Source organism: Gymnogyps californianus, chromosome 8, assembly GCF_018139145.2.
Source record: "Gymnogyps californianus isolate 813 chromosome 8, ASM1813914v2, whole genome shotgun sequence".
Taxonomy (NCBI): Eukaryota; Metazoa; Chordata; class Aves; order Accipitriformes; family Cathartidae; genus Gymnogyps; species Gymnogyps californianus.
In genome coordinates, this window is record NC_059478.1 from 2,910,249 (window position 1) to 3,198,606 (window position 288,358).

Here is a 288,358-nt window from a genome sequence, read left to right on the forward strand (position 1 = left end):
CTTGTATAAATTTGTATAAAGAGCAAAATGATCTTAAGTCATCCTTGTTTTGCAGGACTGTCTCGCTTGTTGCAATGGAAAAGGAACAAAAAGCACGGTTAGGGGAAAACTGGTGGGGCTTTCACTAGGCATGGTTAACAATAGATAGCATTAGAAAATGCTAATGCCAAAGCATAGAGTCAAAATTCCATTGTGGAGCAATTTGACCCTGTTGCTAAAAATGTACTTTAATTGAAATGAGTGAAATGAGTTATTCTTGGTCCGTTCCTTGCATCCCAATCATGCAGCACAGAAACCTGAGAGTCTGCAGTTCAGCCCCTGTGAGTTCTCAGCTGCAGGGGCTCTGTTGACATCTCTTTCTCACTTTGACTGAAAGCGGCAAAACTTTCACAGCGAACATTGGTAATTTCCAGTGGGCTCCAATCTTAATGCCCTTCAATGATTATTTTTTTTTCTTTTTTTTATATGCATTGGAATTATAGCAACTTATTTCATGTTTGGCAATGAGTTGAGTATATTCATGAATAAACACTGCCTTTATGTGCAACAAAAATTTAACTCTTAGCAAAATCCATTTCCTCTGAGGAAATGAGATGTCTCCTAGTCTGTAGGCTCTGGATAAAATAAGGTGTCTTACGGTAAGCGCACCGGTTTCCCTGACTTTTTTTTGAAAAATTGAAGGATGTGGGGAAGCCAGTAGCGCAGTAAACAGGAGACTTGGCTGCATCTGTGCACGCTGCTCCCCAGTTTGCTGGGCACGCTACCTTCTGCATTCTCCGCTGGCACTAAAGGCAAGTGCTCTGCAAATGGGAAAGAATTGGTTTTAATGATAAAACTCGCAGCAATCTCAAAGGCAATGGGAACCTTTATTTTGATTATTTTCAATGTATTGACATTGTCCTTTTATGCAAACTTAACTGTAAAACACTCTTGAGATACTGCATAGAAAATACACATAGGGAAAAAAACATATATACACTTTCATAAAAATAGAATACATCTTGGCAAAATTACTTGTGTACAGTGTATTGACATTATTGAACCAAACTTACATCATCTTTGCAGAAAAATGTTCCATTTGCAAAAAAACCCAAAACATTTTAACTGAGTTGAGAGTACTGAAATGGATATGGTTTGGAGCTAAATAAATGGCTATACCGGAATGTCAGAGTAAAAAAAAAAAAAAAAAGAGTTATAAAATACCTGCTGTATAAAGTAGAAGTAGCCATGTTGTTTTTTCTTCCAAAAAATAGTGACATCTCTAAACTTGCATGGAAATGTACCAGTTCCAAATTCTGCTGTAGATTCTTTAGCTGAAAACAAACTTCAATATCATTTGTTTCAGCATTTGCAACCATTAGGTATAGTGGTATTTGGGTTTTTTGAGGACACAACGTAGTATATTACAGCCCTAATTCTATCAGGTATTTGATAAGAAAAAAAATCTAATAGATATACAATTGTAAAACACTTAGCAACCTTTAAAATATGTAGACCACTTGAAATTACTTTTTTTTTTTTTTTCTTCTGGTTAGGCTTTTCTTTAGTTGCTTTCAACAGAGGCTGCTCCTTGCTTACTGCTTTGACCACGTACTTCAGCTCATACTTTCATTTTTCTGCTGGTTTTCAGAACGAACTGTGGGAAATGACTACTCCAGTGTAATAAATAAAGCAAGTGGTAACAGGTCCTCACAGCCATTGGTTTTCCTCTTGAATTGGAATAATGGGACTGAACGAGCAGCCTCGGGGAAGGAGGGGAAAAAGAAAAGAGCATAGCACCGCTTTCAAGTGACGTGGTTCACAACTGTTTGGCAGGCAGCAGAGTCAGTCTGGAAGTGGTGATACCCACCGGCATTTACGAATGTGGTTAAAATACTGCGATTACTGTCAAGTAGTTTTGATGTTTAATAGGGATAGGCTGACACAGCTATATAAACAATGAAGGTTGTCCGATACTCAATATTTCCATCGACGCTGTAGGACAAGGCTCTGACTCCCATGCGGTAAGTCTTGGGCTCTCGCAGCGGTCGGGTGGTGAACACGACTCCTTTCAAGTTCTCATCTCTCAGGGCAAATGGGATTGCTGGGTCCTCGTCTGCCATTAAGAAAGTTGTCCTTGGGTGCATGACTTGATCGTGAGTATAGGCAACCAGCCGGATTAAATCCTGACCGGCAGCTATGCCGAAGGGGAGGGAGAGGAGTTTGTATTCCAAGGCGTAGGTACTCAGATCACACTCCAAGTCGTTGGCTGGGCAGTTTTTGAGACAGAACCTAGGAATAAGCAAAGCACTTTAGCCCCGGGAGAAGGCACGGTATCATAAGTGCTGCAACAGGTCTTAAAGCAGAAATTCTTCCCGTTTACCCTGTTGCAGTATGCAGATTAAAACTTCTCTATAAAGATAATATGCTCATGCACTCTTTAGCCATTGTCCCTTTAAAGTTGCAGCCCAGTTTAGTTTCCCATTTTCCCTCAACAGGATCATCTCAGAATGTACCAAGAGGTAATGTAAAGATATTGGATACAATATTTGTCGTTGAAGTCAATGGTGTATGTTTTAGTGACGTTGCGCTCAAACATTAGAGTTGAAAAGGTTGGTTTAAAATGTATCGGGCAGCTCCGTTTGGGGTGCCTGTGTGTTAGAGCATAAAATAAAGAATTTAGAATGAAGAAGGGCAGAGTAAATTTTACTGCTATTAATCCAAAGTCAAAATAAGAGATCTTTGCTAGCTCTGCTTGTCAGTGCTAACAGAGGTCAAAGAACATTATCCATTTCAACTTAAGTGTCATTCCAGTTCAGTTTGATCACAAAAGATGGTTTCTGACTGCGAAGCAAGCTATTTCCTTGAGTATATTAAAAGATTAAAAGAAATAAATATGTTTTTTCCAGAACAGGGAAATAGAGTAACTTAAAAATAACAAAACTTACTGTAGTGTTATTTTCAAGACTAAAAGAATATTTTAAATGCTTTGAAATTGATGGTAAGTTAGGCCTTCAGAGAAGTCAGTCAGAAAAACTTAGGTGCAAAGGCAGCCCGTAAGTGACAAACGAATGACACTGAATCAGCAGAAAGAATCGCAGCGCGCTGCCCGCCGGGGTTCATACAGTAAAGGAACATTCTGGTGCTAGTTCCTTTTGAACTAATAGTAAAATGCTGCATGGATACTCAGCGCCAGCCAGCTCGCCTGCGCCACTGCTTTCTGGTTCTGCTGCATGGGAAACATGGAAAACTGCTGCTCAAGAAACCGATGATCATCTTGAGTGGTAATGCTTTACCTTTTGCTAGTATGAGCTTTACTGCTGTCAGTCAAACTTAGATAAAGTTTCTTCTGATGAATACAGGTTAAGGATCCGAGCTTGGGGTGGGTGAAAAGGGGCTGAAAATAAAACGTACCCAGAAAGAGGCTCTCGCTGATAGTTAGGTGGACAAGGCGTGTCTATGCACTGGTAGCTTCCTCTCATGTTGAAACACATCTGATTTGATCCACAATTAATGTTCTGTTCGAGGCACTCATCAATATCTGAATGTAAAAAACAGGCAAATAATCAGCTGCTGGTACTTAGATGAATTTAACAGTGAAAAACTAGGTGGGCCAGTAGGGGCTGAGCAGACTGCAGAGTGTCCCTCTGCCCACGGTGAAATCTTTCAGAACCCTGCCTTGCTGTTTGAGACACTGGAGCCACTCGTTCCAATAACTTGATCTATTATTGTTGGCATTTTATTACTGTGCAGGATGGCGTATTGTGCAAGAGCGGCCCTAGAGCCACGATCCAACATAAACCACAGTTGTCTTGTCAATAGAGGCTAATTAGGTCGTTTGTGGGTTGGTGTTTTTTTTTTTGTGGATCAGAAAATCTGACAGTACCTTTTCTTGACAGAGGCAGGTCAAAAGAATTATATTGGGTTTGACCTAGAGCTGCTGTCCACTTGCCTGGAGTTAAATGTGTAACGTAAGGTCACATGAGGAAACTTCAGAGAATAAGAAGTTGCATTTGTCTAATTTGCTGGTGTTTTATGAAGCATTAAAATGTGAATATAAATATTATAAATATTTAATAAATATAAAAACTTCTGAAACTTGAAATTTGGAATGCCGAATCTCATATAGCAAATTCAAAGAGGTGGCTTATATGTGTACTGAATATGATTTGATTCTTATTTATTTACAAATATATTTCTGAACACTCAAAGGGATCTCTGTACCTTGACAGGTTTTGCCATTGGGCATAAGGCGATAACCAGATGGACAAGTGCACTGATAACTTCCCAGGGTGTTTCTGCATTCATGCTGACAGGTATCTCTGGTTTCACATTCATCGATGTCTGTGGAAAGAAACACGAACACGTACACATCGGGATTATTTGAACCTGGTATTGAACCGAGGTATTTTTTGTCCTATTTCTATACAAGCGTATGGACAGTCTTGGTGGAAGTTGTCTGGATCTTGTTTTCTGATGGGGTTGAACGTCTAAGACTAGCAAGTCCTTTCACACCTTATCTTTATAACTTTTTAATAATTAAGTCAGCTTTCAGGGGATCCTCACCTCTTTTGATAGCAGCCATAATACGTATTCTAGCTGAAAAGACCGGTCCTGATACAGAGTTCTGGGAAGAAAGGGGGACGTGCAATCTGTCTATATTGACAAGGTTATACAAATACAGTCTTGCCTCAAAAAGCAAGCTGAGCTGCCCGATAATGAGGTTTTAGGCAATACGCTTAGGAAATACCTAGATTAGTTATCTTGCCAGAGGAAGCCTTGACAGTAGGGCATTTGTTCTTACAGTTAATCTCTCCTCAGGCAAAGCTGTTTCCCTTCCAAACTGATCGTCCTTATGCCATGGGGATGAATTAAGCTCAGTATCTGGAAACGCTATCAATAAATGCTCTTTTTAACTTTTTTTATCTTCCTCTCAAATATAGAAGTACCAGACCACTTTATGGAAAATTTTCAAAGCACACTAGTGTGATTTAGACACAGATCATATATAATTATAATTTCTTTTGAAACGCCCGTCTAATTCAGGACAGCAATAGAGATCCTACTCAAGTTAGTCTCGTGCAAGAGTTAAGACTTGCATGATTAAAACAGTGGAAGGAAGGTCTTTGCTTCCCCTCCCTTCACCTGATTTACAGGGGTTGCATTAGATAAAAATGCAAACACAGAAGAGAAACAGATGTGACTGTAGAAATTTACAGTATGTTGTTATCAAATCCTGATGGTTGTCTATTGAAAGAACTTTCTTTAAAAAAAAAGCATCATTTGGGTGTATTTTTCATATTAAACAGTACTTTTTAAATTTAGATGTGTATTCCAATGAAACAGAAGTACAAGAATATTAACTAATTCAAACTGGAAGCTGGGGTGAAGATCGTAGATCTTAGCTTAACCCTTTCATTAGTGATAGCTATATTCCTAGGTCTTTCAATTAAAGTGCTATACCCATAACAAACTGCATGTATACAACTGCTGAAACGTCTTTATAATGTAAATACAAGGTTTGATGTCTCAGTATCTATAATTTTTATTAATAAAAGCATATTCATATTTTTCAACCTTATATATTGCTAGATAATTATAGCAATAATTCTGGTTGCTAGAATCTCGCTGTAGATCACTGTATTTATCCTGGAAGGACGTTGTGGCTCCTATGAAGCGTCACTGGCATATATGCTAGGTTGAGGCACATAGCTAACGCACCACAGACTGCCATGTTAAATGCACTGCGACAAGCTCTAGTAAGGCCTAGACTGCAGTACCCTTAGTCCTGAGCTCAGCAGTATTATCACAAAATAACTAAGTATTTTTTTTCTTAAGATACTCAAAATGTGAGTTAAGTTGGCAAAATCGGGCTTAAGAGAAGCGTATTTCAAAAGACTAACTCGTTTTTATTATCTCCATCTGTCCTTTGTGTAAAGCATCAGGGCTGGTGATCCCTCCTGACAGACAAAGGCGAGCCCTGGCTCAGAGCGCAGCGGTGGCCCCTCTCCAGCCCAGGTCTGTTCGGCTTTCCAGGGCAGGGAGGGGAACACGCTCGAGGGAGCCGGGGCGCGAGCGCCGTTTCCTGGCTCTAGACCAGCAGTTACAGAGGCTCTAGATCCACGGACGCTAACTGCTGCCGCATGAGAAAAACCTGGCATTTCTGGCTTTTGAGCAACCGTTTTGGGGGTTTTTGTTTGTTTGTTTGAACTTCTTAATTTCTTCACATTTAGTACAGATCAGTCAATGCACAGTACAGGCTGGTGTTCCTTTTGACTTTCACGAGGAGCTGAATTAAATTTTCAGTACTTGTGAAAATAGCAGCATTGCACTGAAAAACCTCAGAAAAGCTCACGGAGTAAGGAGGAAGTGAGCTAAACGCTTGATAGTTAGAGGTGCCAAATACCTTTGTTTCCTGTTGGTCTTAGAGTGTGCTCTGAGGCTTTGCACCTCTTAAAAAAAAAAAAAAAAAAAAAAAAAAAAAAAATTGGGGCAGAGCTTGCCAGTTACCGGAACTACCCTGCTCTCCTCATCACGGAAAAAGTGGCAGTGCTGCCATTGTCACAACTTACGACAAACCCCCTATTTGTTTACTTATAATCAGTCTCTCCATGCTCAGTGAATTACATTACAACCCGCTATATATCATAGCTATACGATTAATTTAAAAGCTTCTGCTTATATTGCCCATATGGCAGTGACTGTCTGTCCTGTAGCAGTGCTGGCACTGGCCCTAGTGTGCTCAATTCTAAAATCTTTATTCAAAACCTTTTTGAACCAGATTATCACTACCATCAGTGGGAGTCTGACATAAGCAATATCCCCAGGACTAGACTGGGTCTACTGGTGTGTTTTGAAGTGTGAGAAAATTCACAAAGGTGAGCTACCGTAATCAGAAGAAAGAGAATAACAGAGGGAAATAAAAGAATAACAGAGGGAAATAATTTGCAAACACACAATAAGCAGCGCAATTAAAACAAGAGGTTACAAGGAGGAGGTTTGAAAACGTTTTTGCTACAACGTGCTCAGGAGACAAGAACATGCAGAACTCTCTGAATATTTATCAGGGTAGTATGAAAAAACCCACAGCACCACAAACCATCAGCCCCTGGTATATATGAAACAGTAACCTAAGAATAAGGACCAAAACAAGAGAATTGCATAGATACGACTGACATTTACCTACACATCTGTCATTTCTGCCTCATAGCCTTCAGGACAAGTTTCTCTAATGTTCCTTCTAGTCCTGGAGAAAGGTATTCTGCTGTTCCTATACTCTGAGAAGGAGCTGTAGAGATTTGAGGAGTGCCTGTAATATTGTTGAGGTTGATAGTTGTCTCTCACAGGGGAGAATTGAGCATAGTTATAGCTATTGTAATAGGCACCATAATTTGGCAATCTCTCCAATCCAGCGCAAGATTTCCCATCACCTAATAAATGTTGTCCAGGTGGACAGATACACTTGAAGCTGCCGGGGGTGTTGGTGCATTGAAATGCACAGGGTTTAGGCACTTGTTCACATTCATTAATGTCTGCTCATGTGACATGATCCAGAGCAACAAACCATGTGGAAAGGAGAAAAAACAAACAAACAACAACACATAACTATATGTGTATATATATACATGTATACTTATCTCAGTCTGTGGAACAAACTGAAGACATAAAAGTGAGATCTTGAAGGCAGTAAAATACAGAGAACACAATGCCAAGGAGGCAGGTTATTCTATCCTGTACAGTAATATACCTGTATTCTTCCTGTAAGGCTGCTCGTGACATAAGACTGTGCTCACACAGGACGAGAACTCTGCTGAAAGTCTGGCCTCGAGTGTTACTGAAGGTAAGGTGTGGCTATAAAACAGGGATCCAAGTCTGTTCCCCTGCTTTTGCAAAAGCAGGGCCGTGTGATAGCCTGAAAGCTGCTGGCTGCGGTGTCTGCTGGTTACCAGAAAAGATGCACTCTGAGAAACAAGTGGCCCTTAGGACGCACGCTGTTCATCGCTTCAGCCTAAGCTGCTCACTACTACTTCAGCAATTATTTTTTTTCTTAAGTGCTCCACAGATGGGTGGGAGAAGCTGTCGGGCCCTTCTTTAAAGGAGGATACTTAACACGGAGCATTCGTGAGAACTACAGCGTTAGAAATTCATTCAAGCTGGCACTGAGGGAAACTCAAAAGCTCCGATACGGTTATTGTAGTCTGCGTCGGGGGGAAAATCAGGTCTCGAGGACATGTCACAGGGCTGCAGGGGAAGGAGGTCAGGTACGTTCTAACCTTTCACGTTGTTATTGGTCATTCCAGCTACGAAAGGTTGGAGACTTAACAGTAAATATTAATTCACTTCTGTACAATTAAGAAATAGAATTTTTTTTTTCCCCAAGGAATGCTTTTTTGTTTGTTTGTTTCCCTTTAAATTGTAATCCAAAGTAATTTGACCAACCCTAGCAGTAAATATCCATCCTTAAATCAAAACAGAGTAGTGAGCATACAAAGTATGGTAAAGGGTTTAAGGATATAACATGAGTGTCCTTCACGCAAAATAAAGTAAATATGAGTGCTCTTGGACACTGTAGGACCAGGCCTTTCTCCCACAGTCTCTCTGGCACTACCAGAAAGAAATTTTCTAAAGTTTTCATCGAGTTACTTCAGGCCCAGCTGAAAATTTGACATATACGGTATTCCTTTTCAGACTTACATTCATTCTTTACTAGAAAAAGACAAAAATCTGCTAATTCCAAACAGGAATGTGCAACTCTGCAATGACCAGAAATAAATAACCTGATATTAACATACATAACAACATATCTATAATTGACATATAGTATAAACCTTTTTCTGCTAGAATTTAAAGATGATCTTAATGGTGACTCAATAAGGGTTTAATTATTTCATATTAGTGGAAAGTGTGTATTCTTTAAATTATTATGGTAAAAATGCCATTAAGCTAGCGTTATTACAGTTTCATTTTGGTTCCCTCTGAACCAACCATATTTTGAGCATAGTTTGTAACCCTCCAAGACACAAATGCATGATAATGGTATTTAAAAAGTAATACTGTTCAGAAACGTAGTAGAATATTAGATTGCATTTTTATTAAGTGTTTAATACTTTATATATTTTAAAGTTTCAAAGAATTTTTGGGGGTATTAATAATTAAATATTTTGACAGTTGGAAATCCAGGGATAATTATTGCAGAGTATTGCAGTATCTTCCAATTGTTATTTCACAAACACATAACTGAAACTTTATATATTAGTTGAAATATCGTTAGGGTAAACAAGAGAACTTCATTTTTAATACAGCAACAACTAATACGAATTTTAAGTTTATATTCCTTCATTGTGTGCTTAAGATGAAAAACGTATTACTCTCATACATGTAAAAGAATACTGAAACTCGTTATTTCCTTAGCGCTCAACTATTTTCTAATTGCCGAGTTTAACATTCTTTACCTGCATAAAACAGACAATAGGTATATGTGCACTAACATCTTTACAACAACCACTGTCCTTGGAACAAGTTGTGGCTAAGCAGCGTAAGACTATCATAGAAATATGAAAGAAAACAGGTGAAAATTCGAGCAATTTCTTTCATAGGATCGTCCTGTGCCATACAAGCAAAACTGAAGGCAGCAAGTCACTTGCATTTATACCATAGCCATCCCTGTGCGAAGCGACCGCTGACTGACTGGTAAGCCTGAGTCTCCACTGGACAGTGTCCCTTTGATTACACGCTATAAATATTAAATATTTACAAGAACAAGGTGAAATGACTTCTTTGAAACTAAAATAGCTAAATTCTTATGCATTCTTTAACTTGAAGAATAATACTTGATTTTAAATTCTAGATAGCCTTGCACGTGTTATATGCAAAAATGCTCTATAACAGCTTTTGATAATGCCCTTCCATCTATGATATGGCATGTTGAGATCCAACACAGGTCACAGAAGTATTGTAATTCAGTTAAATGGACATGCATATATCTATGGGTGTTGTGATGACAAATGAGCATCTTATCCGCATCCAACAGACAGGGAATTATGACACACAGGACTTCACCCAGAGTAAAAGTGGCACAGGTAGGAACAAAGCTCAATTCTTCTGTTCCAGTCTGGTGTCCTACTTACTTTTCAACTTTTCCCTGTGCTCACTGGAAGCATTAACAATAAAGACTGGATTTTATTAACAACATGTGAACCAACATCTTTGATGCATCTGTATTTTAAATATATTTTTAAGCAGATAAAAATTCAAAGGTGCATAAAGGTCATACTTTAATTTAAGAGGGAGCTTCAGTGCTCCTTGGTCAGAACACAGCTTTAGGGCAACTGCTAGTGTTTTGTGAAAATCTGTAGTCCTAGACTTTATATCTAGCTTATTACTGTCAGAAATTTAAATGGTTTTAATATATGTTGAGTCTGGGATTGATTTTAGTTCAGTAAAGGGGCAGCTGGTAGAAGTAATGTCTTGGTCTACAGCCAAACAGTTTCTTACTGCAATTTAATCTCTTTAAAAAAAAAAAAACAACATTCCTGGCTTTTGGTAGTCTAAAATTGTAGGTTGTTTAAAAGGAAAAAAAAATCCTGCTCTCCAGAGCAGCTGTTTATCACTTATGAAAGCTAATCTTGAAGAAGTCATCATGGAGGAATGCTTCTCTGATATGATACATGAGAGCAACTGAAACCAACTTCACTTAGTGTCATATACCAACATTCATAAATCATTATTATCAGGATGGATCAGCTATTATATTTTAAGTATTCTACATAAATACAGAAAGGGTGAATCTAAGTGATTCCAGTGCCATCCTGAGGTCTATTAAATGCCAGGGGAAGCGTTATGCACTTGCACTGACACCATACACTAACTCTCTTGCTGTCCACGTTAAAGCTATGAGAGCGTCCTTCAAATGCTATGCATGTGTGCGTGGGAGAGAGCTCTGCACGTTTTTATGCCAAAAGGTTCTACGTAGATAGCACAGGGGAGTAACTACATGGTCAGCATTCCTGTGACCGACAGGAATCCTCCTTCCCTGCTGTGATCCACCCAAACCAGAAAGGGGAGCGTTGAGTGATAAATGTGTCTCCGCTTCCTCCACTCTACCCATACGGGGAACGCCCTTCGCAGTTCTAGCGGGCGGGTAAGCATGCTTGTGCCGTTCGCTGGCAGAGGCGAGTTCTGGGTGTATCGTGCCTCTTGCAACACACTTCCTTTGGGTGTTCTCCTGGAGGGGAATCCACATCCCTCCCTGCTTGACTGCCTTCAGGTGTGAATCCGTGCAGTCCAGGGTATAGCCAGGCACATTTCACTGTCCAGTCAACTAACAAATCTGACCTGATTTTTGTAAGTGAAGCCTCTTGTGGAGTGGTAGCTTGCCACATCCATCCACCAGTGCTCTGAGACCCCTGTACGCTTTGTTTTCAAAGTATGGACCTATAACAACCTCTGTTTGGAATCATTTAGTTTTGACTGTTTGTTCTGAGTGGGACGCTTTGTTTTAGGTGGGTAATTCTGAACTTCAGAGCAAATTTGTCTATATAGCATAGTCTTCAAATGGGATAGCATTGTTGGATATGTTACAGCAGAAAGACCAGCCGAAAGCAGCAGCAGAAAACAGACGTTACTAATGCGACTGGACAGCTTACCCACACAAGGTCTTCCAACTCCCTGGGACCGATAGCCTCGTGGACACACACAACGGTAACTTCCTCGTGTGTTCTCACAGATCTGGTTATAGCGGCACTGGTGGGTTCCATCCCGGCATTCATCAATGTCTGCAAGCAACAAGGCAAGGGGAAGTAGTCAGATTTTTCTTGAAACTTCTTACAGCTTTAAGCTTCATCGTGTAGAAGGCAGGCAGTTAAGCCACAAGTGAATTTGGCCCTCTAGATAGATTTGACCTCTGAACATACACTTTTCTTAGGTGCCGTGATTAGGCGTTACTCTGTAACAGTTTGTGTTACGAATCACAATCTGTGTTTCACAATCTGAAAGCAGATTTTGAGCAGATACAGATAAATTTTTCAACCGTATTGCATTTACACACACTTTTTCCATTAATTTTCAAAACTTTTCATTGAGGTTTCCAATGTGATCAGCTACTCTCCAAAGAGAGAGAATCCATCTTCCTGTCATATCCCACTAGAAAAAAAGATTTGGTAGTATATGTAACATCGGTTATGTTTAAAAGCATCCCTGATAAGCAGCAAGTGATCTTGATTCAGAGCTCCCGAGACAAACTCTTAAGAAAGCATTCACCCATGGGGCAAAACATTTCAGTCAATGAACAATTTGTAGAATTCAAGGTGGCAACGCAGAAAAGATGCTGAGGAAAACCTAACTGTTCTTTCTTAAGAGCAATGGAAAACTAGAAGTGGCAAGGATACATCTATTCTTTTAATACCAATTACAAAAAAGTTATATACGTGTGTTCCCATAAATGAAAAAAAGTTGGTGCCTTAATATGTGCAAATCTTAATAACTAGAGAGGGACTACCTCCAAGATTATTTAAAAAAAAAAAATTCATCGTTGTCCCTGCGTTTACCGTCATTGCTCAGTACGTTAACACTTCTACTCACCAATACAAGTTCCATTTTCTGCTTTGGTCATTCCATTGGGACACAGATCAATGCACTTATAGCCACCACGGGTGTTTTTGCAGAGTTGATCAGGCCTGCATACGTTCTGCCTGCACTCATTTACATCTGATTTAAAAAAAAAAAAAAAAAAAAAAGGCAGAAGAATGGAAATGAACTCACTTCCTTCTGCTCAGCTCCTAAAGAGCAGAATAATCCAGCTGCAATTATACTGCGTACGTGCATTTGAATGCATTTCATGCCCATTTATCAGTCAGCCCAATTCCCACTTCCTCTGGCTTTTAGTACTGCTTTACAAATAAATTCAGAAATACATACAAAGTATATCATCCATAGTAGGATTTTCATTCATAAAGGTTTCCGATAACAAATACAGCAACAGATAAATGTTGAGCTATGTCCCTTGGAAAGAGGGAACGAACATTCAAAAATTCATTCATACCCATGCATTTTCTGCCCTTTAGCTGGTATCCGGATCACAACCACAGTGGAAGCTTCCTACAGTATTGAAGCAGCGCTGATGACAGGAGTTGGACTCTTGACACTCATTAACATCTGTTGAACAATACAAATCCTTGATACCATAGCTGTGACTTGCCTTGTCGTCATTTACCTGAACAGTGTTTTGGTTGAGTCAACATTCCGGACTCTGCTTTGAGCTCTAGTTATTACACTATTGAAGTATGTTCAGAAGTGTTTTACTTCTCTCACTTCTTCGTAAGAGGGAAAAAAAAAACCAAACCAAAAAAAACCCAACCAAAAACCCACACCACAAAAAAACCCCAACAAACCCCCCAAAACCACAACCTTAATAATGAAAAATTATAGACACCGTATTTGGAGATGCATCTTTTAAAAAGTTACTTTCAGTTGTGTGAAAGACAGCATTTTCAATTTATGAAGGCTAGCACCAAAACCCAACGACCTCTCCATACCTTGGCAGCTAAATCCATCAGCTGTCCTCCTAAAGCCGTTCCCACATCTAACCACGCAGCGGTACGAGCCAATGATGTTTTCACAGTCCTGGCCAGCATGGCAGGTGTGTCCACCTAACGCACACTCATCAATATCTACAATTAAAAAACGAGCTGTAAACCTCACTGTGTCAAAATGAAACACAGATTAAGCAGTGTCTTGAGCATGATCAACTATGAAATACTTGATTGAAAATATATTCAGGTATGAAATAATTAGAATACCACCAATAATTTATATTCTTATAATGAGAAAATGGCCCAGCCCGAACAGAACGTTTCCCTAGCGATTTAAGTGCCATGGGGCTTTTTGTGTCCAACCTGCCCACAGCAATACTTATCTTACCCTGACACGTTCTGCCATCCGCAGAGATAGTGAGGCCTTTCGGACAGGAACAGTAGTAAGATCCCATGGTGTTATGACAGGTATGGGAGCAAGGATTTCGTCCAGCACATTCATCTTCGTCTGGAAGAAGGAAACGTTTGAAAAACCAGTGAGGCTTCACAGGACTTTACAAGAAACGATGCCAAACAAGCCCTTCGTAAGAGGTATATGTCTGGCAGAGCCCCAAGGGCAAAACTAGATCTAGCAATGGAGCAGCTTCATAGAAACAGTTCAGCGGTGCGTTCTCCACTTGTATTTTTATGGTTACCAAACCTACACTAAACACGGCTCGCTGGAAACTTGTGTTGGCTCTGCAGGACTGGGTCACTACCGCAGTGATGAATGTTTGATACAATCTTTTCCAGAGAATCTCTTTACAACAGAACAGATGGGTTTCTGTGTTAGACTTAAGGTTTCCTAGATACACGTGCAAAGATTACTACATGTTCCATATTAAAGTTTTAGAACTCACATTGTTTTACAGACGATACTGCAAGTGGAAAATTGTTTTAGCGACCTTATTTTCAGTTTTCCTGGTTTTAAACCTTTTGGATGGTGTAGTGTTTGTTTCTTGTATAATTTCCTTAATTTATAAGCTTTCAAGGGGCAATGAAGTAAGTCCACAAAAGTATATTAGATGATTGTTCCCTAAAACAAATGTGACTCAGTCATCTAGAGGAGACAGCTAAAATGCTCATAACCTTCTCTTCACCTTCATCCCCCAAGCAGGAACTTGTGGGCTGTTGTCTAGGTCGCCAACACTCGTCCCTCCTTCCACACAGATCACGTAAGTGCTTCGTTGCTTTGCAGGCTCAGCAGATACTGTGGCTCAGTGTGCCCCAGTTGTGTCTGAGGTACTGACGAAAAGCTGTCTGGGCACTACTTATATTCTAGATGAGTACAGAAGTGAAGTCTTCATCTGCCTTTGGATCCGCGCCCTTTTATCAATGGTAACTTACACTTTCTGAAGTACATACTGCATGCTTTGAAACTCCGGATAAAGGTGATGTAGATTCTGGTGGTTGAGTACTGCATCCAGCTCTGGGGCCCCCAGCACAAGATAGACGTGGGCCTCTCAGAGCAGGACCAGAGGAGGCCACAGAAATGGTCAGAGGGCTGGAACACCTCTGCTATAGAGAAGGGCTGAGAGAGTTGGGGTTGTTTAGCCTGGGGAAGAGAAGGCTCTGGGGAGACCTGATTGCAGCCTTTCAATGTATAAAGGGGGCTTATAAGAAGGATGGAGAGACTTTTTACCAGGGCCTGTAGGGACCCTGGGAAAGAGCCAGGACAAGGGGCAACTGTTTTAAACTAAAAGAGGGTAGATTTAGATTGGAAATAAAGAAGAATTTTTTTATGATGAGGGTGGCAAGACACTGGCACAGGTTGCCCAGAGAAGCTGTGAATACCCCCTCCCTGGAAGTGTCCAAGGCCAGGTTGGATGGGGCTCTGAGCAACCTGGTCTAGTGGAAGGTGTCCCTGCCCATGGCAGGGGGGTTGGAACTAGGTGATCTTTAAGGTCCCTTCCATCCCAAACCATTCTATGAGTCGATGATTACACACTACCCTTGTCCCATCATTACCTGAACAGTAAGGCCCAGTTGAGTCCAAACCAAACCCAGCAGGGCACTGATTGCTACGGTCTCCTGTATGGTAAAGGAAGCACATGTTACTCGTGGATGTTATAAAAGATTGATTATACTTGGACACTAAAATAGAAACTTTTAAAATCCAGACTTTAGTGTTTTTTCTACTTGGGCACTAACAGTCAGTAGTACATGGGTTTTGCTGGTTTGAAAACCATTAAACAGGTAGGGGGTTTCCCTCATTCCAGCCTAATACATCCTGCAAAGTTCCTCCATAAAGTTTTCATTAGTAAAAGAATAAAGACCATTCAGTTTCACTTCACGGAAAAGGAGGGAAATAAACCCAAACCAAACCAGTCACTATGTCGTAGATTGTGGGAAGTCACTGTAGAAGAACACAAATGCGTACTATGAACTGTAATGGAAAACTCTGGTAGAGACTGCTCAAAGACCACATGTATTTTGGTGCTTGAAAATTGATTCAATAAATATGAAATTTTTAAAAAAGCAGTATATTAGTTGTTGGAGGAAGTAAATGCAAGTTCAGTAACGGCTTGGCCAGATTTATGCGTAGGCATAACTTGATCTGGAGACTTCCTTTTATCACACCTTTTTTAAGATGGAAAAAAAAAAAAAAATCTTATTTGGTTTTCAAATTGCACAATGAGTTCATAGTCTGGCAAATGGGAAAATCATTATTTTACTTCATTTAGAATATTGTTATTGCAAAGAAAGGCTGAGATAGGCAATCCCACTGTTTCATTTACTTTCAAACCTGAGTTATTTCATTTGAAAGATGACGTTGAGCCTTACTGTGTCAAAAAAGCCCAAATAGTATTTAAAAAGATAACAGGACATTCTGCTAACCAATTATGACTTCTCAAAGGAAAACTCGCTTACACAAATATATGCCCTATTCCTTAAGATCACTTAGGTAAAAGGTTAATAAAAGCCAGCAGTTAGTAATGCTAAGACACAGTACAACAGATGATGAAGCTCCTAGCTTGCCACCTCTGTGTGAGGACTCACCAGATTCACAGACCGTACATAAGCATGTGTCTACACAGCGCTGCAGAACTGTGCACCATTCATATCTGGCCTTAAAAAATACATCCATAAAGTACCAGTAAAGTTTTCCAGCTGCAGCTCAGCATCACATTTTCTGTATATGCCAGATAACTCCAGAGAAGTTCAATCTGAGGAATGACTTAGGACATTTTACCCATTTTAGTGCTGAACTTTGAATGTTCTTCCACCTCGTTACTACCTTACATTTATGTGGGTTTTGCTGTGAGAAGAAAATACACAATCCTTTTTCTTAATAGCTATGCAAAACCAAACGCAAACATAAAAACCCACCAACACTTGACTCCACACAAAAGCGACAGTAATTTCATTTTAGAGAATGAAAGGTACATGCAAGGAAATGGAGAAATATTTTAGGCTGACTGTCGGAAGCTACTGGTGATGCTGTTAGCAGTGTCAGCAAATGCAGACAGACATCATCGATGAGAACTACAGGTGAAGAGTAAGCACAAACTGCAACAGCTTTTACATATTAGTCTATGGTTATATTAACAAGACATGTGGTCCCAGGATCTACAATAAAGTTACCCAAGTTTCACAGCATTTCCTCTTTCAAGGCCATAACCAGCTTTTGAGAATATAGGCCATGAATTCTAGGAAGACAGGATATCGTATTTCCATTGTTTTATTTTTGTGAAAGATTAGAACAATACCTTTTGCGATGGAAGCGTGGATTTTAAAAGCCACAGTTTCTTCCAGTGGGTTGTACTCTGTTGTAATAGAGGAAGCATGGAGCGTTTCCACCAAGAAAGGCATCTTCCCTTTAGTGGAATCATAGGTGACAGTGTGGTTCCATGTATAGGGAACACTAACTCCATCTATAGTGAAGAGACGAGTAGAATGGGCATACAGTTGCCCAGGGCCAGTTTGAATATAGTCTTCTGTGTAATCCTGAAACAGCAAGGTTCAGGCATCAGCCACTGAGTACAGCCAACACCACTGTCGTCTGCGTATTTTAAAGTGGTATGAGGTGTATTCTGAGAAAGGTTTTTTTCCTTAACAGCCAAACAAATCGTATTTCACACAACACATGCCTTTTCACTCTTATTTTAACTGTTGAATCTTAACAGCATCTGGTATATTTCTTTAAATAAGAAACAGGCTGTGGTACTGAGGATCCTGATGATGGGGGCCGTAGCAGAGCATTTCCAAAAAAAACTGAAAATGATCTGACTGTTCAATAACAATCTTTTGAGGTCTAAATATTTTTTTTGTATTCTAAGTCAGATGCTGACAACATGTGCTAAATAAACAATCAGTAGAGAAAAATTCTGCCACTGAAAAAAAAAAGGTATAAATATTGGACATGCTACATATTGCAGTGTATCAAAATATCAAGAACTTCATGTATATTTATTATACTGTGGGATTAATATATTAAAACATTTTCACTGGTTACCTACCACTAACTAATTACCACCTTTATAGAAACAACTTTAAAGAATGTTCTTTCTTGTACCGTAAAACCAATTATCAAGCACCTGGTTTTAAACCAAAATTTTAATACCACATATTATATTAAGCAAAATGTTTTTCATGTCTTCATTAAGCCAAAAAGATAGAAAACAGTTCCTTTGAACTCCATCTTTCTATCAGGAGTACAAAGTCAGTGATAGAAGCTATCTTACTAGGAGCAGTAGAGAATATCTCCTAGAAACAACAGGCAGAGCAATTCAGTGGCGAGATTATAACCTTTTGCCATACGATCATGCAAACTGCCCTCTCTGATCATTCCTGAAAAAGTTCATAGAGAAGCGTCATTCTTTGAAAAAAGCAAGTTCTGGAAAATATTTCAGATGAATTGCATAACGGGACTGTTTGCCATAATAGGTATCTCCACAAGACGAAGTTTTGATGCTATAGCAGAGAAAGGAGCACATCATTAACAGCATCACCACAGCGTGCCTGGTAAGAACACATAAAATACCCTGTGATGTAATCTGATTCAGAATCTGTTAATCCCCTGTCTTTGCAACTTTATCAGCCACAGGAATGTTTCTCTGCCAGACTGTACAATTGCAGCTGCAAACAAGTCATCAGTAACATTCAGAAATTTTTGCAAGGTGCCATGGTGTAAAAGAGCTGGTGTCATCCTCAGGGAAGCCACAAAGTCAGACAGGTTTAGGATGCACCTTCAGAGCTCTATTGAAAGCAACACCTGACACGCCTGCCTGCGGTAACTAGCCCGGAACACATTTCTCAATACTGCCTTCCAACATCTCAAAATCTGAGTGACCAATACTGCCTTCCTGATGACAACTTTCTGTTTTCAAAGGCAATGTTAACATCTGTCAATTAAGCCGGGCACAAAATAAGTTACGTACAGTAAAACAGGTTTCAGGACTTAGTCTCTACTGCTTTAATATCGGTGAGAGAGGAAGTATGTATCAGTGAGAGAAGGGGGTGGTATCTCGAGCAGCTTTACCTTCACGTTAACATCAGCTACTGACTGGAGCTGCAGCACGTGGCCACTCACAACAACATCCAGCAGCAAGGCTCCGTCTGAATCCAAGCCCCGGGCAATATGAGTCATTCGCAGAATCTCGCCTATGAATTTTAAGAGCACATTGATTTATAAAACATCCTAACCAGAGACTCAGGTTAGCCACACAGGATCTGAATTGGGATGCCTTGACCAGTTATTTTATACTCATATTTTTATAAGGTGTATCATGCCTATAATAAAAAACTTTACATGTTTCAAATTACAGCTCTAAAAGCTGTATTTAAGCCTCAGAAAGCCAGAGTCATTCAGAAAATATTGGTGTAAGCACAAGACTCAAAATTCAGCAACAATTCTGTGCTATTTTTTAAGAAACGCAGTATCTATCAAGTTTATTGGAAAAAGAGATGGTATATCCCAGGTAACTAACCAGTTGCAAACTCCACTTGAGTTTCTCTCTTGAAGACCGCATCAGTGAGCGTAAACCCATTCATTGCTTCTCCAATTTCTTTTGCAGTTGTCCAGTAAACTGGGCTGAGTATAGAAACAAGCTTTCTCATCGCTGGACCTGAAAGAAACGTGACATAATATTTGAGAGCTTTCTTCCTAACATCATGCGACCCACATCAGTAGGAACTGAATATGAAGACCTAAAACTAGTGTAACCCTTAAGATTTAAACCAGAAAACAATATGTATTGGTACATTCAGAGGAATCATTTTACAAATATTAATGTACTAGAAGTAAATATTGAAGATTCCCTTTTCCTCTCTCTGTCTATGAAAAGTTTAGATCCGTTTCTTCAGTGACACTTACTGAAATGAAGTGGTGAAAACTGACGTTGCACAGAATTCAGCCTGGCTCAAGGAAAAAGGTGATAAAAAGTAATAAAAAGCCTACCAAGGCTCCGAGGGACGTTTGTAACCTTTGCTTGTATTACTCTAGTTTCAGCGTCAGGGCTGTGTGTTACTGTGGCGTTCAGGAAAGCAACTCCAAATTCAATATCATTAATGTTTCCGATGATGCTGCCTTTGGCACGGGAAGGCCCACCTGTGCAGGGGAGGGAAGGCAGGAAGGGGAAAAAAAAAAGCCCATGTGAAAACTCTGCTGTCTGGTATTTTGGGGGAGAGAAAATTCAGAAGTATTGTCCAGCATTTTAAAAAGTAAGGATATTTCTGCATATATTACTACATTATTTGCAAGAGTAAAGCTCACAGCCTGCAAATAACAGGATGCTGTACATGCGTGGTCTGAGATATATGCGCAGTAACATGGGAATCACCTTATGCACTCACCCCTGTCTGAAAAGCTACAATTGTTTAACAGCATACTCTAGCGCTATGTAACAAGTTAACAAAAAATTTATCCAGCTGAAGGTGCAGGGCAGATTTAAGCCAAAAAAATTAAATTACTTGGTCAACTGGGCAAGACACGAGAGAGTACCAGTCAAATCAGGAGTGCCACAGGCTTTCACCATATTGTCGTTGCGTGCAGGCTGTAAGTTAACTCACCAGGACACGCTTGGGTATTACACCTGGATATCTGGGAGGAGTCTCCAGGACAAGGACGCCCGCGATTTAACGGGGCCGGATTGCTGCACAGGCGTATTCGGGTCTGCTCTCCTCCTCCACAAGAAGCAGAGCATGGGCTCCATGTTTGCCACTGCCCCCAGTTTCCATCCACTGAAGAAAGAAAGAATGAAGAAAGCGGCTTTTCATTTTAAATGTGTCAGGCTGCATCAGTGATGCTTTTGTATCATTCCTTCTTGGTGGAACCAATGTGACAGAGAAAAGAAATAGGTCGGAGGATGACAAAAACACCTTAGTGGGCAGGCGTGAACACTTCTCCCCTCAGAAACACACCGCCTTTAAAATTTTGTTTGTATATCAGCTGTACTGGAGACAAGGAGGCTCCTCCAGGGGACATTTCCAGTACAGCGGTTGGAGATTTAGCAAGAGCTGGGTCAAATTCTTCCCTATGTCATTTGAAGAGGTACCACTTCGTGGCTGACCAGGGAAGCCTTGTACAGCGTAAACTACACGTGTCCCTCTGCACAAGGACGCAAGTCCTCCCCCAGGGCAGCGTACAGAGGTGCAGCGTGCAGGTGATGAGCTCAGCTGCCTTTGGGTGGCTGCCTACGCATCGCTCTGTGGGGAGGAAAGCCGTATGACCAACCGCTGCCTGACTTCTGCCAGCCGCGCTCCCCAGGAGGTTCTGCAGAGGTGCCTCCTGCCAGTCTGCATCTGTTCCCTGAAAGTATCAGGCTCCACAGAAACCGATTTCAAAACTGAAACACATTGTCGCATGTATGCAGACCATCACAAACCAGTTCATAAAGAACGGCTGTCAATATTCAGAATCTCCTGTCATACTTTTTGGTAGCCTATCACTAAAGACAACCTGTCTGTCTAGAGCTTTGAGCGCTTTTACTCCTACAAAGAAAATATCTGAGATTGCATAGGTATAAAACTGATGGAAGAGTACAAGAAACCAAACAAACATAAATCTTGCAAATAAAGAACACATGTTCTGGCTATCCAAACACTCACAAGAGGTCAGTTAGAGTTGGCTGGAACCACACACGTGTGGGAGCCTGCATGGCCGCCTCTTGGTAGCACGGCTTTGGTAACGACAGGGATACAATAGGAACGTGACTGTGCATTGAACAGAGTTATCTGGAAATGCCTGATCCGATATGACATTTGCCCAAAACTACCAATGGTAAGAGGAAAGTAACAATTGAAACTTTGCTCAAGACAACCATTAGCCAAAATAACAGTAACGAGGGAACTGAAAAGAATTATAAAAGCAGCGTGAAAATGTGTGACTGGGGAGGATAAACCCAAGCAAGAGGAGGGTAGACAAGGTACAGTCAGACTGGGCTTGACACTGTAACCTCCATCGAGACCTAATGGAGAATTACCCGCTGCTCGGGGCGTGCAAGGACATCCGGCCAGTGGGGGCTGACCGTCTGGGGTGCAACCAGCAGGGCCCGCACCTCGGGTGTGCGGATGTGGCCTCATCGGGGGCTCTGCCACCAGCATGTAGGTCAGCAGGGCGTTGAATGTGGCACAGGTACGCATAAAGTTGGAGCTCCTGCATCTCCCACAGGAGGAGGGTGTGTAAAGGGGTGCGCATAGAGGAGGGATTTAATAATTTTTTTTATTATTCTATCAGAACTAATATAATAATCGTCCCTTTCTGGGATGAGTTATGGAAGGGTGTTTAGAAATTTGTAGGTGTTCAGCAAGTCTCTAGCACTGTGGTTTATCTTCTGTATTGCTGATACTGATCCTGAATGTCTAAGTTCACTGATTGCCCCTTAGTTCTGTATTGTCAATAAATACATTAACTGCTTTGATTGTCATTTTATTTAAAGCATTTGAGCTAGGCATTTTTCCCTGCTCCTGGAATACATTATGAGAGTTCACTGGGAGCCTCATAAACTGTATTTACTGTAAAAACTAAGTAGAATTACTAGGTGTAGGAGAGATTTTCGTGTGCTATTTCCTGATGTGAATTATTCCACCTCATTTGGGGAAAATCTAACATGTGAAGGGGGAAATCCTTGTAAGGTGACCGTCATTTAAAGAAAAAAGAGTGGATTATTAGATTGTATGAAATTCTAAGTAATTACAGGAATGTTCCACATTCCTTTCATAATATTAAAATCTCACATATGTTATGTATACCCTGAAGTCTTCCAGGGAAAGCTGCATTTAATTTCTCTCTTAGTCTGAGCACTCACCGGGGCACAGTTCAGTGCTGCATCTCTGGATCTGCATGTCAGCCCCTGCACATGCCCTTCCACCGCTGGCAGGGTGAGGATTGTCACAGGTCCGGTATCGCCTCATCTGGCCTCCATTGCATGTTCGACTACAAGTTCCCCAACTACTCCATGGGCCCCAGTTGCCATGAACTGTAAAAATAAGTCAGATTTTATCTGTCTTCCTCTTAACAACAGATACTTAAAACCAGACAGTCAAGCTAGGAAAATATTCCTATTGGAGAGTAACTTTTACATTTCTTTTCCCAAAATAAAAATTAAAGAACCAGACAATTAAAGATCTAAGAAAGTTATCTTGTCCAGCATTCAGTGATTTCTCAGGGTATATTAACCAACTCCAGAACGTCGTCGTTAGTAGGAAAGTATGCAGCACATATTATTAACCAAAAGAGTCACTATGCTCTACCGTGAGATACAGAGAGATTGGCTTGGCGGTACTTTCTGCCTGGACAGTTGTAACTTTAGAGAGGTGCGTGACCTCTGACAGTCCAGCAGGACCTTATGCACCAGCTGCTACTGGTTTGTGCTCCTAATAGTTAATGTTTAAAATGTCCCAGTCACGCTTACTGATGAAGAGATGCTTTCACTCTTGCCAGGCAGCTAATACCACTTGCTTGTGTTCAGACTCCCTAATTTTTGTGGGCGCGTGTGATTTGTGGAGGGCTTCCTTCCTCTCGTGCATACATACAAACCCAGTAAGCGGATGAGCAGCCTAACCCAAAGCACTTACTCGGACAAGGATCACTGTTGCAAAAATCAATTTGTATGTCGTTTCCTTCGCATTTGTGACCCCCAAACTGCGGGGCTGGGTCTGAGCAGTGGCGCGTTCTCTGCCTGCTGCCTCCTCCACAGGACACAGTGCAGGCACTCCAGCTGCTCCACATGGCCCACTTCCCATCCACTGGTGAGAAAGGCACAGCATGGTACAGTTACAGCCTCTGACATTAGAAATAACAAAGTACATCAGTGCTACATCAGGGTAAAACTGACTGTAGGATGCTATTGACTCTCTAGAACATCTCAGCTACATAGGGATTTCTACAGAGGATTTCCAGGAGTGAGAGCTGGAGAAAGGCACGACCTGTCTTTGAAATAATCTGTAAGCCTGACCAGACTCATGGTCAGGGATCACGCAGTCCTCAAGCTCAGGCACTCTCACGTTTTTAGGTATCTGTAAGCAAGTCAAACCATATACAAAGTAGTCCCTGAAATTACCAGACTGGGCAGATGGCCGGTACGAGTGCCATCCCAAAAACCCAGTCTTCGCTTGTGCGTCATCCTCTGCTTGCCGCTGTGCTGTCTGAAGATGCAACCATCACCCCCTTCCCTCTCCTTCCTAACCAACCTTTGCTTTGCTGCCTCAGCTGTTTATAGGAGTTACTACTAAATTATCTCACATGAGCCAGGTTTAAGCAGTTGAATAGTAGGGTCTTTGATCTCCCAAGACGTGGTGACACAAACTGTTACGGGTACATCCGTGTGAGCGCTTGAGCTGGTGGCTGAGCAGAGGCCGATCAGTCACAAACTAGCTGTAAGCAACAGCATCCTCAGCAGCAGCACATCGAGCCAGATAGATGTGCAACATTGAGCCCTCAGTTGCTCGACTACCACAAGGTCAGTTCTCTCTTCTACCAGTTGCTAGTTACCGTGGGGACTCAGCTTCGGATCTGGCATGTGCAAAATGGAGTGTGCAGCCAGAAGGATGTAGTCTGAACTGCTGCACGTTCCACTTCATGAAATTTCCCTTCGTTACCCCTGCACTCAGCCAAATACAGAGGTCATATTTTAAAAATGTGGGGTTTCCTATCCAGTCATGAAGGACTCATTGAAATGTGGAAGAAAAGGATGGATGAATAACAGAAAAATTTTAAAAAAGAAACGTTTGGGAAACCTGCAATTTAACTGCCAAGGATTTAAAATGCTGCTTTTGCACAGTGGCAGGGTAAGGAAGAGAGACAAGGACAGGAGAAGAAATCCCATATGTTAGGTCTATAGAGGGATGCTAAAGATAGTGATAGGGGCCAGTGAAAATAAAAGGCTTGAACAGAAGTTTTTCAGGGACTATACTTTTAGAACTGGAAAGCTTTCGATATAAATTAAGTAGAATTTGGAAAGGAAATGACAAGTTTGTCATTGTTCTCTTTGTGTCCAACGCATCTCACCTGGGCAGCGTCTCTTGTTGCAAACCTGCATCTGTGCATCAGAGCCCTCACAGTATGATCCGTCGTGTGCAGGAGGAGGGTTATTGCAGAGCCTCAGTCGTGTCTGAGTACCTTTCCCGCAAGTCTCGCTGCAAGGACCCCATGGCAGCCAAGAACTCCACTCACCGTCAACTGCAGAGGCAGCACAGCTATGAAACTGTTTCAACTATACAGCTGCTTTAACTTGAAATTACAGCTCCACAGCCTAAGGCAAAAGAGCTACGTTGTTTAATATCAATAAACAAAATACTCTGGATAAGCCCTTGAAAAAACCTTTGCCTCGAGCAACAGCTGAAACGGAACAACAGTTTCCAAAAGAGAGATTAATTCTTTCCTTTTTGTTTTCTGAATACGTCACTCCACCTCACTACAGTCTTGGAACAACAGAACAGAACGCTTGATCAAATCTGGTGTTTTCATAAGTTACCTGGCTCCGACTGTCCTCTGCTAGGCTGCAGGTCTCAGCAGGGGAAGGGGCATGCTAGCTAAAAGCTGGCACGCAGCTTCAGGGGCTACCAAGTAAGCAGGAGCCAGAACTGATATTGTTGCCAAGATCTAGAGAAATTAATCTCTAGATGGTGGATGAACGTTTAGCATTGCGGTGGTAGCAAAGCCAGTGAAAAAGGGAAAAATCAGTGTAATAAAAATTGTATAGAAGGAAACATGCCAGTGGTGAAGGGTTATGAATAAACTACAACCTGTCAAATGCGGGAAGTACTACCAAGACAGGAAGGAAACCCGAACATTCAGCTAGTTAGGAGAAAGACATGGCTGAAAATTAAAAAAACAGAGGAAAACATACTGATAGTGTCTTAAATTATTATGTTTTACATGGCTTTTTAATAGGGTTTTTTTTTCATTTTAATTGGCTTTGCATGGTCGATTTAGACTAGTGAGCTTTACTCTGTGAGCACATGGGTAACAAACACTGAAAAACATCAAAATACAAAATTAACGTGGGGGGGGGGGGGGGGGGGAGAGAAATTGCTGAAAATTTCCCTTGCACTTTTGTGAATTCTGTTTCCAAGAACTACTGGCATTCAATACATTACAAGCAATGTTAAAACAAAAAATTTCAGAGTTTAATTCTTTTATAATTTAATAATCTGAAACAAGCTGAGAGAATTCAGGTTTGGAAGAAAAAAGAAATCTATACAGAAAGCCCCTTATGCAACTAATTCTAAACCAATCTTCTCTTACCTGGGCAAGGCCTAATGTTACACATGACTGAATCCACAGGACTGCCATCACAGGGCTTCCCGCCGTGCTGAGTTGGTGGGTTACTGCAGGTTCTGGTTCTGGTCCTGTTGCCTTGTCCACAGCTCTTTGAACACTCTTCCCATAGCCCCCACTCTGACCAGTTGCCATCCACTAAGAAACAGAAAAACCCACAGTTTTAATTAAAAAATATGTTTGCAGTATTTATTGAAATTTCCTCTTCCTTTCCACAAAAGTCAAAATTAATTCCAGCTTCTTTCTTAGAAAAATTTATCTGTCACGAACATCCGTGATGATCATGGTTCACTGTTAGGGCACTTAACGTAAGGCACATTAAAAGTATCAACTCATTAAAGAAATACCTGGACACGGCTTGTTGTGGCAGCTGCGTACGTCTGTATCGGGCCCCTCACATCTCCTCCCACCATTTGCTGGAAGAGGGTTGTTGCACTGACGGACTCGCTCCTGAACACCTTGACCACAAGTTACGCTGCAAGCTCGCCATTCAAGCCAATCAGAAAATCCACCATGCACTGCAATGGGAAAAATGATGCTCTTTGTAACGTGCGGGTGCTTGTAACTCTCTCAGACTGAGACAGCAAAGTGAAAAATGCACTTCATAAGCCGTACTTGGAAAGCCAGCTCACTTCACTGCAGAAATATCTTACTACAGTTCAGAGAATACTTCAGCTGTTCTGAAATAGTTATTGCTTATGCTCCTAAATGCTTTTCTTTAGAGGTACAATTAAGTTGTCATATGTGTTCTGAGGATGGGATCTAGTTCAAGATCCTTTCGTTATTATTTATGTCTCTCACTCCTTCACACTCATCTGACTCACACAGCTGGATGAGTACAATGGAACAAAATTTCATGAAAGAGAAACCCACTGACATCTCAGACTAGGCTTAACATACACCTAATGCATATATGGAAGATAAGATAAAATATCCATACAATATGGATAAAATCTTGATCATATTTCATCTCAATTAATGCGGTAATCTACCAGTTTGATAGTCACTATCCTGTATTTTGTGCACCTACCCTGGACAGTCAGTGGTACTCTAACAAGAACAGATCCCATGAGATTCCTCGCCACACACTCATATTCAGAGGTATCTTCCTTCTGTGCTGCAACAATACACAGGGAGCCATTAGACAGGACAGTCACTCTCTCATCGCTCACAACTGGATGACCTTGGCGGGACCATTTGATGGTTGGAGGAGGCTCTCCAGTTGCCTGGCAGTTCAGCATGGCTGTGGCACCAGCTTCAATAACTGTCTCTACAGGTTCAACAGTGATGACTGGAGGACCTGAAAGAGAAAGGTTTCTTTAGGCAATAGCACACAGTTACTTTTTTTTTTCGTTGTATTGAATATTAAAGGTCTGGTCAGAAAGAGGGCAAAAAAAAATCTTAAGTCGGTTTACTTTGACTAAAATTATTATTGTTCATCTTCCACTGTCAAAATATATGCAAGTTAAAATGACAATGATAGGCTATTTTTAATATGTAGCAATCTGAGGACCAAAGTTGGGACTGAGGCCTGACTATATGAGCACACTGTCGTCTTTATTGCTAAAATGTGTTGTTTTTCATTAAACCTGCAGGAAGATGCTATTAATCATGTCCAGAGGCAACTGAGACATAAGTAACAGATCCATACCGCTTGAGGCTATAATAGAAAAGGGATGTTCAGAAATTCTACCACTAGTGAAAAAATAATTCTAAAATATTATTTCTGCCAAAAATAAAATATTGTCAGTGAAAGCTGGGATTCATCTCACATAACATTCTTAATTTAGAAGTTAAGAGTCTAGTTTAATCCAGTTGTATAGACATCCTCTCTAGTCAACTAAGAGAAACTTGCCCTTTCAGAAGGTGATTCACCCCGTTCTAAGTCGGTTTCTAAGATGAGGCTGAATCACCCCTCTATATGCTTCTCTTCTTTGACCTCAATCACTAGCTTAGACTAGACTCTTAAATATCAATGATGAAAGATGAGATGAATCTTAACCTACAGCGCAGTGCCCAACCTCCAAAACTTCAATGGGAGCTGCATACACCTATCCAAAGGTAGGTTATCGTTCCAATCTAGTGGCATTAAACTTATCACTTTGAGTCTTACTCTGAAGCGTCAGCGTCAGGCTGCGTTCCACCACACCAGCATCATTGGTAGCCACGCACTTGTAGTCACCAGCATCTTCATTCTAAAGAAATGAAAATCAAATAGTCATATAACCTGTCAACATGTAATGGGGGTTTCAGTTAACAGTGCACCTCCTGTAGGTGAATTTTCTGCAACACAACATGCATGCACTGGATCTTAAGAGGCACTCAGTTAAGATTCTAGAGGATCCCAAAATTTTGCTTTTATTAACATTAAGCTGATACTGTGAATTATTTTTACTGTTACTATTCCATTTTTTATTTCCTTCAACGCCTTAATTCTGAGGATCATTTTTTATTTTTTTATTTTTTTTTAACTGAACTCAAGGGAGCTGCTGTTTTCAACGCCATTTCAAAATACAGGCATTGGTTTATAGGGATAAGACGAGTCTTGCCATTCATACTAGGAATTTAGATGCTAAGAGGTTTGCACATGGAGAACGCAATTGCTTTTCAGCTGACTTGACTGAGTAGAACCCAGGCTCTTTTGAGGTCCAAAGCAAAAGTCCCATTTAATTGGGCATGACCAGGATTTCACACACTAACGATTAGTATGTAGATCCAGTCCTTCTGACAATTAAAGAGAACAAGAGCCCCCCTGGGTTTTTTTTGTCACAATATTTGAGTCTAATTCTTGTCTGAATTAAAACAACATTTGTTAAAGGTAAAAGCAAAAGGGGATTAAATGTCTAGCCTCGCTCTTTCAAAACAGTACGATCTGGAATACCTTTATTAATCAAGTACAATGCAGAAACACATCGTAACAGACCAGTGACTCACCACAGTGCCGTAGATAGCAAGAGAACCATTGTTAAGCTGTCGGATCCTGTTGCTAATAGGGACGCCAACTCCTTTTTTGCTCCACTGGATGGTTGGAGGTGGATCTCCCCTGACTTCACAATTCAACATAGCGTTGCCACCCAAGGGCTCAATTCGGCTAGAGTGGTAATCCCCTTTGAAGACTGGAGGTTCTGAAAAAACAAGTGATGGCAGAGAAATAGCAGAGTCAAAATAAAATGCCCTTAATGAAATTGCTGGTAGGGATCATTCATCTCTGACTTTCTGAAGTGTGAATTTCAACCTGTTTCGATTTTTTTCCATTTAGCCATACACAAGGTATCAAATACTAGGGGTAACTGTTTTAAGCTGAAAGAGGGTAGATTCAGATTAGCTATTAGGAAGAAATTCTTTACTATGAGGGTGGCAAGACACTGGCACAGGTTGCCCAGAGAGGTTGTGGATGCCCCCTCCCTGGAAGTGTCCAAGGCCAGGCTGGATGGGGCTCTGAGCAACCTGGTCTAGTGGAAGGTGTCCCTGCCCATGGCAGGGGGGTTGGAACTAGGTGATCTTTAAGGTCCCTTCCAACCCAAACCATTCTATGATTCTACTATCAAAACAGATGGCTGTGTGAAACTGTCCAATAGTGACCACAACTACTGTTATTTTACGTACCTTTGACATACACAAAACCAATGGCTTTGATTGAGCCCACTGTGTTTTCTGCTGTGCATACATAGGTACCAGAGTCATCTTTAGATACTCTTTCGATAACAAGTTCACTGTGTCCATTTACATCATCATATTGTGCTGAAGGGAGAACACACAGTAAAGGGTTACTTCAAATGATCTTAAACACATACATCTCAGTGACTGGTCTGTCATAAGATTGTTTGAATTACAGTGCTATTCAGCAACACAGCGCACTGGCACTGTGCCATTTCATTTCTGAGACACCTCAGAAATGCACAGAAAAGTCACTGCTATGACATTTGCCCACATGCACGTATTCACTTAAGTTGTCCCTTAATTTCGAGCTTTGTGCATCTGCATTCTATGAACTGCTGAGGTTTTCTTCATATTTAAGAGAAATAGCATTAGTTGTCGGATGCTGAGTAAATAGCATCAGATACTGAATGTTTTTAATGTAATGTGTTACATTATTGGCTACAGAAGAGGAACAATTCCTTAATTATCTTCCTTACAGCTTTGTCTCAGAGGCAATTTAATTACATGATTGCATAATACTGAAGATATTCCTCACATAATCACTGCCTAACAAGTTTGTTGCCTCTAGATTTTTTTCCTTCCTTATCCTAAACTAATTGCAATGCTGTGTGGGGGAAAACAACTCTAGAGCAGAATCGCCAGCCAGACCCGGTGTTACCCACCTGGAATGATGTTATTGTTAAAGGTCCATGTTATTTTGGGTACAGGTATCCCGGTTGCTTTGCAAGTTAATCTGAGCTGTTCTCCTTTAGTCAAAGCTATATCTCCAGGCAGTTCAGTAAAAGCTGGAAGTACATGAACTATCAGGGTGACAGTGTGTGTGTCTTCTCCAGCAGCATTGTTAGCAATACAGGTGTAACTGCCAGAATCTTCAGGCTGAAAGAAATCACGTTGGGGAAATTTCAACTGTGCTATATCCTACACAACACCACCACTTGTAACGATAAGAGAATCTCAAAAGGTTTGGAACAAGCATTCAGTAGAAATGCTCATCTGAACTCTTTCACTTCCTCTAAATTCAAAAGATGACCTACACTTCTTTTTTCCCTTCCTGAGCATTTATCACTACAAATTTTTCACAGATATGTTACTCCTCAGTGGAAAACGAAACATTTATAAAGACTCTGGAACATTAAGAACAAGAAAACAAAATAAAACAAAGACTAATCCAGAAGTGGGTGAAAACGAAGAGAAGCAGGGTCTTGTTACTGCCAAATCTGTCAAGTCATAGCTTAGATTTAGGGAACTTACAACAACATTGTCCAAAATGAGGTCTCCATCTGGCACAGCCCGGTATTTTCCTACTACCTCTGTTAACAGTGTATTGTCCTTCTTCCAGTTTATTGTTGGTGTTGGAATCCCCTCAGCCACGCAGGACAGAACAGCCTGGGAGTCCTCCGTGACCGTGTACTGCGCATCCGTACTGCGAATCTTGGGTGGAACTGCAAGAAGGTTTATTAAAAAGATTTACCTCTATGCATTATCCAAGCACTACTGTAAAAGCATACAGTACTGGACTGCAGAAACCATTGCCTGGATCTTCTGTATTGTTTCTTGTCTCCATCAACGACCACCACTAAGCATGCCAGAGAGATGTGAGAAATACTTGTAACAAAGTATACACCAAGTTAAGGAAATGTAACGTTCTTCCTAAATTCAAGCAACTGGCTGATACTACAACCCAATCAAACTCACCCGTTAAGCAGCACAATTGTCCTGAACTTCTGCCTTACATCCTAGCTCCTTACCCTCCGCAGGTTCATGCTGTGATAATGCACATTGTTTCCGTACAGTCCCACTTACTGTGCACAGCGAGCTCCATGCTAGAAGTGCTGGACCCTGCCAGGTTTGCCGCTATGCACGTGTAATGGCCAGCGTCACCAGGCTGTACAAACACAAGCTGCAGAGCACCAGTGCTAAGAATTCTTCTTCTAATGGACTCCGTTATTTGCTGTCCGTCTTTATGCCAGCTGATCTCTGGCCCAGGGTAGCCTTCAGCCTCACATTGCAGAGTGACAGATTGATCAACAGGAACAACATATTCCTCGAGGTGGGACTTGATAACAGGAGGAACTGAAAAGAATTAAGAAAATTTTTGAAAAGAATTAGATGTTGTAAGAAGCATGCCACGCTTCAGTTCTTAGTGAAAATAATCCTAAAAGCACACTTTGATCCTAAAGTAGACAGACAGCTAAAGGGAATAAACCTCCTGGGCTCTATTCAGCGTCACATCAAATAGAAAAGCATTAGGTTCATTTCTATTGCTCAGAAATGTGTTTTGACCAGCAGAAAGTGTGCACAAATTTCTTGTCTGTAAATCACTACAAGAGTTTAAAAGACGATTTACCTTGAACTTTCAGTTTGATCTTCCCCAGAGCAGTGCCAGCTGGATTTTGAGCAACACACATGTAAGTGCCAGCATCTTCAACAGTTGATTTTGCAATCTGTAAACCGCCACTGGGAAGAACCATATAGCTGTTGCCTAAAACAAATATAAGCAAAATACGACACTTTTAGGTTTTTTGGTGCTTTTTTTGTTTGTTTTTAAATGAATGGGTTCCTTGTATCTAAGTTTGCATATTCCGAAAAGAGAAAATAAGTTTCTGAGTTACAGCAAGTAGGCTGGAGTTACAGGCTTTAAGAGGATACCTGTTGTGATTATATTGATGCCCTCCTTTTGCCATGTTATTATGGGTCGGGGTGTACCCGTCGCTTCACATGGTAGCAGAATGGGATTGTTCACAATGACGTCCAGCGCCCCTGGCTGAGTTCGGATGACTGGCGGTTCTGTGGAACGAAATAAAAAGGAAAGTGCAATAGGTTTAACCTTCAAGGCTAGAAAATACAGAAGATACTAAAATCGCATAACCTGAGAGTCTGAGAAGGCTGAATTAGCAATGGCGTCATTCTGCCATCCTTATGAAGAGCTCAGTGGAAGTGCTCTTAAATATAATGGACATGCTCAGCATGAGTATGGGTATAGAATATGGCCTTACTTCATGCAATTTGCCATCACAGATGCACTTTAACTTACCAAAAAGCAAAGAAACAAAAATCTTACAAAAATAAAATACAGCAGCGTGGACTGGGGGGCTCTGTCCAAGGTGTCAGAGTTGTAACATGCAGAGTAGTGACTCTCTGAATACTCAGTGCATCCACAAGACAATTCAGTTGAGCAAGACACTACTTACGATGGTCCACTCTGGCCTCACCGTTCCTCTGCAGCACACGTATGTATTAAAGGGGCAACGCTTACTGACAGAATGCACTTTCTTTTCAGCTTCCCATCTTACCCTGAACACGAAGAGTGGCGTGTCTGTGAGCGGAGCCAGCGGCGTTCCGGGCCACACAGGTGTACCGTCCCGCGTGTGCTAACTGAGCGGCAGGTATTTCGACAGCACCTGCAGCAGAGAGAGAGTACATTAGAGCGTACAGCAGTATTCTGTATTCACAGGAAAACTATCTTACAGCATCCATCTTAAGAGGTCTATATTTTTATTCTAAGAAATTGGAGAGGGGTTGTTTGGGGGATTGTTTGCATTTATTTAATTATTTACTTCTAGATGTGCACAATCACACCCTTTCACTGATTTTCTGTGGCTCAGCTCCAGCCATGCACAGTACCTGAAGAGAGAATTCTGTAGCCATCTCCTCTGGGAAGCAACTTTATGCCATTTTTGGTCCAATGAACTGAGGGGACAGGAACCCCTGACGCAGTGCAGGCAATTACTACTGGAGACAGCTTTGTTACCAAAAGGTCTGTGGCTTCATCTGCTATGGATGGGGGCACTGAAAATGAAGATCAGTGTAAAGGTTACTTGCCCATTTTCATTTTTAGGAATTCTTGGAAATAACTTATCTTTCTTGGGAATACCAGAGACTTATGGATATTCAGTATCATAAAGGAATGATATAAAAATCTCATCTCAACATTGGAATGCCCCAAAGAAATTCTGGGTGCCATACACATGTAATAGCAATATCCCCTCTACCTTGAACAGTGAGCTCAACTGCTCTTTGATCTTCTCCTGCATCATTTGACACAGAGCACTCATAGACAGCAGTGTCATCCACAGTGGGAGAAATGATTACTAAGGAACCTGAAGATAGAAGTCTGAACAAAGAAAAGAGAAGAAAGTAAAAGCCATTGAAATACTTCTTTTCTTCTCAGGTAATCAGACCACTGAATTTGCTGGCTATACAAGATTACATTTAAGCATGGCTAGATTTTTAAAGTGCCAAAATCACCCCTGAAAACTTTAAACCCACTGTGAAAAGAAAACACCTCTCACCTGTATGTATTCTGGTTCTGGTCAACACTAAGCAGATGCCCATTCTTTTTCCAGCTAATTGCTGGTCTGGGAATTCCAGTGGTTTCACAAGGCAAAGTGGTCTGCACATTTACAGTAACTGTAATATTCGTATGTCCAGGAGCAATAGCTGGAGGAACTAAGGACAAACAAAGCCCAATTATTCAGAATAATTATATACATATGCCCACACACCCCTCTCATACTTATATAGAGAGAGCTGAACTGTCTGAACACGTTTACTTGAGTTTTATAAAGAGTAACTTGACAGTAGTAAACTTACTAAACATGTAGCATGGGATGTATCAAGTCTTTCTAGTTGCAGTGCACAAGGAATAAATATTTTCTTTTCATGAACATACATTTTGGGTTGTACTCCTAAGGCCGTAAATGTCTTCCTTTTTTTCTTTTCTTTTTTTTTTTTTTTTTTTAACCAGAGCAGCTAAAAAGGGACTAAACTTAAAATTGGATCTGGCAGAACAAGAAAAATGATGTAACTGGACTTCAGAGTTGTAAAAACACATATATTTATCTAAACTGAAAACTTTTACCAAGAACCTGCAGATCAATTCGTTTGCGTTCAGTGCCAGCTGTATTGGTTGCCATGCACACGTATCTTCCTGTGTCAGTAACATGTGCTGAGTGGATGTGTAGAGATCCATCCTCTAACATGGAATATCTGAAACAAAGCCATATATTTTTTTCTACTATCCAATCAACAGAACCATAGGCTATCCTGGTAGTGCAGAAGGAACAGATGACTCAGCGTAAACAACAAACAGCCTAAACACGTGGCGTCTTAATTTGGGCACAGAGTTTTCTCATTTATTGCACTTATTCTGACTTCATCTTTCCCAGCACATCCATTTTCCAGAGAAATTATGAAATCTAGATGACACAGTGATTCCACATAAATGATGCCAGATTTGCAGAAAATATCCAAAAGGCCTTTTTTATGGCTTCTCATTTAACTTTAAAAAACTCTAATTAATGCTTGTACATTTTCTTTTTTCTTTGAAATATAACTGAATTCTTTAGCATTTGCTCAGTTCTAGAAAATGCCAAACTACTTCCCCTTAAAACAATCCGAAGACAGAAACCATTCACTATAATAAAAGTTGATACTAGAACATGTATAGAAAGTTTTATGTATTAGAAACTACAGAGTAGACTCAAGTAGGTTTTGGTCTGCCTGAAATTGCTTAGTTTCATCCCAAAACTCCATATATATAAAAAAATATAAAGATCTTTCACATTTACTGTTTAAACTCTTAATATCAGAAGAATTATTATTACATTTGGTTGTCAAAGGAGTTTTTTGTCCTTCTTAACAATAAAAGGATGAAACCTTTGGTACTGCTACTTTTCTGTAGAACAACTTCTTTATATTACTGTTTCTGTCACCACATTTTCCACATTTGGGTCTACTCAAGATGATAGTACAAATATTAGTTCTGATCTGTGAAAACAAAACTAATTTACAAGTCATAGATGCCTAATTAAGCTTTCTGTAATTAATACATTCTTAAAAAACAATGAAGAATATTTATACTGACTTCTGGACAATACCTCGTATTGTTTCCAGTAAAAATAGCCCCATCCTTCCTCCATGTAATTCTCGGGGTTGGTACTCCTTCTGCAACACACTCCAGAACAGCAGAAGCATTTACATGCACAACAGCAGTCTGAGGACTGCTTCGGATTGTAGGAGCCACTGTAAAGGGAAAACTGCTGATGATATAAAGAAAAACACTTTACGCTGCAATGACTGAAACCAAACACATGAAAACAGATGCAGTAACAGGTATGGGGATCACTGCAAAGAAAGAAACAAGTTTCTTACCATTTTGTGTAGTGCACGATAATTGCCACGATGCAGTTGGGAATGAAAAAGAAAGTTTGTCTGAAATGCACTGTAAAGATCATCTTTGCAAGTTACTGCAAAGGGTATCATATAGCTAAAACAGTAAAAGAGTTCAGCATTTTTAATTCAGCAAAATAAAGCTGTGGTGATATCCTTGCTTCCCAATTCTAAATTAAGGAGAAAAAAGAATTTTAATTGGACCAGTAGGGACAGTCACTGGGGGGCACAGTGTAATGCAGGTACACGTGACTGGGTTGTGAACAGAATAGAAATAGGAAAAAAGTTTCTTATCATCACCTGAGTGTGAGAACAGAATAGTTTCTCATCAGACTAGAGGTGAGAAAATAAATAGGTTTAAAATGAAACTCAGGCCGATGGCAGTACAGGACAAGTATCAAGATGCACAGGGCCCTTCAAAGCCCTACCTTCCTACTATCTCCTGCTTCCAGGTGCAGAGAAGCAGCCACAGTTTTCAAATAACTTGCAAAACTGGTGGCCAAGCCAGCTATGAAACCTAGTCCCCCAAGGTGCCAGTCAAATGCTTTTAAGAATTTCTCTGAATTTGTCCAAGAGCATTTCTCAGTCCCAGATCTGGGTGTTCACTCTGGATGTATCCTGACTCTGTATCAGGATGATGGCTAGATGCTCAGCACCCTCCATTAGCAGGAAGCACAGACAGATGGAGAGTGAGCCACAGTGAGTCCCTAAGAGGTCCTTTAGTGTGGGGGACAACTGTGGACTCAGAGGGTGGCACACATGAGGTCCCACAGTTTAGACACAGCCTAAGTGGCCAACACTTGGCTAGAAAGAGACTACTAATGCTTCTTTCTTGCCGTTTGAACTCCTGCAGAAATACCATGCAAAGATCAAAATGCACAAGACTGGATCCGTGATTTTACCATGTACTGTCAGCACGAACTCCCTGGTCATTTTTCCTGCGATATTACTTGCCACACATGTATAGCTTGCTGTATCGCTGAGGTCAGCATTATTGATCTGCAGGTATCGCCCACTGGATAGGATTCGAACTCGAGGAGTTCCCTAGGGGAAAGAGAGAGAGTTTGACAAATTTAACTTTACCATTGTTCTCTTTATGAAGATAGAGCATTCTCTTATTGCAGAGTAATAAAAGCCATGAAAGAAGGCCAAAGATAAACCAGGGACTGAATTCATTGCTGGCTTAACTTTGTTTACATCCATGAAGATAACAGGGTAAACAAAGTTTTAAAAAATTATCATTGCTTAATGGGTCCCCCTTGAAACCCCTACTGGAACTTGTGCCTGAATAAGACAGCTTTTTTGGGTTACATAGCCAAAGGGCTTTTGAGTTTTTATGGAAAGGGGCAGCTAATAGCACATGATTAATTTATTTTTTCAAAAATCCATGCACACTAGAGGCAGAAGAAATACAAGTTTCTCTACGCTGTTCTTCAAACATCACAGTCTCAATCAGGTGGGAGCCAGCATAAACTTAGCCTACTAAGTTTACTAGCCAGCAAGTTTACTAGCCAGCATTTCTGAATATGAGGATACCGCTCTTGTCAGTTCTACAATGACTCTACAGCACCTGCTAGGTAGCCATTTGAAGTCAAAGCTTTTTTCCCACAACCAGTGGGTCATATCTGCATGAATGACTGACAGTAATATCAACTACAAGTGTTCAAAAAACTGGCTGGATAAAAAAACAGTAGAAAAAGAACAGAAACTCAAACTTTTCCAGTATGTGCTACCCACACTTTGGATGAAATTGAAAGCTGACATTCCCATCTGCTCTTTTGGTTAGAAGATCTGAGAATAGCAACCACAACAGATAGATGAAACTCCTCCGGTTCTGCACTTCTCTGCCCTAGTACCCTAGTACGCTGGTCTCATACCAGGCACCAACTCAGCAAGTCTACCAACGCAGAATAAACAGCAGTGCTGGAGCCTGACAAGTGAAATGATTCACCAGAGTGGATTATAGACAGTCAGATTTTGGGTAATAACTGGTATTTCCTGTTGAGTACACAGCCTATGCTATGGTTTCTAAACACAGAAGCATATAGATGACAAAAGACAGGCAATGAAGCTATCAATTAATCCTTATACTCTACTCGAGGTATGTCAGAAGACCCGTCTTTGAAAAAATACAAATTCAACAATTCTTTTAGTGTTTAAATAAAGCCAGACTAGGTTAAGACGCTCCTACCTACTTCTTTTCTTAACACTCAATGTGCATTTCCAAATCAATGAAGAGTGCAAGGACTCCAAAGCTGCTAGAGGCTAGATCTTTCTATAGTTCTGCTACCAAAAATGGTGGTGCTGCACAGTTACATCATTAAGTATATAAAGGTCTAGAGTAGACCTCAAAATCTGCACAGTGGAAGACAACAAAACCAGGAGGAATGACACCCTCCACCACAAGGCTGTTTCACAAAAAGCAGTGATGATTTAAATTGAAATAACACTGCAACCTGAGAACCTGACTGTCTCCAATCCTCTCCTGTCACCGTGAAACCTCAATTTTTCCAAGATAAGGAGGATGATATGCCACAGAGCACCTCTCTTTCCACACCCAAGGAGAGCTCTTTCCCAGCTGCTTAGTACTAGTAGGCTATTACATTTCTTTGAGGTTGAGAAAGCAACCAGGCATTCAGGAGGACACTAATGTTCTCCTGATATCTGGAGTATATATTTATATAAGCCAAGCTGAAGAATGAAAAGGACGGGAGGGAACAGAATAAACCTAAGTCTGCTACTTAAAGTACACGTGACAAATTAAAAGTGCCTTATCTGAACTAAATTTATAACTTAAATTTAGTGCTGGAGGAGAGCTAACTCGAGAGATTGAAATTCCCTACTCTGTTATAAATCAAAAGGCAGGGGATTGACCATACCGCACAACCAAGATGCCTCAGCCCTCACATACTGACATGAATTCATGAGGCAAGAGGAGAACTAATATCACAAAAGTTAATTCATAGGTTATCAGCTGAGTACCTATGTCTATCATAGTGTTCCTCTATTGTTCCTCTGTTGCTTTGTTTTCTGGTCAATATTTGCGACAGTGGCTTCTTTTCATGGTTTATTTTCATTAAGTACTGCTTTTAAAACACAAGCTTTCCAAGGAAGACTTGAGGCAAAAAGTATTCACATACTTAACTTCCAAGCCTTGTTCAACCTTGCTTTCATAAAAAAAATCACTACCCAATTAAAGCATTAACCATTCAGAAGAAGAGTGTTTGTGTTAAACCTGTTTCTAGCTAGTTCTTGTGCTATATTCAAGGTAACATTCCCTAGCAGCACTTAGTAAGACATAATCGCCCACCATATTCTTACTTCTTCCACTAATATTTCATTCTTCTAAATTTACAATAGAGAAAGAGTCTGAGGAATGGCATGTCAGAAGGAAAGCAAATAAGCAGAACTTCGGGTGAAGACTACTGATAGACTACAGTTAAGGGAGACACAATTCATAAGCTGAATTTGTTTCCTCTTTATTAATGAATAAAGATCAATTGAAGGAAAATGATCAATTAATTAAGTTCAAATTAATAACTGAACTGAAATTGTTCAATTGGAAAGCCCCTGGTTTCTGAGTGATCCCAAGGAAGAGGATGGGCAGTAAAAAATTCTTTCTGTATAAACCATCCTCATCTTGCTAATTGTCTCTCAACCAGCACAGACTCGATGCCTTAACATGACACTACGTGGAATTCTGAGTGAAAAAGATGCACTTGATACAAAACTGTGGTGGTTAGCAACCCGTTTTCTTTTCTTTTTTTCCAACGTAAAGAATTTAAATTCCTTTCTAAATGCTACTAGAATATGAGGATGCATAATATACCCAAAGGAAACATATAGTGTAGTCTTTTCTCAGCTACCTTTCCTGGGAAGCCATTCAGGAGTATACCGAAGGCTTCTAGCATTGTTCAGAGGATCCAGGAGGAGCAAGGGATCCCCCTAAAGGAAAAAAGAACAAGTAACAGCGGGATGGCCACTTCACATGCTTGCTAGCTTCAGGTACTCATTTAGGACTAACTGTATTTGTACTGGGGCTACTCAGCTTCTCTAGAATTCAAGGCACCGTAACTTGGACTGCACTGAAGGGGCAAGTGAGCAGAATAAGAAACCTCAAGCACTGTGTGTAAAAAATAAAGGGAGCAAAAGACTAGTACAAGTAACGTAACCACTATACCTCTAAAAGTTCTCCATTTTTAAGCCATGAGATTGTCGGAGGTGGCACAGCATCTGACTTGCATTCCAGTATAACTTGTCTGTTCTGCAACACGGTGAGGTCCTGTGGACCACTGGTACCAGCAATGTTAGGAGGAACTGTTACAAAAATTAAGAAAAAAATAAACACCACACATATGAGCTACCATTAAAATTATTCATTGAAAATTTCCAATTTATTTCTTAAGTTTAAAATAAATGCAAAGCTACAGTATCATTAATTAGTTCTACTTTTCAATACCTGTGTTAAATATATCACATTTGTTTAACTGGTGAACATGTTTCCTAAGTCACACACTGGAAACTACTGTGACAGAAATGAAAGTCATTTCATACTCAGTGACAGTACCAGCATTTAAGCCAGACGGAGCAGAGATCACCGAAGTTCCATAAACTGTTCATCAATAAACATGGGAGCTATAATCTTCAAGAAGAAACCTGAGGCATATTGTAGAACTGCAGAAGCCCCATTTATACTTCCTTTACTGTCATTACATTTTAGGTATTCATTTCTAAATACATTTCTTACCTTTTTCTACTGAAAAACTAAGATGATCACAGATATCAGTATACTTCACATCCTTTTTCAGTAAGCTCAATAAACTCAATCCAACTGAATACTGATATCTATAAACTTCCTAGGTGTTCAAAATATAAGACTTGGAATTATAATAGAAATCAGTTGCATCAGGTGGAACTTTCCCTTTTAATTGTGTATCATCATGTTCAGAATAGTTACCCTTATTCAGAAATTATGATCATATGGTGTAATATCACTTTCTCAAGACATGTAGTATTTCTTCCTTAGTAATATGTAACTTGTTAAATGAGATACTGATACATACCTTAGCAGTTTACGCTTTGAAGGAATAATTTTTTTTCCTAAATTAAACTTACCATGCACTCTTACTAAATATTCCTTATCATCATCTCCTGCTGGGCTAGATGCCAAACACGTGTATCTTCCTGTGTCCTCCACCTAGAAACACACGAACAACTTCAGAAGAAGCCTCAGAATATGGGAACAATTCAGAAAAACTGTGAAATACAAACATGGACAACAACATATAACAGCCAGCACTTGAACACAAACACACTAGATAAGGAATGCCTGAAAATAAATTAATGAAGTTCTTGAAAACGTCTTTATTTTACCATGGTGGGATTGTACAGAGATGGCTTAGGAGTTGCAGGACCCCATAAAAATCTCTCTGGATAATGTGCCTCCAGCAAGAACCCTTCTCTTTGTGATGCTTTTTGCAACAGGTAACGAACAGAGATGGAACTGGCTATAGGTATCCATCTAAGCAAGGGTCAGGTTCGGGTACTAAGGCAATCTTTTTGTGCACACATACTCATTAACACCTTTATGCTTTCTCCTTCCTGTAAACTCTTCACTGTAAAGACAAGAAGTGTTTGCTTTACAAAGAAAACGAGCAGCAATCAGTCCCGAGCCCTGTCCCACTTCTGTTTGGTGAACTTCAGTCTGGCTGTCCACTGCTAAATACAGCCCTAGTTTATTGGTGCAGGTTTTCAAAGGTTGTTTTTCCTTTTCCTAATTGTCTTTATTTTTTCTTAACTTGCACACAGATGACTGCAAATGCAGCTTTTCTCTGTAATCTATGGCTTATACATGTGAGAAGCAAGTGGATATTAGGAAAATCCAAGCTAATGGAAAGAGAAGAAATGCTGAGGAGGAACTATAAAACACAGAAGAAGAAAAGCAAGATATAGTAACGAGAGTCAAATAGGTAGGAAATGAACAAGAACAGATTACAGACACAGACTAAAACCAGAAATAACTCCCAAAAAAGATGAGTCCCTAGCACTGATTGCTCTGCTTTGTAACAAGAAGCACCAATAAATAAAAAAATTATAGAACTCTGAAATGAACTTAAAGTAATAATGCTCAGAAGAGGCAGAAGTGCTTGGGCATTCTCAACTCACAATACTCCTGCTTGTTCTGTATGGGAAACTCCAACGCAAGGCTTGCAAAATATATTCTCTAACCGCAAATGCAGGTGGCTTATAGAGGCTTTTTAGGACATCTCTTAGGATTGTCCCAATAGCAGGCAGTTCTGCGCACTCCTCTAGGGTTTGCAAAACCGAGCCTATTTTGAAACAAATACTCTACCTGAGCACTGGTTATTCGAAGGACTTCTCTTAGGACATGAACATTATCATTCTGCAGAAGCGGGCGCCCATCCTTCATCCACGAGATTTTGGGGACCGGAATGCCAGAAGAGATGCAGAGAAGTTCAAGAGGGTTGTTAACGACGACAGAGAGCTCTTCTGGTTCATCTGAACCATTGATGTGAGGCGGCTCTGTGGAAGGAAAAACGTTCGAGTTCTTTATTGACTCAAAAAGCCTATAAAACATGGTACGCAGACTTGTGGTTAGAGTTTGTAGAATTAGTCTACATTAGTACTATTTCTGACTGTGTCATGAACTCACTGAGTATTTCACGTAATTTCCATCTGCCTCTGTCTATTAATTTGCATATTTTATGAGTTGGAATTATTAGTTAGAAAATGCTTTCATAATCCCAGGTAAAATATATTATATAATATCAGTGAATATATTTATTAGCCCTTTAGCTGTTGTGCCCTCAGCTGTGCTATCATCCTATCAAGCTGAATTTCTGTTATTCATTTAAACCAAATTACTTTGTAAATTAGTTTACTATTAATTATAGCATATTTCTGTACTCGGGAAATGTTGGAAAAAAATATATACTATATCACACATTCACACATCTTTAGGTATCTTTCATTTCCTTATTTCTCTTAATTACCACAGTAAATGTTTCTTGAAAATACTCCTTATCCCTAGAGATTTTTTTTAATTGCTGTCCTGAGTTGATACTGATTTACAGCTCGCATTTTGTTCATCTGAAAAGTTAACGCTTACCCAGCACTTTTAGGGAAAAGTGCTTGCTGGTATCTCCAGCTTCATTGAATGCTACACAAGTGTATTTGCCTGTGTCACCAATCTCTGCTTGTACAAAATGAAGGACCATTCCTTGGTTACTTGACGTCAGGTGAGCTCCGAGGCTTAAAGGATGTCCATTTTTAAACCAGGACATAGTGGGGGCAGGAGTGCCATCAGTAAGACACTTCATCGACGCTGAACTGCCTTTTACTACAGTCACATCCTCTGTTCCTCCTGCGTTATCCAAGCTTGGTGGTACTGCCGAGAAACAAAGATTGGATTCATACAGAGTACAACTCAGGTGTTAATTCTGAATATAAAAAAGTTGGAATGCAGCTACCCTTTTTGCATCTCCCCGCTCACTTTCATGTTTAGCACATGTGTTAAAATTCACTTAGAAATTATACATTATTATTCTTTCTAAAAAACCTGTGACACATTATGGGTGCTAATTCAAGTAAGGACTCCTCTAGGGTTAAAACACTTTCCATTAAAAAAAACCTCATTGAAAAGTTAATGTTTCCCTAACGATTACTTACATAAGATATACTTGAGGTTGTCTGCAACTTAGTGTTGGTGAGAAAGAAAACTGAGTATTAAGTTTAAGAAATTAAGAAATAAGATTCTTTACATAAAGCATTTCAGAGAAGCTCACCAAAAACTTGAAGGTTGTAATGTTTGTTGTCCACTCCAGCCCTGTTAGATGCTACACAAGTGTACACACCAGTATCAGATATCTGGACTCGGGCAAGTCTAAAGAGAAAATCATTTTAAGCAAGCTGTAAGTGGAATACATTATCTTTATTATGGCATGGTCTGGATCAAATTTTGTTCTTGCTTCCAAAAATACTAGCAGAATTATGCTGATACAGCAAAAGAGAACAGAAAACTCAGCTAGTTAAAATAGATGAAAACCAACCTGAGAATTTGCCCAGCTGACAGCAACCTGATTTGGGAGGAGACAGACAGAGGAAGGCCATTCTTTAGCCAGTTTATCTGTGGTGGTGGGGTTCCAGTAGCAGTACATTCAATATTTAGGGAGGTGTCCAAAAGGGCAGTGAGGTCTTCTGGTTCATCTTTATTATTGGCTATTGTTGGAGGAACTACATTTTGTAAATGTTGAAAAGGAAGATATTAAAACTGGCTCTTAAAATCATTCCGCATCTGTTACCTTGCAGGAAATCCTGCACCTAATGCCCCACAGGCAATTCAATAAGAAGATCCCCAATTTTTTAAAGAGTAAATCCTCTAACAATAATATTGAGTACTAGCAAATTATCTATTTACATATTTAAAACCAGATGCACTTTAGAATGATAGTAGAATTATCTCTTTGATTTGTCAGGCTGTACAAACAAGAGGGAGCTCAGAGCCTGAAGCTCATGGGGAGAGACTGACAATGCAGGAAGGAGCAAGTGGTCAAGCCTTAGAGAGGATGGGCTGAACCGCTTAAGGGCCAGATGGGACTTGGCAGTTTGCTGCCACTCAAACTTACCTACTTAAACAAATAAAGCAAAAGCTAGAATCATGCAGGAGGGAAGTTAGTTTATTAACTTCTAGATGTATATGCTGACTTAATTTTTAAATATAAAAAATTTCAAAATGCCTGGTTAAGTATTCTGGCTGATTATTCTAACAGAACTGCTTTTGGGGTTTTTTGGTTTTATACGTTAGTTTGAAAGCCTTGGTCTTAGGGGCAAGAGGGAACTCACTATATAAAGAAGGCCCAGCCACACGCAGCTCCAAGCTCTGGCTGACTTAAGATTCCATCACGCACCATGACAGTTGCATAGATAAGACCATTTAAGTTGGTTATTGCTTGAACCTCAACTAACACAAATTGACCAAAAAAGTCTCCACTGTTGTGTAGTGCCCTTCTGTCCCAAAAAGATACGATGTAGTCATTCAGTATTGTTATTTATTATATCAAAGGTCATCTCTTGCTACTCTGCTCATGCTCATATTCCAATTGATTCTGAGTCTCTGTATAACTGGGACAGACACGCCGTTGTGAAACGCTGCCTATGCAGAACTCTTCGCTCTTTCGCACCAGTCATTGTACTTAATGAACACATTTTTCACAAATTAAAATGTCCACTCGCTACACTGCTAAAGAAGAGTTATGCTCACTATCTTCTGTATGTCAAATTGTGCAAGAGAAGAATCTCATCCAAAACTCTATCATTTTTCTTTCAAATTGCAGGGACCTTTAACTATTAGTTCCCTACGATACTACTCTGGTTTTAGCTGATGCACTTTGACTGGAATTAGTGAAGATAAGCTAATACAACAAAAAAGCAGTATCATAGTAAATCAGCCCCAAGTGCATCTTTCTCTACAAGGCGGGGGAAAAAAAAAAATCACCACAAGCAGAATACCTCTATTATGAAATACACCAATGGAATTAATTTCTCTTTATCCCAAAACACATTTACCAGTGATTTCAATCGTTTTGTCATTGACAGAACATCCTGTGTAATATACTGTGACATCTACAGTGCGTGAAATTGGAAACACGTGCATGTAGTATTACACTGAAGACAGGCATTCATTTCTTGGCCCTCTCTTGGGAGTGCTTACAAAGATAGGATTATGGACCAGATTTCAGTTTCACATCTGTGAAAACTCACCATATACATTCAAGTTGAAAATTCGGTCTTCCTCTCCTGCAGGATTAGTAGCCACACAAGTGTATTTTCCTGTATCAGAAGTGAGAGCTCTGAAAATGTTTAATGTGCTGCCATCTGGAGTTACTCTACAAGGAAGGTCATAAAACACAGTGAGTTTGTTTATGTATTCCTATGACCTGGCAAATAAACAGTCAGCTTTGTACATTTAAATCAACTACCTCTATCCTCTTGGGAATTCAGAGAGAGAACCATTGTTTTTTGCAAAATATTATTATTAGAGATAGGCTAGGAAGTTTTTCCTAGAGATGTCCTGTTTAACCTTGTATTAGGATTCAATTCCAACCAGGCTTTTGAAGAACCCATAGTGAAAAGCATCAAGAGTAATATGTTTCCATGTCTCAGATCTTTCCCCTCCAAAGGAACTTAATGGAACTTATTGACCTTGATGAACTTTAATGGAATTCATTAACTAAGAAAGAGATATCATATACTTATCTCTGTGCAAAAAAAAACCCCCAAACTTAAAAAAATACCAAAGTAGTAACAAAGTATACTAGATTTGTAGAAGCTATATAGGGAGATGATGTTCTTAACCTGGCTAAGCTAAGGCCCTCTTTACACTCCCTCCTTAGGGCCCTCTTTTATGCTTCATCTTTAGGGCCCTCTGAGGTTTAAAATTATAGAAGAGAATACAGTGTCTGCTTATTTTTGCTTGCCTTATTCTTTGTAAATCGTCACTGGCAACTGTTTTTCCATCTTTAAGCCATTGCATAACAGGCGTAGGCACTCCATTGGCATTGCAGACAAGCTGGATGTTTTCTCCCAGGAGGACGCTGACCTCACTAGGCATTTCAGAGCCAACGATATTAGGAGGAACTGGAAATGCACGATGGAGGGAAGAGAAGATTCATCAGCAAGAAACATAATCTAAACTGTAAAAACTTACACTGCAGTAGCTCATGAGTACTAGCATTTATCGCAGTACCTCCATTCAAATATAGTTCAGAAAGTATATGATTATATTGTTTCTAGAGGGGTTCTGCAAAGATAAATTCAAAGCCACTTTAATCATTCCTTAAAACAGCTGATTTACAAAATTATAAAAAATATGTATCTTTGCCACTATATTTAATATCTACAGTTAGCTGCTCAAACAATGCTAACATGTACAAGAATATTAAGACAAAATCCCATTTCATTAAACATCACAATGCACTGTAACAATTAAATGCCTGTTTAACTCTTGACTTAGTGCACAGTCAAATGCTCTCTTGCATCAGGATCATCATATTCCTGTCCACAGCCACACACTTAATCCATTCTAACCAGAAGCCATTTTTAGCCTGTTCTCCTAAAGAACAAGGATGACAGGCATGCTATCCATCAGGTCAAGACTGTCAGTCCCACTAGTAAGTTTTGAGCATTTCGAGCGATTTCAGTCATATTTGATCAAACAAGCAGCTTGATATTCAATTCCTAAGCTTGGGGAAAAACTGGCAGGCAGACAGGGACACGCGCAAAAACCAGCACCCCTGAAGAACGATCGCTATGACGAACAGTTACTAGTTCTGTTTGGCCTTCTGATGGCCAGCTATCACACATAGGTGTGCCACAGCACACTCGGCTCACAGCTCGTGCTGCCTCTTCTTCCTCAACCAGCAACTGCCAGCATGGGAAGGGATGATGGCAGAAAGCCGGAGATGCTATGTAATAGGCGTCTTACTGGACATGGGCGGAAACTAGTGCAATTAATGGGGATGAGTCATTAGGAAGAGAGGAAAACAAAGACAGTTGCAGCATAAGGGTGACGTGCAGCGAGGCAGGAGACAAATCCATAACAAATAAGGGTTTCTCATTTGAGCAGGGGAAAAAAAATAAGGAAATTCTGCCAGTATTTCTTTGCTATCTCCTCCTATTTGCTACGGCAAAAAAGGCAACAGGTATCACTGCTTCTGAAACCATGCGCGTGTGGTGCTCCACACTCAATCGACCAATGTAGCTTCGGTGTTCAGCAGGAGCAAGAATGTGATCAGCAACAAACACACACAGCCTTCCCGATTGCTTTCAAGTTCTCCTACAATCAGAGGTTAAGAATATTCTTTTTCATGCAAATTTCTGACTAACAGTATAATCCTCTAACCATTTTTCCCCACTGGTTGCAAATGATAGAAATAATGGTCCAAATTCTCCACTTTTCTACATGTTTATGTTATCTCAGTGTCTCTAGTACAGACACAGTATCATACTCAACCAATTATTAACCAGTTCTGCTCACCGCACTCTCGTGCCTTACCTTGGATAGAAAGCACATAACTTTTCTGAGCTTTTCCCTCTATATTTGAGGCAATACACGTGTAGGTCCCACTGTCTAGAAGCTGAGAGCGAGCAATCTGAAGCTTGCTTCCACCAGATAAAATATGAACTTCAAGAGAATCAGAGTTTTCTGAAAATATATGAACAGGTAGTCATTCCAAACCAGGCCACAGAGAGCAAACGCATCTTGAGAGATTTTTTTCATCAAAATTTCAAAACAAAATAAAGATTCCAATCAGTTAACACAAGAGTCTGTCTAGAGACAGATGAAGAAGAAAAAAATCGACAGCAAATAGCACACTGGTGCCCCAAAGGGGGAAAAAAGAGCAGAAAAGAGTGTGAGAGAACATCACCTATTGGTTTGCCATTCTTAAGCCACACTAATGTTGGTGGAGGAATTCCAGTAGCATCACACACAAAGGTAACAGGATTACTGATAGTTTCATTGACCGACTCTTGTTCAGGGCCTTCTATATTTGGTGGCACTATAAATTGAATGGAAACAATACAAATGGTTTGGTTACCAAATATTTTTATAAACTGATTTTGAATTGTCTACTCTACAATGTCTATGGTATTATAATAACTACTGCAGATAATGCAGAGTATGCTCACCATAAACATTAAGATGGAAATTTTTATCATCTCGCCCTGCAATATTTATGGCTTTGCACACATATTGGCCCGTGTCAGAAACCTAAAATAAAAATAGATTAAAAAACCTTATTATGGAGTCTTATTTTAATGCTACAGTTTAGAGATATTAACAGCCTTTGCCTCTGCTAACTCAAGGTCCTTTTCACAGAATGAAATACATCTCCTATGCACAGCCAGTAGAATACACCAATAAAGAGCAAAATAATTGCTTAACAGTAGGAGAGTAGTGGCAGATGCAGCACCCCACAAGCTTGGCCTACCTCTGCGCCCTTGATTCGTAACGTTTGCCCATCTGCTAAGATCTCCACATTTGCAGACTCCGAAATTATGCGCCTGTTCTTGTACCAGGTGATGACTGGTGGTGGGATAGCATTGGATTCACACTCTAACATCACCAGGGTGCCCACTCTTACGTTCAGCACCGTCACTGAGGTTCCACTATGGTCTTTGATGCTTGGGGGCACTGTAGAAGAAGCTCAGAGTTATTTCTGCCTTTTTTTTGGTGAAAGAGCAGAAAACAACCTAAGAAAAATAAATACAAAATACTGTACTTTCAAAGCAATAGATATTATTTCAGAAAATAGTAAAAAACAAACCAAGGACAGTTAGGAAACTCTTCTTCTGGCTTTCCCCAGCTTGGTTTCTGGCAATACAAGTATATTCACCATCATCTGGTAGTTTGGCTCGGGGAATCTGCAGAGTCCGAGCACCTGAAGTAAAGAGAGAAGGCTTGAGATTTATTCTGTGGTTACTGTATCAATCTCAAATGCTATTTTAAAATTGCAGGTCCAACAGACTGAGCACAGGCACTAAATTAACCTCAAATTCAAAAAAAGCACTGCATTACTGCATTGTCATTGCTTTTTAAGGTTCATTAATCTTTAAAAAAAAAAAAAAAAAAATCCAGTCAAGAGAACTAAAATTTTAGGGTAAATTTCATTAGTGCTGTTAATTATAAGTTTGGACCACAAATACTCCTTTTAGACCTGTTTCTTCTGCAGCTGTTAAGTGCGGTCTCCTAACATAACTATGCCCTTTCCACTTAACTCTGTCACTATCCCGTTCTTTATTCCCCAGCCTCACCTGTCTCCATTCGTGAAGCTCCTTACTGCCTGTGCCTACATTACTTATCTGCACAGATGCCCCTACTGCCACTAAGCAATTTCCATGCCTGTGCCTTAGCCTATGCTGTAACACAGTCCCCAGTCACATTATACCAGCAAGACAGGACTGAGCATCACAGCAAGTGATCTTCACCGGGCTGAAGATAAGCAGCCGGCGCAGAAATGACACAGACACTCATGGACCTTTATTTAGTGAGGCGCTTCAAATGGTGAAGGAGATCTCAGAATACAAGGATTTCTTCCTGAGAGTTCAGCGGGGTTAATCCAGTTTCCCACTGAAGTTAATGGGAAGGTTTTTACTTTTTGTCATCTAAGCCAGCAGAATTTATCTTAGCCTCGGTCACAATTTCTGATCATTTATTTGAAAGGTGAGTCAAAGCGACTCAGCTTTAATCAATACCTATATCAGAGCAGCTCTGTTACGTGACTTGCCCTCTAGTCTTTCCCACACAGTTTATTTCAGTGCTTTCAGTCTGAGCCAGTTGTCTTTAAAAGCGAACCCACCCAACAGCCAAGAAATTATTAAACACAGTAGGCCAAGTGTCCTGTCTACTCACTGGAGCAATACTAAGAATATACTGGCTCCATAAATAGTGGCCATCGCACTTATCAAGACAAAACAGACAGAAGTTGAGTCCAAAGGCTATAGAAATAGCTGAGATTCCTCACCAGGCACAATAAAAGTGTTGGTATTCGAACTGATAGGTTTGCCATTCTTGAGCCAGCTGAGATCAGGAGGTGGAAAGCCAGTGACCTCACAAGTCAGAGAGATGAAATTATTCACCACCACAGTCAAATTCTCAGGATTACTACCAACAACACTTGGAGGAACTGCAGAGAGAAATACATTAATAGTATCTATCACAGCATCAGCAAACAATATTCCACAAGATCCTGATTTACTAAAATAAAGCTGAATTGCTGAGTTTTGCCAAAGGGCCAAGTTGCAAGAATCTTTCACATCCTATGAAAGGATCCGCTGCTTTTTGGATGTATCTGGAAATATGACTGAAGTCAATCTAATGGTCATTCCTGTTCCTGTAATTCACAAAAATTTCAATGATTTCATTTGCAGTCCTTCTGTGCTTGAGATTTGGGAAGGCTAATTAACCTAAAAGAGATCCTGCAGTTCCTGACTAACGCACTATCAATTTTAAAACGCTGTACTCATAGGACATTTGCTATGTAAGGCAGAACAGATGAAATTTACCTTGTCAGGATATGTAGGATGACTAAGTATCATTTCTTCCTGATATTGTATTGCTCCTATTCTTTCTGAAATAGTCCATTTTCTCATTATAGAGAACCAAAAACGATTCCTTCTGATACAGTTCAGAGTTCTTTCGTTAAGCAGACAAACCTGTTGTTTAATAGTGAGCTAAGCAGTTTAAAATTCTGGCATGCAAGCATTGCTCTAAGGGGTGCATTTTTAAGCTTATAAGTCCCAGTATTTTTAAATACAAGAATATTTTGGCATTTGACCTTTCTACAAGAACTATTTAAAATGAAATAACTGTAAATCTCTTCCTTTTAATAAACCCCAAGTTTTAGTTTCCATGTTTTTGCAGTGTGGCTACATAAAACACTTAAGAGGAAAGCAAAAGCATGTTCTTGGCTCTATGGGGTGGAAAATTCATTCCAAAGAACACATGGTATCCTCTTCTTCAAAGACAGAAATGTTAAAGTATTTTGGACCATATCCACCAGAAATACTCCAGCTGCTTTCTGTCACTTGAATGACACAAAACAGTAATTAAGCTAAGTTTATTGCTCCTCTGTGGCACTGCAGAAACAAGAGGAGTCAATGTAAATGGGTGATTTCAGTCCATAGTTTTCAACTTGGAATAACTGAAGGTTATTTTCCTGATAATGAGCGTAAAATTGTTCACTAGAATAAATGGAGGATTCTGATCTGATGACATTTTATAGTTATTTATATTTATTTACCTTTACAGTTACTTTCCCACAGATGTGATTATTGGCATTGCAAGACAGCGGGCAATTTAATATACAGGGCCAAATCTGAGCTATCTTGTAACGAATTTTGCTTAAACGATGTAAGTGGTAGATTTCAAATTCTGCAGCCCCCACTGTGTGCGCAAAGCACTCGCAAATGCACCACAGGTAATCTGCATACGCAAATGTACTTGTATGTGCATACAGATGCAGTAATGGGCTCAATTTTAGTATTCAGTGAAATATACTATTTATTATATATTAAGGTTAGAGATTGAGATTTTAAAACTGGATGCTTACTTTCAATGTTTGAGATGGTTTTATTTTAGTTTTACTACTCACCTTTGAGACAAGAAGTGAATTTTTCAACTTATTGAACAGCATCATCTTTAATATTTTATTTAAATTTATGAAAGCAGTTCCATTAGAAACATACAAAAATGCTGGAAAACAACCTTTTTTTGGCACTGACAAAACAAAGATCATGCTGCTTAGTGATAATGCATTTCCATCAGTGCTTCACCCTGTGTGGTCCTTGCCTGAACAGCTATAGTCTAACTTTTCAAATGAAATTGCATTCATAGAGAATAATAGACCTAAATTGGTAATACTGTTGAGCTAGAAGTGAAGCTTCATGCAAATATTTCTTTTAAAATAATAGTATTAGACTATAGTGATTATAAACAAATATTTTAAAGACAAAGTTTAAATTAAGACACAAATGTCAAGAAAAGCAAAATATTTTGATTTAAAAACAAAACTCAACATCAGGAAATCTGGATAGACTCCACTGAAAGAAAGTAACTTCTCAGAGAATGACTCCAGGGCAAATTCTTCCCATGACAACACTATTTTTGGCTAATTGTATTACTGAGTAGAAAAAAGCACTATAAATTTGTTTCATTTAGTATGTAAATCTGCTGCATGTGTGAATGACAAAAGAATTTATTTCTTCTGTACATAATAACCTGAATCATCAGATTCCTGGGATGCTGGTACTCCATTTAAGCGAGAGAGAGAAGACAGCACTTGTTTTCCATCTAGTATATAACACAGAAGATTAGCTAGCTAACAAGGATGTGAAAAAGGATACTGATCATATGTAGAAGACTGTGATATAAGTCTCCAAATTGTACTGTGAAAGCAGATAAAGATGTAGCTGCCTGTATTCCTTGGTAGGTTTTAAAATGTAATGGTGCAGATGAATTTGTGGGAATAATGCTTATTTGATCTTCAGTTCAGAATGGAAAGCTGAAAGGGGTGGGACGAAGAGGGGGCAGAAATAGAAGGGGAAGTTAGGGTTTACTCTGAAATGTTAATTAGAGATATCCTGATTTTCTGAAGCTATCAGGAGAGGTAAGGGAAGGTGGTGGAGAGACTGTTTTTTAAAATAATGGAAAAATGTCTTAATTTCTTGATTGTATTTGTTTTAGACTTGTGACGCTGAAGGCCAAAATTTATTTTTACCCTGTTCTAACTCCACAACAAAACGAAAAATAGAGAACAGAAAGGAATCTTAAAGCGCAAATTTTTAAAAAGTAAGCTTTTACAATGTCGTATCTCTTTGTTTAATGCTTTATAATCACTAATCTTCTTGGAAAATGCATTTTATGAACATATCAAAACGGACTACAATCCAACCTGTTTGTAATTCATGATTTCAGGGCTTAGCAACCCCTACACAGTGTACACACACAGTCACTACACAAGGCTCCCTCAATAATAATTTCCACCTATGTGGAATACACATAAGGAGCTAAAGTCATGTGGTATCAAAAGCCCTGTGTTGCCAAGGTACTTTAAACTTACATTTGATTTCTGGTATGTCAGAATCTCCATTACACCCAATAAGACAACTTACATGCATACGGCTAAGTACGTGCCTAAGCACTCTGCTAAAATTAACACACTCAAGCTAAACTAACATTTGAAAGACGACAATCAGAAAATTATGGATTATTGTACTTACCATGAACGTTTAGGTTAAAATACTTCTTGGCGCTTCCAGCTATGTTTTCCACAATGCAGACGTACCTGCCAGTATCTGTTATTCGGGAATTCAAAATCTAAGGAAAAAAAAAAAAAAAGATGTTTTTTGATGGTCTAATATATAAGAGAACTTACTGTCAAAGAATCAAGTGGAGAGAATTAAGCTCAGCTCTAACTGTTTTAATAGTTTCATCCAATTTCATTCATTGATAGGAAGGGGGAGTTCTTCAGAATGCACTTATTTTCTTTAAAAAAAAAAAAAGTAGTACATTTTGCAATAATTAAACTCTGTTAGGGAAACTTGGACAAAACTGACAGCAACCAGTTGTTCTCCACAAATGCCAACATTATTTTAAACGAAGTGATTTCACTGATGCGGTTCACAGCATGACCCCACAAACGGCTGGGTCAGCACAACTGAGGGAACTACACAGGAGCGAGAAGCAGCAGCTGAGGGACAGGAACAAGGGACAAAAACTCCTTAGGTCTGCAGCACCAAAAATTCAGAATTGCATACTCAGCAAATCTAAAGTTTTGTCTTTATGGGCAGCTTGTGTTTGTGATGCTAAAAATCAGTTTTTCACTAAGAGCTACCTGTAACCTCCTTCCATTGGACAAAAATGTGTGTTTGTCATCTTCTGCTAGGAGGTGGCCATCCTTTTGCCAGGTGATACTTGGAGAAGGGCTGCCACTTGCAACACAGTCCATCACTGCAACCTTGTTCACAAGCACAGTCACTTCTTCAGGCAGATCACCATCAGCTCCACTGATGGACGGCGGTACTACAAAAGAGCAAAATGTGGTAAGAATACTGTGATTTAGTACCTCTCAGTGTTTTCTGTTGTTTTGGGTTTGGTTTTTTTTTAAGATTACAGACCAATCTTTTAGATTGGGTTTTTAGAAGAAAGTAGTTCAATGAATACATTGAAAGATAATAAAATCCCAAGAGTAGTTCAGCTGAAACAAATCAGTATAACTCAAAGGACTGCAGGAGAACTACACTTATCCACAGCAGCCATAAAGAAGAAGAGGTGAAAACTCATTTTCCAGTTAGGCCATCATGTTCTTTGCTGTCAGAACAAAAGAGGATTTCCAAGGCAGGACCACTTCCTAACAATAAATCAGTCTTTTCAGTGGTAGATACAGAAATAGAGGTAAAGAAATAAGCATTTCCCAAGGCAAAAACCCCGAGTACATCAACAGACAATGCAAACAGCATAAAAAGCTTTCTGTGCAACGTTTGTACACAGAGCATACAAAATGGACTCTGCAGGCATTCAATGGTTGATCTAAATCATCAATTCCCTTAAGCCTTTGGGAGTTTTGCAGGTATTTTAGAAAACAATGACCAAAATAAGGAGAGAGAAAAGTCTAGTAGGTCAGAATTTTGAACTGGAAACTGGATAGGGGACAAGAGATACCAAGATAAAACCTGGATTTCTACATATACTTTTCTTTCTAGTGAAGCGTGATAGGGATAATGCAATTGAGTTCCTATAACAATAACCTAAAAACATACTGAACTAACAACATTAACACTATTTTCATGCAATTCTGTATACTCTACAAAACTCTAGCACTTTATATAAACACATTAATTTCATAGTTTACAAATATGCAGAATTTATAGACTTTAAAAACATTAAGTAAACCTGGACTATAATGCTTCATTAGTTTCCACAGAACTCTTCTTTTGTCATTAAAAAGAAAAAGGAAAGCAGGAAAGCTCACAGAGCACGCGGACATCGTAATGAATGGAATCTCCCCAGCTTCGTTTACTGCCACACACATGTATTTCCCGGCATCTTCAGCCTGTGCCCGTGGAATCTGCAACACTCGACCTCCTGGAAGGAAAATGTATTCAAGATTTAAATGCAGCATCAAGCAGTTTCCATCGTTTCCACACCACATTTCACTAGAGACCTGAGCAAGCAAATTTATGAATGGTCAGCACTTGTTCTGAATTATAAGTAACTAAAGACTTTTATTTCCTAGCTTTTTCTACTGGCAGATACTTGGAATTTAGCAATGTTCGTACCAAAATGTTAGAAAAAAGTAATTAATTCCACATAAAGGAATAACATTCTTCAGCAATATGTAGCCAGACATTATTCTTCAAGCAAAAACAGAAATATTTCTCAGCAAGGTGACAGAGAACTAACAGGCAAAAGGAAACATAAGCACAGAATATTCTGGTAAAGCTGTTCCAAACGGAAAAAAGTTACTTCTGAAGCTTATAGGTACTTTTCACTCTACTCCTCATTTAAAGTGTAGCCACATACATCGCTTCAGAAAGAGAGGACATACTAGGAATACATTTTGGGAGTGCTTGTCATTGGTCTCCCAACAGATAAGCAATAGGTAGACAAAAAGACATTATCCCCACCACTGCCCTTCTTTACACACGCCATCCCAAACCATCCTCTGCACAGAAAGGCTCCCTTTTTGTACTCTCAGCATTATAAGCACCTCTTTCCCTTTCCCATAGGAGGTTAAGTAGGAGCTCATGGCCATTCTTCTGCTGGAAACATTATTTCCATGCCTCACGCCCTGGTTAACAGGCTTTTCTACTCCAATTATGATTTTGCCAAAGCAAAACTTAACAAGGAGATAAATCAGGAACACATGAGACAGAAGGTACCATTGTTGTATTTTGTTTTTCAACACATCATATGAAAGTTAAATGGTCACATTCACACCATTTTAGGGACTACTTTTTAAATGAAAGAAGGAAACAGCTTAAGTCCAAGGACTGGAGAGAAACATTTCCAGTCAAGAAAGTCTGAAAGGAACATTAAAGCAGTGTTTTGAAGGGGAAAAGTTTGTTATTACTATACAAACACTAGCATTAATGCCATTTCTTAAGATCAGAGAGTGACATTTTAATACTCACCTGGTAATATTAGTACTTTATCACTGGAGCTCAGAGGATAGCCATCTTTATACCATGTAAGAACTGGAGGAGGAACAGCGTTGGTCTCACAGTACAGTGAAAGGGGATTGTTGACAATCACATCTTTACTTTCTCCACCTCTTCCTGTATCTACTGTGTTACCAGCTTCCCATTCCTTATAAGGCTTTTGGAAACTAGGAGGAACTACAACCAAGGAGGGGAACAACATTAGAATTTTACAGCAGAAATAGCTAGTTTTAAAGTCAAGAAATGAAAAGATACTGTAATTGTTAAATAGCAGCAATAAAAATTAAGTGTATTAAATTAAACCCTCCCCCCAATTTAAATTACCCAGGAAAATTCTAGTTCTTTTGATCAGAATGAACAATTGAGCGATCTACTGAAGATTTTCTGAAGACTAATAAATAATAGTGTAAGAAGACCTGATAACAAAACACAGAGGGTATTAATCAACAATAACACACAAATAGTAAGCTATCTGGTTTCACTCAAGTTCTAATTTTGTCTAAATTTTCAGAAATGACTAATGATTGTTTTCTTGTATTTACACACAGTGTGTACGCCAACAGGATGCTTATGCCTGGGGCCTCTAAGTACTACTCAGTACAGATAAATAAAATATGACATCTTAGTTTAAGCTAAATTAAAACTTTTTCATGTCATTTAGAGGAAGATCTGAGTTACTAAGTCACTCCATTGACTTCAGAAACACTGCATATGTCACAAAATATGAAAGAATAATCAAATACTGTATTTCTTAAAGATGAGCAAAATATACATGAAATAAAAATCACACAAAACACAAAAGCATTGGATTAGACCAAGCAGGTGTAAACGATACAAAATTATAAAGAATTCCAACAACCCAGAACATTAGGAGGTTACCAGAAGAATTTTATTATCTGAACTCTGTTTACCTTGGATATTTACATCAAATTCCACTTCATCCTCTCCAGCAATGTTGGATGCCAGACAAGTGTAACGACCGGTGTCTGATACTTGAGCCTCCTTAATCTGCAGAGTACGGCCATTAGCTTGGATAATGACATGATCATCTGGTTTAAGTGGCTGTAATGTAATTTTACATGGAAATTAATACTTGGCAAAACATACACTGGAAATAGCCATATTTACGGAAGTAATATGATGTCATCTCTCTTTTGGTCAAATTCAGGTGGTTTCAAAATCTTTCCTGAGGCAGTATACTGGGAGTAAGAGTGTATTTTGGTTTTGGTATTTCCTCTGCTTTGATACCACTACCAACAGAACATCCTTCAATTTTTGTTAATGCTTCCAGCAAGGCCCACTTTCAATCTACGCAAAGAAAGCAGTTGCTTAGGACACCAAATTACTGAGAGTCACCACTTAGGACACAGTCCTAAGCTAGGTGCTCCTGGGATGGCAGCCTTGGCCACAGGTGGTGCAGCCCAGCTCTCCTCTTATCTGCTCCTCCTTTCCCTCAGACCAAAAGCTTTTCCTCTCCGAGTAAACTTGACCAAGCTCCAAGTTCCTGGAGACAGTTCTCTTTTCATGGTTGTCAGAAACTCTGCATCTTCACCTTCTGATCTTGGTAGCTGGTCTCCTAAGAGGATGTGGTTTTACATCACTCCTAATCCCAGCTGCAAGTTGCTGCTGAAAGGAGCCATGCCATCCCCATCAGGCAAGGGCTCTCGTGACATCTGATTAAATCAGGCTGATTCAATCCCTTAACTCACTAGCCAAGTCAATGAGCTGATGGAAAACCTACACGTGTAAAACTATCAGTTTTCTACGAGGTGAACAACTCGATCGAACTCACCCTTCTGCTGCCCAGCAAGGACACGGCGTGAACATAAAATGGATGCAGCAGCAACGCAGAGATACACAGAATTAGATGTTACTGTCCCGAGAATTTACATCACAAGTGACAGTAGAGACTACAGTGATACAACCTGTATCTCTCAATAATGAAAACGATACACATCAGGGAGTCAGCACTGAACTCCTGGCCTGCACGGGACAATTGTTTTAGTCCATGGACGTGAGTGAAAGCCATATATCCAGGGCAACGTAAGAAAAAGCTGCTGCTCTGACAGCGGCAGCAAGCTGCTTACAGCCGCTGTCTTTCTTTGGGGACCTCTCAACTCCCCCTAACATAATTTTTCATTGGCAATACAATCAGTACACCCAGGAGATTCTAGAATTACAGCATACGCTCGAAACAGATGGAGGGTGTACACACAGTCTCTCCTGTGACTCCAGGCTATTTCTGCATGCTCAGTAAATCCAGGAAGAGCTGGTCCAGCTGCAGAGGTGCAGCAGTCTGCCACATGATAAGTGCCCTACCAAGAATAGCTAAAGCAAGAGATTATATTCTCCTTTCTTACAGAAGAGTTGCACCGTTATAGCCAGCCCCCAGTAGACTGGGGGGTACATCAGTACGATTCTGTGGCACTGCCCTTCCAAACTGCTTCTCCTCCAGACCGATGTTGTTGTGAAGGCTGCGTGTGGCAGGAACCACGCCTCATTCCCCCTCGCAGAGGATCCAGATGCTTTTGCGGCTTTGTGAGCTCTGCCAGAACCAAGTGGGAGGCTCTCTGCAACTTCTGCAAGGGCAGCACTTAGAGGAACCAAGCATGGGGCCATTCTGTAACAGGGCCTTTGGGGACTTTACGCAACAGCAAAGGGACATGTGGTCATATCGTGGGATGCTACTGCTAGGCACGGCCCTCCCCCTTTAAAGCACAGGCCAGTGGTAGGCCCTGGAAACTCCAGCACTGACGTCTCAGTGGCACTGCCAAGCACCCACAAAAAAGCATGCGTGTCAATTTGCGGAGGTCTGGCCCACAGCAAACATCCTAAGATGTGTGCGGGGTGATCCTGCCAGCAGGATGGTGGGAAGATGACTTCCTGCTGACTTAAGTAGTGCAAGTGAGCCTGTTATGCTGCATGAATGTTCATTAATAGTAAGAGTGAATACGCAGTTCTTTCTGTATGAAATCCACCCATTAGAAGGAATTAAGCTTGTGACTGGCCTGTCCATCCTTGTACCAGCTGATGGTAGGAGCAGGAATGGCGTGAGCTTCACACTCCAGGGTAAGGCTGTGGTTTACTTTGATCTTCACTTCTTTAGGGGAGAGACCCATCCCTGAGATATCTCCTTTGTTAATGGTGGGTGGAACTGCACAAAAACAAAGGGGGCTTTCATGACTTACTGTCTTATGCAGCATTTCAAAATTAACTGGACAAAGGGAAAACCTGGATGATAACCTCAGGGAAAGCAAGTGCATTCCCCCTCTAATCTGCCTCTTCCCCATAGCTGAATTTTTTTTTTTTTTAATATATATATATTTCAAACTATTTTTAGTGTATGTATTATATATAAAAAGATATAAAACTGTGTTCAACAGTTTTAGACATCCAAACCTGACTATAGCCTTACCTAGCTATAGCACTTTATTATGTGTTTGGCTTGAATTCTATACAGTTCAGTGTACTGCAGGCATTAAAAGGCATTTTAATGGAAACTAATATTCTCAGAAACATATGTTTGAACTGAAGTCCACACTCAGAGTAGCTGGTCAAAACTCAACATTTCCATTCCATTGAAATCTCAGTGTTGCAAAATCTTGTTTCCTTCTGAATCAGAATGAAAAAAGAACATTTCAAAATTCTTAAGCTACCCCCCACGCTCGTCTCATAATATCTTTTAAATGCTTTCAAAGCATTTTCCATTCTTTTTTCAATGGGAAATTTTAAATTCTCCCTAATGCTTACAGCACCACAATGACTGACAGTTGCAATGGCATTTGGGGGTGGGGGGCTTTATGTCGCTACATAGCCACAGTTCAATAATGAACTCTTTTGTCATCTTCTCATTATTCCGAATCCAATGAGGCCCTATTAGGGGCTTAGAGTAATTAAAATAACAGCACAGTTACCGTGAGGGAGCAAACCACACTCCAATTCAGACTAGGAAATTAAAAAAAAGAGATGAAAATTCATGCTTGACTGAGCCCATAATGAAGAGTTTGAGCATTAAAATAGAGTATTAGGCACAGATGCTCAAAGGACAATGTGCTGACAGGAAGCCTTGAATGGGAAAGCTTTTGTGCATATGGTATTTTATGGAAGGATATAAAAATAGTATCCTCCTGGTTTACCTTACTCAAGAAAGTTTCCCATTAGATGTTATGGGTCCCTCCCCTCCTTTTTTTCTAACGTAGTTTCTTTGCTCACGAGATTCTCTGCGCACATCTCCCATTGTGCTCACTCATCTGATTTGAAAATCATTACCAAAAAAGCATTTCAGAAGAAACTGGAGTTCAGTATTTCTTAAATGTCTGCCCCTGGGTGGTACAAAGATTTTTAGCCCAACAGCAGCAATTGTAAAGGATGCAACAGCAAACTTTTCCAGTGTCTTTCCTCAAGCAACGCCATGAGCTGATGCAGATGTTTGCTAAACAAAGCCACTAACAGAAATCCTTGTGTTCACCTGGATAGGTAACACTGCAAAGGGAAAAAATAGAAGAATGAAAAAAGAATAAAATTGGAAGTATTTCCTTACTGTAGACTTTCACTTCATAGTGTTTCAAAGTTTCTCCAGCCTCATTTGTGGCTATACAGGTATATCTTCCAGCGTTGTCCTCCTGTGCATTTAGAATCTGCAGGGTTCGACCACCTGCCAAAAGACATCATTCTTTAATAGCATCTATGTTAAGCTCTTGCTTCCCAGTTATTTAAGTAGTTTCTGCAGCGTATTTTCAATCCTTTGGCCAAATTCTGCCCTTAGATGAGCATGATTGCTTACCACCATGTATACTGTGTAATAAATGTCCATAATTCGCAGGAGTGCTTTGGATCACAACTCCTGTTGCTTACAGATTCTTGGAAAATTTGTTAACATAGTTCTGTACAAGAAATTTCTTGAAGATATTGAGATAAGAAGAAGTGATTAAGGGTTCTGCACTTCATTCACAGAAAAAGGGAAAGGAAGCATCATAGGCAAGACTAAGCAAAACCAGGCTATTCAACATACAGGGGCGGATGTGAGCCTCTGAACTGCCTTTCTGTTTCAGTGCAGTACTGCATAAGAAAGAGGCCCTTAACTCCCTCCGGAGAATGGACAGAAGCAACAACCACAACGTGAGAAGTGTAAACATGAATCAATCGGTAGAATTTAGGACTTCAGGTGGCCTCTACAACTTTGACATCCATGAATTTCCTTCAGAATACTATAGTATCCTCTTTATCTATGATGTATATTGTCTGCGTTCTCAGAGGTGAGTCACTATTTAACTGGGCTGCAGCTGTTTTCAGACTGCATTCCTAGAAATTGTCCCCCCATGTAGTAATTCAATTCCTTGCTATCAATATCGACTCATTCTTCCTCTGAACACTTGCAGTTAACAATGCTAAAGTACTTGTTCATCTATATTACTTCAGTGTTACCAGTGAAGCTTGTTCCTGTTTTCCACCTCCACAGATGTGCTAGGTAAGAGTTACTCCAGAAATTAAAAATGGCAAACTACTAATGACCTAGAAAAATGCCACCTCATTCTTTTTACTAACGCTGTTGTTTATATCTCTCTCCATATAATTTCCACACTTAATTTCAAGTTATTTCCATTCATTATTAACTGCAATGAACTTGTTTGCCATCATTTAGCTTTATGGAAAAATGGATAAATACTTGAATACAAATAAAATACAAATAAATAACCAGTTAATTGTGAAGCACTTAAAAAAATATTGGAATGGGAAGTGCTACAAAAGTACAAACATTGCCCTTAATAGAAATATATCTTTTGGTTTTTCAAAAAAATCTGTAACAGGAAACTAAACAATAAAAGAATATAGTGTTATGTTATTTCTCAGTAACAACAAAATTTTACCTGGCAAAATGCGGATGTTTCTGTTTGATTCTAAAGGATTACCATCTTTCAGCCACGTGATTGTAGCTGGAGGATATGAGTAAGCCTCACAAACCAGCGATGTTGGGCTGTTGAGGATAACAGTGACATCTTCTGCATTTCCATGGCTGTCTGCACCCACAATCGTTGGAGACACTAGGAAAAACAAAGTCATTAATCAGAGGAACGATCTCTATGAAGAGCCAATTTTCTGTTCCCTGTTCAGTCTAGGAATCTGGTTGCAGCCTTAAATAGCTGGGAGGCATTCCTACGAGGCACACTGAAGCCCAGAACCAGACAACATTCATCCGGTTTTACGTCTTGTCCTAAAGTCAATGGTCAGCCCGTGTCGGTGGAATCCATCCACCCTTAGCCTCTGTGAAACACAGGTCACCAGGAAGCTGGCCACCCCTTCTTGCGCAGCCGCTGGCAGACCCACTGCTTGATGATCCTGTGAGCAGCAGATTGGTAGGAGGCACGAGCCTAGGAAATGAGGATGTAGAAAACAAACTCGCCATTGTTTGCATTTGGTTATGCAATAACCGTCATGAAAGAAGCGAACTGCAGATGGTTTCAGCTTTTATGAAGAGATCACAATCTGAAGTGCTCTTCAAATACACAATAAGCCAATGTACTGTCCTGCTCATTCCATACAATGTCCTGTTATAGCTCCGCATTTTCTAGCTCTATATTGTCTAAAGCACAGAACTACTGTGTCTATTGAACTACGATTATTTATCAATTACTAAGCTATGAAATTTTAAATCGTAGCCCGGTGACTTAAGCATTGCTGTAATTAAAGTACCACAAAATTCCAGTGTGATTATCTGTTTTTTCCTGAGATGAGTATTTTCTCTGCAAGAGCCAGCCCAGCTGTCTTACCAAGTACATTAAGACTGTAACTTTTGCTCTTATCTCCAGCTGTATTGGATGCAATACATGTGTATCTCCCGTGTCAGTGACTTGAGCATTGGTGATTTGCAGGAAACGCCCACTGGACAGAAACTTGTGATCTTCATCCTCAGTTAGAGATAGCCCGTCCTTTATCCAGGTGATCTGTGGTACAGGGTTCCCTTAATGGAGTAAAGAAAATTGCAAATATTAGTTGTTGCATAGCCTCTGGGATATGCCAAGATTTCTGAAAAACAGAAAAATACAGTTTCAGATGCCCTTTTAAAATATATCCTTTAAGAAGATGTTTTGGAATACGTATTCTAAAGTCTTCAAACCTCCTGAAGTAATATACACCTTCTCTTAAATTCCACAGGCCTTTAGAGAAGAAATATCACAGCAACTATCCTCTTGGTTACATTTTATACAACCTTTATAAGAAGGAGTGCTTAGTCCTGCTATAAGCACCATGGTTAAATCTGAAATTTAAAAATTCCACTGAACTGAAAATTCCATTAAAAACAAGCTGTTCAGAACCAATGACGATCAACACCATGGGTTTGATCAGTAAATGTAAGTAATATTGTATACTTTTACCTATCACTTCACATGTTAGGGTAACTCTGTGCTTCTCTTTCACTTTCACATCTTCCAACTTATTTTCACCCACAATCCCTGGAGGCACTGCAAACAGACAAAAAAAGACAACATCAGCAAGTACTATTCACAACCAATTTAAATACAACAAAGACACACTCAGGCTATTTCTCAGCGTATGCTTCCCTTAATCACATCAATCAATGAACGGCTCAGATCTACCAGGAACAGGTCCAGATGTGAGACACTGTAGAGGTAACCTGCCTGGACAACAGATACGCACTCTGTTCTGCACTCCTTAACCACACAAGTCCACGCAAAGGGCAAGAGAGGACCACAGACCCATAAAGCACTTGCCTCACTTCATCTTCAGAGCTAGAGAGATACTCGGGGTGCTGAGGAGTATGGTCTGTAGGGCAATATTTCTGAGTATGGTCTGTAGGGCAATGGTGATGAGCACTTGTTAGTGGGGCCAGGTTTGATTTTATGCACCAGCAGGTTTTATAAGTTTGTAAACAAGTTCTATCACCTATATTAAGCAGCAAGTGATTTATTTGTTCAAAACCATGTGCTTAAGTTTAAGAGTTGTTTGTTTTCCAACAATAATTGAAAGCATCTATCTAGAACTCTACGGAAAGAATTGATTTATAAAAAAGAGAGTCAGCTTGACTATTCATATACCATGTGAGGTTTTTTTTCCTTACCAGCATGCTCAAAGCAATACAATAGATTACCAACAAGCGGATGCTGTGTCAAGCCATACAGGTGTTTTATGCAAATACAGCTAATTCCATACAGACAGATGAACAAACTATATAGGTCTAAAGGCATCTTGCTGCGGTACAAACTATGTTTCTCTAGGGACATAGAAGACAAAATCGTACCCTTAAAATACCTATCCACCCCCCAAATAGCTAGCCCAATGTAAGGGAAGTCTTGGTGTATGGCTGACACTTGATGACATGTTTCCAAATAATCTTGGTCAACAGGACTACACAGACTCATGTGCTTTTGGATGAGGAAGACCAGATTATGAATGTGTTGGTGAGCAGCTGTGGTGGTGAAGAGCTCTGATCAACTATTTCTTTCAAAGTAGAGGCATTTGTAGCTTCAGGCCAAAAGAAAATGGCACTACAAATCAAAGCAGGCATGGAGGATAACAGGTTGAAAAGGAGGCCTATAGTTGTAAGAAAGCAAGCCCAATCTCCAAGAGATTCTGCAAAGTTTTGTAACAAAAACGCTGGACTAGGGAGCCAGATACTACGCTTTAATAATCCCACAAAATGGAAACTTTCAGCCTAGATAGAACACCTAAAGAGAGAGGAATTAAAATATATTCAGCAGCTTACTTGTGATCTACCACTAAGTTGGAAGCAAAAGTTTCATAAAAAAAAGAATCACTGTAATATGCAGAATTCATTGTCAACAGAGAAAAATAACGTTACACCAGACTTTTGATACTAATGAAGGGTACAAACTAGAGTGAAGAAGAAAAAAAAAATTGAAAGAGGTTTGCATCTCACTTGACTGGAATGGCAAAGATACTACTTCAGCATGGCTAAAAGTTGGCCTCTGAATAGGACCCATGGTGAGATGCGGGTTAGTAGAATTTAGCACGCAGGAAGATGTGGCCAGTACTGGCACTCTCACCAACTTGTGATGCAGTTATGATCAAATTCTCTGCTGTGACTGTACAAGCAATGCAAAACAGACTTTTGTATGGGTTCTAGTGTCCGAATGCAATGAGACAAAGACGCGTCAACTAGTAAAGGAATTAGATGGGGGAAAATATAACCTAAAATCATAAAGTTCAGGACTTTTAAGTCAGGCCAAAAGTTACTATTCATAAACAAACAGCAACTCATCGCTATGGCCCCAAAATAATACAGTAAGATTCAAAACATATTAATTTCAGAAATATGACAAAGCCACACCAAACATTTTGCAAATATATAAATATTATGCTTATTATACCAAGCTCTCCATGCAAACTGGCTCGCCTGTTGCACCTCCTACAACAATTTAGACAAACACTGGTATGTCTCTGTACAGTTCCTATTTACAGTGAGCCGGTGAATATTCTGTGTCGCTATCAGGCCACATTCCAGTAACTTTCCTCTAGAAAGACAAAGACATTACTGGGAGGAGGGAAGAGAAGACTGAACAATGGAATTTTCCACTTAGCCCACTTGAAATCAGCTCCACTGAGCATTTTTCTTCAAGGCAAACAAAGCCTATGCAATAGAGATTCCCAGAACCCTCAAGAACACCCTGCTACTAAAACCCTCCAAAGAAAACAGTAAAACAATGAATGCTTTTCAGTGTTTATCCATTTCTTCCATTCTACCAGACTTACACTTCCATGAGCTCATCAAATAAACATGAACTGACATGAGTGCGAGTTATCATTACAGGCTGAATATGCATGTCAGCTGAAGGCAAGGGAAGCTGATAGCGCTCAGCACCTTAGAGAAAAGAAACTTACAGGAAAATTATATACAGTAATGCTGTAAGACAACCTGCATCAGGCCTGGTAATTATTGATAAAAATAACAAATAGTTACTAAACCAAAAAGCACTATTTTCTGGGGAAAATACTGGTTTTTTTAAAAAAAGTAATGTGACAAAATTACACATTAATGATTCCAAATAGCCATCTAGAAAGCTTGCTGTACCAGTCCTTGTCTAAATATGTTAGCAGGCTCACCCACTACCACACTTGGTTTATAACCTTTACAATACCAAAGGCTCTACTGACTGAAGGTTTCCACTGGATCAGAGATCTCTATTTTGCAAAACCAATTCCAGCTCCGGTGTTTAATTTCCCTGTCGGTCTTGGCTTTGTCTTCACATCTTTGTTGCAAGAGATTATTACCATCATGCCACTCAGTGATACATATTACACCCAGTGCTGCACAGTAATGCTGGTTTTAATTCATGAGTATTATCATATAGGGTTGCAGCTTTCTGCATTTGAGCATTAGATGCAACAGATTCACATGAATTTCATATGGTTTCCTGGGGCCACAGTTTTCTTTTGACTTAAAGCAGCACAAATTCAGGCTGGTGCCAAAAGAAATAGCACTACTCCCCTGACCACCCACTCTTGTCATCTTCCTTTCACCAATATTGGCATTTATAGGCTGTGTGGTGAACCAGCAGGGAACTGATCTGGCTGAAAACTAACCTGACCAGGAAAACACAAAAACCCCACCTTTCCAGATCACCTATAAACTGATTCACCTTGTTCATCACACCCAAGGGAGAGTGAAGCTATGAGCAACAAGAAACAGAAGAGAGGATGGGAGTCCAGCTGTGGGCATCTCCCGGACTTCTATCTGACTGAAATAACAACCTAACTGAAGCCAGTTACGTCGACATAGCTCCTTTTCAGAAAAGAAACAAACCAACCACAAAACAGAAGTAGCTGCCAGTTATTCCAAATTATGCCTGAAGAATCTCCATTTTAAAAACTAAACAAACAGCAAATTCACATGTAGAAGTAACTTCTCTTTAAAATCTGATTTTCTGACCATGTTATCAAATTCACTTTTTTTTTCCTCTAAGGACATATGTTTTGGCATAATAATTTTTAAAATATCAGCAAAGTATACAGTAAACCCCTTATCTTCTGCTGCTGCAACAAAAATTATCATGTACTTACCTAGAACAGAAAGGTCAAAATCCTTCCTCACCTCTCCTGCAGCATTGCTCACTACACAAGTGTACTGACCTTCATCTGCTACACTCGTGTGTGTCAAACGGAGCGTTCGGCCCCCTGAGGAGAAAGCCAAAAAACGTACAGTCATTACAGTCCTACTCCAACCAACATGCTCCCAAATTGTCTGTGCTAACTCTTAATTTTTTTATGTTCTCGTTAAATTTACAGCTGTAAATTTTTTTAATGTGGTCTATTTTTCAATGTGCTTTGTTTTGTTGAACAAACAGTAAGAGAAAGTGACTGACCTTACTCCTACTCCCATCATTTCTGTATGTCTGCTCAGGCCCTCAGCTCCTCAGTGCTTTTAGATCTGTGCTTAATATTGATCATACCGTTCTTTCTAGTCAGTAACTTCCAAACCACCCTGACATATCCCTTTTTTTTCCTCCAGAAATTACATTTAAGTGAACTTTGAGGCATTCAGATATTTTCTGAGAATTTCTGGAGGAAGTCAGAGACCAACCAGAACAATCACCGAAAACTTCGAGACACGTCTGTAGCCTGCTTCACGCACGTCACTCAAACTACATGCAGGGGTACAGTGTACACGTAATTCATTGATCAGCGCAGACACTTTGGATGTGGCAGGAATACTGTGTTTGCAATAGGCAGGATTTGGGCACATACTGCTACGCAGGAAATTTTGACAGAATATAGTGTCTCAGACAGCAGGATTTTCATTCATATGAGTACTTTGCTATACTGAGAATCTAGATGACTATACAGAAAAATAATAAAGCCTCATCAGAGGGGGGGTACGGACACATAAAAAAAAGTTTATTCTTCTAAACACATATAAACAGTCCTTAAAGGTATTTTCACATGTACAGATAAGGAATAAAATTCCACTCCTCTCTTCTAGCATTTGTATTAATTGTGGCATCAATAATAATAACAGGTGACAACAGTACTGGTTTACATGTAATGTTTTAAAATAACAGATTTCTCTTAACACTATAGCAGAGCAGTTGTCAGAACACATTTGTACAGGTATGCTAGTTTAAAAGGAAGAAGATTTGCAAGTATGTTTGACCAAAGGACCAAGAATATCCACACTTTGCCATAGCAGAATAACTTCTCTTTGCTTCCTTTTTGGCAGAGGAACAGCAAAACAAACATCAGTGAGCATTTAAGTGTGAAAACAAATGCAGTGGCTGTCCTTTAGCTTTTTCCAGTTTCTCATTAGCAGCTCTCACATTAGCAATCATTACCACAGAGTACATCACATCTGAACCGTGCATCTCCTGCCTGCGGATATCCACAGGGTCTCATTATTGGGATATACCCCAGAAATTTATGTTCCTGGTCATGTTCTTTGAAGGAAGAAACTGCTGACCTGGTTAATGGATGTGCCTCTGCCCAAGGAATTCTACCTGCTGGAGGGAGTACTGTGAGACTGAGGAAGGCTCAGTTCTTGCAGCCTCATGTCACCCTGATCCCTCCTCCCATCCACACGCTGAACAAAGCCATGTAAGAAGCAAAATGAAGCAGATATCTGCCTGCAGGAGACTGTAACTTTCTCTGGTATCACATACCATAGCACACGCAGGGCTCCAGTGCTGAGGCAGGATATGATTTTCTACATTTAGCTAAAACTTAATAAAAGCTTTTCTCCTTCCTAAAGCTAGTATGCAGTTTAGTGCATGGTCTGCAAGGAAAGCAGATATGGTATGGTGGAATTTTTTTCTTTTTTTTCTAAAGGATACGTAGGAAGCATCATCAAAAGGAAACATCAGCATAGTATCTGAACTAACAGATTAAAAGTTGCCAGCAGTGCGTCCACACATTTAAATCATCTGCAATGCCAAGTATGTTTTCAATCAACAGAACCAAAATCTTGCTTTGGCAAAGTATTTCACCTCCTAAATTAGTCAAAGAGGGGGATTTTTTTTGTTGTTGTTTTTGTTTTTTTACAGCTGTACAAGCACAAATAAAGTTCCAAATGCCATGTTGGTTACAGTTCACTACCACAACGTGTAGCTCTCTGAAGAAGTGCACAAAAGCACAAAGTTTGCTGGAAAACAAAGCACAGAGTTCTGGCCTGTTTCCCCACTCCCACTGCAGCTAACATTCAGACAATAAACATCTTTTTGTCTCTCACCCTTCCTGACACTGCAATCCGGGTGGTGATACTAGTGTGGGTGTAGAAATCAACACACAGAACACAAACAATCAAGCCCAGAGGACATTATTTTTGTTGATGGCAACTTCGCACAAAAAGAAATGCATACCAACTCAGACAGTCAGATTTATACCGAATAATAATCAGACACCCACTCCTTTTTCCATGTACCATACGTAAAAATGGGAAAGCAGATGACGGGACTACCTGTAATGTTAAAAGCTACACTGATGAAAAAAATCCTGAAAAATTTCAGCTTCAAATCCAGTCTTAGCTGAGCTTCTAAACACCTTCCAGTTTATCTGTCTGATAGTCTACTTGTGTTCATGCTGTAGGATGGCTTGGCTTTGCATGGTGGCTGTCAGAGTACTAGAAACTTCATCAAAACGTATTTTCATGAGATTCCTCGCTATGAGTGGCAAACCCAAGATCAAAGAAACATCTCAGTTGTTGTCTATACATCTTAGTTGTAATCAGATACTTTAATTACTTCTACGCACTCCACAAAGCTGATCCCCAGACACGTGAAGCCAACGCAAAACGTATTGCCTGCTTGGCACGCATTTTCCGTTTGTAATCTCAAGGGCTGCTAACTCCATTTCCTATTGTGAACACAAAGCTTTAACATCACTGCAGCTGCCAGTCACGTATTCTCACTTCCCTACGGTACTGTAGGAAGATGGTTTACAGGATGGTTTACCGAGCCCCTCCTATTTCGGACACCTCTGTCAATTACTACTGTCATAAAAAGGCATCTGAACTGGTTCTTTGTAGGTTATTCCAGCTTGAAAATTGAGATCCCTGACAAATTGGATCTGTTTGTTCGCTTGCCTATCATAAGTTTCTCCAGATCCCTCGGACTAGTCTTCTCGCTAATGCAGCGTTCCGTGCTGTCTTTGACTGATCACCGAATTCCAGCTTTTATTAGACGACATTCTGCAGATCAGATTCAGTTCGCTCCAAGGCCAGGAAGTATTTACATGCATTAATTTCTGAGGCTCATGAACAGGTTTCCCTTTGTTTTTATATACAAACCCACAAAAATGAAAGATGTGTTTTCTTTATTGTCATTTGCATTCATTCTCTCAAAGATTTTTCCTCTTTAAAAGGTAAAAAAACTGCGAAGAGGAAGAGGCAGAGAAAACTAATCAAATGAGAGAGCTAATGCAGTATACGTATTGGCACCAACAAAGCAAGATGTTACCATCTGACATATTTCTGGAAAGAAGCACTGGACTAACATACACTAACAGCCAGAATTATGGCTTATTCCATGCCACAGACCAAACAGTTACCACGCCTTTGGCCCATACACATAAAGTTTGGTAACAACTTTAAAAGTTTACGTTAGCTATTCACCAGGCACTCCAGCCAGTCTGACCCCATTTACTGAAAAGCTTGGCATTGAATAACAGTTTCTCTTCTCTCCTTGTCTTTACAGATTATTAAACCAAACCTTCTTTCAGGTGAAATACCTGCACTGTAGATGCAGAGAGCCCTTCACCCCCTTCCCTTTTTTTTTTTTTTTTTAATAACTACAGCTTTTGTACCTGAGAGGATTCGCACCGAGTTGTTCAAAGTGAGAGGCCATCCGTTCTTGAGCCATGTTATTGATGGCAAGGGAATTCCTGAAGCTTCACAAACCAGAGAGATGGGATTCTTCTCCACAATACTGATGTTTTCAGGCATCTGCAGGTAACTGGCAATACTTGGGGGAACTACAGAAAAGAGTAAAGAAAAGCCATACTTCAGAACAAATAAAAATTAATTTTGCTCTCAAAACATTCTGTCATCCAAATAATAGTTCACTGAAGCTAAGATAAGCTTGGCAAGCGAAGAGCTACAGAACTGAGACATTTAATACTATATATTAATGACAATTTCTTACTGCGTAACAGCATGGAAATATTAAAATTAAATTCTATCAGTTCTATTACCTTTATTTTATGGCTTAAGATCCGTAGCAAATAACAGTTTATAGGCGTTCTGTCCATTCTACGCAAATTATAATTTCCAGTATCTAATGAAACACTAGGGAAAATTCTAACACTGACAGAATTACATGCTTTTTCTAACGGAAAGAACAGCCCCCTATTAAAATAACTACCACAAATTTAATTTTAGCTTTTCTTTGCTAGGAATATTTCCACTTTGGAAGCAGTTCTGCAGTTCTACAGTTCATACTTTAGAACATAAAGCCTGGGGTCAAGAATTGACCAACATCCTCCAGCACTCTGAGTAGCCTGAGGAGGTTTGAAGTTTCTCTTTACTACCCAGAAGTTTGATAATACAGTACAGCAAATATTCCAAATAAAAACATAAAACTGGTAAATAATTTTGGCCTCCCGTTTCCAATAATGAGAATTCCTGTGTTTATTTTCACAGGAAAACATGAATATTCAGTGTTTGATGAAGCATAAAAAGTCATATGCAAAAGCATTACAGTGGCTGTAAGATAATGTGATGTTCTGATCAATGCCATCAAGTCAAATTATGGAGAAGAGTTATAGTTGGAGGTACCATCTTTAAAATCTTCCGATTGTACAAAATGAGAGAACCTGATAATGACATACCTGAGATGCTGGCTGTCCTCAGGTAACAGTCCTCTGGTAGTGGCGACTAGCAGGGTGTTCTTGGTTAAACCTTGATTTCTATCTCCCACAATAGAATATTTCCCACCATGACACTCACCCCAATATCGTATAAAATTATACCGTATCTTGGTTTTCTCCTCTCGGGAGATGGAGCAACTGGGGATGGATTGGTATTAACAGGGACAGGGGTAAGATCTTAAAATATTCAGGAGTTATAAAATTGGATTTGGATTTTCGTAACACTGCAACTGAAACCGCACCACTGATCTGCAATTGAAACTGCATCATGTGTAAAGCCTGCAATAGATATAGGTGGTGCATTTGGCTACACAACTATTTCTTAGATGTCCTTGGGTGAATTTAAAGGTCTAATTTGTTTCTGTTTTGCCTGCCCCGTTCTGCACATACTCACCATGAACATTTAAATCGTATTTTCTGTCAGACAGCCCTGCCACATTGGCAGCAACACAGACGTAGCGGCCAGTGTCTGACACCTGAGCATTTTTCAGTTGAAGAAAGCGACCATCATGAAGTATCGCTATGTCCCTTCCACTGGCCAGCGGACGGCCATCCTTCATCCATGTTATTGCTGGTTCTGGAATGCCCTCTACCTTGCACTCCAAGGAGATTTCATTTCCTTGGGTGATGACAACTTCTGATGGGTGGCTACCACTATTTAATATAGTTGGTCGAACTATTAAGAAAAAGAAACACAGTATAGAAGTCAACTGGAAGCTACATTTCAGGATCTTCACCTGTTTCTGAACAGAACAATCAAGTTTGCCAGATCAGCATTTTAATAAAGACCAGTTATTGCAGGTTACTGCTGGCAAATCAGTTAGGGGCACTCTGCAATTCATAGCATTTTCCACAGGACCAAGAAAAGACGAATAACCTCCTCTCCCCCCGCTCCACCCCATAAAGTAAAAAGGTTTTTTAAAATGTAACTTCAGGCAATTTTAAAAATGCAAACAGGAGAAAAAATTAAATTAAAAAAGACTGCCCCAAATGCTGTCAATCTCTATAGACTTTTGAAGATTTTCTCTTTCATGGGATTGTTTAAAAATACCTCCTTTTAATCCTGACTGAAACACAGAAGTAGCAGTAGAATCTAAGGGAAATCTAAGTTCAATTAGTTGTCGTCACTACTACGGTTTAGTGACAGGAAACATTACACTACCTAAAGGGGTTACATCTCTGTAATCATCTGTGGTCAAATGCACTTTCAACAGGTATATGCAATGTCTTGGTCAAGCTCCGAGTCCAAATTGCCAAAATTTTAATTACTTAACATTCTCCTCGGAGTACCCTTAAATTGTCCTATAGCTAGACATTACTCTCTGAAAATCTTGCAGCTTAACATCGCTGTACTGATAACACTTTCATAACGTAACTCTATTGCAGAACTTGTAAACTACGAACAGAATTTTTCATGGTAACTTACTGTATACTTGCAAACTGTATTCTTTCTTTGCACTTCCAGCTACATTTGAAGCAATACAAGTGTAAGACGCAGCATCAGACTTTTCAGCAATTGAAATCTGTAGTTGTCTGCCTCCAGATAATATCCGCACCCTTCCCGAAAGGTCAGCCACCAGTGGAGAGCCTGCAAGAGAAATTCTTTCAGATAAAAACACAGAAAATGGTAATGAGCTTGCTCACATGGTGTAAAGTCCACTGGCTCATTTAAAAATTACTGAGCTGCACAATTGTCCATTTTAGAACTGCTCTATCGGAGTTTTCCCAGACATCAGAAACTTCACGCAAGCAGATTCTGAGGACCTCCCATATTAATTGCTGACTTCACGACATATAGCAACCTGAGCTAAAGCACAATAACTCTCACCACACTCACATCCATCTAGAAAGTTTTGGACACTTCCACTGAACAGCAAACTCAACACTTTCAGTAAAATCTGACTCATTGTCCAGTATATAATCATCTCACCCAGCACAGCCAGTGCTTAGAAACATATAATTTAGTTTTCGCAGCCGGACCATCTGTGTATTTTGTGTCACACAGCACATGTGCACAGAATTCTGCCCAGGAAATCCTCAGCAGAAACGTGACAGCAAAATAATATTGCATTCTCCGAGCAGAATTTTCAATCTTGGAGACCTCAGATCTTCATCTTTACAAACCGCAGGGAGACTTCGTGACAGAACGAATACACCTGCCACTGATAATTCTTACAAGCTGAATCTTCATTTCCCACTTGTACATTTAAGATTGTCTCTATGAGCAAGTGCACCAAATGTCAAACGTGATGAAAAATCTGGCTCTCAAGTAACATTCAAAACTGTACTACTTTCTAACTGCCTTTCTAGACTTTCCAACAGGTTTAAGCTTCCTTTCTGCCATTTAAGTGTATACACTTCAGCCTTGCAGTACATTATTAGAACATGTCATAAAATGCCTTTTTGGCTTCCAAGAGACAAGGTTTAAAAAGAACTTCATAAACTTCATTTTCTCTGAAAATTTTATGCATTAGAAAAAGTGTTTTGTAATTAAAATCTGCTCTTTCCACAAGCCAAAATTAATTAAGGTAGGTACATACCACACTGAATTGTGCTGTCTAGAAAAACACAAATGAATAGGTAAGAATGATTAATAACACAAGAATTACCACACTGGAAGAGTTCAACATCTTATTTTGTCTAATATTCTGTCTCCAACAGTATCCATGCTTAAAAGAAGGTGCTAAAAATACCTGCTTTTGTCTATTGATTCATAAGAAGGTGTTTGTCAATGTTACTTTAACCCCTAAAGCAAAAAGGGTGTACAGACTACTCTTAAATATTAAGATGGGATGAGAGAAAGGTTCAGTAAATCCCAAAAGCAATTACTACAACTAGATGCATTTTCATCACTTGGCAGTATGCCATGGCTGCAAATTTAAAAATAATTCAGAGAATACGTCTATGTTATGCAGCGGATCACAGGGCAGAGACCCTCGACTCAACACCACAGGACTTCACAGCGACTCACAGCCCTGCCAGCTGGGATCCACAGAAGTCTTGGTGCTGCCTTGCTGCACCATGGTAAAGAAGCATATTGAGAGGGGTTAAGTGCTTCACAGCCCATTTTTAAGTCGGCTCAGGAATCTCTGCACTGTGCTTCTCTTGCACACCTTTAGGAATAATGACACCTAATCCAAGCAGAGGTGAGTTAGAGAGAAGGGAATAATCTACTACTGTAGTTCCTTTTACTCAGTATCAGGACTGTTGATATAGATATACATACAGATAGATATATATACAGAAATATACAGATATCTGCGTGCTTGAACTCCTCAGAACACACCATCTAAAAATGTTCACAGGAAAAAAGAAGAACTGGCAGGTCAGAATTATCACATTCGCTTCATAAAATGGACAATGGACAGTTACCCACCATTCTTTTTCCAGGTAAGACTGGGTGGTGGGATGCCACTAGACTCACAGATCAGGCTTATCAAGCTCCCTTCAGTTACTGTCACTTGAGAGGTGTCATCTGAGCCATAAATACTTGGTGACACTGAAAAGAAATGCCAAAAAATTGCAGCATTTGAAACAAAACATTATCAGCCAACAGTAAGACCCAAATGATCCTCATACAAATTTGTCCCGTTATGCTCTGAAGCAATTACGAGGATTGTATTCTCTTGCTGACAATGCAAGCCAGACACTGGGTAGGGAATAATATATTTGCGAATGACTGCAGCTGTCTTTCCAGCCTCTGAGGTCTGGTGCATGCATAGGCTCTATTTCTGACTGACTTTTGAATGGACTTCACCAGACAAAGCGGTTTCTGTGAATTATGTAAACTGACTTCAACTCTAAGAGCCTACCTCATTCATGGCCTTAGCTAATAAACCTACAGATATCATCATTAGGTGGAAAGTGACTTAAAATTCAGGCTAAGTTTCTCCTTTGAATTTTTTCTGCATCAACACACTGGCTACCGCATCCAACGCTAAGGACCCCATTGCTTCAATTGCCCTACAGAGTGCCAGCTTTGCTCTACAGCTCTGTGACTGTAAACCAGTTGCAGACAAAAGGGACCACTGTTTTCACTCTGATTCTCAAAGCCTTAAAGAACTTTGGTTCAATCACTAGGGAAGGGATAACTGCCTTCTTGAAATGGGGGAACCATTTTCTTCTCATGAAAATAGTGCAGGTAACACTGGAAAAGAGATCAAAAAAAGCAGAGGAGAACGTAGGCTGAAATGCGCAAATAAAATCTCACTAGTGAATAACTTATCCAGCACATTTTTTATGCACATGACAGTAGACAGCTTCTCCTTGTGACACTTCAAACTCTTTATTTAGCAGCAAACAGATGTATGGGTTTCAGAACAACTGACTGCAAAGGGCTTTATTGTACTGTACTGGCTTCAACCTTTTATTTGTCCTGCTTCTAGTCAAAAAGTTTGTGCCATTCTCTAAGGAGGTACATCTTACATTTAACACATGGGCTGGTTCCTGGAACCAGAGTTAGCTCTCAGGATCTCACCAATCGTCAGATTTTAAATCCGCTTCCTAGATTTAAAACTTCAAAATATGGCAAGCAGGACTTCTGGTCCTTGGGTGTAAACAAAGACTATAATTCTAAACAGTTATCCACAGATGACTTTCACAGGCAACCTTTGGTTTCTATTACGCTTATTCCATCAAAGCTGTTAACTAGCAAAGAATTATCCCTCCTCTCAAAACCCTACTGAAATGGTCTCACTGCACAAAAGAACAAATCCATATCCCTCCAGCAGCAAAGGTCCTCTGCAACACTGCAGATCTTACAAATCTGGGGAGGGAGAGATGAGAGCTGAAGATGACATGCACAGTAAATGGGTAGATGGGAAAATTGCATGGTCTTGCATGGTACTACAATATCCACCTCTAATTTAAACATCAGGAATGTTTCTTTTTAATGAATAATGACAGAATTCTGTACTAAAAAATGTATTTTTATCATTACAAACCCTGTTAAATAATTCTACTCTTGTGATTTCAAAGCAAGAAATTAATTTGTAATAGCAAAAGCACATTTCAATTTGCATATGGGGAGAAAATGATGGTGCAGAAAAACCACTCAAAATCAAATATTAAAATAAATGTCCTAAGCCACACTCACCATCTAGCCATAGAAAAATTCTACTAAAGCTATGATTCAGCACCGATAACTTTGCAGAGCAAATAAAGCTAGGTACACCAGCTTTTATTATCTGAATTTCCACGCTTCAGCATTTTAAAAAGTGGAAAGTTGGTAGGTTACTTTAAATGGCATTAGAGTGCACAAATAGGAGCTATGGATACAAAACCAGTTAGTTATAGCTCTAAACTACTACCAGGCATGCAAACCCAGCCTGACAAAGGCCTACGAAGTAGCTGGTATTAATTTAGAACCAAACCAAAGCAATTTGAAAAATGTGTGCACTTTCTTGGGACTGTTAAACTACAACAAATATAATAACATCTCCCTGCATGAATCTCAGCAATTAAGTGTTTATGAACTACAGAGGATTTTAGTGTCTCACATCATAATTTCACTCTGAGCTCCGTTCCCATTCCTGGAATAAGCTTAATAAATCTTACCCCAAATATTGACATTATAGTTCTTTTCAGTTTTCCCAGCAACATTTGTCGCTTCACAAGTGTAACGGCCAGTGTCCTGCACTTGAGCTCCTTCAATCTAGGAAGAAAATGAAAACCTGGATTTCTTCTTCTTACATTGTTATACATGAAACTTGCAGGGAGAGGTTGCTCAGGTTTCAATTTTTATTTTTACATCTGTCTCCCTAAATATTAATAATACAGTATTACTCCTGCAAAATCTGTACACAAACATCCAGGTGTCTATGACCTCCCTCACTCCTCACCCACTACTCTCTATTGCACCAGAGGGCCTAATGCTATCCAATCTCTAATGGGTATCTAGTGTCTTCGTGGCGGGTATAACTCCCCAGAAAGCACTCACCACCGGAGCACGACTGCCCAGTTTACCTTTAGTACACTTCCGTCTTCAGAAATGCTAAGACCTGGCTTCTTCAGCAAGGGTCGTCCATCTTTGAGCCACGTCAGCACGGGCAGGGGAATAGCATTGCTCTGGCAGAGCAGCTCCACTGCTTGACCGATGAGCACTGAGACGTTTTGTTCCTCTCCCATGATGTTTGGTGGAACTACAGCAATAAATCAAAACAAAGGACTTTTCGGCATTGCAGACTTCCCAGAGTAAACATACTGTGGAGTTAACAGTCTTCATTTAACAAAAATAAAATGACAGTTACTACCTGACACACAACTTAAGTCTCCTTTATATCACAAAAACACTGGAATAATTTTTGTTACTTACAGAATAACCTCTACACAAGATATATGCTAGTGAGATATCAGCTACAGAGATACCATGTGGATAAGCCAAGACTAGCAAAAAAATACTTGAAATATAGCTAGAAAGGAAAGCCACCAGTATATAAAGAATGGGGAAGTACATTCCTGCTAGAAAGAAAAAGAGCTGATGAGTGAAAAGGCTCACAAGATAATAATCAGACCCAGAAGCTGAAAATGTCTTCAACTGTTCCAGACAGTGCCAAGATGGATCCCTGGCTTTAAGGACAACTCTGACTTTAAGAATTTTGTCCAGAGATGGCCAAATACAGAAGACAGAATGAGAACTTACATGGTTGCAGCCAAGTGAACGGGTTAATGACTTAATCATCAAGTCATAATCTACAATTACTTTATTGTCTCTTTTGTGTGGTATCTCCTGGCTAATTATTGCAATTGTTGGCACTGAGCATTATATTTAGACTTGTACTACAGTTTCAGTGATAACCTCATTGTTACACTATTATTTCCAAATTACAGGGTAGAAAAATCAGCTTTTGGAATGAAAGTTTTCTGTGTAGAAGAAAAAAAAAATGCTTCTAGACATTTAAATTGAAGCCCATTAGCTGTTCTTAAACAGTGTCAAGATTTAAGAAAGCGCATTTTTTTCCCCCCGTTTTTAAAATTGTTTGTGTTTCCACAGTCAGAAAAACAAAGCAACTGAGAAGGCAGCTGAGAACTAAACCTTGGAACATTGGAACACAGCAACTCAGCAGTTTTCCATGGGGAAAGTGTTCATGGCTGGAGTCGAAAAGAACACGGAGGAAATATTAGACTGACAAGATGAGCTTAAACGAAAAGCTTAAAGACTGAAAACTGTTTGCCATCTATGGCTTTGTATCAGTATTCATGGCTGAACTGAATGTTCTTTGGTAACGGCACGCTGTACCATCGGTCAGAGGAAATTTTCTGAGACTCCTCAGGCAGCTTTGAGCTGTTGACAGAACATTGCCACATTAAGAGTTTTAAAGTATTTCAGTGGCAGACACACGCTGACTTGGAAAATAACAAGAGTGGTGGAGGCTATCATGCCCTGCACTGCTGCTGCTTGCCACCAGCTCTCTACCAGAGGTTCCCTCTCCCAGATCAGAGCCAGTGGGACAGAACTTGGAAGCACTCGTCATGCACACCACAGCAAGTCAGGTCCCTTCGTTTGCATCATTAACATAGGTGACTACAGCTAACTGCAGAGAGCAGAAGTGCTTTTACTGGGCTGCTCAAGCACGATCCAGAAGAGAATTCCTGTTCATGCTCTTAAAGGCATATATGTTCTTAAATCCTTAAAACAACCCATAGGGATTCCCTTTCCTTTCTTGTCATATAAAAACATAAAGCATGTTCATTGCAAACTCTTGACATTAATGCAACATAGATCTGCAACTAAAATATTTACAAAATCAAAACACTCCTAGCAAGAATTACTTTGGTTACACGTATCCAGTGGGATTTTTATGCTTGTTGTGTACTAAGACTGTTCAGTTTGCCCAAAAAAAGTTGACCAGGCCAAATATAAGAACCTTTATTGTCACATTTCCTTCGCTTTTTAGTTTTGCAATCCATTACTCCAGAAATTGCATGTCTGATTGCACAAAATATTGGAGTAAGAAGGGAAGAAGTGGGACTGTCTGTGAGAAATACTCTGGGCTTTACTCTGAACAAAAAATACTGAATTAATTAGCATACGTGAGATTATAAAATGTCCCAAAGTGGTACTCAGTAAACAAGCAATACAATTCTCAAGATGTCCTGAAAAATAACATTAACAATAAAGCTTTGTTTTTCTTGCACAGGAAGTACTAAGCAGAGCAGCTGATTTCACAGTTTGGAAATAATTTAGGGAAAAGTCTGGTCTCTGTGGATAAGAAACATAGTAACTGAAAAAAAATCTGTTTATCTTACTTTCTTTGTAGAATTCACAAAGGCCCAGATTCTTTACAAGTGTTGTGGAACTGAAAATTGGAAGCTGATCCATTACTGCAGAAGGCAAATTTATTTCCAAATACTTTTCCACCAATTACTTTTCCTCTCAGCTAAATGAACTGAAATGTGTTCAAAAGGAAACTGAGTTTATGAAACAGAGACACAGACACTAAAGCATTTGTTTCTGAAGGAACAGGGTTTAAAATTAATCTAATTATGCTCATGGTAACTATATGTTACCCAGATTGTTCCAACTCCTAGACTGACTCAGCGCACCGCACATTTCTAACCATCTCAGCTCCAACTGCACTCCAAATTATTTTCCTCCTGTGACTTCTTAATTAGATTACCCATATGAGGCAAGTCTTAAGAGTAATATTACTTTTTGGTGACAGCCTCACTCAAGACAGCCCTGCAGCTGAGCTCAACCCTGGCCAGCTTCTAATACAATAGTAGTTTTAAACATACACAACTTCTAACTAACTCTTTTAATTTCATCTAGCTAAAATGGACAGAGGTTCCACAAAATAAAAGAGGAACAATAAATACATCCATGCCACTCTTGTGCTTACGTGTGGTTACGTACACACCTGTCCTCAAACTCCAAAAGGGACGTTGATATTCCCCACTCTAGACATAAAACGTTCCAGTCTATGTTAACCTTGAGCTTGCTTGCCATGCCAGAGTCCTGACTTTCTGAACTGCCCCTTGCAGATGCAAACGTAGCCATGACTCAAGTCACGAGTATCCTAACCACAGCGCATTTACAGGGAAGTCAATTCTGAAAGCCAAACTCAAAAACAAATAACCTGGCCAGCTGCCCCTATTCACCTTAGAAAACATCCAAACTTATAACTTCTCTTGCAAGATTTTCCAGAGTTCTGCTTAGGATTGCCATAAAGCCAGACATTGGCAGAGACAAAACAGTTCTCTCTCCACTGACCTACGGAAAGCAGAAGCAAAACCACAAAGGTTCTTCAATTCCAAAACCCTCTCTCCACATCTGGTACCATAAGATTTCTAAAACAAATGGCAGATCATTGTTCATCCTCATTTCACTGGTGTGCAAAACCACTGAGCTGTCCAAGGAAACTTAAAACTTTGCTACAGTCAAACTCCCTAGCATTCCTCCTGGCAGTATGTCATGCTCTTTGGTATCTGCACATCACCAATGATCTCCAAGAACACAATATGAAAAGGCATCTTATACAAGTTAAAAAAATAGGGATAAAGCTCATACAAGTTACAAGAAATCAGAAGGAAGGATGAATTTACATGAGTTCAGTCAAAAAGATTTCAGAATAAACTTACTGACATAATTTGGAAAACTGACAAAGTACCAAAGAGATATACTTCCTGCTTCTTGAAAGAGACAAAGTTGACTGGTTGGGCTCAATACAGCTCAATACAGTGTCACTATTAGCACTAAAAAAGTCACCACCATTTAGGCAGGCATAGCAAGGCTTGAAAATGGAATGGAAACTGGAGAGGCCTATGGCAAACTCACATTGACTCATTCTGGTTCAATAAAGACAACTGAGCTCCGGCCCCAATAACATCTTTTGCCTGTGGGATCTACATGTTTTTTTACACAAACACATATTTTCTCCTATCATTTATAAATTAAATACATTATTATGTATTAAACTTGTAAATTCACTGTTGCAGCTACATTTCTTCAAGGACACACAGAAGAACATACTTACATAATTTAATACATGTGTAAGTACATGCATATATATTTTTACTTACTTACACATGCACACACCTCCTCATCACTTTGCCTTCCGTTATGGGTTAGAACCATTTTTATTCAATGTTGCTAAAGGTCTGGGCCACAGTGTGTTTAATTAAAGCTCCATGAACAGTTCTCATGACCAAAAAACCCAGAGATTTGTCAGAAAATCTCACCATAAACTCTGAGATCAATATCTCTCTGGCTCTCGCCCGCAGCATTGACTGCAACACAAGTGTATTTTCCTGTGTCACTGATCTGAGCGCTAGTCAATGCCAAGACTCGGCCCCCAGACAGAACCTGTAATACAAGCACAACACATTCAGAATACACGTCTCAATGTAAAACACAAGCAGAGAGAACTATTAGGTTTCATTTCAAAATGTAATACTTGTTTTGCCACTGCTTCCCACCACCTCTCCGTTCCCTACACTCTTCGCTGCACTCTGTTGTTCTCTTTTGATTGAGACTTGTCAAAGCAGAGGTCTAACTTCATGCAAATCCATAAGGAACTCCTGGTATTCACAAGTCTTTGCAGGATCTGGACATTCCTCCCTCCTACCAGTTTCAAATATTCTGTCACACCTTTTGTCTTGTGCCCCGAGCTGTCCCCATAGTACACAAATTTCCCCTCTTTCCTTTCAGATCATAAAATTAGCTTTCAAAAAGCAACCATGCCCTCTCCTTTTAACTCGGAAATATCTCCTTACATCAGTGGTCGGCCTCTTTTTCTGAATTACTATTTTATGTAATGAGATATTACATGATCTTGAGCTCTATGGATCTCTTCAGCATAGGAATATGGTCCAATTTCCTCTTCTTGTCAGTAAGTGAAAAAATTGTTGATGCAAACTCTTACTCAGTACGAAATCAGTTGAAAGGACCACCTTATTGCAATATATCTATATCTTCCACTTCACACAGTAATTCCTGGAGCTAAACTCCCACCAATAACCTAGAGCAAAAGGCTGTACACTTTCATTCCAAATCCTCTAACTTATTCTGCTCCATTAAACTGCAGTGGCTTAAAAGTCTCCTAGCACAACAGGAAACAGCACAGATAGCAGGACTTGAACCCGGCACCTGGAGTCCGTCGCTAAAGCTGGAAACAGGGCTACCGTCTTTTAGCCATGTTAGAATAGGCGCAGGGATGCCCCTTGCTTCGCACTCCAGTCGCACTAGATTATTAACCACCACTGTCACCATGTCACTGCTGCCAGAGATTGATGGTGGGACTGGAAAAAAAAAGAAAACAAAGCTGAAACAGCTACATAAGAGTATTAATCATGATGAAATTAAATGGGCTGCTTACTTTTGGACATTATTTCTCTTTCTGCAAGGCACTACATTGTTGGAAAGATTTCTCATGTTACTCCTACTGAACTCTTGTAATTTGTTTGCTCTGTGCCAAATCCCGCTCTTTCCTTGCATAAGCAGTCAGACAACTTCAATGAAACTACTGTGAGCAAGGTAAGCAGGACTGGGCCCACAGCCCAGAGGACAGCTGCGAAACCCAGGAACCATAATATAAAACCAGAAAATATTCCCTCAAACTTTTATAATACTCCATTTAGATCTTGTGAAAGGCATTGAGAGTGGTGGGGATTAACGAAAGAAGTTTATCATACAAACTGCATAAAGCAAATACGTATACAGAGTAATAAATTGGCCTTGCAGAGCATATGTGAATATTTACCAGATTAGACTGGATAACATCTCCCTGTCTGATGATAAAAAACATCTTAATGGAACATCTCAAAACACTTACTATAGGTATACAGTCTAGCAAATTCTGTAGAGCTATGTTAAAAAGGGAGATAAGAAGTGTTAAAAAGAGGGAGATGTTTCATTTATCAGGAGAATCAAAAAAAACTTTATTTGCTCCTACCACTAACAGTAATAAAGCTTTACAGTCAGTATCAGTACAAAACTTAACACTTGAAGTCACTCCTAGAAAGAGATGAGAATGGAGTGATCTACTCATACATATCCTAAGTGAGGAAAAAAATGCATAAAATTCTGTACTGAAAGTAAGATTCATTAATAAATTCAGCAACCTCTAAGAGTCTGTAACTCAGGCTACCTACTCTTAGATAAATTCCAGTAATAGCAGAAATGGCAGAAAAAAAGCAAGGGTGATTTTATAATCATTTTTTCCCCCACACACATGCACACAGTTCCCCTATTTCACTACAATAGCATCCATTGTTCTCAAATGCCTGAAAAAGTTATAGTGGTGAGAAAGAAGCGGAAAAATCTTAATACAATGAAATCATATGAATATACTAACCTGGAATTCAACCTGCTTCCGTCAGTAGGCCTGCCTAATTTCATTTAATGTCAAGCCTGCAGTATCAGGCATTGTTTTTAATGCAAAAATGATCTGATAATTTCTACCACAGCTACTGCATCCACAACACTATTAACAACAGAAGTTGTTGAACATGACCAGTAATCGACCAACATAGGTGCTCATTCACAATGCCAACTGCCATACAGAAGTCTAGAGCAGGCTTTCGGTAAATGCAGTGCAACGTTCTGTACTGGACACTTCAGAGTCTGTTCTCCATTAAGTACACATTCTTGCTTCCACCATTAAAGAGGGAAAAAAACTCAAGTTTTCTCTTCTCAAACTCATAAACTCTAAGTAAACTGGATGATAAACTCGTTCATGGTAAATTCAAAAAGCACTCCGTTGTAAGCCTGGCACGACACAAACTGAATTAAGCAGGTTCATGGATAGGTGTTTCAGCTTCATTTGATGCAATTAGTTCTGGCTGCAACTGCATATATTATGTTCTGGAAGGCGAAACAATTTTATGTGTCTAAATCAGAAAGTATTAGTTCCCTAGCAAAACTCCAGACATATCCACTGAAATTCTGCCACCCATAAAGAGACACGCATATACTTAGGATTTATTTTTCATTTTTCGGTTTAACCAGAATAATGACCTTGGCTCTAAATGCTTCCTGGGAATTAATCACTGGGTGGGGTTAATTGCCTTTGACCATGTCTTGAGCCATCAGTTTTTCCCATGATGGTCATTAATTCCATGGAAATGTACTGCCCATCTCATTATTTGTTAATTAACATTAATAGAAACTACATACTCTGCGTGCATCTCAGCTGGGGACACTGTGCCAATTTGGGCCACAGTTTTGCATGGAAGACTCCCACAGAAAACCAGCTACATGCATATGCATGTATCAAAGATAAGAATTTGGATTACGGCCCTATCCCAAAGCCACTGAAATCAGTGGAAAAGCTCCAGTTTGGCTTTTGATCAGGTGTCTCATGTCTGCAAACACCCACACTTCCACTTCATCTTATTAGACACAGTACATTTTTCTTTAAAACTCGGATTATGAAAGAGCATTTGATCTATGTCCTTTCTTTATCTACTGTGAGCTTTAAAGTCATCTACAGCAAAACCAAGCAATTGCAAGGCCTTCCAAATTGCTGAAGTGATAACATAAATACCTCTTCTACAAATCTGGTGTCTCTGCTCATTCTTCCTAGAATTGACTTCCCTTACCACATTTTCCTAATTCAAAACATGTATTCTAATGTCACTGAAAAACAGAAGAGTGAATTTTCCTCCCTCTGACCCTTGCCGTATCTCTTCCAGTATGATGGTGAGTCTGCTAAGCAGACTTGAAACTTGAAAAGTGCATGTACGTGGTTTTCATAAGTTTTATAAAACTTACCATGAACCTGAAGACTGTAAAACAACTCAGCTGTGCCCGCTGCGTTGACAGCCACACACTTGTAAATGCCAGCGTCAGAGATCTGAGCACCCTCAATCTGCAGAACCTGCCCTCTGTTCAGAAAAGTGGCGCTTGCAGCACCGGTAAGTGGACGATTGTCTTTGTACCACGTGATAGCTGCATAATGAAAGGAAAGATGGAAAAGTTGCCCAAAATACCCTCATTACAAACAATGGGACCAAATAGTCTTCAGACTTTCCATCTAAGTTTTCAGATACATAACATCAACACTTACAAACCAGTATCAATATTAATCATTATTAATAACAGTAAAAAGTAACTAGAAAATGAGGAAACCAGTAACATTTGTGCAAAATACTGACTATGCCTACAGAATTCAACAGCAAACCTGACACTATCATCCATGTGCACCATGTATTTATGAAAAAATGTTCTGAGGTTAAAAAATTATAACACAAAGCGTACTTATAGGGGATTTACTCATCTCATACCAAGGTCAACAGCAGGTGTTTAAAAATATGCAATAATATGATATATATATATATATATATGATATACTGAACCACCTGAGAAAGCTTACAGAATCAAAATGCAAGCAATCAAATCAAAGTTCAACTGGCAGACTGAAAAACTGAAAAGAAAGCCCAGAAAACTGCTATTACTCCAAAAGGAAATTGTTGATCAACAAAATCTGAGGACTTTTTTGCTTCTCAGCCAAAAGATGGCACCCTCCATCAGCAGAATGTGTAACGAATGCGCTACTGGCATCACTTCACTATTCAGTTAGATGAAACCGCTACTTACTGAATCATTTGCCGTAGCACACAAGTTTTCTGTGAAAGACACACATTCAAGTAGTAATCTGGCCTGACTGATGAGCAAGACTGCATGCAAACTTCTTTCTTTTTCAGTGTGATGAAAAAGTTGCGCTATCACTTCTTTTAGTTAATGTCATATCTTGACATTAGTATGTAGCATCACATCATACATAGAAGAGGTGACCAAACTGGTTTTATTGTGTATATTATATGAACTCCATCATTTCAATTGTTTGTTCTAAAATAACTGATAATTTGATGAGAAAAAAAGAGTGCAAAATGGATATAAAATCCTTACGTTTTCATAAAATTTTACATATACCCCAATAATTTCAAATTTTGTTTTATACAGGTATAAATGATTCTAGAAAATAATACTTTGCTGAGAATTAATTCTTAAACAGGTAGAGAAGGTGAAGCTGGATGCTCATCTGAAATTTAGCAACACCTTTCTTCTGCAAATGGGACTATCATTAGCACAAGAATAAATTGCTATACTAGATATAAGATATTAGTTATATACTATTCCCCAAGTTTTGCTGTACAATAATTAATACAGAAAATTATTCTCTTATTAACACCTTATTTTTATATCCATCAGAAGAAGGGATAAAAGAAAAAAAGAGGGAAATCAATTTTTATCTGCACATCTCAACAACAAACAAAAAAAGATTAACTGTAAAAAAAACCGTAACTAATCCAAAAATCCTAGCACTGACAGAATCCCAGCAATGAAGTAACTAAAATCCAGATTGCTTTAGATTTTTTTTCAGTTCAGAAATAATTCAAAAGATCCATCAGTCTAAACAGGAGCCAAACTCCTTCAGCTCTCGCTTGGGTAAATGTCTATGTTTTGTATGGGGAAAATTGCCTTAAAAAAAAATTATAATTCCACAAAATGTGAGGAAAATAAAACACAAACAGATATACACAGCCTAGTTTTCAAAGCTTAGAATATAAGGAGAACCCATAAATTCATTAGTATAATTTATCATCGGGGCAAGCCACAGAAAGCACTGTACACACACAGAAAATCTACTCATTTTCACAGGCAAAGGGCCCAGACCAAACAAAGAGCCTCCTATTAATTTCAACAGAGTTTAGATAAGGTCCTAGACACGGCCACATTTGACAGGCACACTCAATATGCAATGTATTGTTTTAAGTCTGCCCTACACTATAAAACATTGACCTGACAGGGGAAAAGAGTGGATCTGTTTAAAGCTGATAGAGCAGAAGTCTAACGGCATTCTTGTCTATGGACAGGGCATCGCTGTACGCGCAAGGGAGCAGATTATCCTTCTGTTTTCATTCATTTAATTAAAAACGGTGGGGATTACCAAATTCCCCAATACTTACTCCACGTCAGTTGATATATTGACATTTCCCATTATACATAGCGTTTAATAGTTTATAGCTAATTTAAAAACCACAGAATTAACTTCACATTCAGAATATCCATTATTTTCAAGAGCCAGGTAAAAGTGAAAACCTTTTATCAGATCTGCTTTATGTTCTCAAAGGTGCATGTGCATACCTGGCAGAGGGTTCCCAGATGCTCTGCATTCAAGATGGATTGGATTATTCACCACCACTGTTTCATTTAACATTTTCCCTGCATCTTCCAGACTGGGTGGTTCTGGGAAAAGACAAAGGCATCAGGTTTTCATTAATTCAGCCACCCAGCTAGCAGAATATCCAATCGCAAAGTAATCTGCCCTCCGAGAAACTTTGGGCAATGAATTGCACAAGCTTCAACTAACTGCTGGATGACTGAGGAATTTCTCAAGAAAGTTCGTCTTTGAAACGGGAATACGGTCTAATTATATAACCTCATTAGTGTTAGGAGGAATAAAACATTATTTTTATTACTTTTTATTTTTTTCAGGAAAAATGGCACTTAAAATGGACTTGCAAGAAATGGGTGCACAACACAGAACAGTAATTCTTCTACCATGGCAAGCTCATCTCACTTCAACTGGTAATATTAAACTGAATGGTGTACACGGCTTTAACAAAGCAAGACTCTCCACCTTACTAAAGTTTATAAATTTGCAACGTGACAGAAACACCAGATAATGACACTTTGAACATGAAGACTGAGAGCAAAAGAGGTATTTATGAGCATGGGACTGACACTAAAATTAACTATGATGCAATTATCACAGTATAAGATGAGTGTGGTTTCTCTTTCTAAGTCTCATCCATGGAGATACTGCAATCTCTCTTCATTTCAGTTTAACATTTTCCCATTACTGACTTGGTTTGACAATAAAAGTCAACATAATCATACTCATCATGAGCATTTTGCCAGAGTCCATTCCCGCATCTCCTGTACCCTTTGAGGACTGGGTCACATCAAGAATGGACAATACCTTGTGACCACTTCTGAGGCAAATATACGTAAATCATGGTGAGAGCATTTATTAAATTCACATGCAAACAACAGCTTCTCAGGTTTCCCTGATTCCTTTTATAGTGTTTTTTAGCTGCAAAATAAAATTCCTTTTAAACAGTCTGAAAAAACCCCTTGTAAGAGAATGTTTCTTTCTCAGAAAAGTCATTCCTGTAAAATTTCCCCATTGCAAGGTCACGGGGAATACCGTTATCCCCAGAAGACTTGCATCAAATTAATAATGCCAACAGTGGTATATCATATCATGATTCAGAAACACAGAGTTCCCTTCTGAGCGGTGGGTTAGTGGCAATGTGTTTGGCTTCTTGGGATACCTCTGAACAGAAGAGTTAACTGGAAAGGCATTCATTTGTGTGGCCCTCGGTACCACCCGAGAAAGGCTAAATCCCAAGAAAGACAGCTTTTGCCCTGACTTCTTACTAATGGACAGAGAAAGAAAACTGAAAGATGGATGTGCAGAGACAACAAAAATGCCAGAGAGCTTAAAAGAGAAAGGAATACAGATGTAAAAAAGCTGCCTTAAAACAGCCATGTTTAGCTTCTAACTAGAGGCAGAAACATTACCATGCACATGAAGCCGAACGTGCTGTTGGGCTTCTCCTGCAGCATTTGTTGCCACACAAGTGTATCGGCCAGCATCTTCCAGCAGGGCCTTGACAACTTGCAGAATACGGCCTGAAGACTCCAGCTGTACCAAAACAGAGAGCAGGGAACCACTTTACACAACAATCCCAGGCAGAGCCGCTAAGCGTAATGGCAAAGCAGACGTTTACGCTGAATACAGCCAGTTTCATCTTTCTTCTAACCTGGGGCTAATATTCATGCAAGAGGTGTCTTGGTAGTTCAGAGACTTCAGCGTTCCTGGGACATCAGGATTATTAGCTGTACAGCTGTAAGGAGACCTAGATGGCAGAGGGGTAGGCAAGCAAAGTGAAGAGGAGGCTGCAGGCAGAGAGAGTTGCCGCTGGCAAGATGTCAAAGACTGCTCCAGCCTGAAGTAAATCAAAGCCATTACAAGCGCTCAACCCCCTGGAGCATGCAAGCACTGGGAAGAACTGTTCATTGAAAGTCAGAATCTTACAGCGAGAAGGGAACGTATAGGCAGGTGCTGCAATGGCGGTGCTTATAGAAAAACTCATCTAATCCCACCTCACAGTGACAAGTGGGTAGAGCCACCTCGTAACTGGCAGACAACCATACCTTGAAGGTTAAGGTACAACTGAAAGGAGCTGGACGCTGAATTTACAGTCATGGACTCTTCTGATATGGATGTGTCTAATAGGATTCAGTCTACTAAACACTGCTATTCAATCTGAGATACCGTCTTACTCAGGTAAAAAGCCCATCGCTCTCCCAGATGGATCTTTAGCATCTTTATATCACACCACGAGGGAAGCAAAAGGAAAAGAAGCACTAACATGTATTATTTATTGTAACTATCTTTCATGGTTTGGATCCCATAAAAGAGTAGTGCTTACTCTTATGTTTCCTCTGGCTGTGTTTACTGGTTGACCATCTTTTAACCAAGTTATGGAAGGGCTGGGAATGCCATTGGCTATGCACTGCAGCGTCACAGGCTTGTATATCACAACAGCTCTCTCAGAAGTCCCAGCTGATTTGATGGTTGGAGGAACTGGAAGAAGCACCAGAAGCAAAAATGAAGTATCATTTGAACATATACATTTAAATATATACAAGCAATATCCCACAGTTAAGAGCAGCTCTACTTCTATTTCATTTACTCTCATCTCCAATTTTTCAATGGACTAATGTAAATAAACATTTGCAGAAAATTTGAGCACCTTCTTGCCAGCAATTTAAAATAAAGGCAGTCTGCTGCTTCCCCCCACACACACACCTTGAGTAACCTACCATGCACAATAACATCAAATTCCCTTTCATGTTCTCCTGCCTTATTTGCAGCCACACATTTATACCGGCCAGTGTCTGACACTTGAGCTCGAGAGATGAGAAGTTTTTGTCCACTGAGTAAGATCTTACGTCCAGCTCCCTCTTCAACTGGTTGGCCGTCTTTCAACCACCTACCAAAAAGAAAGTACAATCTCAGATCTCTATGAAAGTAAGACCAACAACACTCCTGGGAAACAGTAGTGAAAGCAGATGCCACCAAGAGGCAGACAGAAATCTCCAAAGCAAAAGCAATCACTGGTGGCAGATGAAAAGTGCACGGTTGCATTAGCAAGGGAGGGAGAGTTTTGTCAGTTCTTGTTATCTATCCTCATTTCCAGGACATGCATATTGGCACAACATACCAAACTACTTTAAAATAAAATCCTGATCCTGCCATGTGTGTGCCTGACGCTGTCTTCAGTGGAGCCAGGATTTTGTCCTCCACACATTAACCATCACTAAATAACACGGGCAGTTCATAAAGACTACCTCCACGCTCACCTAACCAACCAGCGGATTTTTATTTTTTTTTTTTCTACTGTCATACCAATCCCCTTACGTGATAGTTGGTGAGGGTGTCCCTGTTGCTGAACAATCCAACTCCAAAGGGCTATGGAGAATCACAATGCAGTCCAAGAGCTCATCCCCACCCTCCACAAATGGCGGGACTGTAAGAAAGAAAAATCCATCAACAGAAACATTTAAGCATCAGAAATATCCTAAAAGTCTATCTCAAGTAGTAATGTTAAAAACAAAATAATCTTGACATCTGTCTCATTTTGGGACACACACTGATTTGTAGTTCATTATGAACCACTGTTCCTCTTTGAATGGAAACATCTACCCGATAATATTTCTGGCTTCAAATCACTCTTCTCACTCTTTTTTATTGTTTCTTGTTTGTTTGTTTTTTCCAGATTCCGTCAAAACAACCCTGTGAATGGGCGGGGACGACTTTTAGCACCCTCTGTCAGCAGAAGGAGAACACAAAAGTGCAGAGGACCCTCTTCCAGGTCCTCTTCACCCTGTCTCATTCTCTCGCAGGAGTGGGTGGGCTGGGGAGGAAGCACTGCCATACAGCTCTTCCCAGCTCCTTCACTGACTAGCAAGACCAGTGAGATATACCTGGAGCGGCAGAATGGATGCTCTACACCTGCATGCAATAGTATGCAACGTTCTTCAAGAGAGCAGTTCAAAGCCTAAAAATCAAGCCTTTGAAGTTCTTAAATAAACCCTTCCATGTCAGGAGAATGTGATTAACATTTGTGCAATTCATTTACCTAGAGACATTCAGAAGGGACTGCTGAGATGCAGGTCATGGTAAAGGATTCAATGGAAAAAGAAGAAAAAAATCTTTTGAAGAAAAGGTTCAAAATTTGCACAATATAAATCAAATTCAGAGAAAGATGTTCTCTCCCCAGAGGCAAGTACTCAGTGATATTTTTAACGGATACCTTTCATATCTGTGATTTTCTTCTATGAATGCAAGTTAGAAGAATTTTAAAGGTTACTGAGAATAATATTTACCTACCACGTGCACAAAAACTCCTCAAGAACTAACCTGAAAGTAAGAGTCTTCAAACCATCCTGTAACCCTGGACAGAAAAAGTGTGCAGTGCCCAGGTTTAACTAGATACGTAGCATGACTAACTGATCTTTCATATAACGATACCAACAAAAATAAAAACATACTTTATTAGGTTTATGGAAATCTGATAAATCAGTAGTTCTGTTGCTCACACACCTAAGATTTCAACTTCATATTTGATTTCTTGTTCTCCAGCTATGCTTGTGGCCACACACAAATACTGGCCCCGGTCAGCCTCAACGGCGTTCAGAATCTCCAGCTTCTTCCCACCAGATACAACGCGGAGGTTGTCGCTTGCTTTCACAGGCACACCATCTTTTAACCAGGTAAGGAGAGGCGGAGGGTTGCCAGCAGCTTTACACTCCAATGTCAGTGAATTGCCAGCAACCACTTGCCTGTTCTTGGCTGTGTCAGCATCACCCTCAATTACTGGAGGAACTGTAGAAAGGAAAAAATATATTGCAAGTGATTAATTCTGTAGCCAGAAAATGTATTAAGAGCAAATGGGTTAGTTCCTCCCCACCCACTTTGGCTCTATATGCCATTATGTCACGCACAATTTCATGTGAGAATTTGCTGCCGGGGCAAGCCAAGACAAAGGGGAAACAGAGAAGTCAAATGATGGAGTTCAATATTGACCGGTTGTATAAAATAGAGGATCTGCAGGGCTTTGAGATGGAAGAACTAAATACAAAGGTCTTAAAACAGTACGCTAAAGATCCCACTCAGAGTGGCTATTTCAAGTAGGTGTTGTTCAGCATGCACCTGTGAGAAAGAGAAAGGATACATGGAGAAGAAATAGTTTTGATACTTCACTAAAGCATGGTATCAAGGCCTGTGAAGTCAAGAGCTTTTTGAGAGTCACATAAAGCACAGGGTGTAAAGCTCCCTCTACATGGCCCTGCTAACACAAGCCAGTCTTTAAATGCAGCCATTGACTGCTGCGCACCCTTGACAGGCCTGCAAAGGCTGCTGACATTACAAAGGCAGAAAAGCTTTCAAAATGCACTTCCTGTAACGTGGCAAATAACCAAGTTCAATAAACTCTCACTTACCGTAGACATCCATGTCATATATTTTCTCAGCAGCTCCAGCAGCATTGGTCACACGGCAAGTGTACTTTGCCGAATCTGATACTTGGGCCCGAGGTATCTGCAGGAATTGCCCTCTATCCACATACAGAGCTTGGGGGCTGGAAATAATCGGGCGTCCATCTTTGTACCAGGTAATGGTAGGAACAGGGATTCCCTTGGTTTCGCATTCCAAATTTATAAGATTGTTAAGAAGCGCTGATACCTCTGTGGTAATATTTCCTCCTTTAATACTAGGAGGGACTGTTTCAAAAGACAAAACAACAACGTTAAAGCCTTAGTATACAAGTCTGTGCAGATTTAAATGGATTAAACAATAGAATGCTGTAAGAATAAAAGATTTTAGCTTAATCGGACTTCCAGCCCTTCCTGGTGTTTTTTGTTTGTTTTTTTCCCAGCAGAGTTATACATTGCCTGTACAATTCTCTGGGGCACACAAAGAGTTGAAATCACGAAGAGAACACAACATGAAGGGCCACCATATATTTAAGAAACAAGTGCCACAGCAAGGGGCACTGCAAAGCATTGCTGCCTCACTAGAGGTACCTGGAAACATTTTACCTTCTAGGCTCCAACATAGAATCATAGAATGGTTTGGGTTGGAAGGGACCTTACAGATCATCTAGTCCAACTCCCCTACCATGGGGCAGCCGGGCCTCCACGCATCCTGCAATGCATTTGGGCACGGCTCTGCCTCTTCCCCGGCTCTGAGGGGTAAAGAAAGAGCAATCCCTGTATATCTTGGGAGGTGCATCCTCCCAACAAGGAACAGCAACCTGCTATTTAAAATACCAAATACATCCAAGAGCCTCTACAACTGTAGTGGGAACTGCTCAGTACTCAAAACTTCTGAAGATGAAGTCACTTACTCTGAGACTAAATAGGAGCTTAACAGTCTAGCTTTATGCTCCTATTTTTGAAACTTTTGGCCCATAGTCATTTCCCTTGCTCGCTAGGCAGCAGTACTCAGATTTTTCTAGCAAACAAGCTCTCGTGTAAATCAGCCAATATAAAGAGTTCGTAAATCTCTGTAGAAGTAATAAAAACACAGTGCAATTGGCAACAACTAAATTTATGACTGCTGAAAGTACCAGACACATCTGGCAGACACATTAACTCCTCTGCTGCCAAACATGCTCAGTATATCCTAGACTTCCACTGACTTGCATAGTCTTTATTTAAAATGCCACTGCAGAAATGTAAAGCGAAGTGCCAGTGAATGGATCTACATTTATGAGATGGGTCTTGCAGAATATCAAACCATGAAGAAATATTTTCCTAATTAAATAATTTGTGTGCAAAAACACACAAACCTATAAAATATGCTGAAACACACCCAGTTCAAAGGTGAACGTATTTCTCTATCAGCAAATGCTTTCATTCACAGAGAGAGACGGGGAACGGTTTTCACATGGTGTTTTGGGAAAATATCAAAGCTGAAAGTAGGGCTAAAGAACTAAAACAAAGTAAGAACTAGCAAGAATAGCATCTAGGTTCCTTACTTACTCCATGGGCTTGCATTTGTCCAGCCAGGATTAATGAGAAATTTAAGAGAGCTATTCCATTCTACTATCATAAATTCACCTCTCGCTTCTGAAGAACCTGAAGTAAGGTCTACTCATCTACAAGGATTTTATTTGTGTGGGGTTTTTTACTCCTCTAATCTCACAACAGCCACAATCACCTGCAAGTCCTCACAGCATTTTCTTTGTTCCCAATGGAAGAAGACTGCACTATGACTGGTGTACAGGCATATTTCTGTGCATGTGGTTGCTCCATGCTTCAGAAACATCCCAGGCGAGGGAAATAATGTATAGTAAGTTCACAGTTATCAGAAGAAAAGACACACAATCTTCAGAAGCAAATCCATAGCAAATGAGGACTCATCAACTTAAGGGCTCACAGATTCAAATTCCTGTCCTTCGCACTCCGAGCACAAGAGCGTTATGCCACCTATAGATTTCTGCACTTGTTGCCCCCTAATTTCTGCTAGCACTGTGCTCTCAGCTTTCAGGTCTGACTGGGCTTTCACACGTTCTTTGTCTTCCAAATTGCAACACTATTCCTCTTGTCTCCTTTGAGGTCTTCCTTCAAAAGCTACTTCTTCTTTCTTCCATGAATCTTTCCCCTCCTTTTCTCCCAATTGATAATCTCCTAATTTACATTAAACTTATCTACACTCATCACAGGAATTGTTTGTTCTCCACCTCTTTGCTAAGACTCCACTGCTTGTAAAAACACAAAAAGTATACTCAGTGTGCTATAAACGTCACAAAAATAATAATAATGTAACGTCGTTATCTCATGCTAGTCCTTCTTCTCTTGCTATAAATGACCTCACTTGCTATAAATTACCTGTTTACACCAATTTAAGCAAGATGATCTTCAAGTAGTGTGGTATGTCATCTGGAACATTCTTTTTCAAAGACTATTTGGGTCTGATTCTTACTGGTTTTGCACTTTCCTTTATACTTTTGCACTAACTTTAATTTATGCCTGGCTGAATTTACTCCTAGCACAAGGTTAAGGAAAATAAGACCATAAGTGTATTAAAATAAAAAATCTTCTAATTAATTTTCTCCTCCCTAAGACAGATCAAAATAATGAAGCCAATAAAATAATTCAGTTGAAACTAATTAATAACAAAATTTGAGAAGGTCCTTCAAGATTTTTGGCTTTCACCAATGAGAAACTAATAAGCAGCACATAAAAGCCACTTAAAGGCCAAGCTTGCAAAGACTACATCCATACTTAACTTGATACATATAAATGCTCAAAAAGATCACTTTGTGAACAGATGAGTATTAAGTTATGTTTACACACAAAATTTGCAGGATCAGAGCCTTAATTTATATTTGTCTGAGTATCTCCATTCAGAAAACAAATCTTATGAGTGAAATTAAAGGATCTTCTAGGATCAGGCATTCTATAAACTTACCATGGATGATCAGCTTGACCTCCTTGACTTGTTTGCCAGCAGTGTTGGTGGCGCTGCACTGATAACGACCTTTGTCAATCCTTCGAGCATTCTTTATGTGTAGAACTTGATCTTTGTCCAGAAGCTCAACATTGGGATCACCCAAAAACAAGGGCCTGGAATAGAGATTATTTTGCTTCACAGAACTCTGACCCAATCCTTTCAACATTAATTTAAACTGACGGTAATAAGAAGAGGTCCTTTAATGGCAGTAATTGTACCATTAAAGAGTACCATTTAGCACTAGAGCAACAGCATTAATCCGAAGAACCACCATAAAGTGACAAACTATTATAATTAACTATTCCTAGTTTTTAGGAGAAACAAAAACACAAAAGTGCTTTATGCAGGTCATCCAGGATGCCTGCATCAGAGCCAGAGTCCTACTCCTGATCTCAGTTCCTTTTTCTAATTACTTAGGTCATAACAGTCCTTTGCTGATAACAAAATGTCTGCATTTACCAGATTAAAGTGTCAACATATCAATACCAAAGAGTGAGGAATTGTCACATCGGAATATCTGTGAGCAGTAGCCAATGTCTATACTTAACTACATTGTTAAACATCAACACTATTTAAAAATATTTACAGCCCATTTTGGTTTTCAGCTAATATTTAAGCCGCCAAGAATTCTTCTCTTGGTATGCTTTCCTGGAAGATGAGATGAAGAATTGAAACATGCAGGCTACAAATGTTTTAAAACCTTTAATGTATAGATGCAGAACTGCACAAGGCACTAGCTAGAAAATTGTTTGACGTGGGTACTGTCTACCAATGAAAAAATCATATCAGCAAAACAACTGTATTTTAACTAATGATATGTTTAAAATAATCCAGATAGAATAAATTCATAGAATAAACTCAAAGAAACGGTTACATATATCTTAGTTCAAGCACTGTCTGGCTTCAAATACTGTAAATCTGCTTTGCAAGTGCCAGTGTCAGTAATGGGACAGTTCACAAAGAAAAGCAGGATGCTAACTTTTCATTAAAGAACTTACCACCTCACACCACCACAAATTATATCCGATGACAATAACTTAACACTAAATAGTTAAAAGCAGAGCTTGCTGGTACAGTGTACCTTCTCTGTTCTAAGGGAGGAATAACCTAGACACAAATCACAAAAGCTATAACACACTTACTTGCCATCTTTGAACCAGTGTATGTCAGGAAAAGGGAAGCCTTTGGCTCTACATTCCAGACTGATTTCCTGGTTGAGGATGACTGCAATTTCACCGGGGGTATCAGCACCTATTATACTTGGTGGAACTTTAAAAAGACAAACATTACAGGAAGAACTGATATTTAAGCCAGAGAAGGTATGCTATGAAACTGGAAAAAATGCAGTAGTGGATCATACTATTCCCTTGAAACAACTTTAGTTTTCACTGCAAAGTGACTCCTGCTAGATCACAACGTCATTTCTACCATGACAAGCACTTCCACACTTGTTTTACGTACAGTTCACCTGCACAACTCCAATGTTAGACTGCTGTACGCTCAAAATACAAAACAAAGTATCAAAGACCAAAATCCAGCAATGAAAAGCAGCATTTTGTCTGTGTTACTATAAGAATGGCAAATTCTAAGTATTCAAAAGCCACCATGATGAGTGCTTCGGCAGCCAATATTTAATGGACAGTGAGAGGAAGAATCTATTTATAATGAGTTGAAATTTATTGGCTTCTTAAATAGCAACTGTTTTTCAGATCACCATCTTAAAAAAAAACAAACAAAAAACCAAAACCAAAAACATAGAACTAACCTAGTATATCTAGGTTAAACAGCTTCTCAGAACTTCCGCTACATTTATGGCTTTGCATGAATATTGTCCAGCATCATCAGTAGCAGCTTTAAGGAGCTTCAGTATCTTCCCATTGTGCAAAATCTGGAGAGTGCTGCTTTCCACAACCTTAAAAGAACCCGAGACATTAGCCTTATGTGATCCAAGTTACATCAGCCAAATATCACAGCTGGAATTTTTTAAGAAAATGGTAGTTTTAGTCTAAGGATTATCTGTTTCCCCTTTCAGTTACAGCACTAATCTCTTCGACTTTTGCAATCTATTCAATATGACTTGTAGCTCAAAATACAACAGAGAGTGGGAAAACCAAAGAAATTCTTTGTCCATCAGTAATGGTCACTCACAAAGGTGCATAAAGGGGTCTCTCCTCATCTTAAACTATCACTTATCAGCTACAAGTAGAAGCATAGGACTCAAAAGATAATCCTAAGAAATCCAAATCACGTCCAAGAGTTCTTATTTCTCCATCTATAGAATAAAGAAAATACCATTATTGGTCCCCTCTCCAAGGACTCTGGCATCTGCAATACTGGGAGATTGCTAAGGCTAATTCCTAGGGGAATCTTGAAAATAAAGAGTTTACTTTTGACTTATTGAACAGCTAAGCTAATGGATTAGTCATATTTAGCTGGCTTTCTGTGTGGGTGTTCTCAGTGCAGTTTAAATATACATAAAGGCATGTACATGTATTTACTTTAAATGAACTCTCATACCAAGCACTCAAAAGTTAACACAAAACTGACTGACGATGGCTATGTTACTTCAATTAGGTTACTCGTACATACCTGGATATCTTCTTTATACCAGGAGATGATTGGGAAGGGGTTACCAGATACTTCACAGAAGAGACTTACAGGGTGATGAACAACTACAGATGTATTTGTCACCTTTTCTTGATCTCTTATTTCAGGAGGAACTACAAGAAAGTTCAAAGTCATGCATTAAGCCTTCTATTCCAGTGATTTCCCACTTCCTCCTTCCCCCCAAGTCAAGGACCTCGGGAATCTAAATTTCTCAGACCATTTTCATTCCCTCGCCAATGCTTCCATTTGCCTTTTGGATCTGGACATACCTCCCTGTGTCCTTTCTTCTCTTTATCAAAAAAGAGTCTTCTCTTGCCCAATAACAGACTCCCAGGGAAATACACTCAAACACAATCACCATCACCATTTTAAGAGAATAATCTTAAGATTTAATCTTAAATTTAATTTTATTTACTCTTAAGATCCCATGTTATTTGCTTAGCATATAAAGGAAGCAAATTCCAGGGAGTCATCCTTCCTCTTCACTGCTCCAGTCATCCCCAAGAACATCTGCCTATCATTTGTCCCACTATGAATGCAAAGAGAATGGCCTTATGTGGTGGATTAGAAAGTTCAAATCCCACTGATGAGCCCTGCTGGCACAAGATGGAATTCCTGCTTTTCTCAGCATAAAGATAAGGATATAATCCTGCTCAGGCATCAGAACTAACTATCATGGGAAGTGAACAAGTCTGTAATAAAAGTACTCTGTAAGAAGCAAAATATCAAAACATATCTCAAGGCCACCTGCAGAGTTTCTATTTTCCAATTAGGACTCTGGAAGAAGAATATCAAGAGCAAGAATTCTCCTATTCTATGTTCATTCTGATAAATAACTTTTCTCATATTGGTATTTGAAATGCAGATCTATCACCCAATCTTTAATTTCTACAGTACAAAAGCCTTCATTTGTTATTTGCATTAAAGTTTTCAAGTATAACTAGAGCCCTCTACAAATGAGACGCACTTCGCTCTTTGAGCAAAGCAAAGGTGGTTTGTGCATAAAGTCACACAGAACAGAAACAACAGAAAAAATACAGAGAGTATCAGAGTAACAGAAATGCAAGTACTCCGATTAGATTTTATAATTTAACTGCACATGGGCAGATTTGGGGCACGCAATTTCCAACAATAAAAGAGAAGACGTTCTTCAAAAACAGTTCGAATAGTTGTTATTTATTATTTACCATTAACTTTTAGGTTGTATTTTCTTTCTGTGCTTCCAGCTTCATTGGTTGCCACACAGATATACTCTCCATTATCAGACGGTGTAACAGAAGCTATGATCAGCAGCATCCCGTCCTCCAGAATTGAAATCCCTGGTTCACTGCCTGTCAGCTCTCTTCCATTACGTAGCCATTTGATAACAGGCTTTGGAATACCTAACAAGAAAAACGTGAAACTTCAAGAAATGGTTCTCTCAGCTCAGAATAAGAAAGATTCAAACAATTCCCACTGCTTGCTGGAAGTCTTACTGGCAAGGACAATGCACAGGGAGGCTATGAGCTTTCAAACTTAGAGGAGGCCCCAACTGTTACAGTATGATTTGAAGATTAAAAATCTTAGTCCTAAACATTATAATATCCTTGTTGGCTAGCAATGATTTTTCACAGAACTTCCACACATGGTGGTTATTTAAATGACTCTTAGTTTGAATTTTTCCACATAAAGTATATATGGAAAATACTGTGCAGGTTGTACATTTTTACCACAACAAGGAGAACACAGAAACTTAGTAATTTTCAATGGTCAACAGAAAAATACACTTTTGTCGCTAAAGGTGGCAACAATGATACGTACCTTTTGCTGGGCACGGGAATGCAATGCGTTGATTTGCCACTCTTTCTTGAAAGGGACTGTTGTATGGAGGATCTAGATCCTCAATAGTAGGAGACTCTGAAAGAAAATTAGACCCGCAAAAAATTCTTGACCTCTGCTCCCAAATGTGAAAATACAGTCTGGTGATGCATCACTTCTAAGTCTCTCTTATTCTCACAAGGTCAGATTCCAATAACCCTCTATACATTGATGAAGTGTACTATACAAGCGTCTTGATTTCAATGGGAATATTTAGGAAGTAAGCAGTACAAAGAGGCTTTCAAATTTGACTGAAATTGGTCCTCTCTAAAACCCACTATATTTGTTTTGAAGGCAGAGACAGTGTTTCTGCAAAATCTGAAAAATATTATTTAAACTGTTTTTTCTCATACAACATATTAGTACTACTTCCATCCTTTGTTCTTGCATCTCATTTTAAACTTGTGTGCAGACTTAGACTATACAAAGAATATTACTTATAATTAAGTAAAACTCTTTGTTGTTTGTAACAAGTGGTTCGCAGCACCTCTAATCCAAAGGGATCGGAATGTTGCCTTTAGATTATTACAAAGAAGAAATAATTGCTGCTTAGCTTAAGTCAGTCATGCTACATTGATGTATGTCAGTCCATCAAGTGAGGAGTTACACTACATATTTAAATTGGCATGTTGACCACTGTTGCCCCGTCACCATTTCAATAGCATACTCACTGATTGAGTGAGGAGCTCATTTTCAGCTCATGAAAAATTCCAATTCTGTTTAAAGCTGTGACACCAGGCTCTGAGGTTCAGAGACAGTCTCTGAAAATGTGAGACATCTGAACACACGGAGATAATATTTGAAAAAGAGGTTTCCCATACTGGAATCTGATTTTAATTACCTACTACAAAACCAAATCATAAGTAGCTTGAAGATTATTTTTATTAAAAAAAAAGTAATATATTTTGAGTTTCTTTTTCTTATTTCTGCAAACTCTCCAAAGACTATTTGCCTATTCTAATTTTCCTTAATTAACATCAGAACATAATATCTAAAACAGATTTGGATTTTGCATCATATAACAGCAACAGCAAAGACCATTGCCCTCCATAAAATAAACCAGACAGCACTAGCATGAAATCATACCTAGTCAGGGCAGGAGGCAAGATTGCGGCCCTAATATAAATACCTTGAACTTGCACTGTTATCTCTGATGCGTCGTTGCCCGCTACATTACTAGCGACACACTTGTAGATCCCAGCATCAGGAAGCTGGACGTTGCTGATGCCTAGAGCTCCATCCAGGCTGCGGATAAACTGCCCACCATCTATCGGCACAGCACTTCTGCCTTTGAACCAAGTGATTGTTGGGGGAGGGCTCCCCTGGGCACTGCAGGGTATGTCAACTCTGTGGCCAGCTTGGACTTTCAAAACTCGAGGCCCACGCTGTATCTTTGGAGGAACTAAGGAAGACAAGTTTAGTCCATAGTAATGTGAAGAAAAGGATGTACAAGATCATTCTCGAAGGAAATTCTTTTCTGTTTTTGTCATTTTAGAAAATGTCCTTCCTTATTCACTGAAGCCAAATTCCCTCAGATGACTAAGAAAGCAGACCTGCATGTTCTCTACATAGGATAGGATGTACGATACGCTACTGCTTAACCTATTTGAAGAAGCTACATTTCAAATTCTACTGCGTGACTTCCATATGAGTAGTGTAATATTATTATTCTGAGCACATTTGAAGAGCTATGGGTACTGGTACACAAAACAATTCAAAAGCTTTCATGATAAAGTTAATTTTCCTTTTGACATTTTCATTTCCTTCCCCTAATCCCTGATCTTTGTATACTTCCAAACACAAGTTCAGACTAGGAGATAAAATATGACTGGGAGAGATTTTGCTGGTCCCAAAGAATAATATAAATCCAACGTAACTCTTTTGCCACAATGTTTTTCTTTCTAAGAATCGCTGACAATAAAAAGACTTATAAAGAATGTCTGATACAATAACAAGTGCCATTTTTCCAGACTCTCTGTTAATGTACAATTACAGATAAACAAAGATGTGCACTGATATCAGACTTCTCTATACACAGAACCAGACAGTAGTCTGTTATAGCCTTTATAATTCAATTAGTGTAGTCTGAAGGTTTCAGAGCTGCTGGGGGCCGGAGTTCCAATCTGGTACATTCGTGGTATGTGATCCACTTCAAAGACGTGTGCTGGCAATGGGCATTGGCAGCAACACTTCCAAACTCTACGTGAACCACAGGAGAATTATCTGTACACCCACAATTACTATCGATCAGCCTCGTCTGGGCTATGCCAGGCCATGGCTCCTGCACCCACTCTCCTGTGTGCTTTAGCACTGGCAGGAGGTACGTGTGCCACAACTTGTGCTTCTGTCTGACACAGGTGAGCAGGAATAAATGAGAGAGCATGGAGCTAACAATACGTCACATTGTGTACGTGGTTAAGAGACTGTGGTCGGGGCCCCAGTATGGGGAGAGTAGGAGAGAGACAAGGGAGTGACAATGTGATGACGTACGGTAAAAAGGAGAGGGAAGGGCATGTGGGTCCTAGCTTGAGCAAGAGCAACTAGACACCTTTACTGAGGGGAAGAGGAAGGTGGGGACAAGCCCAGGGTGCTGGTGTGAACAGAGAAAGCACAGTAAGATGGGTTAAGGTATTAGTTTGCAAAGGTGGGTACAGCTGAATGTATATGCATATAGCTGTGCACAAAGACAGGAGCAGCTGCCTATCCACAGGTGACACAGTCGCACACTGGTTTCACTACCAGCTGAGCAGGTGTGCAAGCAAACTTTGACATTCGCTACCAAAAGAGTTTGGATATGTAATTCCCATCACGTTGGTGGGAACTTGACACCTGTAAGCCTCAGCCAACTTCGCTATTCTCAGCCACTGTTTGCAAACTTACTGCTGAGAAACCTCTTGCACAGAGAACATCCAAGTGCATTAGAACAAGTTTTCAGTTCTTAAAATCCCTCCGGCTGACTTAAAAAGAGTCAAATGTCATATTGTGCTATAATTCTTCCACAAGCCTAAGGAACATTAAAGGAAGGGGGCTGGGGGTCTGTGTGTATATATATGTATACATACACGTGTGCGTATACAATATTTCCTTTCCACGTAACCAAGAACAACAACTTGCATATGAAGATAATATGACCTGAAAGAATACAGGTCAATAGTATTTCATGTACATAAGGAAAAACGTTTGAAAAGCTCTGCATGACGCTAAATTCCATGCAGAAACTTGCAGATTATTATCCTTTAAGTTAAAACTTACCATGTACACTCAGCTTCACTGACTGAGTCACATTCCCAGCAATATTTGTGGCTACACAGATATACATTCCACTGTCTGAAACTTGTGTCTCACTGATCTTCATTGACCCTGAGGGTAGGAAAGTGTGCCTGGAAAAATAAGCAGCATATACACTGTATAAACATGTATTGAAAGGTGAATGACCTCTACTTACACATTGCTAATGATTGCTACGAGCTAAAAACATCATTCTACAGGGCACACTGAGCTGTGCCATATTACTAAACTATGACTTACATTTACTCATTTTTTCTAACTCTTTTCTGAGCCAGTATATTCAGAATACACAGCAAATATCTAAAATACAAAATTTGGTTCTAGCTACTTACAGGACATATTAAAATCTGTCTTGTTTCTAGAAATGAAGGAAAAAAAAACCAAAACCAAACCCAAAACCAAACAGGTAGAGAAATGGAGCTCTTCAACCTCCTGTCAAAAATTTTTGCTCAGGCCAGGTCAGCAGGGTCAGAAAGTTAAACAACGTTTGATACTACTTCATCCCAGCAAAAAAAAGATGTTACGTTGACTCAAGATGGAAGAGAGAATTCTGAAGAGTATTCTGATTCAAAACTACCAGTTCTGGTGTTTACAGAAATTGTCATTATCCATCAGTAAATAGTTAACCACATAGCATTAATTTTTACTACAGTTCGGGTCACAGACCTGTAACATTGCAAGATACATTGGCCAGCTAAGCCAAAATCTTCTTATGTAGAAGTCAAAAGTAATAGAGAGAGGGAAAATAAATGAGGAGGGAAGAAAAAATGACAGCTAAGAATTGACAAGAAGAAATTCAAGTCTAGTACTCAAGCTTATAGACCGAATTTAGGGAAAGTTGGTGGGAAATGGTAGTATCATCTGTCTTCCCTTCCTCGCACTAATTAGGACAATGTTATCATATCGACATAACTGGTGAATTTTGGGATTGCAATGGCCTGAACAGATAAATGGAAAGAAAGTGAAGTGTATTTCCTCCAGGCCGCCCAAATCTGTCTGATATTATGATTCCTCCTTTGCTGCCCATATCTTTCCAAACCCCCCTTTTTTTTTTTAATAGCCCCAAAAGATAGATTGCTGGGGCAACTTATCTTCCATTATTTTGCCCACTAATTACATTTGCTTTCTGATAAAAGTTCCTTCATTTCTGATTTCACTCTTCTTTTGTTTACTGGTCACATTTCTAACATCATCTTTGGGTGGTCTCAAACAATTTTGTTTGGACTAATTCTTTAACTTTTGCTGACATCTGTAAACAATTTTATGGAATGGGCTGAGCTGGACTTCTGTTACTCTGGACAACTTGGATCTCTCCACAACAGCCATGAGCAAGTAGCCTAATTTATCAATGTCTCCTGAGGCAAAATGAGGACAAGTAAGGGACCAAGAATGCAAATTCATTAGTGCATGCGATGTGCTCACAGGACACAGCAGAAAATTCCACACAAATTACTAATAACAAATCAGCTCTCTGTGCGCAACCCTCCTTCACCAAATATCCTGGCCCAGCAGCTATCAGTTGCTGAGGCTGTCGCAGACTCGCTGGAACGGGTGGCTCCGAGGTGCAGATTTGGCCACAAGGAAAAGAGGCTCACCTTCAGGTCTGTACAATTCCTTAATTCAGCTCAGACACTGGCTGATTCCTTCCACTTGGACCGCTGAGAGACACTAGACAACAGGCACAGCAATCGCTACAGTGTGCATTTGGCCAGCGTTACCATTTCCAGGTTTGCGAATACAGCTGTAGCCTTTACCTCTTCTGAGGTATCTTGAAGACTAGAAAGCACTAGCATGCCCCATGACAGTACCTGGCACTTCAGCTGGGAACACACAGAGAATAATCACCTACTGATCTCCTCGCTTATTTTGTACCGTACTAAAATAATAAGGAAGAACTCCAATATTGTGGCCCATGCTGCATACAAGACAGTCTCCAACTCTTCATTCTATAAGGTTGTCAACTCAACATTTTTATGAGCATTTAGCTATGTTTTCACATGTTCAAGAATATCTGGAGAGTTTTTGGATCCAAAACACAGTAAGCAATGAGCCCTTGTAAGCACTCACAAACATTTAGCATCATCTGGTATTCTACTGGCAGCGCAGACTTCATATGAATAAAAGACAATGCTCTCCCAAGCATAAATATGAAGTGTTTAAGAAAAGGAAAACAGTTTTTAAACATTTACAATCAGGCACAGATTATGTGGGTCTCTGGGCACCACCACAGTACAAATATAACAGGATCTCTTTCATCTTGGCCTCCTGAGATTGCGTATAAACACGCACTGGAATGGAAGCTGTATAATGATACACGGTCTTAGTATCCTTTGGAAAGAGTTAACTGCTTGGTTTGGTGTCCTGGTTTTGGCTGAGACAGAGTGAGCTGCTGGCTGGGGTTAAACCACGACTCTTGGGAAAGAAAGTTTCAAGACCTAGTAAAACAGGGTCCTCATGCAGGACAACTTAATACCTTCTTATTGATCCTGTGGCAATTAGAAATTATACACCCTTCCAAAATCTTGAAAGCTTAGACGCAGTTTTACTTTTCTTTTGTTTTCATCAAACATTGTTACCTTGGAGAGAATGGAGATATGAGCTGCGTTTCTTTGGCCCAGGTAATTATGGGGGGTGGCAAGCTCTTGACTTCACATGGAAGTGTGACATCTTCCCCTGCAATTACTGAGATCTCTATGGGTTTATCATATGCATTTCCTTGCTGGTCTCCAGGCCTGGATACTCTAGGTTTCACTATAACATGGAACATGTTAAGAAGCTGCAATGAATATACGTATTTGCACAAATGTAACACCATACAATTTCACTTCAGATTAAACATCTATTTTTTATCAGGTATATAACATTACAGTCCTATTTTTAATGACATCTGCAATAGACATAAATCACTGTAATGCTGATGTACGGTGCCTGTAGCTCAGGCAATGGCTGATGCCTACATGCAATACCACAAATACCAACAAGACTGCACTATCTACCCAAAAAGCTGGATAGCAACAGATATATGTAGTTCATGCATATGCTGAGCTCTGCATTGCATCGGTAGTTTGCAACCAATACCTAAGCTATGTTACACTACAGCACCACCAACAAGCCATAAGTCTTGCAAAGCAAGCCTACACCTAAATCAAATCTCTTATAATATTGGGAGATGGTAGGAAGCTTTGGGACCGGTGGGATTAATGGATCTTCATTCTTCTATCAGCAGGAAATTCTATTCCTATACAGATACTTCCTATCCACTTCCATAAAAGATGAAATTATGATCAGCCCAAGATCCTAGTCCATGAACTCAAGGTAACAGGTATCAGGAGGTTTTAAGAGAATCATAATGGCTGAAGGATAGGCCTTTCAATATCAGCCATTTGTAAAATTGCCTAGTATGTGGATCCAGTGATCTAGGACAAAGTCAAAAGCACTAGTCAAGACTAGTTGAAATCCCGTTTGCACTGTGGGTATCCTAGTTCACAATCCACCTGCGTGGGTTTTACCGTCTAAAGTAGAATGCAACAGGGGGAGAAAGACAACGACACTGTATTTGATTTTAGCTTATACATACCATAGACAGTCAGCTGGACTTTCCGTGTAGCATAACCAGCAGCATTTGTTGCAGTGCACACATATTCCCCAGTCTCTTCACCCCCTGGTGAAACTACATACAGACTTCCATCAGACCCTGCAGAAAATTTCACATTGCTGGAAAGAATTACTTCTCCTTTCTGTGGAAAGAAAAAGGAAAGAAAAAAAGAAAAGTCCACAGTGCCTGGATTTTCTAAAATAAACCAAATTACAATCATTTAATTCAATAAAAGCTAAAGCTTACAGCGATAAAATAAAATCTAACAAAAACATTAAAACTATTAAAGGAATATAAAAATTATTAGTGCCTGTAGCATGTCCCCTAGCTTACCCCATTGCTGTGACTGATTCTTCGTATGAAGAATACTGTATTTTTACTGTAACACTGGGTCTGATTTTTTACTGTGCAATATGCTCCATGCTGAGCCCGGGAAGAAGGGAGGGGTGGGGGGAAGGTGTGTTTTTAAGATATGGTTCTATTTCTCATCATCCTACTCTGATTTGGTTGCTAACAAATTAAATTGATTGCTTTTCCCCAAGTTGAGTCTGTTTTGCCTGTGACCATAATTGGCGAGTGATCCCTCCCTGTCCTTGTCTCGACCCAGGAGCCTTTCGTTGTATTTTCTCCTCCCCATCCCGCCAAGGGGCAAGGAGTGAGCGAGTGGCTGCGTGGTGCTTTGCTGCCAGCTGGGCCTAAACCACGACAAATTTTTATGACAACTAAATGATGCGTTCCATTCATCTTTCACCATGAACAGCTCAAAGATGAGACATTACCTTGGACCAGACAATAGATGGCTTAGGAACTCCACTTGCTTTGCATGGTAATGTTACTGGGATTCCTTCAATGGTGCTGAATATCTGCTGTCCATGCTGAATAACAGGCAGAACTAAAAAGAAATGTAAATATTAAACACATGCAGAAGACATTTCAAACCATGGCACAACTCTTACAATAAAATCCTTATATTCAATTATTACTGGATACAGGCAGCAGGGTTTGGGAAATTTCAGCCTCTTCTCTGAAACGTAACATTGACAATGACCAGCCACTTTACCCTCCACTCTCCAGTCTTTCATGACAGAATAAATACCTGTTCATAACAAAGCATGTCAGCCATAGGTTGATCATTGGATTAGGTACATATTGTTTTAAACTAACTGTACGTATCTCACAGAGCTGATTGCAACAATTTCAGAAAATCTTTGTCACAATATACTCTGACAACATTTTAGGCTTCCCGAAATGATACTGTACGTGATTCAACCTATACAACACCTTTCATGAAAATGAGTTCAGCATTTGTGGTGGTGAATCAATTTCCATCAATGGACAACATTTTGAACAGAGCAGATATGAGTGAAGTACTGATCAAACTCCAAGCTCACTTAGTCTTCGTTATAAATGCTACAAAGTTGTGCTACCTGCAGTGATGGTTTCTGCAGAGACTGACTGTTAGATGAACTTGAATAAAAATACCAGATCACTTCACAAAATCAGTAACAAGAGACAACAAGAAGCCCAGTTCCCCCACTTAACTGAGCTGGTTTTGAATTAACAACAGAAAAAAGAAGAATCAGATTTAAGGCTATAAGACCAAAAACTAGATCTTTCTAAAAACATAGAAATATGTTCCTTTCTGTTCTCAAGTTCTGAAATATTCCAAAAACTAGTGTTCACATGGAAGGCCTTATCAGACACTGAGTACTTGCCTGTATTAAAAAATAATAGCTATTCTTAACATAAAAGGATGTTGCAGAATCTTCAGTGAAGCTTAAAATAAATCTCCCATGATTAATTTAACATGTGAGAAAATTTCAGGCTGTAAACCACGAAGCAGTTGTGACCCCACACAGAGTTAACAGAAGTATCTTCAGCTGAAATACAGATGGGTTACCACAACGCTAACACTTTGTCTTGCTGTCAGCGTACTTTTTGGTATGTTCTAATTAAAGAAAAAAAAGGGGGGGGGGGGGGAGGGGGAGACGACACCAAAAAACCAAACACATTTTGCCAAACTCATAATTCATTTTAATTCTAATTCTCCCATGAGTTGTGCTTCCTTATATCAGTTATGAACCCCCCAGACAGCACTTTTCATGGTTTTCCAGTGAACTTCCACTTGCATCTGTTTTGTTAATAAAGCTAGAGATGAATACTGCACAGCCCAACCTTTGTAGATGTTTAAAAATGAGGATCTTTTATGATCACAAAATGGTGTTATTTTTGTTTTATTTTAAAAACAGTCTCAATCGCTCAGTTCTTTCCTGTGCAGTGGATCCAATTTCCCACCATGTTACTTTACAAGGTAACAGCATTACAAAAGAGGAAATTTGAGAAATTAGTATAACTAACAAAAAAGCTCTCGTGAAAGCTGCTGTTAGCAAGAAATGCACTCTCATCTTGCATTCAGCACAAAAGCAACAAGACAGTGTTCCTTACCATACACATTAACAGTAGTAGTTTTGTTGCTCGTCCCAGCAACATTACTTGCCATGCAGGTATAATCACCGCCATCCTGCAGCCGAACTCTTTCAAGGTGCAGGCTTCCATCACTGCGAACATTAATGTAGGGATTGGGAACCAGCTGCCAAAAGAGTGATGTAACATTTTACTGAAGAAAAAACTTGTTGATAATATTTACTTTGGGATGCAGAGTGGCTTTACTTGACTATTTCACTTTCTTAAAAATTATATGTTCCTGGAGAATTTTACTAGAGCTTTTCCTACTTTCCATCGTTCATAAAAAGCTAACTTTAAATAAGAATTTTGGTAGCACCTCGTATTTACTGCTGGAGTGAGATTAAGATCTGCAACAGCAACTCTGCTCTGCCAGAGCACATATAGAACTGCCACTCATGCTTATAATTGTGCACTGAAGCAAAAACAAATTTAGCTGAATTATTTTACTGTGTTTTTTATCGGTTATTCCAGTAACCCAATTTGATCATAGGTCAGCTCTTGATGAGTGCAATGACTTGTTCTTCCACAAATAGATTTTTTTTTTTACAGTTATCAAAACCTTCTAACTTGCCATATCCATCAAGTAGAAGAGATCAGCTCTGAAGCACACCATCGTGAAAGATAAGAAAAGTTATAACTTTCACCAAAGAGTAGGTTTTTTAAAAGTTATATACCCTATAGCAACATCAAAAAAATCCATGAGCTCAGCAACATAGACTTGCCTTACAGAAAGGTTGTTAGAATGCAAAATTGTTCCAATCATGCCGTGCTCAGAAAAAGCTGCACTCTTCTCTAAATATAACTTACTCCCACACTTTCCTTAGCGTGTAGCTTTTGCCGCGAGCTTACCATTACAGGAATCTAGCACTACTATACAGAGGAATTAGCAACTCAACAAGGAGGATCCTGCCAGTATTTCTCACAGAAGTTACAGCCTGTGCTGCTTGCACTTACACAGTCTGAAAAAAACGCCAATGATTCCCAGGGATACAAAAACTGAGCAGAAAACTCTAGCAAGCAAAGGGTCAGGTAGTGCCAGGGTTCTGCTTGGTGACAATAAATAAAAAATTTTCCTATCATTTTTTAATTACAGCTGTGGAGAAAGGGCTTTAGGGAGAAATTAGCAAGCAAGATAAAAAGCAGAGCTTCACAGGGATGTTAAAGTCAGTAATTTGACTACTACTAAAGAAATAAAACTTCCCGCAGACAACTAACCTAGGCACAGCGTCTACACCACCTTTCTGTCTGCAGGGGTTATAAATTGGCAATGGCATGCTCTCAAAGGGGAAAGAAAACACTCTCTTTCATGCTCTGAGCAGTGCACCACCAGGAAAGGAGTACATGGTACAGGGATACTGACATTTATCTCATCCCATCAGCAACAGTATAAGTCACGATGTTAAAAAAACCCTAAATCTAAAGAAATCTTCTGGTATCTTTCTTTTTAAAAAACAGGGAAAAAGAAATGCTTTTCAGTTACCAGGGTTTAAACTCCAGCACTTTTGTCATTCTGGTAGGTATATTCCACTACCATTCCTATATTCAGAGCCCAAGGCTGAAATTCAAGAGCTAACGAGAATGCATAAAACTGCTTTGAAAGTAAGTAAAATAGAAGATAAAAGGACAATTCACAAATACTTTGGTTCCAAGTTCTTTTCTAGACCTTCACATCCCCCACTACCATCTCCTATTCCCTCATCTATGCTTCAGAGTTAGAAATTTCCTAGTGTGGGCAGTGATCAGTGAGGTATAACCATCAGGATGCCACACTTCCACTTTCATATTTTGAACAGTAATAAACTATCATTTCTCAGGGGAACGGCTGTACTCTGACAGCGCCTGCAGAAACTCAGAAGCAGCTACTGCCTTACAGATACAGCCAACTGGCTTCTCCTGAGGAGGCAGAAGCTCCTGTTGAGTGGTGGTTGCCTGCTGTAATTCACCTCGATGACATTGGATCCTTGTTTCCAGTGAGCCAGACCAATCTCGTGAAGCATCTTTATTTGTAAGCATAACATCTATCAGTATATTTTTACATCAACTTTTGTAAATTAAACCACGTTGTTATCGTGGCTTGAAATGTCAGTTGTAGATTTTCTCTGCCAATAAATCTTACAGGAAACGAAACATTCTTACCACCATACTGTTTTTAATCCACCTCCGGTCTGGAACGGGGTTTCCAGCAAGCAGTACACACGGCAAAGTGAGCTGCTGCCCCTCAATTACATTGGCTGTGGCTGGACTTACTCCAATCAGAGGTGTAACTTGAACAAAAGAAAGAATTACAAGAAATTATTAGGAATTTTTATATATTCATGTAAAGTATTAAATTTGAACTTTTATTATTAGTCCTGTCACTAGTGCTACTTGCAGCAGCAGCAGACAAAGGTCCCCTTGCGCAAGGTACTGTAGAAATATAGAGCAAGAAACATTTCCTACAATGAAAACTACATGATTTAAATAGAAAGGAAAAAAAGGGGTAAGAAAAAAATGTTGCCATCAACAAACAGCATGAGAGTTCCACCATACTTAATTTTACGACAAAAAATACCAGATGGGATTCCGGTATCTGAAATGTTAACGATGCAGACAGGAAAAAAAGAAAGAAACAAATGAAGGGGTAGGGTAGCATAGGAGAGAAAGGAAGCTGGAGGAATACATGTACAATTATCCTAAGACTAAGGAATGGCAGCAAATGGAAGAGGTTGTCCAGCTGAAATTGGATCCAATCCAGTATTTCCCTGAAAATTCATGTTCCCCTGATACCAAGTTGATATATTATTTTTCCTTACTTAGGCACAATACCAAAGAACAAAAGTAGCAGGTTTGGAGAGGACAAAAAATAAGTGGTATTTCCTTTGGGCATAAAATTTTAAAGGCTTACAACAGAGGTCAACAACCCAGTAGAAAATTCTGCATGCTCTGTAAAAAGCCAACAGAAAGCACTCCTGGACACATGCTTGTTAAATTAACTTTAAGTAATGGGGATTAAATAACACTTTTAAATAGGTAAAAACATGTCTATCAAATACTACTAGCATTACAGATTCCCACTACATGTTTTAAGTTAACAAATGGTTTCTTCGATGGCAGATGGACTCCATTCTCATCCTTCCGCAAATGTATACATTCCATAGCATTATCTTTCCTTTTATTGCCAATTGTCCAACTGAGATAATAAACAACTCCTTAATAGCACAGCTATTGTCAAAGCTAGACATTTACTGTCGTCTTGGATCACTAAGATTCCTTCCCAGTTATATCAACACACTGACCTAAGCAAGTTCACTGCTGCTTGGTTTTTTGGTTTTGTTTTTTTTTGAGATGAACTAAATGGCAGAAACCCCATCATTAGCATTCATTATTATGGTGATTTTTCATTCCCTAATAAATTTACTTAGGAATAAGAAACAGAAGACAGGATAAATCACTTTTCTAAGGTCCGTGTTATAACGTGTAGATGGAACTAATTCAAATTAACGTAGCCAGTCAAAAGACAACATTCTAACATGCAAAATTCACTGAAATCAATTACAATATGCCACGCAAATGTATTCTGATTCAGTTTGTGTGGATGACTACATATATGTAAATGTAGCATATAGATATGTCACCACGTATGTACATAACCCCCAGACATCCTATTTGTTGTACAAACACCACCAACTATCGCCTCCTCCAGCGTACGATGGTACTGAAATGCCGCCAGTCTTTCCTTTCACTGTCATCACTGACATTAACCAGTCTTACCCAGTCCAGTTACTGTGATCGTGGCTGGCTGTGACTGAATCCTTCCAAACTGGTTCTCAGCTTCACAGATGTAAGTTCCTTCATCACTGACCCACAAATCTAGAGGGGAGAAAAAAAGAGATCCGACTGCAGCATCTGAAATGATATTGAGAAGTTTGCAATACATGGATACCCTATCCTTTTATCTTTCAGTTTCAAATATTCGGTTTTGGCCAGATCATTCCTTTCCACCTGTCACGAAGTACAGAAGCAATGACTATATGAGCACTTGAGTAAAAAAAGCACTATATACATATATATGATACTTTTCATCACTTTATCTATTGCATATACTTTAATATAGTATATACTAACGTGTATAAATAATATACGGTAGTACACTATATATCTACATGTACATATGCTATCATATAGTGCATTGACTATGGAATATTGCTTACTATGTACAGCAATGTCTGTCTGCATGTGAACAGACACCCACAAAATAGTACGTGAGACATGAGTTACTGCACTGTATGTACAGTAGAGAGGAATTACTTCACTCAACCTGATTATGTCTAGAAAGGAATAAGAAAGCTAATTAAGAAAACAGAATAACATCACTTAGCATAAGGGTGATTGAAATGCTCCAAGTAACTGAAATCACAAAGCCACTTGCAGAATTTTTAGTTATTACCCAAATTAGGACTTGTCTAAAACAGCGAGTTTAGAAACTATTCTCTCTCAAAAAAAAAAAAAAAAAACAACCACCAAAAAATGAAAATCCTTGGCTCCTCGGTATCAGAGACCATAACCCACATATGTTTAAACAACGGTGTAATAATTTCTATGAAGAAGAGTGAAGCCAATGACCAAACACAACTGAATTCAGAAACTCACAGGAAAATGAAATGCATGTCAAAAGCAATGAAGTCAGTCTCAGAAACACAATCTCTGATAAAAATCCAGTCTTTTTACAAAGTTCACAATTTTATAAAGTAGTATAGTAACTTAAATGCATTGCATATATCATATTTCCTTCTGGAAACTTTTTTTTAAGAAGTTCAGTCTACTTACTATTAATAGATAGAGCTCCTGTTCTGAGTTGAGTGATAGAACTAACTGCGAATGGTCTTGAGAAAAGGGAAGCACCATTTAGCCGCCTCCATTTAACCTTTGGTTCTGGGTAACCCTGAACGTAGCATGGCAGCGTGATGTTTGAGCCAATATCCGCAGATTCATCACTGGGTTCCTGCGTGAAAACTGGGGGAGCTGGGGGGGACGGGGGACGAGGGGAAATACACAGAAAGTGAATTGGGGCTGCAACATGACATTAGCATTCTGCTTGTACTATTGACGACCTAAATTTATGTCCTATTATGCACAATTGTTCTTCTAACAACAGATTCCCAACTCTAGCAACACTTTACAAAAGCAGCCTTGCATGCTCTGTACTTACAATGGGGAGCTCAGAAATAGGCTAAACACCTCACATAAAATGAAAATACAGCCACCCCCATCAGACAAACCTGCATGCTCAAGTGTTAACATTATTAAGTTCCTCATCTCCTTCAAACAGCGTTGCTCATTGCTTCAGAAAGTGTATGTGCCTGACAGGAACATGCATTTAACAAGACACGATGTGTCAGGCCACAAGCAGTTAGAAAGAAGAATTAGTAAGAGGAGAGGAAGGGCGAAGTTACACATAGTAACTTAAGTTAGTATAATCTATTCTCTACTTGAGAACTACGTTAGGTTGAGGTTCGAACAGCTTTTCTCCTTCTCTGCCTCTCTCTTCCTCCTCATAACTTTTATGCTTTGCAAAAGAAGTAAGAGTGAAGGAAAGTTGGAGTCCAAATATGGCAAGGAAACAGCTTAGTGAACACCACCAAAAAGGTGTTCCCAGCACACACACAGACTTACATGTATTTGTGAGAAAGGTTCAAATACACAAGGCACCATTGACAAGATACAGAAACACTGAAGTTAGAGTATTTACTGACTAGATTGCAAGCTACTTACAGCCAACGTCTAGAGTTATCTTTCCAGAAGCTCTGCCTGCATCATTGGTAGCCACACAGGTATAGTCACCAGCATCCAGATCTTGTGTTTCCTGGATCTTCAAAAGACCCCGATGAGTATCAATAATGAGAAATGCTGATGCCCTCAACTCTAAGTCACCTAAGTCCAGACAGAAAAAAAGGTAACTGAAATGTAACAGGGTACTTACCAAAATCATTCCAACACAACAGTGTCCAAGTTTGAGATTAGTTCACAACGTGCCTGTATTCATTTAGCAGATGAGTACTCCGACTTCCACTCAACTGAGTGGAAAAATTCATTACTACATTAGATACAATCCCTTATTTTTGTTTCACAAGGGGAACGCAAACCCAAGTAGCTTTGGGCAGAGATCAGCATTAGGACAGTGTGCCAGGCTGTATTTCTCCTTCCCAAGTTAGAGACTACGTGTGGCAGCGACTTGTCTGCCAGCTCTGTACCAAGTTGGGAATACTGTAAAACCTAGAATACAGCTCTGCTACCTCTCAAGCTCAGCAGAAGCCACAATACTGATGTGTAACTTTCAGAATTGGCCCGCAGGTACCCTTTGGGATGAGTATCAAAGCCTGTTGACTCCTCCTTTAAAATGCAAGCCAAGTATTAACTGCAGTGTTCAGAAGTAGCTTCCTTCGAGGGAAAGCTATTTGCAAACAGACCAGAACAGGGTTTGTGCTTCCCTCCAGCCACTGTCAGAGATGAAGGATTGGACTGGATAACCTATCTGTTGGCAGCGTCTACCAAACAAGATTACTAGTTTTCCAGAAAATCAGCAGGCAGGTGGTTTATACAACCACACACAGGTATCAACTGCTTTTTCTGAGAATAAATGTTCAGTCTTGAGACATAGGATTCTCTGACTCCCACTTAACTCTATGAAAACTCCTGCAGTTGTGATACCCAATATCCTGCTCCGCTATTTAAGAAATTGTAGTAGAAACCTCTGAGATTTGGAAGAAGGAACAAATAAAAATTCCCTAGGCGCTGCAAAAGAATTCAAGCAAAGATCCAATGGGAAAAATAGAAAAATATTCTGCGATTTTTGTAGCATATAGCTAAACATTTTCTGTCAAAAGAATAAACCTTATTTAAGTAGGCAAGAGGCTCCGCTTTTTTTTTTTCGTTTATTATGCTACAGTATATTTATTCACTCCTGTATTTAAACAGGAGCAAGAATTTATGCCCTAGAGGTCAAGTGCCATATCTTCTAGATTTAGAGAATTTCACAGGTCAGTCACTAGTTGGATACTACATAAAGCTTTTGAGAAAACAAAGTCACTTCAAGATCATTGTTCTAAATATTATTGCTAAAGTAAATAGACCAAACACAAAGTAAGAAGTGCACCTTTAAACCATTTAACTTGGGGGGGTGGGATTCCAGTTGTTTTACACTCCATAACAGTTGTGTCTCCAAGAGCAATCAGAATTTCACTTTGAACTATGGTCAATGTTGGGCCCTCTAAAAAGAAACAATATAGAAAAAATAAGTTCCTCATCCAAAGCATATACCATTTTTAAGACATAAACCATGAAATACTCTCATTTTCTCTTGTTATGTGGAAGAATGTTTGCATTAAAAGTCAGAAAGCCTTAAAAATCATGTAAGGTGACAGACAAACACTGGGAAACAGGAAAAAGTAGAGTCTGGAATGTCCAGACCACTGGGACCATATGTAGAACATACAGGAATTTTAGGAAAGAATTGGAAGAGTTTGATCACGTAGAAAGTAAAAAGATTCATTCTCTCTCTCACTCCAGCCAGATGTCGGTCATCAAGAATTTTAGTAGTCTGATATTAATATATTTATGTAGTGTTTAGAGTACACAATTTGGACTAGGACTCCAGAGTGCTAAGCACACTACAGGAATTTACAGAAACATAATTCCTTCTCCAAAGACCTACTCAGGTTTGAAAGCCTACCCCACTTTAATACCCAGTTTTAGGGTTTTTTTTCCCCTTAAAAACAGCATAAGAAGAAACGTTAAGCCTCAAATATCACCTAACAATACTACTCAGATTTGAACAGGAAACAAGAGACATTTGTGAGCTGTTCAACATCTTTTCTGAGTTTTTTGAAATTTCTACCAGTATGTTCTACATGGTTCTACTAATTTTAACAGTTCCTCCCTGATGATGTGTTAGTTTGCTTTTTCTAATTTCACTACATTTTTTCTTTTACTTACCGATGTATGTAAGGGTGGATGTTTGTTTCTCTGTCCCAGCTGAGTTACTTGCCAAGCAACCATAAATTCCTGCATCTTTTGGAGTTGCCTTTCTTATGATTAAGGTGCCTTCTGGGGTCAATCTATACCTGGGAACACACAGGGGAGCAACCAAAATGATTAGTTAAAGAAAAGAGAGTAACGGTTACATCCACACTCCAAGCAGCAACAGCAGCAGCATGACCAGATGGTTATAAACAGGTATTGCTGGGTTTTTTTTCTCATTATAAGCAACAATATTAGTATTAATATATCTACTAGGGAATATCAATGCACTTTGTGAAAAGTGTTCAAATTAATCTTGTAAAAAGCCTTCTGAAAAAGGGAATGAAAGTATTTCTATTTCAGAGATGAAGAAATTGAAATTAAAGAGTTATAAAAGTGAAGGTTGAGGTACTATTTCCAAAACTCAGACTCCTGTGGAAGAAATAGTCAAAATATTTTGGCATTCTTTAAAACTTCTTTCTCACATAGGAAAAAAATAAAAATAAATAGAGAAAGCTATAACCCCTACCTGCTTGAACCAATAATAAACATATCGTTGTGTGTCCATACTACTGTCGGCTTTGGATAACCTGTTGAAGAACACCTGATAGACACTTCAGAGCCTGCTGTAAAAGTCTGATTCTTAGGTGAAATGACAACCCTAGGTGGTTCTAGTAAAAGAAATTAAAAACAGCAATTAAAAATATCCATTTAGAAAACACAGATTATAATAATCACTTTATTCCCATTTTCAAAGCAGCTCTATAGTGAGAAAACAATCCTAATAGAGGTCAGAGCCCGCTCATTTCCTTGCTTCCTCTAGCACAGTCTACCAATTCCCCAGCATAAACCATGCATACCTTTATAAAAGTTAGTAAGTCAGGATTCAGGATACAGAGACCAAATTAATTCACGTACATACACAGTTTGCTTTGTTCTGAGATGCAGAACTTGGAGCTCCCAAATGTGGGTACCAATTCTGCCAAAAAGCTGCCAGAACCAAGCAAAGTTCACCAACACGATCCATCAAGGTGACAAAACCAGGCTGACATAGGCATAAGCTGTGCAAAGTCATCATTCTCAATAGAAACTATGAGAACATTAGTGGTTTCACATGGATTCAACTTGAATGTAACAATTACATAATAATTAACTTAGAATTTTTAATGCATGCTTAAAACTCAGCAAAACAGCAACAGAGCCAATTTTGACAAATATAAGACAAATTTGTGCAGACTCCTGAGAACTAAAGCCAATGACCACAAATCTTCAGGCAGGCCAATGATAAGAATATAACCTGAGTGATAAAAATAAAAGTCACAATATATGTGCACACACACAGAGAAAGAAATGAACAGCAAAATCCTGTTGAAGACAATTGAATCTGCAGTGTTAACAATGCCAATGGATGTTATGGATTTCAGCTGCATTTTCACCAGAAAAATGATTAGGTGAACTTCATAGAATTCATTCACTTATATCCTTAGACAGATTTCCTCAGTGAAAAAGATCACCAAAACAATTCACTGTGGCAACTGACATTTTCTTCTATGGCACATATGATTTTGTCTTAGTTGTAGTGGCAAGAAAAAGATCCACACCATTTAATGGATGAAAAAGTAGCAACCTGTAGTACTAACTGCTGTTATTTCATCTTAGTTATGGCATGAAACTGGCTACTATTAGATCAGTAGTATCAATCTTCATCTTAGGAGCTTTGCCTTTTGCTAATCACACACTGTATTAACATGTATTCCTCTGCAGCTGATCTTTTTACTAGCAACCATAGAATGAAAAGCCTAAGCCTAACCCTCCCTTTTGGGAGAGTAAAAGAGGCTAAATACATTTAACACAGAGAGACCTTGAATCTAGGGCTGCTCTACATAGCTTTTTTATTAGCTTCAGTGGGAATTACACCATCCTATAGGCTCAGGTGATGTCTGACATATTTTCATGGCTGCTAAGGAAAAATGTGTGTAAGAGCCAGTACACACACAACCTATTTATGTGTGGCATAATCCATCAAGGACAAGACGAAGGTGTGATGCTATGCAACTTTCAAGTGAACAGCATAAATCTTTCTAGTTCAGTCTGTCAATGCATACAGAAACAATTCAGAGTGCTGCTACAAATGCCTTTCTGGAAGAATTAATACCATGCCCTTTTCATTATCATTGCGGGGAGGAAGATTATTGTTTAAGTTCTGTGTTGTAATACCATTTGCTTAAAAAGCTGCTAATTAAAAACCACAGTGTTTCTGGCCTCGAAGAAGAATCTCCTTGCAGAAGATTGTGCTGCTTCTAGGATAGAATCGAGGCAGGTTCTGCGTCCTTGCAGGGCAGAAACACCGTGGGTTTTAGTCAGCAGAATTTTAAGCAAATGGTATTAAAACAATCTTCCTCCCCACGATCTCAGCACACTTGATGAGAGGGGATTAGTGACTGATAGAAAATGAGATAATGAGAAATTAAATAGTTTTCAAATGGTCAAACATGAAATTAAGAGCACAGATAAGAACAGCAGGAGATCTCTTCACCTTTTACATGGAATAGTTTATCAAGAGTAGCATAGGTTTGGGAAATACAGGTTGGCAAGTCAATTGATAATATCTATAGAGTCACATTCTGCTGACTTTAACAAGGTGTCTGTGTCTCTGCAGGTCCAACTTCACTTGACTATGGACTAATTACAACACATTATAGCTGCAAGGCAGGGGAGTATATAACTGTCCCATAGATATGGGACATTTTATTGTCTGCCACAATCACAGTTACTATAGAATGACTTGTCCTGTAAAACATCTTATTGAATAGGAGAGCAAGACTCCAAAGGAAAATATTAGTTTTGAAATATAATTAGTTGTAACACCAGTATACCAAGTCATTTAACCTTTTTAGTATACTTTTATTTAAAATATTTGCACTATGTTTTGTGTTTGAGTTTCATGAATAATTCACATCTGTTAGTGTTTCATGCAAACTTATCTGCATGTCCCTATTAAGCACATAAAACCCCTCTTTCAAAGAGAAATGTAACTGCTGTTTTGAGGAAGGCTCTTTGATGCAGTATGGCACCTGGTGCTCTGGGGAACAGAACTATTATTGCCAGGACTTGATGACTCTGTTTTCAGTCATTAACTAGACATGTGAGCTTGTAAAGGATTCTGAGATCTCTAAGTAAAAGTGTATGACAGTATAGCTGTGTGGTTTTGCAAAGAGAAGGAATAAATTAAATAATAAACAGCAACTAATTTGCACACAGTTGCAAAATTGTAAACATAAATGTATGTAATGCCTTATTTCCTTTCCTAAATCTATGTCAATTAACCTTACCCAAGGTCATTAGTTTTTCACTTGTAGAGTAGATTTAATGAAAAGCCGCAGGGTCCTGAAAAGTCCCTCCCGTGTTTCATAACGGCTCTGAAACCTTTGAGCTGCCAGAAGAAAGGCACCAGAGGAAGGCAGAGCCATAGTTCCAGAAGTACTAGGATTAAATCCAGATACAAGGGGGCAGGGAGAGGCAAGAAATGGATGCATGTTACAGAACTGTCCTCAAGTGATTCATGATGTGCACAGCTTTCTCAGCTATTTTTATTTTGTTTTAAATCCTGCCAAGAGACACTGGGAGATATTCTGCATGCTCTGGTCTTCAGGAAGGTCTCCTCATGTTGATATTAGGAAATCGTTTGTCTCAGATGGCAGTTACAGATCGTGCTTTGGCAACACACCGTTGCCCATGCAGTTATTTTCACACAATGATTTTATCAGGTGAGCAGAAGAAGATGGAAGAAATATTTTTATTTAACATAAGCAATGAAATTAATTGAAAAAAGTCAGTATACACAGCTGTAATACTCAAGCTACCAGCTAGAATCAGCGAGGCCACATTTGCCACTAATTAACCATCTTGTTTTCTTGCTCAAAGGCCAGCAACCAGGCAGGTTTTCTTGTATGACAGGTCAATTTGATTTCTTTTGCTTTGTTCTTTGTATCATAGGGGACAAGATTTGTACGTGGGCAGGAGAAGCACAAGCTCCTTACAGTGCCAATCCCATTCAAGGCTGTAGAAGAAAACCTTTTAAACAACATAGGTCATGTGCAAAGCTTCTTAAGAGAAAGAGGGCTGGTGTGAAGATTTCACAATCTGAAGCATTCACACTTGTAACCATCCTTGGTCCTAATAGTCATTAAAATCATTTGAAGCAGTTAAACTTAGCATGAAAAAGGGACAGCAAATACCAAATTTTTATTTCATACAACATAAAACACCCTCTTATCACCTTTTATTAGTAAAAAAGACATTGCCAATGTTTTTTCACTACTTCCTGCATGCTTTTTTTTCTTTTTTAAGAGAAACTTCTCCCCAAAAGCCACCCTGCAGATGATACTTGACTGAACCATTACTTGTAAAGTACCGTATTTTTGTGCAGCACCCTCAAGATTTCTTGCCTTTTACACTAAAAGCATTTTTGGAAAACTGAATGATTCAACCTATTCACCTGACAAGTAATGCAGTAACAAGGCTAAATAAGAACAACTATTTAAATGTATCTAGATTAAAAAAACACCATGTAAGAATGCAACCACTACAGCAGTTTACACACATTTGTTGCAAATTTTTACAAGGGTTTGGTTTTTGTAAAATTTCTCTTCCTCAAGACCTTACAGTAAACATCCAGACCCTCCTATGTACACACAGATACTGGCAGAGAATAGATGGAGCCCCATCCCTGTGTCCAGTCTGTTCGCTAGCAGTTCTCTATAGTTACAACCCATTCTTGTTAGCGCCAGTTACAAGGGTCCGAATGGACCTACCTGGGCTTCTAAATACCAAGATACTGCAAGAGCAGATGCTTATCACAAAGCCCTGCTTTTAGCAATACAGCAACACAGTAGTGTTTATGTGAAAAATTAATTCTCTTCAGACCGAAATCCTGCGTGACCACAGCGATGTCTACAAATTCTTGTGTTACTGTGAGTTTTATGGACATGCCTTAGTTTTTCCACATGGAAACATAAATGGAAGTGAATGGCTTTGATCTCAAACTGTCTAAAAAACTACATTATGTTAGTGTCAAGAGTGCATACTGGGAAGGTGCAGGGGGGAAAAAATATCCAACTTACTATTATGATAGCTATTAACATATGTCAGTAAGCAAGACAGAAGACTGGGGTTATGAAGAATTCCTCCCAGAGCGTAGATTTCCACTTTGATGTCAGATCAGGCACAGAATTCACATTATATCCTATGTTATGAAGTAACAACACAAATACACATAACCTGTCACTACACTCGCAAAAGGAATCCTCTCTGTTCATCTGATTTCTATTAAGTTTAGCAATAGGCCTTGGAATTAACATTCAATTCAATTTTATACTTTTGTTCACAAGCCAAATGAAAGAAGTGTAGAAGAAAAATTGCACATAAACAGAAAAACTGACAAAGGCTCCTGTTTGAATAGCAAGCTGAGAACAGATTTCTTACAGCGTAAATAAAGATCAAAACATTCAATAGGGATAAACAAAAAGTAGCCTTCAGCATTAATCAGCCAGTCACATTCATCTGTACTTTCGGCATCAACCAAGTGAACCTAATTAAAAAGGAATAGTATCTTTGGACATTATTATCTTGCTTCATTCACTTGCCAGCTGTCTCACTTCGCTGCCAAGTTCCCACTGATCTCCTTCCCAATCCACCCTCGACCATGTGGAAGCGCAGGGCGTGCTGTCCTGCATCATCCCTTGCCCTGGCACTCTGCAAAAGCGATGCTGCACAACAAACCATGGAAACATCTGTTTCCCTAACTGCTTATGCGTTAGCTCAGGTAAAAGATACACAGCAGTAGCATTCAAGGTTGCTTTTGTGAGACTCTCCACAAAGCTTCCAAGCACAAATTTAACTTCTGTAGGGTGGAGGGGGAGCATTATTGGGATCTTCTTGTTGTTCAGCCAGGGAGTACGCACAAGCTGCAATTTCACCAATGGCAACAGCACACTTTGCTACCGCAGGACAGAACAAGTTGATCTGCTGTGATATACTATGCAGCATCCACCCCAGCACTAAAAAGTGTGCTGTGAAAGACAACAGGGGAAGGATCACCCATTTTCTCTCCGTAGCCAAAAGAACTGCCTCCCAAAAGACACGCAGATATGCACTACAGTCAAAGAGTCTTCTCACCAAAGTTGCTCTTCATAACCTCCCTGCACTTCCTTGTAACTTGGCATTCACTGACCATATGCAGACACCATCAGAAAAAATTAAGCGCATGATAAGTATTCACCAGCTGTGAACAAGAGGCCATAAAGAAAGTGTCTGACACCATACATACCACATGCCTGGCCTTTACAATGACCTCCCTGCAGGAGAAAGACCTGCAGAAGGAGAGGAAACGGGTTCCTTCCTCCTCATGTCCCTGTCCCGGGTTTGTACTCAGCCCTAGAAGTTGGCAGACTCAGGAAAAAACACTTGGTGAACACCTTTATAAATGAAAATGAAAAAGTCAGGCTTCCTGCTCCAGCAGAGCAGCGCTGACATGCTGCAGATAAAGAAACATCATCTTGGAAAACCAGTACATTACAGAAAGTGAAATAGGGAACTTCGATCTCTGGAACCTAGTGGGTTCTTCTCAGGGGATGTGTCCCGATCTTCACGTGATAGAGAGACAGTTCACTTTATTGAAATGTAAATTGAACTTTTTTATGCTCCTGTGTATTACCAAGGACTGCACACAGCCCTCTTGGAAGGGTCGCCAATCCAAAACCTTTCCTATAGCTACAAGTACAATACTTAACAGTTTAATTAATGACTTCCTTGTGCTTTTTATTAACTGTTGCAGTAACAGAGATCAAATATCCTGCAAGAAGCTAGTTTCCAAGAGATCCACATGGTATATTGCCTTGAACCAAAGGTTTGTGTAGGCCAGAAGACACCTAGAAGTATTCATTTCTAAACATGTTATGGTTCCACTCCTCCAAAACCCCTCTTAGAAATCCTTCTAAAGGCCTACATTTTCTGTGAGAAAGCAGCAAGAAAATAATAAGCAAGAAATCAAGTGACAGAAATTAAGATGCATGACACTGATTTCCTGTTTAATACCCTAAATCTTTCATCAAGTTAGGACTTAAGTTCTTTGGAGCAAGAACTCCTCCCACGATGCATAATCTGAAGACCATAAAAAACTACAAAAGCTTAATCACCACTTATTTAGTTGAATTTGTGACAAATTATCTAAAAGACACAGAAAACGTAAAGATATTTCTAGCTGGATGAGAGCGCTTTGTTTGTCCTGCTTTTGTATTGATCTGTAAAGGATCTCACCCGGGGAATATTATCAAAAGAAACCTCCCAAACAGTAAATTCAGGCCAACTCATGAAATCAGGCCATAAGAGTGATTGGTCTAATAATGCAAACAATTTTTTCCCCCATCAGTTCCCTTTCACCAAACATAGAAAAGAACCTCTTACAAACGGTGGCTATGTAGAGAAGACAAATGAACTTGGGGATACTCATTAATTTTCTTGAGTGACAGAAAGGCTGTCTTGAGCCTCCAGAGAGGCTGCTCAGGCAATTCCTGACCCTTCTGCTAACCTGCATTTCCTGTGCAAGAGGCTAGTTTCCAAAAAACAGCTTAATGACTATCATTGAGCCTGCTGTGAATGATAATTAGCACCTAGGATACGTACTGATTCATCTCTCTTTCTTTGAAAGAATACTGACTTTTGCATCAAAGCACATTGCTGAGAGTTCAATTGTTCTACTTCCTGCTCTAACAGGAGTGGAAGTGTCACAGTGATAACAGATTTGAGACAGTAACTTTAAAATACGCGGCTTGGAAAAAATATCAACTCACCTTCTCAGACAGTTCCAAATAACAGCCTAGAAAGAAGCACAGAAGGCACTAAACTGCTTTTCATTCTTCAGGACAGACACCTTGCATTTAATTAACTTTCTAAATTTGAAATAGCAAGTAAAGCAGTAATACTTCTATTCTATTCCTTCTCATTTTCTCCATGTTAAAGAACTCAGTACAGTCTAACAAATTTCTCCTTGCCCGTTATTACAGTGCGTATCCATGTATCTAAGTGATATTCACACAATCAGTTATACAGAGATCTCAAAAACTAAGATGTTTATTTCTGTATTGCCTCTTTTCAGAGAAAAGAGCAGAGGAAATTCAGGGAACAAAGCACTGGGTTATGCCAAGGATGTAACTTACCTTTTGTCCATCTAGACAGTCTCTTTCCTGGAATTATTCCAGATATAAGTACATTCATGCTGAAAGTCCTACTGTGTTAATTCAGTTCTGGTTTCTGCTCCTTGTCTGGGATGTACCTGAGCATTACCATTGCTTTGGTTGAGCCAAGTCACATACATTGTCTCCTGGGCAATTTTTTTTCAACCTGCATTTCAAGCTATTAGTTGGCTGTTAAGTGTCCACATCAGTTCCCTACAGTAGACAACACACTTGTATCTTGTCAGGCTAAGAGGTCCCGCTCTCCCTCGCTGCACATCTAATGTAGCTGACTCTGTTCATACAGTAGGACGGTACTCTTGTCACGTGTTGACTTGACAAAAGATCACTTAGCAGACTGTTATTACAGCAATGACATTTCTTCAATGCCCGAAGTCAAACATACACTTTATTTCTCCTGTGGGCAGGTGGAACACATAATATGTATGCTTATTTCTTGCACGTGCAGCTTAGGTGCTTCTAGCACTTAGCTGCTAGCACAGATCACTCTGAATTATTTAACAGTGCTATGTGTAAGCAGATGCTAAAAATGCCTTTCAGTTGTGATGGTGATACCACACAGGCATTTAAACATTTTTAAGTGTTCAGCAAATAAGCAGGTAAAGGAAACCCACCATGCTATGGACAGAACAGTAACTACAGCATGTATGATTTTATTTTACCTGTACATTCAGATAAAGAAATACATCCAAATAGTATGCTGACCTGCATGCTGTTCATCAATGAGCCCAACGCACAGCAGCTGGCACTTGATTACCTTAGATGGCTCCCAGTAAGACAAAGGTTCAGTGTTGCCTCACTTCTTGTTCATCTACTGCTGGAATTCATCATATGCTGAGATTACTAAACTCAAACATCTCTACTAATCACCAACATAAACACAAGCAAAAGCTGTAAGAGTTTCTACATACTATACAGCTGTGTTGTAGAGGCAAAAGACACTTGCAATCATTAAAAGAAGTGCTTCATTGTCTACTCTTACTTACTCACACCAGAAAACATGCAAAACCAAGACTACCATAAAATCACATTCAGCATCACCCAAATTTCAGGGATCTGAGTTTTAATTGTGTATTTGAATTCTTGGAGGGGGAAGGAAACAAAAAAACCACCACAAGTCAACCTCTTCAGCATGCACATTGTTTCAATTAAAAAAAACAAAACAAAACCACAAGCATAAGTTCCTCAAAATCCCCCCCCAAATCAATACCACTTATGTGTATGAAAGCATCAAGAACAAAACATCAAGCTACCAAAACACACCATATTAATTCAACCTGATAAAGATGCATATAGCAAACTCATATTTTGCCTACAAGACTGTAACAAACTGGAAAAAAAAGTTTACATGCTTATGGAATTTGCCTCATCAGTGAGAAATATCTCATTGAAAAGTTTATAGGATCATCAATGTTTCACACTCCTGGCCATCACACAGCTGCAATATGCTCCTCCAGGCTTCTGATAAATTATATGAAGCATCTGAAAAAGTAGTGAATGCCCTTACAAATTCATTTATGTTTCCACATAAGAGCAATCTGTTGGCAGGACCTGAGCAATGCACACTATGTAGCCACCATTTAACAAGGTCAAAAGATCAGCGTGTACTTTAAAAGTTAGTCATTGCACTCAGTCAGCACCAACACAATCCTAGAAGGCTTGAGAGCTTATACTCCTTGAAATTTATAAAACTGCATTCAATGACCTTTCAGACTACTCGGAGCAGTATACTGCCACTCCACAAACAGGCACAAGTTTTAAACGAGATCTTCATCTAGCTGTGCTCAGTATTAGTGTGGGACAATTAATGACCTGGTATAGTATGTTCTTCTTAACAGAGAACACACAACTGGGGGGAAAAGTCAACCCTCATTCAAGATTTCAGTCTGTATTTGTACAGCTGCTGGCACAAAAATCAGATTAATATTCTCTTTCAGAAGCAGCCGCATCAAACTGAAAGCTTTCAAAACAAGGGTTTACTACAATCCACTTAAGCACGTAAAGCAGATGCTGGGTTATTTTTAGAGCTACCAACATTTGTTCTCTGCCTTAACTCCCACTCCAGAAAGAAAATGGGGATGAAAGTAGCGTTTATTCTCTTATGATCCAAAATTCAGAGATCTATATGGAACTGTCCCAACAATAATAAAGGACTTCAGTATGAATTTAATTTGACATTCTGAATTACTTGCAACTACACAAAGCATGAACCATCTCAATCTATTAACAAGACTTCAAATTTCCTTCTTCAGAATGTTAATAATGACAACCCTATAAACCTTTTGCTTCTTACATATAGCCACCCTTTACTCTTCTGCTGCCAAATATAAACTGTTCTTTTGAATACTATTCTAGACCCTATCAAGCACGACGGGTTGTACATGACACAATCACACACCAGAGTACCTCCAGAAATCTGATAGAAATCATTTTGTCCAAGCAAACTAAAATGATCACGAATAATAGCGCATACAACCATCCCGATACCATTCAGCTTCTGCATATAGCCATTTGAAAGGCTGGCAGTAGATTACTTTTTCCAAACAAAAAGAGGCAGATGCTACTGCAGAAATCTGAACTCAGCTGCAGCTTAGCGTTTCCTACATATTTATGTTAGTCTAAGCATCTTTCATCAGAAACGAAAGAAAACACAACTCAGACTCTCAACTAAGCCTGTCTAAACTGTCCAAGAGGGTTATATCTCAGACATGTTTTAAAGCTGTCAGCAATACCAGCACCAGCCAAAATGTAATTCCCCACTATTTGATATAATCATTCTACACATAAGTTATTTGAAACTCAATATTCTGCTGTGGCAGCAGTAAACTTCTTTAGCTTTACTATAAAAAACTGCCACAAGTAATTTGGTCACTGTGTTAAAGCTCCCAGCTGGTCTACAGACATTAGGGAGGAAAAATCTAAATCCCAGGAAGAGATGAATGAGGAAGGGGGGCACTTCTCTTGCTGCCTTTGACATGCTTGAATGAGCATCTTGATGGAAAAACCCTGTAGAATTTAAAATTAAGTTTTCCAAACATATGGGGTTGAGTTTTTTTTCATGGCTTTTTTTACTTCAGCCTTGCTAGAAATTTAACAATTATAACTCTGTTGTAGCCATCTAAGGGTAATTCAAACAGAGCAATGAACAAACACTTCATTCTGCTGTATTTTGTAATAGGTCCCACATAATTGATTGCACACCTACTTATTCCACCTTGCTAAACCAATATGCTCTTCCTATAAGGAAAACTACATCCCATTAGTAAGTGTTACAACTCCATTTTTGACCTTTCTCTGTTTTGGAGCACCTTAAGCCAGGCAATTCCATTGAATTTTTCTTTTTTCCATAATTCTAAGTTTTCCATCAGTTAACAAAGGACTAGAATTACAGCAGTGAAGTTAACGAAGCTACCCACTCTGCACAGAATACGACCCAGTACCATCAGCAAGCAGAAATCCTGTCAGAGTCACCTACAAGCAGACAGAACAGTTTTCTTACTAAAACATTTTGAGTTGTGTCTCTTCTTACCCACAGACAAGCAGCTAGGAACCAAAGGTTCAAAACTCCACATGACAAAGGCAAACGGAGAGAAACCTGCAGTACTTTCAAATTTTAAAAGGATTAGCTCCAAGACAAAATTACTGCATTTATACATATTTTTTTTAAATTTATTCCCAGTATGAAGCAACAGCACGGATCTAGACCTTGTTTGGTCTCACCCATGCTGTCTTTTTCAGTTCCGACATTTTTAAAGTCCTTGCCTTCATAAAAATCTAGCCCTTCATAAAATTGTAATTAGTTCTTAGCTTGGCACTATAAGACAGATACAATAACATAATACACAGAAAAACTTAGAAGTACTATTCTGTTATAAAGAGATATAAAATAATCCAGATGAACACAGAAACTTTTACCAATTTAGTTACACATATATAACTATAGTTATAATTTCACTAAAAAAAAAATCCACATAGCCAGCCTGCTGGCTACAAATATTGGAGTGGTGTGCATGTATGTAACTATTTCTGTGCTCTACTCTTTAGGAGACGCTAACAACAAAACTACCTCAGGCTTCGTTCGCTTGTACAGCAGTTAAATTGGTAGTTACAGGAGGAGGATCAAACCACGGCTCAGAGACAACAACAGCACAAGGCAGTGTCGCAAAATGAGTACTAGTGCTGTTTGGTTACTCCCAGTGCCATTTTAAAACAGGGAAGAGCTACATAATGTTCTGTCAGTCTTCAAGCAGTTTTATCAACAGGCATAAATAAAATACCAAAATTACTAAGAGAGACAGCTCACAAGATAAAGAAAATATAAACCACGACAGAGTAAGTTTAACATGCAGTTTTCTTGTTACCTTGCACCGTAAGGAAGACTGATGCGGTGGTAGATCCACCCTCATTAGAAGCGATGCAGTTGTACTTGCCAGCATCCGTAAGCTTTACAGTCTTCACCTCTAAAGACAGGTTGCTCATCATCCTTATTCGCAGGGGCTCCTTAAGCCTCACATCCCTGCCATTTCTCTGCCAGGTGAGATTGTAACGCACTGTGCTTAAAGTTAGGCAGGTCAAGATGGCTCCTTCACCTGGCACAGCCGTGACATTATTAGGAACCTGAATCATGGGTGGAGGCTCTGTGTAGAAAGAGCAGAATAAAGAACAAAATTTTAAGAGAAAGATTTGGGAACCTTTGATTCATTTGTGGATTCTTGATAAACAACTTCAAGTACACTACAGAGTTAAAAAAATAAAAAATTATGTCATATTGGTTAAATATTTAGTTTAATTTCACATTGCTAAAGCCGTGAAACAGAACCCAGGGCAGCATCCTCATTCCTTGGTGCTAAGCTACCTGACAGGAGCTTACATCACAGGAACACACCTGATTTAGGTCAAAACTATCATGTCACCTAGGATGAAAGATCACATCACATACGAGAGAGGATGTAGCACTGTGTTCTCTGAGCTCATCTTGCACCGGGGAAAGCCAACAAGAGATCAGAGCGCCACAGCAACAGAAGGAAGAGACAGGACCACCACCAGGTCTCAGAGTCTGACCTCTGACTGAGGTGTGACCACAGTTAGCAAACTTCAAGCTGCAACAGCCGGCAAGAAGCACGGAAGAGGGCCCAGGGTCTGGGCAGGGGTATCGGGGGGACAGAGGGGCCCTGCCAGTACTCGAGGGATCTGCAAATGTGCATGTGTCTCTAGAGAGCAGTGAGTATGTGCTCTCACTAGTGAACTTCAATCCTTACCAGCCAGGGAGGAGGAGGGGAGTTGGCTGTCCATGCTTTATGCAAGTCCTACATGTGGCTGCTGTTGAAGGCAGCACCTTGTCTGTAGGAGTCTGTGGAGCTGGCTGTGTCAGTGTCCGCTGCGTCAGTGTCCTCTGTGTGTGCCTCTGTGATACCTGTTCAGCTTCACTACTCACGAATGTGCAAACAGGAAAGCAGGAGCAGCATCCACGGGTCTGGGACAGAGACCCTCAGGTCCCTGGGCTCACGGGGCTGAGCTTCAGCAGCCAGGCAGGAAGAATTCCTAGACTGGCGCTGCTCTAGGCAGCGGCCACTTACAACAGCCCTTACCTAAGATTTGAGTGGAAACTGTTAATGTCATTATGTTTTCCTTCCTATCCATACATATTTTGTGTTGTAACTTCCACTATTTGTTATTATTTGCTTTCCACTCTACTCATCTGTACACTTCTATCACACTCCTGGAAGATAGCACCTGCAATAATTTTGTACTGGAATTAAACTTTGAAACAACAGATGCTTAAAATAGGAGCAGTCGTCCTGATCCTTCTTGAGATATCACTGATAAAGGAGGCAACATTCAAATGTTCAACAAAGAAAATACACTATGTATCACTTTATGCTTTCCCATTAAAAACACACACACACACACATATATATATATATATTTTCCACTTGTTTTTCCCCAGACTGGTTCTTGAAAAAAGAAAGATCTGCAATGAAAAATATTCTGAGTGGGATGCTTTAGCAGAAATAAGACAGCTGTAAGAGCAAGAACAAATCTTTATCAGTACACACTAAAACACAATCATCCTAAGAAAAGCAAAGATAACCAGGAATAAAAAAAGTCTATATTTATTAAGAGTGAATATTTATTAAGGGCGAAAGTTACTCCTAAGCTCAGAGCCAGCCATAACTCCTCCTCATTTAAGTCTCATGTGGGGTCTCAGATAAGGTTCACAAGCTTTATACTAGATCTCTGCATGGCAATGAATCACTCATACACTCTGCATGCTGCTGGTTGTGCAGCTCGGCTTCTCTATAAACACAGTCCCTAACAGCAATCACCCTTATCACCAAAACTGTGTATTTTAACACATGCAGAGGAGAGTCAAGAAAAGCTACCCTTGCTTACTGAGAATGGAGTTTCTCCACCGCACTTTAGGTTTTGGTTTGTTTGGGAGAAAAGACAAATCTTCTAATGCTTTCCATGGGCATATCACCAAGTATGTTACTTAAAGAAACTTAGAGAAGAGAGAGATGAAGGCCAGTACAGGACTAAAATCCCCATCTTTTGAATGTCAGTCCGGTGGGGCACAACATCTTTTGGACTACACCAGCCTCTTATCATAATAGTGCACACACATAGCAATCCCCAGCCAAACTCTAAGCTGAATTCAGAGCACTTTACTGGCACTTGAGTTAAGGTGCCTGCACAAGCTAACAAGCCATTTGACATTTTAAAGATTTAATACTAGTAAGACAGTCAAACTCAAGTGTTTGCTTTTTCTGAAACTAGAAAATGTTGACACAGTTCCAATACCTTTCACACAGCAGTTGACAAAATGGATTACCTGTGATATACTGTCTGTCAGCTGGGCAAACTAAGAATACTTGAAAAGATTGTTTACTTTGCTCAAAGAAGAATTTTCTTCCAAATATTTGTACACAAGGATTTCAAAGCCTCTCCCTCACATTAATCCTCTGCATGGCTCAAAACAGAACTAATTGCTCATGTTTACATAGTGAGTCAGTCTCAGTCGGTCTCTCAGTGCTCTAAATAAGAGGATATGGGAATTTTTCCCCTCATCACTCTTGACTTTCAAGTGCTACCAATACCACAAGAAAAAAGTTAGGATTCTCTTTCAGTTTTCTGTGTGAGGAGGAGGATGGTTGCAAGTTCCAGACCAAGAATCTTTATGCCCACAATTTCTGGGGCAGAATATAACACCTTCTTGTCCTCCAAAACATAGTTTGAAACAAGCATATGGGAATACCCTATCCGCCTGAAGGATTTCCATAGCCAAAATATAAAATAGTGCTCTAGAGCTAGGACTTGGGTAAGTATTGATGTCACTGTTCTATTCTACTAGAGTACTTTGTGTGACTAAAAGGATGTTCCTCTCCTCAAATTTACCACTCGGTGTAAGAGGGCTTTTTCTCTACAAACTTTGCCTTGTGTGGAATTACTGGATATTACACTGGTTTCTTTGGATTTGCTCATACTGCAGTGAGAGGAACATCTTTACCTGGAAAAGAGAAGGTGAAGGGATAGATAGTCACCCTCTTCAACTATTGAGTGGGTTGTTCTAGAGAATACAGAGTTAGAGTCTCCTCAGGGCACACACAAAAAAAAAAAAAAAAAAAAAGGATTAGAGTCTGTAGCCATAATATGCAGCAGGGGAAATTCTGACTAGACATGCAAAATATTTTCCTATTGGGGGTAGTTAAGCACTGAAGGCTGCCCGTGAAACTTGTGAAATCTCTATCCTTGGGGACATTCAAAGTTTGATTGGACAAGTTCCTGGGAAATGCAATCAAGCTTGGAAATTAATTCTGCTTTGAGCTGCGAGTTGGACTAGGTAACTTCCAAAAGGTCCCTCCAGCCTAAATTGTTTTGTGATTCTATGATTCATAATCCAGGTTAACTAACCTGAATTAGCTACTACAGCAGATAAAAGACTAGACAACTTTGATTTCAAGCAGTTATATGAAACCCTGAGGCTGAATTCAAACTGCTGTTCTGAGCTCCACTATCCTCCCTACCACTGTAAATTAACTGACTCAGCTCCAGTGTTTTCCCTAGTCAGGAGCAATAGCTTACACTTCTGCATGACAGATGTCTGATCAACACAAATAGAAGGCTATATAGAATGGATTTTTGTTTCAAAATAGAAATTATTTTTCCCTTCCCTCAGACTGAATTGCAACTGTGAAAAATTAAGCGACAAAATTTACTATAGTATGGACAGGGTTTTCATCCACCCACCCACACGCATAATTAAGCTTTTCTTCTTCATTTTTCCTGCAAGTCATCTTCCCACAGAAGACCTCTACTGTCTGCTGAAGCCGTTCAAAACCGTGCCTGGTTTTATGTTTTCTCCATCTGTGTTTGGGGTGCACCTTGGTTTACAGTCATTTAAACTAAATTCCTCTGATAGAGTTAAAAGGATTAACTTTGTTAAGTAAAGCCTGTTGTTTTACTTTGGGAAACATTTCTAGCTGACCTGCAATTGAAACTCAACATCATGATCTGCAGGCGATAACCAACATCCACGTGTCCCAGCGATCAGACTGACAGGTACACAAGCAGCGTAGCTTTACATTTGCCTTTCACAGAAGACAACCAACTTTACTCTCTCCCACTCCAAATTTATGTCCAAATCTTGACCAGGATGACACTAATCACTTCTCAGGAAGGATTCTCTCTTACCACAACTAACTTTCAGTAATAATTAATGGGGCATAATCATTTAGTGCCCCAAGTCTGAACTGGTCATTAACTTACACAAGGAAAATTCCCTCTCTCTCAGCAAGTGGAATATCAGTGCTTTAAGCTTTGAAACTGCTTCAACACATAAGGCACACCAACTCATACTAAATGCATGACCAGATTTACAACTAGTTGTCCTTTAAATTGACATTTTTATGAAGTTAATAACATTTTAAATTAAATTAAAAAAACAAACAACCAGTGATCAAAATTATCTATTGATACATAATGATTGCTAGCCATTTTGGGGCTAGCAACCAAATACTACTGTTTATTCACAATTATCTTTGTGATTAGCCCTATTTATTCCTCATTTAATTTTACTTCCTTCATCCTAGTTATTCACTTTCAAAAAATTCAAGGTAATAGATGAGATTTCCAACAATTTACTAACTCTTGTTCAAAAAAAAGCAGAAAACTTTTGAATGCAACTTTTGTAATTCCTCGTCTATCAGATAATACATACATACATCAAGTAAACATATAATTGCTACAGCTTGAAATAAAAATGAGAACAACTGAAATCTGAGACTTCGATTTCTGCTCCTACAGGCCATATCTATTCTGCAAGTCCAAGTGGTAGTGGGAACTAATTAAAACAAATCCAATGTTAATATTTAAAACAAGGGTGCTGAATAAACATCAGCACACTTGCGTACATGGGTAAGAAAACACACATTAATTAAAAATATACTTAGAACTGGAAATGTATTTTATTGGCCCCAAGTGCCACTGCTCTCTGTTAAGTGTTCCAGCACAACGTATTAGCACGCTTCAGCGTAGAAGGATGGACTACTACCCACCTGATACATCCAGAAATGTCTGCGCACGTCCGGTTCCTGCACTGCTAGTTGCCATACACTCGTAAAAGCCTTCATCGGGCAAGGAGACCTTGGCAATTTCCCAACTCATACTAGATGATTCTCTGGAGGAAGAAAAGGGCATACTCACTAAATTCCTGAAGGAATCAAGAAGTACAGGAACTTGGTTTCCTGACTACAGACACAGGAGATTTTCACAATAATTCAGAGGAAAAACAGACCCTCTGATGAATCAAATTGGATCTAGCTTTATGGATTTTATTTAAAGAAACGATATATACATTGTCAGCCTTCTTATAAGTATTAAGAAATGTAAGTTTTTGCAGAATGTCTCACTTGCACATCTACAAATATGTCTTTAACATATGTCAACAGTTGTCACACAATAACTAAACCCACTGTATTTGCAGTCATTCACTCAGCTGCTCATACTCTATTGTTATATTTACTACTTGAGAAGATACCTTTCCTTAATACCGAGAAGTTTCTATATAGAACCAGTATGCAGTACCAAACCTGCAGCTCTTACTAGCAAGGGTAACAAGGGTTCATCCTCCCAGCCTGAGCTTCTCAAACTCACAGGTACAGATAGGGGCTACACATAAAGGAGACCCCAACCTTTATCAGATACCATCTGCTTTGCCCCCTCTATATGCAAATCCACTATTAGGTTCATACAGTGGAGAGGGCAGCATCTACCCTACTGCAGGCAGCTCTCTTTGTACTTTTTAAACTGCTGGGACTACCTCCATCCCAAACATTTACAGTCCAGCAAAATGCGAAGATGACTCTGACTTCTGCTCTGCCGGCTGCACCTCTGAACTTATGACCAGCAATAACTATGACAATCCAATATTCTGCACATTGATTGCCTAACCATACAAAAATAAACAGTGCAACACATATAAAGACAGAATTGATGGATTCAAGACTGAAAATGGAGGGCGGGGTATAGAAGAGATGTGAGCAAGATAACATAATAGGAACCCACAGAAATACTTGCAGCTTTTCTATAAATCACAGCAAGGGCAAAGCTGATAGGCAATAATACCATGTATCTATCACATACAACGTTAAAGTCAAGAAGAGAATAAAAGTGTAACTACATTGACTGGTGGTTACATGTGCTTAAAAATAAACACTCTTACAGCATCTCAAGATTCAAAACCACATTTTATACAACTAATGGTGCAACAGACACACAGAGGATGACATAAATGAGCAAAACAGTGGTGCTTCTGCAGTGTCTCAGCGCTCCCTCTGGCCTGTTGCTATGGCATACAAACAAAACTGATGAGCACTAAAATATCCATGCTAGCTTTGGCAAGTAATTGCCATGTTATGGGAAAACACTAAATTAGTGAACCCTTTGTCTCTCTTTTGTTTGTCTGAATAGATTGATTTATCAACCCTTAAAGGATACAGAAAGAACAAGAGAAAGAGACTTGGAATACGCATGAAAGTTCAATGCTGTAGCACCATGAGACAGACAATCCAACTACACCACAAATGAAAACAGTATATAGTGACCTTAAATGGCTTCCTACTTATTCTCTCTTACTTCATGCTTACTCTAGATAACCTAACATATCATATATCAAATCTATGACATTTTACAGTGCAATGCTGGCAAATGGACATGGCAGTAACTGCCAACACTAAAGAATAAGGTAGTGTTTCTTCCAAGTAAAAAGTGAGAAGCTTCACTTAACATAATTCCCTTGAAAAAGAGAAGTTATGCAATCCTATTCTTCTTCATTCCTGACTTTTGCTATACACCAGATGTCGAACATGGAAACCTTGAGAATGGAAGCATAAAAGGAAACGTGTCCAGAGTGGAAAAGCTTGACAGAGACCTGTGGTGGTCAAAAAAAAAAATTAAATACAACAGTAGCAATGAATAATACACACCTCAAGGCACCTGCTGCACACTTTGGCACTGACTCTAAAAAGCAGTAACTGTACACAACTCTTTGCAACATGTGTTATTGGGGTAACTCAGCACCTTTCAGCATCAAGTCATTTATTTATCCAAATAATTTTACAATATATGCAATTTGCTGATCAAGCTGCTTATCTAGTCAGTTTGGAAAATACAAACATGCTCCCTTAGCCAAGCCGCAAAATCCAAAGACCAAATTACATTCTGGTTATTAGTTACTGTAGAAACACCAGCAGAGAGCACAGTGATATTCATGGTGTATCTAATCACACTTCTTGGTCGCCATAAACCTCCACACTCCATATCACGTTTTCACCTGGGAAGTTACCAGCAGCAGGCTGTGGCTCACATGAATGAACTAAAACACAAGATTCACTCGTACCACACTAGTTGACGCATAGTTTGGAGGGATACGTTCTGCATGGTTTAGCAAATCAGATACTAGACTTGACTAAGAACCACAAATATGAGTTGATTCAGAGTGATTTTTCTTTAAATTATGATTATTATTTTAATTAACTAAATGGGTTGCCTTTCTTGTCAGAATTTCACACATTATTTTTGCCGATTCTGACCTTTGCAGAGTTGGTGGGATCTGCCATTTACAATACAGAATGGATTTTAAAGACATATTAGTGCTCAGTTCCCACTGATTTCCCACTGGAATGAGGTGCTTAACTACTGTTCTTGGTCTCCTAAATCAGACTTGTCAGAAATACACTAGAATATTAACCAAAATCCAAATTTTCTTACTAGACCACCTGCCACAGGATGCGGAAATCTAGAAAAACAAAACTGTTGCAATTTTAGAGAAATTTCTTTTTCTTACATATTACTCATTTAAAAAGAGGAATTATTATTATAGCTCATAGTACCTCTCAAATCAAAGCAAAAAAAATTTTTTCAAAGTATGTTCAAGAACCTTTAACCTATATTCATTCTAATGCTATTTTCACATAGACAACTGTCCTGATAGAACTACAATATTCACCTTATAAACCATTTCCTTTTTGAAATAAGTATTTAAAAAAAAAAAATTGAGTAAAGATGACATCTTGTCACCAAAACAAAACTCAAACTCATTCAATGCAGAGCAAGAATACAGCTCAAATCTGCATTAAACTAGTAAGCTGGACAAATCCTGTATGGAACTTCACTACTAATAAAATGCAGACAAGCCAAATTAGACCGTATTTAACTGTGATCAATAATATTTGGCTTGAGATATATTTTGTTAAATTAACTTGGATGATCTGTTCATTCACCTGGTTTGTAATATGAAAATGAAGAATGCAGCCCAATCATAAAGGTGCTGGATATGTGAAAAGCAAGGAGTAGGAGTGTGTGGTTTGATAACTAAAGAATGGAAAGAATTACACAGCTGCTAAAGTATGTGCCGAGGTTGACTAAATGTAAATGGCACCTCATTTAAAAAAAAAAAAAAAAAAAAAAAAAAAGGCGCGAGAGAGCGCTGCAGCATTTCACACTGCCGACAGTGTACAAGGGTGCTTCAGAATATAATTTTGGTAGTCATGTACCTGTGTCATGGTTTAATCCTAGCCGACAACTAAGCGCCACACAGCTGCTCGCTCACTCCCCCCACCCAGCGGGATGAGGGACAGAATTAAAAAAAAAAAAACAAACAAAACAAAAAACACCTCGTGGGTTGAGATAAAGACAGTTTAATAGGACAGAAAGGAAGAAAAATAATGATAATTAATAATAATAATAATATAATGACAATAATAATACTAAAAGAATTAGAATATACAAAAGAAGTGATGCCCAATGGAATTGCTCACCACTTGCCAACTGATGCCCAGTCAGTTCCTGAGCCGCGATCCACCCCTCCCAGCCAACTCCCCCCAGTTTATATACTGGGCATGATGTCATATGGTATGGAATATCCCTCTGGCCAGCTTGGGTCAGCTGCCCTGGCTGTGTCCCCTCCCAGCTTCTTGTGCCCCTCCAGCCTTCTTGCTGGCTGGGCACAGAAGCTGAGAAATCCTTAGCTTAAGATAAGCACTACTTAGCAACAACTAAAAACATCAGTGTGTTATCAACATTATTCTCCTACTAAATCCAAAACACAGCACTGTACCAGCTACTAGGAAGAAAATTAACTCTAACCCAGCCGAAACCAGGACAACCTGCTATTGAATGCTAGAACTTAGCCTTCAGTCTTCTCCTGAAGTTCTTCAGGCTTTACAAGAGGCTGCCGACACTTTTCTAGCACATACTTTCCTTTTGTGTTCAACTACCAGAATTACAAGATGGACTTTATGAGTATTTTAATTCTTTTTTTTTTTTTTTTTTTTTTTTTTAATTTCTTATCTCATTCTACAGAGAAAGAGCATGCAATCCATTTTCTATACAGAAATCTGAAGAGCCTTCTGGTATATTCAGTATAAGTTTTCCTATTGCGAGAGATTTTCTGAAGAGGAAAATTTTCTAGGGTAGGTCATAGGACCTACTTCTAGGGTATCCATGAAAGACCATTAAAAATAAAGCAAATTAATGTATGTTACATAATCATCTATGTATTGGGGGGGAGAGGGGTGTTCCAGAAAAAAAACTAGTTACCCATCTACTTAACATAACTTTTAAAAATATAAATTAAAAGCATTTGCCTTCTAGACTTTTAGACCCAGTTTATCATCATTTAAGAGCACACATTTGAGGGGGATTTTGGCCAGAACGACATAATCTCATCAGATTGTACACCCTCCTCAAACATGCACATATATATTATAAATCTCTCCATAGAATACAGCCTCCCTAATGAATACCACCAAAAATAACAGAATGGAAGTAATAGGATATAAGCAGTATATAATAGTAAATAATAAATAGAAATCATGGGATATAAATAGGAAATAAAACAGTATTGGAAAAAAGGTCACTACTTACCTGAAGAACTGATCCACTCCTAGTTTTACTCCATTTTTAGTAAAACGCTGAGTAAAAGGTATAAGACTTTCTACGTGGCAAGGAACAGACCCTGGCTGTAAATAATATCCTGGAGTCTTCATGGGCATTGTAACTTTTGGAGCAGCTGAAGAAAGCAAATATTCCCCAAAAGATTATTAACAGCTACTAACATATATCCTATCTTTTCCTTTTATTAAAAGGAAATTCAACTTCTGATAAAGTTATACTTAGTAGATAATACATTAACTTGTCCATCACGATCTAGAGATAGAACTTAGGAAGGAAACAGCACAGAAAGTACTTGTATAAGTTAGAATTGATATCTAGTATCTTATCTAACTGATTCAGATATGACAAATGTACATTCATTTCAAGTTAAATCTCTTACCAGGAGTAATACTAGAAAATGAAACACTTGAAACTCTCTGAAAAAGATAATCATCCTTGTCGTAGCCCATTATTTTAACAAAAAAGGCTTCATCTGGTGGAATGAAGTCAGAAATATTCCATAGTCCATAGGGCTTTCTGTCAGGATAGTATTTCACAGGCAAGGTCTTAAGAAGTTCCCCTGTAATACTCAGAAGTTCCAGTCGATCTACTCTAGCTGGAAGAAAGATCCCCGTGGTATTTAGCAGCACGAAGGTAGGAATCCCTAGAAAAACAGAAACATGCTATTTTAAGTGCTAAAAAAATAAATAATTAAAAAAGGAAAAAGTTAAATTCCATATGTATGGCTCACTACCCCATGAACGCACCATACAATTTCAACCCTTACTTACTAAGTAGCAAAAAACTAAGTTGTGCTAAGCTGTGCTCTGCTTATTAGCTGCCAGCAGACACAGCACTGATGAGGGTTTAAATTACTGATTTCCAACAGGTGTTTCTGAAATAGCAGCCTCTTTATGAACTCCTCACCATGCCCCAGAGCCACAGGCTTTTTCTAAAGCTCCAAAAGTAACAAAAACAGCGTTGCAATTTTGAGGCATTTCATAGCTAAAAATATCTGGATTTATGTGACATAAAAAACCAAGCTAATACGAAAAAATACCGTAGTATGATAAAACAGGAACACTGGCTGCTCTCACACGTTCAAGGCCCAAGAACCAACCAACAGCAGCCCCAGATTTATCACAAAGTTCACCAGAGAGATCATCATAGAGTTCTCCTTGATTTGGGGGGCCCAAAAACGGTTATTGCTTGGCATGGACTAAAATGGAAACGAACCTTGCACTGGTCTGCTGGATGTTTTTTTAAAGTCTAACGTTGGCTTCCTAGAAAACCCAGCTCGAAAGTCAATAGTGCTGAGACCTGTGATCCGAACAGAGTGCCTTCCACTGCTCGAGGTCTGAAAAAACAGAGTGAAAGACCATGCGCATAATTAGCGTTTCAGGAATTGCAAAGTTTCTGATCCATCCACTGAGTTCAGTAGATAGATTTCAGCTTTCATTAAAAACAAGACAGAAAGGAGGCTTATGTCAAAAGTAAGTAAAAACGCATTTAATAAAGCTTTACTTTTAGATACTGGACCCTGCAATTGTAGCATCAGCAAAAAGAGCCAATACTCTTGGAGGTAAATCACAACACACAAGATCAACAACTACTTGTCACATGCCAGTGACTGTAATGGGAGACTGTCTGGAAGTTAGGATTTTGACCATTATAAAGGATATTACAAAATAGTAAATGAAACACAAGTCAACAGAAAAATCAGTGTAAAATTTTTGCTGATAATATATATAAACAATTTACTGCTAGTGCTACAATAATTTATCTTACCTTTTTATTTATTAGTAAGCTCCCTTTTTAAATATACACAAAACTAATTTTACCCATGAGGCATATGCAAACATCACAGGCACTGCGTATCATGAAACAAGTGGCTAGTATAGGCCAACCTCAATCAATACCGTATACTAAAGATTCTTCTCTTTCCCAGCCAAGGTCTCAGTGGGAAAGCAGAGGATGCAGAAGCACCTCTCACCTCTATTCTCCACCCACCCACCCCCACCTTGTCATTCTGGTTGAATCAGCAAAAAACAAATCACAAACAACCCCCACGCATTCACCCACTCTTGAAAAGCCTTAGCTTCATGTTGTTTGAGGGTACAGTAGCTTTTATGCAAGTCCCCAATCTTAGAATTATTTTGATTTATCTTCTTTAAGTTACTTTCTATCACTCTATGCTGAGAAAGAAAAGGACAACTGCTACTTGCCAAGAGTGCACAGGAACCCAAGGCTTTTTGTCCTCACCTACTTCCACACCCTTCAGGTGTTAGAAAAAAAAAAAAACCAAACAAAAAACCCAATAAAACACTGCTGCACTGCACTGAGCCTAGAGTTAGATTTTTACAGACTTAACGATGACAAACCCATGGACAGTTTCAACCAGAATAGCAGGAAAAAATAAAGATTCAAAACGCTGTGAAGAGTGATATCTAAGCTATGTTATGCCAAGATCAAATCCGCAGTTAGTAGAACCTACTCTGAGTTTTTGTTCAGGGAGATGATACAGCACACAAGACTTGCAATGTGAAAGAAAATCAGTATTAAAATGAAACAATTCCACTGAGCTTTATCTATCTAGAGAGTATTATCTGATCCATTCTCAAACACATAATTCCTTCAGTTTAGTAACCACCTCCGATACAGCTGCATGTGAATATTAAATGAAACAGTTGTTTCTTGTAACTAACTGCCTAGGGACAGCCATTTAGACAGTATGACAAATTGATGTCTATCTGATTAAAACAACCTCTATTTGCTTCTATTTGGCTAGCCTTTCACCTCAGAAAAATCACTACTAAAGCCTTTTTTATATAAACCAGCTGTTAACAATACAAACAAATATTTAAGTGTGCCAAACAACTCATGTTATCAAGCGTTAATTGGCAGTTAAAATTTCATGAGACAAACTCAGTGACAAAGTTCTCTTCTTATAGCTTTATGCATCTGTACAAGGAATTTATGGTGTGAATAAACTTTTCAATGTTTTTTTTTTAAGTCTTCAGTCACAGCCTTAAAATCTTAGTGCAAACAAAAGAAGCCAGTGACTAAAGCCAAGTGAACAATCCATAGAAAAATATATTGGGAAATTATTTCTCTTTATGAATTACTCAGATCTTTGGATACTTGTGAATTTTTATGGCTAGCATAACCTTATAAAATTTTACCATTTACTAGTAACAATAAATGCAACTATCATTGTCATTCCTAGGAGCTGGCAGTCTTACGCAAACACCTAAGAATAAATTTCATCCCAAAGGATTTCTTTCCAGTTAGTATCTTTGTCAAGTCTCTTTTCATTATTTGTAGTTTAAACATGGATCGCTAGCATTGTACATTAGTGTTTTTCCTCCCAGACTGGACCAGTATGATAAAAAGAGCAAACGTGTTTGTCACAGATGTCAGGAAAAAAAATGCTTTCCTGTCTTGCAAGCAACACAAAATAAAATTGCCCCAAATGCATGTATCTATAAACAAATGTATTAAAAAGTGCATGGGTTTTGTAAAACAAACTCTTAGTTTTCACACAACAGAAAAACCAAGCTACAATGGCCAAATAAATTTTTAATTGCATGGTTATATTTATATAGTTACAGTGATGGAGATACGCAGCTGAATTAGGCTTGAAGGAATGTGCTCGCTCAGTGGAAATTACTCTGGACTGGTTTGTCATTACACTCCATTGAACCATCTGCATTTGGCTATAGGGGTATAAGGGAATAACAACAACAGCAGTCATTAACGATCTGTCTTGATCACAAGAACAGCCAAGTTTTTCTGCTGATTTCTCATTGCTTTTCGTCTCCTTTTCTCAATCACACAGATGATCATTTAACTCTGCACAGCAGGGAAGTTTTTGTGGCATTGCTCAGCCGGAAAAGCTATGGCCTATTGATTAAGCACAGAACAAAACAGCAGCTGATGGCTTCTCACCCCTGCCTCTCCCCCACTGACTCACCTCCATCCCTCACTAGCCTTTTCAACTGAAAACACACAGCAGGCAAGGCCTTTAAGGAGTAATTAGATACAACTCCCTTCTAATGCTGCTGCCCTGGAGCTTGCAGGTAACTGTTACTTGCAAGATGTTGGATGCCTCCCAAACTGCTCCAAAGAAATCTTTTCAGGAGAGTCCATAGGACAGGTCTTTGTGGGAGGGATTTCGCAAAAGCAAACTGATGCTCCCTCTTCTGTTAAACGAGTCAGACTGTTCCTATTAAGGCCCATCTCTTGGTAGGTATCTCAGCAGTAGGACCAGCAGATAAATTTAGTCTCACAGTTAGCTCTGAGGTGCAGAAAACACATGCAACAACAGGACCATCTTTCTGAAGAAGCATGCTTGCTTCTGCACAAAACCTGTACTGTTCGTTGATACACTATGGAGAGAGGAGCCACATGCTCGTCTCATGTCATTGCTCTTTGAAAAGACTCCTGTCACCTTGTAAACCAAGGGTACTACAGCAGACCTGAAAGGTAAACTTATTTATAAAATACACATGCATGCACAGATTTGATGTCCTCATAACGGAAGTACATGAAGGCAACTGGAGGCCTCCTGCAGCACAGGAGGCAACTGGATTGCATACTATGTGTTTTATATTACTCAAACCTGTGATTTAAAGACTTCACTGAGCACTGAAACTGCACTAAGACTTGTTCGTGGATTACAGTGGATCTTCTTGGACTGATCATTCTCCAGCTGATTTAGTAGCAGCTAATACTGTTTAGCTCACCGTGATTTGTTATCATACTAAAATGACAACTTTTTGCACCTCCGGGTGACAAGTACCTACATAAGCTGTTTGCACAAACCTAATGAAGACCTGGTTTGCTCATAAAAGTTAAAGTAATTAAAAGATTTCAACTACATTCTTTTTTTTTTTTTTTACTCAAAATAAATTTGGATGGTTTATTCACCACAGAATTGGAGACAGCATTATGCTGAGCTTAGAAAAACAAAAACCTTAAAAATCCTCACTGCAGGAGCAGCCTGATGCTTTGGCCGGGACTGGTTTGCATCTAGCTGAGCATGCTGGCCTGGTTCCAGCTGAGCCACTTGGCAGTTTGCACCATGCTGAGTGCCAGCCTCGGCTTCAGGAGAGCTTATTAGCTCTGAAGGGTGTTACACATTGAGCCTGTAAGAGTGGCAAGCTCCTCTCTCAGGAATTCCTGGAATCCAGAAATTTGGGCAACACAGTGCAGGCATACACAAGTGGTTCCACATGGCTCAACTCATATCCAAAAAGGCCTCGGCTTAGCAAAAGCCATGCAGGGCCAGAAAGAGATCACACAAGGCTTTTGCTTTTTCTGCACTCTCTTTCCCTGTGTTGCAGGGCATTAAATGTTTACCAGACTGCATGCTTAACCTAAAAGACTCCAACAAGCTACAGAGTTGAATACTAAGGCACTGACTGTAGGATAAGTTCTCTCAGTACCCACTATGTCTGATGTTACAAAGTCCAGCAGGACCAAAACTTTTTTGTTGTTGTTGTCGTCATCGTTGTTGTTGTTAACGGACCACCAGGGTGTCTCTGTACCAGGTTTTTCAGCATTTCTGGTCCTGGAAGCATAGACAGATATTCAAACAATTCTCCATAGAGCTGCTGAGCTCAACATGCTTTTCTAGTTCCAGTTCTGCAGCAGTATCAATAGTTTCCTACAGTGCTACATGTGAATTAATAATCCTTTTCAAACTACCTCTGTGCATATGGCACAGACGATACACAGCATGCATCCATTCAGCACACCTCATTGTGAACTTGGCTATAAAGGTATATTACACAGGTGGCTTCCCCTCCAAAAATGACAAAACAGTATTTACAGTTCTAGAATAGAATAGTTCAGTTGGAAGGGACCTATACCAGTGTGATTGTTTCCACATCAGTTTAGGAAAGCTGGGATCATGCTGCTTTACCTATGTAAAGAAGTATACAACAAGACGACAAAGCATGAGTCAGTTTAGGCCACAGTTACACAACAGAGTTGAGAAGATGATGTAAAAAACTTATAGTTCATTATACCTCCCTTCCTCTCCCCGACTCTAAGCACATATGTCACAACATGCTGCTCCCTACGAACCAGCTCAAGGTACAGATTCTACTTTATTTGTTTGAAGATACAAAACATAGTTAAATAGTGTGATTTCTACATAAACAGTTAGGCCTTGCACAGATTTTAAGGTGTGGTAGTGGGGTGTCATTTGTTAGCTAACGCATTTCAAGTGTTTTGAAACATCAGCATCTAGCCATAAAAAACAATGTTGGGGCTAGTTCTTAAGTTTATGTAAATACTAGCTTATCCACAGCGCAATCCCTAAAGTTTTAACATTCCATTCCCATTTGGTGCAATTACATTTTGAAATGTTGATTAAAATGACATAATGAACATGTTATAAAACAAAATGATGAACACATCTGTTTCCCTAAGTCTAGCCAATTCCTAAGCTTCATCTTCCAGTTTACCGCATTATAGTAAGAGTGCTCTTGCTCATCCCTTTTGCCTATTATGGTTGCAGGTAAGCAATTTTTGGCCTGATATACTGTGTTAACTTGAATCTCTGCTGGATTAGGGGTTAAGGCTAGTCTACGCAATCCACTTTCTGTTCCTGATTTACACATATTTTATACATACATTTATTGCAATAACTTTACCTTAATTGTCCACGTTCCAGGCTCTGGATCTTTGACATTTACTACCTTTGCAGAGTTGTGGATATTTAGCAATTCATTCAGTCCTGATCCTTTACTGATCTGCTTGCCTAAAAAAAACAGGGAGTAAATACAGTATTGAGTAAACACAGTATTGCCAAAAAAAAAAAAAAAGAGTAAATACAATATTGTTCTTCTGTTCTGATGTATTTTTGATACTTGACTTACTCGCTACTTAGTGGTCAATGACATTTACAACAGTCAAAATTCCCTGTAATTCTTTACCAGAATACTAAAAAATGCTCATTTATTTTCACTCTTTTCATTCACTTGGGAAATTTAATACAGCCTGCAAAAATACAGAGCTGTGGGAAACCCACAAACTGTAAGCAAAACAAGTTCTCTTCTTCACAGAAAATACTCAGCTCTCAGTGAAAGGAGGCAGCACAGAAGCAAACTCGCTCAAAGGAGATCTTAGAACAGACTTACCCTAATCTACCTGCCAGCTGCCAGCCCACTCTTCCATCCTCTAGACCTAGTTCAAGCAGGATAAACTCCACAAGTAAAACTACTGATAAGCCAGGTTCTCCTGGCAGAGGGGCATTAGCACATGACTAAGGGTGGAAATGCATACGAGATCCTCACAGGAAATTTAGTGTGTTAGACATCATAGACATCAATAAGAGAGTGCAAGTTTGCATACTGCACCATACCATACTTTATACGTACACCTATGCATACAAATATATGGATGGTTGTATGCAGGAACTGGTTCTCTATAGAGGCATTTTGCTCCCTCAAGGCTGACTATGAAGTACCATCAGCACTAAAGAGACATCTGGCTCTTTCAGAGCACTAAAGGGAAAGGCAAAGTTGAGAATGGGATGTCCCAGTCTCAATTTTTAAGACCTTATTAGACATGCCTCGACTAACTTCAGTGCAACTATGTGGATTTAGATGCATGGAGCTGACCTATGAGAAAGGAAAACATATAGATGGGGTCAAAGCTTGAGCTAAGCCTGACAGTTGCGCCCAGGATTGTGTGTTATCATGGTTTGAAGAGAGACACTCCAAGCAAATTTCTTCCAGGTTCCTAAGCCATCAAAATAACCATGAACAGTAGATGTGTTCAAAATATCTTCAATTACAAATTCGCATCCAAATCCGTCATTGCATTCCCCATCACACACTGTTCAGCTAGAGACGGGTACGAAACAGGGTTTGATTCAGAATGCTCTCATAGTTCAAAGAATCCAGACCTTGGTTTACCTTTCACCACATAAAAAACAACAGTCATGTATAACCCCTAAATGATGGTTCAGTGACTACATAAATACATAAAAACAAAGGTGCCCAGAAATTTGGAATGCAAGGACAAACAGTAAGAAAGCAGATGGAGGTGAGATGAAGTGGTCAGAATAGGGAGGATTTCCAGTTTCCTCTGAGTCAAAAAAAATGGAACATTGGGAACAATTTAAATATCCAAAGTGTATATCTCCAAAGATCCTGTATTTTAAAAATAAAATAAAATTTTAAAATATCCTGAAATCCTGATACTGGTTTTCAAAATGTGAAAGACATTTATGAATCACAAATACAGCCTTCCCTACTGGAGACAGTCAAGACTATTTGTATTTTTCATTCACTTTTTTTGCTATCACAAAAGAAGGTATAAACTACTTCACCTAATGGATCATGAATTTCAATTGCTGGTGAAGGACCACTCAAGGACACTGTAACTTCTTTCAGACTTGGATCAAAAGGGATCTGCCAAGTATTTACAGCCATGGTCAAGTGGTCTGTAGACAATAGATGCACTTTGGAGGCTTGAACTGCTTCTTCAACCCATTTTAACACCTAGAAGAGAAAGTAACAGTTGTTGTTATACTGTCCACAGTATTTGCTGTTGAAATATTTTCTGCTGAAATACTGTCTCTACTGTCCTGTAGAGATTCCATGTTAACTTCTATTATAACAGAAGATCACTACTTTCACCTATGATCCTATTGTCTGATGACACGCAGCTACCACATCACCCTGAGCAAACAGTGGTAAAGAACTTGCCTAATACAATCACCCAGTGCATCCATTTCAACAAAGATATTCTGGAGACAGCACAAACAGGATTTCAACTTGTTTCAGGAACACACAAGAGCACAGGAATACAGAAAGAAAAGACGACAGCATGCCAGGAATATACAGGAAACAAAGCACCAACATCAAAGCACAGGTATGCTTCAACTTCCACTGTTCAATGTAAGAATCAACACACATGATATGACAAAACAGACAGCCTGGAAAAACAAGGACCAAAACTACGTTGTCTTACCAGTGCAGTTATCAATTCTGAAGTGAATAGGCTTATTTGCCACATTAGGGCAAATATATTTTTAAAAATATTAATACTTAAAAGACATGCAATTCTAATAGAAGATACTACTGAAGCCATGATCAGCATGATGTTTAAAGGAGTACAGAAACAGACCTGGATACACCTCTACACAACATCCACACGTACACTTTTAAAAATTAATTAGGGATACAAATCTATGCATATTTCTGGTCATCAACTAACTATTAATTGCCTGAAGCAAGAAGGAATACTCCCTCATCCAGATGTACTGAGTAATTGCCATCTATGGACTTTTTAAATTTTTTTCCCTAAAACACCTAATACAAATTATTATTTGGCACAGCATACAGGTCAGAATACAGGGGAACAATGCTTTAGAAGAGAAATTCTTGTGACCAAAACCAAATTTGTACCTTACAGAATTATAGCCCTTAAGTTTAAACATTTTCAATCAATGATTATCAAATTAAAAAAAAAAAAAAAAAGAAGAGCAAAGTAGAGGTCTACATTATCACCTATTTCAACAGAAAGTAACAAAGGTAGCCAAAACCCAGACAGAGTCTAAGGTCTCACTCTTTCAACTACTACTAACTCTGGAGCTGAGCACTATCAGATCACTCAGCACCAATAATATGACCCGAACTGACAGAAATGGGGTCGTACAAGTGACGCCAGATATCCCAGAGCACATCACACAGGGTTCACCTCAGGTTTGCAGTAGGCAAGAGGAGATGAGATGATATTTTGCCCAAGTATAAGATTAGAATAATATAGACAGATGACACTACTATAAAATTTGTTTATATAGCCTGATTTATCCACGTATTTGGTCTCGGTTGCAAGGTGTTGGCAGCGGGGTGGCCTCTGTGAGAGCAGACCAGGGGCTGCCCAGTGCCAGACACAGCCGGTTTCAGTCGGTTCTGCAGCAGCCCCACCACAGCCACAGCTGAGCCCCTCAGCCACGCTGGTGGCACCACGGTGTAAATGTATTTAAGAAAGGGCAAAATGCTGCCTAGGCAGTGAGGGGTGAGGAAAAAAGTGTGAGAAACAGCCCTGCAGTACCCAGGTGAGAGAAGGGAGGGAGGCGGTGCTGCAGGTGCCGGAGCAGAGATCTCTCTGCAGCCTGAGGGGACACCAGGTACAGCAGGTATTCCCCTGCAGCGTGTGGAGGACCCCACACCAGAGCAGATTTTTCCTGACAGGACTGCAGCCCATGGGAGAGACCACAGCGAAGGAGAGGAAGAGCATGAGGGGGAAGGAACAGCAGAGAGAAACCCCTACGTACCGACCACAACCCCCATCCCCCTGTGGCGCTGGGGGGAGGGAGGAGGAGTAGGGAGAGAAGTTGAGCTTGGGAAAGGGGAGGGGGGGGGAGGTGTTCATACTTGTCTTTGTTTCCCACTACCTGAATGAGTAATTAAATATCTATTTTAATTGGCAACAAATTGATTTTCCTTAAGTCAAGTTTGGTTTGCCCCCAACAGTAATTGGTAAGTGATTTCCATGTCTTTATCTCGACCCAGAAGCTTTCTCACCCCATTCCTCCTACTTTCTCCCCCCGCCTGGCTGCTGGGAGCGAGCGAGCAGCTGAGTGGGAGCTCGGCTGTTAGCCAAGGCTAACCCACTGCAATCAAGAAACCCAACCTCCCCAAAAAAACCACCTGGCCTGTCAAAATAAATTATACTACATCAGCTCTGTACATGACAGAGCTGCAGCATTTTTTTTTTTTTTAATCCCAATGAAGCAATACTGGTTTCCTATAACGTTGTGAATACGATTCACAATAATATTGAACTGTGATTTTAGGCTACAGTTAACCATGGCTGCATTCAGAAACATCTTTTAAAGGAGCTCTCAATTATGCTAGTTCAACTGATCAGTGCACAAGACTTGGAAACCAACAATAAACTAACCTGGACATGTCATCCCTCAGCAATGGAGGGCTCAAGAGTAAGTCCTTAGCTCTAGAACCTGATTCAACACACTAGCCCAAAAGAGCCTCATTTCTTTGGTTTGTTGGGCACAATTTGCATACTTTTTCCATTTTAAAAAAATGGGTTATACCATAGGTTTCTGTGTGAGATAACTTTGTGATAGAAACTAGATATGAGCCTGTTTTAAATAAAAGTGTTCTTGTATGTTATACTATGAATGCCCAGCAACCTTTGTGCAAATGTGGAAGAAGTTTAAATAAGAGAAGGGCATCATTCAAAATGCATTTGAAATGGTGGGGGCATGTTTTCATAAATTATTATCGCTCCACTACTAGCATTGCCTCACCTGAGACATGTAGAATGCTTCCAACGCAGTGTGAAGTGAAACAGCATTGACCATGTAACAACAGTGCCGTGTGCCCTCTCCACAAGGGTCTGCATAAGCAAGGTACTTAGGCATACTTTCAAAAGAACATACAGAAATCACAGTAAAATTAACTACACTACTCAAAACCCCTGAAGTAACATGACCCAAGAGAGAAATACTGTTTCTGCAACACCTAGTGACACCAGCTATTCAGCACATTTACTTTAGAGAAGCCTGGAACAGGAATCACAAGGCTTCAAAAAGATCCAGCTAATTTTAAGTTTTACCTTTATAAATTATACATTTGGGTCCAAAAACACTTCCAAAAGAAATTTCAATCTGTTCTACTCATCTATATTGAGATGAGTACGATGCTTTTTTGTCCTACGTATATGGAAAAGTTTCCTTTTAATTCCAGGATCTTAACTCCACAGTAAGTTTTTAAACAAATTGTAAAATTTAATGAACCTGTATGAATTTTCAGAAGAAAGGAATTTTGCAGTCTAGCTTAAACTCATTTCAAGAGACTTAAGCAAAATAAATCAAGTCACAAGGTAAAGCGTCGTTGCAGGAGCTTTGCCAATATATATAAGAATTGGAATCACATTGGTATTTATACACACAATTCTTTTTTAAGCTCGGAAGGGTTAATATTACATACCTGAAAATTTGGTAGAATGACATTGTAACATAGATATGATGGGGGGAAAAAAAAAATCTGTTATTCCCAAATTACTTTTTTTTTTTAAACAAAAAAATTAGGTAACAGTTTTTGCTCCCATGACACATTTTTGGGGTCTTCTAGTCATCACTACCTCATCCCCAACTTATGACCATCAACCTGGCATGCCTCTTCCTAAGCAGCAAGCACAGCAACCGGCAGGGTGGAGGTGGCTACCTACCCATCCAGCACTCCTGGACCAGGTCTGTGCTTACCACTCACAGTTGGAAAGAGTTAGAAGGTCCAAGCCTTCAGCGGCTTAGCTCACTCTCATACTCTAGCCTCATGAGAGAAGATTCTCTATAATTCGTTCAGTTTTCTATGAAAACCATTATTTCACAGTGAAAATAAGCTAGAATAGAAAACACAGATGGAAAGAACACGCAGTTCTACCTAGGTCAATCTGTAAGCACTACTAAAGCTTACAAACAATCTCTCTACATTATAAACCAACACAAGATAGTGGTTCAAGATTGCTCTAAGCCGTTCATGCACTGAATAAGAAGGGATTTAAGTTTGTTAGAATTACAATGATGAAATCACTACTTCAGAGCATACATGCATACGTGATCCCAAAGCACTTTGTTGACCTTTGACAGCAACCGCAACAAGAAAAAATGCATCTTAAAATCAGAGTACTGGCAATGACACTATTCCAGCAGCTCTTACCAAAAGATATAAACCAATGCCTAACAGCAGTCACGCTGATTAGAAAATGCACCTGAAGCCAAATTATCATCTTGCCACTGGTTACTTCCTTGGGGTGCTCAGGTTTTATATGTTGTTTTTCATATGTTGTAGTTCATGAGTACAGGCACATGAAGGAATTGTTTCTGAGGTGAAACCAGCATAAAGAATTCTTCTCTCTTCCCTCCGTGCAACTGCTCGTTCTCCTTCCTAAAGTTCACTGCCCCTACTTATCTGTTTCTGGGGTCATGCTGCAAGCCAGATCATTAGAATCATAGAATCATTAAAAGGATCTGGATTGAAAACAACCCATCAAAGAGGGGGAAAATGGCTTAAACCACAGTCACCAAAACTCCACAGCACACAACTTCAGCAAAAGAATTTAAGACAGGTCCCTCCAGCTTTAAAACTTCTTTGTGTTTGTTGTGGGTTTTTTCCCTAGTTACATCTTTTAGTCTACTACATCATATTAATTTCCTTTACAACAAACCTCGCTTTCACACAGCATAGTTCACTTCAAGCCACTGCAGGACCATGTTACTTCTACAGACTTGGGAGGCAAGTGGGAAGGCTCTCCAGTGGGAAGTTTATCAGCATGCAACCATTTATTTCAAAACAAACAAACAAAAAAATCTAATCAACACAAATAGTTTTATGAGCCCCAGATATCCTTTTTGGCAGACAGGAGAGCTAAGCCATGGAAATTGTTCCAAAAGCTCACTTTCTTTCAAAGGTAAATTACATGAAGCCTTGTAGCCTATCACTGGAAACACAAGCAACAGTTATTTAATGATGCACAGCAGTCTAGTGTACTTTAAGAGAAGAATAAAGAACACTTTCAAATTAGAAAAGGAATTTTCAGTAAAGAGAGTGAAGTGAATCCAATCTTCTTCTACTCCCTTCCCCTGTCAATGACAAAAAAGTAATTTCAGTTAACCATAAAGGCAATTCAGACAACACTGACATAAAAATACCAACACCAGTTCAAATAGCATTGGGAAAAGAAGAGCCTGCCTTGCACCCCAACTCCTCACAGGTCTGTTGCTGAAACAGCCAGTATACTTGCAACTGTGATGCTACTCTGATTCTTTTGAGTAAAGTTGCTGGTCTTCGGACAGAAGAAACATATCTGGCATAAAAAGACTGGTTTCAACTTCTGCTGGGCCACCTTTCTTCAAATCACAGACTATCAGCACCTCTTGGCCGTGTTCTGCAGAGACCAGGCATCAACTATTTTTGGGTGCGGAAGGGAACCAACTCTTTAGGTTTTGGTTTCTTTGTTGAGACAATCCAGCATAAGGTTCACTGCACGTGATCAGGCTGCTTTTCATCAAGGTGAGGATACATCTTACCAGAAATGGGAGCTAAGCCTCCCTGATAGAATCCAGTAAATAGTTCATGAGTACACAATCAAATCAGGCCAAAAATCTAACCTGAAGGGCACATATTTGGCTGTCTCACCGAGCCCATTAATAATGGAAAACACAGGTCCAAGGGGTTAGCTTCCACACTGCTTTGTCAAAGTTAAAGCGCAACTGAACTACCACTACATGATCCAGATGTCTGCATAAAAACAGAAATAAGTTTGTACGTATTCACAAGATGACACATTTCAGAAGTTGTAAATCACAATGATTTGATTGATTTCCATAGCTGCATGCTGAATGTGATTCCTTACGGCATTTTTCAGTGTAGCTGGGAAAGTCTGTCAACAAAACCACTTTTTAACAGAGTCAGAGAGAGATGGCATGTCTGAGACAGAACGCTTTCAACATACAGCTACCAGTGCACAACAAAAAAAAATAGTATTGACATAACTGAAGACCACCAAAATTGATCTCACTAGATGCCTTAAGAAATCTCAACATGGAGAATTAGCTAAGTTCTCTTTCCAAGAGAAGGGAAGGTAACATTTTCCTCCATCTCTACCCTCCTCCCTCTGCTCCCATCTCTGACTCTCATTTTACAAATAAGAATGTTCATTCAAAAACTATCCAAATCCACTAGACCAATTTAACGTTTGAGTTAGCATATAAATGTGAACTTAACACAGTTAATCTAATTTCTTTAAAGCAGTAACAAACATTGAAAACAAAAAAACCACCCCAACCTATTATAACATTGCTTTGCCTTCAGAAGGTTTCAAAATGTCAGCTTCAAAGAAAAAAAAAAAAAACCCTCAATCTTGGATTTTTAGATCAAGTTAAACCAGCTGAGTTTAAATTAAGGGAATTTTCAACTGGATGGCTGAGTACGTGCTAAGTTTTGTGGTCCCTGCTGGAACTAGATAATTTGCAGGCAATGAAAACAAATTCTGGAGATGTAAAAATATTTGAACATTTACCAAGATCCAGTCTGAGCCCAGAACAGAGATTGAGCTCAAACTTTTCTTTTTTAAATCTTTACCCAAGTTGTTTTTTGTTCTTAATGAAAACAATCTTCCACTATGCAAGAGCTTTCTAGACACCTTTACTCATCTGCTATAGTTTGATAATGTAGCTAATGGAATAGATGTAAAATTAAAAGACAAGTATTGCCGTAGTTTCATCTCAGATGTACAACATGAATTTCAAGGATATTAGGTTTCCATCTGCGTATCTTACAGAATGAGAACATTTATCTGCTCTTGAAGCACATCATGAGGTTCTTCTGGTTCTGATTATCTTTTAGTATTAATGACACACACACAATTCTGTTATCTTTCCGGGCACATGAAGTGGAAGGCGACAGGGACCAGTCAGCATGGATTTTTCCAAAGGAGGTAGTGGTTAGTGGATTGAACTCTTCCACCCAGTATACCTTTAATGGGAGTTTGGTCTTTCTTCTTTCATTCCAACAGCTAGGCAGTCAGACGAGGACATGAATACAAATCACTGCCAGGATTCTAAAAGAAGTACCTCCTACTTCTGTAGGTCCTACCATTTGTTACATTGAAAAAAAATAAATAATCTTAAGAAGAGTTTGCATCTTCTTCCACTTTCGAAATCTATGAAGCAAAAGTAGGGCTACAAAAATGTGTAATATTTCTGAAGAGCAGGCATACACATTTTATATTTTGACCTATTGTGAATACAAAGGAAAGTAAAGTGGGGCTGGCTCAAGGTCTTCATGGAAGTCCAGCCAACTCTAAACATTACACATAGGCTCTCAAGCACACGTTATGCCAACTATGCCTGACCTTAGGCATATGGAAATGTATTTCCTTATATAAATACATATTGATCTAGTTATATAAAGTATGATTTTTAGACCCTCCGGTTCCTATAATTGTACATTGACTAAGTTGACAAGGGTTCTCTCCTCATTCTGGTATTTTTAGTTTGTGCAATTACTTTGCATGACTGCCAAGTTGTTACATTGGCCACACCACCTTAATCTCTTTACACTCCTTAACCAAAAGGGGAACACCGCCACATTTCTATCTCACAGGAGTGTTACGCGAACAGATACAGCAATGAAGTACTTAGATACTACAGCAACTGCTGTAAACCTTAGCTAAAATTCCAGTTTATTAATTGTATGCAGGCTGGCGGATGACCCTGAGGCTACTTAGGAGTTCTCTTACAGCAGAAATTGCCCTTAAAATAAAATGCATCATCCCAGAGAAGAATCATGTTCTGCAACTGCCATTGCAGAAACAAAGAAAGCAAGAGCACCTTTGTTTTTAACCCAAGTATATATCAGAAGTAGAAGCTACTGAGGGCACATAAGGGTCTTAAATTCAGAGCAGAACCTGACTTCAGTTTTTGAGAGTTTTTCAAGTTCAAAAATGAAAATGGAAGGCAACAGAATGACCCAGCTGTCTTAAGTCTGGCAGTAACTTGCTTGTATAGTTAAATTTTCCCCAAAAGTTCAATAGGCAATTCTGGGAGATCCATTTCCCAATACTGTCATTCCAAAGAGGTTTGCAATACTGCTGTAACACTGGTTTGGAAGTAGAATTTTTTTTTCTCCTTTGGGACCCTTACAGAAAGCCCCCAAAACAACAGCAGCTTTTGTTGTTCTGCCAAAATGTGACTTGATGAATATTATTAGAGGGGGAAGGGCAAATACAGAAATAATTTATAACACTTCTCCAGAGATTTTGCTCTTGCAACCTGCCCTGCTGTCAGGTCATTTCTTGGAATGCATACTGAAACCTGGAAAATGTATGGAGCATGGTCTCTATTCCCATTTGTTTATTCTGGGTCTCAAGAATATTTCTCAAACAGTCAAACCAACATGATTTGAAGTTAACTGTTTCATTGCTTAAGTATATGTAGGTTCATACTTCTACCCAAAGAGAAAAATATTCTAATAATGCTTTTAAATGCACATCTAAAAATATGGCAGTGCATGTGAAAATTATACTATGAAAATAAATCATAAATTACCCGTATAACTATAGTTACATGTATGAAAAACACGTGACTGAAAAGTTTATTAGCGTTCAATCTCAAGCTCTTCAAAGTTAGGAAACACAAGAATTAAGCCTGCCTGCTTTCAACTGTCTTTAAAACATCCTTTTGCAGTTGCTTTATGATAGTCCTTATGTTCATGATCACAGTCTATTTCTTCCAGAGAATCCAAGTTCCATATAAAACAGAGAAAGAACAGCTGTAACTATTTTTTTTTCCTTCCTTGTTTGGCATTCACTGTACAATACATATCTTCAGAGCAGAAGCTTACTCTCCAAGGCAGCATTCAGCTGCCTCTCCCATGAAACCATTCCTTCTTTTTCTATAAAAATGGATACTGTTTGGGACGGAGTGAGAAGAGAAGGCAAGAAACAGGGCTATGCAAGAAATCTTAATTCTAAGCTGTAATTTTGAGCTTTTGACTTTGTCACCTTCGTACTATTCTTGTAAAGCAGTGGAAGGGCCTTTTACATTTTTAACAAAGTGAAAAAAAATTTAAAAATGCTTACTCATGTAGCATCATCCAAACATACACTTGGTTCATACACACTACAGACCTTTAACACTTAACCCGAGCCGCGTAGGCGTAACTCCTAGGTTGCCATCCTCTGTGAGGACTAACAGCCAGGAGAAATAGGATGCTTTTCCAGTGGGTTTTAGAGACTTCTGTTCACAGCAAAGCATTCATCAGTGTGAAGAGTACTGGACGCCATTCCAGATCCACATGATCTTACAGACATTAACCTCCTGCACCTTCCCCCACAAGAATGATTCCTTTTGCACCATTCCTTTTAATGTGTTCTGTTACCAGTCTTGTCTTATCCCCATCTTCAGTCCCCTCCCAATCTCCTCTCATTCACATCATCGCTTTTATTCACAGGATTCTCACCCAAGTTCCAAACTCTTTATTTTTTTTCATCTAGTCTCCTCTACCTTTCAAGTCACTCAACAACACACCTTTTTTCCACCAAAGTCAACGCCATGACTGTGAAGGAGACTGGAGACATTCTCATTTCTCCTCCCCTCAATGTTCTGTATATGGAACTGTATATGGAACATCCATTTCTACTTATTTTAAAAATCAGTAAAGAAAGCTGTATTTTTAAGATGCCTAGGGAAAGTTTTCCCATCTTACAGGAAGGTTAGAATAAGAAAAATCAAGTAAGTGTTTCAATACTAAAAGAAATGGAAAACTACTACTCACTAGCTCAGTTCTTGTGAACTCCCAGCTTTAGCCATGCTGATCAGTCCAATTCATCAGACACAGTAGTGACTCATTTTTACCACAAACAATCAAAATTACCTCGAGGTGTGATCTGAACCACCAATGACAAATTAATCTCCACTATTTTTAAGCTGTACCAAATTCATACTCGGCCGATCATCACTGTTAACCTTAACACCAGTTCTGGCATCAGTACAAACCTTTGAGCATCAGAATCATTTACAGGAATTTCCTTACAGTACTCCATTATGAGGGGAATAAGTAAGTGTGGTGTAATATAACTTCAGTTCAAGTCAAAATTAGTACCTTCTGGAAAGATGCAAATAAAATTGGATATGGTTATGCAAATATAGAATCTGTTCTTAACAGGAGAATTTAACCCATGTTTGATGAGTATTCTCAATGCATTTTAATTTTGAGCAATTATTGCAGATTAAGCCCTGAGCCTACAAAATCAGCCACACAACCTCACTGCAGCCAAGGAAACCTCACCCTAAAGAAACACCTTTCAAGATCAGGACTTAAATGCTTTGATAAAACAAACATCATAACCTTCCCAAGACATTGGAGACAAAATGAGAATGCTACCGTTCTTTCGGCTGGACGGATATTCATTTTAGAACTGATTCAATAGGATAAAAAAATCTCAAAACTACAGAGCAGTTTGAAAAATTTCAAACTGAAGACCACTTAATTAATTTGTAGTTAAGTACGGTAGTATTCACAAGTTGTTAATAGAAGTAGAACTTTAAAATTTGAACAGTAAACCTTGCCCTTTTATGGACTCTGATCACGAAATACTATTCCTCCCTTACAGACCTGGAATCAGATAATTAATCAAATTTTACCAAACGTGATGAGAACATATTTGGCTACTTACTATTAGAAGCCTGTCATGGTTTTTAAGTACAGTTACCTCTGGAGATGATGGTACACCTGATACCCCAAATAAAGGAAAAATCTAGAAGAATTTTAGATAGCAAAAACAAAACTTGTGCTTTGGACTTTAATAATATTCTTATTAATCTAATGCATAGAAACTATGGCAAATTTGTCAAAATATCACCTTCCTCTCATACTGTTAGAAGAGCTTCATTCAGCAAATAAGTGGAGATACTTATATTTCACACTTTGCTGGACTGAACCCAACACAACTTTGTCAACCGACAATAATTTTGACCAAGTTAACTGTAGTATTTAAGTTCATAACATCTTTTTCAGAAGTGAAAAGAGGCAATAAGTTTTCTTAGTCTTCTCGATAACACAAGCATTGGATAAGTATCAAGTATTGTTTTGTTGTGTTTCCCTGTAGCTAGCTTATAATATTGCTTCATTCTCCACTTAATGCAAAGGGCAAGCATGAGAGTAATGGTTTGAAGCTTTATACACTAAAAATAGCTTTGTTTGTGTTTTTGGGGGGTAGAACAATCAAAAATGTTTTAACAAAACAAAACATTGGTTTGGCAGGGTATTCAGTGTCAGTGACTTTGTAGCTCTTTCCTAATATCCAATTCAGCATTAGCTGTCTCTAGGCCCAAAACAGTGAATATGTTTTAGCATTTATGAACTTCATTCTTTACACATCATTGACTACTCAGATAAAAAGGAGGGCAAGTTTTATTTCTGATTAATCTTGCGTGAAGGATATACCATAAACAGCTGATGCAGATTACTACTACATCTCCTGTTCGTTTGCATCTACCCATTGGCGGATACGCTCCTTGAAAACAGGATTTCTGATCCAGAACTGAAATCTGCAGTGAAGGTTTCATTTGGGATGACGGTGTTTTGGTAAACTCATTTTCACAGTCCCTTAGCCCAGACACAGTTTTATGTAAGGTCAATGATCACTAAAATTATTTCAGAGTCTTTTGGTTTTAATGCAAATTGTTCAGCAGTTATTGTAGAAGACTTCTGAAAGTGATTTAGAGGGGTTTTTTTAGCTAGGCGATCTCTTACTGACTATGGCAACTGAAAGGAGATGCAATTATATAAAGCAGCGCACTCTTCCCTCCCCCCCAAAAAAACCCTGCAAGAACAGCACCTACTGATATCATCACTTGTTAATATCAATTTCGGGCTCTTGTGCAGGCCACGGGCTGTCTAGCCCGCAGATGAGGAGCCCATCATTTGCTCAAAGGAAATGCCGAGATGAAGCGGGAAGGAGGTGAAAGTGGCTACTGAAAGCTCCTGCTTAGAACCTTACTCAAAATTCAAAGGCAGACTAACCATTCAAGCAGAAGCTGGTATTCTTAGAAACTGGAAAGTGCCAAGAACTTCAGAAAGCAGAGGCAGACAGCCGACAAAACAGTGCATGCAGCTCCGCTTAAGAACATGGTGTTGCCTAGCACCTACAAGTGGCTTTCTCTGCTCACTTCTACCTCCCAAAAGCAGAAGAAAACAAAACCAAAAACAAACAAAAACTTTATCCTAAAACTTCAGTCCTGGCAAAGAGCATTTCCCATTGGCAGCATCATAATCCCTTCTGTATAAAGGGATTTCATGGAGTCTTACAGAGAGAAGTTTCACCCTTCATAGGCAAATAATAGCAAAATGCAGGTCAGGAACTGCACAGTCCCAACAGCTAATTTCTTTTCCTCTGACTTCTAACCTGTTTAACTTTTGGAGGATAAATCCTCTGGGAAGTTCCTCCTTTTGATCGCCTTCACATCACTGCCAATACCTTATAACATCCCCAATAAGAACTTCAATTTTTCTAGGCAACAACAGTAGAAAACTGCAATTTATCTCCAACATTTGTCATTGTCCAAATTCTAGGGAAGAAAGAAAAAGGAACAAACCGAAGTAAACTTTTATTAAAAAAACTCATCTAGTTATTGCCAATACCAGGAAGTCAAAGGAAAACGCTTACAACATTTATAAACGATTCCAGCTCCCCAGATAACTAACATGTGATTTCATCTCTCTCCAAATTATTTTCTCGTGCACTATTGAAATTTCATTTCTGCCTAAGACTCACTGGAGTTTTCAAAGAAAATAGTCATTCAAGGCTGTGGGTCAGCAATCACAGTTACCAGTAGGTCCGCAGAGCTGTCAAAAGTATTGAAACGATAACCTCAATTAAAAAGTTACCACAGTTACTTTGTGAACAATGGAAACCTGCTAGCTCACACCTATCTGTCCATAATGTGAGGAACATTTTTGTCCAGGCTTATTAGCAATCCTTTGCTCGCTAGCAAAATGCTCATTTAAAGCTGATACTGCACTCTCATTCAGAGTAGTAAAGCCACTGAGCTGCTCAGGGCACTGAACTGCTCCTTATTTTCAAGGCTCTCCTCCTGGAAGCCTTCTGGCACAGGTAGAGGGAAGTTGGTGAGGTTCTGTTAGATATGGCAGTTCACACTTCCCTAACATAAATAAAAGTCGCAGAATTGCATCCTGATATAGCAGATGGAAAAAGAAGGAAAGGAAAGGTGGAACAGAGTCCACATACCAACAGCAGAACATTTAGAATTTCCCCTTATGCTCCCTAACCCGCGATCAGGTCATTTCAAGATTTAGAGTATAAGCCCCTGCCTTGTTTTCTCTATATATTGCAGAATTCAAGCAAAGTTACCTCATTAACTTGTTTTTTGTCCAAGTGAAAAACTTGACCAGAACTCGTTGAGGCAATTTCTTCATAGACCTTGTAACCAATATGATCCCTGTCATCACAGTCTCCAGTCAGCACAAACACTACCTGTATTTAAAAAGAAAAATAAATAAAATAAATAATAATAATAATAAAAATCATTTGGCACATGGTGCAAACTTTAGGAAAACATTGCAAAGACAGCATTAAGGCATGACAACAAAAGAACTGTACCGCTTGGCATGGGTTCATATTACTTTGCATGAAGGACAGCCATATTGCACTCACTACTGATGGCAAAAGCAATGAAGAAAAGGAACAGACAAGAATCACTTTAGAAATTATACTCATCTATCAGTACTTGTACTTCACAGAATACTTATTTCAGAACAATATAAAAACATCCACATAAGTGGTAAGCTGACCAAGAATACATGTACTGGTAGAAGGTTCAGTTGCACTATTTAATTCACAATATTAAAAGGAATATTCCTTTAGCTTTTTTCTTAACCAGATCAGTTAACTCTATTTAAAAAAATAGTTCCCTAGAATGGCAGTATTATGGTCCCTTCTGTAAAAAGATTTCACCGAGTCTCACATAGAAGAATTTTACCCTTCAATATTGAGAAAACAAGGCATTAAATACATAAACCAGCTCAGAATGTAAATCCCCTCTGTACCTGTGATTGTTTCTGTTGAATGAGTTGAAGTACTTCATGGGTAAGTCTATAATCTTTGGATCGTGCATCAGTAAACACATAGATGAAAGAACCAGGAAGAGAAATTTCTAGAGCGATCTTTATCGCCCCGATGCTCATCTCTGGACAGTCTCCACCACCCTGTTCACAATTAGAAGAAAAACAAAGCATTTTTCTAAGAAAAAAGAACGTACCAAATAAGTTACTTTCTTTTGGGACATTCAAGACAGATATTTTCTCAGCTTCTAATAATTTATTCACTTTTTTTATCCTAAGCATTGTATGGTTTCTGCAGAGTGCTGTCACATACTCATACTCACAAGCAGCAACTGCAACAATTCCTTAGGGAAAATAAAGTCATAGGAAGGGTTGTGGTTAGCCCTGAAAACAGTTGGTGTCATGGTCACTCTTATCTTTTCTGGGAGCACCATGTTGCGTTTAGCTCCAGCTCTTGTGACAGGTCTGTTTCCTATACTCACACGCTCCCTTACTGGCTGACAATTTAATTGCTCCGGTAGTATGCAGCAGTCACGGGAGGTCAGGGTCACAGACGCAGATGGGAAATGATCTCAGCCAAGCAGTGCTGAGCTCCAGGAGGACCTTTAGATACCAGAACAGCAAGAACTTGACCTAGACTTCACACTGCGGGGCAGCCAGTGCAGGGAGCTCAGCAGAGGGGGCACAGGCGATGTGTTCCCAGTGACCTGTATTGCTAAGGAGACAGCTGCGTAGCTGGAGATTTTTCAGACCATGTCTTCAATCAAAATGCTTCCCAGTATGACTTGATTTAACTTTATATGAAAGGATCAGTTTCTCTTCCTAAATTAAGAGTTAGAGGAAAACAGTGTTCAAATAAAAGTTCGCTTTAACTTACATAAAAATTAACTTGGCATATTGAAGACAGAACTTTCCAAAGAGCTGAATACAAACTGTAAAACCTGCCCCTGTAAACAGCAACAGATCTCTGCACTTTCAAGATTAAATACAAAAGTTATTTCTTTTATTTCTACAATCAACATGCCTTCACACATATACAAATCTCCACATACTGGGAAGGAAGAAGAAAAAAGATAATGCAATTATTGCATCTATTTAAGTCTTGAGATGCCATCAAAAATTATGTTTTGAGGTTCAGCATTCACACAGACACATAAACCAGAAAAAGCCTTGCCTCCCAGTCCCCCAGTCCTTAAGAATTTCAGCTGTCCCCAAGGAAATGCTCACATCAGTAACAATTTTTAATCTATCAATATCTTTAATCCCATTTCAAAGCAAGAATATCAATAAACTTCTCATCTATGTTAAAGAATAGGTACGTTGCCATTTTTCTTTTTATAAGTCAGTCCTTTCTAAATGTAGCCTTACTTTTATGGGAAAAGCAAGTGGTAGACTCCAGACAGCCTGAAATTCAAGAGAATTCTCCAAAAACATTTTTGACACATGTCAGAACTTTATCTTGGCAATGCTTATACAATCCTATGGGACAGATCAGTATATCCAAGTCATTTCTTTCCTGCTCTTGCAAAGTGAATATCATACTCAGCAAAAGTCTTCCACATAACACTTCAAATTGTAGGCAAAGTCCAGATAATAGCTAATTTCTACAGACACCTACTTGGAACAAGAAAACCTCTATTCCCACTGCAAGTCTACTAGCTTATTGTCTCATGTAATATTCTATATGGCAGCATTATTTTCTACATATAATAGGAAAAGCACTGCTGAGCTAAATGGTTATTCTGAGAACAAGCGTGAACTTTTTATTCTCATGATGTAGAAGAGGGATATTCTCAAAAGGCAGCTAGGTAGAACTATGAAACAGAAGTGTATTAGCTTTATTTAAAAAAAAGAAGAAAATTTTCCTTTAAATGTTTCCTGCCTTTCTCTCCAAATTGCAATTAAATATGGTTACAATTACCTTGTGAAGTTTTCTGGAAAGACAGAGGTGAGTAAAGCTCAGCAAGTCTCATTTTCTGTTCACTTTGGACAGGCACACAGAAATTTAGGTTGTTAGCTCAGCTCATCTGTACTATTCACATTTCTTATGTCTAAATTTAATACCTATATAGCTATTTACTTAAATGGCATTGTAGCCACTTACAAACGGATAAATTTAGTATCTGATTTAAAAACTGTTATCAACAACTCTTTCACAATACTACTTTCATTAAGTTGTCATTTTTACACTGAGAAATACTCAAATAAGGCCTTTTCATAACTGTTAATGTAAGTGTATTGGCATCTGTATCATAGGATCACGTAACACTCAAACTATGTGAATATACTTTAAAAGATTTTTATCTAGACAAGATTTAAGTATATTGCTTATGCAAATAAGTATCCATTGTGAAAACTGTATATAATATGAGAATACACAAAAAATCTGCTTAACTCTTAAAAAAGAGACACTAAGAAGCCACTGCTGCCCAAATACAAGTTATTGTCATGTTGTCCATAAGAACGATTCACAGTTAATTACAGATGAAACATAGGCAATACAGGATCAACTTATGAGGTGTCAAAGGAATACTTCCTTTATCACTTTGAACATAAAAGGAACAGGGCCTAGTTTCTTCAGTGAAATGTATACAGACTAATTTTTACCTGACGTCAAATGCCAGCCAAACCCCTATTTCTAACGTCATGTACAGACCCTCCAATCGTTCTGTGACCAGATGAATTTTGTTGGAAAACAAGAGCTGGGCTTATCCTGACATCCAGGGAGGACAAGTTTTGCAGTATTCCTGGAAAGCATATTTTGATCTCATATGTTTCACAAAAAAGACTCCTTAAAATAATTTATCTTCACCTTAATTTTAGCTTTGTTCATTAATGAGAATATCTGCTCTACACCCTTTTTCAAAGTGAACCTACCTTAAAATTTCCCCTACCTCCACAATATTCATTCTTGCATCTTTTAACTGTCTTTCTAGGAAAAATACTAACAACAAACATGTAGGAAGCGTTCTCATTTTCTGGGAGAACTACTGCAAGGTGACCTATCAGTTCTGTTCAATTACTTTTTTAATTTATATTTTAGCCCTTCACCAATATAATGAATGAATGCAAGTCAGTGAAAGTCTTAATTTAGCTGAATGAGCACATCTTGAAAGTAATTACAAAATATGCAATCAGGATTAAAGAAAAATCTTAAATTCATTAGACAGTAACTTTTAAACAACTTGCTTGTAAATGAAGAGTTTTAAAATTCCCACAAGCTTCATATAAATCATATACCTTTTAGAAACAGCTGCAATTATTTTCCAGTATAGCTATTTAGAAAACAAAAAATGAAGACTGGAAGGATTTTTAAAGTTTAAATTTCCCTGTGAAGGAGAAAAACGTAATAGCTGGCATTTTCTGCCTCCTTGAAAATTTACTATTGTTTTCTCTGAATTTAAATCTTTCTGCCAGCTTTTAAACTACTTATTCTTCCCAAACTAGCACTACTGGCTTTCAAACAATCGTTTGTTACAGGGATTACGCCATGTGCCAATTTCTAAGGGAGAGTCTGCCTGGCATTACTGACTTCCAGCAAGGCTCTCCACAGGTCAGAAGCATTTTGCTTGATTAAAAGACAAGACAATAGGATCATAATTTCTTTCAGTAAGGGTAACTCCATTCCAATACTTCCCTTTCTTTCCATCACGTGATCCAGATGTCATTTGTGGTTCATTCTCACTCAGGGCAAGTCCACCAAGGGAGCCATACTGGTGTGCTAGTTCAAAAACTGTCACTTGTCTCCTAAGCACAACTACAGAAGCAATTCACAGGGTTTGCATGAGACAAGAGTACCCGAGTCAACCTGATGCCTTTGAACCAGTGGGTGCTAAGTAACGCATGGCAGTGAAGGCAGTACCTAAGTAAAACTTGATGGGTCTTACAGTCCTTTTGTACCTAAATTAGTTAATTAAAGCTAATGAAGGGTTTTAATGGGAAATAAGCTCCAGAACACAGTAAAACAGTTCATCAAAGTGTCTGTGAACAAGTGGCAGGACTAATTAAAATGCAAAATAAATGTTAGCATTATCTAACTCTTCTTTCTTGTGTTATTGAACTGAGTCCCCATACAATGATGTAAACTAAGACAAAGTAATTAATCATAAATTAAGATGACCAGAGAACAGGAAGATGACAGTTTGTGCAGATAAAGTGACAGAGATAAATGGTCTACATCCTGATGAAGCATTGTAGCAGAAACATCAACATGAGAGCAGAGATTAGAGGGAGGAAACAGGGCGCTTGCTAGAACCACATAGAGAACAAACAAGTTACTCACCTGAACATAAAGTTCCCTGAGTTCAAATTGAAACTTCTTGGGATCTGTGGTTATCGTCACTGGACCAATTTCTAGGATGAAAAAAATTGGAAAATATGAGGAAAACACAAAGTTACCAAAAGACAACTTCAAGTGAAGAGCTAACTGTTTCAAATTCATAAAAATCTGGTCGTAAAAAAGAAACAAAAAGCATTTAACAGAAAGGAATAATTGACAATGATATACCCAGCACTGAATTCTAGGATTCCAAATCTAGTAACTCTAATATCATTCCAGTATTACCAACTTCTAGGTGTCTTAAAGATTTACAGGCACATAAAGCATTCTGGGTTGTGGTTCTTTCACATTTGTTTTTGAGCAATCTTTTAATTGCTCTTCGTAATCAGAAGGGAACAAAAATCCCCAAAACAAATGTGGCTGCACCAAAAAATAATGTATTCTTCCAGAAACAGCTGCATAGGTAAACATGAAGGAGAGGCCTCTCTGAACAGAATAAACATACTGGCTTCACCAACCAATGTAACAAAAAAAACCAAAAACAAGGTGTCACATCTCTTGCCTGAAAGAATACGTACCCTCTAGCTGGAAAAGCCCGGTGTGAGCCCACTGCTCAACCTCAGCGTATCTAGCAGCAGTTGCCAGAAAGAACTGAAGCAGAATCAACTTTATTTGTGGTGTTTGCCATGTCTTTGTATATTGAGAAACGGCAGGACATCAAATTGGAGTCGACTGGGGTGTGTAAGTAACAGCGGCACGTATTTGAGCGTTTCCCAATCACACTAGCTGTACCACAAGCCTCCCTCTGCCCCTTCAACAATTGCCTTTCTAATTGGTATCAAATGTGATTCTACGCAGCTGTTTTCCTATGGCTGTGATTTCCTGACAGTTTACCTTAATCTGTCTCGGCACTCATGCACTTCATTCTTTCCCTGTCCTGGGCAGGCATTCCTGCCGTCCTTGTGCCAGTAATGGCATTCATTAGCTCAGCAAGCTGGGTCTGGGTGCTAAGCCAAAAATAAATAAATAAATAAAGAGAGACAGACACAAAAAGAAAAAAAGTGAACAGATTACTGTTAGTTTAGTGCCCCAAACCACTCAAAGAGATCAGCTGAGCACTGGCATACAAAATGGGGTACAATTATGCAGTCAGGGTGGAAGAAAAGCATGAAACTGCAGTGGTGCCAATTTAATACAGCTGTAGCTTACATGGAAGTGCTGCCTCAGCAGACCATACAGTGCTTTCCAAGCTCTGAAAGTTAATATGTACTTATCTTCCATATAATCTAGACATTTTTCTTTTTTAAACAGTCCAAAGTTTTATTTCACCGGAGTTTCAACAACAGCCATCGCTAAAGACTACTATAATCACACATGTGTTTGCTTGGGGGGGCTCCATTTATGAGTGCCTTTTGCTAAGTGTAGGTTTTAATTTGTTTGAAAGTCACCCAAGAGATCATACAAAAGGACTCACCATTCCTCCACATACTTCATCCTGCCATGCTCCCGCTCCTACCACTCCACCTGGTACCATCCTCCTTTGGGTATTCTTTAAAGCAAACGCCTGTAATAAAGCTAACTCCAAATTGTTTTGCTTCAAATCTATCCCCTGCCAACCATTGTTCTAAAGCATATAATAGAATGGGGTTTATACATATAGTAAAACCACTAGCTCCATTATTCCCCGTCAGTTGAGGGATTACATTTTTCAATTCTAGAGCAGTAAATCCTTTGGAAAGGCTTTCTTTCCCTATAAAATAAAGATCTGAAAAGCAACATTACTTCAGCTAAGCTAAAACAGCACATCCAGTTTAGATCAGATGAGAGTTTTGCCTTGTTTCTCTGCAGGCAGCAAGGGCTCGCTCCAGCAGCGCGCGCAGATGCCAAGCCTGAGCCCTCGCCAGCATGCCACAGGATGACGCCAAGGCTCTGGCTGCCCTCTCGTGTGAGCTCAGTAGAGAGCAAGTCTTTGAAATGGTACCTAGAGTAGAGGTTAGAAAGGGAGTATGGCCTAGTCAGCATCAAGTAGAGAGTTGTCTGTTGTCAGGACAGAACCGAGAACTTCACAGGAGCCGTACAGAGGGCACATCTCCCCAGCCAATTCTGCAACCAAGGCCAGAGTTCATCAGCTTCCCCTGAGGTCAAGCAAGGCCCCAGAAAGGAGTGAATAGGATCATTCACATCTTCAGTAATAACGATCTCCGCTAAGGGACAAACAGCAGCAACACGAATGACACCGACACTCCCAGTGTAAGACAGCAACCGTATCTCTCTACGTCAGCTCTTATCTGAGGGACATCAGGAATACTTCCAATTGTAAGCAATGATGCTAGTACTTCATGTAAACCTACAGCTACAGTCAGTTCGCCAACACAAACCAATTACTGATACAGAAGGTGTCTGGAATGGCAATAACCATCCAGCTCTAGGCTGGTATCGCTTCCCCCATCCACATGATCTGATCTTCTCTCACTTGTATGAAGGTTATTCAGTACTCTTCCCATGTAGCTTACAAGCCCATCATTCTAGGTCGAAATGGTGATGTGACTGATTCTCACCATCTGAACGCTCATCAACTTGTACCAAAAAACCCCAGCATCTACTGTCTTTCATATGCTGTTGTGCTGAATTAAGGAATGGAGTTTGGTGTAGCTCGAGGGTTTGCTTAACATGGCTGGGCCGCTTTTGGGCATGGGTTGGCAGGTGTTGCTGGGGAATTGTGTCTTGTTGGTTACATTTTGTGTGCTCTGGCTCTGTTGGCATGTGCCTTGTTATCTAGGGAACCATAGGATTGGTTACAGTAGATTGGAGTTTTGTGGCCAGACTGCTTGCTGGTCGGGGACTGGCCGCGGAATGTGTGGGATGTCTAACGGGACTGTTATATAAGCTGACTGGGGTTTTACCTGGATGGAGATGCAATTTTGTAGGATGGACCCTATGCTCACCCCGCTAGCAAAAATAAAGGTGCTTTGGCTTACAGTCCGTCTGAGTCGGTTCCTTTGAATCAGTGCCACCAGCTTATGTGACCCGCTCGCCAAAAAAGCTGTCATAGCCTTCACCAAGTTAATTTTCTTTTATCCTCATTCTGCTACCTCAAAGTGCAACCCAAGCAAGACTGTTTTCATCAGTGCAGGTAAACACAGGCCTTCAAAGCATTCTCAATAGATAAAAGTGAGAAGACATTGCTGGAAGTGCTTTAAGTTTACTTGCCAGCTAGGAACTATTTCCAAAAAGGACTTTGGGAAAGAATGGCAAGTTCTCTCATAAAGCACCACAGAAAGTTCTTATAGATGGTTAAATTACTGATACGGTAGGAACCTCAAAAACTGTGAGGTCTAAATCAAGTTGCAGTCATCAATCTGGACATGGCTCTGTAGAATGAACGCACAGATGCGGGTCTGAGACTCAGGGCAGTTGAGACACCAATGCCTGTGCAATGCTAAACTACAGCACTGTTAAAGAATTATATAGACCATGATGGAGAATTGTTCTTAGCACTTTGAAGAGGGTAACTGTGAAGCATGAGTTCAGGCAGAGTTTCTAAAGGAACTTGAAGGGTTTAACAGTTTTACAGTACCACGCCGTCCAAGTTCACCTTGTGTAAGAGCTTTCATCTAAACAATGCGGCATTAAACTAAGGTAAGACATCAAAAAAGCATACAGCCAAGTTAACAGAAAATAGTAGACATTGTAAAAAGACCAATGTGTCAGTACTCAAAATAGTTTTTGGTGTCTGAGAAAAGCAGTGAAGGCACGACTTTGTTCTTTTGTACATCTTTAATGGTATGCATGTAGCCAGTCAACTCATAGGTCTAATTGCATGTTTATCCACATCCAAAATTGCCTGAAGTCTCAACAACTGCTTGCAGAAGTCAAGCACACAAGTCAGACATTCCTCAAATCAAACATAGTTACAGATGTATCATTCTAAGTACAGAATATTTACTCAGAAACTAGATCCTGCAAACACGCCAAGTAAAGCACAAGAAAAAACTTTTTTTTAACTTCATTAGTTCTTTAGGCAAAGATTGACACATGAAATACTCTAACAGAATATGTCCATTCTGATGCTGAAATATGAATCCATTTTTAGGCACCGATATTGGAATATTTGGGACTAGTTTGTTACGGAGGTCTCCCCATTGTTCATTACTCCAAAGCTGTCCCCGCTCCTTCAGAGGTGATTGTACAGAAGGTGAAAAACCTGATACAGACACAACAAGACAGCGTGTCTTTCTTAGGCAGCAACTAAACTCTCTTGTCTCAAAAGCACAACGTAAATGTCAGTTCTTTCAGACTGGCTTGGTGATCCAAGACTTAATATTGCACACACACACAAAACTGATAACATAGGAAAGGAAACATATTTTAAAGGAATGGTTGCACATTACTGAACAAAGCCCGGACTTCTTAAACTGAAATCACAAAACTCAACGTAACCGCTATGGTGATCGAGCTTGTACCTAAGCAATTAAACAAATATGACAACATAAAACTGAATACCAGTCCATTTGACAGAGATTAAGAATCTTGGTATTTCCTTTCGGGGGCAAATCTGATAAAAACCATCTCCTTCGTAAATAAGGAGAAAAGTCCCTAGTAACCTGAGAAACTGGCCATTCTGAAAGGCCGTGATGTTTTTCCATGACTTTCTGCCATACTTCAAATGGCTACATGTTTATATACAAGCTGAACAGCAAGCATATTGGGAAAACCACAAATTACCCAATGACACACAATCACACGTAATTACCACCAAGGGTGATTTGGCACTCCTTTAATCCTGACCACATAAGACATCTGCACCAAATATCTGTTTTGGACAGCTGGATGTTTTAGGAGATCTAGCAAAGGAATATGGAAGCCATTTGCCTACCTCTCATCAACTCAGAACACTGAATTTGTTTGTTCTGGAAGAAAAAAAAAGCAGCTCTAATTGATACTTGGTAGCTGAAGGAATTTCGGCAGAGATGCTAAATCCTGTGGAACACTCTCACCCACAGAATTCCTTCTTCTAATTCAGAGCAAGAATGTTTCCCTGATGCAAAACCATATCCAGGATTAAAAACAAAACAAAACATCCCCCCAAAAAGCCTCCACACCTTTGGATACTTCCAAAGAACACATAAACCTCAGAACTAGTATACTACAAGTGAAAATTTAAAAAAAAAAAAAAACAACCAAAAAAACCACACCAACTAAAAAAAACCCCCCAAAAACCAAAAAAAACAAACCACACCACACAAGAGCAACAAAACCCTGATACTTCAATAACAAATGTAATTACAACACCCTTTTACTACATTCCTGTTTTGTTACACAGAACGATACGTCATCCCAATTCTACTAGTTTATTGGTATAATGCAGGGCTGCACCTTTGCGATGGAGTGAAAGCATAGCCCTCTGTGGCCTAGAACTGTACACATCAAAGTATATTTAGTTATTTCTTCATTCTGTAGTATAGAGCTCAAGAAATACATAGTTTCGCCCACCTTATAACACAAAGAATACCTTAGTGGCAATTACCTCCCACATTCTTTTTTATTTCTAGAGTGGACTGACAAGTTTAGCACTAGGCATCTGAAAAATAAGGATCTGTACTCAGTAAAACAAGCATGTTTTTTAAATGCATACCTTGAAAAACAAAATGTCTACTGTGAAAACTTCGACATCCCCATGAAAAAATTTTCAGAGCTGCAGTATACAAAAGATCGCTACATCTTCATCAGGAAGTTGGATTTACAAAGCAATCGCTGTTTTCACCATTCGCTGTACATTAAGTATCATGATTCAAGTGAAACAGCGTGAATAAGAATTTACAGGTCAAACTATGCAAATGAGTTACTTGTATGTTCAGGCAGTCACATAAATGTCTTATTTTCAGACAATTTTGGGAGATTCTGATTTACTGGGATCATTGAACATACATGTATGGCAAAGGGCTGGGCGGGAAGCAGGAAAGATTTTCGATGATGCGAATGGGAATTAGGTAACCCAGTGGAGGCACCCTAGCATACATTTCTAACATATGTCAAGACTTACCTCTTGAGATGTATGTCTGATGGTGGGAAAAAAAAAAATAGAAAAGTCACACGCTGGGCATGGTTACATACACTCATTTCACGAGTAGTGCCAGTTTAAGCAGTTCCCATCTTGCCTTTCCATCTGAGTGCTGCTTCCTAGCTATGGCAATTTTGACAGTTTTTGAGATCAGAAGACTAATATGGGTTTCATATATACATATGCACCCCTGCCTGCCCATATTTTATTTATACATATAAAACTATTTTTTGTATCAGATCTGTCTTCCAGTCTTGTTTCCTGTACACACTCTCAAGCACTTCTACCACCACAAGTGAAGAGATGATAAAGGATTGGGAATGATCAGCTGGGACAGCTAAAATGCCTAAGCCAGGATTGCTGCCAAAAGAAACTCATGTACAATTTTTCCATAAGAGGTGTTTACTAACAGTGCTAAGCATTGAGCTTTATCTGATTTAACGCGCTCTTCTCAAGCTTCCTTCTCTGTATCCAATTCATTGTAAAGCTCTGCTTATAATTATTCTGAAGACCTTTAGGAGTAGCTACCTGCCAAGGATTAAGAAAATAAGAATAATTATAGAGTTACTCTTAGCCAGCCTCCAGCCACCTGTCCGTCCCCAGGGCACATAAGCAGAAACCTTTAATTTCCTAACAGCAAATTGGGTCCTACACATCAGGACGTCGCCCCACTACAGATCACTCATGAGCTGCCATCAGAAATCTTTCACAGCGCTCTCTTGTCCTTTCCAACACCAGAGTATGACATCACAGGTGCAACTAAATAAAAATACTTTTAATTGCCATCTCTAATTATAGTGAACATTTTTATTCCTCAAGCAGCTGACAAACATACATACACAGAAGATTTTTTACCATTATGTTTTAACCATTAATGCAATTAAAATGCTGCTCCACTTTCAACTGATTGCAAATTTCTGCAGTAGACTACTAAACCCAAGCAGCTGACTCTGAAATATAAGCTAGATAAGTATTACTTTCCACCACCTAGGAAAAAAAAAAAAAAAAACTAAACTTAAAGCCTTATGCTTCATGCTCTGAAGTGAAGGATACCCTCAGCTCGTATTAAAGATGATGGGAGCTGTGTGGATAAGCAGCTTGCGGAATTTTTCCAGAAGCGCAAGCAGCGTTGGAGATGCCACCTACAATCACAATGAGTGCCCCAAGGCCAATGCACACCCCACTGGAAAGACCCTCCCAATGGACTCAGGGAACACTGGAGTAAGCCAAGATGCTTAGCACTAGAACATGTAATAAGCTATTTAAAGTTTCTTCCCAAATGATATTCCCAAATGATATTCCCTCATGACTCGGTTGCTTTTAGCTTTCAGACTCTAACCTGGGTATAATTAATTTTTTTAAAGAGCTCAAGAACTGCAGCGAGCAACTTTTACCAGATTCTTAACCAGACAGGAAAAAGCCAAACAAACCCAGCAAGCTCACATGTTTCCTTAATGCAGTCACTTTTTGTTTTTTCTTTTTTTTTTTTAAATAGCTTTTCAGCCGCATGACTTATGACTATTAACTTGAATAGGCAAACTTCAGCTTAAGAAGACAACTGACTGGAAGGAGTCAGACTGCACGCAGAGTTTTTCTTTAGTTGGCTACTCAAATAAAAAACAGATAGACAGTCCATGCAAACTGCAAGGCACTGCTAAGGTGCCTAACCTAGCATTAGTGCAGCATTACTGAAGCTCCATCCTCACGGATGGTGATGGTCATCACCCTTGTACATCAAATTCTTCACCAGTTACCTCAGGGGCAGTGGCCGAAGCCTGGATGAAACTCAGAGACCAAAGGTTTAACAGAAGTTTTACTAAAAATGTGCCTTAGTAAGTGCCATGTTTGTATTGTTATTTCCCATTGTTGTAACATTTATGAGTCTGTGTCTCTTTTTTTAAAAGAAAACCAACAATGGTAAAAAAAAGGCATTATATATGTTTACGTTTCTTGGAAAAGAAAAGCTAGCTTGGAGACCTACAGTGGATAAAATCTAATATTACCATCTTTTGTCTACTGCAACGAGTGGTAAGTTTAGCTTATAGGCCTCAAGTGCAGTTGTCTAAAAGTTATTAACCAAATGCAATAACAAATAATAAAAATCAGGTGATTTGCCCAGCACAGTAACAACTAGCACACTGTTAACTCTACCTTCTAAGAACTACAGTCATAAACCACAGGATGTGCGGAGTAACCTTGTCTACCCAGAGACTGTTAAAATAAATCTAGGTTTGCTACAAATTCTGTCTTAAACAGGTGATGCACAAGACAGCCTTAGAGCTTCTCAAGCCCCTTGCACAAGTGGTACAACATCACACTTACCGTGGAACCACTGATAGAAAAATCTACTCCCTCAGGCTGGAAATAAGAAAGCTTGAATAAAATAGGTCTACAGGTTGATTATTGTTCCAAGGAAATAATCCGCTTGAACATCCCCTCTAGTTCCACTGGTAGGCCAGAAGATTGTCTATTGCTGGTGCACAAATAAGACACAGAGACCAGAAAACTTGACTCCATGTGGTTAAAATTTAAAGTAATGCCAGCGGCTATTAAATGTCCCAAATGTAAAAAGAGTGACACAAAGCAAGTTTTTTTTTCTTTTCTGGGGAGAAGCAAACATACAGAATCCTGGCATCTGCAGGGGACCCACCTTCCTCCTCCCTTCCCTTGGTTCTTTGAACAGCCCTGGAGGTCTGTTCTCATCAGGGGGCCAGCAGCCATCATTGCTGAAATGACTTTGCCTGCCTCTAGCCAGCTCTCAATGGATGATTGCCCAAATCACAAAAAACACAGCCACAGCTGGCAACTCGGCTGACAGTCCCTAAGAGAGGCCAAAGGACTGAAAGAGCCATGGAGATTACGTGAGTCTCTTACAACTAGGTGGTCCCCTACGTTCAAGCCTTGAGCCATCCCAGCAAACTAAGTATGTACGTAACTGTTGCCTGTGCTCTTATGCATCTCTTCTGTGCACAGAGGGTTTCGGTTTTATGTTTGTCAGTCCAGTACTGACAAGGATACAGAAGTCCATACTGCTTCTTTTCTTTTCTAACAAGACAAAGCACCAGCAGACACAAGGAACAAAAAAAAAAAAAGGGGGGGGGGGGGAATTTGTTGATGCTACACAGCATGCAAGCTTTGACTAATTTGCTTCCCTCAGTCTACAGTAAAGAATATATAACTGATAAGGACTACAACCACAGCTTCCTTACTGTACAGCATGGGAGCAGCAATCAGTTATTGAAGCTGGCCTGTGCTCTTAGCTCACACTGAACATCTGAAAAGGTCATCAGATTACTTTCTGTTTTTGTTTATTTCCCCTTGTTAACAAGAATCTGAACTGAGTAAAATTCAGTTCATAATGCTCTTTAAATTCTTTCTCCAGACTGAACTCCAGTTCAGTCCAGGTCTATTTCTGTCTCATCTCTTGGTCTGTGTATTTTGGCAATGCTCCTTCAACACTTGTAACAGTGTTGGATAAAACTTACACTAAAGAATAGGGCAGGAATTAATGTAACTACAAATTTTACAGTGCTGCTTTGTGATTAATAACCTTAACACACTGAAGTCGAATCAAACACTATTTAAAACTAAATTTTTAATTCCAAATTTATACTTGGTATTGCACTACAAAATGAACTTATTTTCTGCGACATCTAGCAAAGATTCATTTTGAGCTGCTGCCCGCACCGCTGGCTGCGCTGCTGCCAGCTGGGAATAGCCGAGCTCCACCGTCGGGAGCCTCTTGGCACTGCAGGTTACTGCAAGCTCACCCATAAGGTTCCTTCTCTTTCTTCACTGAACTCTGGTTCCCACCTGTCTTCATATATATCTCACCATAGGAGGGGTCCATAGGCCGACTGGCAAAAAAAATGCACAGCTTTTATTTTTCCAGAATAGATGTATCCAATTACAAAGTCTAATTAAAAGCTTCTGCTGCTTGGAAGATTATATTCACAGATTACTTCCTTCAAAGAGACTTGGAAGGTCCTTGGAGAGGGCCACCTTACTCAAGCCAAGTCAGCTTTTTGATCATGAGACATAATCAAAACTGAAAACGCAACTGGCTCTTTCCTGCTGAAACTGCAGCCACATTGCTTTCATGAAGGATATGAAATTACTAATGCTCTCAGCACCCACATCTACATAAAAACAGCCTGTGTAACCAAATAAAGTTACCAACAGCAACTTGAGCATCCTGAGAGCAGGACAACCCAGTACTGCACAGTCCATGATGATGAGAAATACTCTGCATTCACACTATGTAGCACATAGCGATATCCCAAGTCAGGAACAGTACTTAACGTGTGTACTTACTACCCAGTTATTAATAAACCAGAAGTCAATGTGTTCTTGAAGGAGCCATTCTCCTAACAAGCTTTATGGAGACCACAGCACTAATCAGTTGGTGCTTAAAACTGTCAAGAGACCATGGAAACAAGGACTTCCGAGGATAAGTTACCATATTAATCCTATGCTGTTCTTTAACAGGCTTATGTTCTGGTAATGCCTTCACATGGTAAAAGGTAATTTTTTAAAAAAATCTTAGATGGAATATGGTGTATCATATTTAAATGGGTCTGTCGGGGTTTCTTTGACAAGAGGGAATTACATGACCTGGGACAAAACAGAACAGCACAACTGTTAGATACAAAGCTCATACATGGCATGGTAAGTTTTAGGGGTTTTTTTCCTCCGTAGCGGATAAGAGAAACACAAAAAAAGTAAAGACTGACCTAAAATTCCTTTAGATACCAGACACAATCCTTGAAAAATTATTTAAATAAATTTTTCTCTGAACATTATCAGCAAACCACATTAGTCAATTAGCCCTAAACAAAGAGAAAAGATGAGAGTCTAACCACAGGCCTACCTACGCTTACGTAATTAAAACACAACTAAACAAATTTTCCTCAGTTTTCATACCAAGCCACCTGCCTCTCAAAAGAACACAAAGAAGAAAAAAAAGATTTATTTTAGAAAATTCTAGGAGGATAAAAACAAGCTTCTACGAGATGACATCTCGTGTGTGTGTGTGCGCACGCATGTATATACATACACGTGCATGAACATCATCATTTCAATACTATAAAATGCTTTACGATATATATCCAGTTTCCATCCGTTGAGAATAGGGATTTCCAAGCATAACAAAAATAATCTGAGACCAGCTGCTAGGAGAAAGAAGTTGTGTCACATTCAGTACAACACTCCTAGTATTCTGCATATGAGTTTACTCTTTTTACTATTAAAAAGGCATCTGCTTTCTAAGTCAATGACAGAGTTTTTATTGATTTCAATTAGAACAGGCCCCAGCTCCCCTCCAAGTATTACACTATAAAATGAATTGCTAAAGGATTACCGGTGTAAAACCATTAGAAACGCAAACCGTTTCCTTTTAGCCATTGCAACTGTAAATTCAAATCTCCATGCATCATTCTAAATAAATGTCCACTTCACAAAACCAATCCATATGCAGCTGACAGAACATGGAATTTTGCAGCAGATAACATTGTCTGTATACACTGATTATTCACTCTGACAATATCCAGTTGTGAATATTACCCCCCAGGGCTCTAACAATGGTTCAATGGTGCCTCAAATACCGCTGTGAATAAAGAAGCATCAATTAGTTTGTGATGTTAAAGCATCTATTAAAAGATGTCAGAAGGTGGTCAGTTACCAGTGTACCAGGTTAAAGTGAACTTTTTGGTCCTTTTAAAAATCTATTATTAATTTTAACAGTGCAGACTTTTGAAATAGTTCATTTTCTATTTCTACTTAACAGACACATTTCTTACTCCTGGTGAGGCTCTGTTTGACAGGTTTGACCTGACGATTTTTCGAGGTCCCTTCCAACCTGGGCTGTTGTAGGATTCTATTGCACAAGAAAGCGATGGGAAAAAGCTGCAGAAAACATGACTGCAAAATTGCTTATCCGACAGAGCCAATCTGGGCAGAAGAGGATACTGAAACATTTCAGTTCTTTTTAAAAAAATGTGGTTTGGATTTAAATGTCAATTTAAAAAGAAAGAGATAGCAAGTTTTTCATGGCCAGATAAGCCTCTCAAAACCTTCATTAGAGCACTGTTTACTTTGGTAACTAGCGAGGCAGCTGGAAGCAGCTCTCTCCCATCCCATAACTTTCGCCTGTATCATTTGTAATTGTGTAATTTTCTAAAAAGCACCAACAAAAACATTTTTAAGCAGCAGAAATCATTCAGTAAGGGATAAGCTTATTGCAGAACTATAGGGAACCAAGCCTGAGAAACTCAAATGGCCACGACAGCCTCAGGGTAAGGGGAAAGGAGTCACGCAGCCAGGCTGAGGAGTTTCTCCACGGCTGCCAGAATAGCTTGGTGGTGACAATGCTCTCTCCTTCCTTTCCGTGGTCCAAACCAGTGAAAATGCTTTGCGGTGTGGCTTCTGGTTCTTCCCAGCTCTCACCCTGGAACAGCAGCACGCAAAGGCCTCCGCGGCAGTGGTACAGGCTGCACGGAGGAGGACGAGCCACATAGTCAACTCTCCTAACTGGCACGCTGCAGTCCCCATAAGTTTAGCTGCTGGGAGCCATTTAACAACCACATGGGAAGTAACAAAATGTTCTTCTCCTCCCTCTGTAGCATTGCACTTACTTCATCATTTTAATCTGATGGAAGAATCAAAAACCAGAACTTGTCCCCACAGTAGTCACGCAATTAATCTCTGAGAATGTGTTAAATAAATCCTGTTGCACAGAAGTGTCCGATTCTGACTGTGCTGCTAAGGATTTGGCTGCAAGCCAGACTGTTTACTTACCACTTTGGAAAGAGAATCTGCAAATTCACTGACCTTATGTAAGCTCCACGGTACATAAACAATCCCCCGATTCATGTCTAAGCATCATTTCTGCCGACAGTCATGTGGTATATAAAATTGAGGTCTCGGCCAGCAAAACACCTTATAATATACCAACATAATTTTAAAAATCAACTGAGAAAAGACTAGAAGAGAACCAAAGCTGGAAGAGAGTTATGCACTCATTCAGAAAGCACCAATTTCAGCTTGCTTCTCCAGCTGTGAAACAGCAGCTCTGGGGTTTCATCACCAACAGCTCAGCCATGCACGCAGAGCATGTCACCATCGCAGCGTGAGCTAGCTCCACTCAGGAGTCAGCATCCTCGAAGCTCATCAGTCACTTCCTTTATCATCCTTCAGTCTCTACCTAAAATCTCTTGGGTACGAGAAGTTTTTGAAGTAGATGATGCTGCCCTACTAAGCTGACGGACATTGCCGATGTCTCCACAGAAAAGATACAAACACAAGGATTTCATAAATTGTATGGATTAAAGCTGAACAGACTATCAATGTTTTGCACTCCATGGCAAAAAAATAGACAGACTCTCAGCTTTACCTGTTACCCCTTCCCACCCTCTGAGCAGGTAAAGCAAGAGCCTTTGCTAACCACTAGCAGTACTATACAGTGCAACGTCTTCACTCCCTGTGTAAGCAGCTACCAACTCGAGGAAGCAGCCAAACCTGCAGGTTTGGCTCAGGATAAACTCAGAATTAAGCCACCAGAAGTGTTTTACAAGAAACTAATTTTAAGGCCACAAAGCACAGCTCACAAAAATAACACAGAGACATCTAGGTTACAGGGCCTGGCCCTGCCACTTGGCCTGCAGTAGTACTGAGATGCCATCTATGAGTCCCAGAAGTGGCATTTGTTTCCTTTTCACTGGCAGCTCACTTACAAATACACTGCCTTTTTGCCAACTCTTCTACGCAAGCAATAACTCTAAGCAGCTCATTACAGCAAGGTTCATGAGGGCTTAACTGGGTAGTTACTAATCCATCCAGATTTACCCACGCTTATCTACACACCACAGTTCAGTGCAATTGGCTGCAGTTAGCAGTGTCGGCAAGAGCAGAATCACGTTCTGTGCAGATTTCTATCACCCCTTTGCGAGGGCTCGTTGCCCTGGCACTGACTGCAGGGAACATGACATTACGTATCCAAATGTGCGGTGGGATGCCTGAAGAGAACAGGAGGTTAATGGCTACAGGAAAGCTGTTTCATGGCTTTGGAAAAAGAAAAAGGAAAATCATGAGAATATTTCTGCTCTTGATGCAGGTTTGAGTGTTCAGTAGTTTTTAGGAAGCTGTGGAAGAGAGGGAAACATTAAATATTATCTGTGGATTATAAAATTCCACTGAGTTTTACTAGTGTAAAAATGCAAGCATGCTCCAAACTAATTCAAAAAGCAGATGTGAGGAGGGAGGGAGGAGGAAAAAGATGAGAACATTAACTTTTTTACCCTAAACAAAATAGTCTTTTTCATTTCACATGAGGATAGCTTAAATCGGTTAAACAGGAATACATTATGCAGAAACCTTGTGTTCTGGTTGCTCCGCTTTTACAATTTGTTCAAAATAATGCCACTATTTATGTTTAGACAGAAATCAGCTTAGACTAACTCATTTGCCTTGATCCCTGTATTTCCCAATTTCACCTTCTGTCTGGCCTAGTCCAACAAGACTGGGATGTACTCAGCTGACTACTGGAAAAACATGGAACTCTCACATGGAAATAAAATAATCAATCGCTAAATAATTACCAAAGTTACTCTTAAAGAATTATTAAATTTTAAAAATGGAAGCATTTACCATGATTGTTTTCACTAAATTGTTCAGCCTGTTTATACAATACAGAGCACAAAGCTTTCTTCTTTGGAGAATTTGGATCTGTGGCCATGAAGCCATCAAGCTCCAAAAAATGCTACAACCTGACTTGTACTGTTTATGGAGGTCAATCAAAAGCATATTTTCTTCCAGATGCAATGCAGACCCTGAAAAACACTCACTCTCTGAACACGCAGGTGCTTTCAAATACACTCTGACAATTCATGCTGGCATATTTTATATGGTAACCGCTCTCCTTGCGAGTCAACACCAGTGAAAGGTGGGTGCTAATTTCTTAGTTGCTGCAGCCGGCAGCCAAGTACATTAACTGAGGATGCCACCGGTGAACATCAAAAGTGTGCTTTTAGTGCAGTCCGAGATTTTTGTCACTCACCATTGCTGCTGAGTAGAAATAAAAGGGCTCACAGGCTGATCTCATCAGCTGAAGCTCACTCTCAATTGATGGCATTTTCAGCTGCCCTGTTATCAAAGTCTCCCACCCTATTTGTGCTAGCAAAGAACTGAATGGGTAGGGCATGGCTTCAGTGTTTATTTTACATTTTCCATGGGCTTCTCATCTCTCATATTCTTTTGTCAGACTGACACAATACATCTAGTCTTCTAATATCATTAAGACTTAAGACTTTTACTAAACAGCAGCAGTTGTTCTGGATGTTACTACGGCAATGTCCACCCTCAAGTAGTTCACCACTATTGTCATATCAGAGTTGGCAAGAGAGCACTCCTCAGTCTCTTCGGAGCAAAGTGGCTTAGCATATAATATGGAACAATTTTTAAAATTATGAGAGCTTGATAAGATTCTAGTAGTGCTAAAAAAACTCATCCAAAAACTCTACACCATTAAAAATAGAAAGGAAAAAGAATAATTTTCAATAGACTGTATGAATTAATAACTTAAGCGGCCCAAAATGTCACACAATCTTTCTTTAAAGAACAAGAGCACCAATTATGCATCTCTCAGACAGAATATATTCTTCGAGCTGAAACTAGTCTTAAACTAGACTGATCTTGCCCTTATAGATTGGATTCTGTCTTTGTTCTGGTGTGGGTTGCTTAGTGCTCTTGCTGCAAGGTCTCTCTGGCACACCCTCAAGTGCCAATCTCATACCCGAGGTCCTTCATAGGCACCAAGACTTAGGAGTCCAGCCGTCCAGTGACTCAACACTGAATCTTCAACTGCCCACTTCACCTTCACTTACACACTTTTCCAAACATACTTTTCCACCAAAAGGCCTGCTAGTGATGAGAGCTCTGGTTTCCTAGTTATGCTGCCAGGCACAACCTAGCCATAAAGCAAGGAAGAGCAGTCCTAAAAAAGGAACATCTTAACCACAGACACTTTTAAACAGCGTAAGCAGCTCAGATCTGCAGAAAACATACTTCTGAATGCCACCCCCTTCAGTGGCACTTCACTGCCCCATGCAAGTCTCAGGCCTCAGGACAGCACGTAATAATGGAATAGCTTCTCTTCTTGAAGAGCAGCCTCTTTAGAAGGCGGCCTCTGCCAAACCCCCTTTCTGCTTTTGAACATCCTCTCAAGAACTTTCTCATTCCAGCCGTGAAGCTTCCACCACCAACTGCCTGAGAAAACAGAGCAGCCATCCCATAGCACAGTCTTTTCTAAGAAGAAAGCACAGGTATATGAACTGATGGCTGTGCTACAGCTGCTCAGAGCTTCTCGTTTATGCCTTATTTCTTGGATCCAAAAGAAGGCTCAAAACCACAACAAAAATATGCAGTTCTTAATGGCATTCACAAACCAACATGAAATTCCTACATACATTAATAGTCAGGCTAACTTTCTTGAACACTAACGCCAAGGAACAAAGACCGTAAGTGCACGAGTAACTCTCTTTAAACAACAGTCAGTTGTGCAGGATCGAGGAACCATCTGTTTTTTACGAACTGCCCACTGGTAAAGTCATGGCGAAGACTGTCACTACATGGAATTTAGGAGAGATTCAGGTACAGACATGAATAGTGGTTCAGTCTTTCTGTGAAGCTCTCGTTCAGGTTTCGGCAGTACAAAACAGCATCCAAATGATTAAGACTGCATCGCTCAGGTTTAAATCACTAGTTCTGCCGAAGATCCTCTCTGTTGCCCGAGCCAAATCTTTAGGGCCTCGCTCAGAAAAACACTTAAGCATATGTGAAAATCGTATCAAAACCAACAGAATATATACAAAAACATTCTTAAGTGTTTTGCTTAACTGCAGACAGAGTTTGTTTGTGCCCAAGGTCTCCAAACTGTGAAGGAGGTGGTGTTTCCTGTCCCCCATCCTTTCTTTATCCCTAGAGTAAGAGCTGGATATTCTGGGCGGGATTATTTATCATCATATGAAGGCAGAGATACTGTAACAGTAGAAGGCCAACTGTAAAGATGTTAATGCAAAGGTTATGGAGTCATTTCTGGTATGATTACATGGACCAAGACCCCAGTGTACCAGCTAAACTATATAAACACAGATAAAACTGACCAAACATCTAACCTTAATAATAAACCCAATTTAAATAACAGAATAACCTAGATGAAATTCCAGATGTCTCTCACACATGGTAAATTAAAATACTCTGTAATAAAGTTCAGAGTACACTTCTACAAAGCTAGCGTCACATCAGGAAATATAAACAAAAACAGGAAAAATTTAATTCATCTCATTTGCCAAAGTCACATCTTGCATTTACTAAGCTCTTTCAAACACATTATGTTGCTGATTAACAGTAATGCCTTAAGGCACAACCTTTTTCCGATCTTCAGAGTTAAAAACTGCTTTGAAACGTCACTGAGGCATACAATTGTTACTCAATGATAACATTGGACAGCACCCCATAATTTAAAACACCACACTTCTAATTGACAAAATTGAGTCAAGTAGGAAAAGCATGATGAATTCAGATCCTATCCCGAGTACAATGAAACTTCAAACAGTGCTGAAAAAATGAAAAACAGCCAAGCTAATAAAAAACAGACCCTGCTTAAACAATCTTTCATCAAGTAAATTTCACCTACCTTGTTACTCTTGGAATTTGGGAAAGCAGGAGGAGCCAGCAAGGTCTGAACAGGAGATGTGAAAGGATATGGGGGAAATATGTAATATTTAGCAAATTAAGAAAGCAGACAGGCAAAGCCAGACTCTGACCTCAGTTATACTGGTGTAAATCCAAACTAACATCACTGACTGTAATGGAATTACTCTGGATTTACTCCATGTTAACCGAGGTCAAAACCTGTTCAATAAGACAGAATATCGAAGTGGAAAAAATAGCTTTTATATCTACACAATGGGACGTTTCATTGCAAGTAACTAAGAAACTGTTTAATGCTAGGTAGCTACAACACAAAAGGTGAGATGGGCTTGAGTCATCACATAAATATCCACAGCCAAAATTTCTAGTGTTTGAAAGGTTTTATGCACTTCAAATCTGCCTCTAAACAAGCTTTATGCAAATTAAAGAGTTAAGCCCTAAGTGAAGCATGTTTTGAATTATTTGCTTGTTTCATCTCCAACCATACTCTTTACAAAACAAGACTCATACCCATGAAGTAGGCATGCAACAGCATCTCTTGAGTTGCCTCCCTCATGCCCTTTACAGAAGCAAATTCATCCTCTCATACCACTTGCTAAGCTAGAGCTCCATCTCCATAAGCTACCACACACCTCTACGCTGTGGAGTATTGCCGTGCCTTCCCTCTAAAAGGAAAAACAGGGGTACGTATCAGTATGGGTGGCTATGCTGAACCACCAGGAGCTTAAAAGATTTGCTTGAAGTGATAAAATTGCCAAATTCTTTAAAATGCAATTTAGCCAACACACGTTATTTTTATCTTCATATGCCATGGTTCACTTTAGGTAACAGAACAATACTCAATTACACTTTCAAGGGTGGAGAAAGGGCTGAGTTTTTACAGTAATGACATGATCTCCACTTTTCACACCCTAAGCATGAGCAAAACCAGTAATATTTAGAACAAAGCTTGATACACAAAGCATCCAGATTTTTTTCTCCCATTGTCAGCATTCACAGAGATTGTCTAGATTTGCACATACACAGATCCTGTGTAACTCAATCTTTCCAGTTCAATTCAGTTCATTAGCACTAGGGACACTCATTCCCTTCCCACTGTAGCTATGCCAGCTGAACAAACTGCCAGCACTGCTCTCCAGAACCATCCTAACACAAGTCATCACTCCTCCGCTGCGGAGCAAAGCGGTTCATGCACACTCTTTCTAACCAAGCTAGCGAGCTCAAAGAGTTTCAGCAGTCTCTGCTAACCTGGACCATTTTGGAATGAACCTGGAATTGCAAAGCAGCACTCATGGCTGGGGATCAGAAAAAGCCATAACCTCAAAGAAGAGGGAAGCATATAGCAGTGCAGAGCAGCAATTTTTTCATCCACTACAGCTACATCTTTAAGAAAATGTACGTCCACAGATTCAGCCAAAATTTCAGAGCACAAAATACCAGAGTCAGTTGGTCCAATTCAGACCCAGAACAAACTCTAGAAACGTACTCGCTCGCATGGCCAATATGCAAAGTGAGAATGATACCTGTCCTTGCTACCACCCTCATTCATTCAAAGGCAAACCTCAGCCATACTGAAAGCAGCGAGGGAAAGATTTCTCCATCATCTCCTGTGCAAACCTATTTGTGGCTAACACAGCACTTCTTTCAGAGCAAAAATATACTGCCTTTAGCACCAACACATTTCATCACCAGGATCCAGTCTGTATATGCAAAAGATATTCCAGACTGCCAAGAAATCTTGAGATAAAGGAGGGGAGTGCTGAGAAGGGACACTGAACCTCTGAGGGAAAAGGGTCAATGGAAATTTCGAGGAAGGGATAGGCTGAAGGCAGAGACAACGAAGATAAAAAGGTGCGGGAGTCTGACAGATTAGGAAAGAAAGGAAAATGAGGAATAAACATTTCAGGGACAAATAAGTGATTTGTGGGTTTGTGGTTAACACAGAGGACTGTGACTTAGGAGTAAGTCACGAGTTCCCTGTGCTTTGATTCAGCTTATGGAAAATTTAAAAGAGGAAGACATGACCAAACCAAAACAAAGAAAAAACCCCAAAACACCAAAAAAAAAAACCACCAACCCCAAAGCACTCATCTGAAATGCCCCAAGACACCAAGATGTAGGTTTTTAAAGTAATAAGTTGTTAAATCAGGAGGCAACAATCCTGGAGAAGCACCACTGCGTAAGCACAATGTTATGTTCTCCAAATGCTGTAGGAAAGCAGTCAAAATGTTATCCCAACCCGTGCACACCATGTCTTGCTTCAACAGTCTACCAGGAGCGATGCTGGGGCTTGGCTTTGCCTGTGCCACTTGCTGGGGGCTAGCAGTACTTCTGGTACTCAAACTCCGCTAAGAGACAGTAGGTAGTGTGCGCACAGTGATGCTAAAGATCTCTAATTAAAACCACACTACTATTGTGTTGGTGCTGCACAAGCTAAGTAACATAAAATGGAAAAGTGCCACAATGCAAAGTGATTTGCTCAAAGACTGGCAGCAATCATAGTCTCTCTACCTGGATGGTCTAGCTATTGCTCTTTTACCTAAAACCATGTGCTTGCCTAACCATTTCACCTATTTATAGCCTAAAAAACTAGCTCTGACACAGCAGCTGTAAAGTCACAATCTCTTGAGGATTTTAGTAAATAGAAATATAAATTAATATGGGGGCATAAAAGAAACCACAGTATTCCTAGCTGTTCTAAGGCAGAGGACTTTATTTTTCCTGCACAACTTTCCTCCTCTTCTGTTGCTCAATAAATTATAAGTGCAAAAGCATACTAGTTCAGTGAACTAACTAAGACCTCACTAACTAAACAAAAAGCTCTGTCCTTTGGAAAACAGACTCGGACATACCATTGTACAGCTTAAGAGAACTCAGGAAATGTTTCAGTGATATTCAGCATCCCCAGAGACACTTAACTTCAGCTCATGAAAATACACTGGTGTCCAAAGCATGAAAATTACAATGGCTTCCTGCTTACACCCCCCACCCCCCCAGGCTATGAATCTAATTTAAACAAGATGGCAGGAATCCAGCAGTAACCTATAGTCGTAGATCAGAGCTGCTATCCTGAGCAAACAGACCAGACGTTTAGCTGGGACTATAGCAACACAAGACATTCCTTCATTTTCATTTAATTATGCAAACCCACCCCCACTCACTCCATTTCAGCAAGGTTTTTCCAGTCTGAAAACCTGGGGTCCCATTCTGCTTTTGGTTACATCTCATTGCAGAACAAGCTCTACTGGTTGTAATTATCCTATAGTTATAAAGCTGATATTGGGAATTTGGCTCTACTATATATCAGGCTACATGAAACTGTCTTTTAAAGCAGTCTTCATATTTTGTAGTCCTATGGCTGGGAAAAAAACAGCAGAGGAAGGAAACGTTACAGCTCCCGTGAAAACACTGAAGCACTGAAATATAGAGATAAAGCTCACTCCCTCTCAATTGCAGTTCTGCAACAGGCTCTGCACCGTGAGGAGGCCAGCTGTCTGCCGTAAGAGCCAGCTCATGTAGGCACCTCGAAAGAATAATTTAAAATTCTCTCTGCACAATGCTCACACATCCAAGTTTATTTTGGGAGTCCCATTATGTTATATACGAGCTCTGAACACTTATGTGGGTGATTCATTGTACCTAATATCACACGCTAACTGTTGTACTACCAAGAGCATATGGTAAGGAAGCCACTCTTCCAGAGCCAACAGATGAGACTGCTAATAGGGATACATTACTGAAACTAAATTCAACACTTTCAATTATCTTTCGTTGCATGTGATGTATGCAGCTTGTTGGCTTGGTGTCTGGGAACATGTCATTTTCAAATATGCATATATTTTACCAGTAATGTTTTGCAGACTGAAATCTGTGGCTAAGTATATTTTAGGAAAAGGGCTACAACTTGAGTAGAGCTAGAAAACCGCACAGTGTCTCCGTGAAGAGAAGTACCAAGGATGCCAAAGAAAATCAAGATGGAAGAGTACATGGGATACAGAACAATAAGTTAACATATCTTCATAAATACACACAGCCTGTTTACATTTGTAATACACATTAAAAATATGCATCACAGCCCCCATTTGTGGCTTATCCCGACAGAGATTATCAGCCTCATAGCTGCCAGTATTACTCCTTTAGCTTACACAGAACAGTCTCTGCTGAACACCCAAGGTCCAAACCCCGCTGACAACCTGCAGTAAGGGCCAATGAGGTGTAAAACGTTCTGATAAGCCACATCATTAGGCATCCACCAACACCCTCCACAAAGCAGACTCGCAGAAATCCCTAAATTTATGCTGGAGCTGCCTGCACAGGCTGCGTCTGAGCATTACTCAGTTTTAGCTCAAAATGTCCTACCAGGGCAAGTTCTTCAGCAGGGCTGAAGGTCTGGAGTCAGATCACAACCAGGGAGGACATCACAGTGGGGCACAACCTATTCCCCCATGTGAGCTAGGCTCATCTGAGCACTCAGTATCCATATGGTAGGATGAAAAATGGTATGAAACAAATCTCTGGGACTATTATTTGGACAGTCAACCCCAGAGCAGGAAAAAGTTATAAAGCAGAAAGCCTCTCACTTGACTTCATGCCTCCTAAATTCAGGGCTTCAACTGAACTAACCTTTGCTCCCTCTGCAGCCTGTGAAAGCAAATGAGACCTCCAAAGAGTCTTTAAAAATTCATAAGTGATGAATTGCTCCATAAAGGTGCTACTTTCTTGTTGTGAATTACAGAAAGAACCTTAGGGTAGCTAGTCTCTCAGCTGAGGTTCTTCAGCTAAGTGCCTAAAGTGAAATGGGATTAATCCTGTCCTCAGTGTCGTGGTTTCATGTATCTTGACATAACATGATCCTATTCAAGTGCTTCAGGAACATGAAGTCATTGTCCTTCTCCTCTGGCAAAAACAGGGAAAAGCTCAGCTCACGTCTGCAGTTACCAAAGAATAGGTTGCACATATTCTTCGAAAGGCAACAAGAGAAGTTTAACCATAGACCACAAGGGGATATGCGTGACCTAAACCACTCTGATCCCACTTAAAAATATAACATTGCAAACTATCCCTATACAAAATGCAAATCTTGGACCCAGAATTCACCCAATAGCAACTGCATAGCGTGAATTCACAATAGGCATAACTGAAGGATCTCATAAATCAGATCTGAGCGCAACACACCTAAAGCAGGAAATCCTAAACACTGGCAATAGTTATAAAAAATGAATTATATTCAACAATGTAATTGAGGGGTAAAACACATATTCCCGGGCAGTAGTAAAGAAAGCATGAAGCAGCCAGCCCAGAGCACATTTTGTTAAATCCATCCTATTTCTTCTAACAAACTGTTGAATATCAAGGCATGGTGAGCCAATCAAGTAACACCATCAGTCTCTTTCAACAGAGAAATTGTTTTGCCATTTGCAAACTGAAAAACATATGTTCTCAATATTTTCTCTGATGTATGCATCTCCTTCAAAACCAAAGTCCAGAGCATATGCCAAAAATCAAATCATTGATTGGAAAATATATACCAACTGGCATCTGAGGGCTTTCTCTGTCTAAAGGGTTCCTCCAGTCATTCTTTAGGTCACATTCAAAATCCATTAACTAAATGAAATATCTGCTCCTTTTCCGTACTCCTTAATCCAGCTTATCCAGATCCTCAACTGACTGAATTGAATCCACTCTAGTATAAATTCCAAGCAGCCTCCAATACACACACAAAAAGTGCAAAGCACAAGTCAGAAAAAGACTACAGAGACATACCTCAAGTCCATGCAGCATAACGGAAATAGCTCTGAGGTTCCTAGTAAGTTGGTACAGCAGGATGAAGAATGTCACAGACACATAACAAAGCACCGACCCAATATAAACTCATTTTGCTCACCATTGGTTAAGAAAAGTTCAAGCACAATTTGTACCAGCAAATGGAGTCCCATCACTCCATCCCCCCCTACACAGGACAAGTATTGTTCACCCTTCTGCAGTTAACACGCGGCCCAGCTCTGTATCATGCAATAGAGAGCTTTCAAAAGGCATGTGAACACGTCCTCATGCCCGATCCAAATCAAGTTGGTACTGCTGGATGGTAGTGCAGCACATGGAGCAAGGATTCAGGATCAGAGAGTCTCAGTTTCAGCAGTCTTGAGTTCTTGGGGGTTTTTTTTGCTTCATTCTCGTCTGAGAACTCAAGCTCCTCTCTTCAGCAGAGGCATTCACTCTTAATTCCCCACCACAGAAGGCATTGTTTTTCATAGTTATCTTCTAGCATTGCCACTTCAAAAGAGCAAGGCTGGCATTTCAAGAGGCAAATATTCTCTGGTTAGCCACCTTGTCAACTCCCCTCTGTATATTTCAGTGACAATTCATCTTACAATGAACACTATTGCCTCAGTTAAAGTGAGATAAAGATGTATATAATATTTATGCCTCCTTATTCATTTCATTACTGTGCATTCTCAGAAAATAACTGTTTTCTCCAGATAAGAAAGACAGAATATATCAATCTGAGGGAGGGACAGCTTAGTCATAGTTTAAAAGCACTTGAGGATCTGCATCAAATATCTGCTTTTTATAAATCATTAGAAATTTGATTTGTGGGCATTTAAACCAATTCAGTAGACACACACATCATCAGAAATTTCTCTTTTCTTTCCATACCACAGAGCTCCCATCAAGACTCGTAACCAATGTGGCCTACTGTTAAACAATTATTGCCATGAATAGGATTAACTTGGCTTCTATACATGACTGTGTGGAAACACAAGCTACAGCAACTTTTGAGAAATAAATTCGAAGTGGGGGACAGAAGAGGGGAAGGAGAATGGGGGAAGTCAGAAGACTATGAATTCAGCTCTTACACTGTTGGTATCTACCTTCTCCCCACTGCTTCCAGTTATCAGACATTGCTACCGTAGATGAGAGTAACTATCATTCCCTGCTTCACAAGGAGGAGAGAGCGCAGTCCTCAGCTGCCCAGGCAGGCAGAGAACACAGCTTCAACAGATCCTCCTTCCACACCGTGTTTCAGAGGCATTAAGCCATATTCACTGCTTGGGTAATTCAGGACATGGTGACATATGCTGTACAGCCACTTTTTATCTAGGGCAACAGTTCACTGGTTTTTCAGTTTAACTGGCACCAGTTTGATCACTTTCTAATCTGGTTCAGTATTGTGTGACATTTACTTCGAGATCAATCAGCAAATAGTTAAAGCAGCAGAAATAATGGGGCAGCAACCTCTAATGGGAAGCCAGGGACAAATCTTTTTGTGCAGAACAGCAGCAGCTGAAAGACCAACCAGAGCTTCATACTGTCACTGTGTGGATTTGTGCTGCTCTTCAAATGTGTATTTTGTGATGTACGCCTACACTTCTACACTGATGTCCCCAACAACAGTGACGAGTGGCTTCTCAACAGGTTCAGTTCACTGCAGATGATCTAAAGACACAATCGTACCTGGAGTGGAAGTTACAGAACCTACACACACACCACCCTTCCCTTCTCAGCAAGGTGTGTGATCCTCCAGCAAAGTCTATATTTTGCTATCTACTAGTCTTCAGAAAATACAATAGTAGTAAGTGATATGAAGGAAAACCTACTATACTGGGAAGTGAAAGAGCTTTCAGGTGCATGGAGGGATAACAGTAATGTAAAGATTCTAAGGTAACTGATAGAAAGCTCTCACTTTAAAAACCACTGTATTCGGGAGTGAATTTAAAACTCTTTACAATTATTTGCCACATTGTTGCATAGCTAATGGTTGAGTTTGCAATGGCACTGTAATAGTGACTGCAATTTGGGACACAACACGTTAAGTATCCTCTATGTACACTCCAGAAGCTATGAGAACAGGCGTATGCTGCTGAACAGCAAGCCTCATTTGCTAGACGACACCAGTAATAATTATTGGGACAGAATAACATCGGGATGCATTACTAATGAGCTACAGAGTTTTTCACATAATTGTCACCACTTGGAGCTGGGGATAGCAAAGCAAAATAGAACAAGTAGCTTCTGTACAAGTTCAGCAGGCAACAATTTCAAATGTAACATGAAAAATAATTCATAATGCAAAGCAGAAGAGAATGACATATTTGAGGCATTATCACTTTTTTCCTAAGGAAAAGACAATCTCCATTGTATCTTCAAGTAAAAACACGGATAAAAATCCTTTCCCTTGCAAAAAGGATTCAAGAATCGGGGGGGGGGGGGGGAATTAACCATTCTGCATACCTTCAGGGCTGGACAGGCAGAGTTAAGACAGTAGAAAAATAAGTTGTGATGCTCTAGTAGGCTTTTGGATGATGTCACAACATTTTGGCTGCCTCGCAGATTTTGGAGCTTCTGGCACTGGTGATATTGTCTTCTGTAATTTATACAAACAGCTACTTTTAGAGGGACCCCAGATAAATCCTTCCAGAGGATCAAGAAAACAGCCATGTAATCACATAAAATTGATGTTATAGATACCACAATGTCTCCATTAAGGATGACAATAAGGTTTCAAAACACTTATTTCACATACAGTCAGTACGGTTATCATAGAAGTCTCAGAGATGGAAAATATCTGTAGGTGCTTTAGACTTTATCCTTATCAACTCGGAACTGTTCACTATTATATAGTATTGGTGATTGTCATTCAACTGATGACAGTAACAGTAAAACTTAGTAGTAGTAGTAACAACAACAATAAAGAGGCAGTATTTGAGCCTTAAGGAAACAGAGTATTTCCTGCTGAAATTGTCAACGGTGAAATAATAAGTAATAGTAACATTTCAACAGTTATAGCACAAAAGGGCACATTTAACAGTTATTATGCCCAGTTCTGGTTATCGTTTGTCTTCAGACATACCAAGACAGCACTGAACAGCTGTAAGTTTACATTGCGTCTCCTAAAATGTGAAAGAAAAACTCATAACTTGGACATGCAGTCATTATTGCTGTCACTATATATCTAAGGAAGTCCAAAATAAATCAAGCCCAAAACAACCTTACACAACCTTGAGTTTTTCAGATTGGTGGCCTCAGAAATTTCTGAAAATCCTAAGAACACTACTCTGAAAGATCAGCCGTGACAACTCTAACCTGATATTCTGTGATACATCAGTAGAGCTACTGCACCAGAACAGGGAGATCAGACTTGTTAAATTCGCACATTTTTTCCCCACTTTGGATTTTAGGAATAATATGAAACCCACTCAACTCTCAAAAAGAAAACTATTTGAATTAAGTGGAGCGAATAATTTTCTTTGCCTCTGACCTTACTCTTACCAAACAGAGTTGGGGCAACTCTTCTCTTTCCTTGCTATAAAAACTATGGGATTTTGATAAGTACCCAGTGTTTGCAAAACATTTGCCCACAGAACTTCACTGGCAAGCAGTTTATTCCTCCTTGCCAACCTAATAATTTGTCTAGTTCAAATATCAGACAGCTTTCAAACAGTTTTACCTACTGAGGAAGGTAAGGAGACCTGCTGAATGTGGACGGGAAGAGCTACTGCCCAAAGACAGGCAGACCTTCCCAGAATCCACCAAGTCCTCAGTTCCTGATGGGCAGAGATTCCCATTTCCATCTCACTGTGTGGTTTGCAGAATACAACAGATTGACGTGAGGTCAGTCCAGGACACATGCACACAGCAGCAACCCACTGAACCTTTCTCTTTCTTAAGCAAAAGATATACTGTAAAACACTGGCAATATCCCTCCCCCACCTCTTCTCTAACTCCTCTAGTTCCATCACAGTGTACTCAAAACTCAATTAAAAACCACTGTATTACACCCACACAGTGCTGAATGTCACTCACCGAAGTACTAAGGAAGTTTATACCACGCCACAGCACAGCTTATAACAGACCAACCTCAAATAAGTGCTATTACTTACCCACAAACACAATGACACCAGCAGGTCTACCTGACCCCCAGAATGAGAACCGCAAGGGAATGGCACACCGCAGGAGCCCCCAGACTTTTCTCGTGCTGCCCCCACCCCTTGTACAAATGCCACTTCTGTAGTGCTGGCAAACTCAGGTACCAGTACAAAATACCGCATTTCCCTTAAAACTTGTCCTCCCTGCTTTGAAAACGACTGCCATACAGTTTCTCCACAGCCATGTTCCTATTCTTCAGTAAAACTAACACCAAGTCTTGACGGACTTATTCCCTCGCCCAAAGGAAGCAGAGGGAATCCTGAAGACAATGACCACCTCCTCAGGCTATACCAGAAGGACCATTCAACTTCTCCTCAATGGGAAAAGGCTTCAGACAACCCATTTATATACCTTCGGCCTTTGCCTGAAAAGTTTAACAGACACCCATAAATCTGAGAGTAAAGCCTGAGGCCAAAGAACTCAAGTGACAGAAGAATGCAAAAGGGTAAGTGCAGGGCAACATGTTGGAGAAAAGCTATCAGAAGAGTCTGATGTCAGAAACCTGCTGGGCAGTAAAGAGGCAGTGATACTGTTTACCTGTAGATACAGAAACAACAAAGTGGTGGCTCATATTGGGAAGGCTGGCCATGCAGCCACTGCAGTTGAATTTCAGGAAGAGTTTCAGCTGAGCAGGGGTGGAAGTTTTATTGCTACACTCAGATGACAATTTATTCTTCATCACTCACAAGTGTCTTTTTCAAGGCAGAAGTTAACACGTAAAGGAAAGCTTATACTTCTCCATTTCTGCACACAGCTTACCACCTCCCTTTATTATCCATTTGTATAACCACAATACTTTTTATATCAGCAAGTATGAAAAATTTTAATTCCATTAATAGCCTAATTTCTTATGTCTCTCCTCTGGAAAAACCATTATTTCTTCTTCATTATAACTTCTCAAAAAACTATCAAACCTGCAAAAACCAAAGTTCTTAGACCTTTCATATGACCTTCTGAACTTGTTCCAAGCTAGTAAGTGGCCCAGCAGCCTAACTGTTGTTATGGATATAGCATTGCAAGTCTGTTAAATAAAAGAGACCCCAAGTTGTAAAATTAAACATAATTATGTACCTTTACTCCATGATATAATCAGAGCTTTACTCTCAAAAAAAAGAGGAGTGGGATCAAGGAAAAAAAAAAAAAAAACCACTGTACTTCTAGTTCTCCTACTATGTGACCCTAGGTGGATGACTTCAGTTCAATACTATTTTCCCATCTGAACAAAGCAGCACTAACGTTTTCCCTTTTCTCACACAGGCAATATGTTCCCTATCTGACTTGTAAGAAAAAGGGTTAGGAGATGCTCATATCAGAGATTTGTAGACGTGGAGAATATTAACAGGCAAACATCATCCTGTGCACTAGGAAGTCCAGAGGTTATATATTCCCTTCATTTTTCTTGTAATTAAAATTAGTTACTGGAGTTTGGTCTATAAAATAGTCATTCACACTAAAGGAATGCTTGATTAAATCACACTGAGTCAGAGTTATTAGTGGTATAATTCCATTAGCTTTACAGAAAAATACCAGGGATGAATTTGTCCTCTTAGGCTTATTTTCCATTCCAAAATTCCTTAATGGCATAAAGAAAAAACAGAAAAGCTGGCCACAGATGTTAAATAAAGGCATTCTGAGTCCAATCCCGTTTCCACAGGATACAATGGGAGTTACTAGGAGATCGGGACCCACAACATGCAACTACAAAAGCATTTGATGATCTTAAGCTTTAGCTCCAGTTCAAAGTTTTCCTGTGCCAACTCTTCTTAATTCGGGACATTTTTATTTATTTACTTATTTTTGAGTTTTTCCATTGAACACACGTCTGGCAAGAGATTTCTTTGTCAACAGCCCTTTTCAATATCTACAAAACTTCTGTGATCATGTTTAGGCATTGAAAAACCACAATAGAAAAATTCCTGTAATCTGTGAAAGCGTTGCACATGCTTACACATGAAGTGGAATCCAAAACAAAAGGCTTTTTCAAAATGGAGATGTCAGCATACCACCAGATGGTACACGAATTTGTAATGAAACCCGTTACAAATTTTTTCTGTAGGCCATAATTCTATGCCAAAAACCTCAGGTTTGATACTAAAAAAAAGTACTTGTTAATTATTACTCTTTTACCAAAATACCATAGTCTGAGCAAAATACCATTGCAATACTCATAACGCTACATTTAAATCTACTATCAAAGACCACAATGTGTTGATATATCACAATGCAGCATTAATATGCAGCACTTGGGTAACAATGTAGTCCAGTAGAATATAGGAGGATTTTTAAATAACTCAAATTATTTATAATTCAGCTGTACCTTGTGTGATGTCAAGTACCCTTCCAAGACACATTCTTGTACGGTTTTGTTGAATATGCTCTCCTCATCAACAACTCTTTCTTTATGGTGCTTAGAAAGCACTTGAGCTGTTTCACTAAACAGTACCAATCAAGCAGTACTGCTAAGTGAATGACTGGGGCACTGTTCAGCATACACTGTGCAACATAAGTTAGGAAAACAATGAAGTTAAAAGCCAAATCCACACCAACTTTAAATTGTAATTACCTATCAATAAAGAGGGTATCTGCATCAGAACAGCTTTATCCAAAGAGAAGCTCCTTGGATCTGAGGTCCAGCTATATGTTGCACTCCTTGTAGAGTCCCATTTGCCTCATGGACTACAGTACCTCACAAAAACGTCAAAAAAATTTGTCTGTGGGGAAGCTACATATAAAGTTGTTTTTTGAAGAAAAATTATCAGTTGAGCAAATAACCAGACAGCTCGCGGGGGGGGGGAATAATCTCATGCTCATCAATTTAGTTGAGCAGTCTTCAGACAGAACAGCACTAGGTAAATGAATTGGACACTGTGAAATACAAACCAAGCAATATTTTTTATTAGATTTTTTGAGAAAAGTTACTTCTCTATATATTCAAAAAAGATGTTGAAGAACTGGTCACAGCAGTATTTCTTGCATTTTCTTTTCAAGTGCCTAGGCTTGGTCATCATCAGATGTAAGATACCAGATTACCAGCAGTCTGAACTGCTACATCCATAAAATTCAAGACACTGGACTGTGGTGTGTCCTTCTAACTCTAAGAGGGACATAGAGAAATAGTTTTCAGAAACTAAGACAAAATGAAGTTTAAAATTATATGTTCTCCACCTTCAAACAGCTTTATGACCTCACAAGTTATCCATCATGCTAAAAAGTAAGGCCCCCTCCGGCTGTGCAGGGAAGTTGAACTTCCATATAGAGACATGTAACAGGATACACAATATATGTTTGCCAGCGGTTCTTTGTTGTATAGGTCAGCTCTGCAGATTTAAGTTTCAGTTACTCTACTGAATGAAATCTAACATTTGCCAAGGAAAGGGATCTCCTGTGGAAAGAGAGGGAAGGGGGGAGGAGGCAAGGAAGCAAGAAGTCTGTGAGGGGAAAAAATGTGAATCAAGCAGAGGAAGGTGGCAGTGGATTTGTTGCTAGTGAGGTATGTACACAGCAAGAAGGTAGCGGTACAGCAAAGCATGATTAAAAGAATCAGTCTGTAATAGAAGCAAAGATCCTGGAGAGCCTGTGGAAGCAAGAGGGTCAGGGAGATGGGAGAAAAGGAATGAAAAGGAGAAAATGTGCAGAAGAAAAACTGAATGAGGAAGAGAAAACATGGGCTGAGAAAGAAAAAAGTAGCTACTGAAACAAAGGATTTGAAAGTGGCCTGTGATGAAAGTTAAGCATTGGAACTACCCATGATATAAAAGCTGGAACTTCTTTCTACTGAGGATGCACAGGAACAAAGGACCATCCACACAAATGTGCAAACTAAAAGTGCACCACGCAAGATCATCTTCTTGCTCTCATGGTTGGTATAGATACCTAAGCCCTCTGAAAAAGAGAACTATCAATTCTTATAGTGAATCACTTTGGTAAGCAGAAAGGGAAGATGTATAAAGTGTGATTATGGAGAGAAAATAAAACCAAAACACTCCCAACCCATCATGTTGATTTTCTGCCCCATCCAAGGAGAAAGAGCTCCAAGGAGATCTATCAGCTTGATTTTCCAAAAGGATATAAGAGAGTTCTAGGCTCTACACTTGACCAAAATCTTTTCCTTCTTGCTTACTTCTATAGCATGATGCTTTTTAAGACCCATATATGTTTGTTCCATAAAATAACAAAAAGGTAAAAAGGGGGAAAAAAAAAGAAAGTGACACCAAAGGTGAAAACAGTAAGGTACATAAACAGACCTTTTTGTGATAGGACACTCTTATACCACACTGATGGACTCTTTATAGGAGAAAAAAAAAAAGAGAACCTATACAAGCTTAGAGATAACAAAACAGCCAAATTCGCAAAGACCAGTTTTTCTCTAATTTTCCAAGCATTTGGTTTAAGGTATTTATAACAATAGCAAACATGTGTCTTGTAAGCAGAAGTATCTGTGACTGGGGGGAAATATAAGGGGTGTCTGTTTTCATGTGACGATATCCCTGCAAAAATTGAACTCTAAAGAATTGACTTCTGGAATATCATATTCTGAGATATTCCATGGAAACTAGAACCAGAAAGTTAATTTTCAAGGGCTTTTTCACACTCTGACTTTTTTTTCTTTCTTTTTTTTTTTTTAAATGAGTTTTTTACTGCACAGTACAGCACAGCACACATCACCAGCCTGGGGCATCCTGTTCCTATTTCCTCTTCAAGTCACCAGAAGATATTTGACAAGGAAAGAGGAAGAAAGCCAGAGAAAAGGGGTAGGAAGGGAATAGAAAACAGATGCTGAATGAGAGGAATGCACGATGTACAGCAGAAAGAAAAAAAAGGTAAAATGAGGGAAAGAAATAAGAACCTAAACCAAAAAAACCACACCATGTAAAGCTTCTGGATCATTCCAGTGCAACTTTCTGAATGTAAACATGGGACAACAAGACTGGAAGAAAAGTGCAACTGTATTATGTATGTTCATAAGTGTATTCCCATAGGAGGGCACTGAAAAAAACTTAGTAGCTTCATTACTAGTATACGTGTTCTCTACTAGAAGAGAAGGTCACTGAAGCCACTTCAGTTCATATTAGAATTATTAAGAGGAGTATTTAATCCCCTAAACTACTTTTTGGTGCATACAGTGCACTTAGAGTCCACTTCAGTTTATCCTGAAGGCTTTTGGAAGGTCTGCTGGTATTCGTCTGCACGGATGGGGTTCGGAAAACCTTACTCGCTCCTGGCAAGTTACGGCAGCGGAGAGACCCGTGTGGCAAGCAGCACGGCTAAGATGTGACAGAAATACTTACGCTCCAGTCCCCTGGAAGCGCAGGAAACCCAACCTTTTATAAAAGCCAGCCCTGAGCAGGACCTCCTCTGCTGTCCTTCCCGGGCTCCCTGGCTTTCCTTCCCGCCCCCGAGCCCACCTCGGCGTGTGCCGCGCTTCGTGCTTCGGGAGACGGCGGCGGAGCCCCCGCGCCCCTGCCCGGATCCCGCCCGCACCCTCCAGGGAGAAATCCCTACCTGGATCGTGGAAAGGCACCAACGCGAAGTTGTAAAGCGGTCTCTTGGGTCTTTTTAGCGACGTTTCCAGGATCTTGGATGCCCCCTCGATAACCTGCACCAGGTCGTCGTACATGGAGCCGGTCACATCAAACACGAACGCCAGGGTGGAGGCTCCCTCCGGCACCGCCTCGCCGCCGGGCTCCCCCTCGGCGCCGGGCTCGGGCGCAGCGCGGCGGCACAGGGCGAGCAGCAGCACCGCGCCCAGACCCGCTCCCCACGCTCCGCTGCCCCCGCGGAAAGCCATTTTCCCCCGCAGCCGGCGCAGCTCCCGCGAAAGGCACTTGGCAATGCCCCGCCCGGAGGAGCGCAGAGACCGGCGCCCACCGCCCGCCCGCCCGCCCGCTCCCCTCAGCGCGGACGGCAGGAAGCGCCGCAGCTTTTGTCTGCGCGCGGCTGCGGCCCCGCTCCGCCTTTCTTATCGGGCAGGGCTGGGGCAGCGCCGCCCCGAGGGAGAAGGCTGAGCCCCGTCCATGCCGCGGGGTGCGGGAGCTGCTGCCGGCGCGGCTGGGGCTGCGGCTGCCGCCTCAGGAGCCCCGGCGGCGGACTGAGGCGGCACCCGCCCCGGCCCAGCCCCGGCCCCGGCCCCGCCTCCCGTGGCCCGCCGCGGCCCCTGCCCTCACCTCAGGGCCCCCTCCCGCGGCGGCCGTTAGCGGGGCGGGCTGGGGCCGTGGGCCGGTGCCGCCCCTCGCACCTGGCCGCCTGCTGCCGAGCCGCCCCGCCCCGCCCCGAGCCGCCCGGCCCCGGCTCCGGCTCCGGCCCCGGCCCGGCCCGGCGGCCGCCGAGCCCCGCGGGGGAGCCTCCTTGGCGGGAACGGGGCGCCGCAGGGTGAGGTACAGACGTGACCATCACGGACCGGGGTCTGCGCCCCCACCTGCCGGGGAGGTGAGGACGGCGGTGCTGACGCGAGCTCATCCCTAGGAGGAGAGATGAGTGTATTTATTGTTTTATTATTATAAGCGCTGGATACGAGACTGATCGCTCCTACGTGTACTGCTGCCCTGGTTCTCCTCTCGCTTCGGTTACGCTTCCATAACTACTACCTGAAACCCAGAGGCTGGACCTCCCGAGGCCCCTTCCAGCCTCAGTTTTCCTCAGCTCCTATGAACATATTCTTACAGTGACTATTAAAGTGGGTAGTAAAGACCCCAAAATGTGATCAGGACCACGGCTCCAGGCACTGGCAGTCTCTGGTGCAAGAAAAAGACTGGACAACAAAGAAAAGAAAGTGGCCAGAGTGGTATTTTAACCCTGCTCAGGCGATGGAAGAGATTAAAGGCTATATATTTCAGAGCTCCTTAGTTGTTTAAGGATGCAGCTACATCCCAGCAGGCACCTTTTGAAAATCCGATCCTAGGTGGCTGACCCAACGCCACACGAAAGGACTCGGCGGAGACCCAGGAGCCGAAGCCACATTGCTCCCGCTCACCTCAGTGCTGCTATCACAAGCCTCCCTTCCCATCAGCTGCATCATGCGCTGCGGGGAGCAATGGGACATCATTTTAAACACCAAGGGGGAGGGAAATCGCATCCTTTGCTTTCAGTGGGATGAGTGAGGTGGATGAGGCACACAGCATTTGGTGCAGCTCAGAAAGGTAGACCATGAAGCAGAATTTACCTCATTAGTTCCCCTCCTTATTTTACTAATCTTAAAATTGGTGCTAAAACTGCACGCTCAAAACCATCATATTGTGACTGGAAAATTAATCATGTAGAAACATTGCTTATCCTAATCAAGTTATAAGCCTGGAATTGAATTATAAAAAACAGATGTTTACATTCTTTCTCCCCTTCAGCACTGATGTCATGAGAAGGAAGCACATAACCAGAGCTGTGCAAAGCATCCGCAATAAAACCCCAAACCATGGAAAACTTGCCTCATCTGTAACTCCGCTAGCAGAAAACTCAGACCAGGTTTGTCAAAAATATTCACAAATCTTGTAAGTAGAGATGCATTCAAGCCATAAAATAGGAATATGTATTTTGAACACCCTAGAGACTGGCAGCACTTGGATTTAAGGATTTCCTTCAGTCCTTTATGAAGATGAATTCCTGTTACATTTTTCCTCACAAAGAAAGCCATCATGTTCTTTCTGTCTCAACTTATTTCTCATTTAGATATAAACAAGCTAGAACAAACCTAGTGTCTCTATGAAAAAATAACCCTCTTGGATACATACTGCTGCATCTCTAAAAAAATGTCATTTAACAGGGGTTTTAAGGTACAACAGAAAGAAAAATCTTTATTTCGTAACAGTGGAAACTGATATTTATTTTGGTTGCCTAACACTTTCCACTATAAAATATCCTTGCAGCTTGGAAGCTCTAACACTATTACTCACAGCAGGCCTTTGAAATTTGCAGGAAGAAAACCCTGTAGCAAGAGGAATGATTTTTTTTTTCTTCTCCAATGAAATTATTTTCATAGTTTGCCAAAGAATCATCTATTGAAAAAAAAAATCACTGTGTTCCTTCTGACATGCTCTACAGTCAAGTTTTGACAGCATGCCAGAATAATAACTAAGCACAAACACTCTGAGGTCAGGCCCATGCCACTGTCAAAGCACACTGTAGCAGAAACACCTGGAGATTATCGGGCCGGGGGGCCGGGGGCAGGGGGAGGGAGAGGAGCCGGGTCGGGTCGGGGTACACCCAGGGGAGAGAGGTCCCCCACCTCCCCGCAGACCTAGCTTTGCTACAGCGGGCTGCCACCTTCACGATTTCCTATAGAGTCTCAGCATCTCTTTTGTATGCACAGATATTACAGTTGCCTTTGACACTTCCTAATTTTGAGCGTTTCTAACTTAACCTTGATATTCTTTTCATGCCTGTTTTGGGGCTGGAATTTGACATTTTGCTTATGCTGTTTGGTAACACTGAAGAATTCAACAGATGTGGTCTTGATTGCCTATTTCCTTCCCATCCCACTCATATACTGCCACTCTGAGTGTGAGCAGTGTTACCCATCTGGACTCGATGACCTTTAAAGGTCCCTTCCAACCCAAACTATTCTATGATTCTATGACTATAGATTTATCCTGGTAGTTGTAAATTATTAGATGAGGTGGAGCAAAGAGTTAAGTCATTTAACTCCTCTCTTCCTAGCTTGTCTTGAATATAAAAAGCATAAAATTTGTATGCTGTGGGGAAAATATACTAGTTTAGAAGACTGGGAAGGAAATAAAGTACTTTTCGCCCTTTGAGCTTGTGTCTGAATCTGCTCCATTTTGTAATTTGCAGATAAAAATTATTACTATCCAATGGCTGCTAATGAAGGAAGAGCTGCTGGTTTCATTCTTGTTCAAACAAGCATCCACTTCAAAAACTGAAGCTTCCGTCTGAAGGAGAATATCAAAATGATTGTTTTTAAAGCTGATGCTACTCTCTAATCACAGAGCAAACTGCTGATACCAAAACAGATTCTCCTCCTGGGATCCCATGGACCACTCTCAGCAGGCTGCATCTACCAGAGCTCTTTCTCACGACACCTCTTTTCTGGTCAGCCAGTTCTGCACGTATACCAGATACTCTCAACTGTTTTGTCACAGACATTTGACAATATTTTTTTCCTCTGGAGCTCCATACACACTTAAAGCTTTTTATTCCCACTCCTCCTCAAAGTCCTATCCCTCCTTTTTTTCTTTTCTTTGTTTGAACTTGATTAATTGTTGTGGAAAAGGAGGGAATCATTGCTGTTTGTTTTGGGTATCTGGCTTTGGCGCTCTCTGTGAGAAGTACATGTATTGTACAGTAAGATCTCTCCAGTTCACAGAGAGAGTGTTTTCTTAGCCAGTCTTTAGTCCTGTCTTTGTATTTTATGTATACAGACACTCTAGTCCTGCATATGAGAGGTACACCTTTGTATTTATCAAAGCCATTCACCACTCTGAAACTGAAAATAACGTTTGGGGTCTCAAATTCTGTGCTTTGAAGTAGTGTGCAGGCAGAACCTATGCTGCTTTTGGGAAGGATAGGGTTAAAATGCCATCCTAGGAGAGGAATGTTACAACAGGAATTAGCAGGTATGCTGAGGAGCCTGAAACCAGGTAAGGCAGCTCACTAGAGCTGCTGCTAACAGATCTGCAAGGAAAGATAAACAAGGAGCAGAAAAGAGAAAGGACTGATAGATTAATCTTTGGTTATATGTGGCAAAATCTTCACTTTCATCTACAAAGACCATGAAAAGACCAGCACTACTTTGGGGGGGAGATTTTGTCACGTAAATGCCATTATATGATGAGAGTTCAAACTCCGAAGTGATCAAGTAAACACTGACCTTTTTCCAGCCAGTGACTTCTATTTTTCAGCTGTGCAGCTGGTCTCACATTTTGACAGTATGCTTTTAGTACTCATCTTGTCTTTCCTCTCTGTGACCAAGGCATTTTGCTTGATACAGTTAAAAGCTCTTCTGCAGACAGAACAAGATAGCCTTTATACCCAATAATCTCGATGCCTCTTGGTGTTTTAGTCACAGTAGATTCACATCTTCCTGTGAGATACGTTACCTTTGCCAACAATACAAAAACTATGATTTAATATAAAAATGGCATGTATGTAACTTTTGTTTGACTTCTGGCTTCTGAATCTTCAGAGGGGTCATATATTGTAAATTTTTTCCAAAATCCACGTGACTAGGAACCACCTGGTTTTGTTAAGAAAACAAACCCTGGGATTCTAGCATGATCACCTCTCTGTAGGAATTGATGCTTTTATTAGATAATCCAGATTCTGAAGAACTGCGAGTTTCTGATCTCCACTTTTCCAAAAGGTTTGTTTGAATCTGAAATCAAGCTACAGGCTATATTCCCTACTCCTACACTTCAGGTATCAGCGTAAAGAGATAAGGTGGAAACAGAATTGTATTTGGAACTGTTCACACCTACAATGTCTGGCTGAGTTCTGACCATCCTGTATTTTATGGTTACTGCTTCCTTTTTACACTCAGTCTGCACCATGAGCCCAGCGATGCTGGAATTTTTCGTGGCTTTGACAATTAATGCTTTACAGCAAAATCAGAGCAGACAGGTGAATGCTAGCAATTCTATGTGTTCTACAAACATTTCTAGATGACAGACAGCTTTAAAGGTTGTAAAAATGAGACATTTTTAAGATGCTGTGTGTTTTACATTCTAAAGTCCCACAGAGATAATCTTTCGCTATTTTCAATCTTCTTTCTCTGCTCCACGGAAGTTTGCTTAAATAAAAATGTCAGTTTGACTCACAGTTCAACACATTTCAAAATATCACAAAATAGTGAAAAAGAGCTAGACACAAGCAATAAGTAGCTGTAGCAACTGGAGCAGTTTGTTTAATAAACCATGTGCCTGAGCCAAGAGACCATTTCACCCTGCTATAGCACTGAATCATCTCTCATCTGCAAGATGAAATCACTTTGCTTTTGGTTATAAAACATTTGTTTTATAAAACAGGTCATCCTGTGATCATGACATAGAAGTAAAAGTCAGGGGCCAAAAGTTTTGTTTCTGGCTCAGAAGCAGATTTGCTGCCTTTATTAATACAATTATGTATCAAGACCAGGACCAAGTTAGGACCTGCTCTGCTTACTTCCTTGCTTACTTGGAAAAAAAAGAGTAGATAAAATGATGGATGGAGAAACAGAATAATCAAAAGTATGGGGCCTGTACCTACTGGACAAAGCATTCTTGATCTCTTTATCAATCTTTATTCTCTGCATTATAGCCTAAGCACTTCTTAGCACAAAGTACAAACACATTTCTAATCAACATGTCCTTACAAAATCCGTAGGCTCCATACCTTGAGCTCTATAGTTCCCGTCATACAAATGAGGAATGAAAGCAGAGAAGGACTAAGCGACTTGCTGAAAGTCACACAGGAAATCTGTAGCAGAAATAGTGAGGAACACAGACCTAAATTTCACCTCGCTTAAGATTGTTATTCTCCTTTCTCTGTACCTCAAGATTCTTTGGCACTAGAAGGGGATTATGCATCTCTTTCTCCCTTGAATGTTTGTAGAGAGGGAAACACCAGCGAAATACAAAACACCTGTTATTTGCTGTAGAGATAGCCTTGAAAGTGAAAATATTCTGTATTTCAGTAAAATTTTTCCATTGCAAAGTTTCATAAGTTTTGCTAGTCTCTTTCAAAAGGTTTTATAGCTTAGTTTCTACCACCAACTAAATTTTTCCTTATTATTTGCAAGATGCGTTGTTGGCATTCTCTTGACTAAAAAGAACCCATACTCACAATCACTTCTGGTCTTTAATTGCAGTCCAAATGTTGCCAGTTTTAGAAATATCTACACCATGTCTGAACAGCTACTAAGGAATATACTTCTTTTTGATCTATATCAGAGTGCTATTTCAAGATATTAAATATCTAACGAGAAAGCTAATGTATTTCCCTATGAAAACAATGGAAGCAGTATCATACACTGAAAGCAAAAGAAGAACCATGCCATAAAGGTAATTTTTCAAGATCAGCTCCATGAAGATCAATAAATCCTATACTTGAATTTTTAAATTTCTGCACACAGGAAATACATGCTAATTATCCACAATTCTGAACTATTTTTACCCACAGTCATGTCATCATGCAAACCTTACTTGTGGTTGTATATTAAATACGGTGCGTGAGGCGGTGTGGGCTTCAGCACACCTAAAATGTAAATATCTCCACTGACCATAGATGTCCACATCCAGCCTAAGCACCTTAAGCTCCTTTTCCAGTCCATGGAGATCAGATCAATATCATGAATGGCAGCTAGGCCTTAATTTATTGTTAATAAAGAGAGTCAGAGGTGACCAGTTCAGATAGAGACATCTACGCAGCAGATACCTACATCTAGCCTATGGGTGATGAATGCCACCTATACAATAACAGTTCTATGCAACTGTGTGTGTCCCTGCTGTTTCACTTAGAGATCTCTTCACTTCTGAGTTTTAATCTAAACTTCTGAGACAGGATTTTATAAAGGATTTCAGTATTGTTGCCTGAAGGTCCTTTTTGAAATAACTTTTCTAAGACTTTTCCAAGTTAGGTTTCCATAAAGCAGTACTAGATTGTTTCACCGCAACTATAAGAGAAAGCGGAGACTATCACAACAGTGGTATGCAACATAATCCAGTGGAGATCTCCCGTATCAATGAGGAGAATCACCAAGTCACCCATTTGATTTCTCCAAGAAATGCCCATGTATGTACACTAAATTGCACTCGTGAACTTTTCATCAAATTACATTTATAGAGAACCAGATGTACAGATGTAACAAAATAGATAAGATAATGTTACAACACAGTTACTGCTTTCACCACTTAAGTAATTGCCTGTTGGATATAGGAATTTTTGCAAAACTCCTGCAGCGCTATTATAAAGGTATTCTTAAATTTTTTTCATTGACAATGATTGTATTCTCAAGAATTTCAAGATATTCTATTGGCCAAGTCAGGATTTTCAATAGAGTTTACAAACAATTAGGCAACCACGCTGTGCTATGAAAATAACTAGCAAGTTTAAGTTGAGCTTCAAGAACACTATCTCCCTCTACTGGTAAGTCAGAATGAAATGTTTTGAAAATGGATTACAAAAAGTATGGATTTTTACTCTTCTTTTTAATAAAGTTAGAGAATAGAATATAAATTTTTTTCACAGTTAAGGTTGAAAACAACCTTAAAATACCAGTAGAATTTCACAGAAACACACACACAGACACCATCCCTGTATCCAAATGTTTTGTATGTAACATTTACACAAGTCTCTTCTACAGGAAAGTTCTTCTGGAAAGTAAGTTTAGTTGCATAGAGAGATTCTAGTGATATGAGAATTCAAAAAGCAAGTGTACTTTTTACATTTGGGGAAAAAAAAAGATTTATTTAAAAGTGCATATTTGTTCAAAACTGGCCCAATGACACATGTTTTTAATTAATTTGACTAGAGAAAATCTAGCATTTGTTAGTAGTTTTATGTTGTCTCATTAATACTTTTGAATTATTTACAATGGACTCTTGAAACTCTGAAAATCTACAAAACTTCCATGACACTGTAGTCTATAACATGCAAACAGTAACTTTCAGTATGAAGAACTATTCTTGATTATCTTAATAAGGAAGTCATATACACTGAAGAAGAATCTTAGATTAGATATTTCATGCAGTTCTAACAGAATTAGTCTAGCAATATAGCTCTGCAATCTCTTATCTTGCAGGCAAGCACCAATATTTCCTGGCTGACAACCAGAATAAGTTCCCGAAAGAAGAGGAAATTACTTCAAGTATCATAATCCTCTGTTACAAAGGGCGGCTGCATTGCCACTTTGGTCCCCAGACTTAAGCTTGTTTTGGAGTCAATGATAGATACTCAAATAACAGAAAACATCAAAAAGCATCCCATTCCTCTCATACAAGGAGCTATCCTCTGGAGTGCAGATTAATTACTGCACCTCATGCCTTGGAATGAACTCTTCTATTTTTAATTTCTCAGGAGGAGCTAGTTAGGGTACAGCATCATATTAACACTTCATGACAGCAAGGCCTTCCAATTAACAGCGCTGCCCCATAGATGTATTCTAACAAAGCTGTAGTAAAAGAGATCTAGACTTCCCTGACCATAAATCATGAAATAAAACTACTCCCTTAAACAACAAATAAGTTTGGGTGTTTGTGCCATTTGCATAACAAAGAAGAAAATAAGAAAATAAATGTTTAGTTCTCCAGAGTTATATACTTTGCTCCTTTTAAGCCTGTCAGAAATTTATTTTGTTTAAAAACAAACCTAATCCAGATTCTGGGCATCTGTCTATACAGGCTAAGCCCATGATGAAAACTACATGGCACTTCTCCCACTACTTATCCTCATCCCCATGAAAGTGTTACAAGAATTAGCTCACAGTTCCGATCTCAATGTTGGGGTTTTTTGTGTAGACTTGGCTGATGTAAATATTTCTCACGTTATTAAATATCCTGCTTTAAATTTCTTCAGCAAGACAGCACTAAGTATCTTCAGGCACGTGAAGTGTGCTTTCCTGGCATTTGAAGAAACCAAGGTCACCCAGTTTCTGAGTTCATCGTTTTTGAGTGATTTTTTTTTAGTCTGCACTTTCAGTTTTTACATTGAAGCCCATAAAGACCAAAGTGTCCTTTAAAATCCTGCCAGACTGTAAGTTAGCACCTCACCAGTAGTTACCAAGTATAACTTTCCAAGACCTCTAAGTAGTGGAGAGCTAGTTTCACTACCAAAATGGACTATATCCTCCACAGTCACACTCTTCTTGGCATAATGGAGATGTTCTTAAAACTTGGAATGTTTTTCACATCATTTTTTTCATTATAGTCTGATGCTCCTTCTACTGGGAAATGGGAGACTTCTGCCAGGCATATCATTTTCTAGGGTTAAAGGGATGAGTTAAATAAGAATGGACTTGAGCTTTTATTCATAAGAATAAAAAGCCTTTCATAGGGAAGGGTGATAAAAAAGGCTTCCCCTTACAAAATATAGTTGTTATATGCATGCACACGTTACATACACAAATGGCAAGGCGAATTCATCATTTGTCATCAAGTTACCTGGCAGTTTCCATTACAACCCTGTTTTCAGGCCGCCGTTGTTTTGTTAGACTTATGGTCTGGTCTGAAATTTTCCAGATAAAATGTCTGCTTTGAGGTAATTTTGTTGTTGTTGTTCAACCAAAAGAACTCAGGTGTTTCCAAGAGCACTCACTGCCCCAGATAAGACCATCTGTATTCTTTCCTGAATGGATTTTAAAAAGTGCAGAGCACAATGCAGGGAGTCAAATGGTGCCCAAAGTATGAACCACTGGTACCAGGAGCTCTGCATCCAAGATGGAAAGAATACAACCTGCTGAGTCAGCACAAGCGCACTGAGAGCACTCTGATCATGGCTGCTGTTTGGTCACAGCGTAGACCCAGTCGAGAACCCAACCCACGCTCCACAGAGAGGGACTCTGAGATCAGTGTTGGGTGAGGTGCTCAGCCTGGTGCTGACAGCATCATCCAGACTGCAGCGGTACATCCAAGCGCACAGCCCTTGATCCTGACCTCCTTGAATCAGCTGAGCAGTCTTAGCAATCAGGTCCCTGTTATTAGGAGCTGTTTTCTTTCACTTCGTTGAAAATTGAATTGCTTTAGTCAGACTAAAAACTTTACATTTAGTATGTCCTACAAGGCTCTGTATTTGCCACCAGTCAGATACTCCAGTCCCTCCCACTACAACTATGTCTTTGCCAGTCAGAATTGTGGCTCAGATTTTCTCTTATTCGGGCACTATGAGAAGCAGGAGAACTGTCTGCTCGAACAAAAAAAGCCAGTGATGTACTGCCCTCCAGCTATAAAAGCTGGAGACCACGAGCCACAGGTCTCCCTCTGTACAACATACTTTCTGACATGCATCATTTCATACTCTTGATTCCTCATGTGCAACAAATACCACTCAGCATCTTTACTGGGGTGCTAAGATGCATATACACAACTATCCTTATCAGATCCGTGCTATTTCAGCGTGCAACTGTCCTTTAAAGCACGTACTCTGATGCATTAAGGATCAGATTATATTATTTAGTAGTCACCTAGTAGTCTACCACTCTAGAGAAATTTTTTCCTCCATATACAACTGTAGAAGAATCTAGTGTTCTTTTCATGATACACAGCTGTTTAAACAGGCACGGATGGAAAAGAAAGAATGGTATCATGTACTGTGTTTAGTGACTAAATATGTAATTGTAAAAGCTGTTAGTATGAGAAAAGTGTTTTTTGGTTGGTTGTTTGTCTTCTTTTTACCACTCCAGAGGTAAGGATGCTCAGATTGTGAGTCTGTTAGTCCCTCAGAGAGACTATAGAAAGGACTCAGGGAGGAAGGATATAATATTTGCTGAGTAAAAACTAAAACAGTGGACCTGGTTTGCCATATAAAGCTCCAGATGAATGAAAATTAACTAGTTGTCAAACTTTACATTTGGTTTGTACCATAGCCATTCACTAAGATGCTGTGGCCTGCAGAAGCCAGACTCCTCTGAGCAGCTCAGAGCTGTCAGGCAGCTCTTCCCTCCATTTCTCCTGCTCTCTGCACGCTTCACCAGCTCCTGCATCTGATCAGAACTGAACTCCGAAGCTGGTACCCTTAAAAAGCTCTGTTCATGTAATGTTTCCAGACTAACTAAAAGCAGGAGTTATCTGAGAAGTTATAAACCAATTTATGTTGGCAAGATTTCAAGCTCATTTTCTGAGACTCAAGAAAATCTAATTGTTTGTATAAATACCCACAGCTGCAGCTGGTCTACACAGCCCTTGCAGGCTTCTCAGCTTTACCTTACAAAATACATACTGAAGCCAACAAGCTTGTCTGCAACTATAGTGGGTGTAAAATGAGGTCCCATATGGACCTCATGAGGTTGATGAGCATGGCAAAAACCCCCATGTACTAGCAGCGTAGTGGTTAAAGCCAGTTATAAGCAGCAGCAGTAATTTTCCTATGGTCACTGAATCCCTCAGCCACTGTCAGAGCACAGCAGTGGTTGCTGTCACTAGTTCAAGACCTCAGTCTAAAATGAGATTTGCCAGTGCCGTGTCACAGGCTAAACTTCTCTCATAAAGTCTAACTTGCAAGAGAGAAACTTGGTTTGAAGCCAAACCACAGTGGCATGTGAGACAAGCAAGCCCATTCTACTCTAACTCAGTAGAGCATCAAGTGACGCTTTGGTCATTGCCTGTGGTTTGTCTCTGGTCCAAAAGAGTTAGCTGCATATTTTCCTTACTTTGTATAACTTGATGACAAGCCCTTTCTGAAGAACCCCAGTGGATCTTTATAAGTTTACATCCTGAATAACTAACATTAGCTGAGCTGGGAGAACTAATTGTTCCTGCAACTACAGCTGCTGGCCTATACACAAAAAAAGTTTCTGAGTTTCTGTAAGAAAACGATCATGGCTATGCTTAAAAAGACAAATTCCTATTTAAATGCTCCATTCTTGCCATGTGGTTATCTACTCAAGTTAGATTTGCCTCCTGTCTTCAAGTTCCTGGGTCTAAAAGTCTAAAAGCAAAAGGTTGTGTGTTATATAGAAAGGCATCAGAAATGAGGTTGATTACAGTTCAGTATAAACAATAACTCATTACTGGCCTGAACTGAAGCTCACTGAGATTAACAGGCTTCTTCACTTCATTTTCAGCCATCTTTGGATCAGACCATTGCTTTTTATACAGGCAATGTGATCGTACCCAGAATAAGTTCTACTGCGGCATGAGAGACTGCGTGAGAGGCTACACAACAGACTAGAAGGAGTCTGATTAACTGTCTGATTTCTCCTATTTGTGCACTTAATGTCCATTATGAGGTTTTCTGAATCCACTGATTAGGATGCCAGGTATGTTGTCATGTATAATAATTCAAAAAATGTAGGGACTAGACTAGCAGCACTAGTCCATAGGTATGCTGGCAAAGCTCTGCATGACTTCTTTGAACGTCTGTCTGTGCCCACTAATAAACATGATCATTTTCATGAGCTTTAGAATCCAGTCAGTAAAATATATAAAGACCTCTCCTTTCCAAGGCTTGAAGACTAGCAGAAGTTGAGGGAAAATGTCCTTTACGTGCCTGTCAGCTACATTTTGTCTAAATGAAAGTGAATTTTAACAGTTACAAAAAGGTTTTTACTTTAAAAAAAAAAGTCACTACTGCTACTAAACTTTCTTTTTTTTTTTTCCTTTTTTTTTTAAATATAGGGAACATGGTTTAATTGCTGCCTACAGTACATTTCAAGTGTCTGTAAAACACACATATTCTATTTGCCCAGCCTTCCTGAGCTGTTGTAAAGATTTTTAAGATCTTCACACTTTAATAGCTTCAAATATAAACTTATGTGTGTACAATAAAATTATTCATGGGAACGTAAGGCAGCAGATTTTTTCTGTTACACTTCTTGAACGCCAAGATAAAATTTATTCCTGCTTAATAACACCAGCAGTAGTAATGCAGGGGTTGTGAATTTCCTTGTGATCAGAGCTTCTCTGCAGCCTTTTTGGGATGCTTATTTCAGTCATTTAAGTTACTATTTCTTGCAGTTATAGAGTTTTTATTGCTGCATCTTTTGTGTCTGGTGAAGTGTTTCTAAATCCACTCATCAAAAACACAATAAATGCATGACTGCAGAGAAATATTACCTTTAGGAGTTGTCTTCTGATTGCATGTGTACCCTTCAAGAAAGATCTCCATCTGATGATTCAGAGAAGGATCTCGACAGAAGAGGGGCAAAAATACACCATTATCTTGTGTTTCGTAATCTTTCTTTCAGTATAACTAACTACACTAATTCTATTTGATTTTCAGCTGTTATTTCTTGAAAGACACTTTGCTTTTTCATGTGCTGTTTAAACTATTAGAGATTTTTTTTTTAAGGGACGGTATAAATGGGGGAAGATGAAAATATGTGTTATGTCCAGGATGAACGTACACAGAATGGTGAAGAAGATCAAACATGCTTACAAACACAGACAAAAGGCTGCACTAAAAGCACTGCAGTTTTCCATGGCCTACACCCATCCGGCAGTGATGACGGTAAGAAAGTAGTGAAATCTTTCTCACGTGACTATAACCTCCTCAGCACAAGCAGAGAGCACAGTCCCAAGACATGTGGAGACCACAGGCACAATACTTGATTAAGAATTTCAATTCTTCCCTACTCCCCTGTATAAATAAGTGTTGTCTTCACCCCCAGAGCTCCAAGGGGGATTCAACCTTTAGTCTCCCTCCTGCAGGGTCCTATGAGGGTGGGATGGGGAGAGTGGAGCCATCTCATGAAGCACCTAGGCAGTGACAGAGGCCAGGGTCTGCGCAGTCTTTCAGACTGAGGTCCCAAGGCCAAGTCCCTGCTGTCCACACATTCAGATGACAGGACGGTGCCTGAGCAGGGACACACACTTGTCTTTGGGAAGGCAGTCTACCTCGATGACAGTTTACTTTCAAGTGTAACAGGGAAAACATACAGCTAAACTGCAACATTCAGCATCCAACTAATCTTGTCTGTTATTTGCCACACTACAATGCGCATAGTGTAACTTTTCCAGCACAGGCTCAGTAACTCAAGGAGCTGGGAATGGATCTTCTTTGTAGATTAATAAATACTAGTATGCAATATCTAAAATGTATTTTAGAATAAGCTCTACTGTAGATGGCCTCATCAAGAGACTATTCTTGCATGTCTTCAATTAAAAAGTCCATCTGGAAACAGAAGGTTTACCTTTTCTTGCAAAATAAAATATTCAAAGGTTTCAGTAACTGGTTTTAAACAAAGGCATTTTATTTCACGGATTCTGAGTTTGTTCTGCAGCATTTTTAACTATTTAACTAACAAAACGGCTTTCAGAAATAGCCAGGCAATAAGATCTTGCTTTCAGGGCAAGACATCAAATATAAACTGTGCACTGGTGCCTCTAAAACTTTTGTTTTAGTGAATAGAGCTGGTTTACCTATATATTGAATGGAGTTTGGATGTACAGAGCTCTCAAGTAAGACAATTACCCCTCTTAACAAACAGTCATGTTATTTCCCTGACACACCTTCGGTTTCCCTTTTGGGCTTAAAGTTGCTTGTTACCTGACATTCAGATTTTGAAGTCATACCGCTGTAATGACTAATAGCTGTCTAAATTATCAAGTTACATTTTTATGAACCAAGCAGAAGCTGCTGCACCAAATACTGCTTACATAGCACAGTTACAGCTCTGCTTTCTATGGAAAGCGTATCTCCTGGTGCCAGGACATAGTAACAAAGGTATAGATTAGCTATGCTATCTAATGCAAAGACATTTCCTGGATCTCGTGGTCCGGAATAAGGTAGCATTTGCATAAAACCGAAGGCACAACAACTCAGTTATTAAGGTACTGGGACTTGTATTCCTCTGAGCATTGAAATAGAAACAGTGGGTAAAGAATGTAGTGTGACTGTCTTTGATCCAGGGCAGTTTTGCCAGAGAATTGAGGTCTGGGAAGAAAAAGGGGGTTAAAAAAATGGGGGTACAAAAATGAAAAAAAGGGGGTACAAAAATGAAAGTTAGATAAATTTCTAAGTAGTTCATATTCTCACTGGATTTCTGCAGAAAGGTAATATTGAAACAAATAGTATGACCTGCTGAAGGTTTAGATGGATGAAATCGAGAAGTGACACGCTGTTTATTTTTAATTAATATCAATAATTATAGAATTTAGATTTGTCACATTCTTTTAAAATTGACTTGGCAAAGAAAGAGGATCTATTTGGTTTTGATGTAGCTAAATCTAGTTAGAGTCTTGATGAAGCTTGTGTTTTTTCTTTTAGAGAGCAAGAAAATGCATACAAGTTGAGAATATTCATGTGATCAGGGTACCTTGGGACTTTCAAAGATCAATTTTATTTTATTTTTTAAACAAAGCTCTTTTCAGAATATATTCAAAAAGACCTTATTAAGTGGGGAGCTAGAATTAGTACAAATCTCAGCAGAATACCGGCTCTCATGATCAAACACAGATATGTAATCATCTCAGCAGAATACCAACTTTCATGACCAAACACAACTGTTTAAAACACAGCTGTGTACAGTCCTGTACTGAGAATCAGTTCATATTTCCTTGGGGCCAGGGGCCAGAGATGGAGGAGGTGAGAATGAAAGAACAGGTTCTGCTTAAAAGGGGTGGCCTAATGCACCACAGTTGTGTTTGTCTCTCTTGGAAACAGCACATTTGGGACACAGCATAGCTGCTTCAGAAGGTCAGGCTAATCAGGGTTGGGAGAGGAAGCAGAGATTCAATCATCCTCTGGCTCAGGCTGCTCTCTCTGTCACATGAGATGGCCATAATCTTGCTAAAAATACTGGAGAGAAGACGGCTTCAAAGAGTAGCACATGTTTTGTGAAGGCATCTAGAACTTTAGTTACGTTTATGACTTTTCTTGATCTTATATATTACACTAATAATTATGTGATACAACAACTTGAATCATGAATAATTTTCTAATGCTACCAGAGTTTCTACTGTCCTTCCATCAGATATTATAACCAGACACAAGTATAAATTGGGAGAGGAGTGGCTGGAGAGCAGCCCTGCAGAAAGGGACCTGGGGGTGCTGGTCGGCAGCAGGCTCAGCAGGAGCCAGCAGTGTGCCCTGGCAGCCAAGGGGGCAAACCGCGTCCTGGGGGGCATCAAACACAGCATGACCAGCCGGTCAAGAGAGGGGATTGTCCCGCTGTCTTCAGCGTTGGTGCGGCCTCACCTTGAGCGCTGTGTGCAGTTCTGGGCCTCACCATTTAAGAAGGCTGTGAAGGTCCTTGAATGCGTCCAGAGGAGGGCAACAAAGCTGGTGAGAGGGCTGGAAGGCATGTCCTGGGAGGAGCGGCTAAGGGCTTTGGGTTTGTCTAGTTTGGAGCAAAGGAGGCTGAGGGGCAACCTCATTGCTCTCTGCAGCTTCCTGAGGAGGGGACATGGAGAGGGAGGTGCTGATCTCTTCTCCCTGGGATCCAGGGACAGGACGTGTGGGAATGGCTCAAAGCTGCGCCAGGGGAGGTTTAGACTGGACCTTAGGAAGCATTTCTTTACCGAGAGGGTGGTCAAGCACTGGAACAGGCTTCCTGGAGAGGTGGTCGATGCCCCAAGCCTGTCAGTGTTTGAGAGCATTTGGACAATGCCCTTAATGATATGCTTTAACTTTTGGTCAGCCCTGAATTGGTCAGGCAGTTGGACTAGATGGTCGTTGTAGGTCCCTTCCAACTGAAATAGTCTGTTCTATTCTATTCTGCTCTAAACTTCTAAACTTGGTCAACCATATCTAGTCAAAAAGTTTCTACAAGCAGTTTCCAGTGTCATCTCTTAGCGAACAACCATATACAAAATCTGTCCTATATCTTAGCTCTGAGGTATTTTCTTGCAGTACTCCTCAGCTGCTTTTCCCTTTGCCCCACCATAAAGTCTTCTTTTCCGCAGTTGGTGATTTGCAGTCCTGATCTGCACATCTGAGATGCCTAATTGGGTACAGATACAGGATCGCACAGCACATCGGCATGGCCAGTCCAGACTGATGTCTCCATAGGTCTCCTAAAGGTTAAGCAAAGTGTGCACAACAATGCAAAGGAATGCAAACAGCATCCCCCTCCTCTTTTCAATCTCCTTTAGAAACCTGACAGAGAACTGAGTCACTGACAGATGTGCACATTGTGTCTGGAGACTCCAAATGTCAAAATATCTCAGTGACATTTTTCAGCAAAAAGTTCAGTGGAGCTTCCAGTCTGTGGCATTTCATTGCACACCGAGTGCTTTGACAATCCACTGCTTATAAACAGCACTGCGTTGTCCATTAAACAGCAGCACAATAGCTTCTTGCTGTTCTCAAGTGGGCAACCAACATTGTGGTGCATCATTTAGCTCTCAGTAGGAATACCACAGAGAAGGCTGATGTGAAATGATGCTCTACCTTTGAAGACAGTCACTCTCTCTTAAAGCCACTGACTTTTTTCCCTGAACAGGTACCCTTTGAAAGACTGGCAAAAATGTTTACAAGGTCATCTCTAACAAAAACCTATCGACAAGAATAAGGTATTCTGTATGACACACAATAATGAGAGACAAAAGCTTAGGTCTGTCTAAAACCATAGTCTTTTATAGCATCCACTATCAGCGTTTAGTGGCGAAATAAAAACTAGGTGTTATAATACTGGCTTCTAAAACCTACTAGTGGTGAGTGACCTATGCGGCCAATTAGAAAGTCAAAAGGAGGTTGCCTCATGTTATATGGTGGATATTTTTGTTTTCTTACTCATGAGGGCAGATGACCTGCCTGCCTGGTTTGTACAGTGACCTGGCTTGCCATTAAGTAGATTAGTATTGCTCTAACTGAACTCATTCCTATCCTGATCTCTGAAGAACAAGTACATGAGAGCAGATTTGATCACCAACAGCGGGCTGTTTGGATATAGCATCCTCTGAGCGCAGCTCTAGGCACACCATCCTGGAAATAACTTCTGTTTCAGTATCCTCTTGGTGTGAGTCTATGTCTCAGTACCCACCAGCAGCAACTGAATACAGACTTGCTCTAAACCAACCAAGTATTAATTTGAAATAGGGTTAGCTATTTCAGTGATAATTTCTGTGTAGATGGGTTCTCCTTTTGTGCATAATTTTTCACTCAGGATCCACTCAGAAAAGTGACTGTATCAATAGCGTTATACACAGTTTGTGTATTGCCCCTTACTGGATCCCAAATATGCTCACAGACAACTTTTCTACTTGTCAGCTCTAAAACTTAAACACAGGACCTTTTCTTTTTGCAAATCATCCTAGAAATAAGGGCTTGCAGGTCTCATTACATCTCTACTCTCTACTGTTTTAGGGAAATCAGCAGATGTGAAACTAATTTGCCCTGCAAATGGAGCACAGTCTGAAAATGTGGTTTTGATGCACAGCATGGTGTAAAGCTCTAGCACGTCTCATCTCCCTTATGCTGGACACCATAATTTTGTCAATCCGATGAATCTTAGGACTAAGTCACAGAAAAGCCCAGGAGACCACCACTTTAAAGCCATCTTTCACATTACTGTATGTTTTTAAGGATTTGCAAAATCCTTATTTAGCAATGTAGCAAGAAGACAATTGCAAAGCGTACAGCTTGACTTTAAGTTTTGAAATTAAAGGATATTACTGGTGCTGACAGTTCAAAAGGCTGCACATTTTACAGTAGCAGCCACAAGGTGGAGAGCTTTACAACAGATTAGTCCAAAAAGTAATGGCTGCTGTGAATACGCACACCCGCTTATCAGAGGTTGGGGTTGCTAGCACCTGTACCTACAAACTACTTCTCCTGTAATGCTGGTGGTAGAGGTTAGCACAGGGAAGTGCTGTATCAGGTGCTGCTGTCTCCAGTTAAGAGTCACACACAGCACACGAAGCGTGTGAGAACGGTACTTTCCTGCCAAGTAATTGCCAGCTTGAAAGGGACATTCAGTGCCACAAAGATTAACCTGACTGGTAGAGGAGAACCATTTCATTTGTGTTCAGAAACACATCTGTGTTTCTGGAATCCGTTTATATCTTTTGACAGAGATTCTTAGTCAGAGATTGGTGTCTTGGGGCTGAAAGATTTGCTTTTGAAAACATCCATTTATACTACTTTATAGGTTCCTATTCCTATTCTTTTCCCTTAATTAATAAAAAAGGGTGGGGGAGGGAACAAATGCATATAAAACAGAATCATTAGCTAGAAACTCCTGCTTCCAAAATAGATTCATTTTGTGGCTTTGAAAAAAATACTTAAACCTGTGCTTCTCCAACAGTAATATAGATATGATACTATATTTTGCTATTTTACGGATTATTTTGAGGGAGTTTCATTTTTCCTTCAAGGTTTAGAAATTATAATGATTAATATTGCTATTTCCTTTACCTTCCTTCTTAAATAGAAACAATAGGACATACTGCGAGATGTCACCTCTGTCCAAACTTCTTTCTTCTGCCCCCCCTTGAACTCTCTAAGGTAGATAGGCAGCAATAAACCAAGGAACGCCTGACTACGGGCAGAACAAGTTTGGTGGAAGGTATGAGGTTGTTATTGTTCCTAACCCAAGACTGGCAAAAATACTCAGTATAACAACAAGGTTAGTCAAATTCCTAATTGTCTTGTATAGAGAAACCTAAAAGGAACAGCAATATGACCAAATGTGAAAACAGTATTAGCAACATTGTATGGGAAAATATAAATTTAACTCTTACGGAAGATGCCAGACTGGCATGCCCCTGTTCATCCTACAGCAGGCATTAACAGAGACCCTTCAGGTGGGATCAAGTACCAGCAGTTCAAGTCAGTGATACCTGACCACTTGGGTTTGGAGGAAGAGCTACATGACTGACTAAGCATCAGGTTTTTGGTTTTGAGTTGTTGTCATCCTTGAGGGCCTCACCAGAATTTGAGGAAACTACCCAGGTCTTTGCTCAGGGTAGGGACTGTAGGGATGCTTTTGGATTTCGACAATGTCAGCAGGAGATTGCAGAATGCAGGAAAGAAATGTGATCCCAAGGGACTCTGCCTTGCTCACTGCCTTGATAATAATCAAACACTCGCAGTAAGGCAGTTTTTAGTTCATCTAATATTCAGCCTCTTTATTCTGCCCAGTGCAAGGTTTTCTCACTCACAATGCCATATGACATTAAGTCAGCCCGTCCCATCGTTCTACCAAAAAAGGGCATTACGTTTCTTTAACAAAACCTACCTTCCACGAAACCCACTGACTGGCATTAACTATACTTTTAGCCTCTAATTCTTTGCTGATACAGTCTTGAATTAACTGTCCTATGACTTTTACCAGAACTGACACCAAGCAAACAGTCCAGTAATTTTCTGGGTCACCTTTTTACCCTTTTTAAATTTTGAAAGTAGATGGCAAACCTCCAAACTGCTAGTATTTTCCCCGTTTTCTTCAGGCTTTGTTAAAAGTGAACACTAACAGTTCTGAGGAATTTCAGAAGGTAATTGGTTGAACTAAAAACAGCTGAGCTAGACTGAATGGTTTCAACTTGCCCCACATTTTTGCGTGTATTTTGAATTACATTGTATTTTTGTCTTAGCAGAAGAGCTTTACATGAAGAGCAGAAAATTAGATTTAATACACTTGTGTGTGATTTTTTGCTTTGACATTGAAGCAACTGTAATTTCACTAACTGGGATTATAAATAGCCTATGTATAGGAAGTAGCATGCTATGGATCTAATTGTAGGCTCTAGAATTAAGTATATTAATGTAATGGGAAATAATATTTCTTTCCCAGCATTTGGGAAAAAATATAGGGCTAACGATCTTTGTGCTATAATCTGATTAAACACAGAAAGTGTCTCCTTCGGGAGGAATTATCTCCTTCAATATAAGTGGTCTTCAAATTGGCAACCACAATAGGCAACTACTACAAGTTGACTGTAAAGGGCTATGAAATATGTGTATGTGTAATGCACAAGAGGTATTATTTATGCTACAAAACCCAGAAATCATGCTGTGAATTCTTCAGTACCATCACATCCATAAAGGCAATCACCTCTCCATGCCCCATTCGTTTAAGAACAACCTACTGTTCTTCTGGTGCTATTTAACACACCTGGCAATTGCTGATCAAACTCTTACAGAGTTACCAAGTCTCATTATATTTTATAACTAGTCCCAGATCTCAGATTTAGCTGATCACATAAGAATCAAAACTTTCCTAAATAAAAAAGGAGTCAAAACTGTGAAGACCGCCCGCCCGGGAGCATCTATATGGTTCCAAAAAAGCCAGTCCTACAAAAATGCCCTCCCCCACCCAGCTAAGAAAAAAATGCAAAAAAAGCAATCACAACTTTTAAAACAATTTTAACATTTGCATCTCTTACTTGTTTCTTGCATACTTACAATTGACAAATCATGGGATGCAAATGCAGCCACTCCCTCTCCAAGACACACTCCTTCCAGATCATCTTGAAGGCACCTGCAGCAGAAAGCAATAGAGAATGTTCATTTCCGTTCATTGTCTTATATTTCCCTAGCAGATAAATCAAAGGCTGTAATGTCCATTTTTTAATCAAGCCAAATGTGCTCATAAACAGTAGTCTTGAGATTATAAAGTTTAAAATCTTGCACTACAACCACAGTAATGCACACTTAATTGATAGAAAATCTCTTGTGTCATTTAAAGGCACAAACCTTTCTGTAATGCTGAGTATTATGATAAGAAGAACTGCAAGAATCAGTTACTCAACTTCTTACAGAAGCTGTTTTGGATTTATGTCTTGTGTTTACTTAGCTTAAGTGGTTTTCAACACAAAATATTCATTCTTATAGATCAGCTTCACATTCATTGACCTCCAATAAAGTGCATCTACAGACCTAGAGAGGGATATGGCAGTAATACAATGCAAAAACATGGTGTCCGTAGGAAAAGCAAGTCATAGCCAGCTTTTTTACATTAACTTCTCTAACTAACTTTTCTACTTTGCTATATGATCATTATAATAATTGCAAAGTATCAGACTCTTAACAGAAGTTGCATTAGATCTATATTCATAAATGCACAAGTTCTCACCTCCTTGCTATAGAAAGCAAGGACTATCTCATGACTGTTTCCCTAGCAAGCAGAAAAGGAATCCATAAATTCAGCCTAGCTCCGGAGGAGCATGTTTTGCATCAAAAACTTTTTTTGCTTTTGTTGAGGCACGACCTTCATAAAGTATTCAATGACTGGTTGATCTGGAATATCTCAACTTTGTGGATGTCTCTACAGAATCAGCTTGAAAGACACTAAAGCTATCTAAGACAGAGCGAGCCAATGTGCAGTCTGCTTGTGTATACGTTGCCTAGACCAAACACATCCCACAGAGAAAGGCATTCAGTTTCTAGTACTGTCTTTTGACATTTTACAAAATAAGATTACATGTGTTGATGCTGTATAGTTTTTGGATTCTTGAGCTTTCCCCATATACAATGTCTTCTTTTCTTACATAAATATTAACAAAAATGAATAAGAAAACTGTTAATAAGGAAATAACGGGTGGCCATATACAAAGCTGCTTGTGTCATTAGGCAGGTGGTCTTCTGCGCTAGGTAAAGCATTATTTTCTTGAATGCTGGGTGTATACGTTTAATAAACCAAAGGCAAACCTTACTCCACAAGAGCCTGTCTTGCAACAGCAGCAAGGCACATGTTTCCACACAACTAATTCCCCTCCCTTTACAATTAGTTTTATGTACAACACACTTTTGTACTCTGAACACACAGTGTATCTTTCTCAATATCTGGTTTCATACACACACCGCACTGAAATCAGAAACTGATAAGGTCAGGAGCTTTAATATGTACAAGGCTTAGGGTTTATTTTAATCAAAGGAGCAAAAGACTGCATAATATTAGACGGAAGCATAAAAGAAAAGGAACGAGGACAATAAACATGTCTTGGAGGCCAGATGTACGGTACATTGCAAATTGCTTAAGTGAGGTTAAGTTAGACCTTGCAAATGAAATGAAAATGAAAGATTTAAAATAAAAGTTTTAAAATAAAAAGCCATAAAAATAAACATATGAAGATATTGGTTAAAGGAAATACAGACCTGTTCTATCACTGCTTCTCAACCTGTGGTCCATTACTGGTCCCCAGGATATCAGCAAGTAGTCTCAAAACGACTACACGGGAAAACAAATTCCCATATACATTCCCACACTTGTAAGCAAACAAACAAGTAAAACAGAGGAAAATGGAGGAACAAATGGAACCATTTCGGCTAATTTTTAGCTGGTTGTAAATACAAAAATACAGCATGAACGGCATTCATATGTTTGGTTTTTCCCCAAAAAAGGCTAAGTAGTTCCTTTTAGAAGATTGAGAAGGTCTTTCTACTGTGCAAAAAGGATGGAATTGAGGTTAAATGTGATACAGATATAGCCCCCAAAAGTAAATGAACATTTTGCCTCAGTTAGCAATAAAGAGAGCGATGACATAGATGGAGCAAAGATGCAGTAAATTTCTAGGATTGGGGAGGATCACAGTATCTCCAGAAAAAACTGGATGGCTCAGGATATTATAGTAGAAATGAAATAATGACATTTCACAACACAAAGTCATGCACACACGCTTGAGGAGCAGTTACAAAATTTCCAGCTATAAATTTCCAGCTGGAAATAAGAAAGAAATAAAAAAATATGTATTTGAATGTATTAATCTGAAAAAAAGATGTCTATAAATTTCTAATGTGGTGCAATGAACAAGAAAGAAAAAAGCAAACCCAAATGTTGGCATGTTAGAAGCAGCTTTCCATTAAAACCACGGAAGTACTAGTACCATTGTACTGACAGTGTGAGACTTCATTTGTATACAACTTTGATCATATAAATTTACAAAAAATGTTCCAAATGAAAGCAAGTACAGAGGAAGGCTTCAAGAAAGATCACAAAAGGAGTCAGCTTATTTACATTGGAAAAATTAGTAAAAAAAGAAAAAACAAAACCAAACAAAATACGCAGGAAGCCAACCAGCTGGACCCAGTTAAGTACGAGCGGCTACTAAACTCAACTCTGAGGTGGTCATTCAGTGGACAGATGGACTTTTCAGCTCCGCAGGTAATTTCTGGAATAATTTTTTTAAAGTTTATGCCCAAACTTGTAAGAAACCGATGAATCTGAACAGCAAAAAATCCACAGATTGCTCTTGCATATTGCCAGACACAGAACTACTGGACTGAAGGAAAGAAATCCTTCTTTAGGGTAGAGGATATTAAGAATACTGACAGGTAAGAAGGGAGTCAAAAAAAGATCCATTTAAAAAAGAGTCTTGGCATGGATATGGATATGTTTATGCCTAAAACAGAAAGGGACATTTGATTTCTTTCTGACTCACCGATTATCAATATTAGCACAATATCCAAGCTTCAGATTCATCCCTTGTGAAGTTCCTTTCGAAACAAATCTATATATCCTGACAAGACAAGTGTCACATATCATGGACATCTGAACCAGAAGGCAAGGCATGAACACACAACTCAAACCTGTAGACTTTAACCATTTCAGCAAAAGGAGAATTTCTATAGCATAGGTTTTAGCTAGTATACATGAGAGAGCAGGAGGAGATATCCCCCACTCACTCAGAATCAATGCCAGGAGACTACATTCAGATGAGAGAGTTTTCCTTGCGCAGACACTGTAACACTTAACAACAAAAAAAATCAGCAAAAAATAATTGAAGGTTTTTGTTCTCGGTTCTCCATTTCTAGGTTCTGCCAGTCAGAACATTTCGGGCATTTTCAACTTTAATGCAAGAAGCATGAACACTTGTATATCTCACTATGAATTTATCAGGTTAAACACAATGGGCACAGAGTGAAACAGCATTCCCTTTTCTGAAGAAAGGCTATCTTTTGTTCTCAAAGACATCTCAATAGAAATTTCTTTTTTTCAGGAACTACCTTAAAGATTTCCACTGCAAGGGTTAAATAACCTTGGCAAGAGCAATGGCCTGCCATATGACTTAAGCATCACTGAGATTAGATATTAAGTATGAATAATTACAGCCATACAACTTTCCTCTTTATTACCCAGATATCTCCCTTATGCAACACAAATCTAAATAAATCTGAAAACAGTGACTCATACCCATCTACTGTGCACTAAACCCAATGGTATGTAACCCCATTGTTCAAATTTTAATAATTCCACTCAGAGCTATCTTTTGTTCCTCTGCTTTGTCAGTCAACCCACTTTAATACCCATAGAGGCTGTTAAATCTATAAAGCTTCTGATTTTTGCGGGGCTCATCTTGTTACAAAAGCTTATTACACAACATAGCAGTTCTTTTCATGGTACACACTGATCAAGAATGGATACACTGCTGCTTTGTCAAAGAGGGAGCATCAAGCTGCTCTCACCAAGGGATATGTTCAAGTTAACAAGGTACATGTTTGCTGGCTGCAGCTGGCACCCGGGCATTTTGCTGTAGTCAGCCTCTGTGTATCATGTACTTTTGCAACTTTGACTGCTTAAGGAAGATTATTTTCTTTGCAAAGCATTAGCATGTGATTTACCGTTAATCTTATCAATCTACATAGCCATCTTTTTGGTAAGGACAGACCTAAAAACTCATCCAGCACCGTAAAAACAAGTGACCACTTCTATTAAAAGCTTATTTTGTGAAGCATTTCCTAGGACAGACTACAGGACAATGGCTGAAATTCAAGATTTCTGCATACTGATCTCAGCCCTGGACCTTGGGCAAGACATTTAACTCCTTTGTGACCCAGGTTGCTTTGCTGAAGATGGCAAAAACAACTTGAAATTGTCTACAGTCTTAAATCTCCAAGCAAATGCCAATGAAGTAGTTCAGCAGTGCGTTTCCAGTTACCACATTCCCCTGAATAGAACCCACGGCACATGAGGAGAGGTTGAATCTATTGGTTTTGTTCAGCCTTACGAGGAGAAGACTAAGGGGAGATGTCTACAACCACCTCATGGGAAAGTGTAGAGACGATAAAGCCAGACTTTCTTGGAAGTGCAGAGTGATATGGCAAGAGGCAATGGACACAAGTTGGAACATGGGAAATTCCAGTCATGTACAAAGAAAGTCTTGTTCACAATGAAGGTGGTCAAAAATGTCCAGAGAGTGTGAAATCCCCGTTACTGGAGATAATCAGACCTAGACTGGATGAGGCCTGGAGTAACCAGATCTAATTGGGTCTTCTTTGAGCAGGAGGTTGGACCTAGATGGCCTCCAGAGGTCCCTTCCAGTCTAAATTATTCTGTGATTCAATGACAATTATTCCTTTATTCTTAGATTAATAATCCAGGAACCAAAAGAGCAGGAAAAGGTAGTTTGTGCCAACAAACCACCTCTCTCCTGTCCCCAGGCCTTTTTCCTATATTTTTGCCAAATGCCAAACTCAACCTTCTCCAGGAACACCTCCAAGGTAACTTCAACTATTCTACTTTAACAGTGATTAATTCATTACCTGTTGAATAGCATGGTTTGTTTTCCTACTTCATATTGTCAGGTAGTAGTCTGAATATAAAGTTAAGTGGGAATCTAGACTTTTTTGCAACAGCCCAAATGAAAGCCATATGCCCAAGGATGCTCATACTCTGATGATCTCCAAATACAGTACTAAATTTTGTGAGCCAGGCCATTTTGTGTTCTTACATTGGAATTATGCTAGTTTCTGGCAAGAAGTCCCAACTCACCCATTTTTACTGTACGCGTTTTAGGTGTTATTTACCAGTAGAGGTGTTTTAATTACCTTTTGAACCTGGTTAATCAATAATGAAAATAATAATAAAACAGATCCACTTCATTAAACAGAAGAGAAGACAGACTTGTTCATTTGCTTGGATTAAGGTGCACTGTTTGCTTCATTTCCTAACAGTTTCACTGCTTTCAGATGATACATTTACATTAAAATAGTCTCCATTGTCTCTCTCTTTCCAGAACTTTTATCTATTATATAACTTGTTTCATTTAGAGATCTCAAAGCACATTTTATTCATGCAGATACTGAACAAAAAAAGCAGTCAAAGAACTTGCCAGAGTCACAATTTGCAGTTCATTGTTAAAACAGAACTCAGTACATCCAATTCCCTGCTACTCAACCCACTCCTCCTCTTATACAAGTACCTGCCTCAACAGTCGGGGAAAACTTTTGGATGGCTGTTGATGTGCAACGCAAGTGGAATAAGAGCAAACCTTCTCAGTTAGCAAGGGGTCATGCAGCTTTCCAGACTGCAGTCTCAGAAAATGTTAATGTTATTCTATTAGCGGAGCAGCTTTGCTCCTGCTTTGCTCCCCTAGAAGTGTTCTTGCCATCTCTTCTCATCTGTAGGCAGAACGTTTCCCAAAACTATCCCTGGGGACGTATCCTTTCACAGCCTGCCTACACCACTCTAACTGCTAAGGTCAAAATTTGGTTTGTATCTCTTTACGACAGTGAAGTGCGCTGTACACTGAAAAATGCTGCACATCTAGAAATATTGTAAAGTAGCAAATAGTTCTTGCTTAAACAAATGGAAGAGAACCTCAGTGAAATTCAAATGATTGTGAAAACAAAGAACCCATCACCAGCAGCTAATAAAGACAGTTAGATTATCTGCACTTCTATATTCAAAGCAGCATTACACTTCTATATTCAAAGCAGCATTACGAGTATTAAGGAAGAGAAAGAACTGGGAATGTTCCCAAAAGTTCACTAAATCCTTTTCATTCCAAAATGAGATAAATTTCTCATGCATATCTACATCATGAGCTCTGTATACAGAAAGGACACAACTCTGCTTTCCATGATCATCAACATGCCTAGCATATTTTTTCTTGCCATTTGCGCCAAGTCATTCAAATGCGAGACAAGAAACATTGAGGGCAAACGTGGAGGGGCTTAACAGAGACATTTCCTCTCTCTGGTTTCTGGTTGTGCTTCTCCATCCTTTCAAGCTCACTCTGCTGTTAAAGTTATTTTGCCTGAGGTTAGATGATATTTGAATAATTTAGCTTAGTTTTATAGGAAGATGGGCTCACAATTCAGTGACGTAGTTTTATTTCTTTTTCCCCCCCTTTAATTACTTCAGAGCTCCTGTTAAAAGGTACAAGCTTGATAGTTCCAGATGACAGTAGTCCCATTGATGCAGCAGGTCAAACTGAAATGCAGACTTTCTCCACGCTAATGCTACTGTACATCCACTCTGAGATGAATGAACCAACCAGGCATGGGTTTAATGGAGGAGAATGAGAAATGGAAGGAGAGGGGAGGAAAAAACAGGGGCCTTCTGGTAAAACTGGCCTTCTCAGCACCAAGAGGTTTCTGCCATCTTTCTCTATCCAGCAGTTTTTTCTGGAAGTCCCAGATGAACGGTCATGGTGCACACCCACAGCGGTTGTCCTGAGCAAATGCAGTATCTCCAGCGTATGCAGGAGGCACCCACACTTCTAATCAGGAATCTCCCAGAGAGGAAAACTTGAGCCATACCACAGCATAGAGTGAACTTCTCGATCACATATGACAGCCCCTAACACTCCCTATTTAAAGTGGGTCTGTATCCTGCTCTAGAGCCACACTCCCCCTTTCACCAAAGTGGAAGGATTCATGTTGAAATGGCTCATCACATACCCCATGTGCTGTGAATACTGACAAGGATTCCAAATGTTGGTAACTGATGGGGCAGAGTCACCATGAGAAAACTCTCTACAGGGTTGCTGGTCCTTAGGCACTGCTGACTTGGGCAAGTCTACTGTAACGATGGAAAGTCTCTTTCTAACAACCTCCTACCTACCTCTTGGGAGGGCCCTCTTCCCCCTACCTTCATGGATTTAACTAACCGTGTTGTTCTTTCAAAGCCCTCAAAATTTCTTTTTCTATTGCATTTCTCAGACTCCATCTCCCACAGTGCAGTAGCCACACACAGCAGGCAGCAGAACTGCTCTTATACACGAAGCACCAGCTTGCTTATAAACCTGACTGACCACTGTCTTGTTAGCAGAGACATTGGGGGTCAACATAGTCCTTTCTTTCCTCCCCTACCCACACTTCTAGAAAAGTTCTATGAGGTTTTTAAAATCTTCTTGAACAGTGATCAAATAGAGATAGAACGAATTGAGGACTAAACTCTGTTATGAAGGGCAGGAAGACAAAGCCTTTCTCCTGCTGGTTGGAAGGTAACCCAAGGTCCAGCTCCTAGGAACTCGGGAAGAGCAACATGTGTTGCGGGGCTATAAGAGCTTCTCCAGTTATTGGAAGACACCTGGAGCGTGATGAAAGGGTTTCACTCTTCACTGCTCCCAAGACCTGCAAGAAACTTTAGGAGATTATCCAGTCTTTTATTTTACTTTATTATTTTTCTCATCTAGCAGTGGGGATCTGTCCTCTAAGCAGAAGGTGTGTGGCATGGGAAGCTCTCAAAGAAGCCAGTATGTTCCCATTCCACAAGCTCTTTAGCACAGGCAGATTAGTGAAAATTCACCAGAGACACCAGAACTCTGCAAAAACTGATCTACGTCCTGAAGTTTCTGAAGAAACTTGTGCTGTTTACAGAGGGAAGGCAACTACATCAGTCCTAACAAAAGTTGACCAGACCACCTCATCTGTGAAACTTCACCCTTTAACAGCTCAAAGACAGAATGACAGTTAGTTGCCACAATTCTGAATTTAACTTTTAACTTTTGTATTAAAAAAAGAGAACACTGTCCTATGAAAAGCTACACTTACACCACTGGAAGGAAACCGGAGGGGAATCTGGCTGCTGTGACTCCAGTTCTTCCTCAAGTGACAAGGTGTTAACAGGAGGGAACGTAGGCTGTCAAAACATGGAAGTAGGTCAGCCCTCAATCCTAGTAGAAAGTCTATTTCTTTTAGTAGCCAATACTAGAACCAGCAAAGTCCTACCGTTCCCCCCGCAGTCCCCATGCCCAGTGATGAACTTGTTCAGTTAAACAAGTAAGAAATATCTTCCTGACGCCACCTAGGGACGAGGTTTGAAGCAGAAGAATATATAACTCTTCATTTCTTCCCAGCTAACTGCAAAGTAAGCTTAGGAACCATTTCCTGCCACATAGAAAACAATATGTTGGCGGCACATATGCCTATGTGTGTTAGTGCACCGTACGAAGATCTATTGTTTTGCATGTCAGTATGTTTGTATACATAAATATTAATGAAATAGAGGCCAAACAGGAACTGAACTCTCTCTGGGAACTGCTCCTTCATTGCATACCCAGGGAAGCAGGGAATGAAACATTCAGCAACTGTGCAAAAACTGCTGAAAAACAAACACCACTATCTTCTATTGTGTCTATCTTTTGTATAAAATAACTCTGAGAAACTAAACAAGTGTGTTTATGCTGCTCTCAAGTGGGGTTTCTTGTTGTTGTTTTTCGTTTTTTTGTTTTAAATTCTAACTTGCTTTAAATAACAAGAACAATCCGAAAAGTTATTCTCCTTGAGGAACTTGTAAAGGAAATTTGCCTTTCAATACCCAGGAAATTCACTGTTACAATTTAGGCTCTTTCAGCAAATATTTAGGAAATATTTTACAAAGTAACTCTATAAGCCTTTTGTATTGCAGAAGAAACCTAGTCTTCAAGCAACTATATATTAACAGGCAATATTTACAGGGGAAAATTGTGTTTCTTCTGCTGTGCAATGAGACTGTGTTTGTTCTTCTGTGTGATGGCCATTTTAAGGCCACATGAAATTTTTTGTAATTTGCATTGGATAATTGTTGGAGCTCCAAAGTAACTGGATTTTACATGCTACACAGACCAACTTTGCCAAACTCCTCCACTTTGCTGTTACATCTTCTACTTCTGTTTCCCACCTCTGGCCTCTACGTGTGCTACAAATAGTTGTGCGACTGTTGCACGCACAGACATATCTGATCTGTATTTAGGCAGCCATTGGTACTAACCGCTGAGAAACCACAGGAGCACACATATTAGCCCTGGATGTCCAGGTCTGTCTTGGGCACTAGGTCTTCTCAAACGTATAACTGCTGCCTTTACACCAGAACATTAAACACACAGATGATGTTATTATTTAGAAGGGACTCCATTTCCCATACCTCAGCCAGGAAAAATGTGCTTTCTAGGGATTAAAAGAAGTCATTTATAAAAAAATTCCCTAAAGGCAAAGTGGGTTTTGTGGTCATTGTTTTATTTCTAAAAGGATTATCAAAATGATTAAGTGCCGAGGCACTGATTTTGAGAGAATGGCCAACTTGCTGAATGTGAGGCCCTTTCTGAGGTATCTGGAAGAAGCCACCTTTTAAAAATCTTTCTTTAATTCTTGCTGTGACTAGAAATTTTGTAACTATGACAGCACTGTACCATCTGTATAACAGGATCCTGTTATAGTATCCATCTGGTAAGTAAAGGATTATTTCATCAAATCTTACAGTTTAAAATCCATGCAAGCGGGAAACGTGTTTACCCTCTGTGGTTTGAATGGAAGAACACAAGACAGCAGAAGAGCTGGAAACTTCCTTGCCCAAATGGACAGACCATCAATATACACAAAGGTTTTGAGATGGTTAAATGGTTAAAAACGAGCCATTACTTCATCTTTTGTTACATTACACCTCCCTCCTGTCTGAACCTCCTGCTGGAGAGACCCATGTCTGCCAACAGCTTCATACAAAGCTGTGGTTTCAAAGAGCTGATAGGCAACACCTAAAGTAACAACAAAGCAGATGCAGGAAAATGCTGTGCTTTAAATACTATGTTATTAACTGCTTTGTATGAAATACAGAAACTTGAACTCCGGCTTTGTCGTTTTTTCTAGTCCCATTTATTGCTTGAAAGATCAGGGTAATACTTATACAAAAGATTCATTAGTGAATTTTACAAGTGTATGAAAACACCCAGAACAAGGAAAGGAATTTATTATGCTTTGAAAAGAAAGCCATGGGGGGAGGAAGAGAAGCAGAGAGAGAGGGAGAGCGAGACAGTTTTAAAGAGAGGCAATCCAGTGACTTTTTGTATTACTCCTGTGGAATTAAAATTAATTTTTAATGTTTCTCAAAGAAAAATGAGTTGGGCTCTATCCAAGCAGCAGGAAGGCTTAAATCTGCCCCATATTTGACTATTAGTTCATCTCTAGTAGGAGAGAAAAAGAGTGAACATCCATGAGAGAGGAAAAGACAAATAAGTCAAGAGAAAATGAAAAAAAACCCCACAAACCTTTCAGAGAACATCACAGACTAGTCACAGCACTGAACCAACACCAACATCTCCCGAGGCTTATACACAAACCAGGATCAGCAAACAGCACTGTTCGGGTGTACACAGAAGCGAGACAGGTCAAAAGCAGCCCGATGACAAAGTGGAGTTGATCTGGAAGGCTTGGCGAGTTTCCCAGCCAACTCCTTCAAGACCTTCAATCCAAATTCATCTGAAAATTCAAGCCTAAGTGAACTTCAGAATTCAACAGGTTAATTCTATCTCAAATGCATAGGTTGAAAAAATAATACATTTCTACTAGCCAAGATACTTCAAGTTGTAATCTCATCAGGTGGTACACACTTACCACCTTGTATCCCCATTTTTTACCGAAATTATTAGAAATGTTTTTCATCCAGATACAATGTCATAAATCTCCGTTTTAACAAGAAGAAAATAAGTTTAGTTTCATCCTTAATTAAACACATCTTTGATATAGCCTGCCTCAAAAACTTTTTTTTCCCAAAAATTTTATAAAGAGAACATCTTCCATGTAGGAATAGTTCCCCCCATCTGCTGTTCTTTGTAAAGTGAAGGAGAGGAATAAAAAAATTGCTTGATCTGTGACCACCTTTGGATAAAGCTTTCTGGCACAAAAATCCTGGTGCCTAAAGGCATGTTGTCCACTGTTCTCTGGTGCAGGAGCTGATGAGTTAGTGCTTTAAGAGCAGAAATGATGTAGCGTTACTTCCAAGGCAGACTCAGGACCCTATTCATGAACAAATGCTGCAGTTAAGGTACGTTCTTTTCACAATTTTCATGCACAGGTGTTAAACTGAGTGGCATACACGTTCTTCAATCTTAAAAAGTAAATGAATACAGACTTCTCAAGGTTTGCTGGTAGAAGGAATCCTATCAGTTTTGTGGGATACAGCAGTTGCAGTGATATCTAAAAATAATGCATCAGTGCCATAAAGTTGGCTTCTCTGGTTTTCTCTGTGAAAAGCAATGAAATATCACCCTCCATTTAGGACAATGGGTTGAGTACACCTCCTCTCTTGGCCACCTCTTCTTGTTTTCTCCATCTGTGTATCATAAACATTTTACATAATTGGTCATACTCCTGCCATTCAGTGAAGGGAAGGTATAGGTCTACTTCATTTCCTTTCAACTCACCTCCTGATGAAGAAAGGCATCAAAAACGAGGCTTGCTTAGCATGAATTAGCAGTGGTTTATATGTATTAAAATGTTTAATCTATCACACATGCACCCACAAGGAACTCTTATATCCGAGTTGCTTGCACCTTACCTTCTCCCCTAGCATCCCTTCCTCGCTCATCCTGCTGTCCATACCAAACCTGAAGAGATGTATTTGTACCAATGATTTTAGAAGGAAGGCAGTGATAAGAGAAGGGGAGCCTCTCCCACTGCTGGCCTCGAGCAATTTACCTCAGTGTCAGAGAAGGAGATAAACTCTGTTTACATTCCCGTTCCCTGGAAAGATCATGAGATTATTTAGATGATGTCTGGACAGTGCTTTGAACATTTAGAAGAGCCACATAATGCTAAGCATTATGATGAACAGTCTCCCCTTTCTTTTTACTACCCTAATTTCCAAATACATACAGGCAGCCAAAATACAGAGTTGAGTATGCCAGCAATGCTGGTGTAAATCCCTGGCATCACACACCAATACGCTCTTTCATGTGAAATAAAAACCTCCTCTTTGAGCATTAGTGGAAACAAAAGACGGGCACTCGAACAGTCAAAGGAAAAACAGAAATGGGAAGAGAGGTGATTGGAACAAATTGGACTGAGTTAACCTGTCTGCTCAACTCTAACCAAAGGGCAGATGAAGAAAAACATTTTCTGCTCAGCTGCTATCATGTTAGCCACAAAATATCCCATGAGGCTTACTAGCAGGCCCTGACCAATCGCATGCGAAGTTTGATGCCATCATTCACTGCATGCAGTTTCTACAGGATGTCTTCCACCTAAAAATCCAGTGTTAAAAGGTTCTGTGGCTCGCCCTTATGTAGCTCTCCTGGAGTGACCTGGGAAAAATGAGGAGCCAACCAGGAGCCTATGGGTCAGGATCAAAGGGAGGGCAGGGACAGGTGACGTTATAGTGGAGGTCTGCTACAGGCCACCCGCCCAGGAAGACCGAGCAGATGAGGCCCTCTATAGGAGCAGCCTCACATTCACAAGTCCTGGTCCTCACGGGGGACTTCAGCCACCCCGATATCTGTTGGAGGGACAACACAGCAGGGCACAAGCAATCCAGGAGGTTCCTGGAATGTGTTGACGATAACTTCCTTCTCCAAGTGATAGAGGAGCCAACGAGGAGAGGTGCTATGCTGGACCTTGTTCTCACCAACAAGGAGGGGCTGGTGGGGAATGTGAAGCTCAAGGGCAGCCTTGGCTGCAGTGACCATGAACTGGTGGAGTTCAAGATCCTCAGGGCAGCGAGGAGGGCGCACAGCAAGCTCGCTACCCTGGACTTCAGGAGAGCAGACTTTGGCCTCTTCAGGGATCTGCTTGGTAGAGTACCATGGGATACAGCCCTGGAGGGAAGAGGGGCCCAAGAATGCTGGTTAATATTCAAGGATCACCTCCTCCAAGCTCAGGAGTGATGCATCCCAACAAAGAAGAAGTCAGGCAAAAACGCCAGGAGGCCTGCATGGATGAACAAGGAGCTCCTGGACAAACTCAAACACAAAAAGGAAGCCTACAGAGGGTGGAAGCAAGGACAGGCAGCCTGGGAGGAATACAGAGAAATTGTCCGAGCAGCCAGGGATCAGGTTAGGAAAGCTAAAGCCCTGATAGAATTAAATCTGGCCAGGGATCTCAAGGGCAACAAGAAAAGCTTCTATAAGTACGTTGGTGATAAAAGGAAGACTAGGGAAAATGTGGGCCCTCTCTGGAAGGAAATGGGAGACCTGGTTACCTGGGATATGGAGAAGGCTGAGGTACTCAATGACTTTTTTGCCTCAGTCTTCACCAGCAAGTGCTCCAGCCACACCACCCAAGTTGCAGAAGGCAAAGGCAGGGACTGGGAGAATGAAGAACTGCCCACTGTAGGAGAAGATCAGGTTCGAGACCATCTAAGGCACCTGAAGGGGCACAAGTCTATGGGACCTGATAGGATGCATCCGCAGGTCCTGAGGGAACTGGCAGATGAAGTGGCTAAGCCACTATTCATCATATTTGAGAAGTCATGGCAGTCCGGGGAAGTTCCCACTGACTGGAAAAGGGGAAACATAACGCCCATATTTTAAAGGTTAAAAAGGAAGACCCGGGGAACTACACGCCAGTCAGTCTCACCTCTGTGCCTGGCAAGATCATGGAGAAGATCCTCCTGGAAACTATGCTAAGGCACATGGAAAATAAGGAGGCGACTGGTGACAGCCAACATGGCTTCACTAAGGGCAAATCGTGCCTGACAAATTTGGTGGCCTTCTACAATGGGGTTACAGTGTTGGTGGATAAGGGAAGAGCAATGGACGTCATCTACCTGGACTTGTGCAAAGCATTTGACACTGTCTCGCATGACATCCTTGTCTCTAAATTGGAGAGACATGGATTTGACAGATGGACCTCTCAGTGGATAAGGAATTGGCTGGATGGTCGCACTCAAAGAGTTGCGGACAATGGCTCAATCTCCGAGTGACGAGTGGCGTTCCTCAGGGGTTGGTATTGGGACTGGTGCTGTTTAACATCTTTGTCAGTGACATGGACAGTGGGATTGAGTGCACCCTCAGCAAGTTTGCCGACAACACCAAGCTGTGTGGTGCGGTCGACACGCTGGAGGGAAGGGATGCCATCCAGAGGGACCTTGACAGGCTTGAGAGGTGGGCCTGTGCGAACCTCATGAAGTTCAATAAGGCCAAGTGCAAGGTCCTGCACATGGATCGGGGCAATCTCAAGCACAAATACAGGCTGGGCAATGAGTGGATTGAGAGCAGCCCTGAGGAGAAGGGCTTGTGGGTGTTGGTTGACGAGAAGCTCAACATGTCTCAGCAATGTACGTTTGCAGCCCAGAAAGCCAATCGCATCCTGGGCTACATGAAAAGAAGCATGGCCAGCAGGTCGAGGGAGGTGATTCTCCCCCTCTACTCCGCTCTCGTGAGACCCCACCTGGAGTACTGCCTTCAGCTCTGGGGCCCCCAACATAAGAAGGACATGGACCTGTTGGAGTAAGTCCAGAGGAGGGCCACGAAGATGATCAGAGGGCTGGAGCACCTCTCCTATGAAGACAGGCTGAGAGAGTTGGGGTTGTTCAGCCTGGAGAAGAGAAGGCTCCAGGGAGATCTTATAGCAGCCTTCCAGTACCTAAAGGGGGCCTACAAGAAAGCTGGAGAGGGACTTTTTACAAGGGCATGTAGTGATAGGACAAGGGGTAATGGCTTTAAACTGAGAGAGGGGAGATTTAGATTAGCTATTAGGAAGGAATTCTTCACTGTGAGGGTGGTGAGACACTGGCACAGGTTGCCCAGAGAAGTTGTGGATGCCCCCTCCCTGGAAGTGTCCAAGGCCAGGTTGGATGGGGCTCTGAGCAACCTGGTCTAGTGGAAGGTGTCCCTGCCCATGGCAGGGGGGTTGGAACTAGATGATCTTTAAGGTCCCGTCCAACCTAAACCGTTCTATGATTCTATGAAATCACCTTTTTTCTGCATTTCCCATACACAAAACCAGATAAAATACAATTTATATACTGAGTTTTGCAATATTTAAGTCAGTTTTGATGGTAAAGCAGCTTGAAATTTCAAACCAAAAGGTACTATAGAAACATTACCAATATTAAAATTAAATACTCAATTCATTATTGGTTTTAATAAAATGTTGTCCTGAATTCTACACCCATTAACATGCAAACCGCTTTGACTTTAGTGTAGCGCTGTTTCCAATTACAACCAGCTGATTTATCCAGTATGTAGGCTAGAGTCATGATAACACTTTCACTTGGCTTAACAATCCATCCATTTTATGAAGTCAATAAAGTGCTGATAGTCCTCAATTATAGTCGAGTTCTATAGTTGTTCTTGTGTACCCAGGAAAAAGGAAATTAGGTTCGAAATGGACCTCCCTGTTCATCAAATTCAGTCTCCTTTTGCCACAAACAGTATTTCTGGACAATTATTATATAATCCCTTTCTTAATGCATCAAGTTCCCTCACTCCTCCTACTAGGAAATGTTCTAAGAACCTCATTACTCTGTTTAGAAGCCCCCATCCAATTTCCAGCTTATGCTTGGACAATTCATATCCTTTTGTTCTTATGTCGACTTCCGCCTTCAGCTTTATAGCTTTTCCCCCGCTGGTACGTACTCCCCCCCAGCTCTGTCTGTAGACAGGAATGATTCCACGTACACCCACAAGTCCTTGGGAAAGCACCAAAGGGCTGCTCAGCTCGTTCGAACAGAAAGAACCACAAAGTAAACCCAGCAGCTCTAGAAACCAAAACAGACAAAAGCAGGAAAAACACAGTAACTGAGTTTTGTTGCATGGGTACCTGGGACCTGCTGGTGCCACAGGCCACGAAAGACACGGGCACTAAGCAGAATTCACCTTCCCCTGGTCTGTCTCGTTAATGTGGAATCTGCTTGAACCCCTAAAGTACTTTTCTCCCTTTTCTGCCAGTGTTATGCCAGGCATAAAGAAACCCCTTCCTGCTGCTGCTGCTGCCTGTGCTTGGGAAGTGGAATCTGCAGGGCAGACAATGCTGTTGGCACTCCAGCAGACCTTCACCAGAACTGTGATGGATTGCTGTGCATGTCTGCAACATCAATTATGTCCTCAAAATAGTATGACATGTTCTAGCCACATCTTGGTAACCTTCTGGCAGCCTCTTGTGACCGAAGGTGGAAAAAAGATGAACACAGTCAGGACAAATAGCGACGCAACTATGTGCTGGGGGGTGAGAGGGAGAGGTAATTTCCCACATATTTGAAGAAAATAATCTCAGGGGATTGAAAAAATTTCACAGCTTTTTTTCTTCATAAAATCCACAATAAAACCAGACCATATTAAGCAGAAACGAGCCTACCAGAACTTATGAATAACTTGCATTCTTCCACTGGACCCCAGCCAGTTACCCTTGGAAAAAATTCCTGTTTACTTTGTAGTGAATGTGAGAGACACACAGTCTGCCAGAAGCTGTTACGACAGTAAAAACACAGCCAGAGGCTGTCACAAATGGGGAAATCACAGAGAAAGTTAATTTGTTAACTTCAAGGACAAAGATTAAAATAATATCTATTTGGTAGAAAGTTATTTACTTTATCACACAGAAGACTTCAGCTGAGTTTACATGAAAGCTATTCTCGTTCAAAGGCAAATTTCAGATACTTCTTCAACAGTTAGCTTGTTTTAAAATTTGATTAGATTCACAAAGAAAACTTCTTTTCTTGTTGTTCTCAGTTTGGCTGAGATTAATATTTTGTTCTACAACTGCATCTTTCTTCCACAAAGCCTCAGCCAGGATGGTTGCATTAGGAGTTCAGATGCCAGGGTCGTTGCTCAAGGCACTTCCTAAAATCTGAGTATCTTGGGGGATGATTAGACATGCTTGCTCTTCTGGTTCTTTAGCAGTTCAATCCTAAGGTGAGTCCTACCTAAATTACGTCCTAAATTGTAGGCCTGTAATTGCAGAAATCCCAGAAAACACGTATTTCCAGTACCCACGAGCCTGAATTCTGAGGCCTGATTAAGATGACAAGCTCATTCAGGAGGAAAAAGAGGGTAATATGTAGCCCTTACAGCTCATGCATTTTTATATTGTAAGTTTAGATTTATTCTTTTCTGATCTTCAACAAAGGTGAAGGCATTTTTTTATCAGTTTCCATACTTTTGTATACAATATTTGTATTCCTTCTTTCTTGGTAAAGCTCAATGTAAACCATAAGTTGAACATAAATGCACTTTCTCATGTTCATTTACATTCTTAATTCATCTTTTGATTTAACTTATCTGTCTTTTATAAGCAACTTTCCTCTTCTCCCACAAACTAATCAAAGGCTCATGATCTACAGATGTCTGCTGTCTCAAATCAGTCACGTGCACCCCAGCTGTCATAACTTCTTTCTGTCTCTGATATATTTTCCTATTGTCTCTCTCATTCCTTTAAAGCACACTTTCTAGTCTTTGTTGTTTTGCTTTATACTTAAGACCAAGAACACGTTTAAGGCTTTTCCTGAACCAGAATCCAAGAACCGGTGACCTGATAACCTTGTAACAGTAGTAAAAACAGGAGACAAATATCACCTCAAAGAGACACTGGAGCGTATCTGGCCTTGTCAGAAACAGGAAATACCAGGAGCCTTACGTAAAAGATTTCTAACCTAAATTTGCAGACCCAAGGGGCTGGAATGGCTTAAATATGGTTCAGATAAACATCCAGACTTTCTGATGATTGTCCAAACTCTTTGAGAATCTGGAAGTTTTGAGGTTCACTCATTAGCACTACCTTGAGCGCATCCTGGAAGCAGCCTGCACCTTGAAGACAGCAGTGATAAGGCTATGCTTTCTGGAAGCCAAATGCAAAAGCATTAATTAGATCACGTTGGTAGGAAGCTATGAAACAAGTGATGCTGTAGAGATTGCCAAGTGGCTCAGGAGAAATAAATCAGAGTTTATAAATATCTTCAGAGTAAGAATATTGGAAATTATTCACTGTCTTAGAAAATGCAGGATTTTTAAGACAAGAAAGAAAACATTTTGAGCACCTGCTTGTAAAAATTTCCTAGCAGAAGGGGAAAATTTATGTGTAGAAATCCTCCCTCCTTAACCCGCAAAGGAGGTGGCCAATGACTGTACAGCGAGAGAACAAGACAGCACACCACCGAACACGGGAATAACCAATGCTGGTGATTCAACCAAGTTAGGACAGGAGTAACTCTTTTTAAAGCTGCTGTACTTATCAAGAGCTTGTGTAAACAGGGACATTCAAGAAATTAAATTTTAAAGCAGATTAATAAAATCTCTAGTCAGAAGTTAAGTAACTTTAATTTGACTTTGGAAATGAAGCCAGCTATATTAAATTAAGGCCAGTTTAATTCTGACTATGATTAACCACCCAGAGGCTTAATGCAGTTTGATCAATCCATGTTAAAATCACATTTTTAGTTAATTTAGATTATTGCTTGAGTGTTCCTGCAAAGGCGAGTCCTAAATCTCACCAATATTAATTGGCCAAAAGAAAGGAGGCCTTGCATTTAAGTGGTCTTTCTCCATCTGTTTCATAACATCTTAACTTTGAAATCTGTTCAACAGAGAGCGTTAAAACAGCAAAGAAACCTTTTAGGCTGCAATGGGCAAAAACCTGTTGTCTTTTGTGAAATTACTCAAAATAATAAAAAGGGAAGGTATTTTCAGATCTGGTTAGTACACACAGCTGGTTGAAGGACCTCTGCAGACAGCCTGAGGATTCAGGGGGGATTGATGAGTTGGGAGTAATACAAATGGACCAATTAAGATCTGTAACAAGAGGGTGAAGGAAAATTCAGTCTCTAGCTCCTTGCGCAGCTTCTTACTGAAAAAAAAGCCAGAATTTCCATTCAGTCTCAACAACTTATTTACATAGATTTGGTTTTTTATCTTTAGAGGGCAAAAGTCTAGACGCACACAAACACAAGTCTTCCTCGGGCTAACTCTATTAGCAAGGGATTCCCACATTTTCTCCAAGAACCTGCTGTTCTCTTCCAGCTTACCAGCAGTAGCACTCATAAACCTCAGGTACCACTGCCAAACCATAGATACACCAACTGATCTATTTATTTCCACTTGTTCCATGGACTTCAGATAAGGCCTTTTGCATTTGCTAGATACTGTTTACAGGCCCAAACTGTCAAACCTGAATCAAAATTGCTCTACTCTGGAGCACCTCTTGCCAGCTAATGCTTTTAATGAGCTAAAAGCAATCAGCAGTGCTGCCTCATCAAAAGCTCAAGAACTGCATGGCTGACCACACCTTTGTCTATTTTTCCCCAATTACAGTAATTGGTCTCCTAGGGGATATTGACTCTACCTTCACACCTTGCTTGCTTTTCCTTGCAGGCATGACAGCACTGCTACTAAATCTTAAACACAGTCAGCTGTTGCAAAAAGGCTGGTACTCCCCTTTCCTCCTGCTGTGCTTTCTTTCCCATGCTGGACTCTCATTGTGTCGTTCAAAACATGCAAACTGTCCATCACAACACATTACCTCTGATATCTCCCAGATCAGTGACCACCCTTAAATAACCCTAATTACTGATTATGCCCCTTTCTAGCATCTCTTTAGAAAGAAACAGCATTTATTGTTCTCATAAGTCAGGATTTTATGCGCCAGTCCTGCTGGATTTAATATTTCCTCAAAGATGATTGAGAGAAACAACACACTATTTATAGAAAAACTCTTACAGGGTTTTAACAGGCTCTCACGCAAAGCCATTGTTTTGCTTTCTTATGTGTTGTCCCTATGGAACTATAACCCCCTGCTCTAAATTATCCATTCATATCTATTCATACGCAGCAATGAATTTCAGACACCACAGACTGGCTGCTAGTGCCAAAATGCTGTAAGGACGTTTACTGCCATCGGAATATTTTTACTTCAAAGGAAAGAATTAATGAAGATTATGGAAATGATCCTCAATCTCTGCATTTCCACTGACCTGTTTTTCCCCCAGATAGCACATAATGATTTGTTAAACTACGTGTTAGCTATATGATAGAAATTTTTAGTGCAATGCAGAGTGGGAAATACAATCTTCCAGATGTACGTACTGCTTCCAACATAAAAACTCTTTTGAAGTGCCAGTCAAACACCCTTGGCACTCTGACCCACTGTCCTGGACTGGTGTAGCACCATTTGAGGCAATATAAGCTCCCCCTGCCTTTCCCCATATGCAATAAATGTATATCAACTCCAACAAAAAGCACAACTGCTAGCACTACATCTGCACTAGTTGAGGAAAACATTTGCTTGCAGGCTTTACTCACTTCTGGCCGCTCTCTGAGCTGCAGATCCACCATGAATCCACTACATTAGCGGCTTTATATAACCATGGAGATAGTAGGAAATGAACAGAGAGAAAACAAGATACGTGTACTATGATAATGCATCTAAGCCCATGAAAGAAAGACAATTTAATCTATCAGATCAGCAATGACAATATCAACAACATGCAAACTTCTTATCTTTTTTCAGTTCTTAAGAGTATCTTGAAGTTTTGTGCCACATTATCTATATTGATGCTACCTACTCTACCTATTCATATTGACCCCACCTTGACCTATATTACCGAAACTTTTAATTAAAGACGTGAAGTATGTGTCAAATCCCAATTACTTGCAGAGTCTCTTCATGCTTGAGAGTAGTCAAACAGTGGCACAAGTCACCTGGAGAGGTTGTGGAGTCTCAAGAACTCAACTGAGCCTTATCTAAGCTCACCTCGCTTTGACCAGATGACCTCCAGAGATCCTTCCAATTTGTAATTTTCATAGGATCATTCAGGTTGGAAGGGACCTCGTGATGTCTCTGGTCCAAGCTCCTATTCAAAGCAGGGTCAGCTCTGAGGTCAGACCAGACTGCTCAGGGCTTCATCCAGTAGGGTCTCGAAAATGTCAAAGGATGGAGATTGCACAATCTGCAAGGTTTGATTATCCTCATGGTGGAAAAGTTACTCCTTATATCCAGTCTGAACCTCTCACGTTTAAGTTATGTTCCTCCCACCCTGCACTACAGTGAAGAACTCCAACTTCTCAGTAACCTCCTCATAGGTACGGGAGGCTGCTGTGACATCTCCCCCCAAAGCTGTCTCTTCTCCAGGCTGAGCAACCTCCATTTCCTCAGCTTGTCCTCACATAGCAAGTGCTCTAGCCCTGAGCATCTTGGTGGTCCTCCACTGAACTCACTTCAGTTTACAGTCTTTCCTGTACTAGGAGCCCAAAACTGGACACAGTATCTGGATGTGATCTACTGAGTGCTGAGCAGAGGGGGGATAACCCCCACCTTGATCTGCTGGCCATGCCCCTGTTCATGCTGCTGAGGAGGCTGCTGCCTTCAGTGCTGCCAGGGCACTATGGGCTCCCCTCTGCTTGATGCCCCCAGGCCCCAGCACCTTTCCTGTTGAGCTGCCCCCAGCCAGGCAGGCTCAGGCCGGATAGCTGCCAAAGACTGCTTTCCCAGGGCAGGGCTTTGCACTGAACTGAATTTCATAAGCTTCATCTCAGCCCATCCCTCCAGGCTGTCTAGCTCGCTCTGAGCGGCAGCCCTGCTCTCAGGCTGTTACCTGGTACCCCCAGTTTGATGCCATTTGCAAACTTGATGAGACTGCTCTCCATAGCTTCCTCCAGGACATTGATAAAGATGTTAAAGAGGACAGGTCTAAGGACAGATATCTGTGGCACTCCACTTTTTATCAGCCCCCAGGTAGAGAACCATCTATTAACCATGTCCCTGTGAGCCTGATCATCTCACTAGTTTTTCAGATGGATGGACAACCAGATGGGTAGACTGTAATTCCTATTCTGTGTTTCAAAGAACAATTTACTCTTTCATGTAACATAAAAAGGTTTTCATTTCCTTTTTCAGTGTATTCTGGAAGATGCTCGTCAAAGGACATTGGAATCATTCAGACGTGCAAATGTCCTCAGTATTCCCATTCAGTGAAGTAAAAAATCTCAGTACTGATTTCGACAGAGTATTTAATACAATTAATGCAGCTGATTTTATCACTGTGGTGATATGGAAGAGTTCAAGACATTATGACGAAAAATCATTTGCCTGAGAAAATAATTCATAACTAGGTTTGGGGGTGGGTGGTGTTTGTTTGATTGGAGGTTTTTTTTCCGTAAATAGAGCAAGCAGTGCTAGCACAATTGGTGGAAACCTAAAGGAAAAGGTTGTGGGAAAGTCTGTGTCAGGACTGCCATATACCCACATAACTTGGTTTATAACCAGTCTCTCAGATATGCTAAGCTGTGAAGGAAAAGAGTAGAAAATGTTCCATCAGTCTTTTCCTCCAAGGCTTGTTTATTTTCATCACAATATCAAACTTGAAAAACCAGATGGTTTGGCTTACCCTGTCAGGTAGCAGACTGTGGTGATGTACTGTGGAAAGGGAAATCCCTCTTTCCCTTGCTTACTTACTAATACGTTTGATGAGACAAACACAACAGGACTTATTCAAATACATTTGATATAATACTGTAACAAATACAGATAACACATTGTACAGAAGCACCTCACTTCCAAACGAGCAGAATGGGGGTGTTGTCCAAGTTCATGGTACACTATTTGAAAAGCTACTTACCTTCCTTAAACAAACAAACAATTTTTAGATATCCAAAGTTAGGTACAAGTCATCTCATCCTTAAAACCGAAGTCTTCTTAATCCATAAATGAGGTTACCCAGACTTTGCTGGAGTGATACTTTGGCTCTATTTTGTAAATGTAGATGTATTTGCATTTCAAAACAACTCATTAAGTCTTATCTCATTTTGCTGCAATTGCAAATACAGCAGACAAGTTTAAAAATAATTTTATGTGCTGACATCTATTTTGGAGGGATTTTCAATGGCAGATGAGTTTCATCTCAATGGAAGATGAGTTTCAAATGCCAGACAGTGTGCCCATACTTGGTAACTGTTTCTCCTTTCATCTACCTGGTTTCAAATAATGTTTTTACCAGGATCTGTACACAGCATCTTACTGATAGGAACAGTTACAAATACACTCTCACTGCCAGAGGAAAAAGATACATCTGTTGGAGTATCTTAATAGCCTCCTGTATAGCTATGGGACACAACTGGTTATGTGCATAACTATTGCAAGGTGAAGATTTCATCTAGTGCAGCGGCAGCTACATTATATAGAGCTCCTTAAAAGGGCTCTATGCCAGCCAGGGGTTCTCAGAGCTTGACACTGCCCCATAGCTGTGTAATCACAAACTTGATACACAAATGCAAGTTGGCTTTTAATTTCTGGTACATAAGAAACTGAATGAGCAACTTTGTCCCCCTGCCAATCAAGCCTTATGTGCCCTGCAATTACAATTGACAACAGATGGAAAATTGCAGCGACTACACCCCAGAAGCTGGTGCTTTTCTGCTTTTAAATTAGTAGTTTAGTGGATTAAGGTAAAACATTTGCCTATTGCTGGATCACCCTGAAAGTATGTTAAATGCTGGGTTAGGGAACAACCCTGTGAGTAGCTAAGCAAACATAAAATCTGGAACTAAACCTTGATTCGCAGGTACAAAGAGATCAGAGAGACTCAAACAAAACTTCTACACCCACAAATGAGCTTCTCTGTGTTTTGTTAGAAGTACCATGTGAGAGTATGCAAGAAAAAGTGCTCGTGAACATTTTGCACGTGCAAATCCAGCCCAGCTGAAGAGCTCACTTTTGATCTCCAGTAGCAGAGCTCTTGTGCAATGCATACATCTACGTCCCTCCGGGTCTTGGAGCCACACTACCACATTTGCCTCGGTTCCTGCTGGGGCCCTTTGCCCAGCCTTTGCTGGAAGCCTTATTTCCACCCCAGATGCATAGTAAGAATTGGATTTTGGTATGCAAAGGCTGAGGAATGGTTCTGTTTCAACCATAAGATGGGGAGAGGGAGGTGGTATGCAAAGCCAAAAGGAAAGACTTCAAGTTGGACTGCTGATCCTGCTGCCAGGAATAGTTATAAAAGCGGAGGCAGATCCTGCCCTACACACCCCGCTCCCTTCCTTCCAGCGCAGCAGCCATCCTGTAAAGTAAACCAGCAAGGCCACAACAATCGTGCTGCTTATAGCCAGCTGCTGCCCTAAATGATTAAACACTTTTCCAGTGATACAGCTTTCTGTGGGGAGACAAAAGCCACGTACTTCTCAAAATTGTGTTACGTTTCTTGTTCTTTGGTTTGATATCTTCTTCAGCCTACAGTAGGAAGGCATCCAACAGAAAGTGCAATTCAAAGTCCTTCATGCAAAGTCCTTCCTCAACACGCTGGCAGCCATTACATGCTGTAGACAATAGACATCCTCAATTCCCTTGCACCAGTATTAAGAGAAAGCACAGTTCAGAGAACACTTCTCCATTTGCACTTTAACTCTATTCCCTTCCAATAAGCTAAAGCTGTCAATACTCCAATTAGCATTTTCTCTGCCCACTGTTTACCCCAGTCTGTTAGGGCAGAACAGAGATTCATGGCTGTTTGTTACTTACAACAAGCAGACTTACAAGAAAAGTTGCCATGAGCTGCAGCATTTGAAAGCAGGACTGATCAGCAGGAGGATATCTGCTGTCTGGCAGCCTTCAGAACAGAGGGAAAGAGGAAACATTTTAGGTCAGGGTGGGGAGAGAAGAACTGAGGCAACGGGAGCAAGAGGAAAAGATAACAAAGTAATATAGGCAATATAAGTCTAAAACTAGAAGTTCAGGGGCTTTTGTAATTCATATCATCATGACTTCTTTTGTCTTACATGACTCTTAGCTGGATTTACAGGATCCAAGAGTGAAGTGTTGGGGAGGAGACAACCCTAGCTATAAAAAACTGAAAAGAAAAGCAACAGGAGATTTCAAGGCTTTGCTGATTCAGCAAGAAGGCATGAAATTCCTCTCTTTCACTATTTAAACACTTACTCAAGATAGAACTATTAAGAGCTAAAAGTAAGGATATTAGGGCAACTAGGATATGCTGACAGCCCTCATTGATCTAATACTCTCACTTACTCTTTAAAAAGTGTAGGAACAGGAATGTGCAAACCATAAATTCCAAAGCCAGCATCTGCAAACCTTCATTCAAGGTTCCTAATTGCTCTGTGATTCAACCAGACATGTGGCTCTTTTTATTTATTATTTGTGAGTATTCAGGCAAACTGACTGGTATTAGCACATGCTTGGGGAATGGCCTTTTTTCAGTGAGGTGTTGGCATATTTCCGTTTTGTTTTTAGGAGGTCAGTGGTTTGGGACCGAGCTGAAATATTTCAAAGCCAGCACAAACATTTCTTTTCTTTCAAATTATCCTCAGGGAAAAATAACAGTCTGGCCATTGCACAATTTTAAGCGTTACAGCCTTACTTCTGCCAGCGCTTTCATCCACGACTTACACTAACAACGGTACAATTCCACAACCCTCAAGGTGCAGTTCACCACCTCAAAATGATCAGGGATTGCTTTGTAGCTCCAAGACCAAAGGCAGGCGCTGTTTCAGAGCATGTACATGTAATACAAGGAGGACAATTAGTGCTACAGAAATAGTCTTCAGAGCCTGTAGATTCATTTTAAAGAGTACCATAATGCTCTGTAATGCTCTAGGTCATTGACTTTATATACAAAGATGTACTGTGTTTTAATTGCACAATCCGTGACAAGTACCTAATCAACACTCCCTAGGAAAACACTGCAAACACAAAGACAAAAGGGGATAGACCATGTTTTAAGCCCTCTCCTAAAACAAAGTGATATGCGTTATTATTAGAAGATGCACTAAATAGCCTAGATCCACCAAAAATACATATCCAGGTATGTCTCTATTTCACCTCAAGAAAATGATACCCTAAAACATGAAAAATGGGACTAATTTCCCTAGGCAGAAAACATACACGTCCATTAACACTGTACACGGTAACCTCAAGAGAAACTGAGCTAGGTGGCCCTGGTACAGCTCTGACTTAGGCTACCTCCTTCCATTTCTGTTAAAATGCTTTATTATAAGCACTATGCTAATAAAATCCTTTTGAGTTATCTGAACAAATCTCCTAATTTGTTATTAGGTCACTAAAAGGAGAGAATTAGACCACCGGGATATTACTTACTTTAACTGACATCCAAGCAAATAACTGGGAGACAGATTACTTCATAGATGGGTGGAGAATGGCTTTAGGTCATCAGAAAGCCAAACGCACCACAAGGAGCAATAGCCCTTTTGAGACCTTTGCAAACCTACATCCTGCACTCCTCCCCACTGACATCATGCCAACACGCAAGGGCTCAAAGCCATGCCTTAAGCCATCATTGCTCAGCCCTTGGCTCACAAAACCTCAGACAACAGTGGCAGAACAGAGTGAATTTCTCAAGACAAGTATTGGGGGAGGTAGAAGGAACCAAGTGCATCTCCCAAGGTTTTATGTATTTCACACATGCAGCAATTTTGCAGTTAAGTTATTATTTGGTAAAAGCAATCAATCAGGTTGTTCACCTACGTGCTAAGATCTTTATCAAACTCCTTTCTACAACCAGACTACAGTGGAATACAAAGCACATGCAATTACAAGAGATTGAGAGGCAGCCTTTTGCCACCCTGATGAGGTTGCTCTGAAGTGCTGGCTATACTATACACCAGGCCTGTCTCTCTTGCTTTCAGCAAGATCAAGTCTGTCTTTTCCACTTGTGTGTCACAACACCCTCCTCCTCACACGCTACAAACAGCATTACAACACCCTAGTGTTACAACACCCTAGTGTTACTACACCTTCTAGCTACTGCAGTCTTTCTTGCTTTTTCTTGCACCTGCAAGAAGACATTTTCCTATGGTCACTGTTTTCTTTAAAAAGGGGAAAGTTACAAGTGAGAATAGGTATGTTATTTATAAATGGCTTGAGCCAATTTAAATTCAGTGCTGCAAAAAAGGCATGTAGCCACCTTTCCCAATTCCTGCCCTCAGAGCTGGCCCAAGTCAGTAGATCCATCTGCTAATTAACAGAAGAAAAAAAAAAATACATAAATTGCTTTCCAGTCAGATCAACTCCCTCATCTGGCTGGCAATGAAGTCACATAATAGTGCTGCTGACTCAAGGAGAGGCATGACTAGCAATTTTAGAGAGAGCAAACTTCAGACCTATTAGGACAATTGCAACAATGCGTGTTCAGTGCATCCCAGAAAGTAAGTGACTTATTTTGCTTGAGCTTTGCTTGCCGAGTCCAGAAAGAAACCTTTGGTCTCCCTCCCCTAAAGAGGAACCCAGAAAAAAAGGACATATATTACTGAAGACCAGCATTAATGTTTGAGATATTCTGTATGTCATTTGAAGATACAGAGCCAGGGAGTATCTGGAAATGAGAAACTAAATGTGACATGAACTAGACAGCGATGTGGGAGGAGAGGCCTTTGACCATAGGCACGAAAGAGCTATAAACAGAGTATGCCAGGAGAGAAAAACATCTGAAACTGGGCCCAAAAAAGACAGAGCATACTGGATAGAAAAGTACTGTCTGTGTAAGGGTGTACCCCTCCCACACAGCCTGACTGATTTACTCACTGCTTGAGAACAGCTAATTCAATTTGAAACTGGCCTTTACCTGTCCTGGACTGAAATTATCCACTTAAGCGACCAAAACATATTTTATATTCTGTACAATTCTATTCTATTTGTATTCTATAACAGGTCTTAGGACCTCTTATAGAAGCCCAGACTTCAGAAAAATGTGAGCACAGCCCTGTATCCCTAGAAAATAAGTTAAAAATATTTTCCAGCATATTCAGTGAATATTATTGCCAGCACTGTGAAGTCTGCTTTCTGCAACTTGGGAAAAAAAAAAAAATCAGGCATAATGCAAAATAGGAAGAAACAAAGGAAACCATAACCACACATAAACAGTCTGAACTTCTGCCTCCTTCCTTAGCACGGGGCTTTGTTTTTCCCCTCACAACTGTTTAGATATTACGAGAGGTCAGAAAATCAGCTATTAACCACCTGAGTTCTCAGGCAGCTGAAGGCAAAGTAACTCACTGCTCACCTCTGCATTAGGAAGCAGTAAACACCCTTTTTTTCAAGCTGAGTTTCACAAACTGCAAAAAGTCAGATGCTGAGAGCCTGAAGAGGTCTAGACACAGTCCTACTGGTGTCAGTAGCTAACTGCCAATTGATTTCACTGGAGAAAGACTGTATTCAAAATACAGTTTTATACTCGCCCCAGCCTTTCCTTGCATGAGGAATGGTTCAGCTCAGCCAAAGCATCCTGTTCCTCAGCAGAAAATGGGGCAGACCCCATGGGCAGAGCAGAGCGAAGAAAACAGAAATCCTTTGGGGGAGTGGGGGAAAGGCAGAAAGGGGAAGAAGAAGGAAAAAAAAAAAAAAAAAGGATTTCAGGTAACAAAATAGGCAGGGAGAAAGGAGTCCAGTATATTATCTGTGCAGCAGTGACCACCTCATGTGTGATTTGTAGCATCCATCCCACATTTGACTAACAGGAGCTGTAGTTATACTTCTCCTTTACTTTTGTTACCTCTGCACACAGTAAATCCAGCTCAGGAGAAAAAAAAAAATTAAAAAGAGTGCTAGTGTATTTCAAAACACTTTAATAACGGGCAACAACATAAGCAAGAGATGTTGGTAAATCTGGAGCAAAACCAGCTCTCTGCTGGAAAAGATTTCAAGCTCTATCAAGGCTAACATGTGTAACACTTGTCCTTCATTTACCATAGGTGCAAGACATCAATAAACTCTTTTACAGAAGCAGCTGGTTGAAATAAATGACAGAAAACCCTACAGGCCCATGTGAGTCCATTTGGGAATTTGAAGCTTGCCGACGAGCAGCTTTGTTGGGGACACGGATACAAGTGTGTGTATACAGTACACAAACATGTCACCTTATACACATTTGTGTGCAAGACTGTACATATGTGACAGACGTAAGGGGCTGAGTGAAGAAAAAGTTTGAGAAGAATGAGGAGCTGAAGCCTTACACAACCGCAGGACCACCTGCAGTGTGACCTTGAATGAGTGGCTCAAAGGTGTGTTATGGATCAGTAAGACCAGCTGAAAGAAAAAACAAGAAAATTATCCTCCAGGACTCTGGAAAATGGGACGTATATACACCTAGATGCAGCCTTGCTAGTTCATAAGGATGTACCTGACTTGATTACAAACTTCTCCTTTCACCTCAGATGATCTTACAGGTTATCACATCAGATAATCTGTAAGACCTCAAACTCTGTCTACTCATGCCAAACGGTTAATGAATCCTCAGCTGTATCAGTTATGATGGACATGAAGCATTTCAAACACCAGTATAGTTTCACTGAAATGGGTAGAAAGAGGTGGCTGGTTCTTCAGAGCCTTGTGTTTTAATTGCTTGTAGGAGGTCCTATCATGCTAAAAATACTAAGCAATTCACCTATTTGTATATAAACACTTATTCCAGGTAAATAAATGCAGCAGGCAGGTAAGTAACAGTTCGATTTCATCAACATAACCCTCTCCAAATTATTGAGCTCTTTACCTTAGAAATTGTATGGGTTTAGCTGGGCCTGATATAGAACTGCAGAAGATGGATATATGCCTTGATAAAAAGCAAGTCCACGTGTTAGATGACTCGGTCATTTTTTCAGGATGCATAGAAACCTTTCAACATATTATGAACCAATATTTCTAGTTTTGCATGAGAACAGTGAGAGTCTGAGTTTGCCTACAGCAACTGATGATCCACAGAGATCCCTCTTTATGCAGTGCATGTTCTTGCATTGTCTAAACACAGTGAGAAAACAGTCTAATGTGATTTCAGACCCCTGCCCCTTTCATCGCTAACCTAGAGTTGTTTGTGTATCAAAAGGAAGAACACACAACGTGCACTCAACCAGACAGAGCCGAACTGCCTGCAGCCAAAATACAAAAGATTGGATATGTAATTTTTTGTTGTAGTATAATCATTCTGTCATGTATAATGGATGCACAGGCATAGTTTAGGCTTTTGAAAACCTAAAGCAAAGCTTTACTTTATTCCTGTAAATCTCACAGGCTTCAAATTGAAGCATTCCCTTCTGTCAGCAGCACAATGCTTAGCAATGAAATTCCATGGCCCAAATAGGACTTTGAGGCCTTAACTGCACTTTGAAAACAGATTGTTATTAATGATTTTGTTATTTTGGGGGCATATGATATACAAGAGCCTTAATACATCTGTAATCCCATAAGAGGCATGGGAAGGAAGGGACTGAACAACAGATTACCCCAAAATTCTCTTTTCTTCAGATGCATTTAAGACTAAAAATTTCTGGCGGTCTGAGAGTGGAGAAGGCTAAAGTTGTTGGGGGGTGTGGGGAAAGGTACAAAATACCTGGATGCAGAAGAAATTGGTTGGTATATTCTCCAGCCCTAAGGAATTAATTAGGCAATCCTTATCAGTGTGCTTCAGGTGGAGAAGCAGTGAAAGTGATGGAGAGTTGGGGCTTTTTGCTCAGTTGTGGAGCTTGGAGGGAGACAGGGTTAGGCAGCACAGACATTACAAGAAGAGATACTGTAAAGTCCCTCCCTAACCAAAGTGAACAGTAGGCTCAAAATAAATGAAGGTAATGGATAAAAATATTTCATATAAAAATTTTTGTTTGTCTGCCCAACAAGACTGTTTATGGCTCATAATGCCATATATCGAATTACCTCAAGTATGTGGCTTCATTTTCCTGACAGGATAACCAGAAATGTGGTCAGCCTTGTTTTACAGAAAGGGAATCATGGCAAAAAGAGACCAGATGACATGCCTAGAGTCAGCCAGGCAGTCTGTGGCAGAGGAGTGAAAGGGTCAGAGTCCTATCTTTTTTAGATGACATAACTGCAAGATCACAGTTGCTTTCCTAAATGAAAATCATATTTTCATAGTGATGAGTCTGAGCTGCAGCGCCCAAATTACGATCAAAGGTTTGGATGCCTGGCATCTAGGGCATTCAAAACATTATTTCAGTGTGATTCATTCCAAAGGAAGAGGCCAGCCACCACAGTCGGATCCAGATTTTCAGTTTTTGAAGCGGTCAGTACTGAAATGCTGGTTCTGACAGCACCTGCCCAAACTTGGTCAGGTCCCCTTTGTGCTACCATAGAGGTAGCCCTCCAAACAAATGATAACAACCCATATGCTTGTGACCTGGCCATAAGACCTCCTAGAGGTCATAAGACCTAGGAGCTCATAGACCTCCTATTGCTTGCTGTGCTTGCTTGCTCCTCCTGTGCTTGCTCCTATTTTGAGCAAGCACAGTCCAGTAACAGCACGTATGCAGCCATAATTTCAGCCCTGATGAGTTTTTAGGCTCAGCAGAGTAGGGAGGGAATTCCACCAGCACAGCCACTACAGGATTATCCAGAAGAGGGAGTGCATAGCATACATACACATAAATCAGTATTTTGCTACACTATGTCCTCATTGCAAAGCGTAGAGGCTTTGCAAACATCCAGCCCGATTTTAGACTCTGCCACATGCTCAGTGCTGCATACCGCTCAGTGAAATACCTACTGCACAGCTCATCCAACAATATATCGGTTCTCTTTGCTGTGTGTCTGTTTGAGAATTGCTTGGATGTTTTTAAATTTAAAAAATACTTGTATTTCCTTTTTCATAAGCTTGTTTTACATATTGGCTTGCTAGTCAAAGTTAATTTCTCAAGCTACAATTTAAGTAAGTTTGGTTCCAAGTCCCTTACATTTGTTCTTGCTCCCTGATTTGATAAGTAACTTGTAAGAAATGTTGCAGAATGCAAATTCAGAGTTAATTGCTCAGACTTATTCAAGAGTGAAGTTTATAAATTCACTTTCTGTGAACAGCGGAGTTTTTCCAAGCAGAACTTCCACTTACGTTTATCTGGTTTTGTAACTACAGACCAAAACGGTACCTAGACAGTGTTGTAGGTGCCCTTGACAATTAAAAATGCAGTCGACCACAAGAACAAAGCCACAGGCAACCACCATGTACAGTAATTAACCAGTTAGACCTAGATTATGAAAAGGAAGCAAGAAATGGGTAGGCATATTACAGCAAGTTTATAAAGAAAACAATTCTGATAACGTTTTCATGTTTTTCTTAATTGTCTCATTGACACGTCCTCTCCCTCCCCTCAACACACACTGTTCAATATCCTACTGAATTACATTCTTTTTATATTGGACTAAATCTCTGACCTTGGTTTGACTTTTTTCCATTTCGCTTATCTTTGTCCTTCTCTCTAGTTAAGAAAAAAACGCACAAGACTTAATTTTGAAAGAAGGATTGAAAGGTTATATTAACTTTGTTTAGCTCCCAGTAATAGTATAAATAGTAATAACAGGATTCTTTAAATGATTATTACCTGTTTCTATGTGCCTTCCTTACCTAACCTTTCTCTTTTTTTCTTTTTTTTATGTCGTTCACAGATTATCAGGAGCTAGTATTCTGCTGACTTTCGTTATTCATTAAAAATGAAGTTCAAGGTCATTGTAGCTACAACTGATAAATACATGTTGTTATTATGGTTTCGAAAATAAATAACTTCCATTGTAGTGCAGTGAGTAAGATTTTGAAAAGAAAAAAATTGAAAGAGACTTCCTGCCTGTGCTGGATTATTAAGCAATTCTATACCAGTGGGTTAAAAAGAAAGTCACCACTGTAATTTAAATTATCAGTACAATACACTGCTTTATCTTGCTCAACTTGCACCCTCTTTCTACAGAGGAACTAAAATGGCAAGTTCAGGTAACAACTCCTGCTTATCTTCAGCAAGGTAAATAACTGAGGAAGTAATCAGCATTAACTTGCAATTTATTAACATTGTTTCAGTTCTGTTATCAAACCCTGAAAAGTTTAAGGCCCGGGTCCAGACCGGATTCACCCGATCTCTGATTACACGAGGAGCAGAAGGAGCCGGAGGAAGGCACAGACCGACATGCTGGGCAGCAGCAAAGCAGAGGCATCTCTTATAATGGTCCTCATTGCAGAAGGTATTTATATCTTTAGGAGATGGGGAGAAGAGGCAGCAATGGCTTCTCCTTTCACCTACCCGTACCGCACTGGGCAGTTAGCTAGCCGTACACATAAGCGGGCCTGCGTTGCGATTCCTGGACAAGTGTCAGAGAGCAGGGAGGCGCCTGCTGGCTGGGAACCTGAAGGTCTTCTGACTCCCAGAGGCTGCGCGGGGCAACGATCGCATCCAGCGCAGGCCGGTGCCGAGCACACAGGTGAGCTCTAAGCGATAAGGGACAAAGCACCATGCAAGAGTTATCTAACAGCCCGGGCTCTGCTGTCCGACGCAAGAAGTAGCAGAATATCTATGGACATCTGGAGAGCAGGAGATAAATGCCACTCTATGCATGTGTCTTTTCCCATTGAGCAGGCCTAAGTCAGTAGCATTGAAAGGAGAGACCTTCCAAGGTGCTTTTTAGGAGAGAGACAGCAGTAGATTTTGCTTGCTGATACAGACAAAGTAATTCTGACTTGTTTCCATGAAAATCCAAGGTTTTTCCAGCATAAGGATGACTGGGCACACACAACAACTTGTACCACAATGCTTGGCAAAGATACTAGCTTTTGTTTAGTAGCATCCAAAGGACTAATAAACTACTTAATTATTTGCATTCAAACATACAGTAAAGTCATCTACAGTAGCATTCAGCATATCAGCTTTGTCAAGTGACTGAACCCTTCACTGCAGTTGCTATGAATGGGATGGAAGTTCAAAGGCTTGCCGCTAACAAAGGCTGAAAAAAAATAATCCTCCTCTGTTTATGTGTATCAGTTATTCAAACAAAAGAAGGGAATGGCAGTAAATGGCACTAGCTGAATAACTGCTATCAATAAGAACAGTCATGGAAAGTGGAAAATGACGACAAAACTAGAACCCAGTGTCACAGAGTGTTGGAATCCTGGTATAGAGCAATGAATTACCCTCACCTGACTGATTTCTTCAAAAGACAAGGGTATGTTGTTCCTTCTACTACCTGCTCCAAGGATTGATTTGCTCATCTTCTAGAAGCTGAACCTGTTTCCAAAAAGAAACAGTTGTTATGTTTATTTTACTTAGTGGCTGAGCTAAGGTTCAGCTGAAACAAAAAACCCCAAATATAAAATCTACACCATGGTGGAATCCAGTGCAAGCTTTTCTACAGGAGTTTCCCATGAGGAGAAAACAAGTCCCTACTTGTTCACCAAATTTCTGGACTGAAGTATAGGAAGAACAAAAAGCTATGGAACATCTTGTTACACAAACCAGCTATTCTTAGCTTAACTTAGGAGCTGGAGCTCTCTGTATAATCATTATAGTCTCCTGAGCTACTAAAAGCATCTAACTTGGAGACCTCTCTCCTTCTATTGAGCCCAAATGGTGTCTTGGTTCGTAGGTTACGGCAATACCTTCCACAAATACTTATAAAATAGTTCTTTGGAATACCTTGCAGTTTTGACCTCCTTCAGTTTCTTTACTCCTTGAGTTTTTGCAGGCATTTGCAGGACAATCTATTTACCTGTCTGATCTGATATGAAAATTCATTTCCTGCTAGAGCAGGATTTTATTTTTTTTTTAAATATGAATACATGATGCTGGCAGAGTAGCCATCACAGATGATGAAGTATTCGTAAGTCCTGGGCCCCTAATTTTAACCAGCAAGAAGATACTAAGCTGACAGTCTGTATTTTATCTTTTGGTTTCAAAGTTGTCAAGTAAACTTAATGCTTCCAAAGAGATACATAGCATATTTGAGGTCCTACAGGTTGTTTGAAAAAAGAACTATGAAGACTTCAACGTACCTTTCTTTCCCTTTATAGTCTCCAAACAAACAGTACACAGAAAGGTTAAACCAAGATAAGGAAGAAAGCAAATCAACAGAAATTCCCGTTGTACGGTTGTTTGCACAATTTCCATCTCACATGTTTGGAAAGACCACAAACATCAGATGTGCCAGCGTTCTTGGAGAGGGTTTGAGGGTCTTGGGAGTTTGTTTTGTTTTGTTTTGTTTTGGGGGTTTTTAGGAGGCCTTAAGCCTTACCAGCTGCCAGCAGGGACTCCACAAAAAAAAACCCCAAACCAACAATAACAACAAAAACTAACCTCCCACCCCCCCCCCATTCTTTGGATTTGTAAGGGGGGGGGTCTTTTTTCATTTTTTAAATAGATCATTTGCTAATTTGCCAGAGTGACACAAGACATTCAGTGAAGCAGATCTGGGCCTTATCTGCAAAGCTGAGGCACCAGAGCAATAAAATGCAACAACTAGCATTTCAATTCTCCAAGTAATTTCGTTATTCTAATTCTGCAGTAGATCTTTGATTTTGCAGGAAGTCTTCTCTCGTCGGAAATCTACTCGAACTACCAGTTCAGCAATACTAACACATCACACTACACTAACAGCAGCATAGGGGGCCCATGAGAAGGAGATATGATTTCTCCCCCTGCCCCCCAGTAATGTATAAGACCCAGTTGAATGTATTTCAGCTAAGAGCTGCTCTGCTGCGATGGCAACAGCCTATACAGAGTCAGCATTCTTCCAGGAGCGAAAGCCGAAGTAACCACCACAGCTTTAAGGAAGGAGACTACATACAAGTGGGTAAACTTCTTAAAAATAGAGAGAAAGGGCAGCTAACAGAGAAATACTTGCAGGTTTTGTGACAACTTAAGAGCACTGTACTGGAAGTACAAAGAAAATGTTTATTAAAAAGATTTGAGAAAGAGATAAGAGAAAAAGGCATGGCCAAACAGAATAAGGGAAGTTATTAAGCAGGCATCCTTCAAAAAGCTGAAGTCAAGTACAAATGAAGACAACAGCAAGCACTGCAAACTCTGGCAGGTTAAACATAAAACGCACAAAAAAAAAAAAAAAAACTAAAAAAAACTAAGGTAGGCCAAAACAAATTTTTTGAGGAACAATTTGTAAAAGGCAAAGAAGAGGTTATTGAACAAAGACAACAATGAACTGAGACCTGAGATCAGGATCAGATCATGCTCATCCAACAGACTGGTGACAGATTCTGAAGGATTTCAGTGACATGATCGATAGAACTACGGCACGTAGCATCTCTCTTGAAACTGGAAACTTGGGAAGTGGCAAGTAACACACCAACTTTTAACACAGGTATTAACAGAGGTCTGGAAAACTAGAGAGTAGGATATCTGACATCTGAATCTGGCAAATTACTTTCAAAAGCTTTTGATTTTAAGACTAAGATCTTCTAGAGGATCTAAAGTCTGATAAAACTCAGCGTAAGGCACAGGGTTCCTGTGGTCACATTGCTCTTGTGCGCTTCTCCTCAAATGTGGATGGCTATGGATTGGAACAGATGGATTTTGTGTATTTTCCAAAGGTCACCCCCACCTGCAACTGTTTTACAGTAGTACAATCTTGAAGTGACAAAGACATAAATTACTATGACTAGCTTACTGGTCTCTGAAATAAAAAATGATTTCTTCTTCTCTTTTGACTTATCCTGGTAGTGTTGCAGGCATTGGTTTTAATGTTTGATTTTGTTAACTTCAAGGTGACCACATACCAGAGCCATTCAAAACATTCATGTTTCTCCAGTTACTTTTGAATATGTATGTCTGTGGGTTTGTTTTCTTTTTTTTTTTAAAGAAGTAAGCTCCTTCAGTATTGACACATGCATTCTGTCTCCTCATTTAGAACTAGTTCTTCATTTTTTGTTATGTGTAGAGCAATTAAATACACTTAAAGAAACAAATGTATTTCATATTCAATTTATTCTGGTTGGAGTCTGCTTCCCACAAGTTATAAGAAAGCATCAGGTCTTGTTCTGCACTTTCTCCCAGCCATGATTACTGTTATCACCTAGGAGAAACATTCCAAATCAGCTCATACTGTCACTAGTGAAAGTATCCATCTGAATGATTGCTAGCACAGCATTAGACAGCTGCTCACAGGGATAAGAAATTGCTGGAAACAAGTCCACTCAATAGTTATATTGCAAATATCGGAGCAGTTAGACGTAACCCCAAGCTGATGTAGGCTTGTTTTGTAAATCAGACTCTTGCACAACAGAGATTGTTTACACTTTATCAAGTCTTTCTCTGGTGCCCAATTTAAAATTCATACCACACTTGGTCCGTGAAGACAGGTGGATTTATAATTTTCTCCTCCTTATTAGTACATTTTAGATATCAGTATGAGATCACTCTCATTTATTCTATCTAGTTATACTTGAGTTCTCTTGATTTTATATGGATGAACTGCAGTTAGTTGTGAGAGGGGGAAAAACAGTATAAACTTGTTCAACAAAAGATCAGTGTTGCTACATCCAGGATGTTGTGAGCACCTGGGTCCCTTTATAGTCGTCCCTGTGACTGTGTGTAAATGGTTTTAATAGCTGTTATAATTACACAGAATTAAAATGCACTATAAATTTGTGTGCGACTGTATGTATTTCATCTGCTATTTTGAACAAAATGGGTGTGGAAAGAAAAATACTGGGAAGTTATTCCTGACATTTGAAAAAAAAAGAAAAGAGCGAGAGACTAACTAAAGTAAACATACAAACCCTTAGTCATGTGAGTAATCCTCTCCCCTGCAAATCATTTTATTGACGTCAGGTGACGCTCCTTGTGTGCGGCAGGGTTATTTATGTGACCAAGGGCTTGCAGGATTAGGTCCAAACATTATTCCAGAAAGATTCCTCACAGGTCTTCAAGATTATATTAATTATTTTGCCCTTCGTAAAGTACTCACTCAACTGAAATTCCCTCTGATAAATTCAATTTCTTCTCCAGGCTTTCTATTACCTTTCTATTGGTTTTTAGTTATTTTCTTGCGGTCATAGTGATTCCAACAGTGACCTAAGGTTTAAGTCGGCAACATAAGGTAATGCTGTTGCAAGAATAGCTTACACTAAACCTCTGATATAAGTCTGATTTTAGTTCATCATTACGAAGGATCAGAGTTTATATACTGTTTCTCACTGAGTTCAAGCAATGCCAGTATATCGCTGTTTCCCTTGGTAAGATTCCAGTGTCAAATTATTGCATCATAAATGCAGAAATCTGGCTTGCACAAAGCTTTAAAGGTTTTAATATATAAATGACAAAAAAGAAAGTCTCCTTTTCTCATATCATTTCAATCGTATTATGCCTCTAGATTAAAAAAAGATGGTCTGTATTGTAACAGCACTTATTATGATGATACATTACTGATCTGTATTAAAGTCACATATCATATTCATCCTTTTTATACTGAATTTTTAGCCTTGCTCCAATCTTACGCTATTTTATTATGAATTATACAGCAGTATATTTAGAAGATCACTACCACAATCTTAGGTCAACAGTGTATATGATTTTTATTATGCATAATGGAAAAGAGACAACAGGGTTTTTAGTTTAGAAACTGTATATCTTCTTTGACACTTGTTGAAATAGTGTTGACCCTTAAAATTGAGTGTATTAAATTATTCATCTACCAGAATACTGTAACAGAGTGAATGATATGAAATTGTTTACACTGTGGCACATTGAACCCTCTCTCTTAAGCAAGAAAAGGGAGCTGGACATGTCCTTGTGTTCCCATCTGGACCTGGACATGGGACCCGTGGATGTGTGCATGTTTATGATGTGCCTCTGTGCTGCGCGCTTCAGTGTACAAGTTTTCCCAGAAATGGGGCAGTTTTTAGTTCTTCTGTCTCCTGCTGTAGTCCCAGCACTCAACTCAGTTCCCCACTGCCAGGTTTAAGATGATGGAGAGAAAACGAGAGCTCATGCTACTGTGAAAGAGTAGAAGTGTTCCCAGAGCCAGTTTTAAAGCCTGGAAACAAGAACTTCTGCTCTGATGGATCTTGCAGAATACACTTTACATGGCCTCCAAACAGAGAAGGCAGCAGAAGATGGCCTCTTAAGGGCCATTTTTTTTAAATCTTCATACAAAAGAAAAGTATACACTGGCATCTCTTACCAATTAAGTCATCATCTGATGTCCATTATCCCCCATGGCCACACAAAAAACTGTTGATCAAGTTCAGGATAGACACAACTCTCATTGCTTCTAACTGCAAATCTGGGATCAAATCTATTCGATAGTTTGATCTGAGTTCTCTGTTGCAAGCCTAGAATTTTATCAGTCCTGTAGTGAGTGCTATTCTGGAAGCAATCTCAGTTATTACGCCATACCTAACACTGCTTCTAGATTTAACATGTATGCACACACAGAGCTTCAGGAAAATTCTGCTGTTGTGGGAGTATTACACTGAAGAGGACTCAGACTCCAGATTTTTGTAGTGTCCATTTTGGAGGGACAGAGTTTGTTCTGCGGTTTTGGCTAATGACCCATCAATCATTTCCACAAAGATTGAAAAAGCAGTAGCTGCTACACAATCCTAACCAAGGGCAAGAAGGGATGAGTAACAAGGCATTTAACATCATTTTTTGAGGACTTTGTATCTAGAAGGAACTCAGCTGGCACAAATCCTCATTACTACTAAGATGAGCTTCTAAATTATAAATTTCCACCATTGCAACACTGGATCCTACCCTCAGCACAAGCAGGAGGAAACCATTCTCAATTAAGAGTCCATTTTCATATTAGCTGGATTCCCTGTGCAGTTTCAGGTTTACTTGTCCTTAAACCAGATGCATATAGGGTCATTTTTTGACCTGCAGGAGTGACTTCTGGTATACCATTGGAATGTAAGAGTAAGCAACGTAAATGTTGGCTAATGTCATAGATGTAAAATGTAGCAACGCTTCATCCTTGCACCTGCAACCAAACACATCAACTTCTATGTTAAAAACATTGATGTGCAGAATAGAATATTCAGCACACAGTCTTCTGTGCCAGGTAGCACTTAACATATTTCATATGATAACAAAGCTCCTTAAAACTAACCCTAACCAGATACAGGGGGTTTGCATTGTAACAGCTGAAGAAAATACAAAGGAGGTCTAACTGTAAAACTGGGATCCATAGCTAGACACAAAAGCTAGTTGCCATTGTGTTCAGTGATGCTCAGATCCTGATTTTTTTTAAAAAAGAGTCACTTGCTAAACACAGATTAGACTCTGCACCAGTTTCATGTACCCATAACCTACCCATTGAAGACTGGTGAACAGTGAAACACTGGCTTTAGTAGTAAAACTAAGATGTAAGTATATATGCGTCAGAGTGAGGAAGATGTACCTGAAAATGCAGGGCTTTTTAATGGGTTTAGAGGGGGAAAAGAAATTCCATCTTGCACAGAATGCATCATCAAGGATCACAAAACACCTCATGGACAGACAACGGGCAATAGATGCAGAACTCCTGCAAAACAAGCACCTCTGGTGTGGCTCAGAGTCACTGCGTGCTTTACGATGTATTTCTCCTGAGAACAGTAAAGCACTAGTGCTGCCATCTTCTCCTGATGCTTTTCATTATAGAAACAGGTTGAAAGTGAGAGCTGGAGTCCTTCTAGCAAAGCACCCCAGATGTGCCTACTTGCCAGGAAATGCTGTTTTCTCTTGGATTCCTGTTACTCCCATCTTCTCTAAAGGTGGATTTTAGTGATAGGACCATAAGTCATGGCTTATATTTACACAAACCACTGTGAACCCTAAAATCAAAACAGTCCTTTAGGCAATTTGATCAGTGTCACAGAATAAGCCTGCAAAAGAGTCAAGAACAAGTATTCAGGAGTTTCGCTTCCAATCTACATGGCATTTGATCTCATTTTTTATGTTGGATTTTTGGTTTTGGTTTTTTTAAAGTGTTAAAAGCTGTAATTCTGCCCCAAAAGCCAATACTCTACATGTAAATGAGAGGGGCAAAAAACCCACAAAGATAAATGTGGAAAAATATTTCATAGCGCAAGTGGCAAAGTATCCTCTTTTTCACCAAAGTCCAGGTTAATGAGCAATACTGAGTTGTTATGGTTTAAAACAATACCATTGGTGATATCTTTGGGACTCAAGAAGCAGTGCAGCAGGTCCACCATAGGTTTAGGAATACTCACATACACACAGTAGTACTGCTTGAGCAGTTGGCCAAATGTTTGAAGTGAGCTATTGCATGTTTGCATGAATCATTTGTTTATTGTCAGCTTTAGCAGATGAATCAATGACCCTGTGTATCAAAGTCTCTAATGTTGATTTGTTTTCTTTTCTTTCTAAAATGTTAAATTGAAACATCTATTCCATTTGCCAGGTAATCTTGCAAATTATTAACACTGCAATCCATAATAAAATAAATCATCAACAGCAAAACAGAAAGGTCTTACCAGGACAAAAACAATCATTTAATAAAAACCCAAGCATTAAACACTAAATTATTTCTTTCTAATTTGAGTTGCTTGTATTTGTAGTTAGGAAAACGTGATCCCAAATGAAAAGCTTTCCCAGAAAAGATCATCAGTAGCCCACCCTCTAGCCAGCATCTTCACATGCTTGAGTTTCTCTGAAAATTGCAAACAGCCTTACTGCAGGAAGAGGGGAGAAGAGCAGGACAACAAATCTCCCAAATCTGTGATGCTTATATCATTTCAGCTCAGTGTAATTGATGGAAAACTGATCACAGTGTTCTTTCCCTTCCTCCCTCAATAATATTGTTAAAATTCAACTAACATCAGTTCAAAGAAACTGTTCATAGAAGATTTTTCTGGACTTGTGCTTCAGCTGAACTAATAATTTCTTCCCAAAGACAGCATGGCTTATCAGCAGAGTAACCCATGAGAGATTTCAATGCACTATTCTAAAAGAAAGCATCAGACTCTGAAATTATTTTTCTTCTGGGACCAACACAGTCATTTATATCAATATAACAAAGAAAACATTTGCTGTGAGAAAAAGCCTTCACTTATTATCAACATAATAAATTAGGGCCGGTTGTTTGGAATTCTAGTTTCATTTAGGCCACTAAAATAAATCTGCAAACGTTTAATTTGTCTGAACTCTATCTATTTGTTCTTTCTCTGAGGACATTAATGCAGTAAGACCTAAAACTCCTACACATACCTCTGTTTCTTTCTATTTACCTTTTATAAATAGAAAAGGGTCTGATCAGAAATGCCCTGTGCAGGGCTTTCGGTGTTGGCCTTCCTCACTTTACCAAGCTCTTTAGGGACAGACAAAAATCCTAAAAAGTTAAGATAAGGCTCCAAACAGGATTTAAGTCAGCGGTAGTTTTGACACTGAACTCAGATCTACATCCAAGTCTCTTTCTACCTTTTAACATAAGCGCAGGCTTTTTAATGAGATTTTCAACTGCCTCTGCTCAAAGTAGATGCACAAATGCCACAAAGCAGTACCATTTCAGGTGCATTACTTCCAGGCTTAGACTTAATTTTCAGGCTCAAGGAATGCAAGTCAGAGTGGGCCCCGTAACACTTCACTTCTGTGAAGTTCTGTGAGAAGTACACTTCCAGTTTGGCCACTTCCACCCCGAGTACTCAGTCTGCAAGAGAAGCCAGCTTGGGATTATCAGTGACTTGACACAAACTGAGCTCCCGTTAGCTGTCTGTGCCTGATCCTCACCCCAGTCACCAATCTAGTATTCATTATCAGCATCTCTATAGGCTTAGAGCTAGCAAATATGGAATAGTAGGTACAGAGAATGAATAGGAGTTTCGGCAACCGGACACAAGCCTTTCAGGACATCCTACCTTAAAAACACTGAAGAAATGGATACCAAGGCTGTTTTTTCTTTTGCAGAGCCATTGGCTATCAGGAAGTACCCACTGCCACGTTGTTGAACTCTTATGCCAAACTTTGTCTAAGAAGGGGAAACAGTGAAGAATACCTTTCAAAAGGTGGTGTTAACGTTGATTTACTACCCGATGTATTTGCATAACAGCTGAAAGAAGCAGCATGTTAGAGGCTCCATCTGCAAATTAAGGGATTTCCTCTGTAATCCTCAGTTTGCTTTAGATTTGTACTCATGTAGTAAAAGGAATATCTTTATATAACTGTCCTGGTTTCAGCTGGGATAGAGTTAATTTTCTTCCTAGTAGCTGGTATAGTGTTATGTTTTGGATTTAGTATGAGAATAATGTTGATAACACACTGATGTTTTTAGTTGTTGCTAAGTAGTGTTTATCCTAAGTCAAGGATTTTTCAGTTTCCCATGCCCAGCCAGCAAGAAGGCTGGAGGGGCACAAGAAGCTGGGAGGGGACACAGCCAGGGCAGCTGACCCAAACTGGCCACAGGGATATTCCATACCATATGACTTCATGCCCAGTATATAAACTGGGGGGGGGGGGGGGGGGGAGTTGGCCGGGAGGGCAGATTGCTGCTCGGGAACTAACTGGGCATCAGTCGGCGAGTGGTGAGCAATTGCATTGTGCATCACTTGTTTTGTATATTCTAATTCTTTTAGTATTATTATTGTCATTTTATTATTATTATCATCATTATCATTATTTTTCTTCCTTTCTGTCCTATTAAACTGTCTTTATCTCAACCCATGAGGGTTTTTTTTTTTCTGATTCTCTCCCCCATCCCACTGGGTGGGGGGCGTAAGCGAGCGGCTGCGTGGTGCTTAGTTGCTGGCTGGGGTTAAACCACAACAATAACTAATTAAATTTACATTTTTGCAACAGTTCACTTCCCCTCATGAAAAAAAGTTTTCTGTTATTTTTCTTTAACACAACAAATATTGATATATTTCCTAAGACTGAAAGCCTCATGTATTTTGTCTGCCTTATCTGACTCGTACACGTGGCCTATATAATGTGTCATGCCTTTTACAAAAGTAAATTTTTAATCAACTGCAGCCTTAGTGACCTCCTTTGGAGCATTCAAAGTACAGTCCAGGCTTGGTTTACATATTGATAGGTCACTCCACAACAAGATCAGTGAGCCATGGAAGTGTTTCCATATGAAACGGAGCCAATAGCATATGCTGCCAACAGTTGATCATATTGAAAAACATCCTGAGTATGCATGGTAACTAACTTTTCTAGCTGAGCCTGGTCTGGACCCCCTCCGGACAGTCATCACTGTTGCAGGTAGATCTAGCTGTGCCTCACATGATTTTCTCTGGATCCAGGCTGAATCCAGTCACTGTTTCTCCTCAGAGGTCTTTCAGGCATGCTTGAACACAGACCTCTTGACCAAGAGCTTTCTATAGACATATATACCTATAGTCAGCTTCGGTTCCCAAAAAACAGGGACTCAAACACCTATACTATAGAGTTACACACACAAAAATTCTACTTATCTCTTCAGGCATCTGGCAGCAGATGATATCTTTGATACCAGTGGGAACTACTTTATGTATCATAGTAGACAATCAACTGATGTACATATGATACGTGTAAAACTGTTGGTGGAGAGTCAGCCTCACTTCCTACCACCCTGAGATGCAGGAAATACTAAGGAAAAGCAGTTAGGCTGTAGCACTGAAGGAAAGGAAGCGAAGCAGAGGACATGCCCGCAGTGACACGCAGCACTGTCTCCCAGGCTGAGAGCAGCAGGAGGTTTCCACGACATTTGGAAATTGCTTCTTTTTGGCAGCCTGGAAGCCAGAACTGAGCGGCCCTAAGGACAGCCCACGCACCTCGTGGGGGAATGGCTGCCTGGTTTGTCCTTAGGTGGTTGTACTCTGGGGAGAAATGGAGAAGCCAGGCATACAAAAACCATATACTAAAACCCATAAAAACACCTACATATTATAGCAAGAAGTGTTATTAAAACAAGTGACACAAGCACAAACAGATAGATCTACACAAAGGCAAGGGAAAATATGAGCACAGACTCCTCAAAGTAAATCAGAAGTTTGCTCTTTCTGCAGCTATCATAGATTATCCCATAGCTGTTCCTGGACACTGTTGTAATATTTCTGTCTTGAATGCAGACTAAGCAGAAATATGGTTTCTTCTGTTTATTGGAAGAATTTCCCCAAACCACTAGCAGGTTTATTTTATTTTATAGAAGTTTATACAAGGCTACTCCCTGCAACTAGGTAGAGGTGGATGGAAATCTTGCATTTCCATGTCTTTAGCCAGCTTGCTGTTAGCTAGTTTCAAAGTGTCCTGAACATCTGATGAATGGCAAAAATCCGGAGTACTAAATAAAATTGGATCTACTTCAATGCTGATTGAACTGTGCTACCTACCACCACTTGTTTTGTATACAATAGATAAATAGTTTTGTGGAGTTACTATGGGAATAGTCTGTTTCTGTTACCCTTCTCAAGGCTGCACAGAGTGTTCCCTCAGCTTCACACTTAACCTACTCCTTGTGCTAACATTGTGTTGATGTTTTTAATCACCTGAAATATATTTGTTTTAATGACCCATATCCTGATGTCAACCTGGCCACAAAATAAGCAAGTTCATAAAAAACTGCTGGGAAATAGAAGGTACGAGTTCAAAGACAGGAATTTCTGTTTTGCCTGGTTTAAGGCCGTGCTGGCAGGCATCCAGGGAGCAATGGTTGCATCTTGTTTACACAAAGCTGAGCAGACAACCCCCTCCTGCCATACGCATTTGAAAGCCTGCTATCAAGTGGGCTACCTGCCTGGGGAAACGAGCAAGGCAGGCAGAGACCCGTTGTCTGGAAAGGTCATTTTTCCCATAGTCAGGAGGACAGCTAAAAACTGCCCCTCCTCCTCATGTTTTGTATTCAGTTTGAATCAAGATTGCACTCTTGAAAGTGCCAGATCCACTCCCAGAACTTGTAAACACTCATATTTCCTTTTAAATATTTACAATGGAACAGAAAACAGCACAAGTTTTGGTGACTTTGCCCCAAAAGTGTGTACAACCACTGTGCAGTTACAACATTCGTGCAGTCTTTGACTTGCCTCACTCCCAGTCAGGACATAGCTCTGTGCAGCACTTTCTGCAAAGAGCTGGGCTAAACCATTCCCTTACTTTACACAGATCACTAGATAGGGCCTCTCCGATAAAGTACAATATGTGTTGTGTCCTTGCAGAGATACGGGCTGTTTACCTAAGCTTGCTAAAACAGGATTTGATCTGCAGCGTGTTGAGCAAATACATCACTGTCTCTAAAAAAAAGGGTAAAAGGAAATCTGAGGTAATGTATCAGTCAGCCAACCTTTAATCCCTTGAAAACTCTTGCACAAACAAATGTGAAACAAGAAGACAGGTTGATTAAAAAAAGGCAACAAGTTATGTCAAAGCAGTGTACTTACTTTCTTGGACGGGGCAAGCGGTCCAGTGGCAGAAGGGGAAGCCACAGAGGTTTCTTCCCCTCACTTGGTAAGGCCCATTCCCACAGGACATTCTCGTAAGGAACTATTGCCCAGAGTGTAGCTACCAGCAACTCGTTGAAAAAAATTCCTCTGCAAATGTAGCCACCACTGGAACATTTCTTATCAAACCCAAAGGGTATTGCAAGTGGGATCATATCATTAAGGGTGAGTCTAGAAGTCATATCTTAACACAATGACTGGGATGAGAACAGAGAAAGTTTGCTTACGAAATTTGCAAAGCAATTGCAGGTGCTTTGGAGGACAGGATCAGAACTCAAAGTTGTCTTGACAAATTGAAAAGCAGGTCAAAAAGCAAAGAAACAGGACCCTAAAGAGACTATCTTATCTACCCTCTGACCCACAGGATCAGTTCTGTCAATACAATTGCTTCCAGTTGTTTGTCAAACTTATTCTTAAAATCCTCTAGTGGTAAAATGATTCCACATGCTCCCTATGTGTTTGGATTTTTTTTTCCCCAAGGCTTAATCACATTTACCGCTAGAAAAGCTTTTCCAAAAAACAAACCATATCTCCCTTAATGTAATTAGAGTCTCTTTTTGTCTTGTCCACTGTGGACATAGACGACATACCATTTTCTTTTCTTTTTGCAGCAGCCTTTTAAGGTCTCACACATTTATGTCCCACTCTCCTTCCTTCAGTTGTTTTTAAACTGAAAGAATCAGGGTTGTTTTAATCTTTCCCTAAGAACTGTATTTCTTAGATCTCTGTCCACTTTCACTGCATCCCTCCCAACGCTCTCCAATCAGCTCATGTCTCCCCTGAAATGTAGCATCCAAAGCTGGACCCAGCTCTCCAGTCAAGGTCTTACTAATGCCAAGTAGGGCAGATACATTACTACACTTTTTCAAATAATGGTCCTTATTTCACACTCTCATATAATATTTACCTTCTCAACCACAGTAAAGCATCGTTGATTAGCACTCGCTTTGTGATTCCCTCTACCAGCCTCAATTCCTTCGCTGCAGAACAGCTTCCTTGGTGCATGTGGTCAAACTAAACGATCTCTTGTAATCAAACTAAAAGTTGAGGGCTCTAAAGTCAGATGTCCACATCTCCATTTTTCCAGGGGAAGGCCAAATGACACAGGTAGTTATAAGCCTGGTTGGTGGTATAGTTGTGATGTTGTACAGGATTGGCAAATACTGTTGCTTTTTGGGTACCAGTAGGCAGAAAGAGTTTGCTGTTTTACACAAGTGGATTCATCATTGCGACGTGGAGTCGATTTGCCAAAACAAAGACAGTGCAAAAACACCAAGATGCACACTCCTAGCACCTTCCTTGTGTGTGACATTTCCTTCAAGCACCTGCGTAAACCTGACTAATCCTGATCTTTTTTGAATCAAAGTGACACCCTGCTTACCAAGGAACTTGATTCAATCAGTACATGTTGTCTCACTGCAGTCAACAACCTTTCGCCTCCGGTCTTTCAGGAAGACCTTTGTACAGCTAGTGGCTCCTTTGATCCCAAAGCTCTCAGCTTTGGCAAAACGGTTACAGCACCCGGGTCAAGTAAGGTAATCTCAATCTTTAGATCTATTACCTTGCTGGTGTTTCAAAGAGCATTGTTTGGGAGGCTCCTTATTAGGCGTTACACTGCACTGGCTGAGAGATTTCTTCCCTTTGCCCAGGCCTCAAGCATGCAGGAGAATGCACAAGATTATTTTTTCCCCTTTGTTTTGTCTTCCTTTCCTGTACTTCCATTCCTTTTTTTTTCCCCCTCTATTCTTCTCTTTCACTCTTTCTTCCTCTCTCTCTCTCTCTCTTCCTTCCTATACATGCGCACACCCTGCCCATATCCACCATATATCTTACCAGCTACAGCTAATAATAATAAACCCAGTACATTAAAGACTCAATTATTCAGACTTATGTTCCATGAGCCACAGCAAGCAAGCATCCGATTTTCCATTTTCAGTGATGTCAAAAAGTCAATGCTTTAAAAGCCCACAGGCGTCCTTGGCAATACTATAATCCCATTACAGATGGGATTTCTATTCAATTAGAAATAAACAAGCACGCAAAATAGCACAACACCCCCACCCCTACCCCCCAAGTTACGCTGTCACCTACCACTATTCCTGCTTAAACTCTATATACATTATTAAAGACACTTTGCAAATGCAACCACACAAGACTCCAATCCTATACTTATCTATAGAAGGGTGGTGTATATAAACATAAGCTTTTCCACATTGTCCTGTTGTTATGGTCCAACCTTTTACATGTAGAAGAGCAATTCAGGTGCTGTCAGCTCGAGGTGACTAATAATTTGTCAGCGAGAGCACTGAAGAGAGTGCTAATAGTGCAAGAGAGGGAAGGTTGGAATAAGGTCAGCCTTCTTGTAATCCACGGTTGAGCTTCACTGGACTGACATCTCTACGACACGCTACGTCACCAATGACTTAGGAGATGGAAAATCATGCTTAAGCATCCATATGAATTTGAACTCTCTCCAGTTGCCAAAGTGGAGAAAAAATACGCAATGTAAACCACAGAAAGAGCTTCTGAAGGTTCTTCAGCTGAAAGCTTTCCAACAGAAAAGCAGGCTTCCAGTCATTTCAAAATACATTAAGTTTTGCATCAAATAAGATTTTAGCAAAAACTGAAGATATTCAGGTTTCTATTTAAATATTTTCTTGCCCTCAAATATAATGAAAATGTCGGTTTGCCACTTCTTCACCTCCCTCCCTTTTCCCAAAAAACCCTTTTCCAAGTGTCTTTTCAAATCTGTGAAAGTAATGATGTCAAAAGGAAAACATGCAAAGGAAAACATGTAAGACACCTAAACATCACCTTGCGAGCCTCATCCAAAAAAAAAAAAAAAGTAGAGGGAAGGCAAAGAAGAATGCAAGAATAATAATTTTTAAAAATTGAATTTACAAATGTAAGAACATCCAATTCACTTTCAAACAGTTGTTTTATCATAAAAATTCACACAGGAGAGTAAAAGCTTCCACCAGGAATTCTTCATTCGTACTTCTGCAGAAGAAAATTGATTTTTCAGGGACCCTTAGCCACAAACTGCAACGCCCAAGAAGAGAGTACATATAATAAAACCTGTTATATCCTCTCATCTTACTCCATCAGACATAAGAAAAGTTCAAATTTTTTTCTTGAAAGCTTCCAAATCATGCATCACTGCTATTGCTAGTGTTCGATTATGCAATCTTAAATCAACAGGAAACAACCAGAAGCACTATTAGTTTTCTTTATCTTTCTTTCTATTATAAGAAACCATGCAATAAATACAGCCTATAGAAATCGATCCAGGAGAGTGATCCAATTCTACTATTTCACTTGAAGAAAGTTAGGGGCATTGGCTCACATAGGATCTGTTGAAGAAAACTAAGGGAGAGTTGGGAGAGCCGTCTGAAAGCGCAAATCTAGAAGTAGTTTTATAGCAACACCCTCTCCAAATCTTTCACTTCTACTTAAGTCTTTAGACAGCGGATCCTGTTTTCACCTATTTTATGATACTGTTTTGGAACAGATCTTTTTTTCCAATGAAAAATAAGAACAGAAGCTGATCTTAGTCTAGGAAGTCATTTTAAAAAAAAAAAAGTCTAGGAAAGGTTAAAAACAATCAAACAAGCAAAAACTATGAGATGATCTTAAAATACAGATCAGCAAGACCTTGCCAGTGGGATTTTAAGTGGTGAAATGCTTACAGAATCTCCACTGCATCAATGGCAACATTTATATCAGCTTTTGGTATTTCTACTAACTTCCCATTAACCAAACAGGTGAGCTGATGTTAGCAACAATGCAACTTTTTCCAAATACACCCTTTTGAGTATGAAAGTCAACCTGCTGACCAGGATTTGCAAATATATATATATGTATATATAAAAACTAAAAAAGTAGTCTTAGCAGGACCCTTATTACTGAGGTAAAGATTAAGCTACAACAGAAAGATTTTCTTCCCCAGCTTTTTGGTATTGTTTATTTCAGTTAGATCCTAAAATACTGTCAACATGTCAAAAGACAAATATTTTTGGTAGGCATTTTAATCGTTCAAGACTATACTCAAACAACAAAACTGATATTCTGCTAAGTGCATCTAAATTCCCATGAGGACACAGTCCTTGTTCATAGTAAATACAAGACACCTTCCTCTGTGCTAGAAGTAAACTACTTAAGACATGATTAAGAGTATCCACATAGTAAATTATTTGACTTACTTCAGAGTAACTTTCCCACCTGGGCAAGTCCCAGGTTTCACTATGTTTACTCTTCTTCATGTGGGTAGTTTCAGTGGGGTTTAAAAAGATAACTGGTATCTCTTTTGCTAGAGATATCTTTTTTTGCTAGACTCCTTTTGATTTTGCTAGCGCAATTTTCCCCTTGAACATGATGAACCCATTTTCTAAGCATGGCAGTTACTACTTTCCTTATCTGTGTTGCCTTGGAAACACAGGCAAAGATTAATTTTCTTAACCAGGCCATTGATTTCCTCTCCCTTATATACTTATACTGTATTACAGCTGCAGGAGTTATGCTCCAATGAAACTGAAATCTCGCTTTAATGTCATCAAAACAGTTGGTATCAGTAGGTGCTACTGATACAATTCTTCCATTCCTATGCTTCATCCATGCTTGAAATACTGGCACAGACAAAAGACCAATATGCACATCCAAATCTTCAGAAATTTTGGGGGAAGAATGCAGTTGGCAATTTTCAACTGCTTGATCCAGCAAGCACTTTTTTTCATTTGCTATTTTACTTGCCTTTTGCACTGTCTTTTCCTTCCTGTTAATAACCTTATGAACATGAATAGTTGGAAAACCCAACATTTAGTCTTAAACTCCACAGATTTTCACGCTGGCTTGACTCTGAATTGGACACTGAATCTGACCCAGCACGTGAAAGCAATTTGTGGATGACACTGACTATATTTGTATTTGCAGCAGAAAGAGTGAAAGACCTGGAAAATGCCAATATTTCTAGTTTCTCAAGTAGTTGCAAACAAAAGCTTCCTCTACGTTACCAGTCTAGTAAGTATGACTGAGCAACAGCTTAAGACTCCTTCTAAAATGCCGCATTTCAGAAACCATGATATCTATTGTCTGACTTCTGTCAATTTGCCTAAAAAGGATTTGCAGGTTGTCTGTTCAGTGCAGAAGGCTACAGAGAAAAAACTCTGTGAATAAGATGGGCATCTACACCAGGTCCCCATAAAACAGGACAAACAAGATCAGAATTTGTACCTCATCAGCCCTAGGGTGCCCAACGCCATTTAAGTCAGTAGAGTTAACTGAAAATTTGCACTGAAGCTGAATTTGTCCCAAAGATCACATCTTTAGTTTCACGGCTAGTATTAGGACTTGTAACAATGAATGACCAAATCCATTTATTATATGTTCACATTAAAAACTGAGGACTAAAAAGGAAAAAAAGGCACTAGGAAAAATCACTGAGATTTAGCCCCTATAGGGCTACAGAATGCACGGGGTACACAGAAACAAACAAAAAAAGCTTTGCTATTGATTTAGGGAGAATAATGTATAGATGAACATTTACATCAAGACATGTATGAAATCTATGTCTGATGAGGGGCACCTGGAAGAACTAAGAGAAGCAAGGTAAACAAACATAAACACCACTGCAAATCTAGTCCTATAATCTTGTAAAATGCAGGCTTTAAGCACATCAATGGAGCTCAAGAGGTTCAAAGTCAGTGAGCTATTTTTAACCATTCAACATTAAACAGTAAGAGACATTATTCCAAGTAAAGGTTTATCTATGTTGACCATTTCCAATGTAACAACTGATAATCCAGTGCAAAATAACAGTGATGTAGATACCTATGTGTTCGCATCTTGCGCTTCCGTCTTATATCTTAAAAGCATTTAAGCAGAGACTCTAAGTGAAGCAAGGCAACTGGGAAATTGCTTAACCTGTCACTAGGAAATACTGTAGTCTAGATTTATAAATAAATAAAAAATTAAAAACCAATGTGAGGTTATTAAATGGAATTAGATGATTCTGTAATTTTTAAAACATATATAAAATCCTTATATTAGTGTGATATTCATTTAATTGTAATTGGTGTTTAACTGTAATGGCACACAGAGTAAAAGTGCTGCATTTCAGGCAAATAGGACTTTAATCATCCAAACAAGTTTTTTATGAATGGTATTAGGTACTTTGTGAAACAATCTTACTACAGGATGATGCTCATACGCTGAACACAGCACATTAGTGTACATGCCCTGCTCTTCCACCATCTCCCAATATAGTTACTGACATGACGCTATCTCCAAGCCCTACAATGCCCCAGGAAATACAGACACAGAAGATACCAGTGCATTTTTATTGATTCAGAGACAGCAGTAGCAAACCAGCATTGACAGCTGGAGATGAATGTAACCTACGTGTGGCAAGGGACACATCGGAAAAATAAGAGAAGTGGGGCAACAAAAAGCCAATCTCAATTAGCTTTTATTGACCCTGTTGCATAAACAGACCAGATAGTAACATTAGAGTAGAGCTCTAGATGCATTTTTTCCTTTGTTTGTTTTCCAAAATGTCCAAGGGAGCAGAGGTACCAAGAATATTACATCCTAGCTACATGTGCAGCGCAGCACAGAGCCAACCTTAACACACTTAGAACACAGAACAAGCCTAGAGAGTAGCTGAATAATAGTCTGTGCACAGGGTTGAGCAACTTCTGGGGAAAAAACAACAAATACATACTCAAAAATTAATCTCAGGAGAAGAGCTTTCATCAGCTTCCACAATATTTTCAAATGCAAAATCTATTTTTACCATGTGTTCCCTTACTACGCTTACCAAAGCTGGAGTCCATCACCAATTTTGCTGTCAATAAAAATGGCATTTCTAAGCAGTTCTGTATGGTATAAGAGGTATTTCCTTCAAGAGGAGACTAGCAAAAAAAGCTTTAAAGAAGTACTGAGTTTACAAATGGGTATTTGGATAAGAAAAGGCTAACACTCCCAAGTAAAAATGGCACAACAGAAGATGCAAACACAGATTAAGATGCTAGAGTCATCACTGAGGAACAAGTTTTATGACCAGTGCAGAGAGACTATCAATTAATTTAGTCACCAAGAGAATGCTCATTGATCAAAAATCATGCCAAACTGTCATTAAGACGCTCATATGGCCAGGTATTAGCGAAAAGCCAAGACCAGAAGTGGTGATGATATTTACTGTTCTAGATAGTGACTATAATAGATATTAAAAAAAAAAAAAAATCTTAACATGCAGTCCAGCAAGTGGAGTTTGGAAGAGTCACTGCCACTACCTCACAGACTAAGGGGAACAACTCCCGACTAGCAGTAGCCAGCACGTTGCTCAAAGTAGGTGAGATGTTTGAAAACAGGCACTGAAAGAGTTACATACAACAGTGCTGTGCATTATCCCCTGCTGGTAAGGAAATTAGCAGGAACACATCAGTTGCCATACAATTTATTTGATCAACCGTGCAGGCAAACTAGTTTACACCTAATGTAAACATGGAAGAGATGCTCACCAGGCAGCTGCAGCAGGGAGCGGGGAGCACAAAGGCTCGGTTTTGCTTTTCTGAAGAGCAACAAAGTTTTTAATCTAAGCAGAAATTTGAACTGCAACAAACTTGTTGAACCTGATACATAAATTACTCTTGGTTTCTGTGGACTTGGGTATATGCCGTCTTCATTTGTTAGAGACACAAAAGGTCTCAGACAAGAGAAGTGAGCCGCACTTTTCACCTTGTCCAGGAGTTCTTTGGGGAAGCTCAATATTGCCATTTTTTTAAAGCATTCTTTTCATGACTTTCCCTTCATATTTCCCAGGGGTTTTGCCCTCCTGGTGGGAGATGCATTTCTACCGACGTCCATTCTGACTCACCCATCCGTGAGTCTTACAGCACTGGCCACGTTTCACCACAAGCACAAAGCGTAAGGTATGATACGTCAAGTGTTCTACAGCCTTTCGTCATGAAGAAACAGCATGGGATGAAGCATTTCTAATGCATATATTAAAGGGCACCTCTTTTTCCAACCTTGCAAGGACTACTACCGCTACTTTGAAGCGGGGTTTTAAAGCAAACATTCAGAGATAGTTTTTAGCCACATGACTATGGGAAATAAACACGGTATTTAACCATTTAACCACACTGCAATAATCTTAGAAAGAAAGAAAAAAAAAGCTATAAATATTTTCTCTGCTGCAAGCCTGTTGGTTAAAAAAACAACACAGTATCTTACTGCTGAGAAATGAAGTTGTCTTCATGCTCCAATTCATCTTTTTATTCCAACTGTTTTTCTTCAGACTGGAAGAGCTGTTTATCCCTTCCACTGTTCTGAGGTGTGTTAAACATGCCAACTCGCCTTTCTTTGTAGCTACTGCATCTGCTGCCACTGTCAGAACTTTGCCTCAAACAAAAGCTGGCAAATTCTATTTCCTTAATCGTCTTACTGACATACTTGAAGCATAAAGCATCAATTTCTTGGCAATATTAGCATTTTCAAGAAATTACAGTAATGATTATTTGGAAATCAAATATAGAATCACACTATCTAGAAAGCAATCCTTGAGCCCGATTCTGATATTGTACTAATAAAACTTACCCTGGTAATAGCTCTTTAATGCTACTGACTGTCAGAGAACTGTAAATGACTCACACAAAGCACAAGATCGGAATCAGGAATTTAAATCAATGTCATGACCAGCTATCAGAATATCACTTGTATATAACAGGTAGGCAATGTTTCAGCTCTTCAAAGTGCTTGACATACACATTAGATAACACACGCAATAATCCTGTAAAGGGTAAGGAGCATTACTTACCATATATTACAAATGTGGAAAACAAATGCAGCAGTAAGAACTAAAGTTTACCCACACTGAAGCACCACAGACAAGTTGTGGTTCAGTCCCATCCTGTACAAACCATTTTAACTATGCCCTCAACTGACAATTTCATACAAGTTTAGGCCAGCAGTAGGATGAAAACTCACCAAATTTCTAGGGTTTGGTCCTATTCTCAGGTCACTAAACCACGTAATTACTGCCACTGAATCTCTGGTGCTGATTCTTGTACACAAAGAAAGGTAAGACCTCAAAAAGCAAAAATGGAAGGGAGAAAGGAATCCAGTATTTGATATTTGTGATCATTTAATACTGGAAGATACAGCTCTTCCAAATAAGGGCAATTAAAGAAACTGAAAAGATTCAGAAACAGAATGGTGAAATTAGGAAGCCTTCCTGCCCGCAGTGCTAATGAGCTTGCCAAACAACTTTTCAACAGACCAAAACCAGCTAATTCCTCATCTGTGCTGACAGGAGCAAGCTCTGTGCATGCAAGCTCAAGCAGCCAACACAACAAGAAGCATGAGATTCTTTGCTTGGTATACCCCCTTTTTTTTTCTTTCAGCAAGCAGCTGTAGGGTAAAAAGGCCGTTAGCATTCATATCCTAGGATCATGCCTTGCCCCCAGCATGGCTTCTCTTTCTGTGTCGCTGCACCTTTCGGGACTTGAGAAGAATTCCCCCGCAACTTCCATCTTTGCTGAAATCCCCAAGAGAAGGACCGTTCCTCCATCTTGCAACTCCCCCTGCACCAGCTGCCATCACTGCTCACAGCTTTTGCCCCTGCAAGCCTTCCCCTCAGATTAGGTTTATCTTACGGCACCTTCTCACTGGCCCAGCATGTTCCTGCACTCATGATATCTCCTCCATATGCCTCAAATAGCAACTGTGCACTGATCCCTTCTTAGGGACTTTCTCCAAATTTTTTGAAGGCTTCCCTACCTGCAGCACACATGAGTATCTACTGCCGCTTTGATGTCTTACAAAGTGACTGACAGCCCTTGCTTGCTTTTGCTGTGAGTCACGAGATCGGCATTATAACCTCCCATCAAGCTGTGGCATTCTCCTTTTGTAATAATTCATCCTACCATTTCCTCAGCTGCATCAAAATTCTTGCCCATCAAACTTTAGAGTTTTTTGTATTTTCTTTAACTCTGTTTCTGGAATGAAAAAAGGCTACTCAAGAAAGGACCTCAAATCCTATGCCGTGTGGCAATCCTATGCCAGCATTCAGCGTATAACTCAAGCAGGTACACTGGCCAACAGACAACATCAAAACAGAAGCTGCTGTGTATTTTTCCTTTAATTTTCTTCTATTCTGTAGTCCCAAAGAATTTTATGGGGTGCCTGTGGCTACAAATGTTGGAAGTAATTAGAACCCAACTCTACAACTCGAAAAAGTTGTTACTTTTCTGGTCTCAAGCAAAGATGTAAAAATGAACATGCTAAAAAATCAAAGCAACATGGTCCTAAAAATAAGCATGCAAAAAAATCGGGTTCCTCACAAGTACTGTTGTTTGTAATTAGGCTGTATGTTGTCATTGTGCATCCACTTACACTTGTGGAAAAGTTTTCCTAGCTACACCACCTGCACAAATTTCAGAAAGATCTCATCTGAACAACCAATATAAGAGCCGGATCATGGAAGAACTTTGTGGAACTTACACAGATTCTTACAGTATTTTCCTTTTTTAGTATGCATTTCGGAGAAGGTTGCCTTAAGATTTTTTCATATATTTTTACATTCATTGTAGCAAGACATCAAATTAACATGTGCATAAGTCTTTGCATTATTACAGCCTAACAGAAAGTGATACTTACTGCCACACGTTTTCTGGTGTGTGTATCTGCTATAGAATTAAACGGATTCATTAAAGAGTCCATTTAAAAGCGCATCACTTTCCATGAAACTCTTTAACTGCTTTGATTATCACAGAAGTTGCAATTGTTTCATCCTTATTAAATTCTTGAGAACTTGTTCATGAGCGTATTTTAATAGAGGCTGACAAACTGTGAAGATTTCAAAGACATTCTAAGCATTAGATTATTTACATCCTTAAGAACACTGTGCTCCAGACAGTGAAATTAATTTGAGCCGGCTTGCTCTAAATTTTTTTCCAGCTTCTCAAGACATTTTGCTACTGGGCTTAACAATATCAAGCTGGTAAAGAACAAAGTACTACAAGATTTGTAGAACAACCTGTAAATTGCATATAGAATAAAAGTTCAGGGAATTAGATCCATTTGAAATAAAGGAATTATAATGCAAAGAATAAAGTGAAAAAACCTGCCAAAAATAGCGATGTTCTTACCAGACAGTAAGTCCAGATATGTCATTGGTTTTTTTCTCTCTAAAATGTCTTTGTAAAATATTATTTGACTACTTTTGCCAGCTATAGGTAGGGCTGGGAAGAATCTAAGTAGGTACACTCTTATACTCAAAATTGGATCAACTTCACCTAGCACTTGATATTGAAAGTCTGCAGAGGCATGCCATAATATCAAATAAATACATTTTAAAATTGTCCCTCTCTCACTAAGAAGAGCATACCAGAGCTCTTTTACAGTGAGAGCTTCACCTGGAGCAGCAGCAGCAGCCCTGGAGCCATCATGTCCACTGACTTCCTTCAGGCACTCCGTATGGGCACCCAGCTATTCAAGCTGCAAGAAACTCCTCACCATCAGCTCATCCCTTGCCTTTCACATAAGCAAGACACAACAGATCAATAGTGGCAAGGGCTCCTCTTCCCTTAAGCGGCAAGGACTGAGGGACTGCGCACATTCCTGCTGAGTGCAAGGATCAACAGGGTCTTATTTGGTGTGATTTCTGGGAGAGGCAGGTATTCTTGACTCCCAGGTGCTGCTGAGGTTGTAACTACATTCCTCACTCTTCAGCTGCTGCCTGGCTTCCTAATAGGAATGACAGACCTTTGTTTCAAGACCTCTGTGGTAGAGACATGGCAGTTTCCCAGAAAATCTGCTGCAACCTCATTTTTTCTTGATGTTATGTATTATAGATTTCATGGACATGGAAAACAGAGTAGTACCTTTGCCTTTACAGCAGCTTTTTAGTCCTTGAAAACTTATATTCTTCTTCGGTCTCCTTTTCCTTAAGCAACACAATCATCAGGCTTTCAGGTTGCCTTATACACCTTATTTTCCATATCCCTGATAACTCTCATCACTCGCCTCTGGACTGTTTGCATCGGTCTACCTCATTCTCGACATGCGTATTTCAAACACCGAAAACTGAACATCTCTTTTGACTTAAAGCCTTGCCAAAGGCAAAAGCTTCTTCCCTGAGACCACTAAGCAAGTTTTTGCTAGGGGAAAAAGAGACCCAGATCTTGGGAGTTAGACTGAAGGAAAAGGAAGTTATGATCAATCCTGTAATGACTAGAATGACAAAAAAAGAAATGCTAATATTGCTTTTCAGTTTCAGATTTCTATGATTAATCATAAGCGTATGAACATATTTTCAATAACTTGAAGGTATCTATCTCATTAATTATCCATTACAAAGCATGTGTAATTGCAGATGGCATAGCTCTGTTTCACATATTCTGTGTTACACAGCGATGATTATGGTGACCCCAAACTGCCACAACGAGATATTTAATACTCATTTCAGGCCAAATGTAAAAAAGATATTAAGATGCCTAAAGGTGCAGATTGAAATCACTCTGACTATTAAAGCTAATTAAATTCAGCATGCATATACAAGTACGATCTTGTAAATAGCTATAATGAAAAATATTATTCATTAGTTTTGGAATTATTAAATCAACATTTTGAACAGCTACAGGAAAATGGACACAGCAAGAACTAGGCTTTAGATGAAGACTTTCATAAAATCGTCAACTCAGTGGTTGGCAGCTGTCAAAAAGGATAGCCAAGTCTCAGGAGTTACTATGAAAGCAACAGAGCACGAAACAGAAAAAAGCATTATGCCATTACATACATCCATGGTTCTTTCACACCGAGTACTCTGTGAAGCTTTGGTCAAACGTAAAATGTTAAAAATGGAAAAGGTTCATAAGAGAGCAATGAGGATGATTAAATGTATGAAACAACTTCCATATGAGGAAAAGACTTGACTTAAAGGAGATATTTTAGATGTTTATGTACTCTTGAATAGCCTGGAGGAGGTGAATAAGAAGCAACTATTATCTCATGTGCTGGTTCTTGCGCTGGAAGAGAAAGTAAAGCTAGCGCAAGTCAGGTTCAGAACAAACCAAGGTTGTTGGTTCTTTCCAAAGCACTTGTTCAAATGTCTTTCAAACTAATGTAAATTTTGTGCATCTACAGCATCCTTTGGTGAAGAGCTGTACAGGTCTATCACAAGCTGTGTAACTGTCTCCTTTGTGTTTTGGCTGTGGAATGCTACTCAATCAAACCTCACATGGATGTCCTTCTATACCTTTGTTGTCCTTTCCATTTGTTGCCTTTTTCATTTTTAATAAGCAAAAAGCTTACATGAGATCGCAAGGCAACTGGACAAATGCTTAGGAAAGAGCTGCAGTCGGGATAACAAAATTGACAAATCCCATCAGTCTTGCCTGAAAATGGGGGGGGGGGGGAGAGTACATGGGGACAGGCAGGAGGAAGAGAGGGAGAGGGAAAGGTATGATATATACTTACCCTATTCTTACTTTTTTCTTGTCATCCATCCACTTCTGTCCAATATTGCAGTCAAAGTAGTGGGCCATGCAATACCTTGGTCTGAATCACCACGTTTGTGCTCATGATGCCTAAAATCAGAGTGAAATTTTAAAAAATAATAATTTAATGCACTTTTACCCAAAAAACTATACATCATTTACTGTTCTGTCTTGAGCTGATATTCTTGGAGCACCGTGCTTAGTGGTAGCTAGTAATTAATAATTAGTAATTGGTAAACAATTACTGATAGCATTGGGACTCTTGCTGTACAGTTTATGATTTATCAAGATGTTTTGTGAAGATGCATTCTCATGACTCAGTTTTCCAGGATAATTTTTTCCTTCAGGACTCCTGTAAGTTTGCCGTGATGACTCATTCCTGTTATTTATTCTTCATGCTACGGGCACAGCTGTTTTGTGAGAACAGTTGACCAGACTGATGGATTATCATCAAGATCAAAGCAAAAGGGGATGGACAGCTTCAACCTTTCACACAGTTTTAATGTTATTAGACAAACTGCCCATAAACTGATCTAAAAGACACAAACCAAGTCACTCCAGATTTTGGGGGATGTCCAATATTCTGACAGACAGACGTTGTTAAGAGACATCTTACTCCCTGTCTCTGATAAGGCAAAGGCCAGAGATGTGTGACTTTGTGTTGTAAAAAAGCTGATAAGCACACACAGATGCTTCCTGCTTGATATTGCCAAGGATCGAAAGAGCCCTCAGTATCAGCAGTAAGACCTGACATTGGCAAACAAACTCTTTTATCTTTGCTGATATTTTGATTCCTTTGATCCTCTTATTTCAAATCTGGATCCAGAAATTCCCAATTTATCTTTATTTTAGGCTCCACTGAGAGAAAACAATCTTTTAAGATCCATGAAACTTCTGAGCAGTGATGAAATGATATATTCTGAAAACATTTTTTCAAATCCAGCAGCATTCAGAGGGCAAGGTTGAGCTCAAGCACAGGACTACTCTCCATGCCAGCATTTTTAAGGGAAATTTGGTTCCCTGTTATAGCAATATAGGCTCAAAACATGTTTTTTATTGCCTCTAGCAATAAACAGGTTCATTGCAAGTACCAGACAAGCCTTACAGATCTTAGGACTCTCCTGTTCAGATTTACTCTGCCATTTTCACTTCAAGAATTTCCACATTCAAAAGAGGAGTGTGAACCAATGCTTCAGTGTTTTTCTATCAGGAAATCAAACACTTTTGCTCAGTTCTTATATTTGTAAAGCCATTTGCTACATTAGCTTACATGCCAGTGTGCTGCATTTATAAATTCCTTTGCATGGCAATATTTGGGGAGCAGCAGGATGAAGACTTTCCATAGACAAACAAGCTCTCTCTAATCAGGAAGCTAGTAAAACCTTGCCATGAAACAACAACATAAGCTGCATAAACACTTTTACATTTCAAGACTGTGAAAAACAAACAAAAGAATTTCTAGATTTAAAAAGGGAACAACTAGCAGATCAAAGCGGATGAAAAATATATTTACTGAATGCCCTTTGGAAACTTCCTTCCTGTGAGACTGCATGCGGAGTCACCACCAATCATTCACAGTGAGCCAATTGCCATTATATACAAGTCAATGGTGGCAGCATGCACCTCATAAAATAGAGGCTGTAAATGAAATTCTTACAAGATTTCATCAGATTCCTTTATTTATAAGGAGACTGAAACAAGTGAACCAAACTTAAACCCATCAGAAGCAAGACTTATTTCTAGTATAAACATCAGTGAGTGACATCGCAGAGGAGAGACTTCACCGCAAATCCAATTTACATTGTCTGATCTTCTCCAGAGACAAACACTATTAATTCCTGGAGAGGTAACCTCAAAGCAGTTTACGAGGCTGATCACCTTGTCTTAGTAGGCCAGCCCATCTTTACTAGCCCCAAGAGTTGTGATACTAACCTCATCTGTAAATTTGGGTCACTTGTATTTTGTCTTTGTGATTACACACACTTCATTTATTCCGCTTCACGGAAAAGCAAAGTGTGCACGGAGACAAACAGCACCTCTCTCAAAGGAAGGAATTAGGAAAGGGCTGCTGAGAACAGTGGAGGAAGAGAGATTTACCTGTAAAGATCATTCAGTAATGAGGCAATAGAATAATGTAGTCTGGCAACAGAACAGACATTAGCAGGAAAATAGGCTCTATGGTATAATATTTTTTCACAGAATGCATGATTTTTTACATAGTCTTTCTGTGCAAGTGTTGTGCATTATTATAGTAAATTTAAAAGCTTAAAATCTGATTTTTTTCTGAGCTGCAAACACAATATTTTGCCACACTATTTATTTAAACTACTGTAATCAAAACTGTTGCTTGCTGTGGCCAGACGCTTAGGAAACACAGCAGTTCCCAAAAGTCTGCAGAAAGGTTTATTTTTTCCTTTGACTACTCAGACAGTATTTCCTTTTAGCCCTGTCATACTGCTCTTTCCACCAGATGGTTTGCTGGTTCCTATTCTAGCTAAGAAGGATTTAACCAGCTTGAATTAATCCTTACAGTTGTCATCAACTAAGTGTTAATGCTCTGACACTGATCTAATCCTTTGGGATTTCTTTCCTTTCTGCCCCCACCATGCCTTTTGGAAGGGGAGGGAGGAGAATACTTGTGGTGTTGAGCTGACAGAGAACAATGCTATGCTGTGCTCCATTTCAGCAACAAGGTTACGGGTATCCACCAGGCACTGTCTGGATAATCTATCCAGGTACATTCATATGGTAGATATGAATGACTGGGAAAGAGCTTTTCTTATCATAGGAAAACTCACTAATTTAAGTGATTAGAAGTGAAGCAGAAGCCAATACACATGTGAAATTTGGTTTGTCACTTTTTAGTTTACTCAGGCTATTTTGTGTCTTTCATATTGTCCAATTTTTTAAATTTTCCTCTTTTGATATATTCCCTTTTCAACTTTCAAAACTAGAATCTCTTTTAAAATAGCTTTAACTCTGTTTTCTTTCCTTCTAGAGTCCGTTTCCTATTACACTGCTGAGATTATGAATCCAATGTACCTGCATGCCCTCTGTGTGCATTAAGAACAACTCTTGGAATTTGGGTCATTAGCGTATCGCTAATCTCTGGAAACTAATTATAAAGCGCATGCCAAATTTACACTGACCTTTTCACCATGTGACTTAGAATCCAACTAAACAACTGACAGGCTCTTACTTTTCGCTTCCCACTGTCCCTCGGGGAAGGCAGGATTACTGGGTGTTCCCAGTAACTACAGGTATCATCTGGCAAGCATTTAATATTCTGTAAGAGATGGTAACGTTTGTCACTTGTTTATCAAGAGAAGCTAATATTCAGGGGAAAAAAAAAAAAATTGGATTAGAAGAAGCCTCTTTGCTACTGATGAAGCCCCTCTGTGGTAAACCTTGCCTCCAGAAAACATTTCAGCTCCTTCTGCAGAGCGCAGCGTTTCTGCTACAGATAGCAATCTGGGAAGCATCTATATATAAGCAGGATGATTATTGAGGGGCAATGTTCCTGCTGCCCTTGCAGGAAAGCTACGCATGACAGAGAAATGATTTGGACTATTATATCAGAAATCGTTTTCTGGAGGAGTGATTTTAAACCACATGGCATCAAATCTGTTTAATTGTGACAAAATCTTTTCAGCAAAAATGGGCAGTCTGCCACCCCCAGATTTGAAAGCAGTTGTATTTGAATTTTTTTGCAAATGCTTTGATTGATAGGCTTATAATCTTCCCTAGGTAAATTGTCTCAACAGCAACCAGATAACCCTAGACATGCTAGCTTTGGCAAACGAAACATGAAATAACTTAGCAGAATTTAGACTGTGATCTCACATCCGCTGAATTTAATAACCATTCACAAGTATGAAATCAATACTTTCAGATGTTTGCAGGATGAAGTTTTAAAATAAACATTTCCAAGTACTGAATGAGCAATTTCAAAAGAAAATATAAGCCTTCTCTGGTTATGGCTGGGATCCTGAAAGAGTCATTCACATTTCCAATTTTCTCTTTTCTGTCAGTTTTTTTTACTTTTTGCATTAGCATTTTAAGGAGCATAACCAAAGTGTTTTTACAATAGGAGGAGTTTATATTTATTCTACTTTCCTGCAATGCTTTCAAGAAGAAGCAAAGGAATTTTTGCTCAGGTTTTCTAACACTAGTCTTCAAGCAGCAACAGGTCATGCAGGACTTCTGCCCAAAAATGAAGCGGGTGAAAACATGTTGGCATAATGAAAACTTTAGCAAGGCTGCAGCTGGTATGACCAGCTTCCAGTACTAGGGTTTAGGTTATATTTATATTTCTATATGTATATGATTTCCAGACTCCTCTCCTATCCCTCCACAGGTTTATATACATCGTGTATTCCCTCTTTGTTGTATACCCTGCTTTAACTGGACCACTTTTCTTCCCCACTGCAACACCTGGGCTCTGGCCTCTCATTCCTTCCACAAAGGAGAAGACAAACAAACACAACTTTTCAATCCGCTTCTGTGAATTATGGCTCCTAAATTTATATAGCATAGTTAATTTTAAGCATACACTTGAACAGGGATACTAGAAGATAAAAAGGTAATGCAATTACAAATAAAAGCTGCTAGGACAGCTTTTATTATGCATTTTCACATTACACAGAAGTTTGCTGTGCACTTTTAGCTCAGACTGACTTTTTTCCCTCCTGCTGCTCGATTCCAAATAATACCTTATGATGTAAACCTCCTCATTGAACCGGGGTTAGGCTGAGACCAATTTTGGTGAGCTTTGGATCAGGCTGGAACTGTTAAGACTGAACATTTTTAAGTCTGAAATCCCTTTTTCCTCCCTCATGTAATAGAAAGTTTGCTTAAAGTCAGGAATTGGGTCTCCCATCTCAGTTTTTGCATTCAAGGGCCTTTTGTTAGTGAGCAGAAGCTCAGGCAGGGTTTGCAAGGGTCTTGGCTCAGCAAAGCATGGCTGCATGACTGATTTTCAATGTCAAAGTAGGCCCAGTTTAAGCGAAATTATTATTCACACTGTTATGGGTGCGTCTGCGGTGTCTGCATGAGA

General features: G+C 39.8%; 1 protein-coding gene across 1 annotated transcript; it reads right to left on the minus strand.

Annotated features, from left to right (window-relative positions):
* Positions 1-847: 847 nt before the first annotated feature.
* HMCN1 (hemicentin 1) lies at positions 848-202,087 on the minus strand. Its single transcript, XM_050900953.1, is given in 112 exon segments — positions 848-2,271; positions 3,394-3,520; positions 4,204-4,323; positions 7,162-7,176; positions 7,179-7,511; positions 11,625-11,753; positions 12,559-12,684; positions 13,019-13,048; positions 13,051-13,131; positions 13,512-13,646; positions 13,897-14,016; positions 15,516-15,578; positions 17,258-17,495; positions 19,030-19,151; positions 19,478-19,615; positions 19,948-20,097; positions 20,559-20,729; positions 22,796-22,966; positions 23,565-23,735; positions 24,997-25,167; positions 26,236-26,406; positions 26,616-26,786; positions 27,299-27,568; positions 28,382-28,463; positions 29,203-29,393; positions 29,875-30,009; positions 30,591-30,804; positions 31,180-31,370; positions 31,732-32,001; positions 32,276-32,410; positions 32,578-32,715; positions 33,222-33,329; positions 33,553-33,717; positions 33,921-34,042; positions 34,221-34,377; positions 34,790-34,917; positions 35,808-35,952; positions 37,002-37,143; positions 40,280-40,416; positions 41,215-41,296; positions 42,452-42,642; positions 43,229-43,507; positions 43,905-44,002; positions 44,169-44,352; positions 45,880-46,004; positions 46,596-46,755; positions 48,173-48,322; positions 48,546-48,677; positions 48,808-48,889; positions 49,110-49,312; positions 49,446-49,559; positions 50,643-50,804; positions 53,899-53,995; positions 54,513-54,700; positions 55,650-55,682; positions 55,685-55,762; positions 56,812-57,015; positions 57,750-57,900; positions 59,847-59,992; positions 61,379-61,492; positions 62,706-62,879; positions 63,606-63,677; positions 63,680-63,796; positions 64,212-64,298; positions 67,876-67,989; positions 71,605-71,772; positions 73,061-73,342; positions 74,093-74,254; positions 76,043-76,165; positions 78,223-78,319; positions 78,631-78,806; positions 82,846-82,969; positions 83,753-83,904; positions 86,378-86,554; positions 88,754-88,855; positions 90,197-90,320; positions 91,111-91,265; positions 91,505-91,674; positions 92,103-92,211; positions 93,288-93,569; positions 94,187-94,465; positions 97,161-97,315; positions 98,345-98,471; positions 98,968-99,006; positions 99,009-99,114; positions 99,792-99,922; positions 100,997-101,191; positions 101,610-101,705; positions 102,796-103,068; positions 104,919-105,046; positions 107,531-107,705; positions 108,532-108,691; positions 109,329-109,441; positions 110,995-111,139; positions 113,152-113,279; positions 114,766-114,864; positions 115,822-116,016; positions 116,767-116,925; positions 118,148-118,261; positions 118,987-119,114; positions 119,540-119,681; positions 131,624-131,899; positions 136,817-136,938; positions 141,687-141,831; positions 142,096-142,359; positions 142,932-143,052; positions 148,358-148,464; positions 150,040-150,211; positions 163,617-163,739; positions 164,312-164,470; positions 168,609-168,679; positions 201,802-202,087. Coding segments are annotated over 112 exon segments (16,923 nt in total). The 3' UTR covers positions 848-1,904.
* Between the last annotated feature and the right edge of the window lie 86,271 nt (positions 202,088-288,358).